The sequence below is a fragment of the Lacerta agilis genome, chromosome 16, assembly GCF_009819535.1.
Source record: "Lacerta agilis isolate rLacAgi1 chromosome 16, rLacAgi1.pri, whole genome shotgun sequence".
NCBI lineage: Eukaryota > Metazoa > Chordata > Lepidosauria > Squamata > Lacertidae > Lacerta > Lacerta agilis.
This window is the reverse complement of record NC_046327.1, coordinates 30,347,872-30,608,194: the sequence shown is the minus strand read 5'-3', so window position 1 is coordinate 30,608,194 and position 260,323 is coordinate 30,347,872. Positions and strand designations below refer to the sequence as shown.

The window sequence follows — 260,323 nt, the reverse complement described above, 5'->3', positions numbered from 1 at the left end:
TGAAGAAACCACGTAGACACAGTGTTATAAGAATTCTAAGGTCTCAGCTATAGAATAAATGTTCATAAATGTACAAGGCAAACACATACATAAGTATATGAACCACGTGTCTGAAAGGAGAGCAATCCTGAAGCCATTTTAACTCTCCCAAATTGACCTCAAATATTTCTCCGCAAGGAGGAAGGCAATAGGAAAAGCTTTCCAGTTGTCTTTGGACTGTAGGGGCTTACACCTCCCTTTTCAAATACAGTCAGGCAAGTATCTGTTAAGCTGAGCAAACTATCAATATGTGTAAGAGATTCAGAAACTAAAGCATTTACCATCTCAAAGGAATGGCCAAGCTACCCAGAAAAGGCAGACGAGAGAGAAGCAACACTCTCAAATTTCTGCCGGAGACCGCCTCCTTCTGTGATGTATGTACGATGTTTTGGGGGGTGGTCTTGGGCTACAGGGTGGGCAATTTCAAAAGTCTTTACTGTATAGGGTCTTGTGCACCATTGTTCGGAGTTCTCCCTCCTGCGTGTGGCGAGTGGGGACCCTGTTGCAACAGTTTATTTCCTTTAATAAAGACCAGGCTTACTAGCCGCTTTGCTTTCAATTAACTCTGGTTGGCGTCTGTTATTTTCTCCAACCTATAGAGATCTCCTGAGGGACTCTATATGGCCTCTAGATACCCCATAAGGGAATTAAACGTATTCTACTTATAACAACGGTCATCTTACATGTAGCTAGATGTGAAATTGTGCAAACTTCCCCTATGGCTTTTGGGTCCGGGGCAGAGCTGTGGCAGAGCTCAAATTTCAGTGGCACCCTGGCCGATGCCAAAATCTGGCACCCTCTCCCACCTCTTCCCTTCCGTTGGACGTCATAGTTGCAGGGCCTCACTCCCCTAGATCTGCCTTTGGATGTAGCAGGGTATCGCTCTGCTCTGATTTGGGACGGCATTTTGTTATCATCAGGGAAAACAGAAAATTTGCACATGAAAGTACCATTTTTCAGTGGCTCTGTATGTCTATTCTGTATTTTTGCCCTTGCAGACAGTAGCAAAGGCATATAGTGGGCTAGCTGTCTAATTCTTGGACAGATTTCTCTAGTTCACCTCCAGCTGCATTCCTTCATTATTTTCAGTCCCTCTCTTCCACACCACGCCCCACCACCACCACAGTCCCATGTATCTTATATTTGCATTCCCCCAAATTTTCAAATCAAAGTATTGTATGACTGCCATCATTTATTTTGCTTAAAGGTTTTGAATTCGGCCCTGGCTTCCTTACAGGTGTTCAACAGCCGCCCCCTGGTGTTGGACTTGGGCATTGACGGCACTCTTCCCCCCCATTCTGCGGGATAATGGGTTATTGCATACTCTCTCACACATCAGAAAACAACACCAGGAAGCTCTGCGTCAGATGCAGCGACGAACACCCTTGTCCGTAAAGCACCTCACTGCAAAACCTTCCCAGGTTTGAATCTCTTTGAAGAGTCTGTCTCCCGGGCAAAGGGTGTTCCCCATCTGGCGGTGCCCATGGATGGTGTAGTTGGCTAGCAGCTTTGAGCCCCTCACGGCACACTTTATGAAATTGTTCTTCACCAGCTCCATGTTGTGGGCATCTGGCAGCGCCTCCATGTAGTCCCCGATGAAGCTGATGCCGTAGCCTTTGGTGTTGTAGCTCCGTGTGTGCGCTCCTACCCAGTGCCAGCCTCGCCCCTGGTAGATGTATCCATCACCTCCGACAACATAGCTGTGCAGGGAGAGAAGATAAGTGTTGTTTTACCAAGGAGCTCAGCCTTGCTGTCATTCTCTCTCCCTCCCTCCCTCTCTCTCTCTATACCAGTATATACTTGTGGCGATCACCCAAACTTAGGAATGGCATAGAAGGAGTTAAAAGGAATAACCAGTAAGAACCTTTAGGGGGCAGAGTTATGTGGGCTATATAAACCCCTCCCGGGGAAGGAAGGGGGTCTTTTGGTCTTGTCTTTTGGTCAGGGTCTTGGTCTTTGTCTGGGGGCTTGTTGTGGGTATTGAGAGCCTGGAAGGAGGGTGGCAAGGGAAGGAGTAGGAACAAGGGCGTGAGAAAGCGTTGGGCACTGTTGTTAACAAGAACACAACCAAGAAAGAACTGTTTATTCAGAAACCACATGCTTATGTACTAAACTTCAAATAAAATAGTTTTGTTCCAATATTCTCCTTGACTGAACTGAGTGAAATAAATACCAGACAGACTGGTAGCGTGGCAGCGGTTAATTAACAAAGTGGTGAGCGCAGGTATCAATGGACCGTTAAACGTCTGGGGGACCTGTGCAGGTTGAGCAAACTGCCACCTTGTTTCTCAAACAGCTTGGTACAGTGTGTGATGGTAACATGAAGGTGCTGGAGGTGAAATAGTTAAACCAGGTTACCAATCAGAACCCAGAGGGGGTGGAGTTAGAGTGACAGTTAGTTGGCAGTTGAGAGAGAGAGAGAGAGAGAGAGTTAGCTGTGGGAGTGGGTTGGAATTGGGAGGTTGGTTGGAGTGGGAGTGAGTTAGGAAAAAAGTGTGCGTAGGTTAAGTTAATGTGACAGGAAAACCGAGTCAAGACCAGTTAGGAGAATAGAAGCCAAGTAAATAGCTGAGAAGTGGTCAAGTGAGAGAGAGCTAGTAGAGGGAGTTATAGGTCTGGGAAGACACCCATGCTTGACATTGTTTGCAATCATTTATGAAACCACATGCTTGTTATTCTGTAATAAATAAACATACGTTTGATTTTACAATTTAACCCTGACTGGACTCAATAGATTTACCAGGTAGGGCCTGGTTGGTGGCAGCGAGAGAGGAGAGCGTGGTGGCACGGGGTTCAATCGACCGTGAAACGTCCGGGGACCCCATGTGCGATCGCCACACAGTGGTACCTTGGTTCTCAAATGCCGAAAAACCGGAAGTAAGTGTTCCGGTTTTCGAACGTTTCTCGGAAGCCAAACGACCGATGCGGCTGTCAGCTATTGTTTCCGGGGCGCCTGCACCAATCAGAAGCTGTGCCTTGGTTTTTGAACATTTCGGAAGTCAAACGGACTTCCGGAACGGATTAAGTTTGGCGCTTTTGTTTTGGCTATTTATTTTGCATTTTTGTTTTTGAGGCTTTTTCAGTTAATTCGTTTTTGTGACTGTGTGGAACCCAGTTCAGCTACTGATTGATTGATTGATTGATTGATTGTGTGACTGCGGAAATGGATAAAAGCCCCCCCATCCAAACAGTGACTTTCATCATGTTTTACTGTGCTTGATGTGTTTAATTTGTTGGAAGCCACCCAGGGTGGCTGGGGCGACCCAGTCGGATGGACGGCATATAAAATTTTATCATTATCATTACCAGTTCAAGGATTTCCACTTGCACAATGGAACAGTCACCCCCTCTCCTGTTGGGTTTAAAATCATACCTGAGCCGGTCTGGTGTCAGTACTGTCTGTTTAAGAAATAGAAGATACAGGTGCCGGTGTTTTGTTCTTAATTGGCTGAAGCGTGGGCATTATTCTGTGTATATAAGGCTCTGTTGCAAAGCGTTTAGTGCTCCTAGCTTTGGGAGTTGTGGGGAATGTTGAAGGCTGGGAGTGAGAGTTTCTTGATAAAGTGTATTTGCGGAAGCAGAAATCTTTGTGCGGACAGGTTGTGCTACTTGAACACGGACCACAGCTTTGCATACATGGGAGCAAAAACCAGTCTGCAATCTGGTTTTCTAGTTGAAAGGTGGGCTATAATCCGGTTCCACGGTGCTATTTTTTTTCTAGAAAAAGAGGTGCAGGAACTCATCCTGAACACCTCCCTCATTCTCTTATAATGGCAATGTATCCCATTATAAAGTGCTGGAACTGAGTTCCAGTGAGTTCCAGATGAAAAAAAGAGCCCACCTGTTCCATGAACTCTAGTCTTATACTCCAGTGTCAAAAGGAGTGAAATTAAGCTTTTGGGATCAGAAGCTAGACTAGATTATCATCTTTTTCTTGATTTGGGAATTTCATAGTTCTTGGTGTGGTAATAAACTTCTGTTTGGAAGGTATCACTTCAGGCCATAGGTGAGAAGGCACCTGGCATGATGGAATGTTCAACAACCATGCAAAAATACCCCCAAACTAGAAGTCTGGAAATACGGTAGGTTCTAGACTGGCTTTCCCATATGATGCTAGCTTTCTTTGTGCAGGGTTTTTAGTTAATTATTTAAATGAGCCCCCACCAGCAGTCGGAAGTTAAGTGGTGAACCTGAAACACAGAGAACTAGGCTTCATTTGTTTATTTTTAGCCAAGAATGGCATTGGTTGGGATGGGATGGGAAGGACATCTAACTGCAATTTCACCCCAACGTCCAGAACTCAATTCACCTTTCGCAGGATTCTGCACTGGGGAATCTTCTCTGAGCTTACGGTGCACCAAACATACGGATGCTTGAGGAATTTGACATCCATTGATACTTATTAATTAAATGGACTTGATATTCCCTGGGTGGAATAAGGACTCAGCTACATTAGCAAAGAAACAGCGATTTGAATGCACTATAAACATGCAACACCAGATGGCGTCAGAGAGGAGGAAAATTTAAAATGCTATTTTCCATAGAGATTTTTTCTTTTGTTAAAATGATGTAATTTCTGACTTATTTATAGCGTTGCTTTCCTGTGTTTAGATCCACCCTAACCTAACACACAAATGAGAACTAAGTTACCGTATTTTTCGCTCAATAAGACCCACTTTTTTCCTCCTAAAAATTAAGGGGAAATATCTGTGCGGCTTATGGAGCGAATGGTGGTCCCTGGAGCCGAATTGCCCAGGGGCCAAAAGCAGATAGTGCTTTTTATTTTACAAAGAGAAAAAGGGGTGTTGAAAGGACCCCGCTCAGCAGCTGATCAGCAAGAGATCGGGAGAGAGATAAGAGTCCTGGCTCCCTTTCAGCCCGGCCCTCCATTGTTGAATGTGCTGCAGAGGGAGGTTGTTTGTTTCCCCAGCGACATGTGACTGGCTGATTAGATTATCTGTCTGGAAACTGTAGAAATGGCTCCCTTTCCTTCAGAAGCTGCAGAAATGTGAGTTGAACCCCATAAAAATGGGGCTTTTCCTCTTTGCTTTCCCCCCCTTGCAAAAGGAGCTTTGCTTTTCTCCCTTTGCAAAAAAGCTGCAAAACTTTTAGCTGATCCTCAAAAAAACCAAAAAAGGGCTTTTTCCTCTGCAAAAAAAGCTACAAAACTTTTAGCTGATCCTCAAAAAAACAGGGCTTTTAGAGGAGGAAAACCAGAAAAATATATATATATTCCCTTGTTTCCTCTAAAAACAAGGTGCGCCCTATGGTCCGGTGCGCCCTATGGAGCAAAAAATGCGGTATCCACCTGATTCTGCACTTCTTCAAAGGTTGCAAGACAGTTATTTCGCAGCTTAAGTTGATTGGAATCTGCCTTTAGATATGCACGGTGAGAGAAAACACACATTTAGATATGGTTAAGAAAGCATTGTTTTGAATTTTTTAATGCACATTAATGCAGAAATGGAATGAAAAACCTATGAAAACAACTCTTAACAGGTGACAGATCTGTCCGTTCCTAGCTGTGTATTGCAAGGGGCCTCTGCTTACCTGTAGCCAATGTCATCCCAGCCACGGAAATCCTGGTGGAACCTCTGCATTGAGCGCATGTCCGCTGCACATGATGGGAAGCTTCGGCATGGTTTTGCAGGGGTGTGAGTGTGGTGGATGTATACAAAGCCCAAGGGCAACTGAAGCTGCGCGGGTGTTCCTCTGTAGGGTTGGGCATCCCACATGCACCGTGGGATGATGGCAGGACACTCTGTGAGGGGAGAAGAACACAGCTGGTAAAGTAGATCGTGCCATTAAAAAGCAGGTCAACCAGCATGTCTGCTTGGTGGAGGGGCAAACCATAGGACAAAGGTGTTGCTTGAGGCACAGCTCCTAGGTAAAGGTAGATAAAGGACCCCTGGACAGATCAGTCCAGTCAAAGGCGACTATGGGGTTGCGGCGCTCATCTCGCTTTCAGGCCGAGGGAGCTGGCGTTTGTCCACAGACAGCTTTCTAGGTCATGTGGCCAGCTTCTGGTGCAATGGGGCACTGTGAGGGAAGCCAGAGCGCACAGAAATGCCGTTTACCTTCCCACTGCAGTGGGTACCTATTTATCTACTTGCACTGGCGTGCTTTCGAACTGCTAGGTTGGCAGGAGCTGGGACAGAGCAACAGGAGCTCACCCCGTCACAGGGATTCGAACCACCAACCTTCTGATCGGCAAGCCCAAGAGGCTCAGTGGTTTAGACCACAGCGCCACCTGCGTCCTAGGGCCAGATCACAGACAACCAGCTCTCCATGTGCTTAGAGCTACTATGTGATTTCACCCTCAGCTATCCTTGTGCATCAGGACATACCAGGCTCATATGGTCCCCCCTACCCGGTTACATTTCGCATTCACATACCCTGCAACATCCTAGTGATCGGAATTGGTCCCAAGCTCTTACGGGAGCCGGGTGACTCGTGCTAGAGCAGTGGACCCCAAACTGGGACATCCCAAGATCCAGCCAGAAGCAAGGATGGCTTCCATAATTCCAGGAGGTCCCACTCAAATCGGGAGAGGTATGCATCCATGTACAGTCTACATTGCTAAGGTCATAGGCGTCAACTCTATGGAGCCCTGGCCCCTTTGCCCACCACCCAATAAAATATTTAGGGGGGGGGCACACTCAATATTTTGTGCAAGTTGGTGCCTTCCTCCTTTTTGGCACCATTTCCGAACACGTCTGAACAAGGGCAGCTGGGAGGAGGCAGGCTGGCTGGCTATTAGGAGAGGCAAGGGGGTGGCGGGTGGGGAGGGGTCATGGGAGGCAAGTGAGCAGCCCCAAACATTTTGCACATGGGTGGGAGGTGAGGGGCGAGCAGATGGGGGGGGGGAGGAAAGGCCTGCACCCAGTTGCTCACAGTGGAAGAAGGTGTGCTCTGCAGAAATGCAGGGAGGAGGAAGAAATGTGGGGAGGGGGGGTACCTTCCAACTTCTTTTTTTCCTGGGTCTGCAGTGAGATCCATGTCCTCTACTCTTTCCCTTCCCCGCCACAAAATGAGAGTCTGTGTAATTTGCCCCGAACGTCTTAGCAGAAAAGTGGGATATGATTATGTTAAATAAATGAACCACGTGGTCAAAGGGCTTTGAAAAGAAGTACATGTGGGCAGCATCCCATCTATGTAGTAAGAGGATCTGTTGTTTAGGAAGGCGGATCGCCGAAGAATTGATGCTTTTGAATTATGGTGCTGGAGGAGACTCTTGAGAGTCCCATGGACTGCAAGAAGATCAAACCTATCCATTCTCAAGGAAATCGGCCCTGAGTGCTCACTAGAAGGACAAATCCTGAAGTTGAGGCTCCAGTACTTTGGCCACCTCATGAGAAGAGAAGACTCCCTAGAAAAGACCCTGATGTTGGGAAAGATGGAGGGCACAAGGAGAAGGGGACGACAGAGGATGAGATGGTTGGACAGTGTTCTCGAAGCGACTAGCATGAGTTTGGCCAAACTGCGGGAGGCAGTGAAGGATAGGCGTGCCTGGCGTGCTCTGGTCCATGGGGTCACGAAGAGTCGGACTGAACGACTGAACAACAAGGGTAGGAGACAAACAGAGAACTAGTAGGGAGAAATATCTTTACATTTAAATACCTCTAACAAGGGATGTGGCAGGGGATTTGAGTCAGTGTGCATTTACAGCTGAATGTATTACCCTTTTCAAAAAAAATCTGAGAACTAAAGTGCACCCATCCTTCAAAATGTGCCCTTCTTTCAATTTTCCCAGTGTAGTTCTCCAGCCTAAGTACACAGGAGACAGGAATAAATCAGTTCTGGAGATATGTGATCCATACCTACATACAATGCCATGAATTCCTCTACAGCCTGGTTTGCAACAGATCTCAGTTCTTCATCCGTGAGGCCATCAAACAAGGGGTTGCTTTCATTCAGCCTCCAGAGCAGGAGGAGAGAATCCTCTACTTGCATCCTCAGCTTTTCCTCGCTCACCAGAGCTGCAAAGTTCTTTCGTCGGAAGTTGCTCTGCATCGGACTTTCGCCTCCCAGGCCCTCTCCGCCATAATAATCCTTCAGCAGGACACTGATGTTGGATGGAGGATCCGTTTTCTCTGCCAAGTAAGTACCTAGAATGAGGCCATCCATCGCACTGTTGATAAAAGCATCCGGAAGAGGTGAGGGAGCGCCCATCAAGGTGAATTTCCGAGGTGCAGAGATGCTATCCCAGCAGCCATCTGGTCCCAGGGCCACCTGGCTTTGGTTGGTGTGAAAGAGGAGAAAGGCTTTGCCGAGGTCCATGGCAATCGTTGTGGCGAAGAGGGGCTCCAGAGTAAGGGGTAGCTCTACCACAGAACTATTGGTGGAGTTGGCGATCAAAGGTGTGGCACGCAGAGTCTCCTTATGGAGCCCTGCAGCTATCCCAGCAAGAAGAGGACCGAGCGAAACTGTAGTCCCATCAGGAGTCAAGACCACGCCATGTTCTACCAAGGAGGCGTCAACCTCGTGGTTCACCAGGTTTTTGAGGAAAATGCTCTGCTGCTCACTCAAATAAGACACGTCTGAGGGTGTTGAAATCCAGGGGCCGAGGAGAAGCTGGCAGAGGTCGCCCTCGCAACACTCCAGCTCCCGGAAAAGCTGTGTCACAGTCTGGTCCGGGGTCCCACTCAGCTGGGATTCAAAGTCTTCCAAAACCCCGGTCACAGAGTCCATGTGCAATGTCGAATAATCTGGAAAGGGGCAGGATTGAAATATCACAACTGGAGCGAGCGAGCAGACAGTGGGACAGGAGAAAGCAGATGTTAAAGAGCAGGTTTCTGTGGGGAAAGTGGCATTGGCAGAAGCGCTCAGACACAGACCAAAAAAGCACAGACCCAGGGGCATGGGGGGCATAGCCCCAGGCACATGGTTTTTAGGGGGCACAAACCAGGTGCCCCCAGGCAAGGGGGTCTCTCACTGAATGGCTGCTCGGCCAGCATTGGGAGCATTCACTCGTCAAGGGCTGTGTTGACGGCTGGTCTCCTCCCTCCACAGGCAGGCAGATGGCACAGTGCAGCCCGGCTTGGCTCTGGTGGCAAGGGCTGGGCCGGGGCATAGGTTCTGTGCCCACCCACCTGGAGGTGTTGGTGGCAAGGGCTGGGCTGGCACAGAGGAAAATCGGGCAACCACCGGGTAAGTAGGTACAGGATTGTAGCCTATGCCTGAATGAACTGGGCTGCCCTTTGGCAACTGAAGCCAGGACTGTAAAATTAACACACTGCTCAGCTAATGCAAGTCAGCTTTTGGTACACGTATTGGCTGGTTCATATTAGGGCTATCAGAACATGCCTTTTGTGAAGAGAGAAAATGAAAACAGAAATGAATAGCACTCGCGAGGCTTTCTGGTTATCCATCCGGCAAAAGCATGCAGGAATAGTGGATGTTTTGAGGCAAGGCTAGAAGCCCTGGCCGAGACTTAAAGACCTGGACACCTGTGATTTCAAAAGTAATTCAGTCCCCTGCCCATTCCCTTCTGTCCTTCTCAAACTCATTTGTTTGTCACCCAAGAGGCTTTGTGAGAACAGAGCTAGCACAGCGCTGGGCGCATATTGGTCGAGTCTTACCTGTACTGTCCGCGGAGACACAGAAAAGCACAGGTACGAGGCTCAGCCATGGTAGCAACATCTCCTCTGCTAGGTGAAGTGCAGCCTTTGATTGTGGAGCCAGCTGGCACCAGAAACAATGAGGCGGCGGGGGGAGGGAGGGGGGAAACAAATACCGGTAAATGTCAAGGGGCTGGACTGCTGAATGTGAGCTGGAGGCCAATCAGGAAAGGCAGTGGTTCACAACATCCCCAGACCATACCCCACCCCACGTCATCCTGAATGGCAAAGACCTGTCTTTGGAGCATGCAACTTTCACCTCTTCACTTGAGAAGCTATGTAGAAAGTGGCATATATATATATATATATATATATATATATATATATATATGTACCCAATCAAGAGTCTCTGTCCAAATCAGGTTTCCATAGCATTCAAAGCTGCATCCTGGGGGGAAATTGACACCCCCCCCCAACCCTCTCCAATGCACAACCTGTTCTGCTGCAATTGATCTGCAAATACCTAGAAAGCATACACATGTGTGCAGAATGTTCTTGGAACTGTTTAAAAAACTTTCCATTGTATTTGATTAGTGAAAGAACGGTCAAGTGCATAGTTTATTTTTGAACCTGGCTTTTGTTCGGGATATTCAGGAGGCAGCTGTGGCAGACATCGTTCTTTCCTGGAAATGAAAGATCTTGCTATGAGGTCAGACATAACCTTGGTGACTTCCGGATTAGATTAGTGCAAAGCACCACGTGTCTGACTTCTCCTTGAAAAGTGCCTTGCAACAACAGCTGTCCATGAATGCAGGTGACTGACACATATTTTTTCTCTTATTACTCCTCAGTAACATATCATACAGGGGCAGCGGGTGGCGCTGTGGTCTAAACCACTGAGCCTAGGGCTTGCCGATCAGAAGGTCGGCGGTTTGAATTCCCGCAACGGGGTGAGCTCCCTTTGCTTGATCTCTGCTCCTGCCCACCTAGCAGTTTGAAAGCACGTCAAAGTGCAAGTAGATAAATAGGTACCACTCTGGCGGGAAGGTAAACAGCGTTTCTGTGCGCTGCTTTAGTTTGCCAGAAGCGGCTTAGTCATGCTGGCCACATGACCTGGAAGCTGTCTGCGGACAAATGCCTGCTCCCTCGGCCTATAGAGCGAGATGAGCGCACAACCCCAGAGTCGTCCATGACTGGTCAGGGGTACCTTTACCTTTAACATATCATACACATCCAAACTTTCTCCAGATGTAACACTGCATTTCAGTTACCACCACAATCATATACATGTCTGCTCAGAAAAGAATCCCATTGAGTTAAATATGCCTCACTCCCAGAGAAGTGCATACAGGACTAGGGACTAGCCCCACTTACCTGGGAGTAAGCCATATTGTCCCTCTGGGGGACTTACTTCCAAGTAGATGCGGTTAGGATTTTGGTGTAAGTATTACATCAGCTTGGCTTGCTCAGAACATGCAGTGGAGCATATTTTTGTCAGGGGAATGGTCAGCTTGGACTTTGCTAGGCTTGCTGAACAGCAACAAAAAGGTAAAGGACCCCTGGATGGTTAAGTCCAGTCAAAGGCGACTATGGGGTTGCGGCGCTCATCTCGCTTTCAGGCCAAGGGAGCTGGTGTTTGTCCACAGGCAGCTTTCAGATCATGTGGCCAGCATGACTAAACTGCTTCTGGCACAATGGGACAACGTGACAAGTGCCAGAGCGCATGGAAATGCCTTTTACCTTCCCGCTGCAGTGGTACCTATTTATCTACTTGCGCTGGCATGCTTTCGAACTGCTAGGTTGGCAGGAGCTGGGACAGAGCAACGGGAGCTCACCCCATCACGGGGATTCAAACCGCCGACCTGATCAGCAAGCCCAAGAGGCTCAGTGGTTTAGACCACAGCGTCACCTGCATCCCTGAGGCACCCAGTATTTCAGCTATGACGGATTGCCTATACAGTAGTTTGAAGATGCAGGGAATGTGGAGATCAACCCTGAAACAAACTTGTTGGAAACACGTGGAAGAAGGAGCCCTTATACCAGACCCTTACTGATTCCGGAAGTGTCATTTTTTGCGGTTGTCCAGCTTCTGAAAATAAAAGCCAGACTGGGAGTGGGAACATTACCTGGCAGAAGCAGGTATCCGGAAGGACACTTCGTATCTTTCCAACAAAAGAGGTGTCTTCCCTGCTCGGTGCAACCTTTTCTTCCCATCAGGAAGGAATCACCCCAGCCTAAAAATGATTTAGCAGCAAGTCTGAACACACACACACACACACACACACACACACACACACACACTGCCCACTTCCCTTGGTGAGGAAACAGCTGGTCTCTCACCCTGTTCAGTCCTATCTAAATCATTCAACTTCATCAGAGACGGTACATGCCTTTCCAAGAATAAACAGTTCTCTGTTATCTATCTGAGGGGTAATTTTGTAACTTTGTGAACTTTCCTCCCTCATAAACCGAGTGGGTATGCTTGTTTGCCTCCTTGAATGTGCAGGAGGCAGCATGACTCATGCCAAGGGCTGAGTCAAACAGTTGCTGGGCATGCAGCAACTACTTTGCTCCTGCACAAACCAGCTCCTTTTCTGCAGGTACAGAAAAAGGTACAGAATTAGGTACCTCTCTCACTTCACACTTGGTTGTTTGTTTGTTTTTTAATTCGTTTGGGGTGGTGTCATCAAAAACTCTTAATTCAAAGCCACTGGTGGAGACTGCAAGAGACCAGCTGGTTGTAGGCAGTGCTGACACTTTCCCACACACAATTTTCATTCAGTTTTCTAGTGGCTATGATTGCACCCAGTTGGCCCCAATTCTTAAAAAAATGTCAAGTTCCACTCACTGTGTCTTTCTCCTCCAAAGAGAGAGAGAGAGAGAGAGAGAATTTAGTCTGGACTGCTGATCCAGCTTCTTCTTCTTCTATTAATTAATTAAATTTATATCCTGCCCTTCATTCTACACATCTTAATCTGGACCAAGGCATCACAACCCACTAATAATTCATTATTAATTATTATTATTAATTCCCTCCTCATCTGGCTGGGTTTTCACAGCCACTCTGTGCCTCTCCCAGCAGAATATAAACAATTATTGGGCTCGTTTGCACAACAACTTCATTTTCCTCCTCCCTTTGCAAGAGGGGCATGGCCATTATTACTCCTACCCGCCCACCCCAAAATTCAGCAAAGATACTGTGGTTAGATCAAAACTTAGAACATCGCAAAAAAAATGGGCCCTTCTGATGAACGCCATGGCATGGGTAAGGGTGTATATCTCAGAATCTGCAGCAAATGGCCTCTGGTGCAGAATCCAGTTGCTATTTCAGGATTCTAGTCCTCATGATGATAGAACATAGGTGACAAACACTGAAACCTTCTTTCTTCTGTAAGTTTGGGAACCAGAATTCAATTTTCCTCGCTTCTTTAGTAAAACCTGTCTCCCTATCCAGATTACTCGTATATTCCTGACCCCTCTCGTCCTTGTTCTTGTCAGTTGAATCCAGAAATAACATTCCTTTGGGCAAGTAACTGCATCATTTCTGTGCTTATTACAGCACCCAGCAGACTTCTATAGCAGTGGAATTAGTCATATCTTCGTAGGGTTTCCAGAGGTGAGGAAGCTGCATTTCAGCTTAGCTTCCTTTCCACCACAGTAGCCCCTATGGGTTTTCTAGTTGTAAGAGGAAGAATTTTGTAATTCTACATTTCAGCTTCCTAAACGCAACAGAGAAAAGCTATTCAGTGCTGCCCTGGAAAACTCCTCCTATGGGGATTCTCCACTCCGCAGCCATTTCACTCAAGGGCATAAAATCCCTGGAATTTATGGAATCAAAACAGTTTTGGCACAGCTAAGGTGAGATGCGGAGGAGACTTAGAACCAGAAAATAGGGAGTTTGCAAAATCATTTAGGACTGAAAGGACCACAAACTCCTGGTGAGTGCAGTAGCCCTGGGGAGAATAGCCTCTTCTCTTTTAGGGGAGGAGAAAGATGGAGAGGGCACCTCTATGCACAGTGCTCTCTGTTCAATCCCATCACCAAAGCCCACAATAGCCATTCCCCTACGCTATCTAATTGGAAAGTGAATGCTTACCTTCCTCATGCAGGGAACCAGTGTGTGCTAATGCTGCCAGCTACCTGGGCTCAGGGATCTTATACCATTCCCGACAGCCAGCCAGCCTTACCCAAGGGATTTCCCCACGTTTGTGGCAGATGCGACAGGCTGCCGTTTCTGCACCGCTAGCAAACCTGCTCTGTCGACGTGGGTGAGCTACTCAACCCCTCTGCTTGGAGGAATTCCCAGCCCTCTGACCTGGTTGACCTGCTGAGGGAGATCCCCTAAGCGCTCCAAGCAGGGATTTGGCACTGTTCTGCTGGAAGGCACATTATTGACAAGAGGAACCTAAACAAAGTAGGGCAACATCTGAAGGCACGCAACCCTTTGGTATGTGGGGGTGGGGGAAACCGAGGCAGCAGGGTAAGAGTTTCATTTCCTCGCCATCTCCAAAGCGGCAGAAATTAAACCTGGTGGATTCAGTCAGTGGAGAAGAAGAAGAAGAAGAGTTTGGATTTGATATCCCGCTTTTCACTACCCGGAGGAGTCTCAAAGTGGCTAACATTCTCCTTTCCCTTCCTCCCCCACAACAAACACTCTGTGAGGTGAGTGAGGCTGAGAGACTTCAAAGAAGTGTCACCCAGGGTCACCCAGCAGCTGTATGTGGAGGAGCAGAGACGCGAACCCAGTTCCCCAGATTACGAGTCTACCGCTCTTAACCACTACACCACAGACAATGTTCTGTGTTTGCTGATGAAAGTGTCCACCATGTGCAGAGGATGGGAGAAAACACATTACAGTCGTACCTTGGAAGTCGAACGGAATCCGTTCCGGAAGTCCATTCGACTTCCAAAATGTTTGGAAACCAAAGTGCGGCTTCTGATTGGCTGCAGGAAGCTCCTGCAGCCAATCGGAAGCTGCGGAAGCCCCATCAGACGTTCGGCTTCCAAAAATAGTTTGCAAACCGGAACAGTCACTTCCAGGGTTGCGGCATTTGGGAGCCAAAACGTTCGAGAACTAAGCTGTTTGAAAACCAAGATACATTTTGTAGAGCTGACTCTTTCCCATCCTTTATTATTTACGGAGTGAACTGAATAACGCGAAGAGGACTTAGAATTTTATTTAATTGGAAGTATAATTGCTCATATATCTTCAGTTGGATGGAAGGATGAAAGGAGTCTGTGAACTTAACAAGGAACTGATAAGGTTCTTTATTGAGTCATCCGCAGTTCGACAGACCACTCTTCTTCCCAGGCCGATGAGAAAAATGGTGACAACGGGTTATTTCTTGGGGCAGAGTGACTTTTGCAGCTGTTGTTAAAGTTGCAAAGCATGGGGCGGAGCGATGCAGAAATTTATGGAACAATGGGATATCAGCTCTGCCCAAGGCATGATGGAGAACAGCAACAACCGGGGAAAGATAGACATAACATTTTACAAGGACAGGAAGAAACACCATGGACAGAATAATTGCCACACACAGGAAGAACAAGGATATAGTTTGAGTGCCTCACTTGTAGTTCTACAAATCATTTAATGTGTCAACATGAGTAGAAGTTATTAATATTGCAGTTGTTGTGTAAGGGGTTATTATGATGACTGGAATGTAATGGAAATGAATAAGATTTTGGAATGCAGAAATAAAGCAAATAATCAAGCCACCAGTGGTGTAGGGAGGGGGGGCTAAAAGCCCTGTTTTTTGAGGATCAGCTAAAAGTTTTGCAGCTTTTTTGCAAAGGGAAAAGCCCTGGTTTTTTGAGGATCAGCTAAAAGTTTTGCAGCTCCTTTTCCAAAGGGGGAAAAGCAAAGAGAAAAGGGCCCATTTTGATGGGGTTGAACTCACATTTCTGCAGCTTCTAAAGGAAAGGGAGCCATTTCTACAGTTTCCAGACGGATAATCTAATCAGCCAGTCACATGTCGCTGGGGAAACAAACAACCTGCCTCTGCAGCACATTCAACAATGGAGGGCGGGGCTGAAAGGGAGCCCGGACTCTTATCTCTCTCCCAATCTCTTGCTGATCAGCTGCTGAGCGGGGTCCTTTCAACACCCCTTTTTCTCTTTGTAAAATAAAAAGCACTATCTGCTTTTGGCCCCTGGGCAATTCGGCTCCAGGGACCACCATTCGCTTCATAAGATACACAGATATTTCCCCTTACTTTTTAGGAGGAAAAAAGTGTGTCTTATGGAGCGAAAAATACGGTAATTGCTTCTGGGTGTTATTACAATCAAGCAGCATCTAAAGCTTGCAAAATAAATAAATGTCAGAGTGTTAATTGCAGGTAATGTCTGTTCCGGTCCGTCCAGATCTGAAAGAGTAACATCATTCCTTTAAAGACTGTTATCATGTGAAGGTGCTCCCAACTCACTGCAATGACCTATCTTCATTCCACCTACCTAGCTTGTCTAGGGATGACTGCAATTCCTCCGAGCTGATGCTGCACGGCTTCTTTTGTTCCACACAGCACCTAGTGCCATTTCGATGCCAGATGAAATACTGAATGCCAGTAATAGAAAGGGTAGCGGTTGGTTGGTTGCATGCACGTAGCACATCGTTTCCCCCCTTTTAGGTGAGATTTCTGGTCTTGTCCAGTTTTCAGGTTTACAGATGTATAAGCCATTCTTTAATGTAGGGTACTATGAGGAAATAAGGCCAGAGCAGGCTATGCGGGTTAAGCTGTGTCGTAAGAATGGAAAAACACTGAACGTACGGGCGGAGGCCGGAAGTCAACAAAGGTAGAGGAATGCTTCAAAGAGTATTTGTGATTGAATGCATTACCCTCGGCTGTACTTGAGGGATGATTCCAACAGATTCCACACGAAAAATGCTTATGTCCCTGTGGAGATGGCAGTACCGAATTGGTGGCGCATGCTCTTCTGGCTTGCACTCTTTATAAAGACTTGAGGAATGGGATTATCACCCCTCTTTTATTGTCCATTTCAGGTTGCCCAACCACTGCCACAGTGTCCTTTCTGGCAAGAGCCAGCGTGGTGTTGTAGACTTGTAGACTTGTAATCTGGGGAACCGGGTTTGTGTCTCCGCTCCTCCACACGCAGCTGCTGGGTGACCTTGGGCTAGTCACACTTCTTTGAAGTCTCTCAGCCCCACTCACCTCACAGAGTGTTTGTTGTGGGGGAGGAAGGGAAAGGAGAATGTTAGCCGCTTTGAGACTCCTTCGGGTAGTGATAAAGCGGGGTATCAAATCCAAACTCCTCCTCCTCCTCCTCCTCCTCCTCCTCCTCCTCCTTCTTCCTCTTGGCAGATCAAGATGAGCAGGTGACAGCAAAGGTTGTAAGGTTTTTAGCTGGGGCAATCAGAATAAGGTCCACTATTTGACTATTGATTCAAAACCTCATGTTACGGCCGCTGCCGGTTACATCTTTTCAGGTTGCACTCCGTGCCGAACCCGGAAGTACCAGAACGGATTACTTCCGGGTTTTGGCGCTCACGCATATGCAGAAGCACTAAATCGCACTTCGTGCGTGCACAGAAGTGCCAAATTATGTGTGCAGACACGGCGCTGCAGGATACGAACGTTGCGGGTTGCGGACGTGTCTCCGTCGTGGATTACTGTATATCCACTGTATATCGTATTGTTGTTTTATTACTATGGCCGATGGCTGATGCAAATAAAGATTCATTCATTCGAGAGCATTCGTGAAGGTGAAAGACTGAAATGTTGGGAGGACTGATACGGCATCGCTTTAAACGAATGCTTAAAAAAAAACCTTGTTAGACCATTGCCAAGGGAGCCAGCAGTGCAGCACAAATAGTAAGTTTCCAAGTGTTGAGCAGGAGGGGTTTGAAAAGTCTAACTTCCCTCATCTATACAGCTGCTACAAGCAGAGAAGTCTTACTGTCGAGAGATTGGCCTCAGGCCAAGGTAACTCCAGCAGGCTCCTAGCTATTTGCAAGGGCATTCTGACCGGATGAGGTCAATAAACATATAATTAGCGAATAGGTGAAACAGAAATTGTCCCACTGTAGACTCCAGTGCCTCTTTCATTATGAAATCTGCTTCTTTATTCCTGATCAGCTTCCTATTTTTGTAAACATTTTTTAGTCCCTATGAGGATGGAGCGATGGAGAAATTTCTGGAACAGCAATGGGATATCAGCTCCGCCTGAGGCATTACGGAGAACAGCAACAACCTGGGAAAGATAGAGACATAACATTTTACAAGGACAGGAAGAAACACCATGGACAGAATAATTGCCACACACAGGAAGAACAAGGAGATATTGTTTGAGTGCCTCACTTGTAATTCTACAAATCATTTCATGTGTCCACACGAATAGAAGTTATTAATATTGCAGCTGTTGTGTAAGGGATTATTTTGACTGGAATGTAATTAGTCAGATTTCGGAATGCAGAAATAAAGAAAATAATCAAACCATCAAATCTAGCATGCCACCTAAATTATATAATTTGGTATTTGAATGATTGGTATTAGTAATTGTATTATAATTTGATATTGTTATAATGGGGCTATTATTGGACTGTAATTGAAAATTAATAAAAATTATTATTCCCCCCCCCCAAAAGAGGATATGGCCCCTTGCCCCATGATAGCTAAGTTTTCATAAGAGGGTTTGGTGCCAATTTTCCAAAACCTGGGTGTAAGCCCTGCTGTAAGCTGTCTGACAGATGATTCTATTTGCTGATGTCCTCAAAGAATTCTAAGAGTTTGGTGACAGCCAAAGTAATTATTTTCCTCAGCCAAACTCTTCCTTCATACTATTAGAACGTCTCAATAATGTTTTCCATCAACTTAGGACTCGGCTATACAGCTGCAAATAAAACGTTTTAAGTGTATTTTAAGTGCAATATCCATTGTGACACTAGATGGAGATGGTGAGCGTTATGGAAAATTCAATGTATTTTTAAAAATGTCAGGGAGACCTGACATTGAAAGGTCAACATTTCCAATGTTCGAGGGTCTTTTTGGCAGCTAGGATACGTTACAAGAAGACCGGTTTCAAATATCTCACTGTGAGATTAAAAGGAAGATTAAGTAAAAGTGGGGATTCCCTTTTGAAATACATGTGCGAAGAACAAGGACACCGAGAATAAAGAAGAAACAGAGGAATTTATTGCGGCACAACGTTGCTCCACTGAGTTCAATGGGGTTACTCCCGTTCCAGGTATAGAACTGTAACCTTAGACAAATCAGATGAAACAGAAACAGAGTTTCAGAACAATGAATCGAAAACATAGAAAATTACAGGAAATAATTCTGATTACTGAAGCCTTAGAAGCTTACATAAGGAAGACATGAATAAATCTCAGTCAATTATATGGCCTAATTTAAATATTATTGTTTTCTTCTTTGATTGGTTTTTTTTTAGACTGTGTCATAAGTAAAATAAAGTTTAGATGCCGAATGTTAAAGGAACCAATAACTCTGTTAAACTTTAAATTCTTGGAACAACAAGCTTTTCCCTACAAGAACAAACATTGATAATATATATTTATTTATCGGGATTAAAGCTTGGACCAATATATGACTCCTGCGTTAAGCATCCCGTATGAATTGCAATTTACTCAAGAAGAGTCACAAATGACTCAGCTGGGAGATCGGTTTTGGAGTTTATAGTCCCACTAGAGTAATGCTGGAGTTGGGTATATGGGCCAGATTGATTTCCTCATTCCCCATTTTCTTCTCACAAAAACTCTGTGACATAAACATGAGGCTCATCCAGACATACCTTTGCTCTGCATTTCCCGGCACAGACCCAGACTTTCCAGATCTCTCTCCCCCCCCCCCCAATTTCCCCATGAAAACCCACTCTTCCCTAAAGGAAATAGCAGTATTTTAGTTATCTTCTGGAAAAGTCTATGGAGTCTATAAAGAGTCTGAAGGTAAACAAAGCACCTGGATCTGATGACCTTCTAACTAAACAGTGTAAGACTCTTATAGGTATTTCGCTTATTTCTAGGAATTAATCTGCAACAACATCCCAGTTCCAAATACTTGGAATGAAGCAATGATTTAATTACTATATAAGAAAAAGGGAAACCCCAGAGTGACGAAATCCTCTAGCTGTACAATTGTCAAACCAGGTCAATAAGAACTTTATAATTAGTAAAGTTTACAAAGCAAACAAGTTAATAGGACACTGGGCTATTTGCAGTTAACTCTCAAACCAATTGCAACCTAATCAAGTTCAGAAGTATTTGACAAACTTTAGACAGCTATAATTCAAAATTTCCTTGTACAAAAATGATTTGGTGATCTCTTTGAAAAACATGACAAAAGCAATCCCAGAGGTTTTGAATTTCATAGATCAATTAAGCAAAATATCAGAGTATCACACTAATAAGAAGAAAAACCAAACTAATCTGGGGGTGGGAACCCAAAATTGTTAAGTGCTGCAGTCTAAACTTTGACTAGAGAATACCTTTGTTTCTGTGTAGCTTTGAATATGAAGGATCTATGAACAAACACAGTTCCTTATTAGCTGTCCAGGATCCTTTCAGAACATTTTCTTAAATCGGCTGATTCCTTATTTACAAAAGTGGCCTGAATTTTAAATATCCTGGTTAGGTAACATTGCAAAGGTCGGGGGTCAACTATTTTCCCAGGTTTCTTTTTTTAATTTCTGAAATGTTAGCATTAAGAAACTGGCAGAAAATATTGACCCTAGGTTGCATGCTAACTTTCCTTTTGTGAATAGAACAAAGTTCATGTTCTGGAACAGGACTTTCCATCTCCACCTTTTCTCCACAGCCTCCTGTGCCTCCATAAAAAATGACTCATTCACAGAGCTGGCACCTTGCCAGGATTCTGCTTCAGTGTATTAGCCCTCATCCAGCCCATCACTGACTCCAGACACTAACTCTAGTGGTCCACTGATTCATATGTTACAGAGAATGAGCAGAGTATCATTAACACACTGGTGACACCTTGCTCCGAATCTCCTAATGGCCTTTCTCAAAGGTTTCAAGGAGAGATTTAAAAGCTTTGGGGACAAGATTGGACCCTCAGGGACCTCAAAGCACAAATGCCAGGAGACCAATAGACACCAAAGCCATTCTCTGTCAATGGTCCAGCAGATAGGAGTGGAGCCATTGAAATACAGTGCCACAAATTAGTGCCCACAGAACCTGATACTGGAGGACGCCGTGATTCATGTATCAGAAGCTGCTGAGAGATCAGGTAACAGAAACAGGGTCACATTCCCCTTGTTGTGATAAAGGTCATCCTTCAGGGTGACTGAAGCCATTTTGGACCCCAAAGCAGGTCTAAAGCCAGACTGAAACGGGTCAAGATAATAGCATCTTCCAAGAATATGTTTCTCTTTACTTCTGTGTAAGTAAGGTAAACGTAAAGGACCCCTTTACGGTTAAGTCCAGTCAAAGACAACTATGGGGTTGCGGCACTCTTCTCGCTTCAGGCCAAGGGAACCAGTGTTTGTCCACAGACAGCTTTCCAGGTCATGTGGCCAGCATGACTAAACTGCTTCTGGCGCAACAGAACACCATGACAGAAACCAGAGCACACGGAAATGCTGTTTACCTTCCCGCTGCAGTGGTACCTATTTATCTAATTGCACTGGAATGCTTTTGAACTGCTAGGTTGGCAGGAGCTGGGACAGAGCAATGGGAGCTCACCCCATGCGGGGCCTCGAACTGCTGACCTTCTGATCGGCAAGCCCAAGAGGTTCAGTGGTTTAGACCACAGCACCACCCACGTCCCTTCTGAGTAAGTGATGATAACCTGACTCAAAACATCTGGTTATCATAGAGGAGTGTTGCTTTTTCAGAGGTTGTGGTCAGCTATTGAGTTTATATGACCTTTTGACTGAACATAGTGGTGAGCACTCTCATCTTGCTACAGAACAGCCTCTCACATGCAGACACCTGTACTCCCAGGAGCCATTGTGTACCTCACAGTGAGGGGTGTGGCCTCAGATGGGCTGGTGATTATGCCTTTGACCAATGGTTTCTCACAATTTCCTTTCCCCCACTCCTATTGGCCAGCCTGCCAACCACTCATTTGCCTTGAAATTTAGCCAGGTAGAGCTGGTTAGCTCTGGGAGGTCTTGATGGGTGATGGTCATGGCTACCCACAGGTAAGAGAAAATGAGAAGGTGGTTACCTCAGCATCTAGATTTAAGAGGAAGGTGGGAGGATGAAGGGCAGAGAGGACAGGTCTGGAAATGGGTATTGGCCCAAGAATTAGGGAAGACTCTTCTCAAACTTTATGATCTTTCATTGGCTGTTATGTTTTGTCAAGAACTAGCACTACCCAGTCCTTGAAGGTGATCTGCTTTTTGGGTCTCAGTGGGTCTAGCCAAGCTACGTTCCTAGGCTTGCTTGCACAACCAAGATTCAGAGGTGGGCTTATCCCAGGTTGAGAGCATACCTTTTGGAGTGTTTGGTATAAACCCATTTGCTGATAATCTGCAATTATTTAGAGGGCATGTGTCCCCAAAATAACAAGCTTAGTTAGGTAGACATGCACTCCAATAATATTTATATGTGTGGAAGGTAGACCTTGATTGACAGATTTTCATACCCAGCATGTGCTATATTTGGGGTTTATGCAGTGAAACTGGTTTGTGGCTGGGTGCTAGACAACCCAGAACTGAGATATGGTTTTTGGAACTGTGATCAACATGGTTTTTGGAACTGTGATCAGATGCCTAGCCTGACATTGTCTGTTTAAGCTGTTCTTTGCTGTTTTCCTTCCTGCTTCTCCAATGTGATAGAATGCAGGACGATGAGTTGAACGGCTTTGAGTGCCTGCAGTGATGTGGAGTGTTATGTCTGGATATCAAAACAATCATTGCACGCATGAAGATCACAGGCGATGGTTGCACCAGGAACTGAGCTTCTCTTACAGCTCAGAGCCACCAGCATGGAGCAGATCCCACGGGATCCTGTGGAATGTACAATACACCTTACATAAAAAGCACCAGTGCCATTAAGTTTAGGAGTAAGGTCCAGCTGCTATTCATGGGTGGAGAGGCATGACACTGTTGTGACTACTGGCATTGTGCATCTTGGGCACCACCTTGTCTGAAGGAGGACATTGCAAATGGAACATAGCCACATATTTCCCCAAAGAAGAGTGTTTGTAACCTTTTTGGTTGCAAGTAACATGCCTGTTGGGACACAGGGGGCGCTGTGGTCTAAACCACTGAGCCTAGGGCTTGCCAATTGGAAGGTCGGCGGTTCGAATCCCCATGAGGGGGTGAGCTCCTGTTGCTCAGTCCCAGCTCCTGCCAACCTAGCAGTTCGAAAGCACATCAAAGTGCTAGTAGATAAATACTTCCAGTAGGAAGGTAAACGGCATGTCTGTGCGCTGCTCTGGTTCGCCAGAAACGGCTTAGTCATGCTGGCCACATGACCCAGAAGCTGTACACCGGCTCCCTCAACTAGTAAAGCAAGATGAGCACCACAACCCCAGAGTCGTTCATGACTGGACCTAATGGTCAGGGGTCCCTTTACCTTTACCTTTTAACATGCCTGTTACAACCCTAAGTCTCCCCAGCTTTACAAAACAGTCCATTCAGACTAATGAAAACATGAATAGAGTTTTCATCCACACAATAATCGCCACTCCTTAGCAAGGATTACCTGTGAGATTATAGTGAGAAGAGTTAAATGATCCTTATTTATAAAAGGATTTCCCAGTTTTTTTCCTGTTCCCCAGCTCTCAGGGGTTTCTATGACAAAACTCTAGCTTTAAGCATCAATTATTGTAAATAAGATGCCTGACCAATCATGATACAGATGGATATTCAGTTTCGTACATGATTCTAAGCCCTCATTTGATATCCTACCTCCTTGTGGATACACAGTCAGAAGCTGATTTGGGTTGCAGTGTGATTCATGTTGTCCTCACAGCACAGATGCTTTCTGACAAGTATAATTCAAGGCCAGAACCACCCAATGAACAAGCATTCTCAAAACATGAATGGTGATATTTCAAGTCAGTGAAAAACCCATTGCTTGGCTTAGCTTCGAAAAGCCATTGTGTCTCGATTACTGCAACTCCTTTTAGAGCCCGAGTCTTGCTAGGATGCCAGTCCTACACCATGCAGGATATCCTGTGCTTCATCGGAGAGGTGTGTGGGCAATCTGTTGGAGAAGCACTCCACTCCCTTGAGAGAAGCCAGGAGTCCACACCCAGAATTGGGAAATGTTTTGCCCATTGATACAGGTTGCTCAGAGAGAGGGTGGCAGACCTGGACATGACTTGGAGCTTTAAGCCAAATACCAAGTGTATATTTTTCAATGTCTGCGCCAGATGCTTTCTAGCGTCAAGCAAGATAACAGTATTCTTTGGCAGTCATCTGTAAACATTGTAGCAGTGCACGCTGCCTTGAACTTTCATGCGCAATTGCAAAGATTGACATAATTGTACATTGAAAGAAGAGTATTGTTCTAGAAGACAGTGACGTTATTCTTGGTCTTGCCCCTGTGCCAAAACAGCTCTCCTTGTCTCTTCAAGGAATTCCTCGCCCCCACTGAAGAAAATTCCTGAGCTAGTTTAAATCACCTGTGCTGAAGTCAAGGCTTCTGGAATAGGTAGTGGGAAAAGGCAAGCAAACGCAGACTGAGCTTTGCAAGCTATGGCTAGCTTCTTTCGCCACAGTTTGCCAAAGCATCACCGGAGGGGGGGGTGCATTTGAAAGAGAGAAAAGAAACAGAACAATCCAAACTAAGGGAATCTGTGGCATCAGAAGTGCTGCCACTTCAGCATGGGCATAACCTGATTTTCCTGGATCAGGCCAGACCCCATATTTCTCCACCTTTAATGGTTGAGACTCATCATGTGCCACAAAATAAACTTTAAGCACCTAAGAGCCCACTTGGATCAGTCCAATATCCTATCTAGTCCAGCATCCTCTGCCCCACCAGGTGCCAACCGGAGAAATACACACAGAGATCATGAGTGTAGCAGCCTGCACTGTTGTTCCCCAATAACTCAGAGGCACGGGGTAATTAAACGAGTTATGGCCAATTCACAAACATTTGTGAAATCAACAACAGTTTTCCCCGTTGAGCTTCTATTGTGAATGTTCCAACTTAGCATTCAATTCATAATACATCAGGTTTTGGTTTTTTTGTTGAGTTTTGTGGTATTTTATACGTGCAACTTTTTTGTTGTATTTTGTGTTTTTAAACTATGGCAGTTCTAATATCCACCCCTAAGCTTGGTTTCACCGCATCCTTTTTTTTTTTTTTTTAACGAGAACCAACAAAGCACAACTTGTTAGAGCTGGAAAGAACATCACAAATTACTTGGCCCAGCTAGAATTATTGCTCTGTTATCCTTTATATAGTGGGATGTGCCTGGTGCTTGACACATAGTTAAAAAACAAAAACAAAAGGCACTCTAAGCACTCACAATCTACAATTTGACAAGAAGGAAGAGAGCCACCAAATAAAACCAACCAATCAGGTATTACCTAACAGACCCGTATTGCACAACCGAATGCTTCCTCGACCTTTGCAGTTTATACTATTGATTCAGGGCAGGTCCATGTAAGGACAGGATTTCAAGTTCAATCAAGAGGTAAATTCAGAGTTTGTCAACTGAAGTTGTCTCCAAATAGTGAAGGCAAGGTTTAAGGTGTCTGGCGCAGCCCCAGCTCTGCAATATCCTTATGTGGGTCCAGGGGCGTCTTAGCCATAGAGGCTAGTGGTGCGGGGAACCAAGGCGCCAGGGAAGAGGTCTGGGGGCCACGCCGGCGGCTCGGTAGGGGCAGCAGCCTGCCAGCCGCCAGGGAGAAGGCAGGAGGAGGCGATCGGTGGCGGTGAGCCAGGCGCACAGCGATCAGCCCTCCCTCCCTCTGTCTGTCCCTCTTCTGCTGGTGTGTGCGCACCACCCAGGAGGCGGGTGAGATCCCCGCCGGCTGCCCCTCCTCTGAGCGCTTCTCCAGCCTGCCGCTGTGCACGACTGGAGGAGGGTGCAAGGTGGCCGGGAAGGAGCCCAAGGGGTCCCAAGCGGGGCGCGATCCCTGGTGGCCACCCCTCCTCTCGGCGCCACAATTGGTCGCCAGAGGGAAAGGTGGGCATGGGGGGCGCCAGAGGGATCCCTGCACAACGGCGCCAGATAGGTTTAAGACGGCCCTGTGTGGGTCCCTTCTCCAGTGTTCAGGTAGTGGCCGAAAGCAGGGGGGGGGGGAGAAGGCCTTTCTTTTTCTTGTGCTCTGTCAACTATCAAACCAGTTCCAGATTCTGCCTCCCCCACTTCACTCAGATTGCATAGATCTTTCTGGTGCCAACTTAGATGTAAAAAGTAAAGGTAAAGGACCCCTGACAGCTAAGTCCAGTCGCGAACGACTCTGGGGTTGCGGCACTCATCTCGCTTTAGTGGCCAAGGAAGCCGACGTTCATCCGCAGTTTTTCCTGGTCATGTGACCAGCATGACTAAGCCACTTCTGGCAAAACCAGAGCAGCGCATGGAAATGCCGTTTACCTTCCCGCCGGAGTGGTACCTATTTATCTACTTGCATTTTGATGTGCTTTCAAGCTGCTAGGTGGGCAGGAGCAGGGACCGAGCAACGGGAGCTCACCCCGTCGCGGGGATTTGAACCGCCGACCTTCCGATCGGCAATCCCTAGGCTCAGCTTAGCTGAAGACAATGCAAAAGACAGTAACCTCAAGCACACAGTAGAGCCCAGTGTGGACAAACCCTCTTGCTGTTGTAGTCTAATAGTGCATCCAATGCAGTCAATTTTACTACAAACCCCATAATCTGGAATCTCCTCCACACCTGTGCCAAAGTTTTTGCAGTTGTTTTGTGGCGTTTTGCAGTGAAAACCCTGTGCTTTGCAGCGCCTCACAAACCGAGTCATTGATACATGAACCTTGGGGTTCATAGTTAACATTAACTACGAACCCCAACATTTTGAATCCCCTCCAAACCTGGGCCAAACTGACAAGATGTGCGTCACAATACTGAGTATGAATTATGGGGAAAGTTGTGGAAAATAAATAAGAATTTTACGGCATGTTATGCAATAAAAGAAAATATGATGGAAATAGCCCACAGGTGGTATTTAACACCCACCCAATCGGCGAAAATGTCCAAAAAAGGTAAAAGGTATATGTTGGAAGTGTAATGAAATTGAGGGATCTTTTATTCACATGTCGTAGTCCTGTAAAATAATTAAGGAATACAGTGGACCCTCCGGATGCGAACTTAATTCTTTGCATGGGTCCATACATACCCCGAAAAGTCCGCATCTAGAGGCGCCGTTTCTGCGCATGCGTGTGGCATGATAGAGTGCTTCTGCACATGCGCGTGGGGTGAAACCTGAAAGTATACACTTCTGGGTTTGCCGCGCTCGCAACCCTAAAGTTACGTTACCCAAAGGTAACATAATCCAAGGGTCCACTATTGGGAAACTGTATATAATGAATTTTAAAAGATACTTTTAAAAACTTTCCCCCAAACACCTGAGATTTTCCTATTGGGGATGGTAACAATGGAGGCCCCCCCCCAAAAAAAACAAAAGATTTTACTACTATATGCCACTGCCACAGATAGAACCTTATTGGCAGAAAGGTGGAGAACAAGTATAGTACCCACTAGGGAAGAATGGTAGTGTAAAATGTTCAAATATGCTAAACTGGCTGGTCTGACAAACAGGGTAAGAGAAAACGAAGTTAAGGAATATGAGGAGGAATGGATCATGTTTATTGAATATTTTAAGAACCAGTACAGACAAATACTGAGCTTAGCAGGTCGCGAGTAAACCCAGCAGAGTAGAAATAGAGTTTTTAATAGATAACAAATTGGATAATCAAAAAGATGTGGATTACGCAGAGTAGTAGAAAAGCAAAGTAACCAGGAAAAGGGTGGAAGGGAAGTCATGTGGTATATGTATGCATGGTGCATTTGGTACGAATAAGCTCTCTGTTCCTGTTTTTGAAAATGCAAATAAAAATTCACCAAAAAAACACCCTGTGCCAAACTGTTGCAGTTGTTTTGCCGCGTTTTGCAGCAAAAACACTGCATTTTGCCTCACCCCACCAACCGAGCAATTGCTACACCAACCCGAGGCCATAGCTAGGAGGAAGGGAAAGGAGAATGTTAGCCGCTTTGAGACTCCTTCGGGTAGTGAAAAGCGAGATATCAAATCCAAACTCTTCTTCTTCTTCTTCCCCAGGGATAGTGGGAGAGACGCACCAAGACTTTGGAGCAGCTGCGTCAACGGCTTGGTGTTGGCATAAAACCCGATCCCCCCTGGGTGTCCTGCCGCTTGGGTTTTCCCTGGAAGTGAAGGAAGGTGCCCATCCCAGGGCAGCCTTGGAATGCTGTCCAAACCCAACTTGTGCCACCTCTGTGGAAGTACAAAATGGTTGCTCCGCCACCAGGCCTCTTTCCAACCAGAGTTCCGGCCTCAGGGAAGCAGCAGCAGCAGCAGCAGCACAGGACTCTCCCACCCGAAACACAGATATTAGACGCCTCCCATGCTGCCCCAGTTCTGCCCATGTCCTGCTCTGAAGAGGACCTCTCTTCCTCCTCATCTCTGGTCTCCAACCCCCGCACAAGTCCGACTGCCAAGAGCGCGAGTACATTCCCCATGCCGAGCGATTCCTCCAAGTCCAGCTCCCTCAGCGACGACGCCATCAGCTTGAAGACAGCGAGCAGCCTCAAGTCGGGCCCAAGCAAGACCCGGTCGCAGAAGCCTCCCTCTCAGCTCCCTTTGCCTCCAAGCAGGAGTACAGGCTGCTCCATCCTCTCCCGCTTCCCAGAGGATTGGCCTCCTCGGCCCAGAACCCCACTTTGTGCAAAGCAGGAAGCCGGCTGCTCCACGCCACCTGGCTCTCCGAAGCCTTCCTCCGCCCAGCTCTCCGCCTTGCCAGCGCCCAGACCTCTCTGCCTCGGGGTGGGGGAAATGCAGCCGAGGGACAAAGAAGAGGACTTTGAGCAGCAGCTGTCCAACATGGAGGCCAGGCTGAAGGCTGTGCAGGAGCAGCAGACGCTGTGGCTGCAAGAGCTGTTGCCGGCTGTGCGGCGCGTCCGCTCGGAGCTTGCCAACATCGGTCAGAGCCTGGGCAGGCTAGTGCAAATGTTTGAAGCTCAGGTGCCCGCCTGCCCACACTTCCATGCCACTCAGGCAGCGGCCAAAGCTGAGGGCAGCAGAGCAGGAGGCAGGAAGCACCTGTTCCACCCCACCTTCGCCCATCGCCCCTGCCAGGAAATATAAAAGGAACCCCAGCCCTGTACGGACGCAGAGCAGTTTCCACTATATACAGAGCAATGGTTTCAAAGTTGTTTTGTCTGTGTTGAGTGCCACCCTCACGCTGTGGGCAAGAGGAAAACAAGGAAGGGGGTACTAAAGGGATAAATGTTAGGTTCTGCACTCAGGCAGGAAGAACCAGCTGCACCAATATACCGGTAATACAGGGGACACCTGGCTTGCCAGTAGTACATGTGAAAAGGATCCAGGGGTCTTAGCAGGCTGCAAGCTTAACATGAGTCAATAGCGTGATGCAGCAGGAAAAATGCAAACATTATTCTAGGCTGCATCAACAGAAGTACAGGTGAAACTCGAAAAATTAGAATATCGTGGAAAAGTCCATTTATGTAAGCAATTGTTTTCATTAGCTACTGGAGTTTAATATATGAAAACCCCAAAGTTGAGATTGTTAATTTGGGGTTCTCATCAGCTGTACGCCATAATCATCACAATTGTAACAAATAAAAGGCTTGACATGTCTCGCTTTGGATGTCATGAGTCTATCGCTTATATTAGTTTCACCTTTTAAGTTGAATTACTGAAAGAAATGAACCTTTCCACGATATTCTAATTTTTTCGAGTTTCACCTGTATAGTGTCCAGATCAAGGGAAGTAATAGTACCACTCGATTCTGTCTTGATTAGACAATACCTGGAGTCCTGTGTCCAGTTCTGGGCATCACAATTTAAGAAGGATATTAGCAAGCTGAAATGTGTGCAGAGGAGGAGGACCCAGGTGAGAAAGGGTATGGAAACCGAAGCCTTATAAGACATGGTTGAGGGAGTTGGGTATGTTTAGCCTGGAAAAGAGAAGACTGAGAGGAGATCTGATATCCACCAAATATTTAAAGGGCTTTTGCTGCCCAACTCCTCATGGGACTCTGAGTCCCCTAAGTCCATGATCGCTCAGAGAAGGAGGGATGGAGGCAGGATCCAGCAGAAAGCAAGGGAGATATTTATTTTTCTGTTGCAACAGATTTCCTTTCCCTCCTTCCAAGGATGGAGAGACCCTGAACAAAAGTATGCAGGAAACTTTAAAGACTTTTGACATTGTGCAACCCCCTTAGTCAAAGACCACCCCAAAACCATCATGCATATATCATAGGAGGTGGGTCTACAGCAGAAATCCTGCCTGCCAGGATACCTGATAATGGTCACTGAATGCATTGCCTGGGCAGCCTGGCCATTCTTTCGTGATGGTAAATACTTTAGTTCCTGAATCCAGGTCACAGGCTCAGCTTATTCCTACACAAATACATCCTTAACACAGGATTTGTAAGCGAAAAGACAATGGGAAGGCTTTCCCCATTTGCCTCCCTTACTGCAGAAGAATATTTGAGGTCACTGGGAGAGTCAAAATGGCTTCAGGATTGCTCTCCTGTACTATTTCAGACACATGGTTTGCATTTTTAGATATGTGCGCATTTATGAATATTCGTTCTATATTTGAGACCTTAGAATTCATATAACACCAGAAAGAAATGCGGGGCAAAGGGGAATGTGGGTGAGCCCGGAGATGGGTGATGCCACATGCGGCAAGAAGCGCCTCATCTTTGCCCCGCCTGGAGGGGCGGGAAGAGGGAAGGCGGAGTTGGGCGCCTGCTGAGCGTGCTCAGGTGGCCCCCAGCTCGCTTCCCACCTGCTGGACAGCACAGAAAGAGACGGAGTTGAAAAGGAGAACGGGGGGCGCACGCGCGAGGCCAGGTAAGGAAGGGAAGCCGGACGCTGCAGGGGGACCGTCCGCGTTCCTCGCGGGTCTCCAGCCATTCCGACGAGACGCGTTTTCTGGCTTTGGCAGCCAAGGTCCTGCGCCAGCTTGCAGCAGTCCAAAGGGCATTCTCTCCGGGTTGGAGAGGCGATGCCAGAGGCTCCTGGGCAGCCCAGATCCCGCTGAAGCGCCGTTTGCCTCCCTCCCCTCGCCCCACCCCGCACCTGCTTGGCTGCATTCCTGGCATGGCTACCGGTAGCTACCTGGCAAAGCAACGTCGGGAAAGTGGCCCGGAGCAAGGCGGAGTTCCGCAGGGGAAGGGGAAGTGGGATCGGGAGGCGCTCGGTCGGTCGGTTGTTGGGTTTTCTCCTGTGCTTAACGCGGAGTGCCTCTCAGGTTTGTGTTTTAGAAAGGAAAGGAAAGGAGAGATAAATCATGAAAGCATGCAATCAAGAGGAAATAAATGTTGCAAAAAGGGCACAGACACGCATGGGCGTAGCCAAGGGGGGCAGCTGCCTCCCCTAGTTCCACAATTTTGTTTGAAAAGTATTGAAAGTACTCAATTAACTGAGGTTCTGCCCCGCTCCCGGAAACCTGCCCCCCAACCAAAGTCTGCCTCTCGCGAGTCGCAATGTCCTCTTTTGGGGGGTATATTTACCCATGATTTCCCCCTAAAGTACCCTACTTTTTAATAATAACAATAACTAATAATAATAATAATAATTCATACCCCACCCATCTAGCTGGGTTTCCCCAGCCACTCTGGGCAGCTCCCAACAGAATATTAAAAACACAACAAAACATCAAACATTAAAAACTTCCCTAAACAGGGCTGCCTTCATGAGACTTCTAAAAGTTAGATAAGTCGTTATTTCCTTGACATCTGATGGGAGGACGTTCCACAGGGCGGGGCGCCACTACTGAGAAGGCCCTCTGCTAAATGTTGACAAACCAAGCTAGCCCTTATTTTATTTTTTAATTTAGTTTTTTCAAATTTTGAAATTTACAAACAATTATCAAACAACCAGCATAGAAAGAGAATTCCGAAGAATCTCCTGGACTCCCCTTCTCTCCTTTGGGGGTCCTTATGTTGACCTTTTTCCCAGCTGCATCTTGTCTATCAATCCAAATCTATTAAATCTCCATTACAACCACAATTCAGCATTAAGCTACAAGTGATATTCCAATCTGACTAAACATTTTAAAATCATATTTATTAATTTTCCAATAAAAACAACCAATTAACATATAATCCAATCAGAATCCAATTAAAAACAATAAACTAAAATAAAAAACCAAATTACAGTCCAAATTATTAATTTTTCCGGGCTCCCCACAGTCTGGATCTCTGAAGAATATCTCCAATCTTCACTCCTGCTTTCTTCTATTATTCTCGTATTTCCCACATTCCGGTCTTAATGCTTTAAAATTCTCCATCCCTGGTTATTCGATTCTCAATCATGTCAGAAATCATAAATCCTTCATCCATCAAGTACAGCTTTTATTTGTATGTATATATTTTTCCCACTGTCTATTTGTCAGCGTAGGTTTTCCTGACTTCATTCCAATCTTCCAATCCGGGCTGGTGTCCAAATTTTATCCTTCGAAGTTTAATGATGCAGCAACTGCCAAATTATTTCAGTCAGGGGTGTTGTTCAGACCTATCAATTAAAATTGCAGAATTTCCACATTGATTGTTGCGCATATTGTTTGCGATATTGCAATATAAATGAACTGTATTCCACAGATATAAGTCATTAGGCAATCGATCAGCTTTTCAGGAGACCACACAATCCCCCCCTCCAGGCCCTAGAGGGGGGCTGCTAGACATCCATTAAGCCTTCTCTCTCACTCATAATGAAAAATTTCTGCAAACAGAAATGTTATCCCAAATTATTATCTCAAATCATTATAGAGTCAGCTGGCAAATATTTCTCACTTCTCTCGAAGAAGGGAGGGATTCTCATTATTCCATGCTGCGACACATCCACAAGCGCCATCTTGTTTCTTCTTTTATCCTTATCAAGTCCTTCAAGTCTAAGCAAAGCTGTGCAATTAAATACTTAATTCTAAATAGAAGTCCATCTGTACTTTTCTAAAAAAAAACAAATTGAGTTCCTTAATGAGGCTTGACGTAGAAAAACAATTGTAGATATTGAGAAGAAAGCAAAGAACGTACCAATCACCTCCGTAAATCCAAACACCATGTTGAGAATCTCTTTGAAGTCCGAATTTAAACACCAGGGTCTTTGCAGTTCTGCATGTTTTTTCCTCAATCTTCTTCAGTCCAGACTATGTCTGTTTATTGTCCAAATCTAATTATTTTATCAAACAGATATTCCCAGCTATGGGAGTGACTTCAGAGAGTACCAGCCATGTCACGCTCAGGGACCCAGTGCCCTGACACTTGCGTTTTGTTGCAAGTTGGCAATCTTGGGCGATCTGTGGGTCTACCAGAAAGTCCTCCCCCACCCTGGGGAGTCTGCCAGGGCCAACTACCCCCATATTGACCCTGAATTATCGTCAAGGCTGAGGTCCAATCATATGGGAGTCAGCCATTTCCCACCACCGAAAACAGGAAGCCCCAATCCAACTAAACTTTAATTGTTTACAATGGTTTTTAAGGTAAAATACATATTTTTCCCCAGTCCTTATTTAAATTTTGGTCTTCCTGATTTCTGATTCTTCCGGTCATTTTTGCCATTTTGGCATAGTCCATCAACTTAATCTGCCTCTCTTTCCTGGTAGGGATTCCGTCTTCTTTCCATCTCTGGGCTAGTAACCAGTGCTGGATTTATGTATAAGCTAAACAAACTATAGCTTAGGGCCCCACTCTCTTGGGGGGCCCAAAAAAAACTAAAGAAAAAAAGACCTGGATGTACATTTCCAAAACATAAGATAAAAAACAAATAAAAGAAAACCTACAGCAACAGTGGTTTGTGTTGTGTATGGACCTATTAGTCCATAAATTATCATATAGCATATATTCAACACAAAAAGCGACAATTTGGTTGTTGACAAGGACAGCTGGACATATGTTGTTGTTGTTCAGGTCGTTCAGATCGTGTCCGACTCTTCGTGACCCCATGGACCAGAGCACGCCAGGCACGCCTATCCTTCACTGCTTCTAGCAGTTTGGCCAAACTCATGTTAGTAGCTTCGAGAACACTGTCCAACCATCTCATCCTCTGTCATCCCCTTCTCCTTGTGCCCTCCATCTTTCCCAACATCAGGGTCTTTTCCAGGGAGTCTTCCCTTCTCATGAGGTGGCCAAAGTACTGAAGCCTCAACTTCAGGATCTGTCCTCTAGTGAGCACTCAGGGCTGATTTCTTTAAGAATGGATAGGTTTGATCTTCTTGCAGTCCATGGGACTCTCAAGAGTCTCCTCCAGCACCATAATTCAAATGCATCAATTCTTCGGCGATCAGTCTTCTTATGGTCCAGCTCTCACTTCCATACATTACTACTGGGAAAACCATAGCTTTAACTATACGGACCTTTGTCGGCAGGGTGATGTCTTTGCTTTTTAAGATGCTGTCTAGGTTTGTCATTGCTTTTCTCCCAAGAGCAGGCGTCTTCTAATTTCGTGACTGCTGTCACCATATGCAGTGATCATGGAACCCAAGAACATATAAAGGACATATAAAGGACCCCATTACCTTCAGTAGCTTAGGGCCTCATCAAACCTCAATCCGGCCCTGCTAGTAACATCCGAGCAGCAGTGGTCACATACATAAATAGTCTGTTCTGATCTGTTGGAATTTCAGCACCTAGAAAAACCAAGGTGCGCTTGTGGCACAGAAAGGAAGTTGGCTGCCTTAGTTTTCCCAACACTCTTCTAGTGGACACAGTCTGGCCACGTCTTCCTGTCAAAGGGCTAGCGCTCTAAAAACATGGACCCTGACCTAGGAAGTGCAGTGAGGAAAACCAACACACTCACTCTGGCAGAATGTATGAACTTTGGCAGACTAGAGACGGCATCGTCTTCACTTAACCTGTATACGTGCATACTTTGGGATGTGGATGGTTTGGGGGAGGGAATCAAGTAATAACGAAATGCAAAAGTACAGTCTCTGTGTTTGTTATCGCTATATGCAAAAGAACAAATGGGCACCAATCTGCCATCAGAAATGGCAACATTTCTTAAAAATAAAAAAGTGGGAGGATATCTCAGTCTCACAGGACACTGTCTTGGAATTTGCAACCTTCTCCAAAAAAAAGGGGGGGGGGGAGAATACGAAAGCGAAGGAGGGAGGGAGAGAAAGAAAGAAAGAGAATAATGGATCCAAATGGCGGGGGGGGGGGGATCATGGTCTATGAGCTATCTATGTAACACTCAAGATGCCCATATGGACCATTCACAGCAGCAGTCATGAATGCAAGCATTCTAGTGTTTCTCTTCTTGTTCACACCAGTATTTGGATTGCAGACTGTTGTCTTTAAACCTTATGGAAAGAATGTGCCTAATTGTAATGGATGGGGCTTGCCACCACAGGGGATGCGGGTGGCGCTGTGGTCTAAACCACTGAGCCTCTTGGGCTTGCAGATTGGAAGGCTGTCGGTTCGAATCCGCACAATTGGGTGAGCTCCTATTCCTCTGTCCCAGCTCCTGCTTACCTAGCAGTTCGAAAGCACACCAGTGCAAGTAGATAAATAGGTACCGCTGCGGCGGGAAGATAATGGCGTTTTTGTGCGCTCTGGCTTCGGTCACGGTGTTCTGTTGCGCCAGAAGCGGTTTAGTCATGCTGGCCCCATGACCCAGAAAGCTGTCTGTGGACAAACGCCGGCTCCCTTGGCCTGAAAGCGAGATGAGCGCCGCAACCCCATAGTCGCCTTTGACTGGACTTAACCATCCAGGGGTCCTTTACCTTTACCTTACCCACCACCACAATCACCACCCTACAAAATGCATTCAGTATAAGATGGGCGGGGTACAAATTTATTATTATCATTATTATGTCACATGAAACTTTACCTGCTAAAGATGAGTATTCTGTTTCTAGCACACAGTTGCCAAGGCTTCTAGGGTTTAGGGGAAAAACAATAACCTCTTTCTTGTGCTTGTAATTTCTACTCTCAGATAACCGTTTAGCAAAGTGTGAAGTCCAGCACTGTTTGAGCTGCAAAAGAGGGAGACATGGACCTGCTCCCTCTATCAGGCTGTCTTGTGTTCTCAGAAGGAAGGAAGGCAGAGGAGATGAGGGAAACCACTCTTTCCAAACACTGATCAAGCAGGCAATCTTTTCTGCTGCACCTTGTCCTATTTTTGCAGTCCATGCCAAGAGCAAACTAAAAGCAATTAGCAAATTAGGCTGCCCAGATTTGAGAAACTAGGCTGTGGCAACACTAGAGCATTTTTATGAGTCGCCCCAAGCAGCATTCCCTCCCATGCTCCCAGTTTATGTCTGGGGAATCAAAGGCAATCTCTACATACATGACTTGCCCGGGGCAGCGGGTGGTGGGAGCACATAATAGTAATTATTATTATTTATTATTATTTATACCCCACCCATCTGGCTGGGTTTCCCCAGCCACTCTTGGCTGCTTCCAACAGAATGTTGAAATACAATAATCTATTAAACATTAAAAGCTTCCCTAAACAGGTCTGCCTTCAGATGTCTTCTAAAAGTCTGGTAGTTGTTTTTCCTCCTTTGACATCTGGTGGGAGGGTGTTCCACAGGGCGGGTGCCACTACCGAAAAGGCCCTCTGCCTGGTTCCCTGTAACTTGGCTTCTCGTAGCGAGGGAACCAACAGAAGGCCCTCGGCGCTGTACCTCAGTGTTCGGACAGAACAATGGGGATGTTCACCCCAACATCCACTTTGGTTGTAAGCTGGGTCTTAACAGTGACGTAAGCCAGCCTGCAGAACAGAGCTCTCTGACTGGCTGCCTCCTGTGACGTCACAAATTCACCCTTCCTTCTCACGGCAGGTTTTCTGCTTTTTGAATGGTAATAAATGAGAGGCGAGCAATTGTTCAAGACAGCGGGCATATTCCTCCCCAGCTACTTTGTATTGGCAGGGGCGTAGCGAGGTGGGGGGCATGCCACCCCGGGCAGCACCCTGGGGTGGGGGTGACACTTGGGGTGGGAGGCACCGCCCCCCATGATCAGCGGTGCCGCGCTTTTTTTTTCTCCCCGCTGCCGGGCGGAGTTGCCAGGCGGCCAGCGAGGAGGAGGGGGTGCCAGGCTTGTCACAAGGTGACACCCCATCCTCGCTGGCCCGCCCCGCCCCGCCCCTTGCGCCTGTGGGCGGCTCCGCCCGGCAGTGTGGGGAGAGAAACCCTTTAAAAAACAGAAAAGCCAAGGCAAGCATTCTGTTGGAAGCCGCCCAGAGTGGCTGGGGAAACCCAGCCAATGGCGGGATATTAAAAAAAATAAAAAAAATTACTATTGCCTTGCATTTCTCCCCGCTGCAGGGGCGGCCACGAGGAGAGGAGTGTCACAAGGGTGGAAACCCCCCCCATCCTCACTGCCCCCCCCCGCAGGCGGCTCTGCCCGCAGCGGGGAGAGAAGCCCTTTTAAAAAAGAAAAGGCAAGGCAAGAAGGCTGCTCGCCTTGCTTTGCTTTTTAAAAAATGGCTTCTTTTTCTGCTGCCGGGGCTGGAGCTGCAGTGACGTTTGCGTCGTGATGTCACAATGTGACATCACGATGCCCCGCCCCCAGGGGTGCCTCCAGTTGCCGCCCCGGGTACCAAGGAACCTTCCTACGCCCCTGTGTATTGGTGTTTGTTTTGGGTCCAAATTGGTTATCTTTCGTCCAGGTCCAAATTGGTTATCCTTCTCCCAGGCTCTGGAGCAGACTTGAGTTTGAGTAGAGAAGCAGCAGAGGGTATTATTGTTGTTGTTATTATTATTATTATTATTATTATTATTATTATTATTATTATTATTAATTGAATTGATATACCTCCCTATACCCGGGGGGTCTCAGGGCGGTTCACAGAATAAAATCAAGATAAAAAAACACCACAAAAATACCTAATAAAAAATACAAACACACCCAATAGCCCCCGCTAACACGTTTTAAAAGAGCATAGGATGTAAATCGGATCAACCAAAGGCCTAGCTAAAATGAACGTTTTGCCTGGCGCCTAAAGGTGTATAGTGAAGGCACCAGGCAAGCCTCCGTGGGGAGAGCATTCCACAGATGGGGAGCCACTGCAGAGAAGGCCCGTTCTGTGTGTTGCCACCCTCTGCACCTCTCGAGGGAGGAGGCACATGAAGGTGGGCCTCAGGAGATGATCTGAGGGTCTGGGTAGGTTCATATGGAAAGAGGCGGTCCTTGAGGTATTGCAGTCCTGAGCAGCTTCACCATATCCCATTGTGGTATTTTTGCACTCAAAATTGCCCCCAGGTATTTCCCCCCCTCTCAGAAGAAAGATATAAGCACTTTTATCTTTCCCATGGAAGTGAATTGGAGTGAGGCAAAAAAAAAAAAAAAAAAAAAAAAACGTGGAAGGGAAAGTAGCCCTGCTCCAGCCGGTCTCCTGGCCCTGATCACAACCGCCAAGACAACTTAAGTAAATGAATAAAAATGTTCCAGGGAGACTGGAGGGTGGATACACATTACTAATTGGAATTTCATTCTGCCCACCGTTTGGGGAGTTTCAGGGTTGCCAGCACCGTGAGGGAAACTGGAAAGTGAGTCCGTCTGAAGGTGGAATTTTCTTGTTTTTCGGCCCATTGCCAAAGGGCGCCTGCTCCAGTTTCAATGTGCACTGGTCTGGCAGGGGGAAGTGGGTTCGGGGGGGGGGGAGCCAATGTGAAGGGAGAGAGTCCAATGTGACCTATCCTGTGGGTGGCGGAGGCTTGCTTAAATTCTTGCTCTCAGCCTCCCTCTCCCACTGAGCACACTGTGTCCCTCCTGCCTCCCTCTTCCAGAATGTTGCCCTTCACCGACTGGATCCTGGAGAGCTGGCGCTCGAGAAGACCTTGTTCCGGACCATGGCCGTCTCCAGCCTCTGGCTTTTGCTGCTGGCTTTGCTCTTCCGTTCGCTTACGAACGCGTTTGGAATTTGCCACCGCTTTTACGTTAACTGCCGGAGATTGCGTTGCTTCCCAGAGCCCCCGCGTCGTAACTGGCTCCTAGGGCACCTCAACCTGGTAAGTGTGGCCTCTGGAGCTGCGGCTGGGCTTGGTCAAGGAGGGAGGTCTCCAGCTTTGCTGAGGGGAGGGGAAAGGAGGGGCTTGCGGTGGGTGAGGGATGAAGACCACCATACCTGGGTACCAATGGCTCGGAAGTCTTGCCTAAATTCAGAACTGCAGGGCGGGCTGGTTGTGACATTCTAAGAATGTCTTTCAGTCTGAACACATCCATCCATCCATCCACTCATTTGTGTTATAAACGGGAAGCAGAAATGAGGAGATAGCCAGCCTAAACGGCATATGTACGGTATTCAGATTGGAACGCACTCTAGCTGGAATGTGAGGAGGGGAGAAACATTTGTTTCAGAAAATAGATCTTGCTTGCCACAAACCCGCTTGGGAGAGTGGGATGCAGGGGCAGATTGAATGGGTCCTTTGTTCCCACAAACAACTTCCACTCCCAGCTTGCTCAAATGTTCCCCGCATCCCCACCACGGTCACCTCTTCCTCTTTCTCGCGTTTTCTCCTTGCAGGTCATTTGAACCCAGCTCTGCTCTGCCACAGTTTGGCTCGTCCTCTCAGCGGCTTTCCTCCCAGCCACAGAAATGGCAGAGCCGTGTAGAAGTCAGGCAGAGGTTTCTGCTCCCAGCAACTCCCTTGAAAATCCAATAGCAGCAAGACCCGGTCACCTTAATTTGGGGGGGCGGGGAGAATTTAAAGGCTCCAAAAATGTGCGCTCAGCCCCCTGCCCAGCGGGCTTCTTGCTCTTCTTTCCCCAAACCTTGGCAGCGCTTCCTCTGTTTTCTCCCTCTCTGTTTCTCCCTCCCGCCGCCCCCTCGCGCTCGGTACTGTTTCAAGGCACATTGTGAGCCCTGGGCCTGGTACAAGTCTCTCAGGAGCCAGCTTCTTGGCAGGAGCTGCTGCTGAGGTCTTTGCTGAGCTGTTAATGAGCAGGCCGGGCTTCCCTGGAGCATAGTTGCCAAGATGAGACTGGGCATGAACCCAGAGATGACTCTGGGGTAGAGCAGCACCCATGGCAAGGACATGCCAAGAAGGCTAGCTTGGGGTTTATTCACACTTTCCAGCCACAATCTGCACTTGAAAGCTCCATGCCCAAGTGCTCTCGCTCTTTGTTTAACTCCGGAGTTTCCCTGCAAAAAAAACCAAACACTATTTACCACTGAATCGGAGCTGATGGCAACCTGTGGATAACCTCCTTTTGCCGTGCTTCTACTTTAAAGAGAGGGTTTTTGAAAGCTGTGGGGCGAAAAAAAGAGCACTCGGACACTGAGTGCGGAGAAGCCCTCATTTGCTTGCATTCGTTCCTGGCTGTTGGCATGGGTATCTCTCTCAAATTATCCCACAGAGGTTAATAGACTCGGGGCCCTTTGCCCCCCCATCAACCCCTATTCACTCATCAACCTCATTCCCAGGGGCGGAGGAAGGGGGGTAGTTGGGGTGGTCCACCCCGTGTGTCACCACTGAGGGGGGTGGCGAAATGGCGGGCGGCACTCACCGCGCGACCTGCAGTGTGCCCAAGCCACGCATCTCTCCTGGGAGTGACGCAGTGGCTTGGGCACCCCGCAGGCTCCACGGTGCCCCAAACAGTCCACCCGTCGCCTCCCCCTCATTATAAGGCAGCTGAGGGGAGGAGGGCAGAGGCCCCCGCGGCTCAGAGGCCCCGCGGAGCATCCTGCCGCAGCTGGCCCCCGCCTCTGGGCGCACGCCACCCTAGGTGCCCAATCGGCTTGCTCCACCACTGCTCATATCCCCCATCCTCTCCAGGGCTTAGGGATGGGTGGCAACACTGCTTTTCTCTGAGGGTAATCAAGGGTACACAGTGCCAGTGCCATTTTATCTAGAAGAAAAGCGCTGGGTGGCAGTAAATGCCTCTTTAACCAATGCTCTTGTCTCTGTAGCATCTCTAGTGAATCTGAAGCACCACTCTGGAATTCTGAGAAAGCTGCTGCCTTGGGACTCATTGCTGCCTACCAGCTGCTGTATGTATAGTCACCCACACAGCCAGTGGGAACATGTCCCACTGAGAAGAACAGGGCTTTGCCAGACCTTGAGATGCCTGCTCATGGCAGGCAGCCAGAGCCCAAGCGCTAAGCCCACAGCAAGCTCCTTTTATGAAGCGCCACTTCTTCCTCTTATTCTTGTTGCAAACCCTGGCCAGCATCCAACCCTCCCTTTGCCTCGTTCCCCTGCAGTCCTGCCACTTGCACAGTGATGCCGTTAGATGTGGCTGGACCTTGGACTTCAATGGCCCCACGTGGTCCCTCTCTCTACTTCACTTATTCCAGATGTGGTCAGCCTTCCCGCTGCCTTTGGTTGCCCTCTTCCTCATTCTGCTGGCCGGTGGGCTTGGACTTAGCCTCTCCAGAATCCTGTCCCAATGGCACCGCGGTCTCTGCTTGTGCCCACACCTCACTGCCTCTGTTGCTTCCAGGTTATGCCCTGTGAGGAGGGTTTGGCCAAAGTCTCCGAGCTGGTAGCCACCTACTCCCGGGGAATTTTGACGTGGATGGGGCCCTTCATACCGTTCATTTCCTTGGTTCAATCCTGATTATATCAAGCCAGTTGCAACAGCTTCAGGTACTGGGTGGTGGATTGTGGCAAGACTCTGAGTCTATCGCAGGCCCAAGAGGCCATAAGCATTGAGTAGCGGCCATCTTCCCCAGGCATGAATGGTGTTTCCATAGAGAAAGGTGGACCTTGGCCAAAAACATGGTCTCATGCTGGTGTGAAGTTGGGTTTCCCCTCCCACCTCAGGCCAGAGTTTCGACACTGGCACTGAACTGACTGGGGGGGGGGGGAGTGAAGGAAACAGCGTTGAGATGAGAGGTGCTCCCCCCTCACTGAGAAGTCAGCAATAACTTGTAACCATGATACAATTGTGACTGAAACCAGCATGCCCATGTGCTGAGATCTGCTGAGGCTCTTCTCTAAAATAAGAAATAATAGAAATACTTTATTGTCACTGTACCACGTTTACAGTGAGATTAAACGAGCCCCCCCCCCCAATCTCTCAGTCCTTGTTACACTCTATGTGCTGTTGTACGACCGCCAACCCCAAACCACAGCTGCAATGTTGCTGTCTTCCATTCAGCAGCCTCATGGCCCATGGGTAGAAACTGTTCTTTAACCTGTTGGTCCAGCTTTATCATGCTTCTATATCTCCTGCCCGAAGCAGGGGATTAAAAAGGTGCTGGCCAGCGCCCTTCCCAATTGGAAGTGCTCCGAATAACAACAAAACAGAAGACTTTGTTTTATTCATTTAATAATGAATTAGCACGTGTCTTGCTTAAAGAAGTGCAGCCAGCGCCTACATTCGACTCTTGTTTTGTATCTAGACTAGGGCGTTTCGCTTTCTTGGACATTTCATTTGTGACATTTTAGAGTGGCCGCCTTGTATTATCCTTAACGCGGCAATTTTATTGTGTTTGTAGGGGTTTCATTACCGCCCAGGAATCTGTTGAGGAAGGGTCGAGCGGCCCTTCACACACACACACCCCAAAAAAGGACAGAAAATTGCATATAAAATTTACTGATTTCCATATATAGATGCAAAGTTGTTAATGATTGATTTAATGCAGGACATCTCGCCGTCTTGTCGAAGGCTATACTGGGTGAACTGGGTGTGCCCTTTCAGTCTGCTGTCCAGTACTAACTATTGATAGACACTTCAGCTCCTTCCTCCTTAGGATTGATTATCCTTAAACCAGACTTAAAATGAGTAACATGACCACCTTAAGGAAAGCGCAGGATGCAATGTTTTAAATGAAGAAACAAGCAAAAATAAATGTAACACTGCAAGTGTTTTTTTTTTTTTTCATTTTCTGATGGGGATTTTCAGGATGGTTTTATTACTATGAATAGGGTGTGTGTTAGTGATTCTATCTAGCTGCAAGAGGAATAATTATTATAGTAATTTATGAAATTTCTGTGCCGCCCTTCGTTCAAGGATCACAGGGTGGTTGACAGTAGCCTACAGTGGTACCTCAGGTTACAAACACTTTGGGTTACAAACGCTTTGGGTTACAAACTCCACTAACTCGGAAGTAGTACCTTGGGTTATGAACTTTGCCTCAGGATGAGAACGGAAATCGCACAGTGACGGCCTGGCGGCAGCGGGAAACCCCATTAGCGAAAGCGCGCCTCAGGTTAAGAATGGTTTCAGGTTAAGAACGGACCTCCGGAACAAATTGTTTGTAACCTGAGGTACCTGTATAACAGAAAAACACAGAAATACACAACAGCATAGCAAACAATGACAAGAACATATACACACTCACACCATAGTTTAAAGGCCATAATGTTAGGGCGCCAACAAGTTGGCGTGCTGTAGCGCAGCAGTCAGTCAGATAAGCCAAGGTCGAACAGTCCGGGTCAGAAGCCAGCCGAAGTCAGGTATCAGTATGGGGTCAGGAGAAGCCGAAGTCAGAACAGTCCAAGTCAGGAACCAGCCAAGTCAGTCAGGGAAAAGCCAGGAACCAGGAACAAGCCGAGGGTCAGGAACAAGCCGAGGGTCAGGAGCAAGCCAGGAGTCAGGAACAAGCCGAGGGTCAGGAACAAGCCAGGAGTCAGGAACAGAACGAGCAAGAGCAACCACGCCCTCAGCATGTCAGTTGCAGGTGCTAGTGAAGGGAGCATTCAGCCTTTGTTAAGTAGCTGGCCTGCAACCACGTCTCTTACGAGTTGCAGCTGCCTCTAATTGTTCCCTGCGTCTCTCAGCTCTACGCTCTACAGCTGAGAAGGGAGGAGGGGAAGGGCTGTTTCTCTCCTCACAAGGGCCTGATTCTGGCTCGACTTCCTCCTCCTCCTGTTCTGGTCTTTCCCCCTCTCCATCTGACTCTTCCTCTTCCGAGGAGTGCTGCCACCAGTCTTCTCCAGGTATGAACTCCTCCATTTCCCCAGGTTTTCCGTGGGTGCAGCCTCACCAGGGGAGGCTTGCCACCACTCCCCTCATCTGGCTCAACCCTGACACATAAGTTTTTTTAACCAAAGGCCTGGGAGAAGAGGAACATTTTCGCCTAGTGCCTAAAGATATGCAATGAAGGTTCTAGGTGAGTCTCCCTGGGGAGAGCATTCCTCAAGTGAGGAGCCACTGCAGAAAAGGCCCGATCTTGTGTTATCACCCTCTGGACCTATTGGCAGGTGGCCCACAAAGAAGGGCCTCAGAGGATGATCGCAATGTCTTGGTGGGTTCATATGGGGAATGGCGGTCCTTGAGGTATTGGCGGTCCTCTGAATTTAGGTCCCTTCCGCTTCCAAATAGTCTTTAATTCTTAATTTAGCTTTTTACTCACAATTGTCCAACTCCTCTTTTTGGTCTGGAGAAATTGTTTTTTTTTTTTATAAGATTTTATTATTTCTATTAAGACAAAAGAAAAACATAACATAAACACCAACATTAACATACAAAACATAATACATAACACAATCAAACAATTACAATAAAAAGAAAGCATATACAAACCTTTTAACTAACACTTATCCTCTTACTTTTCTTGGTACTATCTTCTTTGTTTTGGGACTTCCCCCATTCCCTCCACTGTCTTCAAAATCATATATAACTTCTGGGTAGCTTTGTATCTTGTTCTATTAACATTTGCCCAATTTTTAATGCGCTTAACTTTACTTAATCGTATACCTAATCGCATATAAATCATAACTTAAATACCATATCTTAACTTATTTTCTAACAAATAGATCTTTCACACAAAAAATATCTTCCTAGCAATTTTATCTAACATAAACCTACTAAAGCCAATCTTCTATTTAATTCTGCTCAAATATTCAATTTAACTGATTTAACTAAATAGTCTTTAAATTTCTTCCAATCCTGTGACACCTTCTCCTCCCTCTGGTCCCGGATTCCGGCTGTCAGTTTTGCGAGTTCCATATACTCCATCATCTTCATCTGCCATTCTTCCACCGTTGGTATCTCTTCACCTTTCCATGTTCTTGCCAATAAAATTCTAGCTGCTGTAGTGGCATACATAAAAAACACTCTATCCTGACTGGGTATCTCTTCGTTGGTTATGCTCAGAAGAAATGCCTCTGGTTTCTTACAAAAGGTAACCTTCATTACCTTCTTAAGCTCGTTATAAATCTTATCCCAGAAAGCATTTACCGCTGGGCACAACCACCACATATGAAAAAAGGTACCTTTCGCATGTTTACATTTCCAACATACATCTGACATTTTGGTGTTCATCTTAGCTATCTTAACTGGTGTCAAATACCATCTATAAACCATTTTCATTATGTTTTCTCTTAAACCATTACAAGCAGTAAATTTGATACCTTTCTGCCACAATCTCTCCCAGTCCTCCATCATAATATTATGTCCTACATCTTTCGCCCAATCTATCATTGACGATTTAACCAATTCATCTTTCGTATGCCACTCTAGCAAAAGATTATACATTTTGGAAAGATTCTTAAAGTTCGATTCTATCAGTTCTGTTTCCAGTTTGATTTTTCTACTTGAAAACCAACTTTTTTGTCCATTTTGAATGTTTCGTATACCTGATAATAGTGCAGCCAGTCGGGGACCTGACTTTTCACCTGATCGTAGCTTTTTAGCTTAAAAGAGTCCCCTTCCTGCTGCAATATGTCCATATATCTTAACCAATTTGCAGACATGTTCGGTCTCTTATAGGCTTTGGCCTCCACTGGAGAAATCCATCTAGGAGTCTTTCTCTCTAGCAAGTCTTTATATCTAATCCAGACCTGATACAGGGATTTTCTAACTATATGAGACTTAAAAGTTCTGTGGATCTTAACCTTGTCATACCAAAGGTATGCATGCCACCCAAACATATTGTCATGTCCTTCCAAGTCCAACACATCAACGTTCTCTAGTTTAAACCAATCCTTTAACCAGCAAAAGGCCGCTGCTTCAAAGTAGAGTCTTAAGTCCGGCAGGGCAAAGCCTCCTCTCTCTTTAGAGTCTGTTAGAATCTTAAACTTTATTCTTGGCTTTTTGCCCTGCCATATAAACTTTGATAAGTCCTTTTGCCATTTCTTAAAGCAGTCCAGTCTATCCAAAATTGGTATGGCTTGGAATAAAAACAGCATCCTTGGTAGGACATTCATTTTTATCACAGCTATTCTTCCCATCAACGACAATTTCAATCTTGTCCATGTCTCCATATCTTTCTTTATTTCCATCCACAGTTTTTCGTAATTGTCCTTGTACAGGTTCAAATTCTTGGTTGTGAGATTGATACCTAGATATTTTACTGTTTTAGCAAAATTGAGGCCAGTGCCTTCCTGTATTCTTTGAATTTGTTCTGCACTCAAATTTTTCCCTAAAACTTTGGTTTTCTGCTTATTTAATTTGAAACCAGCTACCAGTCCAAATTGTTCAATTATTTCCAAGGCTCTGGGGACACTGCTTTCCGGTTCCTGCAGGGATAACATCAGATCGTCTGCAAAGGCGCGTAGTTTGTATTCTTTCTCTCCCACTCGAATTCCTTTTATCTGTTTATCCTTTCGTATCATATTTAGGAGGACTTCCAGGACCGTAATAAAAAGTAAAGGGGAGAGAGGGCACCCTTGTCTTGTTCCCTTCTCAACTTCAAACTCCTCCGATATCACACTGTTTACTATTACTTTTGCTCTTTGTTCTGTGTAAATGGCCTTAATGCCATTCAAGAATTTTTCACCAACTCCCATCTTTTCCAAGTTCTTTTTCATAAATGTCCAAGATACTTTATCGAATGCTTTCTCTGCATCAACAAATAGTAGTGCCGCATCTTGTTTATGTCTCTCTCCAGTTTTTCTAAATATCCACAATAATTCTCGTATTATTACTAATTTGTCTTCCTGGCAAGAAACCTGCTTGGTCTCTAGGTATATAGTCTTTCAACACTCTTTTCAACCTTGTAGCCAAAACGTTTGCGAAAATTTATAGTCCACGTTCAAAAGGGATATTGGACGATAGTTTTCATTTGAGTCTTATCAGTATCTGGTTTTGAAATCAGTGTGATAAAGGCTTCTTTCCACGTCTCTGGTGCCCTATCTCCTTCTAGTATTTTGTTGCAAATTTCTCTTAACGGCTGCGATAGCCAATCCTTCAAATGTCTTATAATATTTTGCTGTTAATCCATCCGTGATCCTGGAGCCTTCCCTAATTGCATGTTGTTTATTGCATCTTCAATCTCCTGTGTCGATATTGGGTGGTTGAGGGTAACTAATTTTTCCTCTGGGACCTTTTGCAATCCGTTCTTTTCCAGAAATCGGTCTATTTCTGCTTCATCTATCTTCTCCTCCTTGTACAGTTGCTTATAGAATCTTTGAAAACACCATCTGATTTCCTCCGGTTTCTCCACATTTTTTCCATTACTACCAAATTATTGATGACATTTGCCTTTTGTCTTTTCTTTAATTGCCAGGCTAGTAGTTTTCCACACTTATTAGCAGATTCGAATGTTCTTTGTTTCATCATTTTCACTTTCCATTCTATATCCTGATTCATTATGTTGGCATATTGGGATTGCAAGTATTTGATTTCTTTTTGGATTTTAACACATCTGGGATGTCCTCTTAATTCTTTTTCTTTTTCTTTGATTAATTTCAACAATCTCTCCATTTCTGCATTTTGTTGTTTCTTCTTCTTTTGCTTTTTCACTAATAAGGAATCCTCTCATTACCGCTTTACTTGCATCCCAGGCAGTTCTTTTCTCCACTTCGGAATTCCAATTTATCTGAAAATATTCTTTCATCTTTTTCACCGCTCTTTCTACTAGCTTGGTGTCTCTCATCAACGCATCATCCATTCTCCATCTAAAGAATCCTTGGAAACCATTTTTAAATTTACCTGTACCGGATTGTGGTCTGAAAGCGTTTTAGGACCAATTTCTGCCTTTTGTATTTTTGGGAGCCAATTCGTTCGAAATCCAGATATAATCTATCCTCGACCATGACTGCTGAGGTTCACTGAAGTAAGTTGCCTCTGTATCTGTGGGATTTTTTAATCTCCAAGAGTCCACCAAATTCAAATTATCCACCATTTCAAAAAAGGTCTTTGGGAGTTTCCCATCATTCGTTAATTTAGTTCTTTGAGATCTGTCCATTAATGTGGAAACTGCACCATTAAAATCTCCAAGGCAAACTAATTTGTAATCCAAATAGTCCAACAGCAGATCATGTATTTTCTTGTAAAAAATTGACTTTCCATCATTTGGTGCATAAAGTCCCAGAATCAAAATTTTTTCGCCTTGTACCTTTATTTCAATTGCGATGTATCTCCCTTCTTCATCTTTAAAAAGCTGTCTTGGGCTATATTTCTCCTTTGCGTATATCACTACTCCTCTCTTCTTGACCTTATCCGATGATATAAACTCTTGGCCTAATTTTTTGTTCTGTAATAATCTTCTATGACGTCGGGTTATGTGGGTTTCCTGTAAGCAAATTATGTCCAAATTCTTCTTTTCTATGCTGTAAAACACTCTGCGTCTCTTTGGTCTCTGATTCAATCCCCGGACATTCCATGTCATTAGCTTGAGCGCCATTTTCCTTTCTTTATTCTTCTCCTCCAGTTGCTTCTCCTTTCTTATCTTTCTCTGGATCCTGGCTTGGTCCTGGTAAACTTGGTAGTCCCGGCGGTGGTGGAAATTCCGCTGGGAACCTGTAGAGTTGTGCTGGGTCGAGTGGTGTGCCTTTAAATTGTTCCTGATGCTTGTCCAAAAACTTTTGCTTCTCCGCCAAGGACCTTATTCTTATCTTTTTTCCTTCGAACGTAAATGCCAGGCCTTCTGGAAATTCCCAACTGAAGGGGATTTTTCTTTTTCTAAGCTCGGTCACCAAGTCGTTGTAAGGAACTCTTTTGTCCAGGAAAAATCTGGGGATGTCCTTATAAAAAATTACTTTATTCTGCTCTACCACCAGGTTGTTTCTATAATGCAAGTCCAGAAAAAAGTCCCTATCGTGTCGATCGTGTAACACAATCAAACAGTCACTGACTGTTTTGTTGCTTTTCTTTCCTCTGGAACCTCTTGGACCAAATCTGAAGGCCTTCACTATGCGCGCTGAGACGTTAACTTCTTCTAGCTCCCAATATACTGAAAATTGCTTCACATATAAGCTTTTAGGTCTTCCCCTTCCAATTCTGGAAGACCCCTTAGACGGATGTTACCCTCTCTCTGATGTAGTTGCAGAAAAGCGAGAGACTCTTCAACAGTTCTCTGACGTGTTCCAATATTCTCTATCTGCTCCAAATCTAAATTGTCCAATTTTTCCTCCACCTTTTTTATTTTTTCTTTGACCACTTTGATTTCCTCAGAGTCCTTTTTCAGGGTGGTCACCTCCTGCCCAATTCTATTAATTTCTTCTCTATTCTTCCTTACGTTCTCCTCAATTTGCCCAATTGATTTTTCCAGGGTCTGCGTAGAATTTTTAATATCAGCTTTTATATCAGCTTGTAATTTTTCTATTGCAGAGTTCACTGCTGAATTTCCTGATGAAACTTGATCTTGTGTTTGCTTCAACCCTTCAGTGACGCTTTTCAATCCTGCTGCAATTTCTGCCACGCTAACAACCAATTTCTCCATTTGTTCCTGTAGAGTTAGGGAAACAGAGCCTCTTTTTTGTGCAGAGCTAGAGCCAGCTGTTTTTGATCTAGTGTCCATCTCCTGTGGGCTCTGCAATTGTAATCTCAAGGTCACTCCAGTTGCTGTGGTAACAATCTCAGACATTCACAGCAGAAGGCCAACAGTCCCAAAAGTAAACACCAGGTGGCCAGCAGCTCAGTTCTGAGAACAAAGAGCCTGCTGAGCCAGGAGCCCACACCAGTCCCAAAAATCCAGCTTTTAGGCAAAGAGTTTAAATTTTTCAAAATATAAGTTCCTTAGAGCCAAGAAGGGTTTATTTTCATGTAGCCCAAGTCAGTAACAGTTTCTAACTTGCAGTGTTACCACCAAAGTCCATAAAGTAGCTTGTATCTGGTTACAAAGAAGTCAAAATGTCTCCACTGGTAAACAGTCACTGAAACACCAACAAAGAAAAAATGGCAACAATATATCACAGCCCGCTACTGACCCGGAATCCTAATCCAGAGGGTGAGGGGCATCTTCTTTTGCCATATCAACTGTTTTTAAGTCTTTAAACATCCTTTAAGCAACTTTTAATCAACTTTTAAAAAGTTTGGCAGAGTTCGCAAAACTTTCCCGTTAGTCGCGGCTTTGATCTTTTAGCGCTACCAAGCTCGCGCAAACAGTTCAAAGGGAACAGGCTTCCTTTTGCAGTTTCCTCTGCAAGCAGTGCTCTTTAAACTTGTAAAATAATCCAATATTTAACTTACAGAGTTTCTTTGGAAGTTTCTGTGTAGGAAGTGCCGGGTGCTCAGGTCTGGCGGGATCGCTGCTTTGATCCTCCGCAGGCAATCGCTTCTTCAGTCCCGTGCTGGGGCTCCGCTCGCCTGGTTTTCCCCCTTACGAGGGTCAATCAGGAGCGGAGACAGCACGTCTGGGACCCACGAAGCCGTCGGTCCACGGGACGCTCTTCCCGTGGCTTTAAGGGACCCGTGGCGCAGGCACGGAGATCCCTATCGCCTAACGGAGGACGGAGCCGTCGGACTCCCGTCCGCCATTGACTCGGCACCAAACCGGTCTGGAGAAATTGACGGCTGCCGCTTGCCGGATTCAGGGCTTCGCGCACTTGAAGGAAGCGAATGTAATCCACAGCTCCCGCGCCTCCGACCCTGCTCTCTCTCGGGGCTCATTCCAGAGCTTACCGGGGAGCAGGGGAGTTGCCAAAGGGAGCCCACCGGTCCTCAGAACGCTCGATCTGAGGTTTTTAAGAGGTTTCGCGACGCCCTCGCGTTACCCTCTATCTTCAAAGCGCTGGGAAACGTTCAGCAGAAAGTTCCTCTATCCGCCATAACGGAGCCACCACCCGGAAGTCCATTTAAGGCTTTTAAGGCATGGCCAGTGGTCAGGAGTAGTAGAATTACTGTCAGATATAACGGGAGTTGTAGTTCAATAATATCTGGAGACCCAAGGTTGAGAATGGAGAGCTCTAGTATATTGCATTTTGTCTTTCCTTCTTTGTTTGCTTAGCTCTTCTGGCGGGCTGCCATTTTACCCCCGGCACATGGACAGAGTTAATATCGCTTCCATTCCAGGAAGGCTTGGGACTTGTAATTAGTCCAGGAGTAGGCAACCTAAGGTCCGTGGGCCAAATGTGGCCCAATCACCTTCTCAATCCAGCCTGCAGGCAGTCCGGGAATCAGCGTGTTTTTACATGAGTACAATGTGTCCTTTTATTTAAAATGCATCTCTGGGTTATTTGTGGGGCCTGCCTGGTGTTTTTACATGAGTAGAATGTGTACTTTTATTTAAAATGCATCTCTGGGTTATTTGTGGGGCATAGGAATTCGTTCATTCCCACCAAAAAATATAGTCCGGCCCACCACATGGTCAGAGGGACGGTGGACCGGCCCACGGCTGAAAAGGGTTGCTGACCCCTGAATTATTCGGTAGCCGCGGGTGACAAGGAATTACACACAAGCGAGTGAATGAGTTGGTGGACAGAGCATGGAGTGTGCCATCTCCCCACTGTACCTACAACCGAAATGCGACAAGCTGGGGCTCTCTGACCTCAGGACTCTTAACTAACTGTTTCTTTGCAGGCTAGCAACCTTTGCAGGCTTATTTACTCACACGGCTGAAGAAGTGTGCATGCACACGAAAGCTCATACCAATAACAAATTTAGTTTCTTTCTAAGGTGCTACTGGAAGGATTTTTTTTTTTTAAATAAAATTGTTTCGGCTCTTGGGGAGCAGGATGAGCTGGCGTCTCTGCTAACCCAATCCTTGTCCTAGGCACGAAGCACCGAGGAAGGGCTGCAGGATGCCGCGCAGCTGACTGCCCAGTACGGGCAAATCTGTGTCTGGTGGTTTGGGCCCTGGGTTCCAATTCTGAGGCTTTTCCATCCAGATACCATCGGTCCTGTGCTCCGGGAAAAAGGTAGATTGTGGCACTGGCAGAGAAAGTGGGCATGTGTAAAGGACGTTCCTTAGGGCACGAAGCTGAAGCCATGCAGCGGGCCTGCTGGATCAGGCCAGTGGGCAACCTAGTCCAACATTCTGCCTTCCAGCAACAGGCATTTAGAAGCATTGCTGCCTCCAACTAGCCTACATTTATCTCAGACCCTCCAAGCGCCCCTAATTTCCAGGGACAGTCCCAGATTTACAGAAGCCGTCCCAGTTTCTGATTTGATCCCGAAATGTCCCGCTTTTCCTTATGGCATCCCTATTTTCATTGGGAAAATTTTGGAGACTATGGAATAGGATGTCCCCGGGGCTTTTTTTTCAGCTGGAACTCACCAGAACTCAAGGAAGAATGGATACAAAAACTTATGGAATATGCAGAAATGATGAAACTTACCAAAAGGATAAAAAATCAAGATAACAAGCTTGTTTATATATAAAAGAATGGAAATGGTTTGTTGAATTTTTACAGATAAATTGTAAACAATAAAAACACTGGCAGGTTTATTGTAATAACCTGCAGTTACATAAGAGTACTGGTATATATTTATACCGGGTGGCGCTGTGGGTTAAACCACAGAGCCTAGGGCTTGTCGATCAGAAGGTCAGCGGTTTGAATCCCTGCGACGGGGTGAGCTCCCGTTGCTCGGTCCCTGCTCCTGCCAACCTAGCAGTTCGACAGCACATCAAAGTGCAAGTAGATAAATAGTTATCGCTCTGGCAGGAAGGTAAATGGCGTTTCCTTGCGCTGCTCTGGTTCGCCAGAAGTGGCTTTGTCATGCTGGCCACATGACCCGGAAGCTGTACGCTGGCTCCCTCGGCCAGTAAAGTGAGATGAGCGCCGCAACCCCAGAGTCATCCACGACTGGACCTAATGGTCAGGGGACCCTTTACCTTTACCTATATATTTAAAGGAGATAAATAAATGAGTAAGTTAAGTAAATTTGGATATGCAGAAGGTATTAAAAATAAATTTAAGGAACCGCAGAAAGAGGGGGAAGGAAGTCAAGTTTTAAAATGTCAAAATGATTGTAAAATCAGTGAAATGTATATATCTGAAAAGTATAAATAATTATTTTTTTAAAATAACAACTCAGTTCTGTCAGCATTGCCATTCTAAGAAAACGGGGGAGGTGTTCCTGGTGAGTTCTGGCACCTCTTTTTCTAGAAAAATAGCACCGAACATCCCTATTTTCAAAGCAGCTTATCTGCTTCAGTCCATAGAATTCAATGTGAGCCACTGACAACTTGCACCATGCCTGTCTGCATAGTTCAAGTTTTGACCTTCAGACTGCCATCTTAGACATGTGACTTTATTGTTGGGGGGGGGAGAGAAATTAACGTGGAGAGCTGGCGATGATGTAGGGAGCAATTCTTTTATGTGAAGAATAAGAGGAAATATAGTGAGTCGCACAACAAACACACGCATTCGGAATATTCCACAGCAAGAAGCCTCGGGAAACTGCCGCATTTGCAGTAGTGTTCATGCATGGCCATAAATGCAAAATGATAATCAAGTGGTTGTGGATTTATCAATAACCAATGGAGATGCCTTCCATAATATTTTCTTTCTGGAGCCTTGGGCAGTTGTAGAACCAATCATGCATTCTGTGTAATTACAATGGGCGGTCAATTGTCGGAAGCTGTTTGGTGAATGCGCAGCATGGCTTTGTCAGAGGGACTCTTCCACTCATCATTGCAAAGGGAGATGGTTGGATGCTTTTCGGAAGCCCTGTTTCACCATGGTTTGTTGAGCAAACCATGAATTTTGCCAGGGAGAAGCAAACAAGCTCTGACTTGTTTCTCCAAAGCTTGCTCTGTTCTTCCATCTGCTCTTGCATTGGGTTTTTGTGCCCCGGCGACTGTCTGCAGTGGGCTGGCCAAACAGGATTGGACCAAGCAGGATTATCTGGTTCAGACATAACGCCCAAGCGTACCATGGTTCATAAGCTAACACCAAATTATGGCTCTCCACCACAGTTTGTTGGCAGAAAACAATTTATGATGAGTCTGCCGAGCTGGGTTTGTTGCTGTTGGCCTCTGTCTTTCTCGACAGACAATGGAGTGCGCTTCCGGGGGCTGAAGTCAGACCCCTGCATTGGCAGCACCAAAGGGACCTCTGCAGTGCGCAAGCCTAAGCAATGTGCATGGAGGTCCTGGGCTGCCCAGTCAACAAGACTCCCCTCTCGGCCTCACTGATGTGGTCCAAAGGAAAGCAGAGCAGGACGTTTGGCACCAGCTTGGCTGCCGGAGCTGCCAGAAGGAGGCATATGAGGTGCCATCCAACCATCTTAGTGTTATGAAAACTTCCCGCGGGGGCAAGTTGAGAGACTGACCCCAAGGCGGACGAAGCTTCTGTGCCCTCTGGCTTCTAGAGTCCAGGGGCACAATGTAATATGCGGTTGTTCCCAGCTTGAAAACAACACACACAACAGCCATTTAGCTAAGATCTACTTTATTGTAGAATTAGAGCAGAATATATATATCTGCGTAGCAGCTCATAATTCAGAGCTGTGTCTTAAAGCATCTTGCACCTCCTGATGCAGAACTGAAAGTAAAGTGTACAACAGTAATTACAATGACATCACATGTGTGGGAGCTGGTATGCCCAGTGTAATTCCCACAGAGAGGAAACATGACTCTTGAGTCTTGTGACCTTGCTGCAGCGTTCGCAGCTCGTCACGTCATAATATCACAACATCCTCCCCCGATATTAGACAATGTAAGAGCGGCGAAAGTTAAGGCATTATTAACAGAAGTAAACAAACAGTTATCATATACACAGTATGAATCTGATGTCTTTGTTCCACCCTTGGAACTCTCTGAGACTGGTTCTACCAGTTGAAGCCTTTGATAACCAACTCTCCAGGGGACCAGAGCACTTGCTCTGTGTGTGTTGGCAGAAACAGTGTTGAACTTTGCAACCTGTTGCTGTGGCTTTCTCACATCTGTGAGGTGAGCCTGAGTGTCTCTGTTTTGAGCGCAAACTACAGCTACATTTGCAACAGCTGAGATTGCAAACTCTTTGGAGTAACGTTTGGGCGCCTGACCCTTTGTTACTCTCTCAGATCTACGCACAAGATGTAGATGCTCTTTGCTGAGTTTCTCCTGAACAGGACTTTTTGGAGAAACTTTACCAATCGTAAACAGTGGCTCTAAAGATCCTAGCACATCATCATCTGTTGATGGCCTGGTACTATCATGAGCTCCTCTCTCAATGACAGTTTCACCTGTGTCGGAACTAGCCGTGGTTGAGCTTGCACTGCTACTGCTGGTGTCAGTGTCCTCATATGTATTGACATCAATGGGAAAGCTTTGGAGAACCTGTGTCTCCGGCTTTACAGTAAATTCTACCTCCTGAGTAAGAATTACTGTGTTTGAGGAAGGCAATAGAATTCTGTATTGACCTTTCTCATAGCCCATAAAGATGCCTTGGATGGTTGCACCTTCAAGTGATTCCACCCACATCTGAGAACCAAAAACCTTAAGATGCTTAACAGAAGGTTTTCTGTTAAACAGTATCTCATAAGGTGAGCATTCCATTCCTTTTGGAATACTCCTGACCCATGCATAAGTGAAGGCAGATAGGCTTTCAGCCCAATTCTGGTCAGACAGCTTTGCACTTAGCAATTGCGCCTGCATACCCTCACGTAATATTGTGTTAATTTTAACACACAAATCTTTGTTCCATGATGATTGGCTGACAGCAACTTTGTGCCGAATGCAATGTTGACTTAGAAAGTCCTTGAACTCCTGTGAATCAAACACTGGTAATTGATTAGTATACAAACATTCAATTTTGCCATCATGCATGAAATCTATCTTAGCACAAAATTCAGTGAACTTGGCGAAGACTTGCTGCGGACTTTTCAATGTGTAAATCCAAGAGAATTTATAGAAATGATCAGACAGCAATAAATAACAGGTAGCTCCGCCTCTAGATTGTAGCAGAAGTCCTATTACATCAGCAGAAACCTGCTGGAAACATTTTGTGACCTTTTCTCTGCGTGGCTGTTTGGTAGTCTCCTTGGACTTAGCAGCACCTGCAAAATAAGAGTCAACAACATCATAACAACAGTCAGTAGATTCAAACGACAGTGAGAATAGTCCATCTTTGTTCTTCTGAGCTGTAAAGATAGCTTCTCCATCCTTAAAAATTGTGCACAGTCCTTTGCGTAGTCTGAGCTCGCAGTCCTTCTCGGTAAGCTGCGATGCACTTAGCAGATTGTAGGCAATTTCTGGGACATATAGCACGTTGCTGATAGACAGCTGGAGACTATGAAGATAAACAGTTCCAACTCCAGTCGATTTCAGGTGTGTTCCACTCACCTGCGACACGGTGGATTCTTGCTTCTCAAAAGTCTTAAACAAACGTTTGTTTGCGGTAATGTGGTGCGAACAAGCTGAGTCTATAACCCACGCTAAGTCAGTATGCTGCTCCTGCACGCCTTGTGTAAGCAATGCCACTGTGCACCCTTTGTAGACTTTGGCTTGCGCCTTGCCTGTAGATCCACCGGCTTGGGCTTTCTGCAGGTCTGGAAACTGTGTCCTCTCATTCCACAGTTTGTGCAGCGTATGACTTTAAGAGCTTGCACATGCTCAGTTGGACCACTAGGTGGGGTTGAGGACGCTCTTGCTTCACTCCCCCTTCCATTAGCCTCATTTTGAGCAGCACAACGATCTTGCTCATTTAGCAAAGTTGAGAAGACTCTGGCAACGGTTAAGTTTTGAGCATCCAGGGCACCTAGCTGTGATGTAATAGCACTATAACCGGCATGAAGGCTATTCAAAACCATGACTGGTAATTTTGTCCAGTAAGCATTGGACATTTGGAGCTGCTGCTCTGCTTGCTATCCTTTGCCATAGTGGCGAAAAAGCAGGCTTTTCACTCTCTGTCTTCAGAAAGCAATTTAAGCAAACAAACCTAGCCTTCTGAGGTTTATTGCGTCGTAAATCAGTCCGGTACTACTCACAGTCCAATTAACGCGGACCTCTGATGTCTTCTGCCTGATGTGCGGAAACCATCCAACTGCTACCAATGTTATGAAAACTTCCCGCGGGGGCAAGTTGAGAGACTGACCCCAAGGCGGACGAAGCTTCTGTGCCCTCTGGCTTCTAGAGTCCAGGGGCACAATGTAATATGCGGTTGTTCCCAGCTTGAAAACAACACACACAACAGCCATTTAGCTAAGATCTACTTTATTGTAGAATTAGAGCAGAATATATATATCTGCGTAGCAGCTCATAATTCAGAGCTGTGTCTTAAAGCATCTTGCACCTCCTGATGCAGAACTGAAAGTAAAGTGTACAACAGTAATTACAATGACATCACATGTGTGGGAGCTGGTATGCCCAGTGTAATTCCCACAGAGAGGAAACATGACTCTTGAGTCTTGTGACCTTGCTGCAGCGTTCGCAGCTCGTCACGTCATAATATCACAACACTTAGGGACTCTACTTTGGATTTGTGTAGGGTTGACTCCGTAGCCATTTCTTCTCCCTAATAGATCCTGCAAAAGCAGTGCAGGTTCGGATCAGAGTTTTCCTTCTCCTACATGGACCACCTTTCCAGGTTGACAAGCCCCACCTGCCCCTCACTTGCCTCTAGAAGATGTGCAGAAACCGTCTTGTTGACCATTGGACGCACTACTGGTTTTGTCCGCTCAATCTGCCAGAGCCTGTCTTTGCATGCAGAGGAAGTCCCAAACTCACCGAGGGTTTGAGACCCATCGGCTACCAGTGCTGTCAAGTATCCCGTTTTCCCCGGGATTCTCCCTTATTTCAAGCTGCTCTCCCTTATTTTTTATTTCCCTTAAATTCTCCCTTATTTTTTATTTCCCTTAAATTTCCCGTTTTTAATGGAAGCAGCTCCTCCCCTGCTGGCCAGGGACTGGGTGGGAAGACCTCGCCTACTTGGAGAGAAAAGCCTCAGCCCTCAAAGCAAGTGGGAGCCATTTCCCGTGCTTACAGGGGAGTGTATTCCTCCCCCTGCATCAGCCCCTATCCATTGCCTCCGAGCCCCTCAGCCAGCCAATAGGGTTAGCTGGCAGGTGGAGCCTGGCTTCCTTTGCTTCTGGCTCCGCCCACCACTGACATGTGACTGTTCCCGGGATAGGTGAGACTGCAGATCCCTTATTTTCAAATCCGAAACTTGACAGCTATGTCGGCTACCCTCACCTGGTTTAGCTGGCCAATCAAAGCCATTCCCGGGGCGTGGCCGCTGTCACACCGACACCTTCTAGGAGCCACAGGTGAGAGCCGAGTGCAGGGTGGGGACCAAAGGTGGACAAACTGCCCCTGAAGGAGCAGGACGTGTCCCTCAGCAGAGCTGCTACTCCTCCTCCCCTAACACCCCCCACACTCGTAAATCGTAGTAAGCCTAAACAAATAACGTGAAAACCGGGTCTGCGTCTCCCTTCTCTGTCAGGGAAATGAGAAAGCCGCATAAGACCCTGCCTTAGCTGGAGTGTGCAAGTGTATGTGTATATTCATGCTCTGCTTCTACTAATTTGTGGGCTCAAAATGTAATGCTGCGCGATTAATTTTGCTTTAATTGAGATGGGAGAGGGAAGGTTTTGTAAAGTGCGTTGAAGGGCGCTATGCAGATTATGGGACCTGAGCACGGCTGCATCAGTCCAAGGATGCTCCCTGCATGTTCTCGGGGCGGAGTTCTGTAGGGAAAAGTTGATTTTTGTAAAGAGAATAAAAACAACTACAGCACCTCTCCAACAAAACAAAAGCATGCCAAATGTAAGTCTGTGCTGCATTTGCAGTGCTTCTTTTGCTTTATTTAATTTAATTTTAATCTGATGATAATTTCATTTTTGTGGCTGCTTGGCCTCAGTGAACTTCCCTGCAAGTGCGCCCATTCTGGGCTTCTAGCCTGATGCAGATGCAAATATCTGGGGGGTGGGATGGCCCCTTCCTAGGCAGAAGGCGTTCCAGTTCCCTTGCTCCACTCCCCAGTGGAGGTGCCCCGGAAAACACTTTAAGTATTTTTATTGTTTTAATTTATGTAAGCCACCTTGAGTCACGGTCTTGCGGGGGGAGGGGGTGAAGTAGGATATAAAGAAACATCATAATAATTGTATGCCCAAATTCTTTAAAAGTCTGGAGATTTGAACTTTTTAAAAAGAGAGGACTAGAGTGAATGCATTTTTCTTTTTCTCTTCCCTGCAGCTGCTGTTGCTCCCAAAGACAAACTCTTCTATGGCTTCTTGAAGCCTTGGCTTGGTAAGGTACCTCCACCCCACACCTGAAACTTGCCAGACCATGAGCTCTTCTGCCAGGGATAAGTATGTAGAGCAGGTGTGGGGAACCTTTGGCCCTCCAGATGTTACTAAACTACAACTCCCCTCATTCTTGGCCAGGCACCCACAAACTTTGGCCCTCCAGATGTTTTGGACTACAATTCCCGTCACCCCTGACCACTGGTCCTGTTAGCTAGGGATCATGGGAGTTGTAGGCCAAAACATCTGGAGGGCTGCAGTTTGGGGGTGCCTGTTCTTGGCCATTGGCCATGCTTGCTGGAGCTGGTGGTAGTTGCATTTCAGCAACATCTGGAGGGACAGGGGTTCCCCGCACTCGATGCAGAACAGGGATCTGCAACCTGTTCGCTTTAAAAATACATATATTTATTTGGTTTTTCAAATTACAGTTTTACAATCACATATCTAACATGCAACATAAAGACAAGATTCCTAGGAATCTCCTGGACTTTCCTCCTCCCCTTTGTGGGTCCTATTGTTAGTCATTTCCTCCTGCATCTTTCATGAGAATCCAAATCTTTTACCTCTCCATTATATCCAAAATTCACCATTAAACTACAAGGGTTATTCCAATCCTACTAACAATTTTAACTGTTTACAATGGTTTTTAAGATAAATTATATATTTTACCCATTCTTTATTAAAAATTTGGTTTTCCTGATTTCTGATTCTTCCAGTCAGGTATCTGCAACCTGTTCTGATCCAGGCCCTGCTTTTCACCCAAACATGCCTTTGGGGACCCATTTTCAAACTTTTAACCATATATTTGCATGGAGGTAGTGCTCCTATCCTGACCCACCAGTTGAAGACCTGTAATATACTGGTGAAACTCGAAAAATTAGAATATCATGGAAAGGTTCATTTCTTTCAGTAATTCAACTTAAAAGGTGAAACTAATATATGAGATAGACTCATGACATGCAAAGCGAGATCTGTCAATCCTTTATTTGTTATAATTGTGATGATTACGGCGTACAGCTGATGAGAACACCAAATTAACAATTTCAACTTCGGGGTTTTCATCAGCTGTACGCCATAATCATGACAGTTATAACAAACAAAGGCTTGACACATCTCGCTTTGCATGTCATGAGTCTATCTCATATATTAAACTCCAGTAGCTGATGAAAACAATTGCTTACATAAATGGATTTTTCCATGATATTCTAATTTAAACCACAGAGCCTAGGGCTTGCCGATCAGAAGGTCGGTGGTTAGTTGTTCAGTCCCTGCTCCTGCCAACCTAGCAGTTTGAAAGCATGTCAAAGTACAAGTACATAAATAGGTACCGCTCCGGCGGGAAGGTAAACAGCGTTTCCGTGCTCTGCTCTGGTTCGCCAGAAGTGGCTTAGTCATGCTGGCCACATGACCTGGAAGCTGTACGCCGGCTCCCTTGGCCAGTAAAGCGAGATGAGTGCCGCAACCCCAGAGTCGTCCGCAACTGGACCTAATGGTCAGGGGTTCCTTTACCTTTACCTAGGGACATCAGACAGGACTCTGAAATGGTTATGCTGCTTCCATACCTGCTATAGTACTGAAAACACAGTATGAAAGTCATTTTTACAGCCAATGGTACAGCAGAGCTTGCATTACCTTATACAGGTGAAACTTGAAAAATTAGAATATCGTGGAAAAGTTCATTTATGTAAGCAATTGTTTTCATTAGCTACTGGAGTTTAATATATGAGACAGACTCATGACATGCAAAGCGAGATATGTCAAGCCTTTATTTGTTATAACTGTGATGATTATGGCATGCAGCTGATGAAAACCCCAAAGTTGAAATTGTTTATTTGGGGTTCTCATCAGCTGTACGCCATAATCATCACAATTATAACAAATACCGCTAAAAACTTGACATATCTCACTTTGCATGTCATGAGTCTATCTCATATATTAGTTTCACCTTTTAAGTTGAAAGAATTGAACCTTTCCACGATATTCTAATTTTTCAAGTTTCACCTGTAAGAGTTACCAGCATTATAGCACAGGACAAGACAAGCCACAAACAAAGGGGAATATTGGGAGTTTAATTTGTACCTGGATCAGCCTTTCGTTTAAAGACAGGGATGGATTTTAACAGCAGCCAGGAACAAAGAATTGTAGAGTTCGAAGAGACCCAACGGTCATCTAGTCCAACCGCCTGCAATGCAGGAATCTCAGCTAAAGCATCCATGGCACTTGGCCATCCAACCTCTGCTTTGAAACCTCCAAGGAAGGAGAGTCCTCCGCAGGGAGTTTATTCTGCTGTCAAACAGCTCTTGCTGTCAAAAAAGTTTTTCCTGATGCTTAGTTGGAATCTCCTGTCTTGTAATCTGAAGCCACTGGTTTGAGTCCTACCCTCCAGAGCAGGAGAAAACAAGCTTGCTCCATCTTCCATGTAGGAGTCCTTAAGGCACTGCAACCTGGGAGGGGAGTTCCCTCCCCAGCTGCAAGCTCAGAAATTCCCCTCTCATGCTGCAGCTAATCTTGAAAAAGCACTCATAGAAGTTGTTGGTGTACCCTCGATCTACACAGTAGGAGACTCTTTACATGCAATAAAATCATTCTCTGCAAGGCTTCTACCGGTAATTTGTGGACGCCAGAAAGCTACCACTATTCATCTCCCGAAGGGGCTGTTGCATCATTGTTGAGCTTGCTTCACAACTGCCGCCTAACTAGGGCAACTAATTACCTGCAGGTCTATCGACTTCTGATTGGGAGATCAAGTTGGTATCTGTTCCTTTAGAACTTCCTTGCAAAGAGATAATTTTGCATCCACAGTGACGCCCCTTAGTCTCCCTAGACAACCTCACCAGATTAATGTCCTCTGAGCTCAGGGTAGTTCATGCAGTCCAACATCCTGCCTATCCAGAGGAGCAAGCCACATAATCCCAGGGTGGCCAGACAAGGATAGGATCCAGAGGTATCTTGTGCTTGAATATGGTAATTCTGCTTTTATCTTTCATGATTGTTAGCTACTAGTAGAGTAAGGGACACAGGTGGCGCTGTGGTCTAAACCACTGAGCCTCTTGGGCTTGCTGCCTGGAAGGTCGGCGGTTTGAATCCCCGCGACTGGGTGAGCTCCCGTTCAGGAGCGTAGCAAGGTAAATTGGTACCCGGGGCAAAAAAAAAATTGTCACACACCCCCCCCCCCCGAGGCATGGGAACGTCAGGTGGTACCTGGTGCGGAAAATTTCTTGTCAACCCCCCCATTGATTCCCCCCCCCCCCCCGCAAAAATGGTTTTACGTTATTTCATATTTTCTTACAAAGGAATAATAAGTAATAATAAAAAAACCTTTTTTTTATATTCCACCCTCCCTGGCCGAAGTCGGGCTCAGGGTGGCTAACATCAGATTCATAACATTGGTATAAAATCAAAGTATAATTAAATTACCTCCTAAAAACATCTCAAAATCAAATTAAAGTCTAATTAGAAGGCTTTCCACAGGGTTAGGGTTGGGAACAGTAAGTGCTCCACTGAACTGAAATTTCAGCCTTCACGACATAGGAAAACAGCCAAGTGAACAGCTATTTTGGTGGAGGAGGGTCAAGATATTAACTGATATGCATGAAATTTCATATATAGCTATATAATCCTTAGTATAGTAAGATAAGACCTTCAGAGCAGGCATTATAAAAAAAATCAAAAAATAATAATTCAACCCCCCCCAAATTCTTTTAAAAAAAATGTTCCTTGATAATTTGTCACCCCCTCCATTATGGAACCCAGGGTGGCCCGCCCCCCTCGCCCCCCCCTTGCTACGCCCCTGCTCCCGTTGCTCTGTCACAGCTTCTGCCAACCTAGCAGTTCGAAATCACGCCAGTGCAAGTAGATAAATAGGCACCGCTGCAGCGGGAAGGTAAACGGCATTTCCATGTTCTCTGGTTTCCATCCCGGTGTTCCATTGCATCATAAGCGGTTTAGTCATGCTGGCCACATGACCCAGAAAGCTGTCTGTGGACAAACGCTGGCTCCCTCGACCTGAAAGGGAGATGAGTGCCACACCCCATAGGTCACCTTTGACTGAACTTAACTGTCCAGGGATCCTTTACCTTTTCCTTTTTTACTAGTAGAACTAGTGGTATACCTAGGCAAAATCAAGCGCTGCACAGCTCCACCCATGTTTTCCCATCAGGGTGGATATTTTGATCTTTGGGGTGTGATTTTGTGGACCTGGCTGTTCATCTTCTCTGGGAGTCTCACTGGCTGCAGGCAGGCTGTTCTGTTGCCAGGATAATGCACCTCAATGAGCCACTGTTTCCTTGTGCCAGGCGATGGATTACTTCTGAGCAGTGGGAAGAAGTGGGGACGACATCGGCGGATGCTCACCCCGGCTTTCCATTTTGACATCCTGAAGCCTTACATGAAATTCTTCAACCAGAGCACAGACATCATGCACGTGAGCTCCTTCAAAATACTCGTGCTAATGCGCTTCCGCCCCATGTGCTTCTCCTCATTATCTTACACATCGCTCTGCCTCAGCGCCATGTGTGCAATGCAACCAATTTCGGGTTGCTTTTACTACCCTGGAGCTTATATGAACTGGGGTTCGTTTGCATGACCTTGTTGTGCGTGAGAGTCAATGCACACTTGCTTTCTGTTTGGAAGAGATGGCCTGCATTCATTCTGTTGTTTCCACTTGTCATGTACTCTGATCAAAGAGTTGTGCCTTGTGCCTGGGAAACTTGTGTGTTAGCATTCAGGGCATTCCTCTCCCCCATAATTGCTGTTCAGATTGTGATTTTTAGTGGGGGGGGGGGAGAGAGAGAGAGAGAGAGAGAGAGAGAGAGAGAGAGAAACACCTGCAAAGGAACACTTAGGCAGAGAGAAACTTCATCACACCTCCTTGTTTTGTTCAAATGCTAAGTGCTGCTGTTGTTGTTTTTTAAATAAGAATTTTGAGTTTTCCGAAGCTGGGAAACTCACTTCTCCATTCAAGCTTTTCAGTAAGTTTATGTTATACAAATGGGGGACGTTTGAACACTTGCAATGTCCCAGCTACCTCCACTGCTTGTGCCTATCTTATTATTGAAGGTTTGTATGCTTTTTCAATTGCCTCCCCACTCACTGTTTTCTTGCTGATAGTGCACTGCAATAGTATACCGGTAATATATTACTGCTTCTCAAGCAGTTTTGAAGGGCTTTGCAGAGATGTGCCTGTAAAGTAACTGCACTTTTCGAATGCTGCTTTGCTCCTGTACTTTAGGATGTCACATCTGCAGTTAGCACTGAATAAACTCATGTTTCATTTTCAGGGTTGATATATCTGTGTGCATGGGCTGTGCGTGTTTGAATATAATTTGAACATGACATGGAAGCATGCCTCAAAGGGGCCACGCAGTAGGGATGCTACACAGTCAGCTGCTGAAAGCAAGTTCTGTTTTCAGCGCTTTCCTGCATAGATATTGAACATTAGCATCTCTCTCTCTCTCTCTCTCTCTCTCTCTCTCTCTCTCTCTCTCTCTCTTTTTCTCTCTCTGCTTCACTCATCTGCCATCATTGCACCCCGCTTGCCCTTCTGCCCATGCTGTGTCACCTCACTGGTCAGTCCTTTGCCATCCTCTTCATTTGCTGCCTTCCGAAACGTTGATTCTTGTGCTCCCCTTCCATTTTTTGGCAGGGCAAGTGGCGCAGGTTGACCACGGCAGGCCCGGCCCCCATTGACATGTTTGAGCAGATCAGCCTCATGACTTTGGACACCTTGCAGAAATGTGTCTTCAGCTACGACAGCAACTGCCAAGAGTGAGTAGGCTGGCGGAAGGTACGCTGGGGGAACTCAGGGCTTTCCGGATCCTTTGTCGCCCAGCCTCTAGGTTGTTCCACACGGACCTTTGCCCATTGATTCTGGAGCAAGCTAGCTTCAGTGCTGTAGCCCCAACATCATAAGGATCTGAAAAGCCCATGGAAGGGGGCAGGAGTGTGTAAACCAGGACTCAGGAGGAGGAGGAGCTGCCTGCTTGTTCTCATAATAGATGCTCTTTCGCTCCCACAGAAAAAGATACAGGGTTATGTTACGTGACATAATAGCAAATGGCGTGTATGAGTCACTCTCGTAGCAATCCAGTAGGCATTGGCAGGGGGCTTCCTCGGGATGTAAACAAGTGTTCCTTGGAAATCCTTACAAGGTGTGTTTGTGGGGATCTGCAATAGTTCAGCAGCTTTGACAATGCCTTAAATGTTTTGCACAGGAAGAAACAAAAGTATTTCACTCAGAAGGGTGGCTGTGTTGGTCTGCAGCAGGTTCATGAAGCAGAGGGCTGCCTTGGGACGCTATTGAACTCAGTGGGATTTACCACTGAGCCTAGGGTTTGCCGATCGGAAGGTCGGCAGTTCAAATCCCCGGGACGTGATGAGCTCCCATTGTTCGGTCCCAGCTCCTGCCCACCTAGCAGTTCGAAAGCACGCCAAAGTGCAAGTAGATAAATAGGTACCACTCCGGCGGGAAGGTAAACGGCGTTTCCGTGCGCTGCTCTGGTTTGCCAGATGCAGCTTAATCATGCTGGCTACATGACCCGGAAGCTGTCTGCAGACAAACGCCGGCTCCCTCGGGCTATAGAGCGAGATGAGTGCCGCAACCCCAAAGTTGTCCGCGACTGGACCTAACGGCCAGGGGTACCTTTAACCTTTACCTTTAAACACCTAGCACTGTGCTCCACCTGTGTTATTGGGGCATCACAAGGATCCATTGACAGTACTTCACCAGATGGGTGAAGTGGGCATTCTAACAGCAAAAGCCTAGGCTTTTTGGAGTTTCAGTACTAATGAGAAACAGGTACTGTTGTCTGTTAAATGTTCGATCTGTTGGGGAGTTTTTCAGCTGTTTGGGCCTGTGCTGCTTGCTCATACTGGGTCCATGTCAAGACCTGAACAATGTTCCCCAAAGAACCTGTCCTTAGACTCCAAGGACAGCTTCTGCCAAGACTTCCTCCCATGTCTTCTCCTGACAAGTAGACTTATTATATGTTCCAGGAAATCAAGTGACTACATTGCTGCCATCTTAGAACTCAGCAGTCTTGTCGTGCTGCGGCAGCATGCCCTGATCCACCATTTTGACTGGCTCTACTATCTGTCGGCAAATGGCCGCCGCTTCCGCCGGGCGTGTGACATTGTGCACCGTTTCACAGCCAATGTGGTTCAGCAGCGACGAATGGCACATAGCCGCTTGGGTCATGATGCTTGGCTCAAATCCAAGCAAGGCAAAACCGTGGACTTCATTGATGTTCTTTTGCTGGCAAAGGTACTACTAGTGAGAAAGAGGGCAAGGAAAGGGACAGTGTGGCTCCTTGTCTATGGAAGAGGGAGTTTTATGGGAACTGATTCCCTGCCTTAAGAGGAAGGATGGCGTCAACTTGGGAAAGCTTAACCCTGTAGCTTATAGAAGTGGTGGACCAGACTATTTGGGGACAAGGGAAGGGAAGAGCCATAGCTCAGTGGTTAACCATCAGTGTTACATGGAGAAGGTCCTTTATCTGAAAACCCGGAGATTCATTTCCAGTCAGTGTGGAGTTGAGCTACACCAGGCTTCCTCAAACTCGGCCCTCCAGATGTTTTTGGCCTACAACTCCCATGATCCCTAGATAGCAGGACCAGTGATCAGGGATGATGGGAATTGTAGTCTCAAAACATCTGGAGGGCCGAGTTTGAAGAAGCCTGAGCTACACTAACTAGTGGTCTAACCCTGGTGCCCTCCCCTGGCAGAGATGCTTGTGAGACTTACCAACTGGTCTTTGTGTGTTTGCAAATGCCTGCCTTTGTGCTTGCAGGATGAAGAGGGTCGCCACTTGTCTGATGCAGACATCGCAGCTGAAGCTGACACCTTCATGTTTGAGGGTGAGGTGCCTGGATTGGGTCTGGGCAGTCACTGTTTGCAGTATCTCTCTGGGGTGACAGAAACAGGGCACAATTCCTCCCCCAAGTCACAGAAGGACAAGAAGGATTTTCAGGTCATGTTCAGCAACTGAGTGTTTAGGAGGGGTTGAATTATGGGTTCTGACCCACCATGAGGTGAAATACTTCCCAGGGGGGATCATGGTGTGCTGTCCGTGGTTCTGACCTGGTGCTGCCCCAGTTCTGCAGCCTTTATCCACAGCCACTGGGGTCAGGTCATTCATTGTGTGCTGGTTTCCTGAGACACAATACTTTCATTTCAATAAAACCCAGACTCTGGGGTTATATGTGCAACTGGGGGTGGGGTGGAGAGGGAGAGAGACAGAGACAGAGAGAGAGAGAGAGAGAGAGAGAGAGAGAGAGCAAGGCTTTCTGGGATTAGATGCATTTGTCAACTGGATGATCCTTTGAAGGCGACCTGGAAACTACAGTTAATCCAGAATGCAGCAGCTAGACTGGTGACCAGGAGTGGCCGCCAAGACCATACCTGTATAACACCAATCCTGAAAGACCCACATTGGCTCCTAGTACATTTCCAAGCACAATTTAAAATGTTGGTGCTGACCTTTAAAACCCTAAACAACCTCATACCTGAAGGAGCATCTCCGCCCCCATCGTTCACTGAGGTCCAACTCCAAGGGCCTTCTGGCAGTTCCCTCACTGCGAGAAGTGAGATTATGGGGAACCAGGCAGGGGGTCTTCTCAGTAGTGGCACCCACCCTGTATAACACCCTCCCATCAGATGTCAAGGAAATAAAAACTATCTAACTACAGTAGTACCTCTGGTTATGAACGGGATCCGTTCCAGAGCCCTGTTCAGAACATGAAAAGCCCGCAACCTGAAGCGCCGTATCTTCGCAGGCGTGCGGCGTGATTCAGCACTTCTGCGCGTGGTGTCTTTTTGCGCTTCTGTGCATGCGCGAGCGGTGAAACCCGGAAGTAACCCTTTCCGGTACTTCTGGGTTGCCGCGGGACGCATCCTGAAAAAACGCAACCTGAACCAAACGTAACATGAGGCATGACTGTATTAGAAGACATCTGAAGGCAGCCCGGTTTAGGGAAGTTTTTAATGTTTGAAGTTTTAATTTTGTTTTTAGTGTTCTATTTATTTATTTATTTATTTATTTATTTATTTATTTATTTGCTTGCTTGCTTGCTTGCTTGCTTGCTTGCTTGCTTGCTTGCTTGCTTGCTTGCTTGTTTCCTTGTGCTCAGGGTAGTAGGTCTCCAGCTTTAGTTTGGGGTTGCAGCCTAGTCCTCTCCAGTTGGGATCTTTCAACTTTTGGTACTATTTACAGCCAATTCGTGGTCCAGAGAAATCTTCCCTGATTGGACCTTCTGTTGTCAGCCAGTGCTGTGGTTGCACTGAAGCTCCAGGTGAGCAGGCAGGGAACCCTGCATGCCTCTTCTGTGGGTTCACACTCACTCTCCCTCCCCGCAGGCCATGACACTACAGCAAGCGGCTTGTCCTGGGTGCTGTACAACCTGGCTCGACATCCCAAGTACCAAGACCAGTGCCGGGAAGAGATTCAGAATCTGCTGCGAGGCCGGGAGACAGAGGAGATTGAATGGTGATGGGACATGAAGGGGGGCAATCAAGAGGGTGGCAGGTGGAACTGAGCCCAGGTGTGGGTTGCTCATCTACAATGCAGTTTAATGCTTTTGTGCATGTATGTCCATCTGCATGTGCACAGCTTAGAAAATAAGATACTCCAGAGAGGATTGAGTGCTAGGCTCTCATTTCATCCAGTCTTGGCAATGAGAATGAAAATGGCTGAGCGTTGACGAAGCGTAGCTTCACTGACACACCTCTGCAGAGCCAGTGTGGTGTAGTGGTTAAGAGCGGTAGACTCGTAATCTGGTGAACTGGGTTCGTGTCTCCACTCTTCCACATGCAGCTGCTGGGTGACCTTGGGCTAGTCACACTTCTTTGAAGTCTCTCAGCCCCACTCACCTCACAGAGTGTTTGTTGTGGGGGAGGAAGGGAAAGGAGAATGTTAGCCGCTTTGAGACTCCTTCGGGTAGTGATAAAGCGGGATATCAAATCCAAACTCCTCCTCCTCCTCCTCCTCCTCCTCCTCCTCTTCTTCTTCATCATCATCTTCTTATTTTAATTAAAAGGCATCTTGCAGCATATTATGTTTATGAATCTGGTGTGCCAAGTGGTACTCCTCAAATCTGATCTTACGTCTCCTTTCTAAATTCACTTCTGGATCCCTCAGCTCAGCACCGGTCATCTGGTGAGCAGGAAGAGGTTCTGCGTTCAAAATTGTGCAGCTGCAACCTGCTGTTTAATATCTGGGTCTGTTATTCTCTTCCCCTCCCCCCCCCCCCTGACATGAGAAGAGGAGTATACAGTTGTTACCTTGGAAGCCGAACACCTTGGCTCCCGAACAAATCGGTTCCTAAACAATCGAAATCCGGAAGAGAGTGTTCCAGTTTTCGAATGGTTTTCGGAAGCCAAACATCCGGCATGGCTTCCATGGCTTCTGATTGGCTGCAGGACGCTCCTGCAGGCCAATCAGAAGGCACGCTTTGGTTTTTGAACGGTTCCGGGAGTTGAATGGACTCCCGGAACGCATTCTATTTGAAAACCAAGGTACCGCTGTAATTGGTTATTTCTGGCCTGCCTAAAACCACACAGAGGGAAAGGATATTGGAACCATAAGTAGAGCTCTTCCCAAATTTGATTAGGAGGCGGAACAGCCACCCTCACAAATCCAACATGGATCCTGTGCCATGGGGGCATCCATCCCAAGTATGCCTATGGAAGGAAGGCTCCTTTTGCCTCAGGACTCTTTATTTTCCCTGGAGGTTTTGAGCATCCCCAGGGAGCCCACCCCAGTTTGAGGACCGCTGCTATAGAGCCAGCATTTTGACAGACAAGCACAAAGCCTTGCCTGCAACTCTCAAAGAACAGATACGTTTCTATTATGCAGGGAAAGTCTGCAGGCGCCATTATTTGTGCTTCCGCTGCAGGGGAAATGCTCAAAGGGTGTGTCCACTTGGCACCGCTCCTGTTCTCATTCCCCATTTTGAAGTGATGAAAACGGAAACACGGCGAGGGGCACCCATTTCAACAAGAACGATACAGTGCAGTCAACACAGCCTTGAAGGCAGGCTATCTTGTGGCGCAGTCAAACCCTCTCCCGTCTTCCACGTGTTCTCTACCAGGGCCCTCAGAATGCAACATCCACGCCACATCCCTAGGGCAGCAAAAGGAAAAGCAGAGGGAATGCCACCTGTAGCCCTGCACACTGATGCTATAATGCCCTGACTCTACGGTTCCGTGATGCCATGGTGCCAGTTGGCCGCCATAAACAGTAACGGTGATGTTTCCTCTTTCCAGGGAAGACCTCTCTCAGATGCCTTTCACCACCATGTGCATTAAAGAGAGCTTGCGCCTCCACCCGCCAGTCACAGCCGTTTCCCGCCGCTGCACCGAGGATGTAAAACTGCCTGATGGAAAGATAATCCCCAAAGGTACCTGGCCTCAGCCCATCCTATGCCAGTTGGCATCACCCCCTGCCCGCCCCACTGCTACATCCTCCATCCTGCAGCAAGGGCAGTCTGAGGGTCAAAGGTGCAGCTGGGCTGTTGTATTTTTGCTGCACTGTCAGAACGAGAGATGCCGTGAGCCCTAAATACCGTATTTTTCGCTCCATAGGGCGCACTTCGTTTTTAGAGGAGGAAACAAGAAAAAAAATAGATTTTTCTGGTTTTCCTCTTCTAAAAGCCCTGTTTTTTTGAGGATCAGCTAAAAGTTTTGCAGCTTTTTTGCAAAGGGAAAAGCCCTGGTTTTTTCAGGATCAGCTAAAATTTTTGCAGCTTTTTTTGCAAAGGAAAGCAAAGAGGAAAAGCCCCATTTTTATGGGGTTCAACTCACATTTCTGCCGCTTCTAAAGGAAAGGGAGCCTTTTCTACAGTTTCCAGACAGATAATCTAATCAGCCAGTCACATGTCGCTGGGGAAACAAACAACCTCCCTCTGCAGCACATTCAACAATGGAGGGCGGGGCTGAAAGGGAGCCGGGACTCTTATCTCTCTCCCGATCTCTTGCTGATCAGCTGCTGAGCGGGATCCTTCCAACACTCCCTTTTCTTTTTGTAAAATAAAAAGCACTATCTGCTTTTGGCCCCTGGGCAATTCAGCTCCAGGGACCACCATTCGCTCCATAAGACACACAGATATTTCCCCTTGGTTTTTAGGAGGAAAAAGTGCGTCTTATGGAGCGAAAAATACGGTATATTCAAACTGGCGTTAGCGAATTAAATCAGCATTTGAGAATGTCTCATCAGAAGTGGGTTGCTTGTTTGGCTTACTCGTTCTTATACCATGAAGTCTATACTTATAATTTATTTAATGTAAAAAAAATCAAATGCTTTGAGGTACATGTTTTCAGTCCAGGTTAATCTATAATTACAAATCGTAAGATTAATCAGAAGCCACATTTGATGCAAAATCGTACGAGAAAACGGGGGAGGGGATGGAGCGCCCCATCATTCGTTCACTGCCATGGTTGTGAGTCTAAAAGTGTTGAGGAAGGACATTAATAACAAATTCAGCCTCATTAATTGGTTTCAGTTGTTTTCCTGCCCTCTGCTCTGCTTCTCTGGCTTCCACTTCCAGGAGATCAGGCAACACATGGTGGCATCAGGTTGTGCGTTTTCAAGTGCACATTAACAAAAAAGATACGAGGGAGACACGGCTCAGAGAGGCTGTCATGTCTCCCTGGTGATATATAGTCTGGACCTAAGTGACGGCGGTGCTGTGGGTTATTAAACCACAGAGCTTAGGGCTTGCCGATCAGAAGGTCGGCGGTTCGAATCCCCGCAACGGAGTGAGCTCCCATTGCTCGGTCCCTGCTCCTGCCAACCTAGCAGTTTGAAAGCACATCAAAGTGCAAGTAGATAAATAGGTACCGCTCTGGCGGGAAAATAAACGGTATTTCTGTGCGCTGCTCTGGTTCGCCAGAAGTGGCTTAGTCATGCTGGCTGCATGACCCAGAAGCTGTACGCCGGCTCCCTCGGCCAATAAAACAAGATGAGCGCTGCAACCCCAGAGTCATCCACGACTGGACCTAATGGTCAGGAGTCCCTTTACCTTTAAGTGATGGTGACTTATAAAAACATTTTTGTTTTGACTTTTTACCTTGCCTTTTCACCATAAGGACAATCAAGGACACTTAACAGCATTTGTGATGGTATACCAGTGACAAGTAATAGTATAAAAAATAAAAAATAAAAAAAATCCTTCCAGTAGCACCTTAGAGACCAACTAAGTTTGTTCTTGGTATGAGCTTTCATGTGCATGCACACTTCACACGAAAGCTCATACCAAGAACAAACTTAGTTGGTCTCTAAGGTGCTACTGGAACGATTTTTTAATTTTTTAATTTTTTATTTTGTTTTGACTATGGCGGACCAACATGGCTACCTACCTGTAACAAGTAATAGTATGTTCCTCCATGGAACATACCATTGAATAGACCATAGTACTGAGAAGCTTGCAGTGTTGGCATGGCCTTATGGCTCTTTTTGTAACTGCAGCAAGTTATGCCTCTGGATCAGAACTTCCCTTATCTTGTGCTCGACCCGGTGGGTGGGATGCCTCAGACTTGGCTGCTCCCATTGCTCATCCCTAACATCTGCTCCAGATGGTTGGAAGACCCTCTGGAAAAGACATGGAGGGTGTGCAGAGAGAGGAGAGGAAAGTGAAGCCCCACTGCATGAATTGCATGTACACGGATACAGCGGAACCTTGATTTTCGAACGTAATCCATTCCGGAAGACCGTTCAACTTCGAAAACATTCAAAAACCGAAAACTGAAAGCAGAAGCCTTAATGCAATAGGGAAACTCAAAACAGAAGCCACACAGTACGTTTGGCTTCTGAAAATCAATCGAAAACCAGAACAGTTACTTCCAGGTTTCCGGCGTTTGGGAGCCGAAACGTATGACAACAGAGGCATTCGAGAACTGAGGTTCCACTGTACCGCAAAGGCCAAAAGAAGGTCCTGAATTCAATGAGATCTGGCAACACTAACAGATATGTGAAGCAATTTTTTGCTCAGAATGTGCCATTGCAAAGCTCTTAAGCCGAGTCCATAGCCCTGCTCCCCTGAACCTCTCTCTTGTCCCCCTCAGCCCACCTTGTGCATGACATTCTCTGTTGTGTGTATATCCCCACATTGATCAGAAACTCTCCCCTCCACAGGGAATATCTGCCTGGTCAGTATCTTTGGGACCCATCACAACCCTGCCGTCTGGCCAGAGCCTGAGGTATTTATTGGTTTCTGCTCTTCTACTGTATGTCCTTTCAGCATCTTCTCCTCTCGCTTGGGACCTTTTGAGACCCTTTCCTGGGTGTGAAGGCTCCTCTAGGGGGACTCAGTAGGTTGTGTTGCTCATTTCTTTTACTCCCAACTGCCTCACTTCTTCTTTACAGCCATAAGTTCAGTCTGTTTTTGTTCTTATAGGTCTATAACCCACACCGCTTTGAACCGAAGGCCTTGCAGAACCAGTCGCCACTGGCCTTTGTGCCCTTCTCAGCAGGACCCAGGTAACAGAGAACTCAGAGCCTCTTGGAGCCAGGTCTTAATTTACTTCACTATCGGCTACTTCAGGGCATCGCGAGATATTCTAGCCTAGATGATGGTGACACTGCACAGCATGATGAAGAAAGTCCTTCTTCATGCTGTACACAGTCAATCTATCGAACTCCCTCCACCAGAGGCTTTAAAAGAGGATTAGACAAATTCATGAAGGAGACTGCTGCAGGCAAAATAGTTCAGTCAGTAGAGCACGAGACTCTTCATCTCAGGGTTGTGGTTTCGAGCCCCCATGTAGGATGTAAAGATTCCCGCACTGCATGACCCTCGTGGTGCCTTCCAGCTCTGATTCTATGAAAAGACCTCTCCTTCCGCAGTTATTCCCCCAGAAAGAGCTCGCGGCCAGGGACATCTGGATTTATTTCAGCCCCCGTGTGAAAGGGGGAGTTATCACTGGGTAGAGGTTTCCAGCACTGACCAGTAAAAATGTAAACAGCTCATCTGTGGGCACATAACATCCATCCATGAAGGAGATTGCTGTCCGTGGCTACTAGCCATGATGATAGGGCAGCCATAGGTTGAGATTTTCCTGGACATTAGTGGTATTTCAAAGGCAGAATTGACATCTGGGGGGAATTTTCAAAAGGCGGTGCTTTGTCCTGGATCTTAGGCAAGTCAATCACGGGGTTGGGGGGGGGCGTTTTTGGTAAACTAAGTTTTGTCAACAACTTTGGGGGTGTCCTAGTTTTAACTTTTTGAAATATGGCAACCTTATATGTAAGGACGTTTAGTGGTTGCTCATGAGTAAAGCGCCAGACGCAGAACTTCTAAAAACTAAGTTCTTTATTGTGCACAGCTATATACAGTGGAGCAAAAGATCAAACGTCCATCTCATCCCTCCGCAGAGTCCAGGAATGACCCTTTCCTGTTCTTTGTCCAGCAAAAGAGGCGCGGGATTCTGAACCTCCGCCTCCCCCCTCTACGTCCTTCCTGTCTGCGCCCTCAGAGCGTGGGAACCTGACCTCGTTCCCCCGCTATCCCCACGGTGCTGAGGCTCTGCGATCCTCTCAGAGCCCCTGCACCGCCTTCCTGTCTCTGACTCCCCCTCCCCACTGGAGGAATGGTCGCTTCCGGCTGAGGAGGGGGAGGACGAGCTGGTAAACAGCAGAGGCGGGTCCCTGTACTCCAAACGATCCCGGGACGCTACCTGCTGTGGGGAGGGGGGTTTCCTGACATTATATGATGACTATGCTCTGCCTCCACAGTTGTGAGAACAGGATGCCGGACTAGATAGGCCAGCGGCCTGATCCAGCAGGCCCTTCTTACATTCTCACTGTATAATCTTTTATTAACATTTTCAAAATCATATTCATATCAATGAATTGCATTGTATCATAAATTGACTACAGTGGTACCTGTGGTTACGAATGCTTCTGGTTACAAATGCTTCGGGTTACAAGCTCCACTAACCCGGAAGTGGGTACTCCTGGTTGCGAATTTTGCCCCGGGATGCGAACGGAAATTGTGCGCCAGCGGCGTGGCGGCAGCAGGAGGCCCCATTAGCAAAAGCGCACCTCATGTTAAGAACGGTTTCAGCTTAAGAACGAACCTCCGGAACAAATTAAATTCATAACCAGAGGTACCACTGTATAGTATATATAAAAAAAAAATAGTCCACAAAAGGCCTCCATTCTTCTATGAAAAGTTCGTCATTTCAGTTTCTTAATCTCACTGTCAGCTTTGCCATTTCTGCATAGTCCATTACTTTTAAAAGCTGTTCTTCCTTCATTGTAACCTGCTCTCCTTTCCATTTCTGTGCATATAATATTCTAGCTGCCATTGTCCCGAACATTAATGGTTTAGTCATCGTATTTGGAACCTCCGTCCCTATTATGCCTATAAGGAAAGCTTCTCATCTTTTGGGACTAGCCCATTTAAATTTCATTTCCTTATATATCATTTCCCAAAAGCCTTTTTTTTTTTACATTTCCACCATATATGGAAGAATGACCTGTTGTAAGAAAAACTGCTCCCTTTGCTTTATGGGGTATTCCAAAGCCCATATGGAGTCCTTAAGTGGGTTCCCTATTGGTAGGAGAAAATAACAGAGGCTTTGAGAAGCAAAGCGGCTAGTAAGCCTGATCCCCGCTCACCACACACAAGAGGGAGAAGAACCCAGAGCAATAGTGTGCAAGCCCTTATATAGACTTTTGAAATTGCCCACTCTGTAGCCCAAGTCAGCCCCCCAAAACATCATAAATACATCACAGAAGGAGGCCATCTACAGCAGAAATCCTGCCTTTCAGGATACCTGATAATGGTCACTGAATGCATTACCTGAGCAGCCCGCCCATTCTTTTGTGATAGTTAATACTTTAGTTCCTGAATCCACATCACAGGCTCACCTTATTCATACACAAATCTTAAGACAGGATTTGCAAGCAAAAAGACAATGGGAAGGCTTTTCCCATTTGCCTCCCTTACAGCAGAGGAATATTTGAGGTCATTGGGAGAGTCAAAATGGCTTCAGGATTGCTCTCCCATACTATTTCAGACACATGGTTCATATATTTAGATATGTGTGATTTAAGAATATTTATTCTATATTCGAGGCCTTAAAATTCTTATAACAGACCCATGTACAGTGGTAGCTCGGGTTACAGATGCTTCAGGTTACAGACGCTTCAGGTTACAGACTCTGCTAACCCAGAAATAACGCTTCAGGTTAAGAACTTTGCTTCAGGATAAGAACAGAAATCGTGCTCTGGAGGCGCAGCGGCAGCGGGAGGTCCCATTAGCTAAAGTGGTGCTTCAGTTTAAGAACAGTTTCAGGTTAAGAACGGACCTCCGGAACGAATTAAGTTCTTAACTTGAGGTGCCACTGTTTCTGCTTACATTTCCAACATATGCTTGACACATTTTTATGCACCTTGGCTGGTTAAATACCACCTGTACACCATTTTAAGATAATTTACTCTTGATTTACAAGCAGTGAATTTCATATCCTTTTCCCATAACTTCTCCCAAGAGGCCATATCAATATGATGACCTACGTCTTTGGCCCACGGAATCATTGTTGACTGCTCTCCTCACATGCTCACATTGATCCATCTATTTCCTCTTGGCATTGTGGTGGGGGGAGGAATGTTGGGGTGCCTTCCACAACACTGACCTCTTTTACGTTTGCAGGAACTGCATCGGGCAGAACTTTGCTATGTCGGAGCTGAAGGTGGCCCTCGCCTTGACCCTGCTGAGGTTTGTGGTGAGGCTGGATGAGAACCAAACCGTGCGCCGTTTGCCAGCATTAATTCTACGGGCAGAAAATGGGCTGTGGCTACAGGTGGAGCCAGTGCGTACCCGGCAATGATGGGGGAGATGCACAAGATTGGCAGTCTCTGTTCCAGCGTTTCAGCCTGCACTGTAATGTGCAAAGAGATTTATGGTGGCCAGAGAGACCTCTGCCTCAAACGACACGGAAGGCATGACTCAATTCTTTGTGCCTCTGTTGTCTTTGTCTCTGAGCCCTCGTCTTGCCTTCATGAAGGTACTAGCAATAGTTTTGTGCTACATTAAAGATGAAGTGTTTTGACCATAAAATGCAGTTTTGATTTTTGTTGTGATCCCTGACAGTGTTATAAACAAAATATCTGCCCTTTGTAGGTTCTCCATCGGTAGGAGAAAATAACAGAGGCCAACCAGAGAATATTGAGAAGCAAAGCAGCTAGTAAGCCTGATCTTTATTCAAGCTGTTGCAACAGGGTGCTCCCCCACACGCAGGAGAGAGGAGGAGGACCCAGAACAAAGGTGTGCCCACCGTTATATAGACATTTTGAAATTCCCTGTCCTGGAGCTCATGACCACCCCTCCATACATCATACATACATCACAGAAGGGGTGTTCTACAACAGAGATCTGAGTGCCTGTTGTTTCTCTCCTGTCTGCCAGGTTATCTTTATAATGCCTTATCTGATTGCCTTTCCTGGTAGTCTGGCCATTCCTTTGAGGTGGTTTATCTCCCTCCTCGCAGATAAACATTTGGTCAGTTTTAGGAGTCAAAATGGTTTCGGGACTGTCCTCTCAGACATGTGGCCTATACATTCATGTACGTGTTTGCTTGGTACACTTATGAACACTTATTATATATCTAAGACCTTAAAATTCCTATAACAACTGATAATGGCATGCGTAGAAGATCAGCCATCTCCATAGCAGTTTGCTGCACAACATTGGCCATAGGGCCTGTCTGGTATCCATAAGAAAATCTACTTCCTGAGTTGTAAAGGAGCACATCTTAAGGCAGTCATTGCAAACAAACTTTGGCTTCGGTTGGAAGAGGCTCCCTTGTTGGTTGAGTGCTCCCCTTGGTCCTGATGGTGAGAAGACAAGGGCCTGCAAGCTTTAGATGAGAGAGTGCTAAAAAAAATAGTATACTGTATATTCTGGCGTATAAGACTACTTTTTAATGCAGGAAAATCTTCTCAAAAGTCGGGGGTCGTCTTATACACCGGGTGGAGAATCTGCGGTCGAGTATATCTCAAACTCTATATTTTAACTGGAAAAGTTGGGGGTCGTCTTATACGCCCAGCTGTCTTATACGCCGGAAAATATGGTAGTCGCTTTGCTTCTTGAAAAATTTGCATGTTCCTTCTCTTTCTATGTAAAAAAAAATATTTTTGTTGATACTTATCAAAAGATATATAACATTCATGCCCATTACAAAGTATCTTTTTCTAATTCACCAGAATAAAAGAAATATTTTTAAATCTAACCTAAAAAGGAACATGAGCAAAAAGAAGAAAAAAGAAAAAGAGAGGAAGAAAAGAAAATGGAAATACTTCTGGTTCTTTGTCACCTAAATATAGCACTCACTCATTAACATCCAACTATTCTATTTTCTATAAGCCACTATTTTTTTCCAGTCTTCAAATCCAAGTTCAAAATCATTGACATTTATTAAGAACCAGAAACGTTTTTGCATGAAAGAGAAAATATTTCCCTCTTCTGAAGAAGTGAGTGCCAATCCTTAAGTAGCCACCGTCCACACAGAAGATGGAGGTGTCTCCAGGCTTGGGGTGGGGTGGGGGCGGGAATGCCCAAGTTTTGCAAAAAGTACAAAAACATTAGGAAAAAAAACCTACATGGAGGGGAGCACAATACAACCCAAGCACTCTTGGGTGAGAGAATGGCAGCTGAGATTTAACACTGCAAAGCAGACAACAAAGAAAAGCATGGAAATAGGGGCTGCAAAACCTTTAAAACGTGCCCACCTGGTGAGTCCCTGAAATGTCGCCTTTTAGAAGTTCTTTCCGAGCTATCTGGGAAGCGCACTAGCCTTAGCCTTATGAAAACCCATGCCACAAAATAGTTTGGTCTCTATGGTACCGCACAACTGCTTCTTGAAAAATTTGCATGTCCTTCACCTTTGCAAGAAAAAAGCACCTTGCAGCACATTTAGTGAAATGTTTGCTGCATTTGGCATCACCGGGCAAATTCCATAGGTTCTACACACGTTGTGGTTGAACCTTGGATCAGAAAACAACAGTTTCAATGCCTGGAGAAAGGATACTGATATCAATACCAGGGTATGTATTAGTAACATGTTGAGGATTTGATTTAGGTCCAGGTAATTTTCTCTTCCTTCTTTGCTTCACAAACACACATCCCGCTTATCTCAGATCCCACTCTGTGTGTAGATGATTAACCAGAGAGTCCCCCCAGGCCTCCCTTTGAGAAAATATAAATTGATCATTGTCATCTATCCAAGCTATCAGCCTAGCAAAGGGCACCTCTCCACACCCAGAGAGCAAAGGGCAAAGTGAAAGGTGAACGACTAGAGACCCAACATCTTGCTGCTTCTTTTTACAAATCTTTTATTTCCATTTTGCATTGTTGGGGAGTACAATGTGCCTTGCCTCGAAATAAGTCTTGCCTCGAAATAAGTACAGTACTGTATTCAACTGAGCATTGGTGTTTGGGTTAAAGGGGCCATTTAATCTTTGTTGTTACCCCTAATGTGTTTTTATGTGGTACCAAACATTTTATCAGTTGGTAGAGCATAACTTCAGGGTCATGGGTTCTAGCCCCACATTGGGCAAGAGATTCCTTGCATTGCCAGGGGTTGACCCTCAGGGTCCCTTCCAACTCTACAATCCTATGGATCTAGGATTACCTTTCTTCTAAATGTTATTTAAAGGTTCTTTAATTCCTCCTCACTTTCTGCCATCAAGGTTGCGTCATCAGCATTGTTGATATTTCTTCCGGCAATCTTAATTCCGGCTTGGGATTCATTCAGTCTAGCCTTTTGCATGATGAATTCTGCATATACTAGTTACAGGTAGGTAGCAGTGTTGGTCTGCCATAGCAAAAAAATAAAAATAAAAATAAAAATAAATCCTTCCAGTAGCACCTTAGAGACCAACTAAGTTTTTTCTTGGTATGAGCTTCCGTGCACTGTGGCACGAAAAGGCATAAAAGGGGGCTGGGCTCATTGTCTTAGGGTTTGGGGGGAACAAATCTAGGGGTGGGGGTGGGGGTTAGAGACCCAACGGAGGAAGGAGAGAAAGCTCTCTATGTCACCCCCATGCGAAAAAGCCTCCCTCGTCGTCTCCTCCTGTCTCTGCCTGCTTTGCCCCCCCTCCTTCCCCGGACGAGCCACACAGCTCAAGATGATGGGGGGTGATGGAGCGAGAAAGAGGTGCGCATGGGTGGGGTGGGGTGGGGTGGGAGTTAAAGGTCCAGGCGGCTTCACGGGCAACCCATGGAGCCCACCTCTTGGTGTTTTTCTCCTGCGCTGCACGATAGCTCGCTTTCAGATCCAGGAGAACTTTTAAGCGTCTCTGATGCGGCTCTCTCCTCGCTCCTCACACTTGGTGCGCGCTCGGCAGCTGGATGTTGAGGAACGTGGGGCAGGAAGTTTGGGAAGCGTGGCCTCTTTCCCTAGCATGGTCCTCCAGCTGCGCGGGCGGGGAGGTGGGTGGGTGGTATACTCTCCTCCTCCTCCGGCTCCTCCTCCTCCCTCAGCAGCGCTCTAGGATTGCAGAGGGGGAGCAGCTCTGCTCTCCCCGGACTCCAACTCTCCTTCCCAGACACTCAGCTTGCCGCCCAGCCCTGGTTCCCCATGCCACTGGCGCCACAGTTGCAGTTGATCAAAACTATCCAGCAATATCAAGTTATAGGAAAACTGGTGCTATTAACAGTAATCCTTCTGGTTGGTTAATTGGTTTGGCAACTTCCAGGCACATGATGTGTGGTGCTAATTATTTTCCCCAAGAGTTAAAGGATAACTGATCAGAGGCAGCTACTGGAGAGCTATGCTATTCAGGTGAGGGTCACATGACTTGTCAATCCCAGCAGGTATATAAGAGGACTGCCCATCTCTTTCTATTCCCGTACGTTGTGCAAATGTTGTGCGTTGTGCAGAATGGAAATGTTTAGGATGTAGCTTGCAGAGGGGAAATTCGAGAGGGTATGGGTCTGCTGTGGGGAGTGGAGCGCATTTCTTGCGTACGGGTGCCTGCCTGCAGAAGGGATTTGTGCTGCGGAGCTGTTGTGGAAAATGCCCATGTGGTTGTGTTGACAGGTGTGCAAAGGAGGGGTGCAGAAGCTAAAGGTATCTGTCTATATGGCCTTTCCAAAGGCCGGGTTGTGCAGTCAGCTGGGGCCTGTAAAAAGCCAGGCCGGGAGCCACCTTCAGTTGAGGCTGCATAGGCCTTGTGGTGCATGGGATTCAGATTCTATTCAGTTGAACCTCTGATTATAAAGTTGAATGTGGGGAAAGATCATGGTGTGTAGCCTGGTGTAAATTAATTTGTAGACTGGGGGGATTATCACTGCATGGACTGTCCCTGAGAACCGTAGACTGTCCCCCGGACAGGTAAGGGTGCTGATCCCTTATTTTCAAATCCGAAACTTGACAGCTATGCATCTGAGTTCAAATACCGGCAAATCTGAATTAAAGCACGTGCATATAAAGGCGTGCATATGTGAATTGAAACGCGTGCATATCCGAACTGAAACGTGTGCAGCTCTGAGTTGAAGCGCGAGCATCTCTAAATTTAAATCCCGCGCCTCTTTGCCACATTCTAAACCCGGAAATCCAGCCCCGCCTCCCCCCTCCTCCCACGCCTCCCCCCTCCCCCTGGCTCTGACGCGACCTCGCCCCGCCCCTCCCCGCCCCTTCTGGGCTCCTGACCGGATGTTGGGATCCTCTTGTTGCTACTTTCCGAGCCGGCCGCGAAGGAGGTAAGAGAGTCCCGCCGTCGTCCCCCCAACCCCGAAAAAACGAGGCTTTCATGTGTTTCTTATGTTGAACGTGTGCATGCACGCGCGCGTGTAGATATGCGGGTCCGGCGTCGGGATTCCGGGAGGGAGTGCGGGCGACCCTAGGAAACCCAAAGGGCGCCTGGCTGGCTGTCACCCGAAGTGGTGAAACCAGACGTGACGTGTAGGAGGGACGCGTGCCCGGGGGATCCCGACGACCTTTATTTTCGCTGCGGGAAATCTGCCCGCATCGGGGGCTGGGGAGGCGGGTTGGATCGGGGCTGCGGCACGGAGGGAGGGAGGCGCGACCGTTTGCCCCCAGCGCACCTTGATGCAGCCTCGCCTGGGGGGTGGTTGGTGGGAGGGAAAGGGTCGGATCCTGCGGACGGGGAGGGAAGGAGAATGCGGGCAACAAGTTGCCACACAATTGAAGAGCAATTGAGAAAGAGGTGTTTTTGTCCTAGGACAGTGCAGAGAACAATAGCACACACGATCCAATCAAGTGAATGAGATGCTATCAGAGCGGGGAGCAGGAGTCTACTGCAGACTGGCTATTTTTAATAATAATTTTACTTTTTCACTGACAGGGACACAAGGCACCTTATGCATAAAAATAAGAACAGCTAAAAACATAGTGGTGGGGAGCACCAATCATTTAATTAAAAACACACCATTGATTGATTGATTGATTGATTGCGTTTCTACCCCACCTTTTCCTCCAAGGAGCCCAAGGTTGTGTACATAGTTCTCCCCCTCCTCATTTAATCCACACACAACAACAACCCTTTAAGATAGGTCAGTGACTGGCCCCCAAGGTCACCCAGTGAGTTTCATGGCTTGAGCAGGGATTCAAAGCCTGGTCTACCAGGCCCTAGTCCAACACTCCAACCACGACATCGCACTGGCTCTTAAAACTATGTACGTGGGTGTAAGATCTGTTAAATACGTACTGATAATTGCAATAAAAACACTTTCATTAAAAGCATTCGGTTCCCGTAAGCCTGTTGGAACAAGAAAGGTCTTGTTCGCCGGGGAGCCGGTCTGACTTATCTGGGGAAGGAGTTCCAAAGTCTGGGAGCAGAAACCAAGAATAGCAGGGTCAATAGTGTCAAGAATAATATACCTGAATAAAGAGGGACAGCTAGAAGGTCCCTGGATCTGCTGGGACCAAACTCCGCAGCTTCCCATTCCAATTCCTTTCTGCTTCCCCTTTACTAATCGAAATTGTTTCCAGTCTTACCAGTTCCTCGTCTTTTCTTCTCTCTCCTCTTCCCCCTGACTTTTTCTCTCTCTCTATAATTATTTAATTTTCTGTTTTACAATTTAAAATACCCATTTAAACGTCCTTAAAATGTCAATGACTTCCCTTCTCTTTCCATGGTTCATTTTACATATCGTAAATCCCTGCATGTTTTACAAAAACTATACCATTCCGTATTCTGCTATTACACCCATCAGAACAGTTGAATTTATCTTAATGCTGCCAACGTTTTCAGCTGTACACAATTATTTCCCATATATTCAATCAACGTTTTCCAATCTTCTCTAAACGTATGTTCTTCTTGTTCTCTTATTTTGTATGTTAAGTCTGCAAGTTGTGCATCTTCTGTCAGTTTAAGTTGCCATTATTCTTTGGTTGGGACCTCGCTTGTTTTCCTTTTTGGGGGCTAACAAAACATGGACTGCAGTAGTAGCATACATAAATAACCTTTTTTGACACCTGGGAATTTTGGTGTCAATTATCCCCAACAGGAAGGACTCTGGGGTTTTTTTTTGGAAAGTACTTTTAAACGCAAGAAGGCTGATCGCCGAAGAATTGATGCTTTTGAATTATGGTGCTGGAGGAGACTCTTGAGAGTCCCATGGACTGCAAGAAGATCAAACCTATCCATTCTCAAAGAAATCAGCCCTGAGTGCTCACTAGAAGGACAGATCCTGAAGTTGAGGCTTCAGTACTTTGGCCACCTCATGAGAAGGGAAGACTCCCTGGAAAAGACCCTGATGTTGGGAAAGATGGAGGGCACAAGGAGAAGGGGACGACAGAGGATGAGATAGTTGGACAGTGTTCTCGAAGCTACTAACATGAGTTTGGCCAAACTGCGAGAGGCAGTGAAGGATAGGGGTGCCTGGCGTGCTCTGGTCCATGGGGTCACAAAGAGTCGGACACGACTGAACAACAACAACAACAACTTTTAAACATTTTTTTCAATTCATTATGGATCATTTCCCAATACTCTTTTACCCTTTTACAAGTCCACCACATATGAAAGAATGCCCCCCCACCTCTTTGCATCTCCAGCACTTACCTGATTCAGTCTTATACATCTTAGCAAGCCTACCTGGAGTTAAATACCATCCGTGAATCATTTCCCCCAGACTTTCTCATGCTCCTTTTGAATGTTTGGATCCAGATGGAGTTCAAAATGCCCCTTTCAGGTTTTCCGATTACATCCGGTGGAAACCTGAGGTTGCTCAACAGCTATACAAACTGCTCGACATGTTCCATGGGGCTACAAGTCTTGCATCCCTTCATATGCGCTCCCTAGTCTCCACCATGTAAGCCGGGCACTGCCCAGCTAATCTTTAACAGATAAGATAACTGTGTTCTTAGTTTCAAAACAATAATACGGGTATTGTCACAGCTGCCAATGTAGAAATGTGCAAAAAATTCCTTCTTCAAGGAGTTGGTTGTCCTTTGTCGTGATTGATTGGGCATGTGCCAAAATTGCGAGGCAGTTTGTTGTGTTCCTCCTAAATCCCGTGAGCTTGGTTGAATGAAAAGTCTCGAGGGCGAATGAAGAAGTGAAAGACTACAAAATCTCAGCAGTGGAGTCTTTTGAGGAGGACAGAGGCGGGGTTACCTGAGAGCAAGTGTGGTGCAGCGGTTAGTGAAATGAGCTAGGATAATAGAATCATAGAATGGTAAAGTTGGAAGGGACCCCAGTGGTCATCTAGTCTGCCCCCCTGCAGTGCAGGAATCTCTGCTAAAGCATGGGTGAGAGTTATCTTCAAATCCTCACTTGAGCCGTCAAGCTAACTGGGTGACCCAGGGGTCAGCAAACTTTTTCAGCAGGGGGCCGGTCCACCGTCCCTCAGACCTTGTGGGGGGCTGGACTATATTTTTTGGGGAGGAATGAACGAATTCCTATGCCCCACAAATAACCCAGAGATGCATTTTAAATAAAAGCACACATTCTACTCATGTAAAAACACCAGGCAGGCCCCACAAAGAACCCAGAGATGCATTTTAAATAAAAGCACACATTCTACTCATGTAAAAACACCAGGCAGGCCCCACAAATAACCCAGAGATGCATTTTAAATAAAAGCACACATTCTACTCATGTAAAAACACCAGGCAGGCCCCACAAATAACCCAGAGATGCATTTTAAATAAAAGGACACATTCTACTCATGTAAAAACACCAGGCAGGCCCCACAAATAACCCAGAGATGCATTTTAAACAAAAGGACACATTCTACTCATATAAAAACACGCTGATTCCCGGACCGTCCGCTGGCCAGATTTAGAAGGCGATTGGGCCTGATCCGGCCCCCAGGCCTTAGTTTGCCTACCCACGGGCTAGCTGCTCGATTTCATCCTAAACAACCTCACAGGGTTGATTGAGAAAAAAATGCTGGTGGGTATAAATGCAATATTTCTATTTGCTTTAGGGAACTCTCCTGCCTTCAGAGACTCTCAGAGGGCATGTCTTGGATTTTAGGGTGTGTGTGCACGTGTGCGCGTGCTGAAGCATACAACACTGTAGTTTCTTTTGTTCAGTGTGCTGAACTTTGTGTCTGTGCCAATCAGCAGTTTAGATCCCTTGTGGAATTTCCTCTTTGGACTAGTAACCAGAAACACAGGGTTGTCTCACTGAGAAGGGTTCCTTCTTTCTGCTGTTCCTCCAGAGTGCTAGGCGCATCCCCCCCCTTACCTGCCTCAGAGGAGCTGGGAGCAGCTGTTTTGTGCTCGCCTTGCACAACAGCATCACAAACACCAAAACAAGCTGTTTTGTGGCAAGGCCTATCTCGCCTGCTCACATTTCCTAGAGCTGCTGTGGCTGATGCATAGGCATAATTTGCCCATGGCTGCGTCTTCAAAGACATGCGCTCGTGTTTTTCTTAGGTCCTCACTGGCAAACAGAACACCTCGAAGGGGATCGTAAAGCAGCAAGAAGTCACGAAGCCGGTCTTGTGAGAGACTCCTCTGATAGCAGCCAACTCCGAAACTGCGGGATGGGTAAGGCCAGAGGACATTGTTGTGAATGCTGCAAAGCTGTGAAGTTTTATTTCCTGTTGATTTGTCAGATTCCTGGGTATCAGGGGACGTAAAATTGGGCTATGCTTTGATGGGCTTAATTGCTGTAACGCTGTATGTTTCAGTGCTTGAGTAGCCTAATCTGTAGCTAAACCACAGGAATCTCTGGATCACGCTGATGTGAACAGAAAGGATTTCAGTCCCCTTCCTTATGGCATGAAATCGGTACCGTAGAATCCTGTGCGCTTTCCCCCCTCTTTGCAGAGACACAGAAGCTGCTGACCCCAGTGAATAGCTACGGGTCCCAGGATGGGGACACGAGGCCGAGTTTGGGCTTTGGTTCTCTTCAACCAGAAGAAGAGGACCTCCGCCGTCGCCTGAAGTATTTCTTCATGAGCCCCTGTGACAAGTTTCGTGCCAAAGGCCGCAAGCCATTCAAACTGGTGCTCCAGCTGATCAAGATCCTAATAGTCACTATTCAGGTATGTGAGGTGCGGGTGGCGCTGTGGTCTAAACCACTGAGCCTCTTGGGCTTGCCGATTGGAAGGTCGACGGGATGAGCTTCCATTGCTCTGTCCCAGCTCCTGCCAACCTAGCAGTTCGAAAGCACACCAGTGCAAGTAGATAAATAGGTACCGCTGCGGTGGGAAGGTAAACAGCGTTTCCGTGCGCTCTGGCTTCCATCATGGTGTCCCATTGTGCCGGAAGCAGTTTAGTCATGCCGGCCACATGGACAAACTGGACAAGCTTGGAGGAAAAAAATCTTTCTAAAGATACTTTTCTGTTTAAGTTACATTATTATTCATCAGGAAATAAGGATTTGTTTTAAGTTTTTCCTGTGTGCTGAAACTCAGTCTCAGGTTGTTTTTTATTTAAAACAACAACAACCGTTTAACCACATCAGTTAACAAACATGGATACATAAGCTATAATGTTATTGTTTCAGTTAAATAAATTGTTTAAATTTGTTATTAAGGAAATGATTGTTTTTCTCCTTCCAATAAAGTACAGCAGAAAAGTTGTCCAAATATAAACAGTTAACTTATTAAACCTCACAATAATCTGTCCTATATGTATTCTGTCCTATATGTATAATCTGTCCTATATGTATTTCTAATAGCATAACCAAATCAGTAATTTTTGATACAACTTTAAAATCTACTCTGAAAATTTATTATTCCAAAAATGAAGCCTTCCTCTGGTTGTGAATATTAAGACGATACCAGCAGGAATGAGTCTTTCTGTTAAAAAAAAAAAAAGATTTCAACCAAGTCTGACTGACTAGTGATTTAAATCAATTTGATTTAAATCAAAACCACCCTGCAAGGCACTGCTGTGTTGTGGGGGTACAAGAGCAGATTCAGAACCCGATGCCTGAATTTCTGAAAGACTGCCGCAGGAACGGGCTTTGTGGTTGACTTCCCCATAAGGAAGGACTCTGTCAGAATGGAATTGCTCTCTCGTTCCAGATAAGCTTGCCCAGTTTTAACCAGTGCCAAAATTGAGTGCATCATTCCTTTTTGTTATTGACTTAAAAGCTGGCAGGTCAATAGCAGAGGGCACAGGCTTGGAGGGAGGGAGGGAGCAGGTCTACAAAAATCTAGGAATGTATCCTGAGCGTGGGGCAGTAGATCTCTTCAATCCTCTCCTCTCTCTTCTGGCAATTGGCTTTACATCCTGGAGATTTCCGAGCAAAGAAAAGAAAGGGGTATGTAGGGCTGGGCGATATACGGATATATTGTCCAAAACTGGTTTGAAGAGCATATCGTGATATCGGTTTCATCATTTTTGACCTGGCAATATGTCATGAATCATGGTGTGTGTGTGTGTGTGTGTGTGTGTATTATGCAAAAATCACAGTGGGGGGATGGACCGTGAAGCCAGCCAGTGACTCTACAAAGCTGGGTCATTCCACGCCAAATCACCTGATACTAATACTCGACCGTGCTCTCACATCTCAGGTTTTGTTTAAAATTTTTGTGTGTGAACATACCTATGAGATCACCTCAAATTAATTTTTTTAAAGATTTTTTTGGTCCAAAATTGGGCGCAGGAGAATTATTTTAAAAATTTCAATTTTCTCACGATTTAGGCTAATGTAATTTCTGTGTCAAGTTTAGAAAAAACAACCTATTCCGCTCCTAGAAATTCCTATTTGTGGGTGGTAAAATTAGGGGCAGGGGGGAGGATTTTACTGATATTTTTTTGGAGGGGGGGTAATTCTCCTGCCATTTGGATGGAGACAGAAATGGGGGAAAATCAGAAAATTAACCAGAACACTCCCTGGGAGCATGGAATTTATGAAGGTCAAAAAACCAAGGAGGATCTTTAAAAACTGGCCATGGGGTGGGAGGAAGAAGAAGGCTTCAGAATGTCTCCCCTCTTCCCCGCTTACCTTACCTTCTGTGGCAGCAGGGGAGGCAGAAGACAATTCTCTGGGCTTTCGACTGAGCCACAGATAGTTGTCCGAAGGAGACAGATGTTTCCGACATCAACTGATCCAAAAAAGACAGTTCTCTGAAGCAGACAGACATCTGTGGTGTCAACTGATCTGAAGAGACAGCTGAATGAGCTTTTAACTGATCTCAGGTTCCTTTCAAACAACTCACCTGGTTTCCTGGGAAACAAAACATTCTGCAGCCCATTGTGAAGTCAGATCTTGGCCAAGGCCTCACCCAATGGGCAGTGGACTCTCTCTCTCTCTCTGTCTCCATCTCAGGCCCATGTCAACACTTGGTATCTTCATCCAAGGTCCAAGCACCTAGCCTGCCCCTTAATCTACCCCTCCTCAGGAGGGCCAGGGCAGCTGGATCTGGGCTTCCCGGATAGGTTCCCCCAAACACCCCCTGCCTCACATCCCTATGGGAATCAAAGGGAATAAGGTGGGCCGTGACTGTGATCCAGTTTCCAACACCTCATGAAAACTCACTTGCCTGCCCAAGCTGGCCGGCTGTTCCTCATTTAGTCATTGTGCATTATCTTTTCCAGTGGTTTGAAAGTTCTTGCCTTTTCATTTTAGGGTGTGAGCTACTCCTTCTCTCTCCACCTGGCTAACTCGCCACCTCTAGGCAGCTTTAAAAAAACACATTTGTACTCTCAGGGGGTCTTCCTTGGTGCTTTATTTTCACTTGAACACCCCACCTTTCCTCCAAGGAACTCAAGGTGGTATATATGGTGTGCTTTCCCTGTCCAAATTATCCACACAATAACCCTCTGAGGTAAGCTAGGCTGCCTCCAATACTAGAAGTAGTATGAGGCTATGGTGGCTTTGAATGATGCCCCCCACACCCTGGGGTAGGGGCTGGGAGCTAGAGGATGAGGGTGAGGATTCACCCTGAGGGAGCCCCAACCACCTTATTCAAAAATGGTATCCCAGAGCTTTTAATGTGTAGCGCAGATCCGGCCAAAGTTTAACAATACAAAAGTAAGACAAGCAGAAACAGAAGTTACCTCAGACCCAGATAAACAACACAAACCTATGGTGCTTGAAAAGGACATATAGCCCCTCGTTTACCAAATAGTAAACTGAAACATTAAAAAAAGAAATAAATCTAGAAAATTAAAATCTATATTATATCTACTGCCCAGTGTGTCATAGATTCTTAACTGCTCCTTTTCTTGGTCCCTGCTCTCTGTCTCCCCTCCGCACAGCTTGTCCTCTTCGGGCTCAGCAATCAGATGGTGGTCACCTTCAAAGAGGAGAACACGATGACGTTCAAACACCTCTTCCTGAAGAACTATGTGGATGGGGCAGAGGAGACCTATGCGGTTTATACACAGGCAGATGTCTATGAGCACATGGCCTATGCGGTGGATAAGGTGAGAAGCGGGTAGACTGCTGGTGGGGAAGGGGAAGGCAGCTGGACTTGACCGGGATGACCATTGCAATTTCCCCCTGTAGTACCTGGCCGTTGCGAACGAGACAGTCGGACGCTACGCCTACGTGCCTGCGGGGAGCGCAAACCAATCAGCGCTTATGCTTTGCCAGCATTACTACCGGAAAGGAAGGATTGACCCGGCCAATGACACCTTCAACATTGACCCCAAAGTCATCACAGGTGAGCAAGTGTCTTTCCCAGAACCTCCAGCATCCTCTATGCTCTGCGGGGGATGCGGGTGGCGCTGTGGTCTGAAGCCACTGAGCCTCTTGGGCTTGCCGATTGTATCCCTGTGACGGTGTGAACTCCCGTTGCTCTGTCCCTGCTCTTGCCAACCTAGCAGTTCGAAAGCACACCAGCGCAAGTAGATAAATAGGTACCGCTGTGGTAGGAAGGTAGACGGTGTCTCTGTGTGCTCTGGTTTCCGTCACTGTGTTCTGTAGCACCAGAAGCGGTTTAGTCATGCTGGCCACCTGAGAGCCAGTGTGGTGTAGTGGTTAAGAGCGGTAGACTCGTAATCTGGGGAACCGGGTTCGTGTCTCCACTCCTCCACATGCAGCTGCTGGGTGACCTTGGGCTAGTCACACTTCTTTGAAGTCTCTCAGCCCCACTCACCTCACAGAGTGTTTGTTGTGGGGGAGGAAGGGAAAGGAGAATGTTAGCCGCTTTGAGACTCCTTCGGGTAGTGATAAAGCGGGATATTAAATCCAAACTCTTCTTTTCTTCTTCTTCTTCTTCTTCTTCTTCTTCTTCTTCTTCTTCTTCTTCTTCTTCTTCTTCTGTCTGTGGACAAATGCTGGCTCCCTCTGCCTGAAAGCGAGATGAGCGCCACAACCCCATAGTGACCTCTGACTGGACTTTACTATCCAGGGGGCCTTTACCTTACCTTACCTTATGCTCTGCACCTGTGGAGATGACCCATCTTGCTGTTTGAGTTCCACACTGGGGTTTAGAGTAGGGTTGCCATATTTCAAAAAGTAAAATTCCTGACACCCACAAAGTTGTTGAGTTTTTTTGGGGGGGGGGGGCGGTTGAAACACACCAAAATTGTTGAGCTTTGTTTTCGGAACAAACCAGCTACTTTTTCCATCACATTGCCATACATCCAAGTTTCCCCAACATTTTGCCGATTTGGCAAATTTCCCCCCGGTGCCATTTTTACACCTGAAAACCAGGACATGTCAGGAATTTCCCTGATGTATGGCAAGCCTAGTTTAGAGGAAAGGTGTGCTTTTAGAGTTAAGGCACAGTTCCTTGTAAAATCTAGACGCTCTGCTCTTTACACTTTCTGCTTTGCTGAGTTGTGCTTCTTTCAAGTTTCTAAGTTACTTGACTCGTGTTGATCTGTGACCCAGATTATGGGAAGCTGCCTTGTTTGTGCAGGAGGTATGTTTATGAAATGCTATTCTCTGCGTTTTACCTTTTACAAATAAAAAATGAGTAGCAGGTGTAACTTTAGTTTGGGAAGATACTACAAAACTGCTGGCGTTTTTTTCCTTTCTCCTCAAAGAAGGCCAGGGCCTTTTCAGTGATGGCTCCGACCTGGTGGAATGCTCTGTCCCTTGAGACTAGGGCCCTGCAGGACTTGATCTCCTTCCGCAGGCCCTGTAAGACAGAGCTATTCCGCCTGGCTTTTCAACTTAACCTGATCCTTCTTTTCCTTTTCCCTTCCCCTTTTTCTATGAAGAAACCCCACATTAATTTTCTTCCCTGGTCTCCTTGCTGGCCCTAGCAGGACTAATCTGGCCAGTTAGCCCTGGTGATGCCACATTTATGTTGTATTTATGCTGTTTTTAAAGTCGTTTTTAATCAATGTTTTTATGTTTGTTGTTAGCCGCCCTGAGCCCGATTTTGATCGGGAAGGGCGGGGTATAAATAAAATTTTATTATTATTATTATTGCTGCCCCTATACATCTGAATGTGTCAAGGCCTGGAATCTGTTCCTCTTTTCTGTGTAGAGTGCCTTGGTGTGGATCCCCCACAGAATATACCTTCTGCCCAGGACTCTGAGGAGACGTCTGGAGCCCTCCTGGAGCCAGACCGCAGTTACAGGAACTTTACTCTCAAGTTTTACAAGTAAATAGACTAATTTTCTTGGTGTTTGCAATAGCCGGAAAGATAAGACACACACACCAATTGGAGGAATTCAGAGGGGGGGAATTCATGTTTTCCCTTGCAACTTTATTTTTAAATCATTGAGGCTTCCTGCCTCCCATTACATTTTTTTTTGCGGGGGGTGGGTGGGGGGAGACAACTTTGCAGATCTGAAGGTTTCTGCCTACTAATCTTACATTTATCAATTGACATGTTGCAGCTGTTGATTTTTGTACCCAACATGGTGTCAGGGACCATGCTGAGGAGGGCTGCACTGAGGAGGAATGGTGGGAGCCTCCCCCTGCTCCTGATCAGCATCCTGAATCTTCCCAGGAGCAGGGAAGTAGTATAGATTTGGAACAGTGGTTTGCACAGGGACATAGTTCAGGAGGCAGAAGTTGGGAAGTACTGGGTGGGGAACAGCTAGGAGGAGAAGAACTGGGGGAGAGAGAGAGAGAGAGAGAGAGTAAACTGACTCACTTTCTCTGGAAAGCGTCCATCTGCTCAGCCCAAGGTCAAGGAGAGCAGATAAGGTGGCAGCACAGAAAGCACAATGGTTGCGAGATCAGGTTGCAAGACGTGGGAATGTTGGGGGGGGGGAACCAGGGAGGAAGTGGGTGGAACCCTTAATTGGGAGCACCTTCATTCCGAGGAATGGATTCTTTGTTCTCTCGCTGTGATCATTAAAATTTCTAACTGGTAAGAGACTCCTTTCACTTGGTTCTGCTTATCTACGGCCAAAAGTGGGGGAGGAAGCCGAGTCCCTGAAGCCTGACGCATGGTTTTCAAAATGTGCAGGTTTTGCCTCCTTTTTCTGAGTTTATAAGGCTCAGCTCCCTTCAGTTTTTTTCTGACAAGGGAGGCTCTCCATTCTGTTTGCAGTCATTCAGTGGGAAACTGTGACGTTCGGTGGTAAATTGTGACAGGGCTGACCCTCCACGTCTTGCCTCTGCCAGGCTCATCAATGTCACCATCCGGTTCAAGCTGAAAGCCATCAACATCCAAACCATCATCAACAACGAAATCCCGGACTGCTACACCTTTTCCATCACGGTGAGTAAGGATCCTTGAGGAGGTGTTGCTTTTGCCTTCTCTCTGCCTGTGTTTGAGGACCCCTCATTCACACGCTGGACCGAGAGGGCCGGAGATGCTGCTCTGGGGGCTCCTTCTGCTGTGCTGCCTGGTGTAATTTCCCCCAGGATGTACATTGTCATTCTTTTCGTCTTCTTCTACTCCTCCTCCACCCCAGATCACATTTGACAATAAAGCACACAGTGGCCGAGTGAAGATTCACTTGGACAACAAAGTGGATATCCAGGAATGCAAAGACCCCAGTGTCTCTGGCAAAGGTATCGGGGGGTTTCAGGGGGAGCAGCATAGTACAAGCATTAACCTTGTTGAAAGCAGCACCTCACCTGTATAAGAGCAACGCTTAAATCACTGTTCAGGGACTGTTGGCCGATTGATTTTTTTTTTTTAAGGGTTCGGTCTTTAGTTCCTGGCTAATAAGAATCAATATCCTAATTGGCTTAAAGGACGTTTGGCTTTTTTTCATGATGCTGTAAATCTGAGTGTGTCCATAAGGCTAGCCTCATCCTGCCAAAATACGGACTTCGGAAAGAGAGATTTGAGTGTTATGGAACTCTTTCTCAGCCTCCACATTGCCGACTTATCCCATTCATGAACCCATTGAATTGGTAACCTCTCGATTCCTTCTTAGCCGTCTAGTTCAATGACTTGCCAAAGCCTGAGGCGATTCATTTCATAAGCTTATGCTGCAAAAAGAAACATATTGCTTTAGTATCCAGTTTCACAAACTGATGTCCACAACGCTGATAACGTTTAAACTCATTGTCATATCCGCCTCATTAGCTGGTGATTTTCGTTTTCTAAATTCAAAAGCCTCGACCTCTTTAAGATTTTCTTCATGGGGAAGGATGTTTGCATCACTAAGGCTTATTAGTCCTTTTTCTGGACCATCTCAAGCACATAAACTTTCCTTTGAAGGACTGGATGACCAAAACTATACCTTATATTTCAGCCATGCTGCAGATTAGTATAATGGCATTGTGACACCTGCTGTTTTACTTTCAGTTCCATTTTTAATCATTTCTAGCACTGAATTGGCCCTTTTTACGATGGTCGCAGCCAAATGGCTTATATTCTCAGTGATCCCAAGGTCTTTGTCCTGCTTGTTTTTATCCCGTTTAGGCTCGACCAGTCCTAAGTCCCTACAGCTCAGGCTGTTCTCTCTTCCTCTCCCATATTTGCTTTTGCTTTTGGCAAACCACCTTTGCCCCCTTTTCCCGTAATGCTTGTCTGTCCCTGTTCCAGCTGGCCAACTTTTCTCTCCAGAAACCCTAGGACTTCTTCCGTGTGCCTCATAACATCACTTTTGCTGCCTGCGCAAACCTTTGTCCCCCACCAACCTCTGGGTTCTCTAACCAAGCCTATTTGGACTGAAAATTCTGTGGGTGGGGAATGTGGCCATTTCCTTGTTCTCTAGCTCCCCACATTTTCTAGAAACCCACCACTGCCTTCCTCCTCCAGTGTGGTGTAGTGGTTAAGAGCGGTAGATTCGTAATCTGGGGAACCGGGTTCGTGTCTCCACTCCTCCACATGCAGCTGCTGGGTGACCTTGGGCTAGTCACACTTCTCTGAAGTCTCTCAGCCCCACTCACCTCACAGAGTGTTTGTTGTGGGGGGAGGAAGGGAAAGGAGAATGTTAGCCGCTTTGAGACTCCTTCGGGTAGTGAAAAGCGGGATATCAAATCCAAACTCTTCTTCTTCTCATTTCTTGCAGGAGACAACAGCTTCCGGATGTTCTTTGACGTGGTGGTCCTCCTCATCTGCGTGCTGTCTTTCATCTTGTGTGGCCGCTCCATCATCAGGGGGCTCCTCCTGCAGCATGTGAGCATTGCTGGGTCATCCCTATTTACAGACGTACCACCCAGGACTTTCTGCGTGAAAAGTCTGTGCTCTTTTCACTGAGCTGTGGACAACGCGCCACACACAGATTTCAGGGTGCTGCTGTCTGCAGGCAGGAGCTTCGTTGAGCTGATCCGCTCTAGTAAAGAGCTGGAAGTGATTGTAGCATTGGTGGGGCAAGCAGACAAATATTCCAAAGTATGTTTGCATTCATAAACCTGGATCTTGTGCAACTCAAGGTCTGGCCAGGCCATGGCATGAGGACCTGCCACAGCAATAGTTGTGTGGAGTGCAGAAATAGGGAGGCGGAGTGTTTGAAACGCACCAGGTGACTACAACGCCCCCAGAACACACACAGACACATAAAATTTCAGGGAGATCTGGTGATTGTAGCAGGATGGGGTGGGGAATGATGTACCAAAACAACTTTTAAAAGAGGCACATGAAAAATGTTGTTAGGATGGTGCAGAACGGTGATGAGATGTTTGCCCAGAGATTTTAGCAAAGGACATTGGTGAAAACTTCATCGGCTGCTTAAGGCAATGCTTAATGTAGCAATCAAAAACTGCTTTCAGCATTAAAAATTCTGTGCTTGTGTGATCCAGCAGCTTTTATTCTGCAGAGACTCCAGTGCCATATTCTTCTAGCAGTGGGGACGATGTCAGCCAGGTTTTTTCTCGGGCTGGGTGATATAGCAATATATAATCCAAACCCGATTTGAAGTCCGTATCTTGTATCGGTTTCATAGTTTATCATGTCAATATATTGTGAATCCTGGTGTGTGCGCATGTGTGTGTGCGCACACGCTATGCAAAAATCACAATGTGCAGGAAAAACACGAAGCCAGTCAATGCCTCTACGTGGCTCCATCCTTATTTCAGACATTGTGATATATCAGTACAGTGGTACCTCTGGTTATGTACTTAATTCGTTCCAGAGGTCCGTTCTTAACCTGAAACTGTTCTTAACCTGAAGCACCACTTTAGCTAATGGGACCTCCCACTGCCACTGCGCTGCCAGAGCACAATTTCTGTTGTTATCCTGAAGCAAAGTTCTTAACCTGAAGCGTTATTTCTGGGTTAGCGGAGTCTGTAACATGAAGCGTATGTAACCCGAGGTACCACTGTATATTGCAATGTTTAGCTGGTAATATATCGTGATGTTGGAAACCAGATATCGCCCAGCCTTAGTTTTCCCCCTCCATTGCAGAATAGCTAGCGGTTGCCTCATAAGAACTGTGTCGCTGTCTAGACTTGCGCTTCGTGGTTGGGGCCTTCCAAGCTTAACAGTAGAAGTCCTTATCTCCCCCTTCTGGGGCAAGGGAAGCAGGAAAGGAGAGCAATCGAGGGCGGCAGGGACTTTGACAGGAGGGAACAAGAGGCCGTGTGTTTTGCAGCAGTTGGGAAGCTCACGGGCAGCACCTTTTCCTTGCACAGGAGTTCAGCCATTTTTTCCAGCGCCGCTACAATCAAGACATCTGCCTGTCCGACCGACTGGAATTTGTGAATGGTTGGTACATCCTGCTGGTGGTGAGCGACATCCTTACTGTGTCCGGGACCATCATGAAGATAGGGATTGAGTCCAAGGTAAGAAACAGTCCAGGTGTCAGGGGCTGAACGGAGGAGGAATGGTGGGATGCGCCCCCCCCTTCCTGCACCTTCCCGAGAAGAGGAGGGCAGTATAGATTTAGAACAGTGGTTTGCAGAAGGGCATAGTTCAGAGGCTGCAGAGGGGGAAAGCTGGGAAATATTGGGGGAGCAGCAGGAAGAAGACACACCGGGGGAGAGACAGCTAACAAACTCGGTGTCTCTTGAAAGCATTCCTGATCACCCCCTCTTCCAGAACCAGGTGTGCCATGAGAGTAGCAGAACAGTAACCTCTGAGGCGGGAAGCACAGATTAGCCGGCGCAAGGGTGACGTAGAATAGGAGGGACTGAAGGGGTGGGACTTTACTCGGAGCAACACCATTATCTAAACAACAATAATAATAATAATAAAATCCTTCCAGTAGCACCTTAGAGACCAACTAAGTTTGTTCTTGGTATGAGCTTTCGTGTGCATGCATGAAGGTATCTGAAGAAGTGTGCATGCACACGAAAGCTCATACCAAGAACAAACTTAGTTGGTCTCTAAGGTGCTACTGGAATGATTTTTTTATTTTGTTTTGACTATGGCAGACCAACACAGCTACCTACCTGTAACTGGAACCATTACCTGAGAGAGATTGCATCCTTCCTCCCTCTCTCTCTCTCTCTTTCTCTGAATATTGAATAAACTACTTAGTAAGAACTCTTTGTTTTTATGTTTCTTGACATCCCACTGGGGGAGGGATAGGATTTCCTGAAGCCGTGACACCAGGCAGCCTGACGGCTACAGCCCAGTGAAGAAGGTCTCAGATCCTGGGCTACAGTCTGAGCAGAAGGGACCCTGCTCTCACCACTACTTCTGGCAGCCTAAAGAGCAACCCTGCATGATGTGTTGTTTATTTGCAGAACTTTGCCAACTATGACGTATGTGGAATCCTCCTGGGCACCTCTACACTCCTGGTGTGGGTCGGCGTCATGCGTTATCTCAGCTTCTTCCAGAAGTACAATGTAAGCTGTGCCCCTTTGCTTTTTTTTCTCATGCCCTATATATCCGGGAGGGACGCGGGTGGCGCTGTGGGTTAAACCACAGAGCCTAGGGCTTGCCGTTTCAGAAGGTTGGCGGTTCGAATCCCCGCGACAGGGTGAGCTCCCATTGCTCGGTCCTTGCTGCTGCCAACCTAGCAGTTCGAAAGCACGTCAAAGTGCAAGTAGATAAATACGTACCGCTCTGGCAGGAAGGTAAACGGCGTTTCCGTGCGCTGCTCTGGTTTGCCAGAAGCGGCTTAGTCATGCTAGCCACATGACCCGGAACCTGTACGCTGGCTCTCTCGGAAAGTAAAGCAAGATGAGCGTCGCAACCCCCGAGTCATCCGATGGTGTTTCCTGCCATCTCCTTATCAGGAAGAGTTTCACCTGCTAAACGTTGACAAACCAAGCTGCCCTTGTTTTGTTTTTTTGTTTTTAAACATTATTTAATTTTTCAAATTCTGAAATGTACAAGCAATTATCAAACAACCAACATAGAAGCAGAATTCCGAACACTCCTGAACTTCCTTCTTCCCCTTTATGGCTCCTCATATTAACCTTTTCCTCCTGCATTAATCCTCCATTAATCCAAATCTTTTAAATCTCCATTGTACCCAAAATTCAACATTAAACTACAAGCATTATTCCAATCCTACTAATAATTGTTCACAATGGTTTTTAAGGTAAATTATCTATTTCCCCCATTCCTTATTAAAAATGTGGTCTTCCTGATTTCTGATTCTTCCGGTCATTTTTGCCAATTTGGCATAGTCCACCACATATGAGAAACCTAAGATTTCCAACGTGATGGATTCTGTAACCCAAAACAAATGTACTTGCGCTGTGCATCTCCTGCCTCACTGTTCCTTATCTGGGTCACTACTAATTTCACCAAGGCAAGAGCCGACCTGGGACTTGTAACTGGGTCTCCCTGATCCGAATTGAGGACGGCATTTTCCCACTCAAGTTTTCTCGCTTGCTGTCTCCCTAGATCCTCATTGTCACCATGCGGGTTGCCCTCCCCAACGTCATCCGTTTCTGCTGCTGTGTGGCCGTCATCTACTTGGGCTATTGCTTCTGTGGTTGGATTGTGCTGGGACCCTACCATGTCAAGGTATGTGGAAGGGGAGCAGGGGGCACAGAACTGTCATGGAGCCACCAGCTTCAGTGCAAACAAAGCAACGAACTTTTCAGATCATTGTCACCGTTAATATGTGTCTTCCTTGGGGAAATGGATGATTGCTTAAATCTTGGAAGAGTTAACACTACAACAGAGCCAAGCGGTTGCAGCTTTTTTAATGCAGAAATGGCGAAACGTACTAGAAATATAAGAAATCAAGATAACAAACTTTTTTTATAAATGGTTCCATTTATAAATGGAAATGGTTTATTGAATATTCACGGACAAATTGTAAACAGATAAGAACATTGGCAGGATTATTGTAATAACCTGCAGTTTCATTAGAGTACATATTTAAAGTAGATGCATAAATGAACAAATTAAGTTGATTGAGGTATGCAGAAGGTATTAAAAATAAATTTAAGGAACCGCAGAAAGAGGGGGAAGGAAGTCAAATTTTGAAATGTTAAAATGACTGTAAAGTTACTGAAATGCATAAACCTGAAAATCATTCTCGTCGTCGTCATAAATGGCTGTTTCTCCCACTCGCCTATTGTCTCCAGATTTGGGGCCTCGCTTGTCCTCAGCTCTTGTCTGCTGTTTTGGTTTCTTTTTTTCTTTTTTTTTCTTTTTTAATTTTTTTAATAAACTTTATTATTTTAAAAAACACTCAAACATGTAACAAATATCACAGCATTGAGAATTAAATACAACAAAACATAACATAAGGGAAGAAGAAAGAGAAAAAGAAAAGAAAAAAGAAAGAAGGAAAGATGTAAAGGAAGAAAGGAAAAGAAAAGTAATAAAAAGGAAAATTAAAAATATTTACATTATTACCAAAAAGAATAATCCAATACAAACATAAAAAACAAAATTATAACATAATTTCCACGAATTAAAACATTCTGATGTTGAATAAAAAGGACTTCCAATTAAACTCGCTGTTTCTGCTATTCATTATCTATGTTTATCGCACAGTTATAAGTTTTTATTTTTGTTCCTTTTTATCTCTTTATTAACTCTTACTTGATTTATCATCTAGTTTTATCATCTGCTGTTTTGGTTTCAGTTCCGCACCCTCTCGATGGTGTCAGAGTGCCTTTTCTCGCTCATCAACGGGGACGACATGTTTGTGACCTTTGCGGCGATGCAGCAGAACAGCTACTTGGTGTGGCTGTTCAGCCAGCTCTACCTGTACACTTTCATCAGCCTGTTCATCTACATGGTGCTCAGCCTCTTCATTGCGCTCATCACTGGCTCCTACGAGACCATCAAGGTTAGCCCTGTCCTTTCTTGGACTTGAGCAGCTTCTCTCAGAGGCCTCGACAAAGCAATGCATTCCATTGGCACTTCCAATCTTGCGGCTTGCTTTATCCTGATATTAACGTGAGTTAGAGGCAGAGATTGGGCGTGTGTGTTGCTATTCCTTTTAGAGCTCTGCTGTCAAGGACTGGCTGGGTAAGCAGGAGTGGTGGGGGGCACCAGCTGGTAAAACCCCCAAGGGAAACCAAAGAGGAGGAAGGTTCAAAGCCTGGGGTTGGTATGGGGATGCCAGGGAGAGGTAAGAAGGGACAACAGGATTTAGTGAGCATGGAGAGCCTGTGACAGAGAGCAGTTCTGACGCAGAAGAGGGGCACAAGGCTGCAGAAAAATGAGAGCCTGCCTCTCCTGCTCTGACAAGCTCCTCTCTCCCCTTGTCTCCAAGGACATGCAGAGTGGTGCATAGAGCAAAACTGAGGTCAGAGGTGTCCAGATGCAGTTTGAGACTGCTTGGGAAACATCCAGCAGAGGAGAGCCTTGGAGGGGGTGGAATGTGGGGACAGTCAGTCCTGCCAGCTGCTCCGTAGGGCGAGACCCAGGGTGGATTTGATTTAAATCAAATCGATTTAAATCACAATTTAAATCACAATTTAGATCACTAGTCAGTTACAGGTGGGTAGCCGTGTTGGTCTGCCATAGTCAAAACAAAATCGAAAATTCTTTCTAGTAGCACCTTAGAGACCAACTGAGTTTGTTCCTGGTATGAGCTTTCGTGTGCATGCACACTTCTTCAGCTACAAGCAACAGTAACAACTTTCTGTTGTTTCACTTTCACTTTCTGTAGTTTCTTCTTTCTGAAGAAGTGTGCATGCACACGAAAGCTCATACCAGGAACAAACTCAGTTGGTCTCTAAGGTGCTACTAGAAAGAATTTTCGATTTTGATCACTAGTCAGTAAGACTTGATTTAAATCTTTTTTTTTTTTTTACAGAAAAACTCATTCTTGCTGGTATAATCTTAATATTTACAACCAGATGAAGGTTTCATTTTTGGAATAATAAATTTTCAGAGTAGTTTTTACAGTTACATCAGAAACTTCTGATTTGGTTATACTATTAGAAATACATAGGCAGATAATTATGAAATTATTGTGAGGTTTAATAAGTTAACTGTTTATATTTGGACAACTTTTCAGCTGTACTTTAATGGAAGGAGAAAAATAATCATTTCCTTAATAACAATTTAAACCATTTATTTAACTAAAACAATAACATTATGGCATATGTATCCATGTTTGTTAACTGATGTGGTTAAATGACTTTAAAAAAAAGCAAAAAATCCTTAGACTGAGTTTTAGCAAACATGAAAAACTTAAATCCTTATTTCCTGATGAATAGGCTTTGGACTATACTGTAACCTAAATAGAAAACTATCTTTAGAAAGATATTTTCCTCCAAAAGCATTTTATTTTAAAAATCTGATTAAATTTTTTTAAAATGTGATTTAAATAAAAATAATAATCCATTAAAAAAATAGTAATTGATTTTTATCCACCCTGGCAAGACCATTGTGGTGTAGAGAGCCAGTGTGGTGTAGTGATTAAGAGCGGTAGACTCGTAATCTGGGGAACCGGGTTCGCGTCTCCGCTCCTCCACATGCAGCTGCTGGGTGACCTTGGGCTAGTCACACTTCTCTGAAGTCTCTCAGCTCCACTCACCTCACAGAGTGTGTGATGTGGGGGAGGAAGGGAAAGGAGAATGTTAGCCGCTTTGAGACTCCTTCAGGTAGTGAAAAGCGGGATATCAAATCCAAACTCTTCTTCTTCTATTGAGAGCGTTGCTGAGTGTGCCCTGAATAAAGAAATTAACTTCACTAACAGCTGGCTCTGCTTCTCCTGCTGAGCTGCATCGGACTCCAGCCCTGAGGCCTAGTGCCAGTCCAGAGACACTGTCTGAATTTTTGCGTCTGATAGGAGTCATCTCCTTCCTGCAGTCCCAGAACTGCTCTGACCCCTAGATATTGCTATGCAAACCCTGTCTCTTGCTCTTGCAGCATCAGTGTGAGGGGGAAGCGGCAGTCACCCAGCTCCACGCTTACATAGCTGAGTGCAAAGACAGCCCCAAATCGGGCAAGTTCCGCCGGGACAGTGGTTCCTCATGTTCAGTCTTCTGCTGCTGTGAGAGGTGAGTCTGCAGGAGATGGGTCTTGAGTGACTTTCCTGCTATTCGGAATGCCTGTTCTTGGGTTCCAGCCATTTGGGTGGCCAGGCCCCGTTTGTACTCCAAGATCAGGCCCCACATTAAAAAAAGGTAAAGGACCCCTGACCGTTAAGCCCAGTCGCGGACGACTCTGGGGTTGCGGCGCTTATCTCGCTTTACTGGCTGAGGGGCAAACGTTTGTCCACCGTTTTTCTGGGTCATGTGGCCAGCATGACTAAGCCGCTTCTGGCAAAACCAGAGCAGTCCATGGAAAAGCTGTTTACCTTCCCGCCGGAGTGGTACCTATTTATCTACTTGCACTTTGACGTGCTAGGTTGGCAGGAGCTGGGACTGAACGATGGGAACTCGCCCCGTCGTGGGGATTTGTTTTTTTTTTTAATAAAGATTTTATTATTTTCCATATGCATATATAAAGAAAACAAAACATACACCAATACACTAAAAATACAAAATACAATAAACAATAAACGAATCAAACAATGACACAATAAACATAAGAAAAACACATACAAACCTGTCTAAGCTCTTATCTTTATCTCATTCTTATTCTATCTTCTACGCATGGGGGACTTCCCCCACACCCTCCACTGCATTGTTAATTCAAATATACTTTGGGTAGCTATATATCTACTTTCATAACTATTAACCATCTTATTTATCCTCAGATTTCTTTACTTAAAGCATAGTTCTTAATCTATTCTCAAAATCTTCAGACATTCTTATTTATATCTTATACTATAAAATTCTTACTAAAACTTTAATTTGAATTTATCTAGCTAAAGCCTATTTAACAACTAATTCTGCTCAGATATTCAGTTTTACACCATTAATTAAGTAATCCTTAAATTTCTTCCACTCCTTCGACACCTTCTCCTCCCTCTGGTCTCGGATTCTCGCGGTCAGTTCAGCAAGCTCCATAAAGTCCATTAACTTCATCTGCCATTCTTCCACCGTTGGAATCTCTTCACCCTTCCAATTTTTTGCCAATAATATTCTAGCTGCTGTTGTGGCATACATAAAAAATACTCTGTCTTGACTGGGTATCTGTTCATTGGTCATGCTCAAAAGGAAAGCCTCCGGTTTCTTACTAAAGGTAATTTTCATTACCTTTTTAAGTTCATTGTAAATCTTATCCCAGAAGACTTTAACCCTTGGGCATGTCCACCACATATGATAAAAGGTACCTTCCACTGATTTACATTTCCAGCACAAATTAGTCATTGACGGATTCATTTTAGCAATCTTAACTGGTGTTAAATACCATCTATATAACATTTTCATGATATTTTCTCTTAAGTTATTACAAGCTGTAAATTTGATACCTTCCTTCCACAGTTTTTCCCAGTCCTCCAACATAATGTTGTGTCCCACATCCTTTGCCCAATCTATCATTGTTGACTTAACCATTTCATCTTTCGTATGCCACTCTAGCAACAAATTATACATTTTGGAAAGGTTTTTTGAGTTCGATTCTATTAGCTCTGTTTCCAGTTTTGATTTTTCAACTTGAAAACCAATCTTCTTGTCTGCTTTAAAAATCTCATAGATTTGATGATATTGCAGCCAGTCGGTGACCTCACTTTTTACCTGGTCATAACCTTTCAATTTAAACGTTTCACCTTCCTGCTGCAATATATCTGCATATCTTAACCATCTTGCAGACATATTAGGTCTCTTGTAAGCCTTGGCCTCCACCGGTGAAATCCATCTAGGAGTCTTTCTCTCTAACAAGTCTTTATATCTCAACCAAACCTGATACAGGGCTTTTCTAACAACATGACTTTTAAAAGTCTTGTGGATCTTAACCTTGTCGTACCAAAGATAGGCGTGCCAACCAAACATGTTGTCAAAGCCTTCCAAGTCTAACACATCAGTATTTTCCAGTTTAAACCAATCTTTCAACCAGCAAAAGGCCGCCGCTTCAAAATAAATCCTTAAGTCCGGCAAAGCAAAGCCTCCTCTCTCTTTAGAGTCTGTTAAAATCTTGAATTTAATTCTAGGCTTTTTTCCTTGCCATATAAATTTTGATAGGTCCTTTTGCCATGTTTTAAAACAGTCCAACTTATCTAATATTGGAATGGCTTGAAATAAAAACAGCATCCTTGGTAAGACATTCATTTTCACAGCAGCTATTCTGCCCATTAATGAAAGTTTCAATCTTGTCCATATCTCTAAGTCCTTTTTTATCTCGGTCCACAACTTCTCATAATTGTCCTTGTACAGGTTCAGATTTTTTGCTGTGAGGTTGATCCCTAGATATTTTACTTTCTTAGCAAAGTTGAGGCCAGTAGATTCTTGTAGCTCTTGTATTTGTTCTATTTTCATATTTTTGGTCAACACTTTGGTCTTCTGTTTATTAAGTTTGAAGCCGGCTACCTGCCCAAACTTCTCAATTAATTCCAATGCTTTGGGGACACTACTTTCAGGATCTTGTAGGGATAACAAGATTTGAACCGCCGACCTTCCGATCAGCAAGCCCAAGGCTCAGTGGTTTACACCACAGCGCCACCTGCGTCCCATAAGTCCCCACCTTGCCCCTCCCCACATCCCTCTTCTGTGCAGGAGGTCTGGGCTGTGCCTCCAGAACAGGTATTAAAGGACTCATTGGGGGCAGAGAAGCGAGCGCTTGGAGCCCAGGACACATCTTTGGGGGGGGGGCACTCAGGGAGGGTGCAAAGCTTGGTTGTTCTTTCATCTCCCTCCTTTTTCTTTTTCTTTCCCAAATAATATTTATTAGTTTTCCAAATTTTTAATGCATCAATACCAAATTACATCAAATTGGATACAAGTTTTTCAAAAAGTTGTCATCCCACTCTTCATCCTAAATGTTTCCCTGCTTTCCCCCATTGCGTGATATTACATATTTATTTCTAATTCACATTTCATTCCTTATACAGTGATACCTCAGGTTACATACGCTTCAGGTTACATACGCTTCAGGTTACAGACTCCACTAACCCAGAAATAACGCTTCAGGTTAAGAACTTTGCTTCAGGATAAGAACAGAAATCGTGCTCTGGCGGCACAGTTGCAGCGGGAGGCCCCATTAGGTAAAGTGGTGCTTTAGGTTAAGAACAGTTTCAGGTTAAGAACGGACCTCTGGAATGAATTAAGTACTTAACCCGAGGTACCACTGTATTCAGTTTACAGTTATTATTTCTTTTAAATTCCTTTACCCCTTATCCATCAGCTGTCAATTTATCAATTCCTGCTCGTATGTAAAATATATTCCCTTAAAAAACTAAAGTCCTACATCCCCCTGCCTGTCCGCTTTAAATCTTTACTATTTCTATATCAATTTTACTTTCTTTTCATCTTGCATTTGCCGCCATCTTTATCTTCTCCACAGTATTTCACATCTTGATAATAATTTTTATTAGTTTTCAATTACATTCCAATAATAAACTCATTATAACAATGCCGAATATTAATACAATTACTGACACCAATCATTCAGATAACGAATTATATAATTTAGGTGCCCCCCCCCGCATGCTAGAACTGATGGTTTGGTGATTTTCTTTATTTCTGCATTTCATATTTCACTTTTCAGTAGTTGCTTGTCTCCACTCCACCAGTCAGCGCCCATTTTGTGTCCGGCCCCATATTGTTTTGCGATTCACGCTCTCTCCACGGCGTTTGCGATCTATTATCTGTTGTAAGATGATTTCACAAGGATGCTTTTTTTTTCCTCCCTCCTTGAACCCTGCCCCCAAGAACCCCACTGCAGGAGAACGTCCTGGTGGTGAACTGAGCGCTGTGACAGAGCGAGGAGGACTGCCTTGGCTGATCATTGCTGGGCACGGACCTGCATGTGGACCTCTGAGACTGACGGAGCCTCCCGTGTCCTGTCTTCCGGCAGGGACTAGGACGAGAGGGGGCAGCCGATATCCTTGCCTCCTGTGGGCTGTGACCTTATGTGCCGGCTCCACAGAGAGCCGTTGAGACAGTCCTTGGTGTCTGAGCAACAGACACTTGGGGGGGCCAGGGGGAGGGGACTAGAGTTTTAACCAGTATCTCCCCCAGTCTTGAACTGGCGCCGCAATAGCCCCGGCTGATTTATTGCTGACCTGTGTATACCGGCTTTTCCCAGGCTCCCTGTGGGATTAGCAGGTTTGCCAGACAGTCGCAGCGGGGGAATGCAGTTTTGCTTTAGTTTTTTGTTTTTGTTTTTTAAAAAAAGGTTTTATTTTGGAAGGGAAAAAAAGACTTATTATAAAAGGTCATCCCAGGAGTGAGTCAGTGCAAAGCCCCTTTTGAGGACCTTGGAGCTTTCCACGCTGCCTGCGCATCAGCCTTTTCAAGTGCCACATTTGCCTCCGAAAGACTGGCGCAAAGGTTCTGCTCTGTTTCCCTCAAGCATCTGACATCTGGCTGGCGCCTGGCAGGTTCGGGATGCTACAGGGTGGATTTTAACAAAGCCTCTATGTTGTAAGGGGTGAGGAAGCTGCTTCAAAACACTGGGGTGCAGGGCAAGGCTTTTTCCTGCCTCGTCCTGTGTAGGATTGCTCTGGGGTTTGGCTAAAGTGTCCTTCCCATCCTCTTCCAGTCTGCGGCCTTGTAGCTGTTTTGGTTTGGAACAGATTCTGTTCTAGATCAGGCAGGTAGGCCTGTCTTAAGGATGACACACCTAATCTTATCCTTCAGCCTCTGTGGTCCTACAGTAGAGGCAATTGTGCTGGGCATGGCTTGCGTTTCGATCAGGTATCAGTAAATCCATTTATTCGCCCGGATTATTGCACAGGAAGATTGCAGCATGCTCACTGGTCAAGTTTAGGATCAACAGAATACGGGATCTTAAATGAAATGCAAGTAAGGCTAAGACTGGAATCTACTTTGGAGAAAATATTTTTTCTGCTTCAGAAGAGACACTCGCCTACAGCTAAGGCATGGGACTGCTTTCTGCGGGTAGTTTGATCTTCAAGGCAATCTCTTGCACACAGTTCCATGTTGTTCGGGATTTTGCATCGAGGCTAAGGAAGATATTGGTGTTTATACCAACAAGGGATCACCACATCCACTGATTCCCTAGAGTGCTCTGGCTTTACTCCAAAACATTTGCTTTGAGTAAGGACACCATGTTCTCCTGCTTTCTCTGGGCCTCCTTTAGAAAAATGAGCTCTGTTCCAGGAGACGAGCGGGATTATTGCAACTCTTCACTTCAGGCACTGAAATGTCTACGACCAGGTTTGGAATTTGCCTTACCGGACTCTGCTAGGAGGAAGAGGAGCTAACTGTGTCGTCCCTTCCCTTCCGCTGCCTATAAAGGAACTGGTGAAAAAAAGAGAGGGGGGGGTCAGTTGACTGACCTCTTAAGTATATTGTCAAATAACGGTCAATTGTTTTAAAGCATTAATTTTATAGACCTACTACAACAAATGAGATGTAACCAATTTTGAGTGTTAATATAATTTATGAAACAACGAAGTTCAGTTCTGAATGACTGAAGTAAATAATTTACAGCTTAAACAGAAATAAAGGTATGAGAAAAGAGTCGTTTCAGCGTTTTGTGTTTTGGTTTTTGCCTCCCGGAGGGTTTGTTAAAACAGTTATGGATCTTGTATTTGTAATTTTAAATATCAACTGCAAAAGCTTTGTTGGTTCTTAAGAATGAATATTCCAGTCCCTAACATGGGAAAAGGCAGAGGGGGGATGAACTCATTGGACGTTTCTGAGCAGGGTGCTATTCAGAGTCTTCTTCCAGCTTTATCGCAGCTATCCCTATCCTCGTTGCAGGCCAGCTAGGGAACTGGGAGTGAGGAGTGTCTTGAAGTCGAGGTTCCTGGAGGCTTAGCCTTGACCCCCTCTTCTCTCTTGAAAAGTGAATGCAGAGCTGGCTTGAGTAGGAAGATAGAGCCCAGACCTGCCAGAAGATGATGCTGAAGCTCCCTGGTTGGAAAGGTCCAGCAAAACGGGAGAGATTGCAGGGAGGAGAGGTTATCTGTTATTTGTTGTGCCTGCAAGTGAGTGTTATGCCCAATTTGGGCACATGCATTTTTGCTTCGGCCATGCCTGGCACTGGCATGCAGCCCTGAGAGGATTGGTGCTGCCCTCCAGCTGAGAAAGGTTAGCCACCCTTGTTCTAAGTGGTGGGTGTGGGTGTGTAGCCAGGAAGTAAAGATCCGTTCCTTCTGCATCCCTTTGCCCGGTCTGCAACAGCAACCTTATGAGGTCCTCCGAGGGTCTTCTGCTGGTTCCCTCACTGAGAGAAGCGAAGTTAGAGCGAACCAGGAGGAGAGCCTTCTCGGTAGTGGCACCCTCCTGTGGAATGCCCTCCCTTCAGATGTCGAGGAGATAACAAATTGCACAACTTTTAGAAGACATATGAAGGCAGCCCTGTATCGGGAGGTTCTTAATGCTTGATGTTTTTATTATGTTTTTAGATATGCTGTGAGCTGCCCAGAGTGGCTGGGGAATAATAATAATAATAATAATAATAATAATAATAATAATAATAATAATAATAATAATAATAATAATAATAATAATAATAATATATTTGTACCCCGCCCATCTGGCTGAGTTTCCCCAGCCACTCTGGGCGGCTCCCAAACAAATGTTAAAACAATACAGCATTAAATAATAATAATGCTTATTCTTCACCTGATGGCACAATCATCTACAATTATAATAGTAGATTGCCATCTCTGTAAAAAAAAATCCTCAGCTTTAAGAAATTGTTGTTGAACTAATTGACAAGTGTCCCTGCCCATGTGAACATGAGCTGATCAGCTTTCTTATTGAAGGTCTTCAAAATCCATGCTAAGTTTTTCCCTGGTCTGTTGCGGTGATGGGAACAGTGTGTTCATCAAACATGTGCCTTTGCATGGAGATTTCCCCCCCCCTCCCCTGCCAGTTCTCCCTTGGGGTGATTTGGCGCCACATTAAAAAGCGAGGCAGGTTTTGCAGATTCTTTCTTGGCTTTTGTGAATTCTGGAGCCGCTGCAGCTTCTCAAGAACAGCAGAAGAAACCTCCTGATATGTTGGCCGGGGGGGGGGCTGGAATATAATGCATGTTCTCATCTTGAAGAGGGAAGGGTAGAATCACAAACATGGGTGTACTGTGGTGTCAAGGATGGAACGTCTAAGCTGCCGGAAACCTCATAGCCGAGAATGGAACGGTTGCTTTGATGAAAGGGGTTAGTTGGCACCATAAGGTCATGTGCCGGCTCCTGTCACCAAATGATAGGCAGGGGAGATAAGAGGAACACATGTCGCAAGAGAAAGCAGACAAGAAGTCTGCAGTGTGAAATTGTCTAATCCCAGTTATCTTAGACTCTGGATCCTATGAGGAGGAGATGGGCCTTTCTAGTGCTGATAGCTTCAGGAGCAGAGAATTTCCACTCTTCTTTCTGTGAATCGCTTTCTGTAAGCTTGTCGCTGCGTGAATGTGCTTGAGACAAAAGCAATATATTCAGCAATTTGTTTTTTTAAGAAAATTTATTATATTTCAAGAATAAGAAAAGCAAAGAAAAACAGAAAATGAAACACACAATCAATACAAATACATACACTACACATAAAAACTACACTTAACAACAAAATACTAAAACACCAAAAACACAACAAATAAATCTTAAGCAACCTTATGCTCATTTAATTCTTACTTAATGGACTTCCTCCCATCTTCTATGCTGCGTTCATTACAGATTTACTTTAGTAACTTTATAACAACTTTAAGTCTTCATTCACAATTAATCTATACCTTATTTATCTATTATTCTATCTCTAACTTTAACGACTTATATCATTCTTATATACCTTAGCAATTCTAGTAATTATATCCTACTTTTTCTAAACACAATCTATGCTGTTGCCGTTATTTCCGCTGATTTCCAATTCAAATCTCTATCTTTTCACATTATATTCAGCAATTTGGGACATTTTATCACTTGGTTCTCTTCGCCAGAGGAGGTTTTGCAGCCTCTTGGAGAATTCAGGGCGAGAGCAGTATCCAGTATCTGCTGGGAACTGGCCTAAGAGCAAACAGGAATTATTAAATGTCTTCCTCTACCTGTCGCTGTTTGTGCTGAAGTTCAGTCAGTCTGTTCAAACACGTTGCATTAAACCATAGCCTATCACAATCTAATCTAAAACAGGAAACGAATGCAACCAAAATCATTATAAAATAAAATGGGTGGGTCGATATGGTGCAAGAAATGTAATGAAATCAATAAAAAGCGACTTAGTAAAATCTGGGAGTTGACCCGAAATGACCAAACCCAGCTCAGCCAGTAATTTATCTAGGCTTCAGTTTTCATCATACCAGTTCCTAATCTTAAAATTATTGGTAGCCATTGGCCATAATGAAACAAAAATAAAAATGAGACAATTTAAACACTCCGGCTTCTTCAGTGCTATCTTGTGAAATTTGGCTAGTTCTTTTGAAATGTGACTGCTCTTCCCGGTATCTTAATATTAAAAGGCAGAAGGTTCTGCTTGCAACATATTTGCGAGATTAATGTATCGGCAAGATGCATCTCTGTAACAACTTGTGTCAGTGATTAATTGCACAGATAATTGGGGGGGGGTGGTTCTTAGCCACATCTCAACCTCAGTGGCAAAGGTGCATCCTGGCTGCAGTGCTTTCGAGAGCTGTAAGAAGGCATCAACTGTGACATAGCAAGAGAGTTCCTTTCTCCAACAGAACTTGCCAGTTCTCAGCAAGTAACGCTCTGGGCCTGTTCCATATTCTTAAAAAATTATAAGGGGAATGTCCTTCATGGTTGTAATAGATGCATAGTCATCCTGCATAAACATTTGTGCATCATTTGAACTTGCCAAGACATGACCTTTCTTGGGGGAAAGTTCTCAGCAGCCAATTTTTGGAGAAAATATGTCCTGTTTCAATGCCAGGAGCAGCTGAGAAACCATTATACTTGATGCCATAATTTAGCCAGACAATGCTGTCTCATCCCCCTTTTGGCCAGTAATTACCAATGAGGCAAGGTAAGGCGACCGCATCAGGCGGCAGGATCCGCAGGGGCAGCAGATCTGTCCTGCAAGGAATGCATCGCCCGTTGCAGCAGTGGCAGCAACGGTTGTGGCTTGTTCCTTGGAGGCCAGATCGGCTGCCTCCTTGGCTGCAGCCCCCCCAATGCCACCTCTACAGTGGTCTCTCAAGAGGAGGAAATTGCAGGAGCTGCTCTCCTCTGCACCCACCCAGCATGATTCAGAGTGAGCCCCTTGCTCCCTGCACCGTGGCAGCCTTTGAATCCCATGTCAACTGTCGGGTAAGGTTGATTTAATTCCTCCTCTTGTTCCCGACGCAGATCTTCACCCTTCATCCCTTGCAGGGGGGGCAGGGAGTTTTTTGTGGTTTGCCTCAGGTGGCCAAATGTCCTGGGCCAGCATGGATCAAAGGCATAGCAATATAATAACATTTCCCACACTGTAACTAACTGCAACCAGCTGCTCCTGTTTGTCTCACATGGTGTGGTGTAGACAGAACGGACCAACTCGAAAAAAATGTGATATCCAATCATGAGTGTAGGCGGGGGGCAACCCCCCCCCCCAAAAAAATCAAGAAAATAAAAATATTTAACTAAATGACCAATTGCATTGCAGACAACTCGGTTTTGCCCCGCCCCAACATAATGTCTGTGTCCCCCCCCCCAAATGTCCAATATGGAGATGTTCCAGAAGCGCCTTTCTTTTGGTGAATTGCACAGCAGCAGAAGGGATACTTCTCTCCCAGCTATGGAACGATTGTTTATTTATTTATTTATTTTAATCATTTTTCCGATACAAATATCAACCACAAAAAACACAAACAATAAAAACCATAATAACAATAATAACACAGTTTGACAATTCAAATTTGAACACACTGATATACCTATGACTACACCTTTTTAAATAAAACAGTTTCCCCACCTCTCTCGCCTCCTTCTACCTCCCACCACTGTCTGCCTTATCGCTTAAATATTCATTCCAGATTTCTTCATATTTATCCATTCTTATTTTGCAACGACATGCAATTCATTCGTATGTAGCTAATCTGTCCATATTGTTTAATTAATATCATATAACAGTGATCCTCCCCTGAGAACCATTTGACACCCACCTCAGAAACTTCACAATGCTGGATCTAGACACATCAAAGAAGCATTTCTGGAAACTTCGTTGTAAAATGGAAAGAAGCAGAAGTCCCAGCAAAGGAAGAATGGATACAAAAACATACGGAATATGCAGAAATGGTGAAATTTACTGGAATAATGAAGTCAAGACAACAAATTTTTTTATAAAGGAAATGGTTTATTGAATATTTATGAATAAATTGCAAACAGATAAGAATATTGGCAGGATTGTTGTAATAACCTGCAGTTTCATAAGTGTGTATATTTAAAGTACAGTCGTACCTTGGTTCTCGAACGCCGCACAGTTTGCAAACGTTCTTTGGCACCCAAACGTCTGACGCGGCTTCCATGGATTCCAATTGAGTGCAGGAAGCTCCTGCAGCCAATCAGAAGCCACGCCTTTGTTTTCGAACGTTTTCAGAAGTCGAACAGGCTTCTGGAATGGATTCTGTTCGAGAACCAAGTTACGACTGTAGATGAACATATGAGCAAATTAAATTAATTTGGATATGCAGAAGATGTTAAAAATAAATTTAAGGAACCGCAGAAAGAGGAGGAAGTCAAGCTTTGAAATGTTAAAATGATTGTAAAATTAGTGACATGTATAAATCTTAAAAGCATAAATAAAAAAGGAAACCGCGTTGTAAACTATATGAGAAATCGTGCTGGCGAAAACGGAACTCCGCAGCGCCATCTGATGTCACAATGTTGTAATGCACATAAAGGTAAAGAGAACACTGACCACTAGGTCAAGTCGCAGACGACTCTGGGGTTGCGCCGCTAATCTCGCTTTACTGGCCAAGGGAGCCGGCGTACAGCTTCCGGGTCATGTGGCCAGCATGACTAAGCCGCTTCTGGTGAACCAGAGCAGCACACGGAAACGCCGTTTACCTTCCCGCCTTTACCTTACCTTACCTTACCTTTAGCTTACCTATTTATCTACTTGCACTTTGATGTGCTTTCGAACTGCTAGGTGAGCAGGAGCAGGGACCGAGCAATGGGAGTTAACCCCGTTGCGGGGATTCGAACCGCCAACCTGATCAGCAAGCCCTAGGCTCTGTGGTTTAACCCACAGCGCCACCCGCGTGTAATGCACATGTTGTTCAGTCGTGTCCGACTCTTCATGACCCCATGGACCAGAGCACGCCAGGCACGCCTATCCTTCACTGCCTCCCGCAATTTGGCCAAACTCATGCTAGTTGCTTCAAGAACACTGTCCAACCATCTCATCCTCTGTCGTCCCCTTCTCCTTGTGCCCTCCATCTTTCCCAACATCAGGGTCTTTTCCGGGGAGTTTTCTCTTCTCATGAGGTGGCCAAAGTACTGGAGCCTCAACTTCAGGATCTGTCCTTCCAGTGAGCACTCAGGGCTGATTTCCTTAAGGATGGATAAGTTTGATCTTATATGCACATACAGCGCATATAAAGCGCCTTTTCTTTACCCATCTAGCTAGCTGATTTTTCTAGAGAGCTCAGCTGGTTAGAGCATAGTGCTGATAATGCCAAGGTTGCAGGTTTGTTCAACTGCATCTGCCTGCATTGAAGAGGGTTGGACTAGATGAGCCTCAAGGCCCCTTCCAACTTTACAATTCTGATTCTCAACTATAGGCCAGAGAAAAAATGTATATGGGAGGGCTATAAATATATTATTTTTATTATTTAGAGAACAAGCCCTAAGCGCTGCAACCTTCTTTCCTAGGGGTGTGGCTCCACCCCACCCCCCTTTCCCGACCCTTTCCCACAACCCTACAAAATCCGCTTCTAAGCCTCCCGTCGCGTCTTTCCCGCAAGGGCGCTGCCTCTATGCCCCTCGCAACATGGCGGCCGGCTGCGAGCTCGGCGGCGCGGTGCGATGATGTCATTGGCGAGGGCGCCGCGTACGAGCCGGAGGCAGAGAGAGGCATGGGCTTCAAAGGGCCGCGCTGCAGATTGGAGCCGGCGGCGGCGGGTGAGTCTCGAGCGGATAACTGCAATGCGAGAGGGCGGGGGAAGAAAAAGAAAGGCTGGAGCCCAGCGCTAGGGTCCCGCTCGGTAACGTGCGAAGAAATGAAGAGGCGGCAATGGAGCCTCTGAGAATGCACAGAGTGCGCGCGTGTGCGTATTCCCCGCCACCCGCTCTTCCTTCAGCCAGAAACAGCTTGTCAAATATTTAGTCGCGTGTTTATTGCACTTGTACCCCAGCTTTTTCTCCGTGTACATATCCCCCCCGCCCACATACGTTCTTAGAAATTGAAGGGACCACCAGGGTCATCTAGTCCAACCCCCTTTCGCCCAATCGCTTGAACCCATGACTTAGATCCATAGTCTCGTGCTCTACGGACTGAGCTACCCACCCCCCTCCAGATTGAATCCCCACTACAACCCTGTGAGGTAGGTTAGGCCGAGAGATGAGGCAGTCAGTGGCTGGGCCAAGGTCACCCCAGGGAACTTCCTGGCCCAGTAGTGGGGATTTGAACCCGGGTCTCTCCCAGGGTCCTAGCCTGACACTGTAACCCTGAGGCTGCGCTGGCCCTTGTAGCTTGCGCCGCCAAAAGGCTTTGAGCCCTGACCCCTCTCTTATTTGGGAATTTTAAAAACCCCAGCCAGGCAGCAGCAGGGGGTTGAGGGAAGACAAGGCAGAAATGGATGAGGGGACAGGTGGGGAGGGGCATTGCCTGGCGTGAAGCCGCAGAGAGAATATCTGGACCCCCCCAAGCCAGGGAGTAGGAGTTGTACCGCAGACTTTCAGGCACTGGGATGGAGCCTGCCGTGTACCTGGAATCCTGGTTCGTTTTGCTGCCCTCGTTTTTGGCAGCAGAGCAGAGCCCCACCCCACGAGAAACTTTGGGCCCGGGGTCAAAACCTTCCCCAGGCCTGGGTCATGCCAATGGAGTGTTGCTAAGAGATCGAGACCCGCTCTGGGTGTGGTTAAGGCCAGCCGGCCCCCTCCACTGCCTGGCCTGGCTGCTGCCCGGGTGGGCCAGGTGATGCATGGATCACAAAGGTGGCACATGCCCTTCTGGAGCCATGAGGTGGGCAGGGGGGCACAGTTGAAGGCAAAAAAAAGGTGTGCCAGGAAAGAGTCAGTAAGACTCCTGCTGAGGTGGGGAGTCTGATGGGTGTAGCACAGAGTGACTGTCCATATGAGGGTCAGGACAGCTGCTGCCTTCACCCACCCCCCATTAAGTTACACGGGGAGGGGTCCAGCTGACCAATCCTAGACTGCTGGTGGTCCTGCCCAGTTGGGTTGGTGCCATCCAATGAGGGCAGGGGGTGTTCAGTGGGGCCCTGCACAGGAGCCAATATTTCAAGCAGGCCACATTGCCTGGCAACCTGGATCCCTTCCAGCGACACGTGCCCAGCCTGGGCTCAAGGTCATCTGTTTATCATCAGATGGGCACGAATTGGCTTTTGTTGGTGGCAAAAGGGGGCAGAGCTTGATGAAATCGGGCTGTCCAAACAGGCCATGAGACCATGGTATATATGCAGTAAGTAAGTAATTTTTAAAACCCCAGCCAAGCAGCAGCAGAGGAAGGAGGGAAGGTATGGAAGAGCCGTTGCTTGGGCAGAAATGGGGGGTGGGTGGGTGGGCAGGGGCATTGCCTGGCATGAAGCAGCAGAGAGAAAGGCTGGACCCCCAGCCAGGGAGTAGGAGTGATATAAATGCAGTAAGTAAGTAAGTAAGTAAGTAAGTAAATACCCAGTGTCTTATTTTCATTGGTAGGAAAATTAACGTGCACTTGCAGGGGGAGGCTGGTTCAGATTGACAAATCAAGGGGCTGGCAATTAAACTTTACCCTGAGGACACTGTGGCCCAGCCTTTCGCTCCTCCCAGGGCCATCCTGCTGTCAGTCTTGGAGGACTTGCCAGGCAAAAAAAGGTTTCTCTTTAACCATGCCTTGGGCTCATTAACATTCTACGGCTTTTTTAATGTGTTTGCGGGATGGGGGGGGGTTTACCGGTTGGTTTTTGTTTTTGTTTTTTTATTAGGTATTTTGTGTTCTCACTTTGTATTTTCGTGTTGTGAACTGCCCTGTGATCTTCAGATAAAAGGTGATTAAATAATAATAATAATAATAATAATAATAATAATAATAATAATAATAATAATAATAGTTATTTGTTGATGGTCAGGGGGTATATTGTTATTTATTAATTAAATTTCTATAACACCTTTCACCCAAGGATCACAGGGCAGGGTGTGTGTGGGGTATTTATATTTATTTATATTTATATTTATTTATACAAATTTATTACAAGACAGAAAGGCAGGAACTGAGTACCTGTGCTGAATGAGGAGAACGTCCTTGCCCTATTAATACCCAGGGGCTATGTGCACAAACCATCCCCACACTTATTGAGGTTTCCTTCTGTGTGAACGAGATCTAGAAGACTGCCTTGCCGGGGAATCTTTTTCAGAGATTCCATGGCTCCTCCTGCTTACTGTGGTGAAGTCGCCGCTGCGCTGTTTTTTTGGTTACCTGTTTAAGGTGTGTTAAACAGATGCATGATCATTATTTGACAGTTGGTTATTGCTAGGGTTGATCTGAAGCATTTGTACAAATTGCACTGGCATGCATTTGCTCGTTTTATACAATTTGTTCCTCTTCCACAAGTCCCAGTGAGGGGCAATGGCAATAAAGCCTTTTGGTGTTCATGATTTTACCAAGCATGGACTGCACACTTTGAAATGGGCTCTGCCATAATATGGACAAGAGGTTGTTTTTTCTTTCTTTAAAGATAGCTGAGATTCGCAGAATCCTTACTTCCATGCCTGACACTACATTATGTGCATACAGTATATGATTTTTGTTTACACTCCTGATTATAGAATTGTAGAGGTGGAAGGGACTCTTAAGGGTCATCTAATCCAAATTCTGGACAGGGACCCTGGCAGATCTCCATCTAATTTAATGAAGCCCTCAGATTAAGGTCAAAAGCACCTTGTGAGCAATCATTTCCCGAGCATTATATCTCTTCCTTTGCAGTCTTGCCAACTATTGGACCTTGCCTCATTCACTGCCAGTTTGGGGCCCGCCTACTAGTGCAGGCATCCCCAACCTGCGGCCCTCTGAAGGATGGGGATGCCTGTACTAGTGGTATGTACAGCCTCTGCAGGGAGTTGCCCAGTAGGGAATGCAGAGAAGATTGCCTACACCTCAATGAGGGGCAAATGGGGCTCTTCTGTTTGGGAAGGGTAGCCCATCTAGGAGAAGGAAAACTCTGACCCTAAACTTCTGCTGCTTTGTGGGATATCTTCGGGAAAAGAAAAGGAGTAAATCCTACACAAATCTGGAGTGGAGTCCCTAAGACAGTTGGATAGTACTTTGTACGCCTCCTCCCGGAAACTCCTGCAGCCAAACTGATGCCAAATGTATTGCTCTGCTTTCCTTTGGACCGGGGGCTGCGGTCTTGTCTGAGCAGCCCAAGACCTCCAGACACACTGCCCAGCCTTGCACCCCATGATGGAGGTCACTTCAATGCTTTTAACACAGCGGTTTGGCTTCACCCCCAGAGCCACACTCCATTGTCTCTCGAGACAGACGGATGCCACCACCTACAAAAGTGGCCTCCCTCTTCCTCCATGTGAACTTTTTGCACGAAGTAACCTGGGGTGGAGATGGTGCTTGTTGGCAGGGATCTCCTGGGGCCTTCCTTTCCCAGGAGCTCTTGAGATGTGGTGTCAACCTCCTAGCTCAGGCTTCCTCAAACCCGTCCCTCCAGCTGTTTTTGGCCTACAACTCCCATGATCCCTAGCTAGCAGGACCAGTGGTCAGGGATGATGGGTAGTCCCCAAACATCTGGAGGGCCGAGTTTGAGGAAGCATGTCCTAGCTGGCCCCGTTCCTGCTGGTTCTAAGGCGCGTTGTTGCCCAGCAGCTTTGACACTCAAAGGAGTGCGAGAGATGGGGTCGTTGCAGACTGTGCATCCTCTGGTCCCAATTCCCCCCTTGCCAGTGGGCCCTTTTGCAGGCTCAGAATTTCCAGACCCCTTCATACATTACAAGAGCCAAGGGATGGACCCGAAAGAATAAACCAAAATCTATAAAGCTGGGGCCCTGAATCCTCTCTGCGCTTTGGGATTTTGAAAGCTGGCAAGTTTGTGTTGATTCCAGCTCACCGACTTTTGCCCAAGGTTGGTGTTCTCAAGTTCCTCTGATCAGCAACTGCCGTCTGATAGGCAGGAATTGGCGTCCACGGTGATTGGACTTCTTTGCCGGAGATTATTTAGGATTCCTTCTGCTTTTGCACAAAAAGAAGAGAAAAAGAGCTTTATGACCTCATCCTGGTGTCAGTGTATGGCCGTGCAAGGGAAATTCCTTTCTCTAGCCCAGGGGTCAAGACCCTCAGGCTCTGTGTCCAGTCCTTCGTTAGGGCTTTTCAAGCCACAGCCGTCGCCAGCCTTGCTTGGATGCTTTTGCCTGGCTGGAGTGTGTTCTTGTAACTGTGACTGTACTTCTTGTCAGTACTGCCTCGTCTGTATGGAGAGGGGCAGGGTGGGGGCCAGTGGGATGTGCAGAGAAACCTCTGGCTTTTGTACGGCTGGGATGCAGCTCTTGCTTCACTGGTGAGAGTTCCGCCCAGAGTATTGCCTCAGGAGGCAAGGCAGCCTTTGGGCTGGAAGGAATTTCCCCAACCCTCCTCAAATTCAAAGTTTTGACCTATAAAACCTCAAATGGCTCAGGACCAGAGCCGTCTTTCCCATAGGGCTTAGTGGTGCATTGCGCCAGGGCGCTGTCCTCTAAGGGGCGTTCTAGCAAGTGGGGGAGCTGTGCAGATTTCCCTGCATGCCCGCCAGTTGCGCCCCGCTAACCATAAGGCTGTCGGGCGTGCAGCTTCCCTGCCAAGCCTCTGCTGGGATCGCTCTCCTTCTGAGGAGGCTTGGGAGGGAAGCTGCGCTCTCCTCCCGCAGAGGCTTGGGAGGGGCGCAACTTCATTCCCAAGCCTCTGCGAGAACTGCTCTCCCACAGCGGCATGGGGGAGAGTTGCGCCCCCCCCAGATGGCTGGCAGTGCACAGCCACGGTCACCCCAACACCATCCGTGGTAATTTGGGGGGCACGGGGTGGATATTTGCACCCTGGCGCCGCATCTGCTAAAGACGGCCCTGCTCAGGACTGCAATAACTCAAGGACTGCCTCTTTCCTTAGGAACCTGCCTGGACCCTGAGGTCATCTTCCGAGGCCCTCCTTTCTGTGCCTCCTCCACGAGAGGTCCAGAGGGTGGCAACTTGAGAACAGGGCCTTCTCTGCAGTGGCTCCCCATCTGTGGAATGCTCTTCCTAGGGAAGTTTGGCTAAAGGTGTATAATGAAGGCGCCATGCAAAAATGTTCCAGGTATAGGGTGGTATATAAATATAAATAAAACAATCAGGTGGTGACCCACAGAAGCCGAGTGAAAGGCTCTAGCAGGTGTGCATGTTAGGACATGAGAGCTGCTGTTCCGGGCAAGAACTTACAGAATGAGTAACCCCGAGCCTCTGCTTTATTCTGCATGTTCAGCAGAGAAGTCAGGCTGTGCGGGAGAGTCAACAAACTGGGTTCTTTCTCTTCCAACACACACCATCTTCCATCTTCCAACACACAACCCAGCAGTAGCAGGGTTTGCTTGTTCCTGCTGGAGAGAGAGAGAGAGAGAGGCGTGTGTTGGCTGCACTCCCAAACGCACTTACTAGAGAGTAAGCACCACTGAACAGAGTGGGACTGACTTCTGAGTAAACATGCACTGTTGGCGATGTCCCTGAAGAGGCCAGGTTGACGCAGCCAGGAGTTCTCCGGAAGGATAACTTCCTGAATTGTGTCAACAGCCCCTGAGGCTCCGATTTCCTCATCTTCCTTCTTGCTCCCTGCCCTGTTTCAGGAGCATGGCGAGCCACTGGATGTTTGAGAAAGCAAAGCCATGGCCATAGGGGTCCCTGTGCATCTTACAGCTTTTTGCTGTCTGGGTATGGGGTTCCTGTCTGTGTGTGTGTGTGTGTATAAAATTAAATTTTCTGTTTTACAATTTTGAATGCTTATTTAAACATCCTTAAAATATCAATGACTTCCCTTCTTCTCTTTCCATTTTGCATACCATGTTGTTGTTTAGTCGTTTAGTCGTGTCCGACTCTTCGTGACCCCATGGACCAAAACCCTGCATATTTTACATAAACCAAACCGTTCAGCTCTCCATTTTGACATCCATCCAAACTTACTGAATTTATCTTAATGCTGCCAACGTTTTCAAGTGTGCACAATTCCCCCCTCCCCATATATTCAATAAACATTTTCCAATTTTAGGGTATGGGATTCTAATCTGCAGTCAATTGCCGGGCAAAGAAAACAAAACAGCAAAGCAGGATTGTTCCTGGGTCTCCCTCTCGGTGGACTTTTGCCTTTAGCGGAACTGATTGTACGAGCTCCACCCTCGCCCAGCCCAGATGAAAAGTGGATGACTGGATAAATGGTTGTGTTTGGCTTCCTCCCAGCACCTCTTAGCTGCCTCTCGGCCTGGCTCTCTGCCAAGTCAGACATTAACATGCTCACTGCAATCCATCAGTCCTTGCCGGTTCCAGGCTTCCTATTGTTTGTGCCCACAAGGCAGCTGGTGTGTTTGCTCCATTGTTTTCCAAAATGGGTTTCCAGCGACTTGCCAGATGTGGTTCCTTCTGCCAGGGGTGTCTCCTGTGCCTGCCCCATGGAAGTGAGCAGGATTTGTAATATTCCAAGCCACAGTAAGGCTCTGCCCTGTACTCCGCAGCCTTTTAGTAGCCCCCTAACTATTCCTTGAAGCAGTTTGCCTGAATCTTTGGTTTATTCTTTATCTCTTAGCATGACTGTCCTCTGAACTGGAAGGAGAGGTAAGCCTTGCCAGTGGAGCTGCCTGCCCCCCCCCCGGCTTTGTTTAATCCTGGTTATTTCTCACCAGGTTCCACCATGCCCCATCCTTGCTTATTTTGCCTCCTGGCTAACTGTCAGACTTGGGTGATGCTGTGCACATTCCATCAGTTTAAGTTGCCAGTTTTTCTTTAGTTGGGACCTTGCTCGCTTTCCATTTTTGGGCTAACGAAACATGGGCCGCAGTAGTGGCATACACAAACAACCTTTTTTGACACCTGGGAATAGGGAGACAACTTCTCTGCGCTCGTTAGCATAGGTGTGTGTCCACTGTCCAGAAAGAATTTATTGCATCGTGTTTTATACCACTTGTATTTTTTTGCCCATTATCTGTTTAATCCTGCAATATTTCTTTATATTACTGGGTGGTGCCTCAGTCCTCTGCATTCTCTAAGCCCCCACTGTTTTCAGTGTGGCTTCCCCCTAGCCAAACGTTCATAGGCTTGCAGTCTAAATAGCAGTGGCCACATCAATGTTGAGTTAGATTTGTGTTGCTTTTACTATGTGGGTGGGGCGTCATTGAGAATTCTGAAAAAAATGAGCTGCTGCTTCTTGTCTGGTCCTCCGTGCCTGTGCTGAGCAAGTCCCAACAAACACGTGAAGGGAAGTTTGATTCCTTAATGGTTCTGCTTCCTAGAATATGATTGTGGGTGGTTCCTGCACTACAGTCGTAATTGTCTCCCACTTGGTGACGTGGTCTATGGAAGCTGCATATTCATGCTTTGACCTTCTGGCAGAAGCTGGGCTCTGTATGACACCCCTGTTTAGCACTGCCCAGCTGAGGATGTTGTTTTCCTGTTGCCTCATCTGAGCAATGCGGTTTAACCCTTGGCCATTCCCTTGTCTTTCTGCTCCCTGAGGCTAGCACAGCTACACTCCTTAGAGGTACAAGCAGCTTCTGTCCACCTCCTCTGTCTCTCTCCGAGGCTGGCCCCGGAGGAGAAAAAAAAAGAGGTTTCTGTGTGTCTTGGAGCAGGAGCAGTCTGCCGATGCTGCAATCCCTGGGCATGAAGCAACTGCGCCTCGGGCTCTCACTATTGTGAAACATGCCAGAAGGAGAACATGACCCTGCTCTTGTACCGGGAAGCTGGCTAAAGACACAGTGTGTGATTTCTGGTGGCTGGCCTATTGATCGGGGAAGAGGAGCAAGAATGGACCATTCCTGAAAGTTCAGCTGTAAGGCAAAATCTGCCGGGGGGCAAGTTCCCCACAAGTTGTGGTCAGGGGAGCTGCCTGAGGAGGTTCTCTTGTAGGCTGGCTGCCTTGTCGAATACCAGCATTTGTTGTTTGTTTGCCTCCACGTCACAGGACGGGTAAGTGCTTTCTGTGTGCATGTTCGCATCATGTTCCCCCAGAGTGGGAGAGCAGGGTTCTTGTGTGACTGCCGAGGAAGGCACACTCGCTGACTATTGATCTCCAGATTCCTGTGGGTCAGTAGGCTCATGGTGTTGGCTTCCACTGTACAGCCCTCGCCACCTTGTCTTGTCTTTGTGATTCTGTGCATTGTCTTATGTGGAGTCTTCTTCTTTTTTGGCTATCCCTTGTAGCCGAGTAAGAGTGTCTTCCATAAACACTGTCTTAACTGTGAGTCCGTAAGTGACTGTGGAGGTCAATTCTGGATCCACATGTCCTTCCACAGTGGGGACATAGGTTTCCGGGTGGGAGCTGATCACGGTGTGGATTTGCCAAGCGTGCCTTCCTCTTAGCACGTTTCTCCCTTTCGTCCTGAGTTTGAGCATCTTCAAAGCCCATGACGCCTTTGTTAAAGGCTGTACTCCAACTGGAGCGCCCGCTGGCCAGTGTTTCGCAGGCCAGTTGTCGGTGTCTATACTACATGTTTTTTTAGCTTTGCCTTGAGAGAGTCTTTAAACCTCTTTTGTTGACCACCAGCATTACGCTTTCCATTTTTAAGTTCGGAATAGAGTAGTTGTTTTGGAAGACGATATACGTATATACGTGGCCACTGGTGTTACCTGAGCATTCAGGCGCAGGAGAACTTTGTAAATGGCAAATCCGCACCTTCATTGAGAAGGGCTTTAATACATTTGGAAGGGATTAGGTTTCATCTTGTTCATCTTCGTCTGGTCCAAACCTACCGCCAACCAGTTCAGAACTTCCCCTGCCTCTTGGAGTTCAGAAGTTGGAAGCAAGAGAGTGGGTGCTCTGTGTCAATCATACGCATCGTCCTTCCAGCCACATCTGGAGGTCTGTAGGGTCCCATAATTTTAACGCAGACAAGGGGCAGGAACACTGGCATTCCTGATGCCGTGAGTTGCCACCCGACATCAGCCCCAGCCAGCATGGCCAATGATGGAGTTTCAAGCCCGCAGGTTCTCCATCCCTGATGTAGGGATTGAAAAGCACAGGACCTGAGATGAAATATTGTGGCTCCCTCTAAACCAGCAGCTATGGAGCAGAGCAGCAGCCTTTCGGCATCAGCTCCTGGAATCTACACTCTGGGTACATTCAGAGCCACTTCAAAATGGTAGACCCCAGCCCCATACCTGAGGTCATTGGGATCAAAAGCCACCAAGAGGTCCAGGAGTATCCTGCTTTTCGCGTATTATCAGCACATGGCCTGTTTTGTCATTGCATGTACCAGTTGTTGTTGTTGTTAGATCTAATACAGGGATTTACCTTAAGCATTTTGAGTGTCAAGTTTTTATTTATACTTTAAAATTTTATACATTTCATTAGTTTTACAATCAATTTTACATTTCAAAGTTTGACTTCCTTTCCCCTCTTTCTGCAGTTCCTGAAATTACTTTAAAAAAAAATCTTCTGCATATCCAAATTCATTTAATTTGCTCATTTATTCATCTACTTTAAATATATACTCTTATAAAACTGCAGGTTGTTACAATAACCCTGCCAATGTTCTTATCTGTTTACAATTTATCTGTAAATATTCAATAAATATTCAATATAAAAAGCTTGTTATCTTGATTTCTTATTGTTCCAGTAAGTTTCAACATTTCCACATATTCCATAAGTTTCTGTATCCATTCTTCCTTTACTGGGACACCTGCTTCTTTCCACTTCGGGGCAGGTAGCATTCTTGCTGCTGTAGTAGCATACGTAAATAAATTTCTATACAGTTTAGGTAGTTTTGTCCATATAAATCTCAAAAGAAAGACTTCTGGGTTTGTTTGTTTGTTTGATAAAAGTTATCCTTTACAATTCATTGTATAGCATTGTATTTCCCAGGAAATGGGAAATTGAGTGGCAAGGACTCTGTCTGGTCATGTTGCTAGTGTGAAAGGAATGAGATGTTGGTGACAATTGAAAGTAAAAAATGTGAAATGGGGTTTCAGCTTTGAGAGGCCTCTTTTCCCAGTTCTTCCTCCTCAGTAGCCTCAGAATGGGAAGGAAGGGGCCTGTCTTTCACTCTTGACTTCCTTCACCTGCTGCCCACACTCCTCTCCTCTCCTGAGCGATGGACCGGATTCTCCTCAGGCAGGACCTTCCCTTCCTAAATAATGCCTGACAGGCAGTGCTCCCTTAGCCAGCCTCTCTTGCTTTGTTATTAATTTTGAGGCATCCGGAGCTCCTCTTTCCAGCTGCTGCATCCCTGTCATTTGGGGAGCTCATCCTGCTCCCTCGAGCGCTGGCCCAGGTAGCGCTGCAAATGGTCCTGTGGCAAAGTGTTGGCTGTTCTTTACTCACACACCTGCTGGCTGGTTTGAGGGTGGAGGATCCCAGGCAGTGGGTGATAATTAAATAAATGTGCCCAAAAGAATTTGGGAATTGTGGAGACAGAACTACCTAAATTGTATAGTAATACTTCTGCGAGGGCACAAGGAGGGCACAAGGAGAAGGGGACGACAGAGGATGAGATGGTTGGACAGTGTTCTCGAAGCTACTAACATGAGTTTGGCCAAACTGCGAGAGGCAGTGAAGGATAGGCGTGCCTGGCGTGCTCTGGTCCATGGGGTCATGAAGAGTCGGACACGACTGAACAACAACAACTTCTGCGAACGTCTGCCTTGTCTAGCGTCCATTCCGGTGAACGTCCGCGGCAAACCCGGAAGTACTGGGGCGGGTTACTTCCAGGTTTGCCTCTCGTGCATGCGCAGAAGCGCTAAATCACGCTGTGCAGGCGCTGCGCTTTGCCCTGCATCCTTTTCAGCTAGCGGCCGGGGCTCCGGAACGGATCACGGCCGCAAAACGAGGTACGACTGTATAGAAATTTATAGGCACGTCCAACAGGTAGATCACTAGACATCTGTGGTAGATCACTGGCTCCCCTAACCCTAACCCCTAAAAAATAGGCTTTCCTCCCTAAAAAAAGCTCTACAACCTGAACCCCCCAAAATGGGGTAGATTACTGCCTGTTTTTAACTCTGTGAGTAGGTCACAGTCTCTTGGGAGTTGGCCACCCCTAATGTATGCTATTGCAGCGACAAGAATTCTGCTTGCCCAAAAGTGGAAAGAAGCAGAAGTCCCAGTAAAGGAAGAATGGATACAAAAATTTATGGTATATGAAGAAATGGTGAACTTACTGGAAGAATAATAAATCAAGATAACAAACTTTTTGTAAAAGAATGGAAATGGTTTATTGGATATCTACGGATAAATTGTAAACAGATAAAAACATTGGCAGGATTAATGTAATAACCTGCAGTTTTATATGAGTATACATTTGCAATAGATAAACAAGCAGAAGGTATTTAAAAATACAATTTAAGGGACTGCAGAAAAGAGGGAGAAGGAAGTCAAATTTTGAAATGTTAAATTGACTGTAAAACTATTGAAATGTATAAATTTGAAAAAGATAAATAAAAAAACTTTTTTAAAAAGATAAATAAATGTGTGAGCGGAACAACTTCCACCCGTGCTACAGGACTCTCACTCCATACCTTGCCCCTCTGTTATGTGCTGAACACAAATCTTCTCCAGAGAGATTTGGGGGAGCACAGGGGAGGGGAGGGGAGGATCAGGGGAAAGCCTCATAATACAAGCAGAAGTTTTTCCACTTGTGCAAATGCTTCTTTGTGCTATGTCGAACACTGCCCAATGTTCCATAAAGAACAAATATTTTTTGTAAATGATATTTCAATACTTCTTTGGCAAGGCATGCTAGCAGATCACTCAGGTTCATCATGCTCCCTATGAAACCATTCTTCTCTTAACGTAGAAAAACGACTCATCTTTCTCTCGTCAAACGTTGGAGGTTGTGAAACCAATTTGTTTACATGTGTGTTGCCCATCATGGCCCACAGGCTAGACAGAATATTGGCGACCTAAAATCAAGCCATATCCTTTTCTTGAAAGTTCCATGCCTACAAGTTTGTAAAATAATTGTCTTGGATGAATGAGGGTGTACAGAGGCTGGTGTCACCTGTCCCTTTGGGGCCCTGAGTTCAAGTGAAGCCTGCCAGTAGCAATGTGTTGACCACTTGCCCTGTGCTGAGCATCAGGACCCTGATCTGACCTGCTCTGGCAGGCTCTTACTCCCTGGAAAACCATAGCAGTGTCTGCCATGGAACCACCACTGTTGACATGCCCACCTCGATTCCTCTCCCACTAAACCGTACAAGACTTCAAGCCCAGTTACATAAAAAACACACATTTTATATTGTCCTGGGTGACTATATAACATTTCTCTCTTGTATGCAGGGTCCTTAATGCACTGGGCCTGGAAGCGACATCAATAGCATCATGGGGCAGAGTGAATCAGAGCCACAGGAGGAGCAAGAGGTATCGCCAAGAACGGGCCTAGAGCGTTCTGCTTTCCCACCTGCAATTCGCCCATCCATCCCTTTGCAGCTTTCCTTTATCCCTGTTAAGTTTCTGTGCTGTGTAGAGAAAACAGCTTTGCTTCTAGATGGAGATGTTATTTTTGCTTGTTGGTTGGCTCTGTTCTTTTGAAGGCCTTGGGAATCAATGGGACCCTAGTTGCTGTCAAAGGAACGTTTCTTGTGTGAGCTGAATGGAACTTAGGCGTGACTGCTTAAAAAATAATGTTTTTTTAATAATAATTTTTATTACTTTTCAATTACAGTCCAATAATAGCCTCATTATAATTTATAATATAACAATGCCAAATTACAATACAATTACTAATACCAATCATTCAAATACCAAATTATATAATTTAGATCCCCTTCATGGATCACTGCCATGATGCTTTTGAATTATGGTGCTGGAGGAGACTCTTGAGAGTCCCATGGACTGCAAGAAGATCAAACCTATCCATTCTTAAAGAAATCAGCCCTGAGTGCTCACTAAGAAGGACAGATCCTGAAGTTGAGGCTCCAGTACTTTGGCCACCCTCATGAGAAGAGAAGACTCCCTAGAAAAGACCCTGATGTTGGGAAAGATGGAGGGCACAAGGAGAAGGGGACGACAGAGGACGAGATGGTTGGACAGTGTTCTCGAAGCTACTAACATGAGTTTGGCCAAACTGCGAGAGGCAGTGAAGGATATGCGTGCCTGGCGCGCTCTGGTCCATGGGGTCATGAAGAGTCGGACACGACTGAACGACTGAACAACAACAACAACAAATAATTTAGATGGTCTCCTGCATGCTAGAATTGATGGTGTGATGATTTTCTTTATTTCTGCGTTCCAAAATCTTATTAATTTCCATTACATTCCAGTCAAAATAATAATTCCATATACAGCAGCTGCAATATTAATAACATATTTGTGTTCACACATTAAATGATTTATGAAGCTACAAGTGAGGCACTCAAACTATATCCTTGAAACAGCCGCCACAACGTGGCCTATACCTGCTGCCCCCAGGAAGCCCTCTAATCTCTTTCCCCCTCCTCTCCGTTGGAGTCCTCCATCCTTGATCCTGTCCTTCAGTGTCTGCTGTGTTCTCTCCCACCGCAGGATGCAACCCTGACCGCTGCACTTTCCAACGTCAAGCTCTTTGTGGCAGATCAGCTGCAGGCCAGCATGGTGAGTAGAGAGTGGGCAGCGAACACTTTTTTGGGGGGGGCCTGCCTCGGGGAGGTATGCGATGGGTGCTGCCACCTGCGGCACACCTGTACAAAACCGCCTCCTAGCACAGACACCAGGAAAGCTAGGTCTGTGGCTTTCCTGCTGCCAAGAACAGACGCCTCTTTGCACGGGTGTCAAGCTAAGTGGGGAGGGACACACACTGCTGGAGGATGGGCCTGTGTAATTCTGAGGGAAGGGATCTGTTTCCTTCAGTCCTTCGGAAAGCGGATTCCGGGCTTCATCTCCCCACCTTATAAAGTATATGTGGGAACTGTCACCTTATTTGCTCTTGCACGATAAAAGCAAAGTGCCACGCCTTGTTTGCTTGTTTATCTTGCTTCTCTGAGCAAGTTGGTGACCCAGCCATTAGCGCCAAATCGAAGTCTAATATAAAATAGAAAATTATTTTCAGTAGCACCTTAGAGACCAACTGTGTTTGTTGTGGCTTTCGGGGGAATGTGCCAGTTTTAAAGGCCTGAAAACGGCAACGGATTCACTCCTTTCCCTCACAGCAGGTCCTCTGTTTCATTTCTAAATCGCTATCCTCCTCAACATTGCAAGTTTCAAGGCTCATGATGCATGCGCACTCTCTCTCTCTCCCTTTCTAGTCCTCACAGGTGAAGGTAGCAAAGATATACAACTTGAGGCCCAAATTGTCTGTTAGTGCAGGTCACCTACCTGCCCGCAGACTGCCTTGAAAGAGTGGAGCACGCTCTAGTTATCTCCCACTTGGACTACTGCAATGCGCTCTATGTGGGGCTACCTTTGCATGCACACGAAAGCTCATACCAAGAACAAACACAGTTGGTCTCTAAGGTGCTACTGAAAATAATTTTCTATTTTGTTTCGACTATGGCAGACCAACACAGCTACCCACCTGTAACTCCAATATAAAAGCAACCAATAAACATAATTTCGGAGTAAGCCACTTGAAGCACCTCAGAAAACAGCCCTGGAATAAGCCTTATTGATTGATTGATTGATTGATTGATTGATTGATTGAAATAATTTTTATTTGATTTTACATATATAAAATTATAGTAATACAACCATGCGTATCAACAGTTGAGAGATACCTCTGAATCTCTGGACTTCCCACTTTCCCCTCCACGGGTCCGTCCCGTTATCAAACCTTCGCTACTGCATCTTTTTCAATAGTCCACGTTTCGTAAAACTCCCTTGTCTCCATAGTTCTTAACTACATTACAAGGGTTATTGCAATCCTGCTGGTGTTTTCATCTGCTTACAATGGTCTCCAAGCCAGATTTAAACACACTGCAATCAGCAGCATCTGTCAATGAATATTCAAAGCCTGTCGAAGCAGCAGAGTCTCGGGTAGCTTCCTATAAGCAGGAAGAGAAGAAGATCCCTGAACGGGGTGGGGAGGGCATCCCACAGTGTTGGCTTGCTAAGCACACCTCAGCTAGATTCTGGGTGCCGAGACGGGCGCCAGAGGCTTGTTTCGTTGCATTTACCAGCAGCGTCGAGAAAACAGACTCGCCTCATTGGAGGCTGAAATTATGCCTATTTAGTCACAAAGTTATTATCCTGCTATTGCATTTTAAAGGCAGTAAAGAGGTTTGGACTGGTGAGCTTCACGGTCCATGTGGCTTCCTAAGGCCAATCGCATTCTGGCTCTCCAGGGCAGATGGGTGTTAAAAAGCAATTATCTCACACAGCCGTACCCACTTTACCTGTAAATTCCGCTGATGGGCAAACTCCTGGGGCCACGCCCACTACAGATAATTGATAGCTGCCTGTTCAAGGTTGGAATCTTCTGTGCATTGACACAGAACAGTAGAGCTTCTTGGGCTGTGTCTCTGCACAGAGGAACGGGGCTGCCCTGAATGTCTCCCACAGTAAAGTGAATCAGTGGCCAGGCACAGAATGCCGGCCTGCCGCCTTTCCAGCAGGCCATTGACCCACACACCAATTGGGCGCTAACCCTCCCCCACAGGTGCTGGGTGTCATGATCGGAGTCGGGCTCTCCGTGCTGCTTGTTGCCACCTTGATCCTGGTGCTGATCCGCCGGTTCCGCCTTCAGAGTAAGTTCCTATGGGGCTTTGGGAAGCGGGCGCGCCATACATGCCATTGGGCAGCTTTTTTTGCCAAGGTGGGGTTGGGCCTGGCCTGCTGGCCTGGCCTGATTTTTGGTCTCCTCCTTCCTCCCTTCCCTGCAGAGCTCCAGGCCCAGGAGCAACCCAAATATCGGTTTCGCAAGCGGGACAAAGTGTTGTTCTACGGGAGGAAGATAATGCGCAAGGTAATTGAGTGAAAGGGACAGGACCCACAGAGAGAGAGAGAGAGAGAGAGAGAGAGAGAGTTTGGCATGGAATGGTTGTGCTGGAGTGGTAGAATGACTTCTTTGAGATGAATTGGTTGACTGGGAATGTGGAATTATGCGGCGACATCAACGAATGACTTCTATTCAACCCGAAGCTCACTCAAGCCTCCTCTTTTCTGGGTCGGTCGCTGTGACTCTTGCCCTTCTGCTATTGCTTATAATTTTTATTAAATTTTCTGTTTTCCAATTTAAAGTACAGTCATACCTTGGATCCTGAACGCCTTGCAAGTCAAACGTTTTGGCTCTCGAACACAGCAAAACCTGGGCATCCAATTGGCTAAGGAGCTTCCTGCAGCCAATCGGAAGCCGTGCCTTGGTTTCTGAATGTTTTGGAAGTCGAATGGACTTCAGGAACAGATTCCGTTCGACTTCCGAGCTACGACTGTACTCATTTTTACATCCTTAAAATATCAGTGACTTCCCTTCTTCTCTTTCCATGGTTCATTTTACATATCATAAATCTCTGCATATTTTACAGAAATGATACAATTCATTATTCCATTATTACATCCATCATAACCTATTTACACTGCTGAATTTATCTTAATGCTGCCAGAGTTTTCAACTGTACACAGTTATTTCCCATCTATTCAATCAACGTTTTCCAATCTCCTCTAAACGTCTGTTCTTCTTGTTCTCTTATTCTATATGTTAAGTCTGCAAGCTGCGCGTACTCTGTCAACTTAAGTTGCCACTCTTTTTTGGTTGGGGCCTTGCTCATTTTCCATTTTTGGGCTAACAAAACACAGGCCGCAGTAACTCTTTATGACACCTGGGAATTTCAGTCTGCTTATTCAGGAAAATATCTTGGACAGTCAAGGCTTTGGCAGGTGTGGGTACAGGGACTGTTGAGGGTGTTTGTGTGGCTGGGCCAGGATCAGTCCCTTCCTATTAATATTCGTCATGTGGTTCCCAAGATACCTGCACAAGGGGAGAAGCTGATATGCAAAGCATGGCTCTTGGGAGGGTAACCTGCAGCTTTCGTTGAGGTGCCTTGATCCTGGCTAGTAAATGTTCGTAACAAAAGACCGGCAGCAGGTATATCGGGTTGGGTTCCTCCTTCCACTTACCACATTTCCTTTCCTGCTAGGTTTCTCAATCCACGTCCTCTCTTGTTGACACCACCATGTCTGCTTCCCGTCCGCGCATGAAGAAGAAGCTCAAGATGTTGAACATTGCCAAAAAGTGAGTCAGTCAGCTAGAGCAGAAAGCATGCACGTGTCAGGGAAACGAAGGGCCATATTTGGGCAAAGTCTAGCTGCCGCATTCTGGATTACTTGTAGTTTCCGGGTCACCTTCAAAGGTAGCCCCACATAGAGCACATTGCGGGAGATAACTAGAGCATGCTCCACTCTTTCAAGGCAGTCTGCGGGCAGGTAGGTGACCTGCACAAACAGACAATTTGGGCCTCAAGTTGTATATCTTTGCTACCTTCACCTGTGAGGACTAGAAAGGGAGAGAGAAAGAGAGAGAGAGTGTGTGCATGCATCATGAGCCTTGAAACTTGCAATGTTGAGGAGGATAGCGATTTAGAAATGAAACAGAGGACCTGCTGTGAGGGAAGGGAGTGAATCCGTTGCCGTTTTCAGGCCTTTAAAACTGGCACATTCCCCCGAAAGCCAAAATGAGCTTGGATGGAAGAGGGGTGTACAGTGGTACCTCAGGTTACATACGCTTCAGGTTGCCTACTCCGCTAACCCAGAAATAACGCTTCAGGTTAAGAACTTTGCTTCAGGATAAGAACAGAAATCGTGCTCTGGCAGCGCAGTGGCAGCAGGAGGCCCCATTAGCTAAAGTGGTGCTTCAGGTTAAGAACAGTTTCAGGTTAAGAACGGACCTCCGGAATGAATTAAGTACATAACCAGAGGTACCACTGTATTGCGTATTCGCTTGGGGAATAGAGGGAGGGAGGGAGCCTCTCTCTTTATTTGCAAGAACAAGAAGCTGGCTGGTTGGCTTCCTTCCATCCCCCTGAGGAATCTCCGCCTTTTCCTCCCTCCGCTCAGGATCCTGCGTATCAAGAAGGAGCTGCCCACCCTTCAGCTGAAGGAGCCGCCCCCCTCCGTCCTGGAGGCTGATCTCACAGAGTTTGACGTGGCCAACTCTCACCTTCCCTCGGAAGTGCTCTACATGCTGAAGAACGTGCGGTACGTGCCGGGGGCTCAGGTTGCGACCCGGATGGGAGGTCAAGGGGGAAGCCACAGGAAGTACCTGGGCAGCTGGCACTGCCATTGAACAGGGCATGCCTCTGCTTTGCCACAGAGTCAGGATCCTGTTGCCAGGCAACAACCCTTCACCAGAATGTGGGAAGCCAGGTGATGATACAATTAACAAAATAAGGACATGATGGCAGTGGGGAAGGTGATGCTTTTGCATGCATGCTTCAAGCTAGAGAGAGGCCGTTTTTCAGCTTTTGCCAAAACGCTTCCCAATTTGAGGCTGCTGAACTTGGTGCCCTCATATTGAGGACAACAACTCCCATCAGCTGCAGCCAGCAAGGGATTATGGGAGTTGTAGTCCAAAACATCTGGAGGCCACCATCTTGGCAACCCCTGAAGTAACAGCTACATCTCCAGCGTTCAAGTTTCCCGGCATTGTTTCCCTTGGCGTAGATTTGAGCAGTGTCAGTTCCACACAACATTTGGGGCGGCCGTTTACTAGCTTCTGCCATTCTTCTTCTTCTTGCTGCTTCTGCTAATCCCGAGAGAATCCAAGGACCTGGTTTTGAGAACAGCACACAGAAATGCCTATCGGGGAAGGGAGGGAATTCAAGCAAATTGGGGAATAACAAGAATTAATGTTCATAACAACTGGCCTTTGTGCACATTCACAGAGGATGTGCCTATAGCCTCACCGTGAAGAGGAAATTGTGCCTGGGGCACATGTTGCTAAATCTTCTCCCCCAGCTCCTTGGCTTTGCTGCTGCTGTTGCTACTATCCTTATGGGTTCTGCAGCCAGCCCAGAGCAAATAGCCAACATTATTATTATTATTATTATTATTATTATTATTATTATTAGTGTATTACCCTATACCTGCAGATCTCAAGGTGGTTCTTAATGCAAAATCACAGTATAAAAACACAAAATATGTAATAAAAAACAAAAACAACCCATTAATTCCCCACGTCCACAATAAATTTTAAAAGGGCATTGGGTGTCAATCAGCCAGAGGCCTAGTTGAAGAGGAATGTTTTCACTTGGTGTCTAAAGGTGAATAATGAAGGCGCCAGGCGAACTTCCCTGGGGAGAGCGTTCCACAGACAGGGAGCCACTACAGAAAAGGCCCGTTCTTGTGTTGCCACCCTCTGTACCTCTCATGAAGGAGGCACACAACAAAGGGCCTCAGAAGGTGATCTCAGGGTCCAGGTAGGTTCATATGGAAAGAGGTGGTCCTTGAGGTATTGTGACCCTGAGCCATTTAAGGCTTTATAGGTCAAAACTGGCACTTTGAATTGGGCCTGGAAACTAATCGGTGGCCCGGGCAGTCAGACCGGGATCGGTGTAATATGCTCAAACCGTCATGCTCCAATGAGCAACTGAATTCTGCCCTAGCTGCAGAAACTTCTCTTCTGTGGTCTCCACCCACATCAGCTCCTAACGATGGGCCACACTAGGGCAAAGAGCCTAATTGGTCAGCGTCTAAAGGACCTTGAGCAACAAAATAATCTGGCGATTATAAAGAAACGCTGTCCTTGGTACGCGTTCTTTTCCCTTTCCCAGTTTGATTCCTTGCCATCTTATTTGCACAAATTAACCATTTCAAAATTCGGATGCGCCTTCACGCTAGCTAGACTGGATATGCCGCCCTCAGCGGCACTCAAGGGCAGATTTCGAAAGATCCCAATCGAAAAAAGACTCTGCCCCTGCGGAAATGGCAACTTGGAAGCAGTGGATCATGTCCTCCTGTCATGCTCCCTCTATAAAGATCTGAGGTCCGAATTTATTACTCCACTCTTACTATCCCATGCCGTCCATCTGCGAATACGTTGTTCTTTCTTTTATCTGATCAAAATGAGCTGACAACAACAAATGTTGCTAGATTTATTGAGGGCGCAATGAGATTAAGGGCCATTATTTGAATGACAATCATAACCATTTGATCGATCTTTTTACCCACTATTGTTTTTAACTGTACATTGTGTATCTTTTGTTGCAATGGCTGCTGGCTATGCGAATAAAGTTTATTATAATATAATATGTCTGCCCTAGCTGATGTTTCTGAACCCTCTTCAGGGGCACGGCATGTTGCAGGGAGAGTGTTGTGTTGATGATGGTGCCCTCTTCCTCCCTCGCAGGGTGCTAGGCCACTTTGAGAAGCCTTTGTTCCTGGAGCTGTGCAAGCACATGACCTTTCAGCAGTGCCAGCAAGGCGAGTACGTTTTTCGCCCGGGTCAGCCTGACACCAGCATCTACGTGGTCCAAGACGGAAAGCTGGAGCTCTTCCTGTCTGAGCAGGTGAGGGCGGTGGGGAGCTCAGTCAAGCAACATCAGGAAACTCCATGGGGACGATTCCATAGCCGTGCACGGCCATGCGGATCAGAGGGCAAGAGTTGGGCATGGCCTGGCATTCGTCACGGCAAGGAATGAACAGAGCTGCACAAGACCCATTGGCACAGTCGCGTGGAGCTCCTGTTCGTTTCAGTGGGGCTTGTGCGGGAGACCTTGATTGTGGTTCCTGCAAAGGATGGCGCGGGGAGGGGTCGGCTCTGAGCGTGGCTAGCCAATGGCAAATCTCTTTGTTTGGTTGAAAAAGACAAGAGTCCTTACCAGAAAAGAATGGCAGGTTAAGTTGATGGAAAATGCCAAATTGCCAAAAATGACCGGAAGAATCAGAAATCGAGAAGACCAACATTTCAGTAAGGAATGGGGAACATTTGTAATTTATCTTAAAAACCATTGTAAACAGTTAAAATTGTTAGCATGTCTGGAATAACACTTGTACAGTCGTACCTCGGAAGTCAAACGGAATCCGTTCCGGAAGTCCGTTCGACTTCTGAAATGTTCGGAAACCAAGGTGCGGCTTCCGTTTGTTTTCCAATTGCGCAGACGCACCAGAAACAACAGCAGAAGCCGCACTGGACATTCGGCTTCCGAAAAAACGTCCGAAAACCGGAACACTCACTTCTGGTTTTTGATCGTTTGGGAGCCGGAACGTTCAACTCCCAAGGCGTTCGGGAGCCGAGGTACTACTGTAGTTTAATGATGACATAATGGAGATGTAAAAGATTTGAATTATTATAAAAGATGCAGGAAGAAATGATTAACAATAGGACCCACAAAGGGGAGGAGGGAAGTCCAGGAGATTCCTTGGAATCTTGTTATATATTGGATATGTGATTGTAAAACTTTGATTTGGAAACTAAATAAACAATTGTGTTTTTTTTAAAAAAAACAATCTCTTTGTTTGATTCAGGATGGGAAAGAGACCCTTGTGAAGGAGGTCTTTCCGGGCGATAGCGTGCACAGCCTCCTCAGCATCCTGGACGTCATCACGGTAGGATCCTTGTCCACCTCAGCTTGTTAGAATCCTAGATACGGAAGGGGCCTGCGAAGCCATCTAGTCTGGCCCCTTCCTCCGCACAGGGTCTGCAATGCAGGATGCAACCACAGCATCCCAAGCCTCCGGGGGAGGAGAGCCCAACCCTTCCTGAGGCAAATCTGTTCCCCTGTCAGACAACTCTTGCGGTTACTAAGTTTCGCCTCGTCATCAGCCTAAATCTGCTTCCTTGCCATTTCCACCATGTGGCTCAAGGCTCCACATTCTTTTGGTTGTGGGCTCCAGCCTCATTTCTCCTTCTCCCACCTATGCTGCTCCCTCCCCTGGCTTGCCCCACGGGGTGAGCTAAAGGTAGGGACCGATCTTCCGCTGTAATGGAATTGGTGGAGCAGAAGGACCCAGATCCATTTAAGTCCAGGATGGCTGACCCATGGTGCCGCAGCTGTTGCTAGGCTCCACCTCCCATCATCCCAGATCATTGGCCGTGCTGGCTGGGGTTGATGGGAGTTGGAGTCCAACAGTGCCCGGTGGGGCCCTACAGGTTCCTCTCTCCCCTACCACTTCCCCATTTTAAGCGGCTGCCTTCTGACAAAAAAAGGCATGGTTGCCTAGGAAGATGGGCCCTTTGGAGCAATGGGTGTGGGCCGAATCAGGGGCAGCCCCCTGTTGTTCTGAGATTGGTTTCCCAACAGGGTCACCAACGCCCGTACCGGACAGTCTCTGCACGGGTAGCTGAGGACTCCACAGTCCTGCGTCTGCCAGTGGAGGCCTTCTCGGCTGTCTTTGAGAAGTACCCTGAGAGCCTGGTCCGGGTGGTACAGGTGAGTGCCCTCCCCATTGCTTCAGTGTCTTCAGAGTGGTCTCTCCCTCTCTGCCCCCCGTCCTTCCCCCCCTTTCTCTCTCTCTCTCTCTCTCCCCCCCCTTACTTCTGCACCTCCACCATCTCCATTCTCTAGTCTCTGGTTGTCAGGGACTGAGCAGAGCAGGTATGGTAGGGACCACCTCCCCAGCTTGAGCAGGGAGGAGGAAAAGGAAGACTGTTTAGATTTACAACAGGGGTTTGCGGAAGGTCGCAGCTCAGAGGCAGATGAGGGGGAAAGCTGAGAAATAATGGAAGAGGAGGAGGAGGAGGAAGCAGCAGAGGGGCGACAGCCAATGGACACGGTGTCTTTAGAAAGCATTCCAGACCCTCCATCTCCCAGAACCTGGCGAGCCTTGAAAGTAGGAGAGCAAAGAGCTCAAAGGCAGAGGGCCTGTAGCAGCACCCATAGAGGAGACTATGAGAATGACGAATGAGGAAGTGGGAGAGAAGGGGGTGGAGATTCACTCGGGACAACCCCATTATCCAAGAGGCTGGGTTCTATAGCCTCTCTCTGTAAATACTGAATAAAAAGCGGATGGTAAGAAACATTCCCTTGTCTTTGTACGTTCCTGGGCAGCAAGCTGAGAGTCGCTGACAGCAGCCTGACACCGGTTCATGCATTTGGCCTGGCTTATATGCACAACGGTTGACCTCCAGATCATGTTTCTGAGTATATTTCACATACTTGCCACGGGTGGGGGTTGAGCAGGGGTTTCCAGGATGTGTGTGTATGTCTTTGTGTAAGTCCTTGACTCTTCCCATGATTGGCAGAAGCAGGCCACGAGATGATGATGATGATGATGATAAAAATGGATGGAAAAAGAGGGCTCATCCACCACTTGCCACAATCTTCAGAACACCGCATCTCTGAAGATATTCAGTCAAGGCATGCCCAGGAACTTAACAGCTGCTGGAGGCTTTTATCCCTCTTGGGTTTTTTTCTCCCTTCTTCTAGGCATGCAAATGCCGTTTGGATTTAGCCAATCCAAGGCAGAATTGCAGGGCTCAATCTTTTTGATAACCCAAGCAGCTTCCAAGTCCTTGAAAGATGCGGTGCTGGAGAAGAGAGGTTTCTGAAACCTCCTCGCCAGTCCCTGCTATAGAGAACCCCACAAGCTAGATCGGAATGAAGTGACCCTCAGACTGAGAGAATTGAAAAGTGAATTGAAAAGCTCCCCTTGCAAGGAAATTGTACAACTGACCTGCCCTTCTGCCCCTTTCCCTTTCAGATCATCATGGTGCGCCTTCAGAGAGTCACCTTCTTGGCTTTGCACAACTACCTTGGCCTGACCAATGAGCTTTTCAGCCACGTGAGTTCCTGTCCTACCCCAGTCCACCTTCTCTCCCCCACCCTTGTCTGGCTGGAATCTGCCTTCAGAGTGGGAAGCAACCGTACCTGGTCCCTGAGCATGTGCAGAACACATCCCACCTTCCCTCCGCTGTGTTAGGGGTTAGGGCTTCTAAGCTAAGCAAAAGGCTTTGGCGGGCAGCATCTCTCCTCCACTGCCACCCCCCCCGTTTGTGTGACGAACATGGCTGTGTTCTCCATCCCCAGGAGATGCAAACACTGAGGCTATTCCCCCAGTCGGGCCACACCTCTCGTACCAGCCCCGTCCGACACAGCAAGCGTGTCATTAGCGCCTCCTCCATCGACGATGCCAAGGATAGCTCTGGAAGGCAGGGGGAAGCTTCCTCCAGGGACCAAGGTAAGGGGCTCTGACCCGCATGCATCTGACTTATCCATGGGGAGGCTGTGGGTGGGACCTCTGCTTCCAGAGAGCCTGTTGCTCTGCAGGCCCCAGCTGCTAAACATTTAGCTCATCCCCAGCTTGACCTTCAACTTCCCTGATGCAGATGAGGCGAGGGAGGTAAAAACAAAGGATGCCACTTCAAATGTGGATTTAGCTGTCCGTTCCGGGGGAAGGAAATAAGGGCTGTTCTTGGAATCAAAACTGGAGCTCGGGGGAGACAAGCGTGGGCGAGCCTGCCCTCTTGTCTACCGTGCCCCAAACAGCTGCATTTGACTCCTTCCGAGCAGGCAGGAATTTAAGCAGCTTCTCTTGGGTGCGCCAATGTTTGGGGCAGCAAAGAAGCTTGGCTTCTGCCTCCAGTGGCTTCCCCTCACTATGGCACCACAGGAACTGGGAGTGAGGCTGTGGTGCCACTGATGGCCTCTGCAGGTCTCTGTCCGAGTTACATAGCAGCCGGGAGAGCAGCACCCCACATTGTCTTGGCTGATTCTCCCCTCTTCGCTGTCCGTCCTTCCTCCTTTCCCTGCATACCCTTGGCCTTGGCAGGTGTACCTATCTGTCAAGGCTGGATCCAGATGCAGGTCAGCTCTAAAAGAAGCAGATCTCTGTTTTCAGTTAACTTTTTGCTCAGGGAAACGAACATACACTCGGCCTAGTGGTCTCAGCAACACTTCCCAGTAGGTCTTGTCCCTATGGATCAGTTCTTGTCCCTATGGAGCAGTTGCCAGGACTGAAGGTCCCCACATTCTGCCAGCCTTAAGGCTCCTCCTCTTCTGGATGCTTCCCCATTCTTGGAGATGAGTGGGGAGGATAGCTTGTCGCAGCAGGAGAGGGGAGACTCCCTAGATTATTCAGCAGCCTCTTGACTGCCCTCCTCTGCTTCAGCCTTGAAGTCTGAACTGCTCTCTGTCACAGGTTCTTCCTGCTCACTAAAGCCTGTTGCCCCTTCAGCTTCCAACACCACCTCCCACCAATCTTCTCCCTCTGACTGTTTCTCGGTGTCCTGCCACAAAACCCCTGGCTCTGAGCCTTCCCCCTCTTGAGTGTTCCCTTCATCCAGCTAGCCCCTCACAGTATTTGAGATGGTTATCCCTGGGCACAAATGTCCCTGGGAATGATTTTGTGGCACATGTGAGTTGGGGGGGGGGTCTGGTTATCCCTCTCACAGATATGAACATCCCACTTGGACTACTGCCATTTGCTCTACGTGGGGCTACCTTTGAATGTGACCTGGAAACTACAATAAATCCAGTACGCGGCATCCAGACTGGTGACTGGGAGTGGCCGTCGAGACCATATAACACCAGTCCTGAAAGACCTACATTGGCTCCCAGTACATTTCCAAGCACAATTAAAAATGTTGGTGCTGATTTTTAAAGCCCTAAATAGCCTTGGCCCAGAATACCTGAAGGAGCATCTCCACCCCCATCATTCAGCTCAGACACCGAGGTCCAGCCCCGAGGGCCTTCTGGCGGTTCCCTCCCTGCAAGAAGTGAGGTTACAGGGAACCAGGCAGAGGGCCTTCTCGGTAGTGGCGCCCGCCCTGTGGAACGCCCTCCCATCAGATGTCAAGGGAATAAACAACTTTCTGACTTTTAGAAGACATCTGAAGGCAGCCCTGTTTAGGAAAGTTTTTAATGTTTGATGTTTTATTGTGTTTTTAATATTCTGTTGGGAGCCTCCCAGAGTGGCTGGGGAAACCCAGCCAGATGGGCAGGGTATGAATGAATGAATGAATGAATATTATTAGCAACATGAGGTGCTCACATGTTTCCTGGGCCTGGTGAGTGACAGCCTTTTATATTGCCAGGTGACCCGTTGAAAGCAGGTCTGCTGGAACCTCCCGCTGCCCCGCTGCTGAGCCGCTGCATCTCCATGCCAGTTGATATCTCAGGTATGTGTCTCTCTCTGACTTGACCACCTTCTGCCTTCCTGTGGAGATGCAGCGTCCACGGGCCTTGGGCGCAGTCTGCTCCATTTCTCTGGTGTTCTTTCCTCACCCAGGGATCCAGAGGGGCCCCCGCTCAGACTTCGACATGGCCTACGAACGAGGCCGCATCTCAGTGTCCCTTCAGGAAGACAGCTCCGTCTCACTGGCCGGCTTCGCCCGGGTGAGTCTCTGGCGATTGGGATGCTCCGCTGGTGCCTGTGGGATGCTGCTAGTGTCCTAGATAAATACATAGTGAGAGAGGGAATAATAATAATAATAATAATAATAATAATGATGATGATGATGATGATGTCAGGAAAGCCCCCTCCCCACTACGGCCGGCTTCACAGGAGCATTTAGAGTACAGGGATCCACGTCCGCTGTTTACGAGCTCCTTCTCCCCCTCTTCCAGTGGGAGCTCACATGCTTCGCATTCCTCAGGCGGGGAAGGAGAGGGGGAGACAGGAAGGCGATGCAAAGGCTTAGAAGGGGCCGGAGAGCCAAAACACCACAGGGAAAGCAGAGATAGAGGTCAGGTTCCCACGCTACGTGGCCGGTCACAGGAGGAAAGAAGGAGGGGTTTCAGGCTTCCGAGGCTTCCCTGCTGGAAGAGAAACCGAAAGAGTTCATTCCTGGACACTGATGAGTATGGAGAGGACGCTTGAGACTTTGCTTTGCTGTACATAGCTTGCACAATAAAGAACTTAGTTTTTAGAAGTTCTTTGCCTTGGACTGTTACTCATGAGCAACCACTAAGCGTCCTTACAAATAATAATAATTTATTCTTTATACCCCACCCATCTGGCTGGGTTTCCCCAAGATGGAGCCTGTCAGGTGGTGATGTGTGGTGGTTGTAGTCTCTCAGTCAGATGACTTCAGGTGAGGGAGAATTAGAGCTACCCTGCTTTTGTAGAAACTCTTGGATTGTTTTGTTTTTCTTAATGATTCCATAACAACAACCACAGTGCAATCATATAACAGAAAGAGGCAAAGAATCAGAAATTTAAACCAGAAAGCGTCAAGAGTCTAGAAGGGCAAAAGTAGAAATCGGGAAGACCAAAATTTTAACAAGGAATGGGGGAATTTTATCTTAAAAGCCACTATAAACAGCTAAGATCATTAGCAGGGTTGGAATAACACTTGTAGTTTAATTTTGGATATAATGGAGATGTAAAAGATTTGGATTATTTTAAAAGATGCAGGAGGAAATGGTTAATGAAAGGACCCACAGAGGGGAGGAGGGAAGTTCAGGAGATTCTTTGTAATCTTGTTTTTATGTTGGTTGTTGGATAATTGATTGTAAAACTTTAAATTGAAAAAGTATTTTAATTTAAAAAAATAGAAGGGCAGAAGTAGAAAGATACAGTGTGACTCCAGTGGGATAATAAAAGTATTAATTCAGGCAAAGTTTCGCTGTACAAATAATAAAGATTCAGAAAAATGAAAGTATTTTCCACCTGTGAGTTTCATTGTTATTGAGAATAAAGGTTCTGTAGCTGAGGCAAACATTCACATATGTACTAACGACCATAAGAAACGGTTATGCCTTCTTGTTCTTCTAAACATACGTTTAGAGAAGATTGGAAAACGTTTATTGAATACATGGGGGGAAATTGTGTGCTCTTGGAAACGTTGGCAGCATTAAGATAAATTCAACTGTGTAAATAAGTTTCGATGGATGTAATAATGGAATACCGAATGGTTTAGTTTTTGTAAAATATGCAGGGAATTACGATATGCAAAATGAACCATGGAAAGAGAAGAAGGGAAGTCATTGATATTTTAAAGATGTTTAAATGAGTATTTTAAATTGTAAAACAGAAAATTTAATAAAAATTATATAAAGTGAAACCTCAACTTTTGAGCGTCTCGGAAACCAAACGATTTGGAAGCCAAACGCCAAAAACCCGGAAGCAATTACTTTTTCAAACGCTGCCTGTTTTTCCATTTTTTCAATGGGTTTTGCCGACCGCCTATTGATCCTCAGTTTTCGAACATTTTGGCAGTCGAATGGTCTTCCAGAACGGATTACATTCGAAAACCAAGGTTCCACTGTTTACAGTGGTACCTCACAAGACGAATGCCTTGCTAGACGAAAAACTTGCTAGACGAAAGGCATTCGCTAACGAAAGGGTGACTTGCAAGACGAATTTCCCTATGGGCGCGATTCGTCAAACCGCGCTTCCCCGTCTGTGCTTCGCAAGATGAAATTTTCGCTAGACGACAGCACTCGCAGAACGAATTAATTTCGTCTTGTGAGGCACCACTGTATATTAAAAAAGAAACAGGTTGTGCCTGGTGGAGATGGTGGGTTTCTTTCCCTTCCCTCTCCTGGGAACCTTCCTCTCCAGTAGCCTCTTGCCCCCCCTGCCTCCCCTCCCCACCCCGAGCTTACCTTGTCGCCATCCTTGGCAGTCGACATCCCATGAGCCCCGGGAGCGGAAGTCTGTGACGGTGGAGGAGCAGCCATCTGGGATCTACCACTACAACTACTGCGAGGACGACTCTGCAACGGGCGACTGCCCCTTCGGCCCCTACCAAGGATGCCAGACGAGCGCCATCTTTGAGGCTGCCAAGCGGGAACTGGTCAAGCTCATGAAGATTGAGGTAGATGCCGTCCAGGATCCCTTACCTTCTCATTCTGCATGGGAATTGGTTGTTGTTCAAGGCCACATAGTTTTTTTATTAGTTTTCAATTACAATAATCCAGTAATAGCCTCATTATATCAATGCCAAATTATAATACAATTAATAATAATAATAATAATAATAATAATAATAATAATAATAATTTATTATTTATACCCCGCCCATCTGGCTGGGTTTCTGGGCAGCTTCCAACAGAATGTTAAAATACAATAATCTATTAAACATTAAAAGCTTCCCTAAACAGGGCTGCCTTCAGGTGTCTTCTAAAAGTCTGGTAGTTGTTTTTCTCTTTGACATCTGGTGGGAGGGCGTTCCACAGGGCGGGTGCCACTACCGAGAAGGCCCTCTGCCTGGTTCCCTGTAACTTAGGTATACTGGACCGAGGCCATTTAGGGCTTTAAAGGTCAGCAACAACACTTTGAATTGTGCTCGGAAACGTCCTAGGAGCCAACGTAGGTGTTATGTGGTGTTATGTGGTCTTTCCTTTTCTTTACCAATCATTCAGATGCCAAATTATATCATTTAGGTTGCTCCCGCCCCGCCCCCCACGTGCTAGAATTGATGGTTTGATGATTTACTTTATTTCTGCGTTCCAAAATCTTAATAATTTCAATTACACTCCGATCAAAATGACAGTCCCTTATATGACAACTGCAATATTAACAATTTCCATTCGTATTGACACATTAAATGATTTATAAAACTACAGCTGAGGCACTCAAACTGTATCCTTGTTCTTCAATCTTTTCCCGGTTGTTCCTGTTCTCCATCATGCCTTGGGCGGAGCTAAAACCCCATTGTAGTTTCATAAATTCTCCATTGCTCGATTTTCAAGGCCACATATGAGGCTTCTGACCATCAGTGGCTAGTTTTGTCTCATTACGCCCCTGATTTCCAGTTGCTGGGGATCACAAGTAGTGAACTCTCTCTACTTGTTTGTGCAGAGGCTTTTTAATATATATTTCATATATATTTCAATGTTCATAGACTGAGCTTTTTGGGGGGCGGATGCAGCAAGGCGTTATACAACATACAAAATTACATTAAAAGGATTTTTTTTTTAAAAAAATCAATTTTAAAAACTGGTTAGGAAAAAGAACTTAAGGTTTCAAGGGCTATGCATCCTTCCATCAATTGGTTATTAACCCCACGCTGTCTTCTTCCTACCTGTAAGAAGTTGGTCGTGGATTGGGCAGGGCCCATCATTTAATCCTCCTTAATTGCGGAAACCTAAATTTCTGCCATGCGGTTGAATCACTCCCACAAAATACCGACAGTCTGGAGTCACTCAAGAACCGCGACTGCAAAACTCGTAAAAGCATGATTGCGAAGCTCGTAAAAGAATAATTACGATCTGATCTGCAAATTAGTCTGGGAGGTGCCGATCAGGTCAATTTGCATTGAAATTAAATGCCCTGCAAATTACCTAAACAATTGGGGTCAGGGTTCACATCCAACTGCTTTAGGTTCAGAGCCTTTTGAGTCCTGGAAAGGAGGTGAGTCTTGGTGCCTTGAGACAACTACAGTTCCCAGGGTCTTTGAGGCGAGCCATGATAGCTGGACCGGTTCCGTATTAGTTTCATTTCTTGGGTTGTTGTTTCTTTGACTATGCTTGGGGGAGAGCCAGTGCAATGTTCACCTGTCACGATCAGGCCAGGGAATTTTCAAGGGTGCCGATTTCCTCACCTGGCCCAGCAAGTTGTTTCCCTTCCACCCCACATCTGCCACTGCAGGAGCTGGGCTCTACATGGGCCTTGACATGCTGAAGACCTGGCTTCTTTGCTGCAGGATCAGTCGCTAACCTGGCTCCTTTTGCTCCACCGGGTGCTGGAGACCCTGGCTCTTCTTGCAGGGCTTGGACTACAGATCTAATAGCACACCCTCATCCCAGATTGCCCTCACCCTTCTTCTCTTTCCACAGGATCCCTCCTTGCTCAATAACCGGGTGTTGCTGCACCATGCCAAGGCAGGGACAGTCATTGCCCGCCAAGGAGATCAAGTAAGTTTATGGATGGCACCAGCAAAGCAGTCTGGCCCAGAGGAGGGAGGATGGGGTGCAACACCACCCCGGTATTAGGCAACCCATCTCACACACACACACACACACACACACACACAACATAGTGAGAGGACTCAACCATGCAGCACAGGAAAGGATTGGAAAGTGTACATTCCCCTCTCTTTGTCACCCTCTCTCTCATAAAATAGTTGCCTTTACCAATAGACTGCATCTAGTGCTGCCCCCCTGTGTTTGATGGGCATGTTTCTTAGCAAATCCTGGCTCCCCAAGCCTTTCTCCACACCCGCTGGTTCCTTTTATTATTATTATTTAATTTTTTATTTATACTTTCCAAGTTTATTCATTTCACTTAATTTACAATCATTTTGACACTTTGAAACTTGACTTCCTTCCCCCTCTTTCTGCGGTTCCTTAATTTTTTTTTAATATCTTCTGCATATCCAAATTAACTTAATTTGCTCACTTACTCACCTTCTTTAAATATATACTCTTATAAAACTTCAGGTTATTACAGTAATCCTGCCAATGTTTTTGTCTGCAATATGTTATCTTGGTTTCTTATTTTTCCGGTAAGTTTCACCGTTTATGCATATTCCATAAGTTTCTATACCCATTCTTCCTTTGCTGGGACGTTGCCCTCTGGTTCCTTCAGCCTCGTTTTACATTATTGTAGACCCTTGATTGTCTCTTGGATCTTTTTCAAGTTTTGGGCATCCATGGGCAGGACAAGAAGCGATGCTACAAAACTGTAGGCAGGAAAATTTAAGTTCAGCGTTGGGAATGGTTTCCAAGCTAAGCAGGGGGCAGGTTGCGGAGGAGCTGGTCAGGTTACCAAGAGGAGGCTGGAAAGGCATTGGAAGGTGTGGTTCTTAAGCATTCATAGGACTTGTGGTTGTGTGACCTTAAAAGACCTTTCTTCCCCATCGGGGGCCAGAAGGACTGTCAGGGAACTATCCCCGGTTCAGCGCAAGGTGGTGGAAGGGCTCTCGGGACGTTACAGGGAGCCCTGACCCCTCATCACTAGCAGTACCTCCTCCAGTGGGGGAAACAGTGATTTCTCCAGTGGGGAAGGGCAAGCAGCCAGGAGCGTAGGGGCTTTGGGGGTGCTGGGGAGACCCAGCACTCCCCTTGCTCGGCGGGCGAGGAGGGAGGCATGCCACATGCGTCGCCCGAACCGCGCAAAGCGGTGAAACGCAAGGAGGGGAGGTGGAGACTGGGGGTGCCGAGACTCTTATGTTGGGGTCACAACTGGAAGGGGCCACTCCCGGATTCTGCGAGCGATTGATACAGACATGGAACTTGTAGCTCTGCACTGTACATAGTATGCACAATAAACCTGTTAAAAGACAGGCTGGACTTCTGCCTCGTTACTCGCGAGCAACCACCGCACGGTTCTTACAAGGACCAAATCTTGGATTGGGGAAGCTAGCTAACATGTTTTAAAATGTTTTAAACGGTTTTAAATTTGGTTCCTCTGTTTTGTTTTTGTTGGGTTGGGGCTGGTTAAATGTTTAGTTGGGTTGGCGGTTATTTTAATTTGGGTATAACTGAACATTTATTAATAATAATAATAATTTGGTTTATTTATAGTCTGTATAAGATATTCTGTTTTTTAACGTTTCGTGTTTTATTATGTTTTTATGTATGCTGTAAGCCACCCAGATGGGTGGGATATAAATATTATCATTATCATTATTTTTCTAATGCTGGGACGGACTCGTTTGCAACCCATTTAACTAAATTGACTCACATTTAGCAATTAACACGATGAGTTAGGCATTTGTTAACAAATCCTTTCACATCATAGTGGTCTAAGTTTGTTGGGAGGTGAAAGGATTGAACCCAGAGCCTCAGGGTCCATGATTAGCACTTAGCAAGCAAACCAGCTATGGAAGATATGAGGGAGATGTAACATCATAATTCCCTGTAATTGGTACTAATGCTTAGTTACTTGGAACTTGGCCTTCTAACTTTCCCACCTGCCTGATGGCCTCCAGGTTTCAGCTCCAGTTACCTTTCTTGCTTCAGCTCATGCAGAGACCAGGAACCGAAGACCCAAATGCACTCTAAATCTGGTTCTTGGTATACCTCCCCATGGCCTCAGGCTCTTTCCACCAGCAAACCCAAACGCAGCAATTAGCAAATAGAACGAGTGTTTAGTTGCATGAGTTATTTGTTGTTCATCTTGCTGGAGGTTCCTCATAGAATCATAGAGTTGGAAGAGACCCCAAGGGCCATCCAGTCCAACCCCCTGCCAAGCAGGAGACACCATCAAAGCATTCCTGACAGATGGCTGTCAAGCCTCCGCTTAAAGACCTCCAAAGAAGGAGACTCCACCACACTCCTTGGCAGCAAATTCCACTGTCGAACAGCTCTTACTGTCAGGAAGTTCTTCCTAATGTTTAGGTGGAATCTTCTTTCTAGCAGTTTGAATCCATTGCTCCGTGTCCGCTTCTCTGGAGCAGCAGAAAACAACCTTTCTCCCTCCTCTATATGACATCCTTTTATATATTTGAACATGGCTATCATATCACCGCTTAACCTTCTCTTCTCCAGGCTAAACATACCCAGCTCCCTAAGCCGTTCCTCATAAGGCATCGTTTCCAGGCCTTTGACCATTTTGGTTGCCCTCCTCCTCCCTGCCTTCCATTTCTAATTCTGTGTTTTGCTGTCACTCTGTGGAATTTAAAGCACAGCTGCTTTTTCTTTTCTTTTCTTCATTTTTTGTCACGGACTAGAAAAGGAGAGGAATAAATCTATCAGGAGAAGGCATGAGAACTGGAGCAAGAGAAAAGGAGTGGAATGCCGGCTGGCTCCAAGAAGTATTTGTTGTCACCGTCAGAAGGCCCACCCTTGAATTTTGAAACCTTTAGCAGAAACTGCAAACGTGATTTCGGATTGTAAAGGGCAGAATGCAGCTTTAAAAAAAAATGTATAAAATACGGTGCTTTTTCTAGAGTTCTGCTGTTGGGTTTCATGCTTGAAAATGAGCCTGTTCCCTGGGGAGACGCCACTCACGCTGATCTCTCTTGGCAGGATGTCAGTCTGCATTTTGTGCTGTGGGGCTGCCTGCACATTTACCAGAGGATGATTGACAAAGCCGAAGACGTGTGCCTCTTCCTGACGCAGCCCGGAGAGATGGTGGGCCAGCTGGCCGTGCTCACTGGGGAGCCACTCATCTTCACCATCAAGGCCAACCGCGACTGCACTTTCCTCAAGATCTCCAAGTCTGACTTTTATGAGTGAGTGGCACATGAACGCTGTCATGGAATTCTGCTCAATGTTGACCCAGAGCAGATTCCAGCGTATAGTTAGCAGAGTACAAACTTAAACACGTTGTGAGATTAAAAAAAAAAAAAAAAAGACCAGAGGCACTATTATTTCATCCAGCAGAGCTTTACTGCTACTGAAGGCAAATGAGCATAATGGTCACAAATCCAATACATTCAGGATTGGCACTGTCCATAAGAAATCCATTTGCAGCAGACTTAACTTAAACTTACAATAAATTATAATAAGACTAAACCTTAACACTATCTATGTGCAGAACACCACACCAGAAGGAAAAGAGATAAAAAGAGAAAGTGGAACCCAGGCTCCTTCTGGCCTCTTATTACAGGTGAAACTCGAAAAATTAGAATATCGTGGAAAGGTTCATTTCTTTCAGTAATTCAACTTAAAAGGTAAAACTAATATATGAGATAGACACATGACATGCAAAGCGAGATATGTCAAGCCTTTATTTGTTATAATTGTGATGATTATGGCGTACAGCTGATGAGAACCCCCAAATTAACAATTTCAACTTTGGGGTTTTCATCAGCTGTACGCCATAATCATCACAATTATAACAAACAAAGGCTGGACATATCTCACGTTGTGTGTCACGAGTCTATCTCATATATTAAACTCCAGTAGCTAATGAAAACAATTGCTTACATAAATGGACTTTTCCACGATATTCTAATTTTTCAAGTTTCACCTGTAGGACACCACACAAGAAGGAAAAGAGACAGAAAGAGAAAGAGAAACCCAGGCTCCTTCTGGCCTTACTATTATAGTCATCATGACCTTGACAGAAAGAGATAACAGAGCCAGTTTAAGCCAGCTGTAATCAGCTTCTCTGAAGGAATAACCCAAACATCATGAACCTTTCTGCTTGTTTCTTTCACACAGAGAAGCTTCCAGAAGTTTCTAGAACCCTCTTGAATTAAGTAGAATAGGAAAGATCTCTACACATCAGATCATGCATAGGCAAACTTGGGCCTCCAGGTGTTTTGGGACTACAACTTCCATGATCCCTAGCTAAACAGGACCAGTGGTCAGGGATGATGGGAATTGTAGTCCCAAAACATCTGGAGGGCCGAGTTTGCCTATGCCTGCATCAGATCAATACTTTCTGCACTAAGAAATGCAAACTGACAAAGACACCTCCACCCACGCCTTGCCATGCGGTACCTGTTTTTTCCCACCTGCCCACCTGTCGTTGCTCGCTCCTGGACTCTTGATACTGTTCCTCAAGTCTTACCTAGTTACTTCCGCTCTCTTCGCCTTTGCCATCCTTTCTCCTCTGCCATGTGATCCAGGGAGGGTCAGGTGGGCAGAATGAGAAGCCCAGATTCCATTCATTTCTTCATTCTGGTAATGTGATTACAGTCCGGGGGCAGGGGGAGGAGAGGGGCTTTCCTATCCTCTACCACTAAGGATTATTCATTCCTTTCTTGAGTAGCAAAGCAGCCGCTGGAAATCTTTCACTTTTTCAGCGTGCTGGCTAATCTCTTTGAAAACAAAAGGACTGGCTGGGATGGTTGGAACTGGTACTACGACAGTCCCTATCTTTTTATTTTAATATTTATTATTCATTTACTTTATTTAAGGCAGTGGATTAAACTGGTTAGTATTTTTTTAAAAATAAATAAATATCCAAATGGTGTATGGCAAAACTCAAACGTACAGTAAAATCATCCGCATAAGCCAGTAAAAGCCACACCAGTTAATTAAAAACTAAATAAACAGACCAGATGATCATGAAGTACAAAAGGTGAAAATGAGCACAATGTCATAAAGTTCAAAAGGGGAAATTTATAACTTACCTTAGAGACCGCTGCAAAGAGTTAAAATTGTTAGCGGGGTTGTAATAACACTTGCAATGTAACGAGAATTATGGAAACAATGGAGATATAAAAATTTGGATTATTGTAAAAGATGCAGGAGAAAGCAATTAGTAATGAAACCCGCAGAAGGGAAAGAGGGAAGTCCAGAGATTCGTGGGAATCTTGTTGTGGTATGATTGGAATTTTGAACATGTAAAATCAAATTTTAAAAATTTGAGGGGGGGGGGGAAATAAAGTTCAAAAGGGCAGATCAACGTGTGCGATCATAAAATCATGATCTTTAAGATGATAAAAGTTCAAAAGGATAGATCTTAAAGCATGATCGTAAAATTATTATCCTTACAATTGTAATTAGGATCTTTACGTTCAAAAGCTGAGAATTAAAGAATTAAAGAACCTTTTAATGAGGGTGAAAGAGGAGAGTGCAAAATATGGTCTGAAGCTCAGCATCAAAAAAACTAAGATCATGGCCACTGGTCCCATCACCTCCTGGCAAATAGAAGGGGAAGAAATGGAGGCAGTGAGAGATTTCACTTTCTTGGGTTCCATGATCACTGCAGATGGTGACAGCAGTCACGAAATTAGAGGACGCCTGCTTCTTGGGAGAAAAGCAATGACAAACCTAGACAGCATCTAAAAAAGCAAAGACATCACCTTGCCGACAAAGGTCCGTATAGTTAAAGCTATGGTTTTCCCAGTAGTAATGTACGGAAGTGAGAGCTGGACCATCAAGAAGGCTGATCGCCGAAGAATTGATGCTTTTGAATTATGGTGCTGGAGGAGACTCTTGAGAGTCCCATGGACTGCAAGATCAAACCTATCCATTCTCAAAGAAATCAGCCCTGAGTGCTCACTGGAAGGACAGGTCCTGAAGTTGAGGCTCCAGTACTTTGGCCACCTCATGAGAAGAGAAAACTCCCTGGAAAAGACCCTGATGTTGGGAAAGATGGAGGGCACAAGGAGAAGGGGACGACAGAGGATGAGATGGTTGGACAGTGTTCTCGAAGCGACTGGCATGAGTTTGGCCAAACTGCGAGAGGCAGTGAAGGATAGGCGTGCCTGGCGTGCTCAGGTCCATGGGGTCACAAAGAGTCGGACGCGACTGAACAACAACAACAACAAAAAAGCTGAGAAAAAAGGCACATCTTCAGAAGAGTCCAGCTCCCCGTGTTTGGGGAGGGCTGTTCTGCCATTATAAGTGACTCAGTGCTGGTGTATGAGATGGCACTTTTCCAGCTAGCCTTGCGCAGTGAGCCCTGGCTGGCCTTTCCTGGGTCTCAGTCAGGGGTGCTTCCTGGGGCTGGCCCTGGAAATGCTGGGCTGGGCTGTGGGGGGGGGGGAACCAAACTGGAGCAACTGCCTCTACCACTAACCTGCAATTCTCCCCCCCCCCCCCAGGATTATGCGGGAACAGCCCAGTGTGGTCCTGAGTGTGGCTCACACAGTAGCAGCTCGAATGTCTCCCTTTGTACGCCAGATGGACTTTGCTATTGACTGGATGGCTGTGGAGGCTGGCCGGGCCCTTTACAGGTAAGGGGCAAGCACTGTTATCACCCATGCCCACACTGTGCCCGGAACCCCCCATTTCTCGTTGGAGCGGGGCTCTGAACCTAACCTCCCCATGTGGCAGTTTCTGGTCCTTTCCTGCTGCTTCAGTGCGGGCAGTGGGGCAGGAGCTTCCATGACATCGCTGAAGGAGGACCCTCTTGCCGGGGAGCCCCAGTGGACCCCCACCCCACGTGCCCCATATCGCCATGCTCCCATCCAACCCTCTCTCCAAACCACTCTCCAAACGGCCTCAGCCCGGTATACCTGAAGGAGCATCTCTACCTCCATCCCTCAGTCTGGACACTGAGGTCCAGCACTGTGGGCCTTCTGGCAGTTCCCTCCCTGCGAGAAGTGAGGTTACAGGGAACCAGACAGAGGGTCTTCTCGGTGGTGGCACCCTCCCTGTGGAATGCCTTCCCAGCAGATGTCAAGGAAATAAACAACTATCTGACTTTTAGAAGACATCTGAAGGCAGCCCTGTTTATGGAATTTTTTAATGTTTGATGTTTTGTTGCATCATTATTATTATTATTATTATTATTATTATTATTATTTATTATTCTGTTGGAAGTTGCCCAGAGTGGCTGGGGAAACCCAGCCAGATGGGCAGGGTATTATTATAAATTATTGTTGTCTGAAGCTCAACATCAAAAAAACTAAGATCATGGCCACTGGTCCCATCACCTCCTGGCAAATAGAAGGGGAAGAAATGGAGGCAGTGAGAGATTTCACTTTTTTGGGTTCCATGATCACTGCAGATGGTGACAGCAGTCACGAAATTAGAAGACGCCTGTTTCTTGGGAGAAAAGCAATGACAAACCTAGACAGCATCTTAAAAAGCAAAGACCTCATCTTGCCGACAAAGGTCCGTATAGTTTAAGCTATGGTTTTCCCAGTAGTAATGTACGGAAGTGAGAGCTGGACCATCAAGAAGGCTGATCGCCGAAGAATTGATGCTTTTGAATTATGGTGCTGGAGGAGACTCTTGAGAGTCCCATGGACTGCAAAAAGATCAAACCTATCCATTCTCAAAGAAATCAGCCCTGAGTGCTCACTAGAAGGACAGATCCTGAAGTTGAGGCTCCAGTACTTTGGCCACCTCATGAGAAGAGAAAACTCCCTAGAAAAGACCCTGATGTTGGGAAAGATGGAGGGCACAAGGAGAAGGGGACAACAGAGAATGAGATGGTTGGACAGTGTTCTCGAAGCGACTGGCATGAGTTTGGCCAAACTGCGAGAGGCAGTGAAGGATAGGCGTGCCTGGCGTGCTCTGGTCCATGGGGTCACGAAGAGTCGGACACGACTGAACGACTGAACAACAACAACATTGTTGTTGTTGTTGTTGTTGTTGTTGTTGTTGTTATTGTTTCTCTCTTTGGTGATGACCTCTGCTGTCCCCTAAAGCCAGCCTTCGAAAGAGATGCCCAGCAGAGAGGGGGAGGGCAATTTGACCAGGGTTTCCTCCTCTTTCCGTTTTTCCCAGGCAGGGCGACAAGTCTGACTGCACCTACATTGTGCTGAATGGCCGGCTGCGCTCCGTCATCCAGAAGGGCAACGGCAAGAAGGAGCTGGTTGGGGAATATGGCCGTGGAGACCTCATTGGAGTGGTGAGTTGCTATTAAGAGGAGGGTTGCAGAAGGGGGTCTTGGAGAGGAATGCTGAGCAACATGCCTGCTCTATGTGCGTCCGGCTAAGTCCCTTCCAACTCTGCAATTCTAAGCAATTGAATAGATGCTTTTGCTCCCAGGTACAGTCTCTCTCTCCCTCTTTCTCCCTCTCCTCCAACTTCCCCCAACAAAGACACTGGTAACTTCTAGAGTTTACAAGCCTTAACAGAGACCAGACTGTGCCCACTTGCTCCTCCCTCCGTGCAAAGTGTTGTGGTTTGATTGGGCAAATAGTGAGCAGAAAATACAAGTTCAAGGTGGGAGGTTGTCCCAGGGTGAAAGGCTCAGGGAGACAGACTGAGAAAACAGAGCCGCCTCAGTGATTCTACAAGTAGGGTTGGAGAGGCGCCTTGTACCGGGAACCATTGACTGTCGACGGAGAATTTCAGAGCGCCACCAAACTCTGCTCTCTTCCAGTGTGATCTGATGGTGTCTGAAAAAAGACCTCTGTTCTGGCAGAGCATTGGGACTTGCAGCAAATGTTAGATTCCTTGCAGAGGCAGTTCCTCCTCTGAGCAGACCCATGTGGTTGGTGAACTATCTGCGGCAACCTTGAGACCTGCTCAGGGGAGGTCTTGCTGGAACAGAGGCCTATTTCCTGGTAATTGTAACAAAGAGACCTACCCACCCAATTTGGTCCCAAGGGTTGTTCTTAGGAGAGAGGGTACAGTGGCCTCTTTCTTTCCTTAAACTGGACTTACAAGCCACAGTATCAGACTCTCCCTCTAGCCTAGTCCTGGACACACACAGTGAGCATCTCTGCTTTTTCCCAGTCGTGGCTCCTCCTAGATATCCGTCCTTCTGTGCCTGGAATGTAAATCATTAACGCCAATGTAAGGACGTTCAGTGGTTGCTCATGAGAAATCAGCCGAACGCAGAACTTCTAAAAACTAAGTTCTTTATTGTGCAAATATTTACAGTGGAGCAAAAGTTCAAACCTCCATCTCATCCCTCTGCAGAGTCCGGGAATGAACCCTTCCGGTTCTTTGTCCAGCAAAAAAGGCATGGGAACCTGAACCCTCGCCTCCCCCTTCCACGTCTTTCCTGTCTGTGAACTCGGGGCGCGGGAAACTTCCCCGTTCCCCGTTTCCCCCCTTGGTGCTCAGGCTCTGCGATCTCTTCACAGCCCCTGCACCGACATCCTGCCTCTAACTCCCCCTCCCCACTGCAGGAATGGTCGCTTCCTGCTGAGGAGGGGGATGACGAACTGGTGAACAAAGGGGGCGGTTCCCTGTACTGCAAGCGATCCCGGGATGCTACCTGTCATGGGGAGGGGGGTTTCCTGGCAGCCAACATATTATTTGTCAGGCACAGCTCTGACATCTGAGGAGCTCATCCGTTTCATGCTAGGAATCCTGCTTAATGTGACTGCCCCCCCCCTTGGCCCCTTCAGGTTGAAGCCCTGACTCGCCAAGTCCGAGCCACCACTGTCCACGCTGTAAGGGACACAGAGCTGGCCAAGCTCCCAGAAGGGACCCTCAACAACATCAAGCGACGGTATCCTCAGGTGAGTGGCGAAGAATTCTGTGCTTTAAGAAGTACCAGATTCTGCCTTCAAAGTAAGTTCAGCAAGCCGGTTCACAAACAGGTCCTGAACTCGCATACTTTTAATTGTGCAAGTGGTTTGAGGGTTTATTTCAGCATCATTTGTAATATGAAACGCCTGGCATAATAAACCTATGAGATAAGTGTTTGGGACAGAAGATGTACCCAGGCAGAGTGGCCTCAAAAGTAAAGAGAGCAGTGGTAAAAGCACAAGACAGCAAAGCTTGGAGCCGTAACAAAGCACTTTTCTAACTTCTACCACACCATTGTAAGCAGTTACTGCCCAAAATACGTATTGAAATTCCATGAGAATAAATTCACAACGCACAGAAAAAAAGAGTCTTGACTTTCCTGGTGATTATAAAACAAATTAGCAATTTCTTTTTCTGCCTGCAAACTCTCTGGACAGTTTTGAATTGGGTGCTGGGCCCTCTGCTTGTTTCAAAATGAACTTAATCCCAAGTTGGTTGAATATGCCCAGAGATGTTGCTGAGACCCACACATCTGAATGATGAAGGCAGGCAAACCCTCATATTGCAGTTTCTCCTGGACTGCCGTGAGCTTGCTGTGCCATGTAGCAGAAAAAACCCTCTGAAACACACACACATTGCATCACCTTGGTGAGTGAGAGCAGCAACAAGAAGATGCTACTTCACACTTAACATGATGCCTCCTACAAATATTATTCTGCTATCAGGCTAGAGTCCATTGCCCCTTAAATGGTAGCTGGAGAGAATGCTACTGTAATAGGAGTATACCCATGTCACCTACATCTTCGCCCCACCACCACCCCTACGCACAGAGAGGGGACCTGAAATCCACTGCAACGCCATTTTAGATCCACTTCTTTCCAGAAGCAGAAGGACAAGTTGGCCAGAGAGGGGAGGGGGAGGCGGGCGATAACAATTCGGATGTTCAGATGCAAATCTGACCGCTCATTATCATCCAATCACCCACATCTCCGCACCCACCCATCACCTGCAGCCAGATTAGCTTCCCCACCCAGCCCCTCCACCGTTTGCATATCTAAATGCATCAGCCAAAACCCAGTGAGTGAAAACAATAGACAAACATTGCCTCAGGTCCTGACCGAAATAAACATCCTTATCGCTGGGGCTGCCCTTCCTCAGCGCACCCCACCCGAACCTGCAAAAACACCGTAAAGGCGTGCCTTTTTCCCTAATTGCTAAGCAGATGTCTCCCCTCTGTAATCGCTGATTTTAATGTGCCCTTTTCACCTCCAAAATGTCATGTATCGTTACGTTGTGTGTGGGTCTCTGACATTGTATCCAAAATGTAACTCTTGATTCTCCAGCTATGTACCTTAAATGTATCCCTGCACTCCATGTATTTTTCTCTGTAACAACTATAAGGTTATAAGGTTATCTGCACTCTGACTGTATCAAAATTACGTTGCAAAGGGCTTCCTCTAGCTGCCGCCCTTCATAAAGACCAACTGCCACTCATCCGGGAGCTGTCAGATTCCCGTCCTCAACATTCTATGAACTGTCAAATTGCTTCCCCTATACCACAGCGCCATCTACTGGGTCTACCACCAAAGCAGCAGGATAAAAGACAATGGAAACATCTGCCATTCAAAGAGAATCACCTTTATTCATATACAAAACAACACGGACGTTCACCCTCCAGGAAGTTCCGATCACCAACTCCACCCTGCAGGACAGAAGACAACAGGAGTATTAGCAAGTCCAAAGAACCGGCAGGAAGACCACTTCGTCACTATTGTATAAGCCATCTCCTTGTACTTACCTTATGTAAATCCCTCCTTCCTGCTCTTTTCCTTCCATTCACCTGTATGGGAACAAAAATGTATAAAACCCTCCCTGTGACTATACTCATGGTTCTCTCTCTTCGTGATTCTACACGACGTAGGGGAACCTCTGTTGCAACAGATCCAAATAAACGGGAGGGCTGTGCCTTGCTTTCCCTTCTACCAGCTCCGGTGTCGCCTCTGTTTTTCCAGCGTAAGTGGGGAGCTCAGAAAAGGTGTGGGCTTCTCAGGGCTAAATTTCCGGAACTCCTCCTTGGGAAAACCGGGCCCCTTTTTGCCTTTTTTGTCCAAATTGGCTTACAACATTTGGCAACCACTCCAGGGACCCAAGTTTCCCGGTGATCTGAGGGGTCTGGGGACGAGGGAGCTCAGCGCGCACCCAGCCTTTTGCAGGGAGAGCATTCCCCCGCCCCGGGGACCAGGATCTCCGGCAGTAATTTGGAGTTCCAGCGGGACGCACCGGAGGAAAGCAACGCAACCGGGAAGGAAATTTGTTTTTTTTGTCATTTCGTTCATTGGTTGAAGGCTAAAGGAACCCGGGAAAGCCATCGAAAGAGCGCTAAGTGAGTATAGGGGACACGGGATAACGGGTGGATAAGTGACCGCAGCAACGAAAAACTCTGTTCTATCCCTTTTCTTTCTCTTGGCTCGGACTTTGGTTAGCAGCACAGCTGCAGGGCAAAGTGATAAAGCAGAACCAAAGTCCTGGGTACAGCGCTTCCGTCCTAAACGCGACAGCTGACCCAAAATCTACCCTGACTCTCTTGTCGAAATCTTACTCCTTTCCTCTTTTAATCTTTGAAGGTAAAGCCGCCCCTGCGCAGTTCTGATCTGAAAAGACGTGACGGACTGCTGTCAGAACGCAAGGTTACCTTTTCCTTTCAAAAATCTATCCTGGGCTTACCGCTTCGGCATTGCACACGCAAGCGTTCGAAGGCAGGTAGCCCCTTCCTTAGCGTGTAAGAGGCAGGAACGTTGCTGTCGGACCCTCAGCAATTGAATTGACACTAGTAAGGGGGGTCTCGAAGGTACTTGATCGCACCACAGCCTAGTAGCGAAGGAGCCAACGGCTGGCCGCCTAGTAGTTAGCGCAGACGAACGGTAGGCAGGAAGAAGGGACTGTGCAGTCCCAGGGTTAGTGTTAGTGAGTGTCCGATAATTCAGGGTTTCCCCAGCCCGAACTGCAGTATAAAAGGCCGACCCTATAGTTAAGATGGGTGCACCTCAGTCCAAGGAATTCCAATACCAGACTCCCGAGCAGGGCAAAGCGCAACTGCGACTTGGCCCGGGACGGGACTCTGAGTCTGACAGCCCGCTCCAGTTCGTCCTTCTGAACTGGGCGAAGCTGCCAGGGACACATGATCTTGACAAAAGGAAGCTAAAGAAATTATGCAGGACCTGTTGGGTGAGGGCTACTGCCCACCACCCCGTAGATCAAATCTGGCTATCCGGCGGTTCCTTTAATATCAAACGTCTCGCCTTGCTACGGACCGTCCTGGAAGATCAATACCCGCTACAGGTCCAATACCTCGACCTCTTTGTAACAGCAAGAGACGTCTTACAGAGCAACAAATCCCCTAAAGCTTTCCACCAGATGTCAGTGCTAGGGAAGAAGGAAGTTAAACCGCCTCCCTACCGGGAAGTTACAGAAGATGAGATCCAGGACAGCTATCCCCTCCGAACCTGTAGACTCGGGGAAGTAAGAGGAGCCCCATCCGTCCCCAACAACCCAGATGATGAACCTGAGACCGCACCGCCCGTCCTCAGCCCTGTGTCACCATCTCCTAATAGACCCCGGAGCGAACGTACTACCCCTCCAACCCTGAGCCCCGTTTCCAGCAGGACCCGCAGTAACTCCCTCATAAGGCAGCTCAAAGTGGCACTGAAGGAAGTGACAGCGGACCAGAGCCGCAGCGACGGGGAGGGTACCAACTCCACTCCGACTAAGACAGCGGAAATGGACACCCCTGAGGGACAGTATCCCCTCAGGCATGTACCCATAGCGCCCGCCTCAGATCAGGGAGCTGCCACCTTCGTGTACTCTCACGTCCCTTTTACATCATCGGATCTAATGAATTGGGCTGATAAGATGGCCACCCTTAAAGATGAGCCCGGACAATGCGTCCGATTTATTAACTCTATCTTCAAGACGCATAATCCATCTTGGGCAGATGTCTACATGCTGCTAGAAGCCCTCTTTGATGACCCCGACAGGGAGGAAATATTATCTAAGGCAGGAGAAGCGCTCATCTTGCCACAATTTCAGGATGGACAAAATAAACCTGCCGATGCCGCTTTAGTTACCGCGCACCAACTCAGGAATGAACCTGACTGGGATTATAACTCAGCAAAAGACCAGTGGCACCTCAGGGTTTTCAGGAAAGCGGTTATTGAAGGAATAAGAGCAGCCAAGAAGAAAGGGATAAATTGGACAAAAATACAAGCCATAACACAGGGAGCTGATGAGACCCCATCCTCCTTTTACACACGTCTCATAAATGCATTCAGGACGTGGGGAGGCATCAACCCCGATCTAGCGGAGAACCAAATAATTGTGAAAAGCTTTTTCAAGGACCAATGTAATGCAGATATTAGGAAGGTCCTCTCCCTACAGCTTGGCTATGAGGGGAAACCTATCAGTGAAATCCTGGCCATAGCAAAGACTGTGTTTGACGGAAGAGATGAACGAAGGAAAAAGGAGGCTAGGAAGGAAAAGGAGGAAGATGCCCGTGTGTTGGCCCTAGCCCTAGGCGTTCCACAGATTGCCCCGACAGGGAATAATGTTCCCTTCCACAGAGGTCCGCCCGGGAACCCCAGCTTCCAACCGTCCGCTGGAAACCTACGAGGGCAACCCCAAGGCAGGGGAAACGGCTTTAACCGAGGCCCAGCCCCCTACGGGAAACCGGGGTTCAGCCGCCAGCCCGGCCCCTACCTATGCTATTACTGCAATCAGGAGGGCCATTTCCGCCAAAATTGTCCGATTTTCTATAAAGATATGGTGTCGGCGAATCCGCAAGGGATGGTAACCCAGACCCTACCACCACCCCAGAACCCCACACCGAACGCTGGCCCAACTGGAGGAAATCCCTTTCATAACCAGTTTACGCAACAACGCACCCAAGCCTCACAGCCGCCACAACCCTATAATTATTGACAATTAGCAGGGAATCCCGAAGAGCCAGCCCTAGTTTGCCCGACTTTCCTGTTGTCCTCGCAAGATCCCATCTGTACACTTAAGATTGATGGTCGCATGATTATGCCCCGAGCCTGGGTCCCTAGACATTTGCGCGTGTTACATAATTTCACCCATTGGGGAGCCAATCGCCTAGCAGACAGCCTTCTTAGGAATTGGTATGCCCCTGGTGCACATCAATTTGCCAAATCCGTGTCAAAGAACTGCCCCATATGCGCAGACTTCAATCCCAAGAGAGAACCCCGAGGTCCCCCCGGTTCCCGACCTTGGGCATATATCCCCTTCAAGAGTCTTCAATTAGATTTTGCCGAGCTCCCCAAATGTCAAAACTATCGGTACATTCTCATTATCACGGATAAGTTATCAGGCTGGCCTGAAGCTTTTCCTGTAAGACAAGCTAATGCGCAAACTGGGGCCAGAATCCTTATGCAAGAGATCATTCCTAGATATGGGGTTCCACGACGACTTGACAGCGACCGCGGAACCCACTTCTCTGCAGAAGTCGTCCAAGCAGTTACCAAAGCTTTTGGGATAAAATGGGAATTACATACCCCGTATCATCCTCAGTCTTCCGGCCAGACTGAGCGCATGAATGGACTCATAAAAACTCAGTTGGGGAAACTGTGTAAGGCCACCAACCTCAAATGGATTAACGCTTTACCCATAGTTCTACATAACATCAGAAGTCAACCTAGGGGACCCACAAAGCTCTCCCCGTATGAACTTTTATTTGGGAGACCTTCCCCTACCCACACTTCCCAACTCCCCGTCTTTGAGCTCAAGGCTGGGGAAGCTGAACTAGCCACTTATGTGTCAGAATTGCAGCGGCACCTTAAGAAACTGCATCACTATGCCGCAAATTGTCAAAATATCCCCCTTGACATTGACGCTCACCAGTTCAAATCAGGGGACTGGGTCAGGGTGAAGACCCACAAGAAATCCACCCTCGAACCACAGTGGGAGGGTCCCTTCCAGGTTCTCCTTACAACTCCAACCGCCCTCAAGGTGGCTGAACGTTCAGCTTGGATACATTATACCCGGTGCAAACACGCCTCGCCTCCCGACGACGACGTGCCAACAAGAGACAACCAGGAACAACCAGCCACCGACCCAGATGACACCTCCGCGGCTCCAGCTCCTTTGCATCACACCGCCACGCCTGTGCCAGACACCGTAGAGTCATCCCCGGATCCTTCACCACACCTCCCACCAACGTTCCCAGATGACAGCGGGGGTAATCGTCCCCTAGCAGCTGGAGAGGGGTCCTGGAAGAACCCTGAAGAAAAGTGGCTCTCGAGGATACTTATCGATCCTAGCCCAGAAGATCCAGACCATCCTCCCATCAGAATGCAGTTTCGGAAAGAGGCTCGCCCGTGACGAGCCTTACCCTCCCCTCTTCCCTTTAAAACACCACCCCCCTCCTTCCCTTCTGTCTCATTCCCCCTTGTCTGTCAATCTGCTCTCTTTCCTCACAGGTAGACCTCGCCATGGATGTAAGAAGCCGGAAGCTCACCAGGATCATCGTAGCCGCCGTCCTGCCAGGCTATACCCTCGAGAGCACCACCCAGCCCTACAACTGTGGAAGAAACCCGTCGGAACACTTCTTCCTAGACCAGACCGCCCTTGGAACCCCAGGCCAGCCCAACTACAACTCCTTCGGTGACTTCCCATTCTGCCTGCCGGGAACCAGGACATGGCTCCGTCACGCGTTCCGACCCTGTCTCCAAGGCTTACAGGTCTGGGAACTTCTCGTCAGGTCAAGCTCCTTTGAAATCTTTGGTAGAGCTTTCTTCACCCTCGACCAGCAGTGGAACCGTTTGACTTGCCACAATGGGACTACCTTGCAAGGTCGTTGGGGGGGAATTCACGCACCCATACTTCCCCCAGGACCAAGGACATGGACTTTGGGAGGGCCACACAGATTCTTTTTACACCGAACATTAGACCTATGGGTTTTACTGCAGTGACTCCGCCTCCGCCTCTTCCATCCAAGGGCAGGGCGTGTAAGCTCATCGGGGCAGAGTGCTGTTCTTATGTCACGGACCAAACCTTCAACATCTCAGCCCACCTAAACGCCATTGCCTCCCTCACCGGTAACCTTAAAGGCATCCAACATGAGGGTATATCCGACTGGGACCCATGGTCATGGCTCCCTAATACATCGTGGATACGTGAAACAGTGAAAGGAATACTTTTTATAACTGCCTCTGTGATTGCAATAGCTGCCTTCTTCTGCTGCTGTTTCCAATGTTTCCCCATTGCACTGCGTTCAGCTTGACCCTCCCCCCCTTCCTGTCCAAGCCCCCTTGGTGCAGCTCCATGGAAACCCGGTACCAATTCCTATGTACCACTTAGGGGGCGGCGTCTACTCCACTAAGGATGTGCGGCCATAATTTTGTGCCAAAATTAAGCCGCAGAGAGGGGAAATGTAATAGGAGTATACCCATGTCACCTACATCTTCGCCCCACCACCACCCCTACGCACAGAGAGGGGACCTGAAATCCACTGCAACGCCATTTTAGATCCACTTCTTTCCAGAAGCAGAAGGACAAGTTGGCCAGAGAGGGGAGGGGGAGGCGGGCGATAACAATTCGGATGTTCAGATGCAAATCTGACCGCTCATTATCATCCAATCACCCACATCTCCGCACCCACCCATCACCTGCAGCCAGATTAGCTTCCCCACCCAGCCCCTCCACCGTTTGCATATCTAAATGCATCAGCCAAAACCCAGTGAGTGAAAACAATAGACAAACATTGCCTCAGGTCCTGACCGAAATAAACATCCTTATCGCTGGGGCTGCCCTTCCTCAGCGCACCCCACCCGAACCTGCAAAAACACCGTAAAGGCGTGCCTTTTTCCCTAATTGCTAAGCAGATGTCTCCCCTCTGTAATCGCTGATTTTAATGTGCCCTTTTCACCTCCAAAATGTCATGTATCGTTACGTTGTGTGTGGGTCTCTGACATTGTATCCAAAATGTAACTCTTGATTCTCCAGCTATGTACCTTAAATGTATCCCTGCACTCCATGTATTTTTCTCTGTAACAACTATAAGGTTATAAGGTTATCTGCACTCTGACTGTATCAAAATTACGTTGCAAAGGGCTTCCTCTAGCTGCCGCCCTTCATAAAGACCAACTGCCACTCATCCGGGAGCTGTCAGATTCCCGTCCTCAACATTCTATGAACTGTCAAATTGCTTCCCCTATACCACAGCGCCATCTACTGGGTCTACCACCAAAGCAGCAGGATAAAAGACAATGGAAACATCTGCCATTCAAAGAGAATCACCTTTATTCATATACAAAACAACACGGACGTTCACCCTCCAGGAAGTTCCGATCACCAACTCCACCCTGCAGGACAGAAGACAACAGGAGTATTAGCAAGTCCAAAGAACCGGCAGGAAGACCACTTCGTCACTATTGTATAAGCCATCTCCTTGTACTTACCTTATGTAAATCCCTCCTTCCTGCTCTTTTCCTTCCATTCACCTGTATGGGAACAAAAATGTATAAAACCCTCCCTGTGACTATACTCATGGTTCTCTCTCTTCGTGATTCTACACGACGTAGGGGAACCTCTGTTGCAACAGATCCAAATAAATGGGAGGGCTGTGCCTTGCTTTCCCTTCTACCAGCTCCGGTGTCGCCTCTGTTTTTCCAGCGTAAGTGGGGAGCTCAGAAAAGGTGTGGGCTTCTCAGGGCTAAATTTCCGGAACTCCTCCTTGGGAAAACCGGGCCCCTTTTTGCCTTTTTTGTCCAAATTGGCTTACAACACTACCAAGGGGTACACTTCAGAATTGCTCTTTGGTGCCTGAGTGAGACTGAGTGCTGGAGGAGACTCTTGAGAGTCCCATGGACTGCAAGAAGATCAAACCTATCCATTCTCAAAGAAATCAGCCCTGAGTGCTCACTAGAAGGACAGATCCTGAAGTTGAGGCTCCAGTACTTTGGCCACCTCATGAGAAGAGAAGACTCCCTGGAAAAGACCCTGATGTTGGGAAAGATGGAGGGCACAAGGAGAAGGGGACGACAGAGGATGAGATGGTTGGACAGTGTTCTCGAAGCTACTAACATGAGTTTGGGCAAACTGCGAGAGGCAGTGAAGGATAGGCGTGCCTGGTGTGCTCTGGTCCATGGGGTCACGAAGAGTCGGACACGACTGAACAATTAAACAACAACAACAACAGCCTGAGTGAAGCTGTAGCCAGGAGTGATGACATTCAGAGAGCAATTTTTTAAAATGTGTGCTGGAAGATGTTGTTGTTTCGTTTAGGACCTTGATGCGGGTGGCGCTGTGGTCTAAACCACTGAGCCTCTTGGGCTTGCGGGTCAGAAGGTTGGCAGTTCAAATCCCCACAAACGGTATGAGCTCCCGTTGCTCTGTCCCAGCTTCTGCCAACCTAGCAGTTTGAAAGCACACCAGTGCAAGTAGATAAATAAGCACCACTGCGGCGGGAAGGTAAACGGCGTTTCCGTGCGCTCTGGTTTCCATCACAGTGTCCCGTAGCATCAGAAGCGGTTTAGTCATGCTGGCCACATGACCCGGAAAGCTGTCTGTGGACAAACGCCGGCTCCCTCAGCCTGAAAGCAAAATGAGTCTCGCAACCCCATAGTTGCCTTTGACTGAACTTAACCGTCCAGGGGTCCTTTACCTTTACCTTTTTTTGTTTAGGGAAGACTAGAGGAAGGGCTATCCTGTGAGCTTCAAGCAGGGAAGTGGCCCAGCCAGCCTCTGGCTCATTGTATATCCAATACCTGGCTCAAAGTCCCACATGAGATGAATGTGTGTGTTGCTCAGGAGTTGGCAACAACAGCTCATCGTGCTTTCTGCTTAACCAGGCTCACTGGTTTCTGTGTTTGCTTGACTTCCTCTGCCTTAAACAGGTTGTCACTCGCCTTATACACCTACTGAGCCAGAAGATCTTGGGGAACTTGCAGCAGCTGCGTGGCCCTTTCCCAGGTAGGAGTGTGTAGAGTCCCGTTTTCATTCATAGAATGCCTATGCCAGCCATTTGCTCACTGTGTCTCCCCCTACAGGTTCCGGACTGGGCATGGCCCCCAGCTCAGAGCTGACCAATCCAGCCAGCAACCTCTCGACAGTGGCTGTCCTCCCAGTGTGTGACGATGTGCCCATGGCAGCTTTCACCTTGGAACTCAAGCACGCTCTTAATGCCATTGGTGAGCCCAACACAGCTCCCTCGTGTGTGTGTGTGTGTGTGTGTGTCCTGTTCCTTGGCCCTGGCTCCAACAGTCATGACCACTTTTCTTCTGGCTTTTTCAGGCCCCACCTTGCTTCTCACCAGTGACATCATCCGGGCTCGTCTTGGGGCCTCTGCCCTGGACAGGTAAGTTCTCTGTGTGCTCCTGCGCAGGGTCTGAAGGCAGAAATGTCGTGATTGGCAGATTCTTCCAGGGGTTTAGAGGTTTTATTAAATTTTCTGTTTTGCGGTTTAAAATACTTATTTTACTTCCTTAAGGTATCAATGACTTCCCTTCTTCTCTTTCCGTGGTTCGTTTTGCGTATCATAAATCCCTGTGTATTTTACAAAAACTATACCATTCAGTATTCCATTATTGCATCCATCAAAACTTGTTTACTCTGTTGAATTTATCTTAATGCTGCTGCCAGCGTTTTCAGCTGTACACAATTATTTCCCAAATATTAGGTTTTCTAGAGGCTCAGCAGGGTGGGCACTTTGCGGGGTCAAGATAGGAAGGAGAGAGGTGAAAGGTTTACTTCCCTAAATTTACTCTCCCACCCTGGTTCACCACCTTGAGCACCATCTAGTGAGGAAGATACAGTGAGAACATGAACGGCTGTCCTTTTCTCCCCAATTAAAATTGAACATTTTTCTTTTGGTTGAAATAGAAGTCAAGCTTTCGGCGCTAGATAAGTCTCGTTTGTACAGGTCTGAAAGCTTGCCTTTTATTTTTAATATCGTTGTTGTAGCTTTTAAAATATGTAGTTGAATATTGCCTGTCAACCACCTTGGTAGGATTCACACCCTGAAAGGTGGGCTGTAAAAAAATGGCAGTAAATAAAACTAAATTTCCCATGCCCCCAAAACACCCTCCAGCATCCATGAATACCGCCTGTCTGGCTGGCTGGCCCAGCAAGAGGACATCCATCGCATTGTGCTGTACCAGACCGACTGCACTCTGACCCCCTGGACCGTGCGCTGCATCCGCCAAGCCGACTGCATCCTCATTGTGGGACTGGGGGACCAGGAGCCCTCCCTGGGCGAGGTGAGCAGGGCATGGGATCTCTGCTGGGATCGGAGGCCCGGGAGGGAGGGATTGAGGGATCCCTTGGCGGAGGCAAGAAGACCTGCCCGCCATGTTCTTCCTCTCTCTGCTTTTCCCCAGCTGGAGCAGATGCTGGAGAGCACAGCCGTCCGCGCCTTGAAGCAGCTCATCCTCTTGCACCGGGAGGACGGCCCCAGCCCTGCCCGCACCGTGGAGTGGCTCAACATGCGCAGCTGGTGCTCAGGGCACCTGCACATCAAATGCCCACGTCGGGTCTTTTCCAGACGCAGCCCCAACAAGCTGGTACCAGCCAATTCCAGTTTCCCATGTGTGTTCCCCACCCAAAAGCCTGTCCCTTCATCCCACTGCTCTCCTTGGCAAGGCATAGTTGCCCATTCGCAGGAGGATGCTACTGCCCCCACCGAGCCTCCCCTGAACCTATTTTGTTTGAGCTTGGCACCCTAGATCTCCATGTTTTCTCCCTCGCTAGAACCCCACTCGCCTTGGCAGTGTTTCCCTTCCCTCCAAGCCTCCCTCCCTCCCTCCCACACCCACACCCTTGCTTATTTGTTTGTTTGTTGTCGCATTTGTACCCCCGCCTTCTTCCCTCCGAGGAGCTCAAGGTGGCCTATGTGGTTCTGCCATTTAATCCCCACGAAAACCCTGTTGTTGGGTTGCAATAGGCGGTGACCGTCTGTAAGGTTTTCAGTGGCTGCTCATGAGTAACCAGGCTGACGCAGAAACTTCTGAAACTAAGTTTCTTTATTGTGCAAATATATACAGTGCAGCTAAGAAAAAGACGTCCAGCTCATCCTTCGGCAGAGTCCGGGAATGACCCCTTCCGGTTCTTTGCCCAGCATAAAAGGGCGCGGGATGCGGAACCCCCGCCTACCCCCTCTGCGTCTTTCCCCCCTGCGCAAATGGGGAGATGGAAGGGGTGCTTCACCTCCAGCCTCTGCTTGGTGCGAGGGCTCTCTTCCCCTGTCAGAGCCCTGACTCCTATTTCCTGCTCCCATCTCCCCCTCCCCACTAGAGGATTCACTGCTTCCCCCACTGGAGGAAGATGAATTGCTCAGCATCTGGGACGGGGGGCTCGCGATACCGATAAAGCCCTGGCAACTCCTTGCCTTCCGGCGAGGGCAGTCCTCTGACACCGTCCCAGGCCGCCCAGTAACGACATAGGATTTAGGATGCTGTGGGCAGTTCCACTGCACCGGGCGCCAAGCTAAAGGGGCATATAAACTGAGAGCAGCCATAATTGAGATTTTTGTTGTTGCTGTTGTTGTTGAATTTATATACTGCCCTATACCTGGAGGTCTCAGGGCGGTTCACAAAAAGAGCACACTATATAAAATAAAAACAATAACCCAATAACACCCCCCAGAAAAGAGCTGCATTTTAAAAGAGCATAGGATGTCGATCAGGTCAACCAAAGGCCAGGTTAAAAAGGAACGTTTTTGCCTGGCATCTAAAGATGAATAATGAAGGAGCCAGGCAAACTTCCCTGGGGAGAGCATTCCACAGACGGGGAGCCACTGCAGAGAAGGCCCTGTTCTTGTGTTGCCACCCTCTGGACCTCTCGAGGAGGAGGCACAGGAAGGAGGGCCTCAGAAGATGATATCAGGGTCTGGGTAGGTTCCTATGGAAAGAGGCAGTCCTTGAGATATTGCGGTCCTGAGCCATTTAAGGCTTTATGGTTCAAAACCAGCACTTAGAGCCAGTGTGGTATAGTGGTTAAGAGCGGTTGACTCGTAATCTGGGGAACCAGGTTCGTGTCTCCGCTCCTCCACATGCAGCTGCTGGGTGACTTTGGGCTAGTCACACTTCTTTGAAGTCTCTCAGCCCCGCTCACCTCACAGAGTGTTTGTTGTGGGGGAGGAAGGGAAAGGAGAATGTTAGCCGCTTTGAGACTCCCTCGGGTAGTGAAAAGCCGGATATCAAATCCAAACTCTTCTACTCTTCTTCTTCGTCTTTGAATTCGGCCTGGAAACTAATTGGTAGCCATTGCAGTCGGACCAGGATCAGCGTAAGATGCTGAAACCGTCTTGCTCTGGGGAGCAACTTGGTCCAGGGCAGGATTGGTGTAATATGCTCAATCCGATCCGGTGAGCAACCTGGCCGCTGAATTCTGCACTAGCTGAAGTTTCCGAACCGTCTTCAGAGGCAGCCCTACGTATAACGCATTGGGGGGGGGGCGTGCCAAATTTTGGGCTTGCTCAAAGATTACCAAAGTCCACCCCTGCCATCGAGCTTCATGGCCAAGTCCGGATTCGAACCCTAGTCTCCTAGGCTGACGCTCTATCCATTGCACTACACTGCCTCTCAGCTCCTTAAATGGGAAAGTGTGCTTTGTTGTTTGGGCTCTACTGATAGGTGAGTGGACCTCCCTCCCCACCTATATATAGGGTGCCTGTTTTGAGTGCCCTTCTCTGGATGGGAAATGTTGATGCCTTGAAGCAGGCAAACTCTCAAGGACTGCCCTTCACGTTCTCCTGCTTCGTTGGAGGCTGGTGGAAGTAGCCCCCTTCCCCTCTTTTTCTGCTTCCCCCACTGCAGAGAGAGATGTATGAGAAGGTCTTTGAGAAGAACGCCGATCGCCACAGCGACTTCTCCCGCCTGGCGCGAGTCCTTACGGGCAACACCATCGCTTTAGTGCTGGGGGGCGGCGGAGCCAGGTAATTTGCCCTCAAGCACTCGGGGAAGGTCCAGAGGTAAAAGGCGAAAGATTTATACAATTTGAGGAGTAGCGAGGGTGTTTTGGGAAATGATGAGATTATTATTTTTAATTGTTTAAAATGAGTATATATTAAAAAAAAGCCTGAAGCGTTTCTGTTACGTATTATAGAGGCAGAAATCCCTTCGAAAATGTTAAAGGTGTTTATGTATGTAACAGCAGCAGCTAGGATTCTTTATGCACAGAAAAGGAAGGAAGGAAGGAAGGAAGGAAGGAAGGAAGGAAGGAAGGAAGGGGTTCCTTTGTACAATCTTTTTTATTCGGTTTTACACTAAACATTTACATTCAAACATTAGACACCATCATCAGCATTTAGGATTCCCTGAGTCCTTTGACTCCCCTCCACCCTTCCATGGTTTCCATTTTCAATCTTTTTCAACTGCCTCAAGTATTTTCTCTATTTTTCTTAAATAATCCATTTTTACCTTAGTTTTTAGTACATTACAAGCGTTACTCACACCCTGCCAAAGTTTTTAGTTGTTTACAGTGTTCTCTTAAGTACATTGTAATTTTCCCCCATTCTTTATTAAAGTTCCTCTCTTCCTGGTTTCTGATTTTCACGGTCATTTTCGCCATTTCGGCATAGTCCATCACCTTCATCCGCCATTCGTCTCTGGTCAGGAGAAGAAGTTCCCACCAAAGAAGAATGGATAAGTAAGATAGTGGGCTGTGCAGAACTGGCAAAATTAACAGCAAAATTAAGAGAACCTAATGATGAATGTTTTATGGAAGAATGGATACCTCTTTTTGGAGCACAGTGGACACTTGGGTTGTGAACGTGATCCGTGCGGGAGGTGCATTCGTAACCCGCAGCATCTGTAACCCGCAGCGCCGCATCTGCGCACGCGCGGGTTACGATTCAGTGTTTCTGTGCATGCGTGAAGCACCGAACCCGGAAGTAACCCGTTCCGGTATTTCCGGGTTCGGCGGGGTGCGCAACCCGAAAACGCGCAACCTGAAGCGGCTGTAACCCGAGGTATGACTGTACTTGAAGAAATATTATCACATGATGAACTTGCAATCAGGATTTAACCTATGAGCAACTGAAGCAATTAGATTATATTTTTATGGTTATGATTTAATAGCAGATAGGGCGCTGCAGAAGGGGAGAAACAACAAATCCATGGGTTGGGAAGTAGACAAAAATAAGAGAAAATGGGAAATTGTGTTTTGATTGTAGAAGTTTAAAATATTAAAACTTAATAAAATATAATTGGGGCGGGGCGAAAGGGGAAGGTCCGGAGGGTGCTCGAATGCAGCTTGCCTGGGTCCTGGGAAGGAGAGCACCCACGCTGGGCAGCTATTCACCCAGCACCCCTGCCCTGAAGAGGAGCCTAGCTCTTTCCCCACAAAGCCTCTGGAGCCCACCCTTCTTCTACTCATGAAATGGGAGGTGGGATGCCTTTGAGCAGCATGGCGGACCTTCCTTTGGCCATTCCCTGCCTCTGGAAGAAGAGGAGAGCTGTCCCGGTTCCCTTGGCCTAGGGAGGAGCGAAGGAGGGGCCCAGACACTCTTGGAGCAGCCCAGGGTGGTAGGCCTGGGACATCGCGGCTGTCCTCGGTCTTTGTGCTCTGGAGGCAGGCCTGCTTCAGGTTTGGCACTTCGCTTCACTGCAGGGGCTGTTCTCACATCGGTGTGATCAAGGCTATGGAGGAAGCCGGTCTCCCGATCGACCTGATTGGCGGCACCTCGATCGGCTCCTTCATCGGCGCCTTGTATGCGGAGGAGAGGAGCGCTGTGCGCACGAAGCAGCGAGCCAGGGAGTGGGCCAAAGTGAGCAAGTATTGGAAGCCTCAGGGTTTGGAATGGGAGGGGAAACCCCAGCTGATTTGAGCCTGCCAAATTTCGGGAAACATAAGCACCTAGGAGACTGCCCCGACCAGTATTGCCTACACTGCCTGGCCGTGGCTCGCCAAGGTTTCAGACAGGTGGCATTCCCAGTCCGAGCCAAAGATCCCAGAGATTGGACCTGGTGCCTTCTGCATGCAAGTAGATGCCCTTCCGCAGAGCTACGGCACTCCCCCAAGCTGAGAGAGGCGTTCCAATGTGCCTTGCGGGAGTTTCCACTTGGGAGTCCTGCACACCGGGTACATCGGTTTCTCTCTTGCATCCCTGGTTCTTGACTGAGGGCTCCTAGGTGGAGTTGGGACAGAGCAACAGGAGCTCACCCCATCGCAGGGATTCGAACAGCCGACCTTCTGATCAGCAAGCCCAAGAGGCTCAGTGGTTTAGGCCACAGCGCCACTGGCATCTCCCAGTTCGAAAGCACACCAGTGCAAGTAGATAAATAGGTACCACTGCGGCGGGAAGGTAAATGGTGTTTCTGTGCATGCCGGCACTCATCAGAGTGTCCCGTTGCACCAGAAGCTGTTTAGTCATGCTGGCCACATGACCTGGAAAGCTGCCTGTGGATAAACGCCGGCTCCTTCAGCCTGAAAGCGAGATGAGCGTCACAACTCCATAGTCGCCTTTGACTGGACTTAACCATCCAGGGATCCTTTACCTTTTCTGGCCCTAGGTGGGTAGAAGGCAGTAGAGCCGGGCAATATTGCAATGCATCGTCTGATACAGATTCGAAGTTCAGATCGCAATGCCTGCTTCACACTTTTTGAGCTGGCAATAGATACATTGCGGCTCCCCGGCACAGGCAGGCAGGAGTGAAAGGCACTGTGCTGGTGGCGACCGGGGAGCTGCAATGTATTGGCAGCTTAAATTGCCTGATTGCACATCTGCCTGCGCATTAGATTCTCCCAAGCAAGTGGGCTACGTCTTTTCTCCCGGTTGTTCAATCCTCCTGCGACTCCCTGCTTGCTTTGGCAAAGGCAAACCAACAGACCAGCAGGCAGCAGCAAGGCCAGGACTGAGCTGCAGAGTGGGGGGGGGGGGAGGAAGTGGGCAGGACCTCCTTCACCCAACCAAGCAGGCAATCTCCTTCCCTTCCTCCTGGTTGTTCCCTCACTCCCCAGCCCAGCCCCCTTTTCAGCGTTATTTCAGACATTGTGATCTGTCGCTACATCACAACGGTTAGCTGGGAAAACCTCACGATGTTGAAAACCAGGTATCGCCCAGCCTTAAAAGGTAGTAAATAAAGGGGAGGAGGGCCAACTGCATTCTTGAATGTTTACTGGAAGGATAGATTCAGAGTTTTAGACGAGGTGAATTCTCTCTCCCTCATGCTTTTTAATACTGTGTACGCAACAACACTTTGTTTCCGAAACGTTAGCGTGAATGCAGAAGATGAAATAAGTTGAGAAATGGGAACAGATAAATGAAATTTGATAAAGCTACAAGAGGCAGTATGAGTGAGGAAGGAAACATGTTGTTGCAGATTCTGTGAGGCCGAATCCTTTTTAAATTTGTCACCCATTTCTGTCTAATATCAAGACACTTTTCTGTCCCTTCTACAGAACATGAATTCGGTGTTTGCCACAGTGCTGGACCTCACCTATCCCATAACTTCCATGTTCTCGGGCTCCGCCTTCAACACCAGCATTCACAAGGTGTTCCAGGACAAGCAGATTGAGGTATGCCCCCATGGCCACTGTGAGGGGTGTGTGTGCATGTCTCTTTCCTCTCACTGCCGTCGCAATCTGTATCGTGGCAGCTTTGTGTCTGGCAAAGGGCCTGTGTGCCTGCATCAGGGCCGGCTTGTGCGTGAGGCCAGGTGAGGCGGCTGCCTCGGGCGGCAGCATCTACAAAAGCAGCAGATCTGGCCTCCAGGGAACAAAATGCCCGCTGGAGTCTCATCCCACCCTTTCCTGATGGCGAGGTTCTGCAAGCGCTTTCCCCCCTGCATCCCAAGGCAACAGCGGCAGGGGCCGGATCTGCGGTGTGGGGTGGTTGGCCCCTGGCACCGAAACATCCTCCGCTGACCCTGTCCTGGGTTCTACTGCCAAAGTGCAGGACGTTGAGATCTGGGAATTGCACAATCCATAATTTGGCGGTGCCTGCTTTGTGGCTCGTTCTCTTAATTGCCACAGGTGGAAGCTGCCGTGTTAAATGTCTGGGGCCACGTGCGGTAGAGATTCTCTTAAGATTTAGTGTCAGGAAATAACGTAGTCCTGGACACAGCAGAGTTAACCGCAGGTTTTTTGGAAACTTCTGGCTGTAGAGCATTAACTGGACAGCACAACGCAGGAACTCAGCAACTCACTTGGATAACTATATACAGTATTTATTGAAGCAACTAGTATCCATAAGTTACTATGTACAGACTTTACAAATAAAAGAAACAAAACATAAAACCTCTCCTCTCTGTCTCTCTCTCTCAACCTTCAGTACAGTACACCACTAACAACCACCACCACCACACAAGCTCTCACACAGAGCTCATTCTTTAGGAACTCATTGACCAATCACAGGTCGTTGCTAAGGGTCTGGAGAGAGAGCAGATCTTGGCTTTCTGCCAACTGGTAATTGCTACAGAGGTGATAAGCTGACTTTCCGCACGTAGGCACTTTAAAATCTCTAACAGATTCATTGGTTTACATCAGTGAGGATAAACCTGTGGGCCAGATGTGGTCTGCCAGACCACAGGAAGCTCGCCAACCCCGGCAGCTATCTAAACCCAAACCCAACCCACCCCCCGGCCGATCTGAACAGCAGATAAAGCTTTTCTGTTCTTTAAAGAGCAACTTCTAAAAGGCAATCAGCCCGCTTTATCGGGAATTTAAAAATCCCTCCGGCTGCCCTTTTCGAGAGAATCTATAAATAGCAGTCAGAAGGATCTGTTATCCCTGGTTTTAGCACTAAGCACCGCAATACTCTGTCTGGAGATTAACCTCAAAGAGCAGGCAGGAGACTTTAAGGTAGCATTTCCTTCCACCCAGAATGGACTTGAGCATGTGTGGAAATGCTGGTATTTGCTTTTCACAAATCCTTCTATGCAATGTAAAAGGCGAGGTTTTCCTACAATTGCGCTCCAGTCCTGGAGTGAGGAGCGCTGGGAATGCTCAGTACGTGGTTTGTGTGTCTGTGAAAATGTATGTATGTATGTATGAGTGTGTCTTCTTCTTTGGCGATCACTGGTAGCCGAGTAAGATTGTCTTCCATGAACACGGTTTTAACAGTGAGTCCGTAAGTGACTGTGGAGGTCAATTCTGGATCCACACGTCCTTCCACAGTGGGGACATAGGTTTCCAGGCAGGAGTTGATCACAGTGAGGGTTTGCCAAACATGCCCTCCTCTTACCATGTTCCGTCCTGAGTTTGAGTGTCTTCAAAGCCCATGACACCTTTGGTAAAGGCTGTTCTCCGGTTGGAACGCTCACAGGCCGGTGTTTCCCAGTTGTCGTTGTTTATACTACAATTTTTTAGATTTGCCTCGAGAGAGTCTTTAAGCCTCTTTTGTTGACCACCAGCATTACAGTTTCCATTTTTAAGTTCGGAAATAGAGTAGTTGCTTTGGAAGACGATAATCAGGCATCCGCAAAACATGACCAGTCCAACGAAGTTGATGTTGAAGAATCATTGCTTTGACACTGGTGATCTTTGCTTCTTCCAGTACACTGGCATTAGTTCGCCTGTCTTCCCAAGTGAGCGTGAGTATGAGTGTGTACGCATATGTGTGTGGGTAAAATAGCAAGATATTCTATGTCTGGCGGGTGTGCACTGCAAGTGAGTGTGTGTAAAGATACCCAGTGCATGTGTGGCATGTGAGTGTATTAGTATATTGACCACATTCCTTGCTGCACCCCTCGGAGGGCTGGCTGACCACCAAAGCAGCTGTCTGGCTGAAGAAAGGTTAGCTATCCCTTCTCTGCAAAGCTCTGCATGTTGCCCTTAAAGCTAGCAAGAACAGAGCAAATCAAATAGAGACAGCAAATATGCCTAAATTTTACCTGCTGCAGAATTTGACTGGTATAGAACTCGGGCAACGGCGAGTGAGTTCACATGTGCAGGTCAGATGCGTCCTCTGTTGGAGATTCATTCCCCGTGTCAACAGTCATGGGATTGTTACCTTATCACATGACGGTGTGTGTTTTCATTCCACAAAGTGGGAAGTGATGGAGGCAGGATGTTTGTGTTACTGTGTTCTGTGAAGTGGGACTATTGTCCTTTGTTCTTTCTCTTTGCTGTCTGATGCTAGAGAGAGAGAGGGAGCCATGTTGCAGTGCTCCGTGTGTGTTTATATGTAAATAAAGTAGATTAGCCAAAACGCTGAGTTGCTGAGGTCTGTTACGCATGCTCCGAAGACGCTGCAGATCCCTAAGTGTGCTGATGCTTCTTGGTATCAGTCGCTGTGATGTTCTGGCGGAAGAAAGCTTTTGAAGCTCCCGAACGATCGACCAGGAGGGAGAGAACATGCCAGTCGGGCATGTGTCTCTGCCAGGGTCCTACAAGAGAGTAGGACGCTCCTGCTAACATCCTCTTGGCGGCTTTCCTCACCACCCCCTCCCTACAGCCCTTGAAGACGGGATTCCTGTGTGTGTGATCTCTGTCCCACTCTGCTGTGTCCAATGCAGGATCTGTGGCTCCCGTATTTTAACGTGACGACAGACATCACAGCTTCCGCCATGCGAGTCCACAAAGATGGTAAGTGTGCATTTCCTCTTCTGGTACAGGGGCTTGGGTTCAAAACACACGTGCACGGACCCCAGGCCCCTGGAGTTCAGTGGTGGCCCATGGTGTCCAAACACTTCTGGCCTTGAACCCCCCAATTGGAAGGAAATGTGGTTTAGGGAATGCCCTAGAGAGAGGCCCCTGGGGTGTTGGAGATAATGAGGCTGAAAGGGAAACAGGTGTCTCCAGAGAACCTTGGTTTCCTGCTGAAAATAGGTCTGTTTCACTGTTGTTGTTCCAGCTCTCAGTTTTAGTAGTTGCCCGCATCCCCATTTGAGGACCGTAACACTCAATTCCTGTTCCAGGAAGAGGTGTGGTGGTCCTACAGATGTGCCCTTAGAGTCTCCTGCAAAATTCCAGGCCCCTCAGGTTGGGGGGGGGTACAGATGTGAGGGCCCAAGCGAGAGCAGGCTGCGTCACCCTGCCCCTGAAATACGCACAATTTTCTGTGGCAGATGCTTCCCTTCAGTTCTCAGCTCCACTCAACGCTCCTTTCGCAGCCAAGACAAGGCTTACTACAGAGCAAAGCCTCATTTAATGGACAACATTTTGGGGAGGAGGGAGACCTTGAGAAGCCACAATAAAACATATTGACATCGTGACACCACAGCAGGAAGGACAGCAGGGGCTGATTGAGATAGAGAGAGAAATAGATCTATAAAAGAATGATAATTTGGGGGAGGGTCCTTGAGAGGGCCGCACAAAAAATTGGGGGAGGCAGATGTGGCCCACAGGCTGCCCGTTAACTATCTTGCTTTAGAGAGAAGTTTCTTCTTTCCAAAGATCCTGGCCAGGCCTTTATGGCCTCATCCTTGCCTCTGGTGAAAGAGCCCCCACATTAGAGCAAAGCCAGAGTTTCTTTCTCTGCTACCAGCACAATCTGGTGAAGTTAGGTCTTCAGCTTGCTGAAAGGCAGACCAGGAGAAGCTGAGAAGATCTAGGTGGCCACCCAAATCTGGGTTGGCCCCTCAAGATGGCTAGCCTTTCCTTAATGTAGAAGACTTGGCTGGAGATGAGTCCTTCACATCCTGCCTTTCTCCAGAGGCAACTAGAGAAGGTCAGAAAGAACTAAGGTTGCACCTACTTCCCTTGGATTGCAAAAAGGGTCGGTTTTGGGGGCGGGGAGACAGGGGGGTTGTTGAGTCCTGGCATTCATTGGGTCCCATTCCTCCAGCTCCAATGGCAATGCTGGCAGAGTGAAGAAAGCACTTCATGATCTGCTTCACCGCAGCCTCCTCGCTCTCCAGCCCAACCTTGGGGCCTGCCTTTCCTTGTAACCCTTCTGCTCTGCACTAAACTCACTAACTGTGCTGCATTTGCGCTGGATTCCCATGTCCTGGGGGAGCCAGGCGGCAAGAGGGCGCTAGAGCCCTCCCCTCCCTGCCTTCCCAAGGGGGAAGAGGCAGTGGGTGCTTGCCAGCTCCGTCCTGCCGGCGCAGAAAAGGGTGGGCAAGTGGTCTTAACGCAGTGGACTGCAATGAATGAATGAGCTTTGTAACCTGCTTCAGAAGGGGGATGGATCGTGTCTGGGGCAGAGAAGGGAGGCAGTGGGGTATGCCGTGTCCACTCCGGGCCCCACTGTTGCAAGCATCAGATCTCACCTGGGACATTGTCACAGCAGCCGTGCCCGTCTGCAGGGCAGGGGTACCCGGAGGCTATAACTGCTTGGCTTTCTTCATTCTCTGCCCACTTTTCTGTCCTTCCTAACACAGCTAACACCTTCTTCCCCATCCCCAGGTAGTCAGGCTGTGTGTGTGTGTGTGTGTGTGTGCACGTTTGTGTGTGTGTGTATATAACTTTTCATACCTAGGGAGTCTTCAAACTAAGGTGTGGGGGGGGGCTTCATTGCAGATCCTACCATCTGCAAGAGATTGGCTGTAGAGCGGTGTTTCCCAAACCTGGGTCTCCAGCTGTTTTTAGACCACAACTCCCATCATCCCTAGCTAGCAGGGTCAGTGGTCAGGGATGATGGGAATTGTAGTAAAAAAAAAACAGCTGGAGAGGAGACCCAAGTTTGGGAAACGCTGCAGAGTAAAGCTCGAGTGTGCTATGTTCTTTTCTTTGGGGGGGCTGAAAATTCCAGTGTTTCCTATGAAGTGCTGCTCCTGGTCTTTTTCCAGGGCAGTGGTAGCATCCTGCTCTCTCTTTTTCTAGTCTGGGAGTGGGGAGCCAACCAAGGAAGGGAAGGTTATCTGCTGCTACCTTAGACTAGCCAGCAACGGTGGTGGCAGTCTGTCTGCATCATGTCGGCTGCCAAACGCTCCATCACTCCCCTTTGCAAAGTCCCCTGGGAGAGCCTCCTACTGACACACACACACACACACCCCACTGAAGGGGATGTCCCACCTCTCTCTGGTTGTTGGTTTAGTGGCCTTGTGTTTTCTTGGAACTGTTTAGATGGTTCGTAACCCAGAGAACCCCTGGTTAGGGGTGACTGTTAATTTCAAGAAAGAAATCAATCTCATTGCAACCCCCATTCCATGCAACATAAGTTCCTCGTCATTTTTTGCCCAAATCCCACTTATTATGACCCAGGTAACTATGGTTGCTGCCCCATAGGCAGGGGCTCTCTGGTTTCCCAGTGATTTGGGATCCATAACCAGCCTCCCTGTTTTGGAACTCTGCCATCTCTCGCCCATGATGGCTGCCCTGAAGACTCTGCCATATCCTTTACTCCGGCGATGGAGAGCTTCTGGCCCTCGGGCCTAATTTGGCCTGCTGTACCGTAGAGGTTGGTGACTCGCACCCACTTTTACTGCACCTGAGGTGATATATGTCATATAGGGTCAGGGCTGGATTAAGCTCCTAAGAGGCCCTAAGCACTTAAAATATATTGATACCCCAAAATCTAATTCAAAATATAACCAATAACAAACCGTACAATGAAGCAAAACCTACTGCAAGAAGGAAATGGATGTTTATTTTTGGTATACTTCCACTCGATTTTCTTTTCTCCTACTTTTTCTAATTGTAAAGTCATTGATCAGATCCTCAAAACTAATCTCACATAACGCATCTGCTTGGCAGAGATAATAAGGCATCCAGCCTGCCTTGTAGCCTAGTTGTTCTGTTGGGATTGTTAATACACTTCAACTGAGAAAACGAACACTCAGCTGAGCAATTTGTGACCATTGATGTTAAAAATCCAGAACAGAGAAGTTTCTGGGGTTCCCCTCTTCCCTAGATGCCCGAAGCATGTGCTTATTTTGCTTAACGGTTAACCCAGCCCTGTGTGTGATGTGAGATGCAGGACAGTTCAAGCCAGGACTTCTGCAGAGGAGGAATGGGGAACATCTCCTTCGCAGGCAAAATGTGGTGCTTCTTGAATTTGAAGCCTTGGGCAACAATAAAAAAGGCATCAAATTCGAAAAAGCACCCTATCTTGCCTGCAAAGGAAGGATTAGGAGTGCAATCTAAGGCAGTGTTTTTCAACCACTGTTCCGCGGCACACTAGTGTGCCGCGAGATGTTGCCTGGTGTGCCGTGGGAAAAATTGAAAAATTACTTTATATATAGTCAATATAGGCACAGAGTTAAATTTTTTAACATTTTTTAACATTTTCTAATGGTGGTGTGCCTCGTGATTTTTTTCATGAAACAAGTGTGCCTTTGCCCACAAAAGGTTGAAAAACACTGCTCTAAGGTGTGCTTCCAGTTTTTGCACCTGCAGATTGAAGCTAGTTCCCTGACATAGTTCCTCCTGCCTGCTGTCCTTCTGGTAGAGAAGTCCAGGGCCTGTCGGTGCCTCAGAGACCAGGCTTGCTCATGGCAAGAGGAATGCATTGCTGAGAGAGGCTCTGGCTGTGCAGGCCACTAGCCTGTGGCGTGGAGAGGAGAGAAAGCGCATAGCCCGGCTGCGAATGTGGAGGTGCCCTCATTGGAGCCCAGCCCACCGTTTGTAAATGGCCGGGCTCCAGCGATGCCAGTTGGAGCTTAAACAGGAGGAGAGGCCGGGAAACAAATTCAGTGACACGGCACGGCAGTGGGTAGGTGGCAGGGTTGTGCGAGGGATAGGAAGCACAGCCGCATTTCCAGAGGGCAGGATTTCATCAAGAAGCCTGTTCTGTTTCGTGGCCTCTCACATCGAATGGATTGATGGATGCTCACCCTGGTCCTCCTCCAGTGAAGAAAGCCTTCCCAGAATCCTTTTCTCCACCCTCACTCCCCCCACCACGTGCACGTTGTATTTCTGAAGCTTCTGTCATGATGTCATTTCCTGTCCTGTGCTCCTTCCCCTCTCCCTTCCCCTCCCCTCCCCTCCCCTCTCTCCCTTTGATTGAATCTCCCGTCTTCCATCCGGCAGGGAGCGTGTGGCGCTACGTCCGAGCCAGTGCATCTTACACCCCTTATTTGCCTCCTCTCTGCGACCCCAAGGACAGTCACTTGCTTGTGGATGGCTGCTATGTTAACAATGTCCCAGGTCAGCATCGCGTTCGCCTCGCTACCTTGGCTGCCGGGCGCAGTGGGGATGGAGACAGTCAGTTGACTTGGGACACGCTTTTATTCCCTTCTGAACCTCTGCCGCCGCCCTTCGTCTGCTACGACAAGCCTGTCTCCTGCCCACGGGCACCCTTTCCCCAGGCTGGTGGTTCTGCATGGCAAGGGAAGCTGGCTCACCATGGAGGACCGTTCCTAATATGGGAAGACAGGCTGAGATGGAAAGGGAGCAGTTCCTCCCTGCTGCTGCTGGGCTTAGAAGGAGAGGAAAATTGGTAGGTTTGGGGCCGGAAGAGTTTGCCCTAAGAGGGCCATGCAGAATTCTCCCGCCAGTGGAAAGGTGGCCTTGGGAGCTGTGCTGTGGCCTCTTTCTCCATCCCTCTCCTGAAGGGCTCGTTGCTGCTCTGGGTTTCTCTCTGTTCTACTGATTGCATTTGTTCCCACATTGGTTAGGCTCGCTGTGGCGGTACGTGCGAGCTAGCATGACCCTTTCCGGGTACCTACCGCCACTCTGCGACCCCAAGGATGGCAATTTGCTGATGGACGGCGGCTACATCAACAACCTCCCAGGCAAGTATTGGTCGGTCATGGAGGAAAAGGAGCAGGGTTGCGGAAACCACGCCTTGCCTCCCGACCCCCTGAAACGTCTCATTTTCAGCAGCAGGCACCCACCTTTAGCAGCCCGCGCGTGGACACGGGCTGGGATTGGGGAACCGATTAAAGCCCCGCCTTGCCCAAAGTTACGGAAGTGAACAAACAGTAATGGCCTTGGAACTCTGTGTGCGCTTTACGGTGGCTGCTGCTCACACAAAGGGATTCACCCTAATAAACTAACGTCTGCTGTTGGGAAGAGCACGCAGAAAATGTCAGCGCTGAATTCCACATCCCCTGAGCTGAGGGAGGGCAGGATAGGGCTGTCCAGGACCGCTAGCCATTATTTATTTACTTATTGAAATTATATACCGCCCTATAATTGCCAGAAGCGGCTTAGTCATGCTGGCCACATGACCCGGAAGCTGTACGCCTGCTCCCTCGGCCAATAAAGCAAGATGAGCGCCGCAACCCCAGAGTCGTCCACGACTGGACCTAACGGTCAGGGGTCCTGTTACCTTTATACCCCGGGGGACGCGGGTGGTGCTGTGGTCTAAACCACAGAGCCTAGAGCTTGCCGATCAGAAGGTCGGCGGTTCAAATCCCCGCAATGGGGTGAGCTCCCGTTGCTCGGTCCCTGCTCCTGCCAACCTAGCAGTTCAAAACACGTCAAAGTGCAAGTAGATAAGTAGGTACTGCTCGGGTGGGAAGGTAAATGGAGTTTCTGTGTGCTGCTCTGGTTCGCCAGCAGCGGCTTTGTCATGCTGGCCACATGACCCGGAAGCTGTACGCCGGCTCCCTCGGGCAAATAAAGCAAGATGAGTGCCACAACCCCAGAGTCGTCTGCGACTGGATGGACCTAACGGTCAGGGGTCCCTTTATCTTTATACCCCGGGGGGGGGGGGAGTCTCAGGGTGGTTCACAGAATAACGGTTATGCTGTGCCTCTGCGGCCGGAGGCAGCCGTGCTTCTGAATTCCAGTTGCGTCAAATTCTATATTTTAACTGGAAAAGTTGGGGGTCGTCTTATAAGCCCAGTCGTCTTATACACCAGAAAATACAGTACACACACACACACACACACACACACACACACACACACACACCTCTGTATGTTTTCCCCTCTGTCACTGATCGAAGCCCAGGTGGGCAGGGTTTTCAGTTGGGAAAGGGTTACATGAATCTTTCTGCCTCAGTCCCAGTTCATATCCGCCCCGTCCCAAAGCGTGACTACTTTTAGCAAAAGGAAGACGACGCTAGAAGATCGGATGGTGACTCTTCCACACTGCATTTAGTTTGGCTCTGAGTATTCACCAAACTATAATTCCCAGGTTTCCTCCCAAGCTGGTTCAAGTTTGCACTGCAGATGGACTTATGATGGGTTACTTCCTATTTTGCCCAATGCCTGCACTGCAGGTGGCAGGTATGTAACACGGCAGAAGGAAAATGTGTTCTCAAGATCTTGTGCAGAAATGCCCACTCGGGAGCGATGGCTGGGCCGCAAGGCAGCCCTTTCAAAAGTCATTTCACGTAGGCTACTGCATGTTGCTGGACATCTGTGTTTCTGCTTTTGGTCTATTGCTGAATTCTCTCTTAACACTGATCCTTACCCTGCCTTTGTAAAATTCAGACTCGTTTTTTTACGTCCTATGTTCGGTGGAGCTGATTCCCACTTGTTTTAATTTTCTTCCTTTCGTATCTCAGGAAAGGCTGTTGATGTGTTCCGGGTCTTCTTTTATCTGTGTAGTCTTTGTCTGATCTTCCCCCTGCCCTGTTTCCCCCATTCTCAGCTCCCCTCCAGATTTGTGATAACGAAATTGCAACCTCCCGGATGAGGTCATCTCAGTGCAGATGTTTCCCCCAAGCTGCCATGGTTTTGTCTGGTGCTTCTGTCCCTGCACCCAATTAGCCTAATTGACTGGTGCTCAACTGCAACCAGAGCTCTAAAAAGCCATGTTCTGATACCAGAACAGATTATGTATTATTTCAATATATTCTGCTTCTGATGATTACACAGGAGTCGGAAAGAATCTCCCTCTCCTTAGCCACTCAGCACCTTCAGAGATGTCACCATTCACTGCCCATGTGGTGGTTTTTCTAAATCTATTCAACACCGTAAGGGCTAGAAACTTTTTTTTAAAGAAAGTTCAGAATGCTGAATCCAGTTCTATACTAGACATTAAACGCAGTGGGTGCCAGTTTAGGCTTCTCTTCAAACCGCACATGAGCAAGATGTTGAATCCGAATCGGGACTTGTTAAAAGAAATGGTTGAAAACCATTTTGCGAACCTGATTAACTAACGATTTAGCATCCCTGGATGTTAAATTTCAGGTTCTTTCATTTGCTAGAGCTTTATAGGAAGGGAGTCTGGATGAGGGGCTTGTCTCGGCTACCTTAACTGCCCCTCTGCATGCTATGCTGCCATTCCTCCAATTCAGACAGGCCGGTAAGCTCAAGCTACCTTGCTGAGCGAAGCCGAGGGAGAAGTTGGCCTGGTCTTTTGGCTCGCTTTTCCCTTCTCCAAAAACCAATAAAGAAAAGAGATGGTGCTGTCTTGTGAGGCTGCTTAGCTACTGGCCCAAAGTTTCGGCATCTTTAATAGCTGTGCGGCAAAAAAGAGATTTGGCAGGTGACTCCAGCGACTCCTCCATCCACTCTCAAACCCTAGAGAGGTTTGAGATGAGAGGGTTTCCCCTTCTGCAACTCGGGGTACCAGCAACGCTCTGCCCTCTCCCACCGCAGCTCTCTGATATTGTTGTGATGCTCTTAGGCATCTTCTGTGGCCCATCCCTTCGGAATTCCAGGTTGCTTCCATCTCCCTGAGGCATCTCTCTCTCTCTCTCTCTTTCCCTTCTCGATGCAGCTGACATTGCCCGCAACATGGGCGCCAAGACGGTGATTGCCATCGATGTGGGTAGTCAGGATGAAACAGACCTGTGCAACTATGGAGACTGCCTGTCGGGTTGGTGGCTGCTTTGGAAGCGCCTCAACCCCTGGGCTGAAAAGGTCAAGGTAAGGCCACCCCACAACTTCCTGGTGAAGATTCCTGTCTGGGTGGGGGTCATTAGCTACCAATCTGCCACATCCTCCTTCTTTCTAGGCTTTCAAAAATTGTTGAATCTCTTGTTCGTTGTCTAGAAAGCACGAATCGGGGAGGAGTCCTCCACCTTAGCAACACTTCCAAGATAATAACTCTGATAATTTTAGGGCCTTTTCAAATATTGTTGGAGGGGTGGTCCTCTAAATGCGTGGATCATTTCCTTGTGAGGGATCCAATGACCTTTCTGCCCAGGAATGTCAATGTAAATAGCTAAACATTAATTACTCATATTATTGCTTTTATATGTTGTAATATAGAACTAGATGATTAGGGACGCAGGTGGTGTTGTGGTCTAAACCACTGAGCCTCTTGGGCTTGTGGGTCAGAAGGTCAGCAGTTCGAATCCCTGCGACGGGGTGAGCTCCCGTTGCTCTATCCCAGCTTCTGCTAACCCGGCAGTTCGAAAGCACACCAGTGCAAGTAGATAAATAGGTACCGCTGTGGCGGGAAAGTAAACAGTGTTTCCATGCCCTCTGGTTTCCGTCACGGTGTCCCGTTGCACCAGAAGCGGTTTAGTCCTGCGGGCCACATGGCCCGGAAAGCTGTCTGTGGACAAACACCGGCTCCCTCGGCCTGAAAGCAAGATGAGCGCTGCAACCCCATAGCGATCTCTGACTGGACTTAACCATCCAGGGGTCCTTCACCTTTACCTTTTTAGATGATACAGAACTAGAGACAGGGAAGGTTGCTCCCAGCTCCTGTTACATATTTGGAAGTCTGGATTGCTTAGTGTGATTGAAAAAGTCAGAGGTTTATAACAGAATAAATACTTTGATGGGATGCAAGTTTTTGTAAACCGCTTTGAGGTTTCATTACAATTAAGCGGTATATAAATGTGAAATCAAACACCCCATTTCCCCTGCATTTGAACTGCAGTGCCGCAACCTACTTGGAAGCCTTTAAACGAGGGCTTTAGATGCAGTCACGGAGGGTGAGGCTAGGAATTGTTTTAGGTTCTCCATCCACTACCTCTTGGTACCAGTTTCTAGGAGTCACAAGTGGGGAGTGTGCTGGTTTTGGTCATGTCCTGCTTGTGAGAGTTCCCATTGGCATCTGGTTGGTCTCTCTGAGAACAGGACTCTGGACTAGATGAGCCTTAGGCCTGATCCAAGGGGACCGCTGTTGTGTTCTTACACCATTGGGAAGAATGTGGTCCTCCTGAGCATGTCTTATTTTTCAATTTTTGCATCCACCATCATATGTGCGCATGATGTTATTGGGGCATGATATTATATGTGACTGGAGTTTCGATACCACTGCAGAAGTTTTGGGATGGCCACATTCTTCATTTGTGAGAGGAGTGTGTCCCTTGCTGAAATCCTACAACTTTTTACACCGCAGGTATTCCGCCGATGTGTTTCTTGTCCCACTTTCATTGCACTACAGACTGTACAGAACTGGCTTCCTTCCACTTCCCCTCTCCAAGCTGGTCATTTACATGCCCAGTGCTTGTTTTTGCCTTCCTCATATGCTGGTGCTCTTGGGGTCAGGTTGGCTTTTGATGTACCTTTGGGGCTACCTTTGAAGGTGACCCAGAAACTACAATTAATGCAGAATGTGGCAGCTAGACTGGGAGTGGCCGAGACCACATAACACCAGTCCTAAAAACACCAGTACGTTTCCGAGCACAATTCAAAGTGTTGGTGCCGACCTTTAAAGCCCTAAACGGCCTCGGCCCAGTATACCTGAAGGATATCGCCATCATTCAGCCCAGACACTAAGGCCCAGCGCCGATGGCCTTCTGGCGGTTCCCTCACTGCGAGAAGTGAGGTTACAGGGAACCAGGCAGAGGGCCTTCTCGGTGGTGGTGCCCACCCTGTGGAACACCTTCCCATCAGATGTCAAAGAAATAAACAACTACCTGACTTTTGGGAAACCTCTGAAGGCAGCCCTGTTTAGGGAAGTTTTTAATGTTTGGTGTTTTATTGTGTTTTTAATATTCTGTGCCCAGAGTGGCTGGGGAAACCCAGCCAGATGGGTGGAGTATAAATATATTATTATTATTATTATTATTATTATTATTATTATTATTATTAATTCCTTGCACTACACAAGGTTTGGGGGGAAACTGGGAATTGGGGAAATGACCAGAGGGAAACACACACACACAGGGGCACCTTGTCTCTTTGTGGCCACAGAGTGCCTTTGCCCTTTTTTGCCCTTGCTTTCCTTCCAGGTGCCCGACATGGCCGAAATCCAGTCTCGCCTGGCCTATGTCTCTTGCGTGCGGCAGCTGGAGGTGGTGAAGAGCAGTTCGTACTGTGAGTACATCCGCCCTCCCATCGATCGCTTCAAAACCATGGACTTCGGCAAGTTTGACGAAATCTACGTGAGTCCTGGGGACCCCAGCTGGGCCTGTTCACATCCTCAGATATCAGGAGGGTTGTTCAATCATAATGGCTGCCAAGGGCAGAAGGACAGCCTCGTCCTGCTGACCCAAAGAGGTGGAAGGGGCCAACTCTCTGATCAGGAGAGAGGGATAGATACAGTGTTCCTGGCGAGAAATCTGTTATTCCTTTTCGGAAGGCTAAACCTCTCCAGACCACGCATACCTCCTTAAGAGAGCAGTTGAGCTTCCCGACATTGGGAAGGGATTCCCAATGTTCAATCTAAACCTGGTGCTTGTAGCTCTCAAGGTCAGGCCCAGGGTAGTCTAAGCTGAGTTTTCACAGTGCTCAAATTCTTGAAAGAAAGAGATGTCAGGCCTCCTGGCCGCCGACAAAAGATTGGCAGCATCTCCAGTTGCCGGGTGGGGTGCAAATTATCGCCAGCCCCGGAAATTGTGCTCATCTTCTTGAAACTCTTTTGGAGTCCTTTCATTTATTTATTTGGTTTTTCAAATTACAATCACATATCCAACATACAACAAACAAGATTCCTAGGAATCTCCTGGACTTCCCTCCTCCCCTTTGTGGGTCCTATTGCTAGTCATTTCTTCCTGCATCTTTTATAATACTCCAAATCTTTTACATCTCCATTATATCCAAAATTCACCATTAAACTACAAGTGTTATTCCAATCCTACTAACAAATCTAACTGTTTACATTGGTTTTTAAGATAAATTTTAATTTTCCCCCATTCTTTATTTAAAAACGTAAGGTAAGTTATGAATTTTCCCCATTCTTTATTAAAAATTTGGTCTTCCTGGTTTCTGATTCAGTCATTTTAGCCATTTCGGCATAATCCTTCAACTTCATCTGCCATTCTTCTCTGGTCGGGACTTCATCTTCTTTCCATCTCTGGGCCAATAACATCCGAGTCCGTGGATGTTCTCTAAAGTTTCTTCACTGTTTTGTATGACAAGGGACCCCCACCCCCACGTTTGCTACAAATTCTGTGTGATATGTCATTTCAATGGCAACTGTAGTCTCCAGTCAAAAGGTCTTGGCGTCTGCTGCAAAACCCCCAGAAGAACCCTCTTGAAACTTCCCTATAAACCCAGGAAACTGAATTTACTTTCCTCTGCTCTTCTCCCATAGGACGTAGGGTACCAGCATGGGAAGGTGGTGTTTGATGGTTGGTGCCGTGGCGACATCATCGAAAAAATGGTCAGGGATCGGCATTCGGCAGACTTCTATGAGAGTAAACGCATGGATGTAAGTGTGGGGATGGGAGACTGGGAAGGAGCCAAAACAGCCTTCACTGGGGCCCTTTCTGCTGGGCCCAGTACTGGTTAAAGGTAAAGGGACCCCTGACCATTAGGTCCAGTTGCGGACGACTCTGGGGTTGCGGCACTCATCTTGCTTTATTGGCCGAGGGAGCCGGCATACAGCTTTCGGGTCATGTGGCCGACAGGATTAAGCCGCTTCTGGTGAACCAGAGCAGCGCACAAAAATGCCATTTACCTTCCCACCGGAGAGGTACCTATTTATCTACTTGCACTTTAACGTGCTTTCAAACTGCTAGGATGGCAGGAGCAGGGACCGAGCAACGGGAGCTCACCCCGTCATGGGGATTCGAACCGCCTACCTTCTGATCAGCAAACCCTAGGCTCTGTGGTTTAATCCACAGCACCACCCGCATCCCAGTTCTGGTTGCCTCGACTCAAAAAGGGTACGGAAGAGCTGGAAAATTGAAGAAAGGGCAGCCAAGGCATTTTTAATGTTTGATGTTTTATCGTGTTTTTAATATTCTGGTGGGAGCTGCCCAGAACGGCTGGAACAAAACCCCCGTGAAGGAAGGTTGCAGCATTTGGGACTTCTCAGTTTAGAGAAAAAGTTGAGTCAGCTATTGTACAATAGAAGCTTGTAAAATGATACACGGTACGGAGAAGGATAGAGAAAAGTTTCTCTCATAACGCTAGAACTTGTGGACGTCAAACAAAGCCGAATGTTGGAAGATCCAGGATGGATAAAAGAAAGGACTGAGAGCCAGTGTGGTGTAGTGGTTAAGAGTGGTAGACTCGTAATCTGGGGAACCGGGTTCGTGTCTCCGCTCCTCCACATGCAGCTGCTGAGTGACCTTGGAGTAGTCACACTTCTCTGAAGTCTCTCAACCCCACTCACCTCACAGAGTGTTTGTTGTGGGGGAGGAAGGGGAAGGAGAATGTTAGCCGCTTTGAGACTCCTTCGGGTAGTGATAAAACGGGGTATCAAATCCAAACTCCTCCTCCTCCTCTTCTTCTTTTCTTCTTCTTCTTTGTCTTCTTCTTCTTCTTCTTCTTCTTTGTCTTCTTCTCTTCTTTGTCTTCTTCTTCTCTTCTTCTTCTTTTCTTCTTCTTCTTCTTTGTCTTCTTCTACTACTACTACTTCTTCTTCTTTGTCTTCTTTGTCTTCTTCTTCTCTTCTTCTTTGTCTTCTTCTCTTCTTTGTCTTCTTCTTCTCTTCTTCTTTGTCTTCTTCTTCTTTTCTTCTTCTTCTTCTTTGTCTTCTTCTTCTTTGTCTTCTTTGTCTTCTTCTTCTCTTCTTCTTTGTCTTCTTCTTCTTTGTCTTCTTCTCTTCTTTGTCTTCTTCTCTTCTTCTTTGTCTTCTTCTTCTTTTCTTCTTCTTCTTCTTTGTCTTCTTCTACTACTACTTCTTCTTCTTCTTCTTTGTCTTCTTCTTCTTTGTCTTCTTTGTCTTCTTCTTCTCTTCTTCTTTGTCTTCTTCTTCTTCTTTGTCTTCTTCTTCGTCGTCGTCTTCTTCTTCTTTGTCTTCTTCTTCTTCTTCTTCTTCTCTTCTTCATGCTGCACTTAGTTAAATTATGGAAATCATCCCCCCAGGAGTCACTAATGGCCCCCAACGTAGATGGCTTGAAAAGAGGATTAGGCCGATTCGTGGAGGAGAGGGCTGTCAGTGGCTGCTTGCCAGGGTGGCTATGCTCTGCTCTCCACAGTTGGAGCCAATAAATGCTTCTGAATACCAGTGTATTCAGGCCCTGCTTGTGGTTTTCCCACAACCCACTCTGAGTATAGGATGCTGGACTCAATATGCTGTCGGCCTGATCCAGCAGGCTCTTCCTATATACTTTAGTTCTTAACCCATCTTCAGAGTGTCTACACAACAGAAATTTACAAGTGAAGCTCCAGGTTCCACTTTATGCAAAATAAGAAAGTGTTGCTCAAAGTATTGGATGTACCGAGGACAGATAGCCTGACCTTTCGTGACAGGGCAGAAAATAAATCCAAATGTGTAAATAAACAAATCTTTCCTACTGGAATGATTTGCTTCAAAACTAGGGAATGTTTTGCAGGCAGAACACCAACCCCCCCTGATTTTGCATCTCCTAATTACAGTTGTACCTTGGAAGTCAAACAGCTTAGTTCTCGAACGCTTCGGCTCCCGAACGACGCAACCCCAGAAGTGACTGTTGCATTTTGCGAACTATTTTTGGAAGCCGAACGTCTGACGGGGCTTCCGTGGCTTCCGATTGGCCGCAGGAGCTTCCTGCAGTCAATCGGAAGCCGCGCTTTGGTTTCTGAATGTTTTGGAAGTCGAACGGATTTCTGGAACGGATTCCGTTCCGCTTCCAAGGTACAGCTGTGCTGGCATGCACAACTTCTCCTCCACCTCTGTGTTGTGCGAAGACGGTCTCAGCTGCTCTGGCAACTTCCTTTCCTTCCCTCAGGTTCTGATGTGCCCCAGCGCAGGATTCACAGACCTGGCTGAGATTGTGTCCCGCATCGAGCCAGCCAAGAGCTATCTGTCAGACAGCTATGCCGACGGTGAGTAGTTATCACTTAGTAGCTTCAACTTAGTTCAGGTCCCGCTTTTAGTAATGGACTCAGGATGCTTCCAGCTGGAGGTATTTGTGAGCAGAATGTGGCATGCCTGACACCACAGTTCCCATGTATATCCAAGTTAGCAAGTATATCTCTTTGTACATCAAGTAACCAGTGGCAAGACCTTAGCAAGGTGTTTGTTTTATCTCGCTCTTTTGTGCATGCAAGCACACACACACGCACACAAATAGGATGTGAGAGCACACCTGGAAATTTACAAAAATCCCACACCAGGGGATTAGGAGTGGCGGCGGCAGCGGTGGGTGGTTGGGCTGGGGGAAGGGTACTGCTTTTTGTACAGCACCCAAAACCACAGCAATGAAGCTTCTTCTGTGTGCCTGCAAACCAGGGGAAGAGTCAGACTACTTGACTGAGTACGAGGACGAAGGAATGGACACCGTGCGAGAGGAAGAAGGGCAGGAGCTGCTCTTTGCCCCAGCAGAGCCAAATGCTGTCTTTGAAACAGTAAGTCGCCAAAGCACTTTGATTATAGGGCAGCCTGTGAAAACGTTCATCTGTAGCTATATATAAACAAAATAGGTTTCCTCTGACTGTAAGGGCCAGCCTGTGCAAGGGAGCCAAAGTCTAGCCTTGAACACTAGAGGGGGACATTGCCTCCCTTTATCTGGGTCAGGGGCATCCAAGGCTGTCCAACAGCTCATCCCTTGCTTGGGGCATCTTCACCAGCAAAACTGTCCCACTGGTGCAGAGCATCTTTCAGGGACTGGACGGAGGAGGAATGGTGGGGACTGACCCCCACACACACCTCTTCCTGAACCTTCCCGAGAAGAAGAGGACAGTCTAGATTTAGAACAGTGGTTTGCAGAAGGGCATAGTTCAGAGGCTGCAGAGGGGGAAAGCTGGGAAATATTGGGAGAGCAGCAGGAAGAAGAAGAAGCACCAGGGGAGAGACAGCTGAATGACTCAGTGTCTCTTGAAAACATTCCTGACCCCCCTTCTCCCAGGACCAGGCATGCATTGAGAGTAGTGGAACAGAAAGCTCAGAGGCAGGCAGCACAGATCAGCCGGCGCAGGGATGATGTAGAATAGGAGGGACAGAGGGGTGGGGCTTTACTCGGAGCAACGCCATTACTGCAATATAGAGGCACTTCCCAAAGCTTCTCCCTGTGTATATTGAATAAAGAACTTGGTAAGAACTCTTCTTGTTATCTACTCCTTGGCTGCCCATCTTGGGAGGGATCGGATTCCCGTGAAGCCTGACAGCATCCCACTGGTGTGTCCGCCACAATGGCAGGGTATCTGTTCTTCTGCCAGATTGCCCCGCGGTCGCCATGCCTTCGATACTGGATTGCGCCCTGAATGTCACATCAAGTAAATGCCTCTCTGTGGTTCACATAAACGCTGGTTTCACAGCAGCATTTCCCCCTTCTTTCAGGATGAGGAAAAGAGCCTACGATATCGCCGTGGGACTCATCAGGAAGCCGCTGCCCTTCCGGCCACCCCCACCCCCTGAGAAGGGCGCTGCTACTTGAGCTAGAGAAACTGAGACCAAACCTTGCACTTGACCTACTGGGAGCTGCAGCGAAGAGCCCTCCAGATCACACCGCCTGTCACTTTTTGCCGCCTGGCTGGCAGGCACGCTAGCATCCCTGCAGGGCCCTGGTGTGCTCCTTGATCCACTTGCGCCACGTCAGAAGGTGACTCGCTGGACGGAACTGTAGACCTCCCAGCACAAGCTGAAGGATGCTGCCAAGCAGATGCTGCTCAGAGTTCCCTGCTCACCCTGACAGTGCCCAGGTGTGGGGATGGAGCCGGCCACTCTGGCGTCCGAGTGCTTTCAGGGTTCCTTGGCTGGACCGCTGCCTTTCTCCTCCAGCTTCCCCCTACTTGAAACAGCCCTGAAGTGGGCCGGAGAGTGGGGAAGGGGGGGAAGAGGGCAGCATTTTACTTACACTACACTCCATTTTTAGGAAGGGGCCAGGGAGAAGACGTTGCAGATTTCTCCTGCGTTGGCATCGTACCACAAGGGACCGTTTTCGAATCCCGCCCGCCCCCAGGCACTGCCCTTTTAGCCCAACCAGCTTAGGGAGGGATCTTGCACAGTGACCTGACAAAAGGAGGCTCTCTCCGATGCTGAGCATTCCTAGTCAAAGCACTAGCAGTTACGGAAGAACCACCGCTGTGAATGGGGTACAGAAACATACCTTGTTCCTATGTTGACTTAACTTAATCCTGCTTTGAGCTGAGCCCTGGCACTCCTTGGCATTTATGTTCCTAGCCTGCCTGAGGTTTCGGGCTGTGGCCACATAGACTGTTCTTTATTTTATATTTAAAAAGGAGAAAAAAAAGAAACTAATGGAAAACCCACTTTTTCTTTGCTTCACATTTACAGGAAAGAAATACAGAGGTTATGTTTGGCGGGGAGGGGGGTGTTTATCATGTACTGTGTTTATTTATTCCCTTTCCCCCCGGAATGCAAAAGTGCTGCCCGTGTGGTTGTCAGGCAGCCCCCCATCCAGACCTTGACCTGACCCAGGTCTGCTCATCTGCCTTCAAACCAAACATATCCTGGGACCATAAAGTATCTGCATTACAAGAAAACAGAGGCACCAAGTTGCCTCCAAGATGGAGGGGGCCTAACAGGCATGGCTCCCCTAGATTTGGCATGTCTGCAAGGAAAACTCTATTGTGGGGGGAGCACAGCGGTTATACTTTCAAAGCCACCCTTCTTTCAAGAAGATCATTCAAAAGCAGTCTACAAAAAAGGAGCTTTCAAGGTAGGCAGCTGACAGGTAGGGCAAGGAAAAGGGCAATTGAATCTTAGGCCTCTGACATCATCATTATCATTTTATTATTATTTATTAGCATTTATATACCGCCCTATACCTGGGGGGTCTCAGGACGGTTCACAGAATAAAACCCAAAAGAAATAAAAACAACAACAACCCAATAGCGCCCCACCCCCCAACCAAAAAAGAACATTTTTAAAGGGCATAGGATGTAAATTGGATCAACCAAAGGCCTGGTTAAAAAGGAACATTTTTGCCTGGTGCCTAAAGGTGTCTAATGAAGGCACCAGACAAACTTCCCTGGGGAGAGCATTCCACAGACGGGGAGCCACTGCAGAGAAGGCCCCGTTCTTGTGTTGCCACCCTCTGGACATCTCAGGGAGGAGGGCCTCAGAAGAAGATCTCAGGGTCCAGGTAGGTTCATATGGAAAGAGACGGTACCCTGAGGTATTGGTCCTTGAGCCGTTTAGAAATGCAATAGATAGAAATGCATGCTAGAAATGCAGTGCCAGTGGGCGGTGGAGATAAAGATCAGGCTTCCAAGTGGCAGGAAAAAGAGTCTGAAGAGGTTAGATGTCGAAGCTTGGCTCCAGACTCTGGGATTCTGTGCTTGGATGGCACTTTGTGTATGTGTGCCTGTTTTTGACTGATTGTCAGCAGTGCAGCCAGCTGGGTGGAAAAGGGGACAGGACACAGGGCTGGAGAAGTGATAAGAGGGACACGGCCACCAGGGCAGCTGGCTGTTTCCGCCACCTCTTCTGATTCTGGGCTTGACTTCTTGGCATCGGACAAGAACCAGGCTGCTGATTAGACAGAGGCAGCTTCCTGTGCTGGCCCATGACAGGGTGTGCAATGTGCTTTTCCTGCCCATCTTGTGCACCCAGGATCTCCCCTTCCTTCCGGCCTGGCACTCAAATAAACACTTAGCAGTCTCTCCCCCTATTGCTGACTCCCAACCTCTAGTGCAGGGGGTGGGTATCTAACCTGTGTCTTTCTAGATGTCCCTGAACTACCATTTCCATCGTCCCTGACCATTGACCATGCAGGCCGCGGGGCCTGGGGTAGAAACGAGGGGCCACACGTGAGCCACCCCTACCCAGGAAGCAACATGGACTGATTTTTTAAAAATCTATTCATGTTGGATGTGTGCTGTATTGACGCAGATGGGTGACCAAGATGAGTCTATGGTTTCTCAAGGCAGCAGGTGGGATCTTGGGGCACCTTGCCTCCTCTCCTTGCCACAGCATGGCCCAGCTTTTTTGTCAGTATCCTACGGGGCTCCTCTGGGTGTTTCACAGGGCGGGCGCCACCACCAAGAAGGCCCTCTGCCTGGTTCCCTGTAACTTGGCTTTTCGCAGCAAGGGAACCACCAGAAGGCCGTCAGTGCTGGACCTCAGTGTCCGGGCAGAACGATGGGGGTGGAGACGCTCCTTCATGTTTACTTGGCCGAGGCCGTTTAGGGCTTTAAAGGTCAGCACCAACACTTTGTCCAATGTGATCAGCACAGCAGCAACTTGATAGGCAAACATTTACCGTATTTTTCGCTCCATAAGACACACTTTTTTCCTCCTAAAAAGTAAGGGGAAATATCTGTGTCTTATGGAGCGAATGGTGGTCCCTGGAGCTGAATTGCCCAGGGGCCAAAAGAGGATCATGCTTTTTATTTTACAAAGAGAAAAGGAGGTGTTGAAAGGACCCGCTCAGCAGCTGATCAGCAAGAGATTGGGAGAGAGATAAGAGTCCCGGCTCCCTTTCAGCCCCGCCCTCTTGCCCAGGGCTCCATTGTTGAATGTGCTGCAGAGGGAGGTTGTTTGTTTCCCCAGCGACATGTGACTGGCTGATTAGATTATCTGTCTGGAAACTGTAGAAAAGGCTCCCTTTCCTTTAGAAGCTGCAGAAATGTGAGTTGAATCCCATAAAAAACGGGGCTTTTCCTCTTTGCTTTCCCCCCTTTGCAAAAGGAGCTTTGCTTTTCTCCCTTTGCAAAAAAAAGCTGCAAAACTTTTAGCTGACCCTCAAAAAAACCAGGGCTTTTCCCTTTGCAAAAAAGCTGCAAAACTTTAATTGATCCTCAAAAAAACAGGGCTTTTAGAGGAGGAAAACCAAAATGAGGTGCGCCCTATGGTCCGGTCCACCCTATGGAGCGAAAATACGGTAATCCAAAGAAAATTGTTTTGCTGCCTGGGTGATTGTGGTCCTCTTTGCCAGAAGGTTAAAAACATAGCAAGACTTGACTGCCGAACTAATCCTCTGCCCAGACCTCTACAGCTGCTGTCCCTGCATGACTTCTTATTGGGAAAGGATGGTTGTCAACCCATAAAAGAGATTGCCTAGTACTAGTGTATGGACCTGGGCCTTTAATTGTATACATTTCTGTCCTAAGCTGCACTTGAAAATGTGGAAGACACCTAACAGTTCCAGTCCCAGCTTAAAAGCAAGCCTGTGTTCCAAGATGGTTTAACACTTTCAGAGAAAGCCTTTGGCTTTAAATTTCACAGAAAACGTCCACCCTCATCCAGAGAGCCTTGTTTGCAGCAGTGAACTGCAAGGCTGCTGCATGCAGATATATCCCTTGCAAACAGAGATAGTGCCATAGGATGGAGCCATTTGGGAGGAAGGAAGTAGATTCACTCAGGGTTGAATGCAGATTAGGCACATTGGGCTGATGTGAAGAAATGGACTTTTGCTGTGTGAGCTAAAGCCATTCTGTGAAATGTTGATATGTGGTTATTGGCTGGTTGATAATACATTACCAAAAGTGTTCGTTTTGTTTTTAATTTTTTCTTTGCGTACATACACAACACAACACCCCCCCCCAAAAAAAAGGAAAATTTAAATTAAATTTGAAGCTCTGTCTGGGTTTCCTCTCTCAAGATCTCAGCTTTCGCCCATCAGGTGGTGGCAACTAGCATTTGCCCACCAAACAGCCGCTGTCTAGTTTAGGGCACCATGGGAGAGGTCTCAATTGTTGCACTTTGCAGTGAGGACCTAAGAGCCACCCTTTGAATGCATCATTTCCTTCCTGGAAGCCAGCCATGGTCTTTGCGGGATCCTCCTGCTCCTTGCCTTTTGGCCCTGCAGCTCTCTACTTATCAGCCGGCAAGCATCCGCTGCTGGGCTTTCCGCGGAGCCTTCTGCTGTGATGGCATCGTGGAAGGGACTCTACAGAAATGTCAGCCTTGGGCTAGAAGACCCAAAGGCCCCCGAGCGGAGGAGTCAACCAGGTATGTGGCACAGACTGAGGCGCATAGGAAAAGGGTCCACTGCTGGGGATTATTAGGAGATGGCAAGGGTCCTGGCGAAGCAATCCCAGACCAGAGTTGGTTATCTTAACTCCTGCCTCCATTCCTAGCTGCATACAGCTTCAACCAAGGCAGTTGTGTTTTTATCTCCTCCCCTCCCCCCCCATCCCTAATTGTGCCCCCTTATTTTCTCCCAATGGCACACAACTTCTGTAGGGGCGGCAGACCCCTGATAATGGTCTAGCCCAGGCATGTCCAACAGGTAGATCACAATCTACCGGTAGATCACTGGACGTCTGTGGTAGAACACTGGTAGATCATTGGCTCCCCCCAAAGAAGCTGAACAACTGTGGCTCCCCTAAAAAAAGCTCAACATTTTACCTCCTCCCTGAAAAAAACTCAACAACTTTGACCCGAACTCCCCCAAAATGGGCCTTCCTCCTTCCTGAAAAAAAGCCCAACAACTTTGACCTGAACCCCAAAAAGGGGGGTAGATCACTGCCAGTTTTAAACTCTGAGTAGATTGCAGTCTCTTGGGAGTTGGCAACCCCTGGTCTAGCCCCAAAGCAGAGCTTTTTCATGTCGGTGACACACTTTCTGGACATGCATCATTTCATGACACAGTACCATATTTTTCTGTGTATAAGACGAGGTTATTTTATTTTTAAAATTATGCTAAAAATTGGGGGGGTCGTCTTATACACGGATAGTGGAGAGGTGAGACGGGCGTTTGGTGGCTGCCGGTAACAGGAGATTGTAAGTGGCGTTTTAGTGAGTGATGGGTGGGTGCGGCAAGGTCCGCTGGCTATTGGCTACTGTGGCAATTGGACGGGGTGATTGGCACTTGCTTTTGTTAGGCAGGCGTGCTGATGATTGGTGGTTTCGTTGATGTGGTTGTGTGGTGGTCTTGCGGGTGAGAGATATTCAGGAACCCACCCACCTCCCGAAAAAAGCTCAACAACTCTGGGCACTCTCCCCCCATTTTCTCAATTTGGAGTCCCAGAAAAGAGAGGGTGTCATAGACAGGGGCGTGTTATACACGGAAAAATACGACAATTCAGTTTTGCTGGCAAACGAGAGGTTAATCTAACCCCTTTCCAGCCCCGGGAGTATCAAGGGGAGCATTCTCACGACACACCTACACACTGCAGCCAACACACGTAACGTGTCGCAACGCACAGTTTGGAAAGCTTTGCCCCCAAAAGGTTTATGGCTCCAGTTGGATTCAAAAACGTTTCTTTGTCCATGAAACCCAACAACCGCTCTTGCCCAATGGGTTAGGTTTTTGGATTCAGGTATCAACAGGCATCGTCTGCTTCCACACCAAAGGCAAAATTCTCCCAGGTTTCCTGAGAAGCCCAAAGCCTTGAAGCAGTCGGACAAGCAGCTGAAGCACAGCTGGCAAAACACGAACCCACACTCCGCTTTCCATGGCAGAGAAGTCTCTTAACTGCTTTACATTTGAATGACACTGTTTGGCTGAAATAGCTGCAAAGCAGATATGGGGGAGGTTTCGGGAATGGAGGGGTTTTAACTTAACGTGTAGCAAAAGCACAATAAATTAAACGAATTAAACAACACACAGTTTTTGCTTGGTTTGCATAATCTGTGCCCCCACCCCACGGAATTTCAGCTTCTCTCTTCACACAAATGTTAGGTTAACTTGATGCAGGTTGCTTTTTCAGTTAGTTAGTTAGTTAGTTAGTTAGTTTTTTGTACAGACTGCGATCAAGTTGACTGTCAGACCCTCCAAATGTCCCTATTTTCCAGGGACGGTTCCGGATTTACAGAATCTGTCCCGGTTTCTCATTTGATCCCGGAATGTCCCACTTTTCCTTAGGACATCCGTATTTTCATCGGAGAACTGAGTTATCTGACCCCAGAGCCATCTGAAGGCAGCCCTATACACTGAAGGTTTTTTTAAAATGTTTTTTAATTATTATTTGTATGTTGGAAGCTGCCCAGAGTGACTGGGGCAACCCAGTCAGATGGGTGGGGTATAAATAGTAATATTATTATTATTATTATTATTATTATTGAATAGGACGTCCCATTTTTCATTGGAGAAATGTTGGAGGGTATGTTATTGAGGTCATAGGAACCACACTTACAGATACATTTCCTTGTCCTCTTCCTTATCACAAAATGACTGTTTCTGGCAGGGAAGTGAGTTTGTCAGGCACACCACCAACGATACATGCACAACCTGGCCTGTATGTGGCTGGATGACACCCCAAAATAGTGACAGTCTGGAAATGGCCTAACTTGGCTCCTCCTTTCCTCCATGCAGGCACCAAGGAGTACCCCGAGGAAGAGAGTGTCTATGAGCCCTTTGATGCTGTAACCGGTTTGGAGGGCAAGCAAGCAGGACAGGTGGCTGCACCGTGGCACCCAGGTATGTCTGGTCTGAGCTTCAGGGGGATCCTTGGGGGGGGGGAGGTCCTTGAGTTCACCCACAAGTCACTGTGTATTGCCCTGGGGCTGTTATTTAGGCAGTGGGCCGTGGGGGGAGAGGAGGTCCCATTGGCAGTGAAGAATATTGGAGCCTCGTCACTAAGAAGGCCTTGCAAAGGACCTGCATCTTTATTCCAGTCTGGGGAAGAAAAAATAGGAAAATAGAGAGTGATTTGGGTAAAGTAGGAAACGGGAAGCCTTCCTCTCCCCCCTCCCAATATTGTGCAGGGCAGTGATGGCCAAACTTACTTGGCCCTCCAGCTGTTTTGGGACTACAATTCCCATCATCCCTGACCACTGGTCCTGTTAGCTAGGCATGATAGGAGTTGTAGTCCCAAAACAGCTGGAGGGCCAAGTTTGGCCATCACTGGTGTAGGGAGATGATTTCTTGAAACTGGTGTTCATTTCCCTCCATTCGTCCCCAACGCTGCCTTGCAGGGGCTCGGGGGGTCTTGTGGTTTGTATTTTACAATGAACACCAATGTTCTAGACTCCCCCAATTGTTAAATTGTATTTTGGGGATGGCTTCCTTTTTAGTTTGCTTACTGTTGCCTTTTTTGTGTTGTAAAAAACGATGCTGATGCTGCTGCTGCTGCTGATGATGATGAAACAAATAAATAGCAAATGGCCCCAAAGCAATAAACGAGTAGAGTTAAGACTGCAGGGGGTTGGGCTAGAGGACCCTTTAAGTCCATTCCAGCTGTACTGCCTGAAACCCTGAAAAGCTATACAAGACATTGATGCTTAAATCTAGCATCGCTTGAGCTCTGTGAGTGCAGCTTTCTCCCAGTTGGAGTGCAGAGTGTTTTGAGTACCGGGACCACTTATAAAAGTCATTTCCAACTCCTCAAAAGATTCCATCAACGGTGTCTCCAAAAAATTATACACATCACTTGGGAAGACAGGCGAACTAATGCCAGTATACTGGAAGAAGCAAAGATTGCCAGTGTCAAAGCGATGATTCTTCAACATCAACTTCGTTGGACTGGTCATGTTTTGCGGGTGCCCGATTATCGTCTTCCAAAGCAACTACTCTATTCTGAACTTAAAAATGGAAAGCGTAATGCTGGTGGTCAACAAAAGAGGCTGAAAGGCAAATCTGTAGTATAAACCCCGACAACTGGGAAACACTGGCCTGCGAGTGCTCCAACTGGAGAAAAGCCTTTACCAAAGGTGTCATGGGTTTTGAAGATGCTCGAACTCAGGACGGGACGTGCTAAGAGGAAGGCACCTTTGGAAAACCCTCCTGCCTGGAAACCTATGTCCCCACTGTGGAAGGACGTGTGGATCCAGAATTGGCCTCCACAGTCACTTATAGGCTCACTGTTAAAACCGTGTTCATGGAAGACCATCCTACTCTGCTACGAGTGATTGCCAAGAAGAAGAAGAAGAAAGAATTCTGTGATACCATAGGGATTGGTGTGGCAGGTGAGGGGAAGCTGGTGGAAGAGCGGAGGTGGAGAACAGGCAGAATGACTCTCTCTCTCTCTCTCTCTCTCTCTCTCTCTCTCTCTCTCTCCCCCTCCCTTTCTCAGCCGGGAAGCCATCTTGGACACGCAAGGTGGTTTTAGTAGCCATTGTTGCTCTGCTGGCTACCTCGGTGTTCCTGAACGTGCTGCTGCTTGCGGTGGGAATTATGCGCTGTAAGTGGTCTACTGGGTCTCTAAAGCCTGCTGGGGTGCCAGGTAGGGGATTTGTCAAACTGATATACTTTCTTCCTGTATCATTCAGAAGACATGCATGGGACTCTGGATGTCTGCTTGGATTCTCAGCTTGGGAAAAGGCATGGTTTAGCGGTCGGGTGCATGCTTTGCATGCCGTAGGTTCCTCCCAGGTTTGGTCCCTCACACCACCTCCACGTGGGGCTGACAAAGACCCCCGCCTGAAACCCCGAAAAGCTGCTGCCAGTCAGTGTAGACCAGCCTTTCTCAACCTTGGGTCCCCAGCTGTTGTTGGACTACAACTCCCACCATCCCTGACCACTGGTCCTATTACCTAGGGATGATGGGAGTTGTAGGCCAAAAACATCTGGGGACCCAAGGCTGAGAAAGGCTGGTGTAGATAAGTAGGCTGTCAATGGTCTAAGCCAGTGATTCCCAGCCTACCGAAGTAGGCTGTCAATGGTCTAAGCCAGTGATTCCCAATTTTTTTGGGCCATGCCCCACCTAGCATCTCTAAAATCATGATTCACCCCTCATGACATATAATTCTTATTATTCAAAAAGTGAACTCCTATTCATGTGGAGGAAGCCTAAATGACCATTAACTTGGTCTAAACAAGCTTCCAAATTGCCCCCCTTAAAAATCAAATTGCCCCCCTGTGGGGCGTGTGCCCCATGTTGGGAACCATGGGTCTAAGCTCAGTATACAGCAGCTTCCTCTGCTCCCCAAAGTGGAGCTTCATTCAAAGTGCATTATAGTCAATTGTACAGCATTGAAGTGCATTGAAGCATTGTGTGTATGAGAGAGAAAGAGAGAGAGAGAGAGAGAGAGAGAGTGTTAACTTAACTCTAAGCAACAATTTTCCTGGCCGTGCGATTTCTGTTCTCATCCTGGGGCAAAGTTCTTAACCCGAGGTACTACTTTCGGGTTAGCGGAGTCTGTAACACGAAGTGTTTGTAACCCGAGGTGTTTGTAACCCGAGGTACCACTGTATTAAAAACACAATAAAACACCAAACATTAAAAACTTCCCTAAACAGGGCTGCCTTCAGATGTCTTCTAAAAGTCAGAGAGTTGTTTATTTCCTTGACATCTGGTGGGAGGCTGTTCCACAGGGCAGGTGCCACTACAGGGACACGGGGGGCGCTGTGGTCTAAACCACTGAGCCTTTTGGGCCTGCCGTTCAGACATCAGCGGTTTGAATCCCCGCGACGGGGTGAGCTCCCGTTGCTCTGTCCCAGCTCCTGCCAACCTAGCAGCTCAAAAGCAAACCAGCGCAAGTAGATAAATAGGTACCGCTGTGGTGGGAAGGCAAACAGCGTTTCCATGCGCTCTAGTTTCCATCACAGTGTTCTGTTGTGCCAGAAGTGGTTTAGTCCTGATGGCCACATGACCCAGAAAGCTGTCTGTGGACAAACGCTGGCTCCCTCGGCCTGAAAGCGAGATGATAGCCGCAACCCCATACAGTGGTACCTCGGGTTACATAGGCTTCAGGTTACATACTCCGCTAACCCAGAAATAACGCTTCAGGTTAAGAACTTTCCTTCAGGATAAGAACAGAAATCGTGCTCTGGCAGAGCAGCGGCAGCGGGAGGTCCCATTAGCTAAAGTGATGCTTCAGGTTAAGAACAGTTTCAGGTTAAGAACGGACCTCCAGAACAAATTAAGTACCGTGTTTCTCCTAAAATAAGACACCGTCTTATTTTTTTTTTTCCTCAACAAAACACAGTATGGCTTATTTTCAGGGGATGTCTTATTTTAACCGCATCGCATCAGTACGCTGCATAGCCACGCCTCTCCAGGCTGTTTTAATGGGAGGTGCCGCATCACTATGGCTTATTTTTGGGGTATGGCTCATTTTCGGGAAACGGCTTATATTTCACAAATGCATAGAAATTCTGCTATGGCTTATTTTATGGCCATGTCTTATTTTAGGAGAAACACGGTACGTAACCAGAGGTACCACTGTAGTTGCCTTGGACTGGACTCAACCATCTGGGGTTCCTTTTTAGCTTTACCTTTTTACTGGCTATCAAAGCCTAGCCTGGACTGTTGCTTTGCCTTGCAGTTGATGTACTTTACTGTCTCAGTCCTGTTCTCTGGTATGCGGCTTAGGACCCTCGTACCTAAGGGACCGCCTCTCCTGGTATGTCCCGTGTAGGACCTTAAGGTCCTCAAACCATAATCTTTTGGAGGTCCCGAGCAACAAAGATGCTAGGTTGGCCTCAACTAGGGCCAGGGCCTTCTCAGTATTGGCCCCGACTTGGTGGAACAGTCTATCACAAGAGACCAGGGCCCTGTGGGATTTGGCATCTTTCCGCAGGGCCTGCAAGACGGAGCTGTTCCACCTGGCCTTTGGGTTGGTTTCTGTTTGATAGTTATGCTTCATTCTTTTATTGGTGGGCTATTTGAAAATGAGACTGCAGTTTTAATTTTAGAATTTTTAAATTTGTATTTTAGTCTGTTTTTTTTAAAATTGATTGTGTTTATGTTTTTGCTGTGATTTTAATTAGTGTTAGCCGCCCTGAGCCCGGTTTTTGGCTGGGAAGGGCGGGGTATAAATAAATAAATTATTATTATTATTATTAAGAAGCTGCAGAGACCTGACTCCATTTGTTCTCTCGCTCTCAGCCTCTCGCTCTCAGCCCCTTTTCTCCTCTTGTCCATTCACACCCTGCCTGCCTCTGGCTGCTGTCTTTCCCCCCATGCTAACTCTGTTCCCCTTGCCAGTCCCCAGCTCCTTCTTGCTGTACAATGAGAACCGCAGTCATTGTGTGACTAGGAAGGAGCCCAGCTCTCTCACAAAAGCGCCCTGTGACCCTGGGGATTGGCTGCAGCATTTTCGGTGGTTCTCCAGTGGCCTCCTCCTTCACGTGGATTCGCTGCTCTGTGTGGCAACACCCAAGGCCAAAAGAAAGGAGAACCTCCGCCTGGAACCCTGCAACAGGACGAACCCGCTCCAGCGGTGGGAATGCCGCGATCATGATCTGCTGGCCCTGGAGGGCAAGGATCTGTATTTCAACTACGGCAACAGTCCTGACCGGGTGGTGATGCTGTATGATGGCAACGGGCCCTGGAGTCGCTGGCTTACCTACAGCACCCGCAAAAACATCTGCAGCAGTGAGTCCTGGCAGGGTACCTCCCCCTTCGAGAGCCCGAGGAAGAGGGCATGCCCTCCAGCATTTCTCCAATGAAAATAGGGATGTCCTATTCCATAAAATAATGATGATAATAATTTTATACCGCACCCATCTAACTGGGATGCCCCAGCTGCTCTGGGCAGCTTCCAACATATATAAAAGCACAATAAAACATGAAAAAAAAACTTCCCAATACAGGGCTGCCTGCAAATGTCTTCTAAAGGTCATGTAGTTACTTATCTCCTTGGCTCGCCGGTCACACAACTCCATATCCTCCAATATTTACCCAATGAAAATTGGGATGTGGGTGGCGCTGTGGTCTAAACCACAGAGCCTAGGGCTTGCTGATCAGAAAAATGGGATATATACAAGAAATATGCCCAAAAGTACAATAACAACTTTACTTCCATGCCAGCTTTTGAGTGCTAAAGGAAAGGCAAAGAGTTGGGGAAAGATGGATATATAATATGGCGGAATGTACTGGAAAATATCTGAACAAAGTAGAATTGTTTGATTTACATTCAATAATAAGAGAGGTAGACGCATGGGGATTTGACAGGAAGTCTGATTTGTGAAATTAAAGTTTTGTCAAGTTAAGTTTGTTATGTATATGTAGGTAAGAGAGTCTAGGTATATATAGGTATGTATAAGTAAGTGGATATATGGACTATCTAATTATATGCCTGGCTGGTTTTTTTCTTTCTTCTTTTTCTTTTTCTAATTTTCTTTTCTTTTCTTTCTTTTAGTTTTCTCTTAAGATATAAACAATAAGATACAGATACGACTATGTGGGGTGTTAAATTTTATTCAGTAATATTGTATAATAGCAGTTGTAATACTTTGTTACTTTTTTCTTTTTTTGTTAAACAAAATGAATTAACAAAAATTAAATAAATAAATAAATAAATAAGAAGGTCGGCGGTTCGGATCCCCATGACGGGGTGAGCTCCCGTTGCTCAGACCCAGCTCCTGCCAACCTAGCAGTTCAAAAGCACTTCAAAGTGCAAGTAGGTAAATAGGTACCACTCCAACGGGAAGGTAAATGGCGTTTCCGTGCGCTGCTCTGGTTTCGCCAGAAGCGGCTTAGTCATGCTGGCCACATGACCCAGAAGCTAAATGCCGGCTCCCTCGGCCAATAAAGCGAGATGAGCGCCACAACCCCAGAGTCATCCGCAACTGGACCTAATGGTCAGGGGTACCTTTACCTTTAAGGGAAAGCAGATCAAATCAGAAACTGGGACTGCTTCTGTAAATCCGGGACCGTCCCTGGAAAATAGGGCCACTGGGAGGGTCTGGGGTGGGTGTTTTGGGGGTGGAAGCCTGTGCCAAAGGGCAAATTGTCAAAGGCGAAGAGAACAACTTGGCTATGGGATGCTAAGAACCGACAGCTAAACATGCTGTTTGTGTCCTTCCCGTCCCAAGACATGTACCCTGGCTTGTGTACTGCAACCATTTCTGTCTGCAGGCACTCTGGCTCTCAAAAAGCTCAGCAAAGAAGGATGCTAAAACCCATCAGCATCTGCTTTGGGGTTGGCACTGCTCAGTTGTCTTTTCTGCTATGTGGCGTTACGTTAGCATGAACTCTGAGTGCCGTCCAGCACCAGGGGTATACTTTGGGGTTGGCCAGGTTGCCCCCAGCCAAGGACACAGGTCTGGGGGGGAGGGAACAAAAAGCATGCCTCTCTAGTTTGGCTAAGAGTGGCTAGGAGCCCGCCTGCACAACCACACGCTCTGTGGGTTGCTCCTCCTCTGCTCTGAGCAGCCGGCCGAGACGCACAGGATCCTCTGGGTGCTCTTTGCCAAGGGTGCAAGGGACGAGGGGAGCCACCAATACAGCTTCTTGCCAAGGGGGCAGTGGAGTCTGTCTGGTACATTGACATCTCTTCCTTGCCCAGAGGTACAGTACATAAGAGCCTACAAGAAGCAGACAAGATAGGAAATGATCAGGAGAGAATCAGGTGGCGTGGTGGGGTCTGCAGGTGTGGCCAAGGGGATTGACGCTTTTTTTCTTGGAAAGGCTTTGTTGAAGCACTTCCGTCCCAACCTCACTCTGCCCTTAGCCAGCCCCCACTTACTACTTTTTCCCTTACAAATAGTCTAGAGGGTGAGACTGGCTGCCATGTCCTCCTCCTCAGCGCTTGTACAACTTACTGGGGAGGTGGATGGAGAGAAGAAACCCGGAATTAGTTGGCGCTGCTTATCATTAGCTCTGGCTGCACCAACTCTTGGGACTCAGCTACATTAATCCAAAAGCAGGAAATAATAATAATAATAATAATAATAATAATAATAATAATAATAATAATAATAATAATATACCCTGCCCAACTGGCTTGTAAAACATTAAACATTAAGAATTTCCTGATATGGGGTTGTCTTCGGGTGTCTTCTAAAAGTCAGATAGTTGTTCTTCTCTTAGACATCTGGTGGGAGGGCGTTCCACAGGGCGGGCGCCACTACCGAGAAGGCCCTCTGCCTGGTTCCCTGTAACCTCGCTTCTCGTAGTGAGGGAACTGGCAGAAGGCCCTCGGCACTGGACCTCAGTGTCCTGGCAGAATGATGGGGATGGAGACGCTCCTTCAGGTATACTGGACCAAGGCTGTTTAAAAGGGATTTAAAGGTCAGCACCAACACTTTGAATTGTGCTCGGAAACGTTCCAGGAGCCAATGTAGGTCTTTCAGGACTGGTGTTATATGGTCTCGGCGGCCACTCACAGTCACCAGTCTAGCTGCCGCATTCTGGATTAGTTGTAGTTTCCGGGTCACCTTCAAAGGTAGCCCCACACAGAGCACATTGCAGTATTGCAAGCATGAGATAACTAGAGCATGCACCACTCTGGCGAGACAGGTAGGGTCTCGGCCTGCGTTCCAGATGGAGCTGGTAAACAGCTGCCCTGGACCCAGAATTGACCTGCGCCTCCATGGGCAGCTGTAAGTCCAAAATGACTCCCAGGCTGCGCACCTGATCCTTCAGGGGCACAGTTACCCCATTCAGGACCAGAGAGTCCCCCACACCTTCCCGCCCCGTCTCCCCCGAAACAGTACTTTAATCTTTAACAGTACTTTAATCTTTTCAGGATTAAATCTCACTCAATCTGTTAGCTGCCATCTGTCCTCCAGACACTCAAACAGGACATTCACTGCCTTCACTGGTTCTGATTTAAAAGAGAGGTAGAGCTGGGTCTCATCCGCATACAGTGTTATGAATGTGTTATCAACATGCAACACCAGGTGGCGCTGTAGAGCACAAACCTTTTCTATGTGATTTTACATAGCATTTCCCCTATTGTTATAATGATTTAACTTATGGCTTGTTTTTTTTTTTTCCCCTGTGTGTAGATGCACCCTTGGTTTCCCTGCCTTCTGCCCCACCAGTCCAAACGGCTCTAGGCACCACTGGGCATGGAGGACACCCTGTAGCATGAGAGGGAAGAAAGGTAGGCAGCCTAGTCAAACTGAGTCTGTCTTCTTTCCAGCTTCAGTCCTGTGGCTCAGTGCTGGATTTATGTACTGTATAAGCGAAACAAGCTATAGCTTAGGGCCCCACTCCCTTGGGGGCCCCAAAAAATTTTTTAAGGAAAAAAACCTGGATGTCCAAAATATAAGGAAAATAAAATAAAATAAAACCTACATATAGCAACAGTGTTTTGTGTTGTGTAGGCTCCTATGATGAAAGTAATGGGCCCAACCTGCTAGCCGGCTCCCTAAGATATCACTGGTTTGCTAATTTCTATATATAGGGTGCCTACATTCTGCTGTTTATAATATACCGTATTTTTCCATGTATAAGATTAGGTTTCTTTCCTAAAAAATAATGTCAAAAATTAGGCGGTGTCTAATACACAGGGCCATCTCCCCCCATTTCCTTAAACCTGAGTCCCCCCAAATAGTCTTATACATGGGAGTGTCTTATAGACGGAAAAATACGGCGGTTTGCGCCATATATTTCCACCTATTATTATTTTATGTCATAGCAAGTTTCTAGAGACTAGATTATTTGTGTTTCTAAAGGAACTTTTGTTATTGCCAAAATCATTTTAAGTTAGAGCTTAATCACTATTTCACTATTAATATACTACTTAATTGTTTCACTATTAATATACTTCTTAATTGTATTTCAGTTCAACAATTACTTTGATAAAATACATATTTTGTTATGTGCAAATGGCTTTAGATACCTGTTAGGTCCATAAATTACCATATAGCATATATTTAACAAAAAACAGCGGCAATTTGTTGTTGACAAAGGACGTTGTTGTTCAGTCGTTCAGTCATGTCCAACTCTTCCTGACTCCATGGACCAGAGCACGCCAGGCACGCCTATCCTTCCCTGCCTCTCGCAGTTTGGCCAAACTCATGTTAGTAGCTTCGTGAACACTGTCCAACCATCTCATCCTCTGTCGTCCCCTTCTCCTTGTGCCCTCCATCTTCCCCAACATCAGGGTCTTTTCCAGGGAGTCTTCCCTTCTCATGAGGTGGCCAAAGTACTGGAGCCTCAACTTCAGTGACAAAGGACAGCTGGACATATAATGGGCCCCATTACCTTCAGTAGCTTAGGGCCTCATCAAACCTAAATCCGACCCTGGTCCTGCCACCAAGTGGATATTTCTGGCTCCACAAGCAAACAGTCCTCTAACGTTAGGGACTTTAAGTGGCCTGGTGTACTCCCTGCACGGGCAGAGTGATATGGCACTTGGTCACAGGCAGAAAAACAAGTTTTCAGGCTATTTCCACCACTCCCCCCCCCAAAAAAAACAATGATTTCACTTGATTAACTATTTGACTCGTTGCTTTACTGAAACCTTAACAGTTTTGAGGAATTGTTGGGGTGAGTATCTCGTGTGTGATGCTCTTGTGCTTGGGTTTTTGTAGCTCTTGGCAACGAAACGAACCCAGTCGTGGAGATATGAAGAATGGTGGCCTGATGGGAAGCGTCTGGGGCAGGACGACCCCCTGCAGTGACTGGTCATCTCTGGATCTGTGAGTGACAGCTTCTGTTCAACGAGGTGCAGTCGCCAACTTTGCCATCCTGCCCCCAGCTTTTTCGGCACCACCAAAATCACTCCCCTGCTCACTTCATCTCCTGAATGAGGGGTGCTAAAAAGTTGTAACATGACTTGGGAATTCAAAATATATTTGGGTAAAATTAATATTGAAATTGCATAGAAATCTTTTTAAAAAAATGATTGCCCAGTACTTGCAATTAAATTAATATTGTTTCTGTATATTATATATTGTTTTTATTGCTTCTTCTTATTTAGCATTACCGGACATTTTCAGAAGGTAAATTCTTTGGTTTTCCAAAAACAGTTTATGTGCTTCTTCGCCAACTGTAGACTTAACCAAGCTAAATGTTGTCTGGTCACAAAAATAAGATGATTTGAATTCCTCACACCCAAGAACATATTTTTAGGATTCCTCAGTGAAGAAATCTGCTAAAATTAAGTTTCACCCCCCTCCTAAAATGACACACCCTATTCTCTCAGTCACAACGGAATGCAAAGAAAACAAGAGTCTTCAGGCAAAATAAGTTCTGAAGCACTCCGGGAAATGAATGTGAACTTGCTTATTTCACAGAAACATGCTCAGTGTGCTGCTATAGTCCTGTTTATTCTTCTACAATCTGCACATGACACAGCTTCGTCTTTGTTTTATTGGCATGATGCTTCAGAAATTTCTGAATCAAGGGATTTGTAAAATGTTTTATTTTGCTTATTTGCACGTCGCCATCATCTGTGGAAATTGAGCTTTAAGACAGATCCTGTCTCCCGACTCAGCTGCAAATAAAGTGTTTTGAATGTGTGTAAAGTGCAATATACAAATGTGACTAGATGGCGATGGTGAGCTATGCCAAATTCAATGTATTTTTCAAAATGTATGTGTGTAGATTCCACTTCCATGACATCTAATATAAAGGATCAAAGTCATTATTTTGCGAATGCAAGTACAGTTTTTTCCCACGTTTTGACCATCCTCACAATCTGAAGTGGTGGCGAGAGCCAGTGTGGTGTAGTGGTTAAGAGCGGTAGACTCATTATCTGGTGAACCGGGTTCGCGTCTCCCCTCCTCCACATGCAGCTGCTGGGTGACCTTGGGCTAGTCACACTTCTTTGAAGTCTCTCAGCCCCACTCACCTCACAGAGTGTTTGTTGTGGGGGAGGAAGGGAAAGGAGAATGTTAGCCGCTTTGAGACTCCTTCAGGTAGTGAAAAGCGGGATATCAAATCCAAACTACTCCTCCTCCTCCTCCTCCTCCTCTTCTTCTTCTTCTTCTTCTTCTTCTTCTTCTTCTTCTACCACATCACGGTGTGTTTTTGTGTGTGTTTATTTTTTAATTGGGTTAAGAGAAGAACACAGGACTTCCCTATTAGAGAATTAAGAGTTTTGTGGTATGGAGGTTGGGTGGTTTTATATTTAGTTAAGCCAAGTGCTTGAATGGCGGAAAACGACTGTTGCGAAAAACAGGACCGAGGCCCCAAGATACGCCATACACACGTGAATACCATATGCCTTCTCCCACACTGACGTAAACAGAAACAGCCAGACTTGTACTTTCACAGATATTTAATTGTCCATAAGGACATACAAACATTTTTTTAAAAACGCCCACATCTTCCGTACCGCATTTCTTCATTAGGCTGGCTATGGCTTTGCGCTCCCGAGTTGTAGAACGTGGTCTCCTATCAGCGGAAAACTGCATCGCAAAGGCAGCATTAAGGGGAAACGATGGGAACCGAAAAGGATGTGGAAATAACCAACACATGCACATAGCATTTTGGGGATTGTGAAATGGGGGGTTCACATTTCTCCACTCGATTATGGCCTGGCACCCTAAGGGTCTAAAAACCTATTGCAGGGGACACGTACTGCTGGCACGTTATCTTCTGGTGATATTTGGTCAAAGGAGCACATGACCTGCTCCCACACCCCTCTGCAGTTCTGTGGCAGCTGCTGGCAGGGGAGGTGCCAACTGCAATGGCATCTCAGCAAATGGGGAGGTGGGCACAGGCTGGGGCTTGAATGATAAAAGGTTTAACCAGGCCTATGGGGAGAGCGTCTCGGCCTAGCCCAGTATGGAGGACTAAGATGAAGCAAGTGGCTGCCGTTCTCCACTGGAGAACTTCCTCCTGCTATGAAAGGGAGGAGCTAGCCAACTAGCCGGTGCCGCAAAGGAACGCCGGAAGCTGAGATGCTTCTGAAGAAGGTGTGCTCAGGTAGAGTCAGGTTCACACTACCTGTCACACAGGGGCACACCCCATGTTGGGGAGGGGCGGAATCATTGGGAAAGGGCTTGAATATAATACAGTGGACGCTCGGGTTGCGAACGCGATCCGTGCGCGAGGCGCGTTCACAACCCGCGATACTGCTTCTGCGCATGCGCTGAAACCCAGAAGTAATCTGTTCCATTACTTCCGGGTTCAGCGCGGTGTGCAACTGAAATCGTGCAACCTGAAGCAGCCATAACCCAAGGTGTGACTGTACTGCCAATATCGCCATGCCATTACAGAAGGCCTAAGGTGCAGCCACACTTGAAACACTGTGTAAAAATTCCTGGTCGCCGTGCTTCAGAAAAGATATTTATTGGGGGAAAGTTCAGGAAAAGGGCAAGCAGGATGAGCAAAGCCTCCACGAGGTTGCAACTTGGGAGGGGTGCATGTATAAGATTGTGCATGGAGAAAATGGACAGGGAGGGGTTTTTCTCCCTCTCTTGTAATACAGTCGTACCTTGGAAGTCAAACGGAATCTGCTCCAGAAGTCCATTCGACCTCCAAAACGTTCGGAAACCGAAGCGCGGTTCCTGATTGGCTGCAGGAAGCACCTGCAGCCAATCGGAAGCCCCGTCGGACGTCCGGGTTCCAAAAGAACGTTCGCCGACAGGAACAATCACTTCTGGGTTTGCGGCGTTTGGGAGCCAAAGCGTTCGACTGGCAAGGCGTTCGGGATCCAAGGTACGGCTGTACTAGGAGCTGGGGCTACCCAACGAAGCTGACCGTTGAAAGATTCGGGACAGACCAAAGGAAGTCTAGTGAACAGCTAAACGTGTGGAACTTGTTGCCATAGGAGGTAGCGATACCCACTCACCTTGGTGGTTTTCAAAGGATATTAGACAAATTAATGCAACATGAGGCTATCAATAGCTTCTATCCATGATGGCTACATTCTGGCTCCACCGCCCGAGGCAACAGGCCAATCGCTGGGAATCACAGCCGGGGAGGGAGATGTTGTAACTCTGGTCCTGGTTGGCCACTGTGAGGACAGGATGCTGACCTAAATGGGATAGCGGGCTGATCCTACAAGGGCATGTTCTGATGCAAATGGGGGCAGGGTCATTTGTGAAAAACACAAGGTGGCACAGTTCTCCTTTTCTCACATCCCGCTTGGCAGCAGGATATTTCTGCATTTTAGCAGAAATTTAGCAGAGTCAGGGGGCGCTAATGGTGCCGTAGAAAGGTCTGGGCCCCTGGCCTTTGGCAGCGGAGGGGGAATCTCAGCTGCACAGCAACGCAGAACGAGAGGGAGGATCACACTGAAGCCCCTGTCACAGACGGGGCTGCAGGAATTTTCAGAGAAGGAACTGGGATCCCAGCCCTTGCACTTTTAGCGTCTCCCAGGGCAGAGGAACCGACTGGGTTTGGGGTTTCCTGCCTTGCCCCCCCCCCAAAAAAAACTTGGGCAGTTCATAGAGTTTGGATTTCACTTTCAGGTAAGGTTGCCATACGTCCGGAATTTCCTGGAATACTGTGGTGGCAAAGAGGTGTCTGGGCGGAAATTGGCTAAATGTCTTGGGAAATCCGGATGTACGGCAGCCGGTGTCGGCAATGTCGTTTTTGCTCGGAAATAGCTCAAAAGCGTCCAATTTCGCAAAGAAAAAGAAAAAAAGCTCAATAACGTTTCTGCCTGGATTTTCACTTTTTGAAATATGTCAACCCCACTTTCAGGCAGGAAGAAAGTGGAAATGAACTGCTCACCCAGTTCCACGGTCAAAACAAAAGCTGCGCCATTAAAAAAAACCCCGTAAATTAGAATTAGGGGAACATAGTTAGGCCTGGCCTCTGCATGCAGGCCCCTTGAACCAACTGGTCAGCCCCCTCCCCCAGCAGCATAGCGTGGTTTGCTGGTGCCCGGAGCGGGCTGGGGTGCACCAGGTGGGTGGGGCATGGAGGGTGAATGGAGCCTCCTGCACCAGCCCAGCCCTCGTCACCAACACTGCCAGAGTGCCCCTCACCCCATCAGAGCCAAGCAGGGCTGCACTGCCTGCCCTCCTGCACAGTGGGGGCCACACCCCAATGCCCCTGCTCTCCCCTGCACTGATGCCTGCCTTTGCCCCCACCCCACCCCAAACATATTTTCAGTGCTCCAATCAGCACCAGGTGGCTTGGAGTTCCTGTTTTAATTTCCCAGAAAGCTCCAGTTTGATGCTCCTTCAGGGGCATTGTGGGAAATTGAAATGGAAGTTCTTGGCCGCCCAGACCACTGCCTCTGCCAGATAAGCCCACCCAGAAGAGGGCCTGGAGGACACTTTGCCAAGGGCATCCCTCAAACCTGAGCTCAGGCACAAACTCGCCGAGGAGCCCAGCCTTTGGCAAGCGGCAGCTTCACAAACTCGGCTCCCATCTATAATAAAGGGAGGATAATAATACTGACCTACCTTCAAGGGTTTGTTGGAAGTGCTCTGGACGATGAGGGGAAATGTGCTACTTAAATACTACCGACTCAGTGTTATCAAGCAAAGAAAACAACATCTTGGCCAGCTCCTCTCTTCCTCGAAACCGCCGACACGCAGGAACAAGAAACACTTCCTTCCTGTCCCCGCACTGATCCCAGTTCACGGTGGAAATGTAGGAGGTTGAAAGCGCTCTACAAACTGCACTCTGGTAGCCAGAGTCCCAGCGAAAGCACCTCCCAGCTCCTCACCCTTTGGGAAAAGACATACAAAAACAAAACGAAAGATGGACCACTTGGTTTGAAGTACTGTGATCCGAAAGAATACTGATAAGGAGGCAGAGTCAACCGCCTGAGCTTGGCTTGGTCATAGCCTGGCTGCCGGAAGGGCCTGGCAGAGGCGCACTCGGCCCTTCCTTAGGCCTCGCAATGTTCTGCCCCGAGAGAACGGCTCACAGGCAGACATTGATTTGCTTGGAAAGCTCCCGCTCGAGGTCCAAGATGAGGGCATCAAAGTCCTTCAGGTTGAGCCTCGCGCTGAAGGGAGCCTCAGGGTCTTCCACCAAGGCGAAGTCCCCTACGAAGACGGCTCGGTTGTGGTGCGGCAGAGTCACCTCTCCGTTCTCCTCTTCGTTGTCGCTCTCGCTGCCGGCCACCTCGTCGTAGTCGGTGTCGCCGCCCGGCCTGGGCCCCGCCGAAAACTGCTGCTCACAAACACTCCAGTCCCCAGCGTAGCGATTGCTAGGAGGGCTTTCCAGGCCTCGAGGGCGGCTCCGAGCCACGACGGTGGTCTGCAGCAGCGACAGGTCCAAGGGAGGGCGGCAGTGGCGCTGGGGTGGCTTGATGGGCAGGGGGCACTCGTCCTCCTCTTCGGTTACCCTGCGTGGGGCTGAAGGGAAAGGGAGAGCAAGTTAGGAAAACCAAATGCATCTGGTTTACTAAGGCCTGAGGCACAGAACCTCCAAGTGTCCCTATTTTCCAGGGACAATCTTGGATTTATAGAATCCAGTTTCTTTTATTTTCGGAGAGCCAGTGTGTAGTAGTTAAGAGCAGTGGACTTGTAATCTGGTGAACTGGGTTTACTTCCCGCTCCTCCACATGCAGCTGCTGGGTGGCCTTGGGCTAGTCACACTTCTTTGAAATCTCTCAGCCCCACTCACCTCACAGAGTGTTTGTTGTGGGGGAGGAAGGGAAAGGAGAATGTTAGCCGCTTTGAGACTCCTTAGGGTAGTGATAAAGCAGGATATCAACTCCAAACGTTTATTATTATTAATCATTTCTCTTTGATTTCACAAATATAAATTTATAACCATAACAAATACACATCCACATAAAGAGATTTCTCTGAATCTCAAGACTTCCCCCCATCCCCTCCATGTGTCCTATTGTCAACGTTTTCAACTGCATATTATTTCGTAATCTATATTTTATATCTATCCATATTGTCCATCATATTTGTTACATTACAAGTGAGATTAAAATCCTGCTATTGTTTTCATCTGCTTACAGAGGTCTCCTAAATAAATTATCAACTTTTCCCATTCTTTCTTGAATTTCTTGTCTTTGTCCCTGAGCTTTCCGGTCAGTTTTGCCATTTCGGCATTGTCTAACAACTTGGTTTGCCATTCCTCTCTGGTAGGGACTCTTTCTTCTTTCCATCTCTGGGCTAACAGCATCCGTGCAGTTGTTATCGCATACATAAAAATGCTTTTCTGATCCTTTGGAATGTCGATACCTATAATTCCTAATAAAAAGGCTTCTGGGTTTTTGTTTTTTTTACAAAAGTTATTTCAAACATTTTCAGTATGTATGTTCTTCTGTATTTTTATACTTCATATGCCCCTTAGCTCAGCTGACCCACTGCTTTGGTGCTCATGTTTTAGAAGGACAGGACAGGATTTGTTCTTTTCATATTAACATTCCAGTTGTTAAAGAAACTGCTCGAGAAAGTTGCTTAGATACTAGAGGAGAATGAACAAAAAAAATGTGCCCCAAAGGAGGAAGCTGACCACTCGCAAAGGAAGTTGAAATAGAATAAGAGATGGAAACCTCGAAAGGTGATGATTCTTCAGAAAAACCTAGCAGTGAAGGCATCGAGAAATCAAATGATACACCTATTGCTTGATGTTTTATTGTGTTTTTCATGTTTTGTTAGGAGCTGCCCAGAGTGGCTGGGGCAACCCAGTCAGATGTGTGACATATAAACCATAACATTACCTTGGAAGTCGGACGGAATCCGTTCAACTTCCAAAATGTTCGGAAGCTCCTGTAGCCAATTGGGAGCCATGGCGGACGTTTGGCTTCTGAAAATTGTTCAAAAACCGGAACACTCACTTCTGGGTTTTGATAATTCAGGAGCCGAATTTGTTTGGGAGCCAGGGCGTTTGAGATCCAAGGTACAACTGTACTATTATTATTATTATTATTATTATTATTATTATTATTATTAAATTATTATTACAGCAGGGTGAGCGCTGGCAGGTGCCGGGCCCCCCATGTCACTGAAACCCAGAGTACCGCATGCCTCCAGCCTGACCCTTCCTGGGCACCTGCCCTCCCCTGCCCACAGGCCTCCCCGCTTGGCACTCACCTGGCCAGGCCTGCAGCAGGTAATGCAACACTTCGATGTGGTGCTTGAAGTCCATGGTGTTGGCAATGGTGCGGTAGTGGTGGCTGGGGCCACAGGGGCCCGGCCCCGCTGCTCCCTGGCTCAGCAACACAGGACCAAAACACACAGCAAGGTTCTGGGCGTTCATGCGGTTGAAGGCATGGAAAGCAGCAACCTGGCTGAGGTGATCCAACAGCATTGTCAGGGTGGCCTAGAAAACGGAAGAAGGGGCAGCTTGCTTCAGATCAACCTCATAGACGCTGGTATGAGGCCGATACCCAAACAAGGAATGCTCTTAAATTGGGAGGGGGTTGGGGAAAGGGGAAGGGAGGTCCTGAAGCTGCAGGGATAGAGTGGAGAAGCTCCCTCGCCTGATTATCCCTCTCCTTGGTACTGTTCAGGTGAGCTCTGAAGTCAAGTTGGCTTTTCATGAAGGGTTCTGCAAGGGACATAATGATGATGATGCTTCCTTTTAAAACGACAACAGTGACGACAACAACAGGGAAAGACCTGGGGGGAATTTGATGGGCCTGGTTCTGATGGGAAGGAAAGCCTGTTTCCTCCAGTGGGGAGTCCAAAACTCCTTCAAGGGCCACATTGTGGTCAGCCTGTTGAGGCTACTACACTACTGGGTATACTGGGATGTGGGTGGCGCTGTGGTCTAAACCACTGAGCCTCTTGGGCTTGACGATCGGAAGGTCGGCGGTTCGTATCCCCGCAACAGCGTGAGCTCCCGTTGCTCTGTCCCAGCTTCTGCCAACCTAGCAGTTTGAAAGTATGCCAGCACAAGTAGATAAATAGGTACCGCTCTGGTGGGAAGGCAAACGGCATTTCTATGCACTCTGGTTTCTGTCACGGCGTCCCATTGCGCCAGAAGCGGTTTAGTTATGCTGGCCACGTGACCCGGAAAGCTGTCTGTGGGCAAACGCTGGCTCCCTTGGCCTGAAAGCGAGAGGAGCACCACAACCCCATAGTCACCTTTGACTAGACTTAACCGTCCAGGGGTCCTTTACCTTTACCATTTTGTTTTTTTACTACTGGGTGTGTCACCCTTGGCACAAGCAGAGAGGCCTGGGCTCAGAAGAGCTGCCATCTGGGGGGGGGGGGTTCCTCACCTTCTCGGCCTCTGGCAGGCAGTCCAGGAGTGCTGTCGTTGTCGCCTCTTTCGCCTCCTGCCCAGCCGCCCGATTGGACATGGCTTCCAGGACCACTTGGTACAGTGGGTCAGTGATGAGAGGTGTGGGGAGCTCACGCAAATAGTCCTTCAGGATTCCTGGGGGAGGGGTGGGCGGGGAGGAGGAAAAGAGAAAATACCTCAGTCCTTTTAACCATCACCGCGGGTCCCCTCCCAGACTTATTCCTCAGTCCTTACTAGAGAGAGCTCTTGTCATCGTGGTGCTGAGAGAGTAGATCTTGCCACACCTTAAACTGCCCCATCCCATCATAAGGGACATTTTCAGGCAAAAGCTTCCTTCACAGAGGGAGGACTGTGAGGGTGACAGATGCACAGACTGTGGCGCAGGGTCGTGTGTGGGAGGGCAGGAGGGCTGGAAAGGGGCCAGGCCAGACCCCTTTATTGCTACAGACCTACACAGCTGCTGAAACAGAAGGACGATATGGGTTTGATTTATTTTTATTAAAACTATTTTTATATATGCATTTCACTGAGAGTTTCAAGGCATCCCCATTTCCACGTGGTTTGCCAGTTCCTGGCCCTCTGTTCATAATCTCTCAAACTCTCCCTTCTCTCCCTGTGCCGAGGGATTTTTGCCCCACCTCTCACCTCACCATCTCTGGAGCTCCAGAGAGTAGAAGGAGAACCAATCGGTGGAAATGGCAGGGTAGCGAAAACCGTCGGAGAAACCGTCGGAGAAACCGTCCAAAACCGTCAGGGTTGCTTGACACGGGGGGGGCAGACGGCCGCAGGAGGTGGATGGGCTCCCCTTTGCTCGAGGCATTTAAGCAAAGCCTGAATGGCCACCAGTCAGGGATGACGTAGGGCTGGGCTGGGCTGGGCTGAATGACCTCTGAGTTCCTTTCCAATGTCTATGATTTGGAGCTTGCCTCCCCCTGCCCCTTCCCATGATCCTAACAACTGGCAGATTCTGCCTTCTCAGAAAAGCCCTGCCATACTGCAGGCCTGCTTCTCCAACATCACATGCACACAGCCCTGAGCACATGGCAGCACTTGAGGTTCGGTCCGAAGTATTAAGGGCTGCAGCGGACTGCGATGCCCTGGAGGACTCCCTCGTTGCCCCTTCAAAAACACCTGCCCCTCAAAAGACAAAATGCATGCAAACAGGGAGCAAGGCAATTTTGTGGATAAAGGACCATTGTTGACTTTGAAAGCAGTATAAAACCAGGAGTGCCTGCCAGTATCTCCAGCCAGGAATAGACAGGAAGCACAGCTGCGTAGATGTGTCTCTAGTAAAAGGTAAAGGGATCCCTGACCATTAGGTCCAGTCGTGTCCGACTCTGGGGTTGCGGCACTCATCTCACTTTACTGGCCAAGGGAGCCAGCATACAGCTTCCGGGTCATGTGGCCAGCATGAGTAAGCCGCTTCTGGCGAACCAGAGCAGCGCACAGAAATGCCGTTTACCTTCCCGCCAGAGCGGTACCTATTTATCTACTTGCACTTTGACGTGCTTTTGAACTGCTAGGTGGGCAGGAGCTGGGACCGAGCAACGGGAGCTCACCCCATCGCGGGGATTCGAACCGCCGACCTTCTGATCAGCAAGCCCTAGGCTCTGTGGTTTAACCAACAGTGCCACCCAACGTCCGAGATGTTCTCTACCTGTCCCCAAAGATTCTGCAGAGCAGCCAGAGTTTGGTTTCTGCAGCGTCCACAGGGAAGGAGTACGAAGCTGGGGGTCAAGGGCACTGACCTGTAATGACATTGATGTCGGGATAGAGGTCCTCCGAGAGCACCACGGCAGTGCTGTCCCGCTCAAAAGCATCCCGCAACTCCTTTTTCACCGCCGCCGAGCCGCACAAGCGATACAGGCCCACAACCTACAAGCAGGACACAGCCGGTCACTTGGGCAAAAGGGCCCCCTCTCCAGAGGGCTGCTCCATAGATCGGGTGACCTGGCTGCAGTAAAACCTGGGAGAAAGGAAGGAGGTTTGGCCCAAAACCTGGGACCCATTGGCTTAAGGCATTTCCCCGGCAGGTTCAGTAGTGCATGAGGGCATGCTGAGTTTTTCATCTTTCAAATTCCAAACGTGAGGGGTGATAAAAAGTTGTAACGTGACTTGGGAATCCAAAATATATTTTGGTTAAATCAATTTCGTTTCATTTGGCCAGTAAAATGTGTATTGAAGTACAGTCGTACCTTGGATTTCGAACAGCTTAGTTCCCGAACGTTTTGGCTCCTGAACACCGAAAACCCGGAAGCGACGGTTTTGGTTTGCCAATTGTTTTTGGAAGCCGAACGTCCGACAGGGTTTCCACGGCTTCCGACTGGCTGCAGGAGCTTCCGTTTTGGAAGTCGAACGGGCTTCCGGAACAGATTCCGTTCGACTTCCAAGGTACGACTGTACACAGAAATCATTAAAATTGCCTAATAGTTGGTGTTATATTTTATATTAATATTAGTGTTATTTATAAATCATACTGTATTTTACATTACCTGGCACTTTCAGAAGGTAAAATCAAAATCCTTCGGTTTTCCAAGAGCAGTTTATCTGCTTCTTAATCAAATGTAGACCTACCATGCTAAATGTTGTCCTATCACAAAAATAATAGCAGATTTGATTTCCTTACACCCAAAAACGTATTTTTAAGAATCCTCACTGACAAAAAATTGCAGAGATTAAGTTTCACCCCCTTAATAGCCCATGCTATGCCTTCTGGGAAGAGCCTAGGTCAAGTGGAGATTGGTGGATAGAGAGAGAGAGAGAGATCATTTACCTTTAACCCTCGTTTCTCAATCTGGGCAACGCACTTCTGGATCAGCAATGGCACTTTGATGGCAGCCCCTTCCCTCTCCACCAGCTGGCTCAGCTTCACTCCAAAGACTTGGGGCTCCCTTTCATTGCTGGCTGGATCCCACTGGTCTACCAGGGTGAGTTTGATGTAGAGAAGGCCCTGTGGCTCCAGCTGCATGGCAAGCTGTTGGCTCCTGCAACCTGGAAGGAGGGGCAGCCAAGAGAGATGCTGTGAGGATGGCCTGGTCCCTCAACTCCACCCCACACCCTACTGCTTGGCAAAGCCACACCATCAGGTCAGCTCCGGTGACATCTGTCTTTGTCAAACAACAGCCATGGAAGAGGCCTGCCCAAGCACTTCAGCACCTTGGACAGAAAACAGGGTCTGAGCTCACATCTGGATCCGTCCTCCCTGTTGGAGATTCATTCCCCGTGTGCAGTCATGGGTTTGTCTATCACATGACTGGGTATGTGTTTTGATTCCACAGGAATGGGAAGTGACGAATACAGGATGTTTGTGTTACTGTGTTCCCTGAAGTGGGACTATTGTCCTTTGTTCTCTCTCTTTGCTGTCTGATGATAGAGAGAGAGGGACCCATGCTGCAGAGCTCCTTGTGTATTTATATGTAAATAAAGTAGATTAGCCAAGATGCTGAGTTGCTGAGTTCTGTTACGCAACTGCGCAAACCTCTGCGGATCCCTAAGTGTGCTGATGTCTTCTGGCATCAGTCGCTGTGGTGTTCAGGGTGAGGAATGCTTATGAAGCTCCCGAACGATCGTCCAGGAGGGAGGGAACATGCCAGTCGGGCATGTGTCTCTGCCAAGGTTCTACTTGTGAGTAGGACGTTTCCTCCCCCGCCCCTCTCCTGCCACCACTCCCCACCCAGTCATGTTTGGCCCAAACTTGGACCTTCAGTTACCCAGGCTATTCATCCCCTCCGGCCAGCAAGGGGATCTCAGCCCACATACAGGGGCAACACATTACCTGGTCTGGCTTCACCAGCTCAAATCCACTCTTCCCCCAAGCCCCAGAGCCAAGATGTCAGGCTTCGGGGAATCCTATCCCTCCCACAATGGCAGCCAAGAAGCAGATAAACAAGAAGAGTTATTACCAAGTACATTTTTCAATATTCACACAGAGAGATAAAGGAATGCGGTCTCTCTTAGATAATGCAATGCTCCAAGTAAGTCCCACCCCCTCCGTCTCTCCTATTCTACGTCATCCCTGCTCCAGCGGATCTGTGCTTTCTGCCTCTGAGCTTTTTGTTCTACTACTCTCAATGCACACCTGGTCCTGGGAGAAGGGGGGGTGGGTCAGGAATGCTTTCCAAAGACACTGAGTCTGTCAGCTGTCTCTCCCCTGGTGCTGCTGCTTCTTCTTGCTGTTCCTCTCCCAATATTCCCCAGCTTCTCCCCTCTGCAGCCTTTGAACTATGCCCTTCTGCAAACCACTGTTGCAAATCTATACTGTCCTCCTGTTCTCAGGAAGGTTCAGGAGAAGGGGGACACAATCCCCACCATTCCTCTTCAATATAGCCCTGAATTTTCTTTTTCCATTTTCTTATTGTCCTTTTTTGGGAGGGCGGGGTATGCTTTCACTGTTGAAAAAACAATGGAGATTTAATTGCAGGAATTATTTTTCTGGCCTTTGTTGAGGGTCCTGCTCTGCAGTATATCAGTGCCCAGGGAGGTAGAAGTACCTTTACTCCCCTCAAACCTCTCTGCTTAGACTTATCTGCCTGCCGCTGAATAATAATAATAATAATAATAATAATAATAATAATAATAATAATAATTTATACCCCGCCCATCTGGCTGGGTTTCCCCAGCCACTCTGGGCGGCTCCCAACAGAATATTAAAAACATGATAAAAACGTAATAAAAAATTCCTTCCAGTAGCACCTTAGAGACCAACTAAGTTTGTTCTTGGTATGAGCTTTCGTGTGCATGCACACTTCTTTGAAAGCTCACGGCAAAAACAAACTCAGTTGGTCTCTAAGGTGCTACTGGAAGGAATTTTTTATTTTGTTTTGACTATGGCAGACCAACACGGCTACCTACCTGTAAATGATAAAACATCAAACATTAAAAACTTCCCTAAACAGAAAGAACCATTGTGATGTAGTGGTTAGAATGTTAGACATGGGGGACCAGGGTTTGGACCCCCCCCCCACTCAACTGTGAAACTCACTGGGTGAACCTGGACCAGTCACTGCCTCTTTGCCTGACATACCTCACAGGATTGTTGTGGGAGTTAAATAAGGAGAAGGAAGACCCACACAAGCCATTTTGAGGTCCTTGGAGGGAAAAAATGGGTGGGTTATAAACTCAAGGGGGGAGGGGGACACACATAATGAATCACCTTGGAAAACATGGGGCAGAAGGATGGAGCCATGGCAGCAGACTCGGTTCTTGCCCACCGCAGGGTCACACGAGAAGACCACGACTTTGAGGAGCTGGGCGTCCTCCAGCTCCAGCTGGAAGGAATGGTTGAGACTGAGGAAAGCTGCTTGGCAAGGCAGCAGGGCCGTGCGGGCCTTGTTGACCGAGTCCACCTGTAGGACGCAGAAGACCTCCTTCGCTTCAGCCTTGGGGGGCCTGAAGTCCTGCACCCCCAGAAGGTGAATGCTGACCAGGCCGGACAGGTGCTGCTGGCAGCCGGGCTGCTCGGCGAAGCTGTACGGCCGGAAGGATCCCCCTTCGAGACCCAGGCAGGCCTCAGGCTTCGCCAGGAGGTCTGGGGAGTCACCGTCGCTCAGGTAGCCCCCTTTGCTGGCGGCCTTGGCCCGCGCTAGGGTCTGCCGGGAAGCCACACTGCTGTCGAGGTGGTAGCGGCTGATGACGTTGCCCGACTCCTTGGGAGAGGGGCCCCCATCCGGCTCTCTGGGACGGGAGCTGCGCAGGCTCAGCTTCCGCCTCAATTCCGGAAGCTTCTTCATCTTCATAGAGAGGCTGCGCACAGGGCCCGGGGACTTGGTCTTGGAGAGAGAGTGGCCCTTCTTGGGGGCACTGGGGCTCTGGGCCACTGACACGGCACCCGCGGCCCTCTCCTCAGGCTCCACACTAGCGGCTGCCGCTTTCCCTGCGGAGAGAAACTGTATAAGATAGGTCAAACCAAGTGCCACTCACCCAGTGGGTATCACCCCCGAGGCACTGAGGGGGGCAGGGGAAAGAGTGGCAGCTGTGCTCTGGGGTTCTGTTCTGACTGGGGCTAGTGGAAGCCGTAAACCAAGACCCCTGGTGGGCACAATGCGGGCAAAGTCTCCGTCACAACGGCACTGCAAAGAAGAATATGCCAAAGCCAAACAAAACGCGCACTAGAGAACCCACAATTCAGCACCGCAGGACCATTTTCACGGGCAATGGTTATTATTGACAGGTGTATCAGCTGCTTCTCAATAAAGATTCATTCAAAGAAATACACAAATACAGTGGTGTCTTGGTTCCCAAACGCCAAAAACCCAGAAGTAAGTGTTCCGGTTTTCGAACGTTTTTCGGAAGCTGAACGTCCGATGCGGCTGTCGGCTATTGTTTCCGGGGCACCTGCACCAACCAGAAGCTGCGCCTTGGTTTTCAAACATTTTGGAAGTCAAACGGACTTCTGAAATGGATTGAGTTTGGCGCTTTTGTTTTTGCTATTTATTTTGCATTTTTGTTTTTGAGGCTTTTCAATTAATTTGTTTTTGTGACTGTGTGGAACCCAGTTCAGCTACTGATAGATAGATAGATAGATAGATAGATAGATAGATAGATAGATAGTGTGACTGTGGAAATGGATAAAAGCCCCCCATCCAAACAATGACTATCATCAGTGCAGGTAACAAAAAAAATTTTATCATCTACAATACTGTCTTATTTCTTTTATAGTACAGTACATTGCTTTCATTTTATGGATCAATGGTCTCGTTAGATAGTAATATTCATGTTAAATTGCTGTTTTTGGGGTTGTTTTTAAAAGTCTGGAATGGATTAATCCATTTTGCATGACTTTCTATGGAAAAGCGCACCTTGGTTTTGGAACAGACTTCCGGAACGGATTAAGTTTGTGAACCAAGGTACCACTGTATTCCAAACCAGAGACTCCCAAACTTTTTTGAGCCACTGCCCCCTTGGTTCCATAAACTCATCCCCAGGGCCCCCTCTGCTACCCCACAAGAAACATTATTCAGAAGAGAGGCCTGCATGCACAATCCACTATGGAAGAAAGCAACACAACACAACAACAACAACAACAACAACAACAGCAACAACAAATTGCACTTTTGTTCAAAATGCGATCAAAACGAATTAATTCGGCAGAACTGAAGGAACCTGACCCAGTGATACCAGCTTTTCAAAGTCTGATAGTCATTTACACCTCCAGTGCCCCCCATCACCCCCTTGCTTCTTAGTGCCCCAATTAACCCCACCTCCTTGCAGGAGGCAGTTCCAGCCTCTGTGAGCTACTGATCTGAACAGACAAATAAAGCAGCCTATTTAAATCTGCTTTAGGCTGAGTTGGCCTGTAATGCAATGGGTGCGAACTGGCAGCTGCCAGGCTGGGACTGTGGGGAGGACGAGGGCAGTAGGGCAGCTCCCTGGCAATGAGACATCAAGCCGAAAGGAAGGCTGGGAAAGGGAAGTGCCAGAGGGGCTGAGCAGCAAAGCCTTTCCTGTTCAATCAGGGCAAGTAGTTCATCCAAGAGCAGTTCCATGTCAAAACCCTGCACAACGTCAGAGGAATGAAACTCTTGCTGCCCTGGGACAGCTGTGCCAGAGGGGCAGTTAGTTTGGCCCTGATGATGGGAAAGGAGAAATGCCGTAAGAATGGGGCTGGGGGAGAGGCGATGGGTGAAGCACAGGGTGGATAAAAGCCAATGATTTTTTAAAAAAATATTATTTTTATTTAAATAGGATTTTTTTAAATGAAATGGTTTTGGAGGAAAAATATTTCTAAAGATAGTTTTCTATTTAAGTTATAGTCCAAAGGATTTTCATCAGGAAATAAGGATTTAAGTTTTTTCATGCGTGCTAAAACTCAGTCTGAGTTTCTTTTTGAAATAATTGTTTAACCACAACAAAAAAGGTAAAAGGTAAAGGACCCCTGGGCGTTTAAGTCCAGTCAAGGGCGACTATGGGGTTGCAGCGCTCATCTCGCTTGCAGGCCGAGGGAGCCGGCGTTTGTCCACAAACAGCTTTCTGGGTTATGTGGCCAGCATGACTAAATCGCTTCTGGTGAAATGGAACACCATGACGGAAAACAGAGTGCACGGAAACACCGTTTACCTTCCCGCCACAGTGGTACCTGTTTATCTACTTGCACTGGCGTGCTTTCGAACTGCTAGGTTGGCAGGGGCTGGGACAGAGCAATGGGAGCTCACCCTGTTGTGCGGATTCGAACCGCCGACCTTCCGATCGGCAAGCCCAAGAGGCTCAGTGGTTTAGACCAGTGTTTTTCAACCACTGTTCCGCGGTACACTAGTGTGCCGCGAGATGTTGCCTGGTGTGCCGTGGGAAAAATTCCAGCCAGAATATCAGCTTTGTGTTCAGCCAAACAGGCCCTGGTTGCACACTGAATAAAGTATTTTATAATTTTTCATATTTCTGTTTACTTACTATTTCATAATAAAGTAATTATAAAATACTTTCTTTGTGTTTATTTGATTCCTATTCAAGAGAATTACTTTATATATAGTCAATATAGGCACAGAGTTAAATTTTTAAAACATTTTGTAATGGTGGTGTGCCTCGTGATTTTTTTCATGAAACAAGTGTGCCTTTGCCAAAAAAGGTTGAAAAACACTGGTTTAGACCACAGTGCCACCCACGTCCCCAAGGACTGTGGCGCCTCCAAGACTCTGCACCCTTCCCGCCACAGTGGTACCTGTTTATCTACTTGCACTGGCGTGCTTTCGAACTGCTAGGTTGGCAGGAGCTGGGACAGAGCAATGGGAGCTCACCCCCTTGTGCGGATTCAAACCGCCAACCTTCTGATCGGCAAGAGGCTCAGTGGTTTAAACCACGGCACCAAATGATTGTTTTTTCTCCTTCCAATAAAATGCAGCAGAAAAGTTGTCTAAATATAAACAGTTAACTTATTAAACCTCACAATAATTTCATAATTATTTATGTATTTCTAGTAGTATACCGTAACCAAATCAGTAGTTTTTGATATAACTGTAAAAACTACTCTGAAAATTTATTATTCATCTGGTTGTAAATATTAAGATTATACCAGCAAGAATGAGTCTGTCTGTTAAAAAAAAAGTGATTTTAATCAAGTTTTACTGACTAGAGATTTAAATCGTGATTTAAATCGATTTGATTTAAATCAAATCCACCCTGGTGAAGCACCTGTAAGGCAGCAGGGGAAAAGGGACAGTATGGATAAGTTGATGCTGTAAACCAGGGAGGGGGACCCTGTGGCCCTCCACAGGTTGCTAGACTACAACTCCCATCATCCCTAACCATTGGCCAATGCTTGAAGGCTCTGGCGGGGGCTGGAATCTGACAACATCTGGCCGCAGCTCTCCCATCCCTACGGTAAAAACGTGTGGAGACCGTCTTAGAAAAAAATGATCTCTCTAATATCAAAATACAGTGGTACCTCGGGTTAAGAACTTAATTCGTTCTGGAGGTCTGTTCTTAACCTGAAGCGTACTGCAGAGAGCCAGTGTGGTGTAGTGGTTAAGAGCGGTAGACTCGTAATCTGGGGAACCGGGTTCACGTCTCCACTCCTCCACATGCAGCTGCTGGGTGACCTTGGGCTAGTCACACTTCTCTGAAGTCTCTCAGCCCCACTCACCTCACAGAGTGTTTGTTGTGGGGGAGGAAGGGAAAGGAGAATGTGAGCCACTTTGAGACTCCTTCGGGTAGTGAAAAGCAGGATATCAAATGCAAACTCTTAACATGGGAGAAGATTTATAATGAACTCAAGAAGGTAATGAAAATTACTTTTAGTAAGAAACCAGAGGCCTGCCTTTTGAGCATGACCAATCATGAAATACCCAGTCAGGACAGAGTGTTTTTTATGTATGCCACAACAGCTGCTAGAATTTTACCGGCAAGAAACTGGAAAGGTGAAGAGCTCCCGACAGTGGAAGAATGGCAGATGAAACTGATGGACTTTATGGAACTCGCTGAACTGACCGCGAGACTCCGAGACCAGAGGGAGGAGAAGGTGCAACAGGATTGGAAGAAATTTAAGGACTACTTAAAAAACCGTGAAAAGCTAGATATTTGAAGCAGAATTGGCTTGTTTAAATGGCTTTTGCTAGTTGATGTTAGATGAAAATAGTATACGAGAAGTAATGTTATGAATGGTTTAGAATATTAAAAAATGCTTAAGGATATGTTGTTTAAGTAATGAATTATATATGATCAGTTAGTATTTTAAAGATTATTAAGAATAATGGTGAATGTTAAGAAAATAGTTACAAAGTTACCAAAGTATATTAATATTGAACGCAGTTGGGAGATCGGGGGAAGTCCCCCCAAAGAAGATTGAAACTAGAATTAAACAATGATTATGTATTGTTCCAGTGTTTGTGTGTAGGTATGTATAAGTTTTCTTTTTTATTTCTTGTTGTTTTTTAATGTTTTTGTTGTGTTTTTAAATTGTCTTTGTGTGATGTATTGTGTATTTGTTGTTTAATGTGGAAACTAATAAAATATTATTAAAAAAAAAAAAACACTTAACATGAAGCGTACTTAACCCAAGGTACCACTGTATTGGAAAAGTGAGTTAATACTAACAAAAGACGAGCAGCAATTAAAGTTCTGCGAGTACCTCGAACTAGCCAACTAATAAGAGATCACTCAGGTGACAAAGTAAAAAAGGAATGGGATTGCTTTAAAAACTACCTGACAAAATAGGGTTCCAAAAACATTACTTGGTTGTGGTTAGATTAATCCAGAGGTCAGCAAACTTTTTTCAGCAGGGGGCCGGTCCACTGTCCCTCAGACCTTGTGGGGGGCCAGACTATATTTTGAAAAAATATATATGAACAAATTCCTATGCCCCACAAACAACCCAGAGATGCATTTTAAATAAAAGGACACATTCTACTCATGCAAAAACACGCTGATTCCCGGACCGTCCGCAGGCCGGATTTAGAAGGCGATTGGTCCAAATCTGGCCCCCGGGCCTTAGTTTGTCTACCCATGGATTAATCTCACAGATATAAGGGGGAAAACTGATTTTAATAAATGAGTACAAAATATTTGTCACTTAAGAGAAGTGTTGAAGTCACAAAGAGATAGAGGGAATTCAACTAACATAGCAGGGATTCAAACTAGTTTTCCGAAACAGAAAGAAAGTGACTGTAAAGAAAGAAAGAAAGAAAGAAAGAAAGAAAGAAAGAAAGAAAGAAAGAAAGAAAGAAAAGGAGGATTACAAATGTAATTTCTTTCTGGGCACGCGGCGTATAGAATATTCAAATTACTGTTTGTATCCTTTGAACAATTTTGTGTACTTGACTAATTCTTTTTCGTTTTTTATTATTTACCTTCCCCCCTTTTTTTCTTTTTATACTTTTACTTTTTTGTATTTCCCTTTTTCTTTTTGAATATTTGGATGCAATGTTTAATTCATGCTTTCTCTGTGATTTTTTAAAAAATGCAATAAAGATACTGAAAAAAGGGGGGTGGGGGCGGGAAGAAGAAAAATGCTCTCTCACCACCAAAGGCCCGGGACTGGGGGCTGCTGCTCGGCTCCTCCGCTTCCTTCGCTGGTCTTGAGTGGCTCGGCGAAGTCCGCAAACCATCGCCACCTCCCTGCTGCGAGCCAGCCAGGTGGAGACCCTCGCCTGCAGCCTTGGCCTCCCTCGGCTTCCCCTTTCTGCTCCTGTTCTCAACACCGCTGCCCCACCTGGGGAGGTGCAGGTCCTCATCCTCCGGGATGGGATTGTACCAGATATCCCCTTCGCTGCTGCAGAGCGTGCTGGGCTCCTTCTGCTCCGTACTGGAGCCGGCCGCCGGCTCTTCTGCCCCCTGGGTCTTCCCTGAGGAGAGCACCCAGTGGCGGCTGCTTCTCTCCAAGCTCTGCAGGTAGGCCCCCTGGCTGCTGCACTTGGCGCCAACGCTGGAGGTGCGGGTCTCTGCCGGGCCGGCCAATGGTTCAGGGGCTTCCTTGGGCCCAGTTGCCGCTGAGCCGATGTGGGGATGGCTCTCCGGGGACAGCGTTTCGCCCAGGTCAGCAGGTGTCCGTGCAGCATTTGGAGAGCTCTGGCTCAGCTTCCTGCCGCGAGGATCTTCCTGGCTGCTCCAAGCAAACTTGGCCCAGGTTTGCTTCCTCGACACGGTGACGGCGGCCCCTTTGGCGCGTCCATCGCCCGGCGGGAGAAGCCCACACTCTGTGGGGGACTCCAAAGCAGCTGGAGCCTCGGAAGGAGAATCTGTGGAGAACCAGAAACCAACATGATGTGTGTGTGTGCGCGCGCATGTGCCTGGCTGTAACGCTCGAGTTCAGAACACACTGAAGTTGTTGCATTAAACATTAGGCAAGGCCTTGTTTAACAATAAGGCAGTTCGCAACTGGAAGGAAACAGACTTGGAACAGGAAACTCTTAGGGAAGCTTTAGGTGCCAGCTATCCTGTTTGGGAATCTGGCCCATGGACCAGGTGCAACCGACAGGGTCTCCTCATCTCCCCTTTTCAGGCTAACCCCCCCCCCCCCCGCAGACATAGGGCAGACTGTTTTGAAACCTATCTGCCACATGGGGGCATTTTCAGGGGGTTGAAGCAGATGTGGGGAGGATTAACCCTCCCCATGCACTGTGACACCCTCCCCACACACAGACACATAGGAATTAGTCTTGAAAACAGCCTCACATTGGAGCTACCCAATAAGAAAGGGTTGTGCCAACTGAGCTCTGGTCTCTCTTCAAAGTCCACTACAGTGGTACCTTGGTTCTGGTTTTTGAACATTTTTCGGAAGCCGAAAGACCAATGCGGCTGTCGGCTATGGTTTCTTGGGTGCCTGCACCAATCACAAGCTGCACCTATGGTTTTTGGACATTTCAGATGTCAAAACGGACTTCCGGAACAGATTAAGTTTGGCGCTTTTGCTTTGGCTATTTATTCTGCGTTTTTGTTTTTGAGGCTTTTTCGGTTAATTTGTTTTTGTGGCTGTGTGGAACCCAGTTCAGCTACTGATTGATAGATTGTGTGACTGCGGAAATGGATAAAAGTCCCCCATCCAAACAATGACTATCATTTGTGCAGGTAAGAATTTTATAAAATTTTAATCGTCTACAATACTGCCTTATTTATTTTATTGTACAGTACATTGATTATTGCTTTTATTTTATGGATCAAGGGTCTCTTTAGATAGTCAAATTCATGTTAAATTGTTGTTTTAGGGGTAGTTTTTAAAAGTCTGGAACGGATTAATCCATTTTGCATTACTTTCTATGGGAAAGCACGCCTTGGTTTCGGAACGCTTTGGTTTTGGAACGGACTTCCGGAACGGATTAAGTTTGAGAACCGAGGCACCACTGTACTCTGTTCCCTTCCAGCACTCAGCCTTTCTCCACAGACTGATGCTATTAAGGGATTCGGGGCTGCTGAGGTGACCTGGCTAATATGCACGAATGTTCCTAGGAATGAGCTCACTGAGCCTTGAGTGCTTCTGTTTAAACTCTGGAGAAAACTTCTGAAAAACATCCAGACAGCAAAGGAGCCCCCAGAAGAAGAAAGCAGCAGGCACAAGCAGATTTTTGGAGTACTGCATCCATGCTCTGGATCGAAGCAACCCACAGAAGCCTTTGGGTGAGGACCAATTCGGGGGGAGGGGGGAGCAGAGGAAAGGTGATGGGGGAAAGGGTCCTGGAGGGGTTCAAGCCCACTCCTACCTGGGCTTGCCCTGAAGACACGCAGCCAAGGCTTGCAATGCAGCTGAGGCCGGGAGGTCCCTCCCATCTCCCAGCTGCTCAGACCCAGTGCCAAGTTGGATTTCCTGTTGTTTACTGCACAGTCCCCTCCCCGGCCAAGACACAGAGCTCCCTTTGTAGGTCCACGGGTAACTCGGCACACCAAGAGCCCCATTGATCAGGGAGCAGCCCAAGAACCAACATGCAAGCCACAGAGAAGGCAGCTGGGGAGCAAAGGGGGATGTGGAAGGAACAGCAAGCGATCGCAGAACATAAGACTCATAGAGCTAGAAGGGACCCTGAGGCTCACCTCGTCCAACCCCTGCAATGCAGGAATATGAAGCTGTCCCATACAGGGATCGAACCTGCGACCTTGGCATTATTAGCATCATGCTCTGACCAAATGAGCTACCCAGGTGCTGCTTTGGGACGCGTTGCTCCCAGGAGATGCATTAGAGAACCTTCATTTCATCTCATATAACCTTATATCTGAATACTTCCTTTTTCTTTTCCCCAGAATTTTTACCTGCCACTGAAAGACAAACTCAGATGCACAACTGGGAGTAAGAAGGAGGCACTATTCTACGCCACATAATCAACAACCCGAGGGAAAGATTCCAGGAAACCTACTTTAAAAAAAAAAAAAAACTCCACAAGATTATTTTAGTTTGGTTTTTTTCTCAAAGTTAATATCCAGCCCCTCGGTTCCATTAAGAATTCTCAGGGAGGTTTACAGTATTAAAATAAAACCATTAAAACATAAAACTACAGTACAAAGTTAGAAACAGCAATTAACTTAAAGGGGAGGGAGAAATTGGCAATTATTACAAGAACTTCAGAAAGTGATTCCCAGTGCCTGGGTAAGATCTTTGCCTGGCACTGAAAGGCTAGTAGACCTCAGCAGAGCTCTGCAAGCAGAGTGCCACCACTGAAAATACCCTTCCCCTGAATGCCTTTGCATCTCAGCCCTGCAAGTTTGATTGTTGTTCTCATTTTACACGAAGAGAACTGAGGCTGAGAAAGTGCGACTTCCCCCACGGGCTTTTCCAGAAAGAAATAAGGTGAACTCAGATCTCCCAGAATTTTGAGCCTGTGGGACTCAGTTGCTCTCAGTTGCATGGTTTGCCTAGAAAGCCAATTAAAGGAAACAGCAGCTGACATTTCCGGGGCTTGAATACCTTAATGGTACATTTCACACAGCCGTGGGCGCATCGACTGCCATGTGCAGGATTATGCTTCTGCCAGGCAGCCACAAAAACAGCGAGTGTGTGAAAAAACGCATTTGTGGTGACAAAACTACACCATGGCCCGGCTAGATTGGCATCAAGTGGTGCTCTTGTGTCCATCAGGTGACCAGCAGTTGCATGCACTGTCCCCTCCCTGTCTGCCAGATGCTCACCTGGATTGGGGCTGCACAACTCTGTCCATGGGCTAAAGACCCGATACTTCAGGGACAAGGCAGTTGTTGTATCCCCCAGGCTGCCTGGCCCTTGCCTGACTCGCCCGCCTTCCCGTTTTCTGCCTCCCCAGCCCCTGCCCTCTAGCTGCCACCTTGGGCCAGCCCCTCCACCTTGCTCATGGAATGTACTGCTCAAGGCCAGCAGGACCACTGGGTAGAGGGAGCCAAGCACCTCAGGCAGCAGTTGCTATGGGGCAGCACCAGCTCCGCCTCTTCTGCTGGAGGGCACACAAGCGGGTGTGCCAGGCGGCCTGTCCTGCACCCACTAAACCAGCCAGCAGCCCTCAGGGGTGTGCCAGGGGTGCTGCTGCCATCCTGTTGCCTGTGCTGAAGATGGAATCGGCTCTCACCTTCAGAACATGGAAGCAAGGAAGGGGCCATCTTTTTCCCCCATATAATTTTATTTTTATTTTGACAAAGTAATAATCATAAATAACTAAGAATAAGAATGTGCACCCCACTCCCGAGACCATTCCATGGTAACTATCCAACCTCCCAAAATTTCAACACCTCTTGTGATGGTTTGGCCCCTGTTTTAACAGTACAAATTCTACAAACACCCTCCATATCTCCTCAAAATCGTTTCTCCTGCATATTCCCCCGTATTCCCTTAATGGCACAGGTTAATATATCATCAATAGCTATATCCCACACCTCTTTATACCATTTTATATTTTATTTTCACCTTGCCCCTTCCACTTCCTAGCTAGAAGAACTCCTGCAGCTGTCAATAAATTTGCAAGCAAGTCCTTCATAGCCTGTGAACCTTCCACCCCCTCCTAAATTGATGATAATAATGCTGCTCCCTCTGGCCTTTCAGTCAGCTTTAAAACTGTACATTTTTACACCCTCCACATGTGAACATAATTCCTGGTTTCCTGGTACCCCTTCCTGGGGACCATCTTGCCCTTAGCCTCAGGCGGCAAAATGCCTTGGGCTGGTTCTGGCGCTGCTGAGCCCAAACAGGCGACTGAGAAGTTGGCGGGGCGAGTTTGTGGCATGGGGGGGCCAAACTCTGACCAGAGCCTGTCAAGGTGGGAGCTGGAGAGATCTGTGACCTGTGTTTTGGGGGGGTGTAGATGGGGGAGATCCCGGCAGAAGTGTCCCTCCACCTGGAGAGGAAAGAGACCCCTCCGAGGAAAGACGGGATCCGCCGCCCATCCATCCTTGGCAGCTCCTTCCTCTCGCTTCCTTTTGCCTATTTTAGCAGCAACGGCAGAGGAAATGCCGGAGATGCCTTCTCGCCCCAGCCCTCCAGCGGACCCCCCGCCTCTCGCCCGCGCAGGGTGGGGTGGGGTGGGCTCCCTGGAAGGGCGCGCGCTCCCCCCCCCGGTCTCCCCGGGGCGCCGTTACCTGGCTCTTTGCGCTGCGCCGCCTTTTTGCGCCCCAGGCGCTCCTTGCCCCGCAGGCGGGAGAAAGTTTTCCGCAGCAGAGGCTGGGCCATCACTCGACGGGGCGGCGGCGGCGTCCTCCTCCTCTTCCTCCGGCCCCGTCGCCCCGCCTCGCCCGGACCCCGCGACGCGCTCGGCGGGAGCGAATTCCTCGGATGCCTGCCGAGCCCTGAGCTGCTCCCGCGGCCGCGACTCGGGGGAGGCGGAGAGGAGAGAGGAGGGCCGCCCGCCCCGTCGGACTCAGCCCGGAGCCCGCCCAGCCTGGAGGGTCGGCCAGGCCTCTTTTTTCGGGCTTCTAGCCGCCCCGAGGAGCGGGCGAGGGGAAGCCACTTCCGCTGGCGTCCCGAGGGGCGCCCGGTTCCTTCCCAGGCTCCATGCGAGGCGGGAGAGTGGCCCGCCGTCCTGGGCCGGGGAGGAGGAGGAGGAGGGCGGTCGCAGGACTCAGGACCATCCCTCCGCCGCCCGCCAGCCCCGCTGCAGCCCACCCACAGTTGCAGCGGCAGCAGCGCAGTCGCACCGCATGGTGGGAACCCAAGCGGGACGGGGCTGCCCGAGGCAAAGAGTGCCCAGCTGGCATCACCTCCGACCGTGCAGCTCGAAGGGGCTGCCGCGCCGGCGACCCATCCGTGGGCTCACCCCCGGGCCCCGGGCTCCCCGTCCGCTTGCTGCTTGGGCCGGCGCTTGTGGGTTTCTTCCCGAGGGGCTGGTGCGACGCGGCCGCCCGCAAGGGTAGATCTGCAGGCTAGATCCGGGTGGGTCAGAGAAAAGTGTGTGGAGGGGGAAATGCTGGGGGGGGGGGGGCAGACGGGGAAGCAGAGAAAACCCACCGTGGAGACTGAAGGAGACACACAGAAGCAACTGGGCGGAGAAATAGTTTGTATGGTTTTAATAGATCAACAGATCGATAGAAATAAAAACTACCAATGTTTACTTTCCCCTATATTTTAGTTCATATTTTTATCTGTAACTGGCTCGGATTCCTGCCACCTAAAATGGTGGTGTATAATTAATTAATTAATTAGTAATTATTATTAATGAAAATAAGAGGGCTTGTTCACACAGGCACAACACTTTTTCCTTTACTTTTGCAAGCAACCCGAGGTTCAATCGCAGGCATCTCCAACTGTGCGGCTGTATAACTTTGACTTGGCCACAGAAAATCTGCACAATGTGTGGGGGCAAATCCACACTTGTCTCAGTTCATATATACTTAGTGGATCATTTTCATGCCAGCAACACCCCTCACAGAACACTTGGGTGGTGTAGGGAGACTTGCCTACCACAAACATTACCCAAAGTGCAATGGACGAACACACCGGCATTGAAGGTGCCCACAATGTGGTGCCTTTCTCTGCCGGTTGTTTAGAGGCGCAATTCTGGTGTAGGAAATTCATGTTATGGACTCAGTCTATGTGCCCAAGATTTTTTGACTCCAGAGGGACACACAAATGGGCAATTTGTGGCAGCATGGAGAAATGTCCATATCTCAGCCATTGCACAAGCTTGATTCATACCACTGGTGTGGCAGAGTCTACACTTTTCCATGGCAAAATCCTACAGCAGACAAACTTCTTTCTTGGGACGGACATTATGGAAAGTCCATGCTTTCCATTGATGCTCCCCCCACAAAAAGCTTGGCTGATCTGAAAAGTGTGCCCATTTCACATAATTCAGATGGCATCGATACCAACTGGGATCCAGTCATAGGAAAGTGACCACCACCACTATGCTGGTAAACGTGAACTGGGCCACATGGTTCCCTCTGTAATAAAAAGCAAGTAAACTAGCCTACGCAAAGACCCAGTGATATGCACTCTGGCCCACTTAGCTGCTCTGGGATGTGGCCAAACATTGCACACACCACAGCCATATTATCAGCACTCAGCTCAGCAGTCATGAGAATTTTTGCAGGAATGATGGCAATTTGGCATGCAGCAACTGATGAGGCTGTGTTTGGAGAACATAAGGGAAGTTTATTTTTTTAAAAAAATTAGGCAGCGTGTGGAGAAAGGAGATGCTGTAGAAAGTTGTTCTGCCTCTCAATTTTCAAACACAGGGTCCTCCAAGGACTGCCGACCGGCAGGAGAGTCAAAATGATAGGCTTCTGGCTGGCATCTTTTCTCAGGAGAAAATGGAAGAGTATGCCTTCGGGGTTGAAGTCAGGCCTTTGCAGAGTTACAGCGCCTGCTGTGGCTGTAGAGACCGATATGGGAGAGACATGTTTTGTTGCAGAAGGGGCAGTTGAAGGTATCTGGTTGTGCCAATGCAGATGCATTCTCTCTGCACTCCTCTCAGTGGTCATTCTTCCACTGCTCACTGCTTTAGATACACAACCAGGTGCTGTGTTTGTCTGCAAGGGATCCCCAGCTGGCAGGGTTAATGTTGCCAGCCTTCGTGTCACATCTGCAGACATCTTTGTAACACAGCGTTGGTGTGCCAACAGGTCTGGTCCCCGTAGAGCACGTCCTGGGGGGGGCTGACATCTTCCATACTGTGGACATGACCCAGCCACTGAGTGAGGAGTGCAAACAAGGCGGGAATGTGGGCTTGGGCGAGCACATCTTTGTTTGAGACTCTGGCTTGCCATGTGATGCCCAAAATCTTCCTGACGCAGTGCATGTGGCATCACTCCTGGCAGATGTAAGCTGCCCATGTCTCGCTACCAGAATGCAGCATGTTCAACATGCAAGCCTGCTAGACCTTCATTTTGGTATGCCTGTAATGAAATTCACAGCTACGAGATGGTGACTGTCACTAGTTTAAATTAAAGGGGATAAATACATCTAGGAGAGATCTAATAAATAGCTACTAGTCATGATGCTTATATATTACCTCCAGTATCAAAGGCAACAAGCTACTCCCAGTTGCGGGACAAGTTATGTTGCTACAGGCGCTCTTGGAAGCATCGGCTTAACGACTGAAGGAAACAGAATGCAGGGCTAGACTGGCTGTTTGGGACCGATGGTAGGAACTGGATAAAGCCCACCTCGTCTCTTGCCAGCCTTTCTGCACCCACACCACAAGGTGAAGCTGACAGACTGGAGGATTAAGTACTGTAGAAGAATTCCTTTCTGCGATTTGTAAACTATGTCCTATTAATACACATTAGCATATCTGCAGCTGCATCACACTGCTGGCTTCTGTCTGACTTTTCATCAACTACAATCTAGAGATCCTCTTCACACATATGACTGCCAAGCTATGCCTCCCACATTCTATAGCTATGCAGTTGTACATGCATACACAAAGAGAGCCAAATGCTGACAAAGCTAGGATTGTGCTACAATAAATATATTTGAACCTGTATAGACTAGCCACCAGGTGAACCTTAGCTCATGTTGCTTGTGGGCTGAGTTGCCTACCGCTGAAAAAATGTTTTGCTCTTTGCTGGGAAGACACTTGCAACTGACACATTTTACTTTTCATACGGGATAGATGTTTTTCAGAAAACACCAGCACCTGAACTCTGTGTGTTTTTTAATCACATAAACACCCCTGTGGCAAGCCCCCCCTGCCTATCAGTAGCGCATGATCTTTCATGCATTTCCCTGAATTCGAGCCTCTGAGACAGTTTACATTTGCTTTTCACATTTCAACAGAATCTCCCTCTCTGGACATTAAAAGGTAAGTAGCTGTTCGTGCATGCTGTAATCTCACAATTATGAGAAACCAGCCAGAGGCCAGAAGGAAACAGAAGTGCTTCCTACATTTCAACCAAATGCTCTCCACGGAGAACTAGCTGGTATAGCAGCAGCTGAGAATTGCCTCTTCACCTCCTCAAAGACTGTATTTGCATGGAAACCAACCTCATAGCATTCAGAGGATTATAGACTCTCCTGGCATATTTCCATTACATTCTCCTGGCTTCAGCGTGTCTGGTTTGTGGCTGCCTTAGAGAGGTATTTTAATAGTACGTTTTGGCCTCTACCCAGCTGCTGCATGTGCATTAGCACTGTAAAAAAAATTCAACAATTGTACCAAACAGCTGTTCAGGGGGAAGGAAGCAGGGGGTGGGGGGGGAGAGGAGACGAATACACTAAGCCCCAGCACTTTGCCTCTGTAAATACTAGATCAGAAACCCCAGCATCATATTTTCATATTGATTCCATTGATTTGGAAGAACACTGAGCAAGTTACAGGACTGCAACTAATTCATTGGCGGGAAGAATCTCAGGGTTGTTATACGTTGTTCTTGCTCTCTCCTTATCCCAGTAAGAGGACCTATTTGGAATTAAATTCTACTGTGTTTGACACGGTTTGCTTCTGAGTAAACATACACAAGATCATCGCTGTAAGACAAATCTTTTCCCAAGGACATGCAGGCACCAGGACTGCCACGTGAGCACTTGTGAATTCACCGGTGGAAGAACAGCTCCCTAGCGTTGATGCAAAGCTGGAACAGACAACACTCCAAAGGTAGCAAGAATTATATCCCTTTATTGTATGCACTGCAAAACGCTGCATTGTAGCTTCTGCAGGGACAGAGGCAAATATAGCAGTCCACAAAGTATTACTGGACACTCACTCAAGTGTTGCCTGCTGCCCCCTCCCCTGAGAATGTTTGCCAAAATGGCAGGGAAAATTAGACTTAAAGAGATTTGGGGGTACAGTCTAAGAGTAAATTGACCACAGGACTAACACTGCCCTGTAACAGAACATGAGCAACTGCCGAGGCATGAAAGTAGTTGTGAGGGTGGGACCAGGATCACAGGCCTATATGGCCCTAGGGAATGTAAGGTTGGGACTTAGAAACCTGTATTTATAAGCTGAATCAGCATGGCTAGATGGTCACATGCACCAAAGATGCATGAGCAAAAGGACCCTTCTGAGGTCCAAGGTGGAAATCGAGGTCCTCATCTTTGGTGGGGTAGGGGGACGGCAGAAAGGTATAGTTTCTCTTTCAAACCAAATAGTATAGATTCACTTTTGCACCTCCTTTGGGAATGATAAGTATCTACCAGCAGGGGCGTAGCAAGGGCGGGCGGGGGGCCCAGGGCAGCACCCCTGCTGAGGGTGACACTTCGGGCGGTAGCCCCGCCCCCTGGACTTTTTTTTAAAAAAAATTAATTTTCTTTTACTTTTTAAAAACAAATTTAAGGCTATTTTCGACACTGCCGGGGTGGAGCCACAGGGGCGGCCAGCGAGGAGGGGTGTCACCCCTCGCTGGCCGCCCCTGTGGCTCCGCCCCGGCAGCGCCAAAAATAGTCCCCCCTTCCAGCGGCGGAGCTCGGCATGGGGGCGGGCCAGCGAGGTGGGGTGCCACCCCCTCCTTGCTGGCCCGTCCCTTGCCTCTATGCCGAGCTCCACTGCTGGCTGGCTTACAGAGCCGGGGCATGGAGGGGGCGGGCAAGGGAGGAGGGACACCCCTCCTCACTGGCCCATCCCTCTCCCTGCCCTGACTTGTGCTCTGCCAAGGGAGCCCGGGCGGCGGATTCGGGAGTCTTTGCAGCCCGCAGAGACTCCCGAATCCACCGCTTGGCACCCCTTCATGCAGCAGCTGCTTGCGCAGGAATGTCCCGAAGGTGCCGCCCGGCACCCCCGGGGGCGGGGAGTCGCATGCGTCATGACGCACGCACACACGCACCACAAAGCCCTGCCCCGGGCAGCCAAGGGGCTAAGAACGCCCCTGTCTACCAGTGTTGAAAAAGGGTGCACCTAAATCCTCAGATACAGGAATGGCAAACTAGAGAAAAGGAGGCATGTGTTCTTTCATCCCAACTATGGCTATTAATGTATCAGCTGCGTCAATTAGTGAAGCCAACCTGTTAGATATAATAACCAAAAGGAACAAGTCAAAGTGATTCACGAAGAACTGCTTTGCTGCTCCCACTTTAGACAACAACCATGGTGTAATGGGTGGAGGTGGAACACAAGCTTGTGCTTCAGCAGCAAAACAAGAGTTGAAAAGTGAAGGAAACCAGCTATCTGAAGAACTACCCCAAGGAAGCCCAATGAAGGAGGAATAATAGTCCTAGACCTCAGGACTGCCAGGGCCCCATCCCTTTGCTTGCGATCAATTCAGATGAACCAGAACTTCCATGCAAAGCAGCCACTTTGCTGTCCAGCCAAATCCCACATACTTGTATCTCCAAGCTAACCCCTACACGGAGATGGAGCCTTCACGGAAGTCTGTTTTCCCAATGAGGACGTTGAGAAGGACAGGGTGCCCTTGCCTGCATTCAGACTGTGCTGTCCTGATAAGTTCCTCCATTTGATCCTCATTCTCACGGTTGAGCAGGAAGCCTTTCCCTCCTAAGCCTTTTGCCACCACATGGTAATCTGCAAAGAAAAGCAGCACATGAGCAAGTTGTTGTTGTTCAGTCGTTCAGTCGTGTCCGACTCTTCGTGACCCCATGGACCAGAGCACGCCAGGCACGCAAAAGCATAAGGAAGGGGAGATGGACTTTCTTCCTAAAATGAAAGGGGTTGGAGTTCAAGGCTGCCCCTGGAAGCCCTTCTGGATTTACCCTTCAACAAGGAGTATGCAAAAGCTCTATTCTGCTTTTTATATTCCAATGTCAGGCAATGGTTCATTCAAATTAATAAGCTAAGTTACCTACCCTGAGCTTCATGGGCTTGTGGCAGATGACTTCCTTGCCTGCTCCTTCAGTTGGACCTAAAGTTCCTGAATGCTAACAAAAGGTGTGTCTCCTTTTCTTATCTCTTATGCTTACAGAAAATATAAATTCGGCCTGTGATATCTTCCGCTGATTTTCTACAGGCTTTTGCTTTTCACACATCCCCTTTTTATTGTAGTAAATAGTATATTTCTGGCTAGCAACTGCGTATTACAGGTATAAACAGTTTGCTTATGGAAGTTTGCAAATCATGCGGGTAAAAAAAAGTAAAAGTAAGAAAAGGAAAGCCGCGTGAGAAAAGAGACTGCAGAAAAAAGTAAAGGTAAAGGACCCCTGGACGGTTAAGTCCAGTCGAATTCGACTATGGGATGCGGCGCTCATCTTCGCTTTCAGGCCGAGGGAGCCGGCGTTTGACCACAGACAGCTTTTCCAGGTCATGCGGCAGCATGACTAAACCACAATGGGACACCGTGATGGAAGCCAGTGAGCATGGAAACGCCATTTACCTTCCCGCCGCAGTGTACCTATTTATGCACCGGCATGCTTTCGAACTGCCAGGTTGGCAGGAGCTAGAACAAAGCAACGGGAGCTCACCCCATCGCAGGCATTCAAACCACTGACCTTACGATCGGCAAGCCCAAGAGGCTCTGTGGTTTAGACTACAGCGCCACCCGCAACCCAATAAATCATTAAATTCATGCTGGACACAGATGAAGCAGCTAAGCCAGAAATCAGTAAAATTACTTGTGAGTAAATTTAAAGAGTTTTATATTTAAAAGCTAACTGTTGATGTGGGTGTCTCCAAATTCAGCTTCTGGGAAAGGAATATACCAAGTTAAAATGAATGCATGTGTCAATACTCTCTACTGGTACAAATACACAATGGTTCAAATATGCATATATTTGGACCAATGCATGTATTCTGACTTTCAGTACAGTATAGGCATGAAGTTTGTTTAGAGTTTAACTATTTATTTATGGCATTTTATATAAAATGTTCTCTGGGCAGCTCACACACAGAAATGGAAAATACAGTATTAAAAAAATAATCAATTTGCAGCATAAGAATTGTTGACAGATGAAACCAGTTATGCTGACATTTGAAGGGGATGTCTTCATAGACATCTCATATGCTATTGTAAACAATGCCATCGATGATGGGTTCTGTCTAGCCTGCACAGCAAAAAGGTTTAGGAACAGATATGTTTGATTAATATTCCCCCTGCATGATTGATCTTTTACCATAAGGATGCAACTGTGCAAATTTACTCACAAGTAACCCTAATGACATCCCTAATGTAGGACCCAGGTGGCGCTGTGGGTTAAACCACAGAGTCTAGGGCCTGCTGATGAGAAGGTCGGCGGTTCGAATCCCTGCCACGGGGTGAGCTCCTATTGCTCTGTCCCAGCTCCTGCCCACCTAGCAGTTCGAAAGCAAGTCAAAGTGCAAGTAGATAAATAGGGACCACTCCAGCGGGAAGGTAAACGGCGTTTCCGTGCGTTGCTCTGGTTCTCCAGAAGTGGCTTTGTCATGCTGGCCACATGACCCAGAAGCTGTCTGCGGACAAACACCGGCTCCCTTGGCCTATAGAGTGAGATGAGCGCCGCAACCCCAGAGTCGGACACGACTGGACCTGATGGTCAGGGGCCCCTTTACCTTTAATGTAGGCTATGAGAATGTGTATCACATGGATGATTTGCAAACTAATTTACACTTGCAATACGCAGCTGTTTGGCAGAAAAACACATACATGCACTTTTAAGTACAATGAACCACATTACACTGTGTTCTGTTCAAATGAGCCATGTTTGTCACTTGTTTGGTGGAGCTTAAACCCAGTTTTGTATCTGCAGCAAAAGCCCAGTGTGCCCGGAAGTGAGCAGACAATCCTTATAGTGTCACAAATACCAACCCTCCCCGCTGATGCAGTTTTGCAGTTCTTTTCATGGCGCTTAAAAAAAAAGAAAAACCCAATGACATAATGAACCTAACACAGTGCTTTTTAATAATAACTTTTGAAAAGGGAGATAGTGGGGGCAGCCTGTGGATCTGAGGTGCAAGTGTGAAAGTCCAATCGGATTATGATCCATTTAAATTCCAATTGGGTGTCCTCACAAGAGCGGAGCAATTGCATCTCTCTGACACAGAGCATGAGGGGGCATTGCCCTACAAGCAGAATTTGCTCTGTCCCAGAGGCCAGGCAAGACACTATCTTCCTGACCCTGCTTAAAAGAACAGCCAAGCCAAGCTTCTTTGCTTCAACTTTGCCAAGATCCACTTATGATTTTGTGTATAGGATGCCACATCCGGCACTAATAAGGCTGTTAACTCACCTAGATAATCCAAGCCGCAGGCTACATTGCTGCCAAGCATGGGAACTTGCTCCCGGGAAATCTGGCTCCAGCAAGCATCGTTCCCCACCAGGGCGATGACAGGTGTCTGACAGAGCAGAACAAAATGTTATAGAACTAAACAGGAATCAAGAAAGGGTACTCACAGTCTTCTACCCTACCTTTTTATATATTAGGGTGCACACTGACAAAAGGACAGTAAGAAATTATGGATGAGGCCACTATCCAGGGCCCCTACTATGAGAGAGAAGGAAGAGAGACTATACTTCAATCTTAGTATGAACTAAGCCCTCTCCACCTGTTGCCCAAATATGTAAAGAGAGGGAATTCTCTGTCATGTGGCTCATGGGTCCAATTCAGCCTGTTATCCTCATCTCTCCACACTACCTAAAATAGGAGAGCTGAGAAGGCTGAAGAAACAGAAGCAAGAGGAAAAGAAGCCCTGTCTATCTATCCTATTCCTGAGACATATTGGGGTGGGGTGGGGGGACAGAAGGGGGGAAATATCTGTGCCAGCAAGCAAGGAGGCAGTCACTTATCACTCAAGACTTGCTCCAGCAGCCCCACCCCCCCAGCCAGGTTTTAGGAAATGCACAGGTTAATCTCTCCTGTGACTCGGGAGGGGGAAGTTGGGCAGAAAATGTGCCTGGTTGGATTTGCTGGCAGGCTACGATAGGTAACGGAAGAAGACACTTTGACTCTACTATTTCCTCTCAAAACAGCCCACCCCCAAAACTGGCTGCCAGACAAAATCTACAGTTAAACAAGGTGATTCTGACCGCTGAAGTGATCTCTTGGCAAAGCTGCCAGTAGCCACAGCTTTCCAACCCTGACCATCTCCAGCTGCTTTCAATAACCCCAACCACAGATGCAGAGAGAGCACAAATTGGGCAGAGCTAGGGTTACCTTGTGTCGCACAAAGGTGTCAAATTCCATGATGCTGAACCCAAGGGAGCCATCTCCATATATGATCCAGACCTGCCAAGGATTTTTTTTGTATTAAAGAGTGGGGGAGAATAGATGCAGCGGCCAGTGAGGTGAAATGCAACATCACATGTTCTTATCACCCTATTAATTTTCTTACAAGTAAGCAACCATCACTGAGAAGGAGGGCTTATCAATCTGAAGGAGGGGCAACAATTATTGATTATTGTTATTTATTACATTTGCACACCACCCTTCAACTGAAGACCTTAGGGCAGTTCACAACATAAAAATACAAAATGAGAACACAAAATACATAATGAAACAAAAGCAAACCAACAACCCCCTTCCACAAACACATTTAAAAGGCTTGGTTATAGAGAAACGCTTTCACCTGGTGCCTAAATATATGCAATGAAGGCGCCAGGCGAGCCTCCCTGGGGAGAGCATTCCACAAATGGGGTGCCACAGCAGAAAGCCCCATTCTTGTGTTGCCACCCTCTGGACCTCTTGTGGAGGAGGCACACAAAGAAGGGCCTCAGATGATGATCACAGGATCCGGATCGGTTTATATGAGAGGCGGTCCTTGAGGGCTGGCTGATAGGACAACCGCAATTCCGCAAGTTGGAGGAGGGGCTGGCACATGGCACAGTCACTAACTGCCTGTGTCATGTGACCCTTACCTGGCCTGCCCCCCTCCCCTGAACCACTGATTGGGGCTCCCCTTGTTCTCCCCAGTTCCTCTCTTCCCAGGCACATCTTTCAATTATTAAAAACAACAACAACCCGAATTTAAAAACACACAAATAAAAAAGCAGTTAAAACAATTTAAATCGATTGGGGCAGTAATAAAAGGAACAAAACCCGCTATGCAATAACCCAACGGGGACTCAGGCAATCAGCCCAATGACCTCTTTGGGGTAACAGGAGTTGTTTAACGAGAGCTTCTATCCTTGGCTTCCCAATACTGTGCACTAACCTCTGAGTCTGGCCTGCAGAGCTTGGCTCCCAGCGCGAAGCCTCCACCAACCCCTAAGGTCCCAAAGGCTCCTGAAACGAGCAGAAGTAGAAAAACAGTGATTGAAGGAAGCCAGTAGGTTGCCTTGCTATTCCAGCAGCCCACAGTCTGACCAGTTCCTGCATTGATATCCTCTGGCTTTTTCAAAAGCAGACTTTGTCTATTATCTCTGTTGGTTTGTTTTTTATTATATGGTTGTTGTTAAACTTGGCTGTGATTAGTCACCTTGGGCATCTCAGACATGAGACAGAAAGGCTGGATGTTAATTTTTTTCCCCATAAAACAAAGACAATGAGCTGTGTGCCAAGAAAAGAAACACAAAATCTAAGCAGTCCTGATGATAAGAACCCGTTCCAGCTTTAAATATAAAAAAGCCACCTAAAGGGGGCAAGCAGAACTCTTACAAGGCATCTTGGCTCAATGCAGAACAATTCTTGAAGTTAGGAAACTCCTTCTGGTATTTTCCTCAATTCTAATTTCTGGAGGAAATTGCTCTTTCCAAAACAGTTTCAAAATTATGTTCTCCAGATGGTGCCTTCCACTATGGTTAATACAGGAAAGCAAAACAGCACAGCCTTCCTTAGACATATCCATCCCACAGCCTCTATGAAGATGGGCTGGAGTGTCTATTCTACAAGGCTCATTTCTATGCAATTGTGAAATTGGATGTGTGTTTAGCAAAACGACAGGTATCTGCTCAAAGGAAGGATACATTTTTGCTGCTTCATATCACAGCAGAACAGCAGTTCAGAAGCTGTATAAGACATACCTGAATCAGCAAAATCAACTCCCTACCCCCAGAATACATTACACTTCCCAACCCAACGCTTGTCTCTCGCTAATGTCATATTACCTGGATCCAACCATGTCAGTGGCCCCCTGGGCCTTACAATGTAGGCGGCACTTGCAACAAAGTCACCCCCGTCAGCAATCAACAGGCTGTCTTCAGGAAGCAAACTATCCAAATGGTGCAGCAGCTTCAGTGGGTTGAGGTGCTGATCGGTCGGTTTTTCTGCCTTCTCCCTGGGGAGGAACATGGCTCACAGACTAATTCAAGACACGCCCAAGGCCAACATTACTCTCCGAGTATCAGTTATACAAGGACGAGAAAAAGGAACAGTGCACATATATGTATGTATTTCTCACCTGTTTGCCTTCTCCTTTATGCGATCAACCTCCTTCAGGCTTGTTACCCAATCCTGGGGACACGAATAGCCCTTCAACGCTTGGCACAAGCACACCAGGAAGCAGCCAGCATCCCCTGTAGGAAAGAAGTTGCAGGAGGCCTGAAAAGCGCAAGGCTCTGACCAGGAAGGGATGCACATGCAGCCAATGTATCCTCTTCCTCAGGGTCACTGACTTCACCGAGCCACGCCACGAAGCACATCCTCTCTCCCTCCAGCAATAGGACCACCCACTCACAATCCCCATACTGCAGACCCTGGCAGGCCCCTCACCCTGAATGGCCACGGTGGGTTTCCACAACACATTTGCATTCTTCAGCAGCTGCTCCTGGTTCCTGTTGACAGCAATGATTTTGCTGCGTTTACTTAGGACCGCCCCGTATGACAGGCGAAAATCACAGACTGTGCCTAGAGAGCAGAACAGAAATTACAGGAATGGGACAAATTGCTTGCTTGGTTGCTATTTATTTATTTATTTATTTATTTACCGCCCTTCATCACAAGATCTCAGGGCGGTTCACAGAATAACTAAAGACAACCATCACACACCCAAATAGGCCAGCTACTTCCAGACAGCCCCCCCCCCTTTAGCAACAGGTTAGCACTGGCAGCTACAATGACCATCTCTACCTGCTAGAATGACCACATCTGCCTCCTTGAGCGCGTCACGCCGGTTTTGACGGATGTGCAGTGGGCTATTTTTCCCCAGCATGCCGCGAGCCATGCCTCCAAGAAAACACGGGATCCCCAGTTCTTCTAAGGCATCTCTGGAAGGATAGGAGGATCTCACTGTAGAGACTCCAGCAACAGTGTTCCATTATCGGCCAGCAACAGCACAGCAGCTTTATCCGGCTGTGGCCCATAGCCTCAGTCCCGTCCAGAGCCCCAGCTTTACCCATTACACCAGACTCCTGCCCAACCACAATCCCAGTTCTCACTTCCTTGCTGGTTTGGCTACCCAATGCCAGACTACATCACCTAAGAAACAATGGCACTCCTCAGCTTTAGGGGTAGCCTCACTAATGACCGATACTGATTAGTGTGCAACAGACAAATGTAAATGGGATCTGAGATGAGCCAAAATTGCTGTTAGAGCTCCTTTGGAGGGCAAGGTATCACTCCTCACCTGAGTATCTTTACTGGTGTTGGTGGTAGGGTCACTTGACTACCAAGGAGGATGACTGGCTTCTTAGCTCGGCTGATGAGCTCCACACACTGTTGCACCTGCACAGAGGCATGCCCAGGGGAGAGTCAGTCTGAGAAAAATGACCAAGTTTTCAAAGCAACAACACAGCTATTGCTGGGGGAAGGGGAGAGAATAGCTTCAAAAGAGGAAAACGGCAGCTCCTCATTGGGGTGGGAGTGGGTGACTGTGAACAGGCAGTAAATCTAGGACTTTGCAGGTAACAGGATGAAGGCTGCGTCATTCAGTCTCAATTTGCCCCCCTTTCCAGAGGAATAGTGACTTGCTCTCTTTACAGAAGACAATAAAGGCCAGCGGAAGCAGAAAGTCAGAAGGTATAGGAAGTCATGAAACACAACAGGGATACATTCAAATTTGAAGTTCAGTATAATAGGGACAGTACAGATATAGCAGCAATTCAAATATATAAATTAGATCTTACTCACTAAAATATAACCTGAAGTTGTCATTTAAAACCTTAATCATGATGATATCACAGCTTGTTCCCTACGTTTTATGGCAATCGCACAGAATTTGGCCATAAAAGGAAGGTAATATATGTCTGAAATGTAGGACTTAATTATACGGTAATTGAGAAGTAAGATGTTCCTAGCTCCACACATTAACTTTGCTAGCTACGTTCAGTTGGAGTTGGGACTCTATGGATTCTCACCTGTCCCTTTGAAGCCTTTGGCAAGTTCACTGGCAGAGGTGAAAAGTCCTGCATCTCCCATGCCCCGGCAAAGAGGTTCCCTATGTAACTGCGCAGATACCTGGGTGACAACAAAAAGAATGTGGTCTTGAAGGCCAAGATCTTGCCATAGTAGTGATGAGGAGGAGGATGTAGCCTATACCACAGAAGGCAAGTACCACGGGTGTCAGTTTGCTACCCAAAATATGAGCACCAACCAGCCTCCAAGAAGCTCGAGGTCTTCATGGTGGCAATTTGTCAAATACAGCAGAAGAGCAAGAGAAATCTTCCTCCCCGATATAGAGGACCAGATCAAAGAGTTGGGATATATTGTAATTAAGGAGCAGGTGAATCAGTTTAAAAGGAGGGGGGGTGGTAAGAGAGAGACCTATAAAATTATCCAGGGCTCCATCAATAGGCCCTCCACAAAACCGCTCACCAGTTAATACCTTTGCTGATATGGGAGGGTGGAAGGCAGCTCACTCACCAGTTAACAATCATTCCCAAAAGGCTTTTAGAAGAGAACTTCTTGAACATCTCTCTCTCTACTAGATGATAGGGATACAGGATATCCAAGGGGAACTCTACAAACACAGGCCCTACAAGACAAACAGGAAGTTCCATAACTACCTCACTCTGTAAAGTCCAAAGAAAAAAAAATCTAGTTAGAAGCATGCACAGAGGCCAACCCACTTGCTCACTCATGGACCTTGCAACCTTTTTTGGCACAAAACCGCTAACATCTTGAGCTCTACCTCCCACGTGGCAGCACCCAATTAGCAGGAGGCTCTCCCATCTCAGAAGTGTCAGCCCTAGATGCCTGTATCCACCATTCCTCATCCATCAAAAAGTAAGTGCCCTACCATGCTCAGAAGAGAGCCATAGGGCTTCTCTAAAGTCAGCCTTAGAAGCCTTTGAAACTCAGACATAAGGCTGCCGAAGCTGATAGTGGCCTATCTGTGAGCTCCAATGGGTCATAAGAGAAATTGGCTTCATGTGGAGGAGACAAGCTGATAAGTTCTACAAGCCAGGTGGGCAGGTAAGAGCCAATAAGATACTCAAAGAATAAGCTGCTATTCCCACACTCCCAGCCCTGAGATCTTGCACATGGGTATTAGAGTTAGGACGCTGGGCAGATGCCTTCAGGGGGTGAGGCTGGAAGAGATGCCTCTGTGACAACATGCTGTTCTACTGTGGTGAAAGCATTTTGCTGCAAAGTGTAGGCAAATAGCCTACTGGGTGTTGAGAAAATTCACAGAGAAAACTTTTTGCTCTTCCATTCACAGTAAAAAAAAATGTAAATAGTTTTTTTAAAAAAAGAAAAAAGCAAAAAACCTGACATTTTTTACTCAAACCTAACCAACCTTTCAAGGCTTATTGGACAACAACAACAAAACAAAGACATCTATAGCCCACACTGAGCCCTTGAACTTTTATTACTTCCTTGGCTTAAGTAAGTACAAAAACAGCCACAACCCTGTGTGGGTGGAAGATACTTGTTGCAAGTCAACGGCACGGCAGCATACCTGGAGTGTCACACTGGGCAATGGCAATGGCCTTTCGCAACACAGGGGCAATCTCTCGGACAGACTTGACGGAAGCACAGAATTTGCAGAGTGGTTTAAAGAGGGACAACTGATCAATGTCTTGGAGAGCTCCTCTGCCCTGGGGGGTGGAGAAAGGAGAAAGCTCGTTCACAATCCCACACAGCTGCACCTCAATTGCCCTCAAAAATACACCTGCAGAAAAATTGCCTGCTAAGCTGCTGCTGGCGAGTGTCGGTGTCAGTGAACACAGAAAGGCCAAAGCCCTACTTAAATCAACCAGGAGCAGCATCAAGTTCTAGCAACTCTGTCATTGTCCTTTGACTCTAGGGCCACCGGACAGAGCAGCCTACCTTCTGCAACATGGCTGCTGCCCCTCCAATCAACAACACGGGAGACTCTGCCATCTGAGCATTTTTCATAGCTGTCACAGTGTTAGTCACTCCTGGTCCTGCTGTCACTGCAGCAACTCCCACTGTTCCTGCAACAGAAAAATGCAGAGGCAAGTGTCACTTTGTGCCCCTCCCTCTTCAGCAAGCGACAAACGGGGAGAATTGTGGTACCTGATAGCCTGGCCACTGCATCTGCTGCAAATACAGTCGTTGCCTCATGCCTCGTGTCCACAATACGAATGCCCAGCTTCTCGCAAGCCACCAAAATGGGAGAGATATGTCCACCCGGCAGTGTGAACACAAAGCGCACACCATGAGCTTTCAGCACTTCTGCCACAGTTTCTCCGCCGTGCCGAGTGCTCTTCGTGTCCACCTGGAACAGACAAGTCTGTCTTTTAGTGCTGGCTTCCCATGAACAGTACAATAAAAGGTCAGGGGCTTAGAAACAAGGAAGATGCTAGGCCCTCAGCTCCTGGTACCCAGTCCTACTCAAACTGCTTCTGATACATACATCTTTAGCATTCGGTGTCCACAACCAATAAATTCTTCTCCCAGAAACAATACTATTTTCATGATGAAAAGCTGAGGTGCTCAAATGCAAAATCCACTCACATCATAAGTTTTATGCAGAGTCAGACCGCTAGTCCAGGATTTTTGATAGGGTTTTTGCCTCAACCGTCCCTGAAAATGCCAGGGTTTGAACCTGCAACTTTTTTCCATGCAAAGCATATGCTCTACTGGTTAACTACAGTCCTTCCTCTACTACTTCTTACTGTGCCTTTGATACAGAGTGAATAGGACTGAGGCTCAGGAAAGCAAAGGGTATCGATAGGACTAACTGTTGTTTAACATCCAGATGTCTGGTGAAAGGCACCTGCTACAAACGTTTCACCACCAAGTTCGTCTGAACAGAAATCGATTAATACTGGGCCCCAAAAGCAATACAGTATACATCCCTGCAAAGGGAGGATGGGAGACATAATTCTCTCTTAAGGCCTTTGGCTCCCCTATAACAGAGATGGAGAACTTGTGGCCCTTTAAATGTTGTTGGACTCCAACCGCAACCAGCCCCAGCCAGCATGGTGAATACCGAAGGATGGAATTTGTAATCCAGCAGCACCCAGAGGGTTGTGGGTTCCCCATCACTGCCCTGCGGATAAAGAAGCCACATCTAAAGGCAGCCACTGATTTATGCTTTACCTGATGCCACAGCTGATAGATGAGCCCCAGTTTGTGAGCTACCCCAAGAAGAGTCACTGTAAGGCTTCCCAGCAGTGCCAAGACCCATGTCGAGGAGCCTCCTAGGGCCGAGGTGGCAGCAGGCATGTCAGGATTCATTCGAGTCAGCTACAGATGCACTCCTGTCCCAAAAGGAAGACAAAACACAGAAGTACCATTCTGTAACTTGTTTGCCTCAGCTGCACACCAGCAATGCTGTAGCATTTCTATTCTATAACACAAAAACTTAAGTTTATTTCTAGTTTTCTTGAGGTGACAGACAAGGGATTTTTCTTTTATTAAAAAAAATGCAGGGCAAATTCTCTGAAACTGTGGTCCAGTTTTATCTAACATACATTGTTATGCAACAAGAAAAATGGCCTAGGCTAGGAGGCAGCAACATAAGTGTCCACAGGTAGGAAAGAAAGAGAAAGCCAGGTGGTGGTGTTTTTAATAAAAATGAAAATTGGAAGAGAAAATATAGAAAGCCAGGAGCTTCAGAGACAAGAGAAACATGTTTACACATTGCTTTGATAACCTACCCAATCTTTGATTGCAGCCTTCAGTTCTGTAACTATGCAGCATGATTAGTTTGCAGGGAGCTTCCTTGCTATCTAGCCAGAGCCCAGAAACGAGATGTGTACTTCTATTTACTGATGTCTTACTGGGCACTAGACCGGGACAATTTTTCAATATATCGTTCAAAACCGGTTATGAAGTCCACAGCACAATAACAGTTTCATAAAATGTTGTCCGTCAAACATTGCGATTTTGAGAAAACTCTGTAGCCAGCTAGTACTTCTTAGGGCTTCCACTGCCTCCTGCAGGAGCAGCGAGAGACTGACTCACAAGAGCAGGCATAGCCAAAGTCACTATGTTTCTTTTGATCGTGCAACTGCCTCTACAAAAGCAAGTGACGATTATGAAAAAAGCTGGGAAAGCAGCAGCAGCCAGCCATCTTATCAGCCCTTATACTTCTTTTGATTTTGCAGCAAGCCCTGGTTCAGCAGTCTAGTAGCCGGCGGGACAAGCTGTTAGGTGCTGGTCTGGCCTGGCTCGGGGCTTCTTGCTGGGAGCCCTATTTCCCCTTCCTTACCCCCTTGAAAAAAGAGGTTTAATAATAATAATCATTAATAATAATAATAATAATAATAATAAGTTATTTATTTATACCCCGCCCATCTGGCTGGGCTTCCCCAGGCACTCTGGGTGGCTTCCAACAAAATATTAAAATACAATTCATCAGAGTAAGAACAAAAATCGTTGCCCTGTTTTTTTAAACTCTTTTTCTTTACTCCCGTCTCCTCTTCTGCCTGTTTGTGTGCACATGCGAGAAGCCTTTCTTTAACCTCTCTGATGCCTTTACTACCCATCTGAGGGTGGGACAAGGAGCACCATTCCCCTTTTAAAATAAGAACAAAAAACCCAAGTTGCCCTGTTGTTTAAGGCTCCGTTTATTCCTATCTCCCCTTCCTCCTTCCCTTTGATAAAAAGGGAGAGATTGGTGGGATAGGGGCTTTTGGGGGCCCTTCAAAGTCACAATATGAGGAAATGAAGGGGGGGAGATTTAACTGTTGCTGCTTTATGCTTAAATGAGAGTGTTGTGAGGTGAGAATGATGGGAAGGGTAGGTGCTTGTCGTTAAGCAATGCAAGTAAATGCGTGTCAAGTCAGAAATAAGCCCTGCTGAATTCAACGGGCCTTACTCCCAAGAAGTAAGTTTAGGGTTTTTTCCCTGCTTGCATCTCAAAACATTTATTTAGAAGCTAACATTGCAGTTGACACCTGCATTTTCCCTCCACCTTGTACTGTGCAAAGGTGAGAAGTTGCTAAACACGCTGTTGAGACTGAATGAAGGAATTTGCTTTGAGGTACAGACAAAGAGTAGGGGAACTTGGCCTCGGTCAAAAGGCAAGAAAATATAAATATATCCACTCTAAATATAAAAAAACGATTTAACACTACAGTAGCTCAGGTGGGGCAACAGTGGACCAATCAACATCAGTAAACTGTAGACTCTACAAGACAAGAACCATTTTAACACTGCTGTAAATCTTCCAGGTTACTTTTATCTGACCCTGCTGCCAGTACAAATATAGAAGTGCTGCAGTGGTTACTTTAAGGGCTGTGCACAGGAACATGTCGGGGAGACGCTCTTATTCACCCCATGCTCTCCATCTACTGCTAAACGTTGCTCAGAGCAGCCACACCAGGAAGAACTTTACCTTCTAGAAATTCCAAGCTGGCACCAACCTCCAGTACTAACACGACTAACTTTCTCCTTGGTGTCCCATTTGGCACAGCATGTAGCAGTGTCTCCACCTCCAATGATGGTACCTTTGGATTAACTTTCACAACTTTATCCACCCAAGCTTTGGTTCCTTTGGAAAACTTGTCGCAATCAAAGACACCGGCTGGATTGTTCCACACAATCAGCTTGGCCCTGCCCACAGCTTCCACCAACAGCTTAATGTTTTCAGGACCACAATCCAAACCCATCCATTCATCAGGGATCTGAGTCCACAGTGGCTTCTCCAGTGGCATTCTCATCAAATTTATCTGCAGTGATGAGGTCAACAGGCAAAGTGATGCTTACACAATTCTTCTCTGCTTTTGCCATCAGGTCCTTGACTATTTTTGAGCCTTCCTCATCATACAGAGAGATGCTAATCTTCATGTTTTGAGCACTTTAAGGAAGGTAAAAGCCGCCCCACAACTGATAATCATCTAATTCAGGGACAGAGCAAGGGGGTGCAGTGGGGGTGGTCTGCCCTGGGTGCCACCCTGGGGGGTGACACTCGGTGCACCCCCCGCGACTCACAAGCCTACAGCGGGCGACAGCTATGATGGCCCATCTGGGCCGCCGGCAAAGCTTTCCCCCTTTCCCCAGGCTCGCTGTAGGCTTAGGAGGCGGGGGACGCCATTGCCCCACCGCCCTGTAAAAAGCCTCGCTCTGCGGTAAAAAGCCTCGCCCGAGCAGGAAGGAAGCAAAGCGCCAAGTGGGTGAGCAAGCAAGCCGTGGAGCAAGCGGAGCAACGGCGCCTCCCAAGCCACCCAGTAAAAAGCCTCCCTCCGTGGATTGCTCGCAGTTTGCCTGTGGCACCGCTCCAGCACCATACGGACAGTGCTGGGATCCTCTGCTCACCAGCAGCTTTGTGAGGCAGATTGACACCTACCATGGAACTGTGAGCTCTGTGTGCAGTTCCAAATGCATCATGGATATAAACATCTCCAAGTTCAGAAAGCGACACTCTGAAAGCATCCACCTTTGCAGAATCGGCCTTGATCCTGTTCTTGAAGCGTCCTTTACCTTCCCTTCCTCTTCCAAGTAGAATCGGAGGTTTTCCAGAAGAATGACTGAGCCAGTTGCGCAAGCAGCTACACCACACACTCATTCAGGAATGTGACATCCCTGCTTAGCAAAGCTCTGAGCACTGCTGCTACTGGTTTCAAGCAGTATTTGTCAGGCATAGGAACCCCACCAGGCCGACCCAGGTGGCTCATCAGCACCGCAGACTTGGCTCCATCGTCCAAGTAATGCTTGATGCTTGGGACAGCTGCCTTGATTCTTTGGTTGTTGGTTACCTTCATTGGAATGTTGAAGTCAACCCGCATGACCACGAGCTTGCCCTTCACATCCACTTTGTCCAGAGTAAGCTTGGTGGAGACAGACATTTCATAGCAGGAGCAAATGGACTGCAACCTCTTCCTTGTTCACCAGCAGCAAGAGCAGAACTGAGTGGAGCTTACTCAGTTGAACTGAGTGGAGGTTACTCATGCATAGAATTGGCGTTGGCCCTCTGAGTGGGGAAGGAGATGCACTTGACACTAGCAAATTACATAAACTACTTGTGGAAAACAGATTTAAATTGTTAATCATATGCAAGTTTAATTAATATTTTTACTAAATCTACTACTTTTGTAAATTTGCCCCAAAACTGCATAGAATATTAATATATTCTCTAGAAATATTTAATGGTTTAGTTGAAGCATGCTATCATTGAGTTAATTTTAATGTAATTATATGCATCAAATTTAGAATCCCCCTCCCAGTATTTTCCCAGATTATTTGTGTTCACTGTGACTCATTACGGTATTTTGGATTGTCCTGGACCTGAAAACCACCATTTGGTATCCAAGCCCCAAACCAAAAGTCCTGTTTGGATGCATTTTGGCTTACCTGCTGATGAAAGTGATGATTTCATCAGTGTGTGGTGATTCAGACCCACTACTTGGTTGCCAGGACATTACCATGTTCACCTCTACCATAGCTCCATCTTATTTCAGCTATCGTGATATATCAGTATATCACAATGTTTAGCTGATGATATATTGTGATACTGAAAACCAGATATCGCCCAGCCCTACTGGGCATGCCTACACCTTTGCTATACATTATAATTATAAGTCTATGCTGATAGACAGCATCCACTCCACCATCCCCTTCCTTGATCCTTCCTCCCCACCTGTTGAGCAGCAGGTTTATCCTATCCCATTCTCACTCCATCACAACACATGCACACAGCTGCTCAACTGCGGAACTGTTTCAGAAGAAACCAGAAAGAATGAAATCCCAGCACCAGATATATTAAATATTGTAATTTGTTAAAAATATGGAGGCTGAATCATATACTAAATGGGGATTAAGTCCTGTTGAACTAAAATGTGCTTATTTTAAGCAGACTTGCATAGAATTGTATTGCTGTGGAAGAGAGTGTCCTTCTGTTACTTCAGCAGTGCCATTTGCTCAGGTGGCTTGAGCTCTTAAATACCCACACAAGTGATAAGAGCCCCTGTTTTTGCACCCTATTTTTGTATTAGTTGAGTTTCACATTTTTATTCCTGAAATTCTGTATTACTAGGTAGCTGGTTTTATACAGATTTACCTTCCTGCATCATTAGAACCCTACAGCATTCTCATACTTGTCCAAAATGTTGGTGCCAAAAATTTGTAATTCAGTTTCTAATGAGTAAGGCAAAGAAAAGAACTAGGGGGATCTTACCAGGAGGTGAAGCAAAATAACCAAAGCAGAGAGTACAGAGTGCACTCAGGGAACTTTCTCCCTGATAGGGTCTGAAACAAACTGTACTCAGTGACAATATTCAATCATTGCTTAATGTGGTTAAACTTTGAACTAATTTAAACTAACATAATTCCAAATGGATTTTTACTTGTCTCAATATACGCCCACAGACCTGTCTTCCATGTACACCTCTGCACCCCAAAATAAGCTTTGGGCAACCCAAATTATGCACTCCACTTACCAAGAGCAAGTCCCCTATGAGCTGTCTCAGCATCAGCTACAGCCCATAGCTTCATTTTAGCACAACACACTAAATCGATGAATGAAACCCCTGTCTGAAACATATGACTAAGGAAATGGCGTTTCCTGTCCTTCCATTCCCCATTTATAGATTTTTATTAACCTTTTATCTCACTTTCTTTCCCTGCAGAGGAAGATCATCCTTCCCCTCCCTACCCAACCCCCCTCAACTTCTTTGTCTCCAATCCACCTTTACTCTTAACGTGCTTAACGTTAAGAGTAACCTTTACCTTAACGTGCTAAGAGGAAGGCACCTTTGGCAAACCCTCACCGTGATCAACTCTCGCCCGGAAACCAATGTCACCACAGTGAAAGGACGCGTGGATCCAGAATTGGCCTCCAGTCATTTAAGGACTCACTGTTAAGACCGTTTTCATGGAAGACAATGTTACTCGGCTAAGAGTGATCGCCAAAGGAGGAGGTAGGTGGGCGGGGCTGAGAGAGGCGACAACCCCGCTCCTAGCCCAGCTCTCTAACCACTGCGCCGCACCACCGCTTCCCATCCCATCCCTGGCCGCCCGCCGCCAAAGTTTACCAAAGCGACCCCCCCCCAAAAAAAAACAACTTACAAAACCAGAGCGAAACGTCGCCGCCACCGTCGGGAAGCCAAGGAGAGAACAGGGACAGGATGGAGCAGGGAGAGGCGAGACAGTCAGGCAGGCTGGCTGGAAGCGGCCCCGCCTCCGCCGTCGGGCCCCGACCCGCCCCCCACAAAGGAAGGGCTGCGGAGGGAACGCCAACCCCTTCTGTCTGCAGGTGACGGGACCGGGCAGCTTTGCCTCAGGGCCAGGGCTGGGCAGAGGCCGCATTCACACGAACACGTAACCCGCCTCAGGCGCCCCTCGGGCCGGTGAAGGCCGCTAGAGAGGGCGGGGAAAGAAGAGAGCTGCGCGCGAGCATCCACCCACCCCTCCTCACGGGCTCGAGGCCTTGCTTCTAGGAAGCAGAAACGGGCTGGCTCCTCCACACGCACACACGGGACTGCGCGTGCAGACAAGCGCCCCCACCCCCCAAAAAAACTTCCCCACTCCCTCCCCCCCCCTACACACATATATACATACAGGCCCCGGCGGCTGTTACCTAGCAACACGCGCAGCTTCACGGGGGGCGACGGCGTGACGTCACGCAACGAGCGAACGATTCTTCGAGAGGGCAGCGGGTGAGGAAAGCCGCGAGGTTGCTTGTCCCAAATCGCGACTCGTAGCCAAATGCCGTCTGGTAATCCACGGAGGTTGAAAGGGAGGGAAATAGAGTAATGTATGGGTAGAGATCTTCCGGGTTCGCATTTTTTTTATTCCCTCTGAAGTGAGATGTACAGATATATATACTTAATCCTTAATCCTAACTATAACTATAATCCTTAATCCTAACTATAACTATAATCCTTAATCCTAACTATAACTATAATCCTGGGTGACTTCACTGTTCATGCGGAGGCACTGTCAGGCCAGCTCGAGACTTCATTGTCTCCATGATAAAAGATAAAGGACTTCTGGCCGTTGCATACAAAATTCTTAAGAGCCATACTCTCTAGTTGTGTTCCAAATGCAATAATATGACTGGAAGCAGGACTAATTTCAATAGAAAAATATGGTTGCGTAGGTTCCACTTTCCTTGAAAATGATGTATGTGCCTGTGGGACTAGTTCCCCTAACAATGACCAATTCTTTTTACTCCAAGTGGGGGTGAAACAGTTAAATACTAAATCATTAAATTTGGGTTTTTCCATCAAAGATATCCTAACCCAAGAATAAGATAAAGCAAAAATGAATATTTCACAGAGAATCAGAGATAAAGAACTACAAAACCACTTTGCCCAAGCTGATTTATATCCCACGCTCAGGACAAACAGATTGGCACTGGCACTTCCCAAATATTTTACAAATTTGACCATCCCCAAACTTAGAAAGGTATTTACGCAAGCTAAGTTCAATGTCCTGCCATCCACTGTATTGGAAGGTAGATATAGAAGTATTCCTCACAGCAAGCGGATCTGTCCATGTAAGAGCGGTCAAATAGAAACAGCGAGCCATGTTCTGTTTCATTGTAGATTTTATTCAGATTCCAGAGCCTCTGCCATAACCCAGCTTGTACGAAAAGTGCCAGGGAGGACGGAGGAATACTATTTAAATCACCTCTTGTCCGACTAGAATTTGTATGTCACTAGAAATGTAGCTAGATTTTGCGCAACAGCCGTAAGTCAAAGAAAGCAAAAGATTACACAGCTGCATAAATCGCTTCAGTTCTTAGTTAAATCTCTTCTTTTATACTTTTATGGTGTTTATTCCTCTGAACATGTATTTCAAGCACATTCAGTTAGTATATTGATTGTTAAATCCCATATTGATCGTTTGTATTGCTTTTGTATTGCTTATGTAGAGAAATATGCAGAAATTCTGGTTTAATACGCTGGCTGTTTTGCTTAATAAGCATTGATTGATTGAGCTAGCTCATAGCCTCACTAAGCCATTGCCCCTCCCGTTCTTTCTCTTCCTCATCCAATCTTATTTTTGTCAATTTCACTGCAGATCCTAAGGGATGCCCTCACACACATTTCATGTTGAACATGCTAGTCTACCAGCACTGAAAGCTTATGAGACTACAACCTAAAGTCTGAACTAGCTTAATAATAATAATAATAATAATAATAATAATAATAATAATAAATGTTAGGGCAAAGCAGGTTGAAAACATATCTGAAGCACTTTGTTGCTGGAAACTACAAGAGTTGAGAGTGCTGTTGTGCTCAAATCCTGAATGCAAGTTTCCCACTGGTTGGCCACGGTAAGAATAGGATGCTGAACTAGAGGGACATTGGCCTGATTCAGTTGGCAGCTCTTAGGTTTTTATATTTTGAGGAGTAAACAACATCAATGAAGCAACCACTTTGTGTCAAGACTATGTGTTTCAGGTGTAGCAACTGCTTTGATCTCCTTGTGTAAGGACATTTCCCGCATTCTTCCCTTCCTCCTACTCTTTGTTTTAGTGGTTTTACTATATTACCGCCCAGTCAGCCTGACATCAATACCAGGAAAGATTCTAGAGCAGATCATTAAGCAAACGGTCTGTGAGCACCTAGAAAGCAACGCTGTGATCACTAAAAGTCAGCATGGGTTTCTGAAAAATAAGTCATGTCAGACCAATCTGATCTCATTTTTTGACAGAATCACAAGCCTGGTAGATGAAGGGAACGCTGTGGATATAGCCTATATTGATTTCAGCAAGGCCTTTGACAAGGTGCCCCATGATATTCTTGTAAAGAAGCTGGTAAAATGCGGGCTAGACAATGCTACCATTCAGTGGATTTGTAACTGGCTGACTGACTGAACCCAAAGGGTGTTCATCAATGGCTCCTCTTCATCCTGGAGAGAAGTGACTAGTGGGGTGCCACAGGGTTCTGTCTTGGGCCCAGTCTTCTTCAACATCTTTATCAATGACTTAGATGATGGGCTTGAGGGAATCCTGATCAAGTTTGCAGATGACACCAAATTAGGAGGGGTGGCTAATACCCCAGAGGACGGGATCACACTTCAAAATGACCTTAACGGATTAGAGAACTGGGCCAAAGCAAACAAGATGAATTTTAACAGGGAGAAATGTAAAGTACTACACTTGGGCAAAAAAAATGAAAGGCACAAATACAGGATGGGTGACACCTGGCTTGAGAGCAGTACATGTGAAAAGGATCTAGGAGTCTTGGTAGACCACAAACTTGACATGAGTCAACAGTGTGATGCAGCAGCTAAAAAAGCCAATGCAATTCTGGGCTGCATCAATAGGAGTATAGCATCTAGATCAAGGGAAGTAATAGTACCACTGTATTCCGTTCTGGTCAGACCTCACCTGGAATACTGTGTCCAGTTCTGGGCACCACAGTTCAAGGAGGATACTGACAAGCTGGAACGTGTCCAGAGGAGGGCAACCAAAATGGTCAAAGGCCTGGAAACGATGCCTTATGAGGAACGGCTTAGGGAGCTGGGTATGTTTAGCCTGGAGAAGAGAAGGTTAAGGGGTGATATGATAGCCATGTTCAAATATATAAAAGGATGTCATATAGAGGAGGGAGAAAGGTTATTTTCTCCTGCTCCAGAGAAGCAGACACGGGGCAATGGATTCAAACTGCAAGAAAGAAGATTCCACCTAAACATTAGGAAGAACTTCCTCACAGTAAGAGCTGTTCGACAGTGGAATTTGCTGCCAAGGAGTGTGGTAGAGTCTCTTTCTTTGGAGGTCTTTAAGCGGAGGCTTGACAGCCATCTGTCAGGAATGCTTTGATGGTGTTTCCTGCTTGGCAGGGGGTTGGACTGGATGGCCCTTGTGGTCTCTTCCAACTCTATGATTCTATGATTCTATATATTAAATTGCAAGCATCTTCTGTATTGCTTACGCAACTTAAGATGCCACTTACACAGATGCTGTAGTGTAAACAACATTCCACTAGCAAGGCGGGTGGTGCTGTGGTCTAAACCACTGAGTCTCTTGGACTTGCCGATCAAAAGGTCAGCAGTTCGAATCCCCGCGACGGGGTGAGCTCCCGTTGCTCAGTCCCAGCTCCTGCTAACCTAGCAGTTTGAAAGCACACCAGTGCAAGTAGATAAATAGGTACCGCTGTGGCGGGAAGGTAAACTGTGTTTCCGTGCACTCTGGTTTCCGTCACAGTGTCCCATTGCGCCAGAAGCGGTTTAGTCATGCTGGCCACATGAGCTGGAAAGCTGTCTGTGGACAAACACTGGCTCCCTCAGCCTCAGCGAGATTAGTGCTACAACCCCATAGTCGCCTTTGACTGGACTTAACTGTTCCCCCCACCCAGCAAGGCAACACCAGAAAACCTGCTGGGGAGGCAAGGGCGATTTTGCAAGCAGTAACAGAGATTCCAGCGAATGCTTTTTGACATTTATCTCTACAGCCATTCCATAGCCGCTTAACATGGCCCAAACCAGCAGGACAACTTCTTTTTATTAAACAACTTTATTTTGAATTGGGAGGGGGATCAGTTTTTGGCCCAAAGAGACATAATTTAATGGCATCATCAACATAAGCTCACATACAAGGATATGCAGTGCACTTGTATGTCTGTCTAAAGACACTGAACCTATACATGTACAAGTAGACCACC

The 260,323-nt window shown here is 47.1% G+C and overlaps 8 protein-coding genes and 1 pseudogene across 14 annotated transcripts in view; 4 read left to right on the top strand and 5 right to left on the bottom strand.

Moving 5' to 3' along the window:
• Positions 1–1,159: 1,159 nt before the first annotated feature.
• Positions 1,160–9,748, bottom strand: PGLYRP2 (peptidoglycan recognition protein 2). The gene is made up of 4 exons (XM_033173755.1): positions 9,621–9,748; positions 7,860–8,747; positions 5,590–5,800; positions 1,160–1,739 (listed from the first exon to the last, which is right to left on the bottom strand). Exons 1-4 carry the CDS (start codon positions 9,679–9,681, stop codon positions 1,403–1,405), a joined length of 1,497 nt encoding a protein of 498 aa, XP_033029646.1. The 5' UTR covers positions 9,682–9,748; the 3' UTR covers positions 1,160–1,402.
• A 28,691-nt stretch (positions 9,749–38,439) lies between these two features.
• Positions 38,440–76,947, top strand: LOC117060680 (cytochrome P450 4F22). The gene is given in 14 exon segments (XM_033173103.1): positions 38,440–38,482; positions 38,485–38,675; positions 41,110–41,217; positions 41,219–41,255; positions 58,841–58,894; positions 63,186–63,313; positions 64,535–64,656; positions 65,884–66,151; positions 66,678–66,744; positions 68,243–68,372; positions 70,151–70,284; positions 73,017–73,081; positions 73,279–73,361; positions 76,540–76,947. Coding segments are annotated over 14 exon segments (1,593 nt in total). The 5' UTR covers positions 38,440–38,454; the 3' UTR covers positions 76,718–76,947.
• An 8,810-nt stretch (positions 76,948–85,757) lies between these two features.
• Positions 85,758–106,161, top strand: MCOLN1 (mucolipin 1). The gene is made up of 14 exons (XM_033173102.1): positions 85,758–85,852; positions 86,135–86,352; positions 89,522–89,689; positions 89,772–89,928; positions 91,708–91,825; positions 92,800–92,896; positions 93,093–93,192; positions 94,647–94,753; positions 96,208–96,357; positions 97,264–97,365; positions 98,375–98,497; positions 99,573–99,779; positions 101,816–101,946; positions 105,700–106,161. Exons 1-14 carry the CDS (start codon positions 85,849–85,851, stop codon positions 105,734–105,736), a joined length of 1,719 nt encoding a protein of 572 aa, XP_033028993.1. The 5' UTR covers positions 85,758–85,848; the 3' UTR covers positions 105,737–106,161.
• Positions 106,162–113,985: 7,824 nt separating this feature from the next.
• On the top strand, positions 113,986–191,954 carry PNPLA6 (patatin like phospholipase domain containing 6). Of its 5 annotated transcripts, none has more exons than XM_033172760.1 (37): positions 113,986–114,008; positions 126,532–126,612; positions 127,756–127,824; positions 129,824–129,911; positions 130,047–130,129; positions 131,301–131,395; positions 132,217–132,357; positions 134,507–134,666; positions 135,625–135,705; positions 136,401–136,529; positions 137,800–137,880; positions 138,126–138,276; positions 140,132–140,215; positions 140,326–140,432; positions 142,667–142,858; positions 144,822–144,899; positions 147,957–148,162; positions 151,433–151,564; positions 153,066–153,189; positions 154,643–154,756; positions 164,672–164,747; positions 164,825–164,965; positions 165,069–165,132; positions 165,865–166,033; positions 166,154–166,336; positions 168,590–168,708; positions 170,385–170,541; positions 172,176–172,292; positions 175,232–175,301; positions 179,631–179,747; positions 180,218–180,334; positions 183,219–183,367; positions 185,632–185,784; positions 186,936–187,052; positions 189,502–189,598; positions 190,005–190,120; positions 191,052–191,954. In XM_033172760.1, exons 2-37 carry the CDS (start codon positions 126,574–126,576, stop codon positions 191,127–191,129), a joined length of 4,194 nt encoding a protein of 1,397 aa, XP_033028651.1. In that variant the 5' UTR covers positions 113,986–114,008; positions 126,532–126,573; the 3' UTR covers positions 191,130–191,954. The 5 variants fall into 5 exon arrangements, with proteins under 5 accessions (XP_033028651.1, XP_033028654.1, XP_033028655.1 ...); XM_033172762.1 differs by lacking the exon at positions 113,986–114,008 and adding an exon at positions 122,107–122,225; XM_033172763.1 differs by lacking the exon at positions 179,631–179,747.
• A 3,271-nt stretch (positions 191,955–195,225) lies between these two features.
• Positions 195,226–208,049, top strand: LOC117060501 (macrophage mannose receptor 1-like). Of its 3 annotated transcripts, none has more exons than XM_033172767.1 (6): positions 195,226–195,629; positions 197,938–198,042; positions 199,637–199,744; positions 202,493–202,882; positions 206,242–206,339; positions 207,775–208,049. In XM_033172767.1, exons 1-5 carry the CDS (start codon positions 195,548–195,550, stop codon positions 206,325–206,327), a joined length of 771 nt encoding a protein of 256 aa, XP_033028658.1. In that variant the 5' UTR covers positions 195,226–195,547; the 3' UTR covers positions 206,328–206,339; positions 207,775–208,049. The 3 variants fall into 3 exon arrangements, with proteins under 3 accessions (XP_033028658.1, XP_033028657.1, XP_033028659.1); XM_033172766.1 differs by having other exon boundaries at positions 199,637–199,786; XM_033172768.1 differs by lacking the exon at positions 206,242–206,339 and having other exon boundaries at positions 199,637–199,786.
• A 4,164-nt stretch (positions 208,050–212,213) lies between these two features.
• SYDE1 (synapse defective Rho GTPase homolog 1) lies at positions 212,214–233,243 on the bottom strand. The gene is made up of 8 exons (XM_033173392.1): positions 232,763–233,243; positions 227,761–228,474; positions 221,463–222,182; positions 219,084–219,301; positions 218,059–218,185; positions 216,288–216,445; positions 215,155–215,383; positions 212,214–213,453 (listed from the first exon to the last, which is right to left on the bottom strand). Exons 1-8 carry the CDS (start codon positions 232,851–232,853, stop codon positions 213,017–213,019), a joined length of 2,694 nt encoding a protein of 897 aa, XP_033029283.1. The 5' UTR covers positions 232,854–233,243; the 3' UTR covers positions 212,214–213,016.
• Positions 233,244–238,474: 5,231 nt separating this feature from the next.
• ILVBL (ilvB acetolactate synthase like) lies at positions 238,475–255,857 on the bottom strand. The gene is made up of 16 exons (XM_033172985.1): positions 255,777–255,857; positions 249,867–250,027; positions 248,838–249,039; positions 248,628–248,755; positions 248,257–248,395; positions 247,218–247,329; positions 246,713–246,812; positions 245,983–246,080; positions 245,487–245,623; positions 245,130–245,264; positions 244,819–244,933; positions 244,526–244,695; positions 243,634–243,704; positions 242,637–242,708; positions 241,713–241,818; positions 238,475–239,079 (listed from the first exon to the last, which is right to left on the bottom strand). Exons 2-16 carry the CDS (start codon positions 250,002–250,004, stop codon positions 238,901–238,903), a joined length of 1,902 nt encoding a protein of 633 aa, XP_033028876.1. The 5' UTR covers positions 250,005–250,027; positions 255,777–255,857; the 3' UTR covers positions 238,475–238,900.
• LOC117061171 lies at positions 251,718–253,727 on the bottom strand (annotated as a pseudogene).
• Positions 255,858–260,193: 4,336 nt separating the features above from the next.
• The window catches only part of S1PR5 (sphingosine-1-phosphate receptor 5), a 2,248-nt gene continuing 2,118 nt past the window's right edge, over positions 260,194–260,323 (bottom strand). Inside the window, exon 1 of the mRNA XM_033173527.1 lies at positions 260,194–260,323. This exon is cut by the window's right edge and continues 2,118 nt beyond it. The gene's annotated coding sequence lies outside the window, so the exon portion shown is untranslated.

What these genes read in the sequence shown, in the direction of transcription:
- PGLYRP2 (XM_033173755.1), bottom strand. Translation starts at nt 9,681, where the DNA reads ATGTTGCTACCATGGCTGAGCCTCGTACCTGTGCTTTTCTGTGTCTCC. An exon ending in TGTCTCCGCGGACAGTACAG is followed by an intron (nt 8,748 to 9,620) that starts GTAAGACTCGAC and finishes GCCCCTTTCCAG; the next exon opens with ATTATTCGACATTGCACATG. An exon ending in TGGGATGACATTGGCTACAG is followed by an intron (nt 1,740 to 5,589) that starts GTAAGCAGAGGC and finishes CTCCCTGCACAG; the next exon opens with CTATGTTGTCGGAGGTGATG.
- MCOLN1 (XM_033173102.1), top strand. An exon ending in TCCTAATAGTCACTATTCAG is followed by an intron (nt 86,353 to 89,521) that starts GTATGTGAGGTG and finishes CCCTCCGCACAG; the next exon opens with CTTGTCCTCTTCGGGCTCAG. An exon ending in TGACCCCAAAGTCATCACAG is followed by an intron (nt 89,929 to 91,707) that starts GTGAGCAAGTGT and finishes TTTTCTGTGTAG; the next exon opens with AGTGCCTTGGTGTGGATCCC.
- PNPLA6 (XM_033172760.1), top strand. Translation starts at nt 126,574, where the DNA reads ATGGGGCAGAGTGAATCAGAGCCACAGGAGGAGCAAGAG. An exon ending in AGCTCTTCCTGTCTGAGCAG is followed by an intron (nt 134,667 to 135,624) that starts GTGAGGGCGGTG and finishes TGTTTGATTCAG; the next exon opens with GATGGGAAAGAGACCCTTGT. An exon ending in CTACATCAACAACCTCCCAG is followed by an intron (nt 180,335 to 183,218) that starts GCAAGTATTGGT and finishes TTCTCGATGCAG; the next exon opens with CTGACATTGCCCGCAACATG.
- LOC117060501 (XM_033172766.1), top strand. Translation starts at nt 195,548, where the DNA reads ATGGCATCGTGGAAGGGACTCTACAGAAATGTCAGCCTTGGGCTAGAA. An exon ending in AAAGCCTGCTGGGGTGCCAG is followed by an intron (nt 199,787 to 202,492) that starts GTAGGGGATTTG and finishes TCCCCTTGCCAG; the next exon opens with TCCCCAGCTCCTTCTTGCTG. An exon ending in CCGCAAAAACATCTGCAGCA is followed by an intron (nt 202,883 to 206,241) that starts GTGAGTCCTGGC and finishes CCCTGTGTGTAG; the next exon opens with ATGCACCCTTGGTTTCCCTG.
- SYDE1 (XM_033173392.1), bottom strand. Translation starts at nt 232,853, where the DNA reads ATGGCCCAGCCTCTGCTGCGGAAAACTTTCTCCCGCCTGCGGGGCAAG. An exon ending in GGCGCAGCGCAAAGAGCCAG is followed by an intron (nt 228,475 to 232,762) that starts GTAACGGCGCCC and finishes GGTTCTCCACAG; the next exon opens with ATTCTCCTTCCGAGGCTCCA. An exon ending in GCCTGCCAGAGGCCGAGAAG is followed by an intron (nt 215,384 to 216,287) that starts GTGAGGAACCCC and finishes TCCGTTTTCTAG; the next exon opens with GCCACCCTGACAATGCTGTT.
- ILVBL (XM_033172985.1), bottom strand. Translation starts at nt 250,004, where the DNA reads ATGAATCCTGACATGCCTGCTGCCACCTCGGCCCTAGGAGGCTCCTCG. An exon ending in AGATGTGGTCATTCTAGCAG is followed by an intron (nt 245,265 to 245,486) that starts GTAGAGATGGTC and finishes TCTGCTCTCTAG; the next exon opens with GCACAGTCTGTGATTTTCGC. An exon ending in ACTGACATGGTTGGATCCAG is followed by an intron (nt 243,705 to 244,525) that starts GTAATATGACAT and finishes TGCTCGTTTCAG; the next exon opens with GAGCCTTTGGGACCTTAGGG.